Source organism: Furipterus horrens, unplaced genomic scaffold, assembly GCF_987537825.1.
Source record: "Furipterus horrens unplaced genomic scaffold, mFurHor1.1.pri manual_scaffold_11, whole genome shotgun sequence".
Classification (NCBI taxonomy): domain Eukaryota; kingdom Metazoa; phylum Chordata; class Mammalia; order Chiroptera; family Furipteridae; genus Furipterus; species Furipterus horrens.
Window position 1 is genome coordinate 24,651,139 of NW_028327181.1, and position 238,313 is coordinate 24,889,451.

Here is a 238,313-nt window from a genome sequence, read left to right on the forward strand (position 1 = left end):
AAAACCAAATACATGTTTCTCATTATAAATCCCAATGTCACAAGACCCCAGACATTGATGCAGACTTGGAAGGGGCGCTTGCGATCCTATGAGATCCAGTGGAACAAGACCAATGAAGCTCACGAAATGCTGTTGCTACAGGTCTGTGAAGTCAAGAACATTTTAAGTAGAAAGGGCAATTTCACCTTTGTCCCTTTAGAACCCATCTGCCCCTCTGCTCCATCACTATGCCTTTGAGATTGTTATTGTCATTTCCACAGAACTGAAAGCTGGGGAGTTGTCTGCCCACCTATGAAGCTGCTAAAGATGGTCAGATGTCATTTGATGCGACAGGAGGCTGCCTGCTAATCATCACTCCCCCTGACTCCCACTGACTTTTCTGCCATCCCATAGAAGGCTCCCAACAGGTGTCCCAAAGTTCCAGGTTGTAGAATTACTCTTTATTTAATATGTCAAAACACCATTAGTGCCCCTCAATACCCGCCGGCCCCTCCCCACCTCTTCCTCCAGCCTACACACAGGGCTCCCATCCTTTCTCCTCCTTCCTTCCCAGCTCCCCACGCCAAGGCGGAATACCTATCAGAACCGTTACCTCCGGGCGCTGGGGGCTGCCTGTGGCCCAGTGCCGTGACTTCCTGTCTACCCCAAGTCCCAGACGTCCGGGGCCTCCCGACAGCTGGGTCCTTCCCGGATCCCCTCACATCACCAGGCTAAGCCAGTGTTCCAAAATAGTCTCCCGAACAATGGTTGACAACTGCACAGTTATTTTGGAAGGTGTTATGTGTAGCCAAGACTCAGAACAACGCAGGAGAGACTGTCGGCGCGCCGTGGGAGGGCAGCGGCCGTCGTTTGTGCAGATGGATTCAAAAGCCTATATCGTTCCTAAAGGATGACCAGAGGACGGATGAGCATAAAAATAAAACCACAACCAGGTCCCAGCAGCTTCCCATCTCTAAATACACACAGCAGGTAAAGACCTAGGAGTAACTTCCTTTAAAATTGCCTTTATGGCCCTGGATGGTGTGGCTCAGTGGATTGAGCGCTGGCCTGCGAACCAAAGGGTTGCCAGTTTGATTCCCAGTCAAGGCACATGCCTGGGTTGTGGGCCAGGTCCCCGGTTGGGGCATGTGAGAGGCACCCACACATTGATGTTTCTCTCCCTACATTCTCCTTTCTCTAAAAAAAAATAAAATCTTTTTTTTTTTTAATTGCCTTTATGTTCACAGGGTGGCCAGAATCCAGGGTCTGAATTACAAAAGGTAAGGGCCTATTGGAAGCACCAGCAGTTTCTACCTGCAGTTTCAAACTGCAGTTTCTAAAATAGCCTAGATTGGGCCTGGCTGGTGTGGCTCAGTTGGTTGGAACACCATCCCGTGAACACATTTGTTCCCAGCCAGGTGCGTATGGAGTCAACCAATCATTGTTTCTGTCACACAGATGTTTCTCTCTCTCTCTCTCTTCCTCTCTCTCTCTCTTTCTCTCTCTCTCTTTCTTTCTCTCTAAGAGCAGTGAAAAAATGTCCTCAGATGAAGATTGAGAAGAAAAAAATTTTAATAAAATAGCCCAGACTGGAGTGCAGTTGTACGTGGTGATAAAGACTAACTGGCACTTGACGCAAACATAGCGGTGGTGGGCGTCCGTGCAAGGGGCTGTGGCCTGTGAAAGTGCTCACACTCTGCGACATCATGTGAGCCCTCCAGGAAGAAATCTATGCTTACACTAAAGCCTCTGGTTCTAACATCCCTTTCCCTGAACTCCTGTTTTCCTGCATACAAGCTCCCCATCCGGGCCAGGGTGTGCACAGGGCTTGCCATGTGTGCATAGGTTGCAACCCTCTCTTTCTTTCTTCCCGAATGAATCCTTTTTGGTGAGGAAACACCTAGTCAGCATTATTTTTCATTCGACAATGTCAATACATTTCTCATTTATTTTTTGTAAGTTTTATAAAACGGACATACAGAAACACACATAGGTCATTCAGTTTGCCCCTTACTGAATTCTCCCCAAGTGAACACATCTGTGAAACCAGTACCCAGATCAGGAAACAGCATATGACAAAATCCCAGAAGCCCCCAACCCTACTCTCAGTCACTACTCCACCCCACCCCCAGAGCAGCCACTCTCCTGACTTCTAACTTCGAAGGTTAGTTGTCCTGTTATCTGAACTTTATGTAGTAAAACCATAGACTATGTATACGTTCCCTACTAGCTTTTTTGCCACTTGACATAAGTTTGTGAGATTCACCCCTTTTGTATGTAGCTGTAGTTAATTCATTCTCATTATTGTACAGTATTTCATTGAACAAATATACCACAGTTTATTCATCTATTCTACTGTGAGGCATTTGGGTAATTTTCGGCATTAGTAAGAGAAGTGTTGGGAACATTCTAGAACATGATTTTTGGTAAACAGATGCATACAGTTCTGTTGGTGTGGACCCTGGAGTGGGGATTACAGTTCTCAGAAATATAGTTCAGAGAAAGAAAACAAATTCAAGTCTGATATAAACTTGATTGTGCATGGAATGGGCTCTGCGGTGTAGGGGACCCACGCTGGCCATGAGCAGAGAATGGGCATGCCCAGTAGAAGGACAACTGTCAACATTGAAAGACAGGAACAAATCTCAAGGAGGTTGTCCAAAGAAGCATTATATTTATTTAAAATGATGGGGAAGAACTGAAAAAAGATCACAGAATCATTCAGATAAATAAGGCTGATGGGCAGTAACTATCTTCAGGGAATCTGTGTAAAATCATAGTTCTTCTTCATTCTGCTGAACTCCCTTACAGTGAGAGCTGCGGGTCCCTGGAGGACAGACAAAGGGGGCGGGGCATATGCTATGCACATGTTGGCTCTGAGAAAAATCTGTGCTGGGAGGTTTTTTTTAAATAATTCTGGATGGAGGTAAGGAGGCAGGTGAGATTCTATTATCTTAAAAAAAGAAGATTCCATGTCACTATTCTCTGTCCTGAACCCTCACACAATGTGTGAGTGAAATGATTTCATTACTGCTAGCAGATCTCCTCACGGGTGCATGCAAAATACATTTTTTTAAATTCTCACCCAAGAACATGCTCATTGAGTAACATCAGTGTGAAAGAGTAACATCGATTGGTTGTCTCTCGTCTGTGCCCCGACTGAGATTGAACTTACAGCCCAGGTATGTGCCCTGACTGGGAATCAAACCCACGACCTTTTGGTTTATGGAACGATGCTCCAACCAACTGAGCCACACCAGCCAGGGCTACATGCAAAATGAACAATTTTGTCATTCCCATTCTTTATGAAAGTGAGTGACAGAACTAATCTTCCCATTAAAAAAGTAGAAAAACGAAGTCCCAAGGAAATCTGCATTTTCTAATTTCAGTTTCAGTCAACCATCCTGGAAATTGTTCCAGTAACTGAAGGACCCAACCTGTGAACCAGAGACAGACTAGCCTTCCACCCCGAGGAAGGAGCCTGGCTGAGCCTACAGCGCCATCTCGTGTTCACAGGGAGGCAGCTGCTTTTTAAAGACATAATCTATCGGCTACTATATCTCACTAACACGCTAGGTGTGGGGCACATAGAGATGAGTACAGTTTTAGGGTTCACTTTTTCATCACCATATGGCTTCAGGAAATTTATTTCACCTCCCTGTGCCCCAGTTTCCTGCCCTGAAAATGGAGATAAAAGTAAGAAACGGATACAGTTTCTCAGAGGTGTATATAAGTTGAGCAACATAAGGCTCATAAAGTGTTCGTCTACTTAGTTATCACTCCACACGTGGCAACTACAAAGCATGATCCCCGGAAGAGCTGACATTCTTGTAAGGGAGGTATACATGTAAATGGAACACAGAAAATGCTTGATGAATAATGAAGTAAAAATAGGAACTGTCCCCATGGATATTTCATATACATAGACAAACATCAAAGCTAGTATTGCTCTTACATGTGGCCTTTAGGAATTGCGTGGTGAGAGTTCTTTCATCTCAGTCGAAAACTAAGCACGTGCTAAAATAACAATAGAGACCCTCCTGGGTGTCCAAAGAACTTTCAGGCAGAGAGAGTAAGTTATCCAGCATGATTTCATTTCCAAGCTATATTTCTCAAGCCTTGGTTGTTACATATTAACATGTTAGTATATTATATATAAACATTTCAGAATTTTATTTCATCTTTAACACATACTCTTCAAGCTCGTTAAATTTAGAGGGTTAATATCAAGGAATATGGTTGAGAGGATAATGGCATAAAAAATAGCATAGCTTCTGTCTTGAGCGCACCCTAGCAAAGACCATGGAACTCCAGTTTCCTCCCAATCTTACGTATTCTTACCAGGGTCCCTGGGTGACTGGAGAATGATCCCTGTGGCCACCAGACACTGCCAACAACCTGCCTTGCAATCAGCTCCCTCCTCTGGTCAGTTTGTTCGTCCTGTATTTGCTAATAAAGCTGCTTTTCTCTCCATGGCTCATTTTACTGATGCTAAAATCTCTCCCCTCGAGGTCACTTGGGCTCTCCCGTGCCCTGAAGCTGGGACCACTACCCTCCTCATAGGACTCCTGCCTAGTCACCATCCCTGCTTTTAAGCTGAGCCGCAGACCCTCAGCTAAGCCACAGCAGGAGCATGGGGATGTCAGACCAGCTCGGGGACAGGTGGCTGCTGGTTCAGAGGACAGCCACAAGAGGGAGCCTTGTGCCAGCACCCAGTAAGGTAAAATTTACATCTGTATGCAAAAATTTACCAGACATGCAAAGAGGGAGGGACGGGGTGGGGGGGGGGGGGGGGGGTGGGGAGAAGGAGACAGGGAAAAAACACCAGAAAAAATCCATCCCATAATGAGGAGAAAAGGCAAACATGAAACCAACCCAGAAATGACACAGATTGTAGAATTAGTGGACAAGGACATTAGAAGTTTTATAATTATATGTATCCCGTATGTTCAAGGAGTTAGAGGAGAGGCTGACCATGACAGTAGAGATGTGGGAAATATTTTTTAAATACCCAAATTGAACTTCTGAGAGTGAAACTACAATATGTGAGGTGAAATTGCTCTGGAGGAGATTGACGGCACATTAGAGATTGAGGGACGCGGTTCCCAACCCAGCCAAGTGCCCTGACAGGGAATCCAACCCGCGACCCTTCAGTTCACAGGCCGGCGCTCAGTCCACTGGGCCACACCAGCCAGGGCCCATCACAGCTCTTAGCAGCAGGTGCTGACTCAGAAATTAGGGAATTGGCAGATTGCCTTTCCCTGATTTTTAGTGCTAATACACCAAAACGTTACTAAGAAGAAAGGAAAGCAGAAGAGCAACTGATATCTTATTTCCTCAGAATTCTCTAATCTTCAAAGTTTTAAACCCTGCTTCGCTTTGGACTCCTTTCCATTCTTTCTGCCTTCTTACTCTTTGGTAAGTGTGTGCCTGTTTTACTTTTGATAAAAATGTTTTATTAAAAATATTTGAGAACAAAAAATATACCCGTAACTAATTTATGGATGCCCACTATGAAAGAGGTGTTTCTGCTTTGTCATTTTGCATCAGATCTCTTTAATAATAGAAAATTTCATAATACACTGCTCTGGGCCAAGCACAGTCAGTGCCATGTAAGAACGTATACGTTCTCATATTTTAAACAACACATATATTTTGGTTATCACAGCAGCCCCATCTGGTAGACAGCATCATCAGTTCCATTTACAGATGAAGAAACTGAGGCACGGAGAGGTTCCGAGCTTGCACTAAAGCTACACAGCTAATAACTGGCAGACGTGGGTCTGAACTCAGATAAGCTACCACCAGAGCCCATGATTTTAACTTCTATACTACACTGCCTCTATAGATTCCCTATTTTTGAAAAATAAAACTGTATAGATGTAACTGACAGAGCTTCCTGCCATTCTTTTTCCTTCCTTCATTCCCCAAAGTAAACACTGATCTCAAGATGCGGGCAGTTCTCATACATGATTTTCCCCCTCCCCTCTCCCCTCCTTGGGGTCTCAGATGAAAATGTCTGAGTAAATCACATCACCCAGTCTTTAGCATACAATCAACCTTCATTGCTCCACACAGGACCGCCTCTTATTTTTTCTATACGTGAATTTATGGATACCTTTCTATCCCCATTCCCCCATTTCCACATTGCTCACCTCCACAGCTAACCTGTCCAATGGGGTTTGTATGTGTCTTTGGATTTCCATATTTTTTTCGTAAAACTCACATTGATGGTGGTGGCAATGTGTGCATGTTTTAAATTTATATAAAGGGCATTTTACTATACGGACCTTGTGTTACTTGTTACATACCCACGCTGTTGTGCACATTTCATTGCTGCTTCTGATGCTGCGCAGTATTCCCCAGAATGCATTTGGCTAATTGCCCCCCACTCCCTACAGCAAGCAGCAGTGCCATGGCCGTTCGTGTGCATGTCCTGCTGTGAGCCCACGTGGGGATGGCTTTGGAGCATATGAGTGCTTGACTTAATTAAATACTTACAACCTGCTCTCCAAAGAAAACTGCACCAGTCCTGTTTTTCCCATATCCCTACATCATTTCTCATTATCCGGTTTCTAAATTTTTAAAATATGATGTCCAGTGTGTTAATACAATGTACATTTTTCTAGTTGTTAATGAGCTGGAGTATCTCTTTACATATTTCTTATTTGGGTATCTCCATTTGGAAATTCCTCTATGTCGTTTGCCCAATTTTCTGTTGGGTTTCTCATTGGTGATTCATGAGAGATGTTTGTGTAGTCTAGCTAATAGCTAGAGGCTAGTAGTCTCCTGTCAGATTTTAGATATTGCAAATATAGTCTCCCAAGCTATCATCTGTGTGTTAATCTTGTCTCTAGGGTTCTTCATTTAACAGAAGTCTATATTATTAAAGATTTTATTTATTTATTTTTAGAGAGAGGGGAAGGGAGGGAGAAAGAGAGGGAGAGAAACATCACTGTGTGGTTGCCTCTCTCACACCCCCAACTGGGGACCTGGCCCGCAACGCAGGCATGTGCCCTGACTGAGAACTGAACCGACATCCATTTGGTTCGCAGGCCAGTGCTCAATCCACTGAGCCACACAGGCCAGAGCAGAAATCTATAATTTTAATGCAATGATATCCATTGAATTTTTTTTCCCTTATGCTTTGTGCTTTTGTGATCTTAAGAAGTCACAAAGAGGTATTTATATAAGCTTTTTAAAAAAATGTGCCTTAGACTGTTAATCCATCTGAAGTCCACCTCTGTGAGTAAGGTCAAGATGAGGTCAAGATGATCCAGTTTTATTTTTCTATTCATGGGCCAATTTTTTCAACACCATCTACTAAGCAATGATTTGTGGCAACAACTTTTTTTTAAAATCATATTTCAAGTTCACATAAACAGGTAGATATATCTCTGAACTCTCTGTTCTGTTAGGCTATTTGTTAGTCCTCTTTTAATTGCCATTGTCTAAAATCAACTGAGCATAAATTAAAGGTTCATTTCTAGACTCTCAATTCTATTTCACTGATCTACATGCCCGTCTTTACCTCAGTTCCACACTATTTGGCTAGTACATTAAAATTTAAAATCAGACTGTGTAAGTCCTCCAACTTTATTCATATGTAACAGGGCTAGCCCCTAAGTTTTAAAACACATTTTATGTTACTTTTTAACATACACAGAAGTACAAGAAATAGTATAATGAACTTTCATTACCCATCACCTAGGTTCAACAATCATCTATACCTTTCCTCCCCTTCCCTATTCTAGTTATGATTTTTAAACCTTTATTGAAATATAACTTACCTAACAAAAGACTCGCCATTGCAACTGCCCAATTCAATAATTTTTAGTAAATTTTTAAGAAGTGCAGACATCACCACAACTCAGTGTTAGAAAACTTCCATTTTCCCAAAATACTCCATCTTGCCTAGTTGCTATCAGGTTCCTCCCCCCTCTTCCCACTCCAGCCTGAGAAACTATTCATTGGTTTTCACTCTCTGTATGCATAGTTCTTTTCTCTGAACATTTCTTACAGAAGGAATTGTGCAATATGTCATCTTCTCCACCTAGTTTCTTTCACTTACTGTAATATTGTTTAGTCATACGAGTTGACATGCATACAGTCATGTCCTGCTTAATGACAGGGATACAGTCCGAGAAATATGTCATTAGGTGATTGCATCATTGTGTGAACATCAGAGCGCACTTACAGAAACCCAGACGGTAACCTAGTGCACACCGAGGCTCTCTGGGATAGCCTACTGCTCCTAGGGTACAAGCCTACATGGCACGTTACTGTACTGAATACTGCAGACAGCTGTAACACAATCATAGGTATTTTTGTATCTAAAGATATCTAAACATATTACAACTTACAGTAAAAATAAGGTATAGTAGAGATAAAAAATGGTATACCTGTGTAAGGGCGCTTACCGTGACTGGAACCTGCAGGACTGGAGGCTGCTCTGGGTGAGCGAGTGCTGAGTGAATGGGAAGGCCTGGGATATCGTTGTCCACTACTGCAGGCTTTATGCGACCAGAATGTTGGTCATCAACGCGTCTTTTTGAATTGATTTATGACCAAAAGAAGGAACTGTGCAAAGGAACCTCAGTGGGTGATCTGGTCACAACTTCCCAACTTGGCAGGTCATGGTGGGTAGTCATGCTTCATGTTTATAACTTCTTTACTGAAAGGTTTTAAGCCAGCCCCATCCAGTGTTCTTGTCCATTGTTCAGGGTTAACGCACTTGAAATAGCAGGAGTAACAGCCCTCAAAGGTGGTATTAACCCTGAAGAGAGCACTGAACCTTGTTTACTATCCTATAATCCGATCACTGCCTTGTTTTTTCCCCACCTCCGTGTAATCTTTATGTGCCCTCTTTCATTTCTCTCTTTTTTTTTTTTCTTTATCGGAGGGTGAGTTTATTAGAGGGAGGTGCCATGGATACTAGAGATTGCCAACACCTTTTCTTTGAGGCAAATGAGGTTCACAGAAATGTCTTATGCCTCTCACACTGTTATTTTCTGCACTTACTTGCTTACTCTTTTAAAGGATTTTTTTTAAGTTTTTTTACTTTAATTTTTATTGAATTTATTAGGAGACATTGGTTAATAAAATTATTTAGGTTTCAGGTGTACAATTTTATAATACAGCATCTATATATTGTATTGTGTGTTCACCACCCCAAGTCAAGTTTCCTTCTGTCACATTTATGCCCCCCTTTACCCTTACCGACCTCCTCCGAACCCCCTTTCCCTCTGGTAGTCACCACACTGTTTTCTGTGTGTACAAGGCCTTTTTTTTTTTTTTTTTTTTTTGCTTAACCCCTTCACCTTTTTCACCAAACCACTCAGCCTCCCTCCTCTTTAACAGCCGTCAGTCTGTTTTCTGTATCTATGAGTCTGATTCTACCTTGTTTGTTTTTATTTTGTTCATTAAATTCCACATATAACTGAAATCATATGGTATTTGTCTCTCTCTGACTGGCTTATTTCGCTCAGCATAATATTCTCCAGGTCCATCCATGCTGTTGCAAAAGGTAAGATTTCCCTCTTTTTATGGCTATGTAGTATTCCATTGTGTAAACGTACCACAGGGTTTTCATCGACGCATTTACTGATGGGCACTTGGGCTGCTTCCAACACTTGGCTATTGTAAGTAATGCTGTGTAATGAACAGAGGGGTGCATAAGTTCTTTCAAATCAATATTTCAGGTTTCTTTGGATATATTCCCAGAAGTGGAATTGCTGGGTCATAACACAGTTCCATTTTTAATTTTTTGAGGTAACGCCTTACTGCTGTTCATAGCAGCTGCCCCAGTCTGCATTCCCACCAGCAGTGCAGAAGGGTTTCCTTTTCTCCACATCCTCAACAGCACTTGTTGTTTGTTGATTTATTGATGGTAATCACCCTGACAGGAGTGAGATGCTTATCTTATTGTGGTTTTAATTTGCATTTCTCTGGTGATTAACGACATTAAACATCTTTTCAAATGTCTCTTGGCCATCTGTGTCTCCTCTTTGGACAAGTGTCTATTCAGGTCCTTTGCCCATTTTTCAATTGGAAAAAAAATTTTTTTTGGTGTTGAGTAGTGTAAGTACTTTATAGATTTTAGATATTAACCCCTTATCAGATGTATTATTGGAGACTATGTTCTCGCATTTGGTGCATTGTCTGTTTATTTTGTTATTTCCTCTGCTGTACAACAACTGTTTAGTTTAATGTAATCCCATTTGCTTATTTATTTATTGTTTCCCTTGCCTGAAGAGATGTATCAGAAAAATATTGCTGCAAGCAATGTCTGAATTTTACTGCGTATGTTTTCTTCTAGGATTTTATAGTTTTGAGTCTAACATTTAAGTCTTTAATCCATTTTGAACTTATTCTTGTGTATGGTGTAAGAAAGTGGTCTAATTTTATTTTTTGTATGTATCTGTCCAATTTCCCAACACCATTTGTTGCATAGACTATCTTTATCCCATTGTATGTTCTTGTCTCTTTTGTCAAATATTAATTGACCATAAAGTCAAGGGTTTATTTCTGGGCTTTCTATTCTGTTCCATTGATCTATATGTCTATTTTTATGCCAGTACCATGCTGTTTTGATTACTATGGCCTTGTATTATAGTTTGATAACAGGTAGCATGACACCTTTAATTTTTTTTTCTCAAGGTTGTTATGGATATTCAGGGTCTTTTGTGGTTCCATATACATTTGTGGAGTATTGGTTCTAGTTCTGTGAAATACACCATTGGTATCTTGATAGGAATTGTGTTGACTCTATGGATTACTTTGGGTAGTACGGACATTTTAATGATGCTAATTCTTCCTATCCATAAGCACAACTGTGCTTCCACTTATTTGTATCTTCCTCAATTTTTTTCTTCAATATCTTACAATTTTCCAAGTACAGGTACTTTATATCCTTGATTATATTTATTTCAAGATTTTTTGATGCAATTGTAAATGAGATTATTTTCTTAGCTTCCTTTTCTGATAGTTCATTATTGGTACATAAAAATGCAACTGATTTCTAGATATTTATTTTGTATCCTGCTACTTTACTGAATTCATTTATCAGTTTCAGTCTTTGTGTGTGTGTGTGTGTGTGTGCGTGTGTGTGTCTTTAAGGTTCTCTCTATATAGTATTATATCATCTGCAAATAATGACAGTTTTACTTTTTTCTTTCCAATTTCGATGTCTTTTATATCTTCTACTTGTCTGATTGCTATGACTAGGACCTCCAATATTATGTTGAATAACAGTGGTGAAAGTGAACATTTCTATCTTGTTTCTGATCTTAAGGGAAAATGCTTTTAGTTTTTGCCCATTAAATATGATGTTGGCTGTGGGTTTGTCATATATGACCTTCATTATGTTGGTGTAGGTTCCCTCTGTTCCCACTTTGATGAGAGTTTTAATCATACATGGGTACATGGGTTCAGCTTTTCCCCATCTACTGATGTGATCCTTCATTTTGTTTATGGCGTATTATGTTTTTTTATTTGTGACTATTGTACCTACCCTGCATCCTAGGAATAAATCCCACTTGATCATGGTGCATGATCTTTTTAATGTATTGCTGGATTCAGGTTGCTAATATTTTGTTGAAGATTTTAGCACCTATGTTCATCAGGGATATTGGCCTATAATTTTTCTTCTTTGTAATGTCTTTATCTGGCTTTGGAATTAGGATAATGTTGGCCTTGTAAAATCAGTTTGGGAGTCTTCCCTCCTCTTGAATTTTATGAAATAGTTTGAGAATGATAAATGTTAGTTCTCTGAATGTTTGGTAAAATTCACCCGTGGAGCCATCTGGTCCAGGACTTTTGTTTGTTGGGAGATTTTTCTATAGTATTTTATTGTCTATGCTACTACAGTTGTCCCCAGCTTTTCCCCCGGTGCCCACCTCCATGTACTATACATAACTGCATGTGCCATACTTTTATACAACTATCTGTGCTGTAGGTTTGCTTACACCAACATCATTACAAACATATGAGTAATGTGTTGTGCTATGCTGTTATAATGGCTATGATGTCACCAGGTGATAGAAATTTTTAGCTCCATTATTATCTTATGGAATCACTGTTTACATGTGGTCCATTGTCAACTAAAACATCAGTACCCAGTGCATGGCTATATTAGCAGTTCATTCATTTCTGTTGTTAAATAGTATTCTATCTTAAAGATATACTACACTTTGATTATCTATTCACCTGTTGATGGACATTTAAATTCTTTCCAGTTTTTAATATTATGTATAATGCTACTATGAACATTGGCATGTTTGTGTGGACACATTTTCATTTCTCTTGGATACATACCTAGGAGTAAAATTGCTGGGTCATATAATAAGTTTGTTTAACTTTTTAAGAAACTGCCAAATTGTAAACCAGATGCAGAAGCAATATATAGAGATTCCATTTTATCCACATCCTCCCCAGTTCTTATTATTTTCTGTATATTTTATTATAGTAATGCTAGTGGGTGCATTGGTATCTCATTATGGTTTACATTTTTCTAGTACTAATTGTGTTAACCATCTTTTCATGTGATTTCAAATATTCATATATTTTGTTGGTGAAATATCTAGTCAAATATTTCAACCTTTTAAAATCAGGTCTCCTTATTAATTAAGTTATAAGTCTTTATTGTAACTCTAGACACAAGACCTTATCAGATATTTAAGCTGGAAAGAGTTTCTCCTAGTCTGTGGTTTGACTTTTCATTTTCTCAATGGTGTCTTTTGAGTTTTTAAGGTTGGTGATGCCCAATTTACCAGATTTTCCTTCCATCAACCACGCTGTTGCTATGAGTAGTTTGGGTCCTCCCTGGCCCGTCTGGCGCAGACATGTGGAAACTTACCTCGACCTTTTGGCTGTCTCATAGTCCAGATTTTCCTGTTAAATTTTTGGGCAGTCCCCTGGTTTCTCGCTTGTCCCAGCCAGAACTGCTAGCTGAGACACTGGTTTTACCTGTTTGTTTGTCATTGACATCCCAACTATTGCTTACAGTACTACTGGGTGTGGATTTTCCAGCTCATTCAGAATCAGTGTGACCCCTCTGGCAGTGAAGCTGTGGGTTTGCACAGCCTGAACACCCCAGTAGGACCTCCTACAAACTCAGATGGGGGTCAGAAGGAATGGGAACAGTCCCAGGAAGGTCACCACAGAACCTCCTGCTTTTACTCCAAGTTCAATGTTTCATTAAGAACCACTTCTAAATTGCTCATATGCCCCTTTGGTCAATTTCCAGAGTCATGAATGGCTGTCTTTGACAATTTAGTCCAGTTTTATGATTGATTTGGGGGGACAAGATATTCTGGGAAGTGGAGTCGAAAGACTGTGCACATGAAAATGCCTTTCCCAACAAAAACAAAACTAGATAGTTTGGGGGTGTTGCTGGGCAGCTACTCATTAGTTTAAAAATTAGTAACTAAAAGGAAAAGTATGAAGCACTTTTGGTATGAACTCTGTATCAGGGAAATGAGATGGTCTTAGACGATGAGGGTGAGTATGTGTAGAAATATTCTACTTAATGCGTGCATAATGAATGATAGAAAATCACCATTTAGCAATTTCTAATAAAATAACTGATTCACATAATGATCATTAATAAATAAATTTAACAAAATATGTCTAAGACTTCAATACTGAAACCTATAAAATGATACTGAGAGAATTTAAAGAAAACCTGTGTAAAAGAGGAATATACTGTGTTCATATGTTGAAAGACTCAATATAGAATAATGTAATTCTCTCCAAATTGACCTATAGATTCAATGCAATCTCAATCAACCACTGGCAGGTTGTGTGAAAAATAATCAACTGTTATAAAATAGACACGGAAATGCCACAAGGATAAGATTAGCTGAGATAAACTGGAAGAACAAAGCAGAAGGACTTAACACTATCAGGTATCAGATATCAAGGGTTATATGACAATGTCACAGCCTGGTTTGGCCAGTCAATAAGGCCTCCAGGGCACAGAGGCTGACAGCGAACTATCTCAGGCTGAATGCCAAGGTCTTGGCCCCTGCGGCACTAGGTGTCACCACCATCACTGACACAGTGACAGCCTGCACTGGAGACTGGTATTCTGTTATTGATTTGGCTATTGCGTACTTCTCGCTCTGCTCACAGGGCGACGGTGAGGACCAGCCTCCTTCCCATGCAACCACCTGCAGGACACTTCCAATATGCTTTTGCAGGCACACCTCAGCTGCCTGGCGATATGCCACCAGGGGCGGGGCTTGACCTTCGACAAGCCCAGGCCACCACAGGAGTTTTGGTCATCCATTGTATCAGTGACATCCTGATAATAGGGCCCACCGAAAAACAGGTGGAGGTAGCACTGCAATGAGTCACAGTGACTAGTGACAGTTGGGCTATAAACGCAGATGAAGTCCAGGGCCCAGCACAGAAGGTACAGTTCTTTAGGGGCCACTTGGGCGGGAAGCCAAAGAAACATCTCAGATTCGGTAAAGCAGAAAAAAGTTGATGCTGGCCACATCCCCTAATAAAAAAGAGGTCCAACATCCGGAAGGCCCCTTCGGGTACTAGAGACACTGTGTATCCACCTGGGTGTTCTTTTGTCCCCACTACTAGTTAAGGTGACACACAGGCACCAATTGTGAATGTGACCCTTTTTGGCAACAAGTCTCGGAAGCTGTTCAACAAGCTACGACCCAGCCACTGCCTTTTGAACCTTCGGAGCCTACTAACACAATGGAACCGCAGGGGTAGACAACATCCATTTATGCTAATTGGGGGATGTGACAGCAAGAAACGGCCACTAGGGTGTGCTGACCTCTTGGATTTGGGACCCATAAGGTGCCTGAGGCGACCACCAGGTAACACTGTTGGGAGAGCAGCACTGAGGACACTGGGGTGGTGGCACCCCGCCTGACTAGGGCAGGGTGGACACGAGCCACTGCACTCCAGTGCAGAGTCACATCACCGCAGCGCGTGTTGGGAAATACTGAGCTTGGAGGGGGTGGAGGTGGGTCACTAATTAGATTGTGCCTGGGAAATCCCAATCTCAGTACACACAAGCGTTCTTTTTCTTTTTTCCACTTAGAGCACAGGTCTCAGGAGTTGCTTGCCATCCAAATTGTCATAATACCCTAAATAGGGCCCCCCGACTCTAATCTGGAGGTGATGTTTCCAGGCAATAGTCACTGGACTATGGAAAGGACATCTGACCTTTCCATTCAAAAGGATGACATTATCAGACATGCCCAGCTTGTGCCGAACATGAGCTCACCTCCTAGACTGGATGACCAAGGCTGCAAGGTCTGGGTCAAGCAACAAGAGCAATGATGTCTGTGAAGGTCGTAGCCTAGATACTGGGACAGACAGCCTGGGTTGCAATACCTGGATAGCCAGCACGCTGAGTAATAGACAGGAACACCTCTGACCACAGGGAGTCCAGGAAGTGGACAGGGTTTAGGGAGAAGATCATCTCTCCCCACTTTGTCCCTTCAGAATAAACCTGTGGTGCCAGGGATGACAACACATTGGTGAAGATTAGCCCAGAGGTAGCAGCAGGGAGGGATTTGAAGCATTGTTGGACATCCCCTGTGTATTCAAGGTACTTCCCTTCCAGAGAGCAGGAGTGAAAGATGTGGAGAGAGTCACCAGGAAGAAGGGACAAGTTGGCTCCTGGGACTTTTTTCCTGACTGAAACTTTTAAGGAATCTTTTGAAATATGTCTCAGAACTATCTACCCATGGGACAAGAGTGATGCTCTCATGGATTGGCTACTATTCCCCATTGATGGAGAGTGTGTGACCTCTTGGGCATTTAGCTCCCCCGAATTCCTACTTGTGTCTGCATGACCATCGGTGGCTTCCCGCCATGGTTCTACACCCTGCAAGCCTTCAAGGAGCCCCAAGGCAGGTAGCAAAAGATCACATCACAAGCAGACAGGGAAGCACTATCTGCTTGTACCTGCACAGAACCTGTCAAAGCATGCATTCCTGCTCACCACCGCCATGACTGATGTCAGCAGTGGGCCTGAGAGCACTGAGAAGTGTTGTACAAGAAGTATCTAGGACTGTTCGCTGCCAGCCACTCATGCTCTCTTAAGTCCTGTCCGTCACAGAGTCTCCTTCCACATAATGGCCAATCACGAATTCTGCAAGGACCTCATGGAAAAGGATTAGTGGATCAAATTTTGTTACAAATGTTTGCATCAATGTTCATGAGAAATATTGGTCTGTATTTTCATTTTCTGGGGGTGTTTTTATCAGCCTTTGGTATCAGGCTATGCAGGTCTTGTAGTATCAGTTAAGAAGTGTTGCATTCTCTTCAATTTTTTTGGAAGCATTTGAGAAGAATTGGCATTAGGTCTCTTTAACCAGTGAAGCCATTAGATCCAGGGCTTTTTTGTTGTTGTTGGGGGATTTTGATTACTGATTCAATCCCTCCTTTTTCTAAATTTTGAATTAAAGTTTACATTCAATGTTATTCTGATTGAACCTTCTTACTGGTTATAGGTCTGTTCAGATTTTCTACTTCTTCACGATTCAGTCTTGGTAGGTCCTGTGTCTTTAGGAATTTGCTCATTTCATTGAGGTTATCTGATTTGTTGGCATATTCTTATTCACAGTACAATTGTTCTTATAATCCTTTTTATTTCTATAAAATTGGTAGTAATGCCTCCAATTATATTTCAGATTTTAGTAATTTGAGTCTTCGCTCATTATCTTCTTTGTCAATCTAGCTAAAGATTTGCCAATTTGGTTAATCTTTTTGAAGAACCAACTTTTGGTTTCATTGATTTTTCTCTATTGCTTTCTGCTCTGTAATTTACTTATTCTGCTGTAATTTTTTAGTACTTCCTTCTTTCTACTACCATTGGGTTTAATTTTTGTTCTTTTTCTAGTTCCTTGAGTTACATAGTTAATTTGAGCTCTTTCTTGATTTTAATGCAAGCATTTATAGCTACCAATTTTTCTTTTAGAACTGATTTTCTTGCATCCCATAAGTTTCAGTGTGTTGTGCTTTTGATTTCATTCGTCTTTAAGTATTTCCTAATTTCCCTTGTGATTTATTCTTTACCCATGGAGTGCTTATGAGGGTGAAGTTTAATTTTTCACAAATTTGTGGATTTTCAAGTGTTTTTTTTTTCTTTCTTTCTATTGATTCCTAACTTCTTCCTGTTGTGGGCAGAGAAAACACTGCATGATATCTATCTTTTAAGATCTATTGAGACTTGATTTGTGGCCTGACATATGGTTTATCCTGGGGAATGTCCCATGTCCACTTGAGAAGAAATGTGTTTTCTGTCGTTGTTGGGTGGGGTGTTCTGTATATATCTGTTAGATTTAGTTTATTTTTTTCTGTTTGTTTTACAATAATGAGATCGCATTACACACATACACACAAGTGTATGGTGTATTTGTGGCATCCAAGTTAGAAATAAAGAAATAGTGGTCTATACTCACAAATGACAAGATCTTATATGTAGAAAACCCTACTATTCCACACAAAAACTGTTAGAAGTAATAATTCAGCAAAGTAGCAACACTCAAAAATCAGTTACATCTTTATACGTTAACAGCAAAATCTGAAAAAGGCTATGAAGAAAACAATCCTATTTACCATAACATCAAAAAGAATAAAATATGTAGAAATTAACTTAACCAAGTAGTTGAAACACTTGTACACTGAAAACTATAAAACATTGCTGAAAGAAATTAAAGAAGAAATAAGTAGATGGGAGACAATTTTAAGATGTAATAGTACTCAAAGCAATCCACGGAGTCAAAGCATTTCCTATCAAATTCCCAAAGATGTTCTTTGCAGAAATAGAAAATTTATTCTAAAATTCATATGAACTCTCAAAGGGCACCAAATAGCCAAAAACAATTTGAAAATGAAAAGCAAATTTGTTAGACTCATATTTCCTGATTTCAAAATTCTTTAAAAACTACAATAATCAAAATAGTGTCTTACTGGCACAAAGGCAGATAGATGTATAGATCAGTGTAATAAAACAGAGAGCCCAGGAATAAAACCCTGCATATACGGTCAAGTGATTTTTGACGAAGGTACCAAGACCATTCAATGGGGAAATAACAGTCTTTTTAAATAAATGGTGCTGGGAAAAACTGGATTTCCACATACAAAGGAATGAAGTTGGATCCTTGCCTAATGCCATATACAAAAATTAACTCAAAATGGATAACATAAGAGCTAAACCTATAAAACTCTTAAAAGAAAACATAAAGTAAAATCTTAATGACATTGGATTTGGCATTGATTTCTTGGCTGTGACATCAAGAGCACCAGCAACAGCCCTGGCTGGTGTGGCTCAGTGGATTGAGTGCCGGCCTAAGAACCAAAGGGTCACTGGTTCAATTCCCAATCAGAGCACATGCCTGGGTTGCAAGCCAGGTCCCCTGTTGGGGGTGCATGAGAGGCAACCACACAGTGATGTTTCTCTCCCTCTCTTTCTCCCTTCCTTCCCCTCTCTCTAAAAATAAATAAGTAAAATTTTTGAAAATAAAAAAAAAGAGTACCAGCAACAAAAGCAAAAATAACAAATTGCACTTTATCAAAATATAAACTTTTTTGCATCAAAGGATTCTATTAACAGAGCAAAAAGGCAACCCATAAAATGGGAGAAAATATTTACAAATCACATATCTGATAAGAGATTAATATCTAGAATAGGTAGAAACCTCTAAAAACTCAGCAACAACAACAAAAAAACCCAATACCTCCAATTCAAAAATGGGCAAAGACGTGGACGTAAACCTGGAGCCCTCGTGCACTGCTGGTGGGAATGTAAAATGGTGCAGCTGCTGTGGAAACAGTCTGGCAGGTCCTCAAAAACTTAAACATACAATTGATCCAGGAATTCTACTCCTGAGTCTACACACCAAAGAGCTGAAAGCAGAAACTCAAAAAGATGTTTTTAGACAAAGGTTTGTAGAAGCATCATTTACAGTGCCAAAGGTGGACACAACCTAACTGTTTATCAACCAATGAACAGATAAACAAAAGGTAGTATATACATACATTGGAGTCATATTCAGCCTTAAAAAGGAGTGAAGTTCTGATACATGCTATAACATGGGTGAACCTTGAAGACATGCTAAGTGAATTAAGCCAGACACAAAAGGACAAATACTGTATGATTCCACTTATATGAACCACCTCGAGGAGTCAAATTCATAGAGACAGAATGTAGAACAGTGGTTACCAGTGGCTGGGACAGTGAGAACTGGGCAGTTATTATTTAAAGGGTATACAGTTTCAATATAGAATGATGAAAAATTTCTGGAGACAGTGTCGTGATGGTTACACAATAATGTGAATGTACTTACTGCTACTACAGTGTATAATTAAAAATGATCAAAATGGTAATTTTTATGTTATATATATTTTACCACACACAAAAAAATCCTTCACTGTTCTCCAGACTTTTTAACAATACATCATGACTATTTTCCTGGTCAATAAATATAAATCTAACAGATTCTTAAAAAAAAAAAAAAAACTACAATATTCCATAGAAAGGGCATGCTATTCTATAGCTAACTGCTCCCATATTGGAAAACATTTGCTATTATAAATAATGCTGCAGTCAGAATCTTTAAGGTTCTTACAATATATTAAGTCTCCAAACTGTGATTACTGGGCAAAGTAAATAGATATTTAGATCTTTCTTTAAGCCGTTTTAAATTTTTGCTTGTTTCTGATATAAAACAGAAGGGAAGATGTTCTGCAATAGTTAAGTTATAGATTTGGCTGCAAATAACAAAAATCTCAAGTACCTGTGACTTACACAGGATATAGTTTTATGGGCCTTCCAGGACTCGTGTGGAAACTGCTGCATGAGAGCATGTGAGAATTCAGCCTCTTCTTCCTCTTATTCCACCTATTCATTTCCATGGTCCAAGATGGCTCCCTGCCATTTCCACATTCCATTCAGCAGCACAAGAGGAGAGAAGATGGGCACACACACTTCCTTTCGGGACTCTACCTAGAAGTTGCCTGTACCACCTTTACTCATAGCCTATTGGCCAGAACATAGTCACATAACCCATCCCAGCTAAAAGGGACACTGGAAAAAATCATAGTCGTTCTGGGTGGTCATGTGCTTAATTAGTACTATGATGGCCAAGGGAGATTGGATAATGAGTGATTCTATGATAAGATTTTCCAAAAGGATAGTCAATATGTCAGCAATATTTATAAAATAAACTATTTTCCATTGAATTAAAATGCCGTCCTTGTGTTTATTAAGGCCCACATGTAATTGGATGTTTTTAGATGCTAATCTGTTATATTAAAATAGCTTTATAATAGTTGTTAGCTGTTCTTATTGTATTAATTTATAGTTGTTGATGTATTAGTTAGTAATTTATCTTTTGTTAACTGGTTTAAGCTATTTGATTTACATTATTTTTACAGATCAAGTGAAATACAGTGAAACATATTTTGTAAAAACTGGTTCTACTCATCAGTAACTACAACTAAGAGGTCACCCATTTGTTTCATGATCATAGCTTTATTGGAAAAGAAAACCTTACTAAAAAGAGAAAGCCTGGCCAGAGGAGGAACATGGTGACAAGGAACAAGATTTCCCAGGGTAACAGGCATCCAAGATTCCACCTTATCATTTGTTTAAAAAACTATGGGTGTGAGGAAGTGCCAGGATGTGGCCTGGTGGTTAAGTGAATCCCCGAGGTGTTGGGAAACTGAAGAGGTGCTCTCCCAGCCCTGGCTCTGGCACATTTTGCTCCTGAAGTGTGTGGCTCCATTAGCCTCTTACGTGGTATCGGTGCCTCTGCCATTATCCCCTTCCACCAGGCTTCATTCACTCTCTCACAGAGGAGATTTGCTCAAGTTTACGCCTTATCCTCCAAAGTGCCTTCTTTTGACTTTATAGAAAAGAAAGGCTATTTGATCAAAAGAAACTGCACTTAGGATCCCGTCCCCTTCCACCCTGCTAATGCATATCCTTGGCCTTTCTTTAAAACCTAAATACAGCGTCTCTTCCACAAAGGCTTTCATGGTTTCCAGTGCCCTCAACAATGGGTAAGCTGGAAGGCATCTCAGGGACCTGGAGGGGAGGTTCTCAGCCCTCACTTCCTCTGGTCACCTGAGGAGCCTGTAAGAGGCACACCTGCCAGCCCTCCTCCCAGATTTTGATCAGCAGGTCTGAGATGGAGCCTTAGCTCTTGGGTTCCTTCCACTTCCACAGGGGACTGTGAGCAACAGGGTGAGAAAGGATTCAACTAGGCCAACTCGTAACTAACTTACAGATGAGAGCATTGAGATCACCTGATGCTACAAAGAAATTCATGCATTTCTTAGAAGGAAGCAGCTCCTTCCAGGAGGGGTCTTTTTCTCCGTCGCAGCTCTATCCAGCACCTAGAACTGTGCTTACCTAGCATGTGGCAGATTTGTGGAAGGAAGGGAGGAAGGAAGGAAGGAAGGAAGGAAGGAAGGAAGGAAGGAAGGAAGGAAGGAAGGAAGGAAGGAAGGAAGGAAGGAAGGAAGGAAGGAAGGGAGGAACCCACATGGCACCGAGCTTAAACTACAAAACTGGGTCCTGGTCCAGGATGTTGACACGGTGTCCCTTAGGACAGCCCCTGCTCCAAGTCCTTGCCACTGCCTCCCAGGCTCTGTCGTTGCTCTGCACCTTAGGAGGTCACTATTGGTCGAGTCTGTCCTGGTGTCCAGGGACGGGCCCTTGCTGGAGCACACACCTTAGGGAGTGTTGGGGCCAGGGAACACGTCAGCTGGAGGTCAAGGGCGTGGAGGAAAGTGAAGGCTTTGAGAAGGTAGGCACAGCACCCGAGGACGGGCGGGGAGGGGCAGGGAGGGCGGTCAGAAGCCCACAGGGGTGGGGAGGGCGGGCTAGTGACTCGGCCCAGGAGGGAGGGGCGCTCGCACCTGCTCATAGGCGGTGGCACTCGGCGCTCGGCACTCGGAGGACGCGCGGCCAGCGGATCGCTCGGAGGCGCGCAGCACAGGTGAGATGCGCGCTGAGCGCAGAGGGCTCGGACGCGGAGGGGGCACGGATGCGGGGGACGGGGAACGGACCGGGGAGGGACTGGGACCCGGAGGAGGGCCGGGACGCCGAGGAGGGCGCCGAGCGGGACGGGGCTGGGACGGGGAGGAGGCTCGGACAGGGCATAGGCAGGAAGAGCTGGAGGGCTCCGGGCTGGGGAAGCTCCCACCGCGCCCCTCTCTCTGTCGGATCGCCTGCGGCCCTAGAATGAAGTTGCCGCATCCCGGGCCAGTTGGGTTGCCCGTGCTGCCGCGTGAGGGGAGCTGCGAAGTATGAACCCCCGCCGCGAATCCACCCCGAGGGTTAGAGAACCCCGGGCAGCAATGGCCGTGTCTGGCCCAGGGGCCCTGAGCTGCCGTCGAGGGGCGGAACGGGACGGAGCGGTGGGCTTAACACCCCCACTGGCTGTCCCCGTTGGCGCCCATCCGCAAAGTCGCCAGCCAGATACTGTCCTGAGGCCAGGCCGCCTGGAGTCTAGCAATGGTCTTCTTCCGCTAACCGGCCGATGGGCACAGATCTCCTCTGGAGCGAAGAGGGGAAACTAGCTGTGACTGAAGAGATGTGCATGGGACCTAAAAATGGGTTTAGGTGACCCTGTCTGGGTCTAGAGGAGCTAGGACCCAGCCCTAGATATAAGAAACATTTCTGTTTCAGTAAAGGACACCTGTGGCTTTCTGAAATAGCTCATTTTAAAATTCAGCCAGGCACCTCTTCTAAAAGTCACAGAAATGACCATGTCCTTCACGTTCTCTCCCACTCTGTCCCTCAGTTTCTACCGTCGCCCTCCTCTTCCCCGACCCCTTGCCTCGCTGCCCCACCCTATTCTGTCTGCCTCATATAGTGGCTTAAGAAATTCACCTGTATTTTCACATTCATTTTAATGCATGGTATGGCTTAGTGTTCATAAGAAACAGACGTGCAACACTGGGGGGGGGGGGGGTATCACCCCAGTGAATCACGCTACACTGTGAATACGAGGCCAGTGCCGCTTCAGACTGCGTTTTCTGACTGGGTGTTTGTAGGCTGAATAATGACGTGCTTGCCCTTTGTTCCTGGTATTTCTGGAACAGATATGGAATTGATATGACGGCTTTATCAACCATGGTCCCTTGGTTTCAAGGGGGGAGAGTGCCTGTCCCAGCAGTGAGGAGTGATTTCTGGTTGTATGTTGTTTATTCTGTTATGTTAGGAGCTAAGCATACAATTCCCTTTTTTAAGGAGCTTTGGTTTCCTCTCACTTCTTCCATGGGAGGTAGAAACAGTACCACCTGTTACTTATCTCTTCTGTACATTTTCCCTTATACTCTGGGGGTTTCCCCCTCATCCATCTGGTGGATGTTGGTTGTGTTGGCCCAGGTGAAGCTACTGAATCTCCCGTTTAGCACAAGTTACTCTACCTGGCCTTTTCCCCAATATGTCTTTCATTGTATCTCTGGCCTAATCTCAACAAATAACACTTTGAGATAGTCACAGTTTGCCAGGGGCTGGGGAGAAAACGGGTAAAGAAAAAGAAAGACTTATGTTTTCTTATCTCCCCACCACCTTCAAGTTCACATCGGCTGCCGTGCTTAATTGGCCAAAGTACAGGTGTTCGTTACCTAGGTTGGCTGTAATCAAAGGTTTCTATCCTTTCCTTAAACGCATCTGCTGGTTGAAATGGATAGAGCCATTCTGCCGTATGCAGAGCCACTCCCAGAGCCAAAGATCCTGTTATTGCAAAACTTTTTGTAATTGTAGGTAAGGGAACCGAAGTCACTACTGTGTCATCACCTAATGACTGCATCTGTAGACAGAGTTCATATCTAGACCTTTTTTTATAGACAGATCATAAAACAAAAACTAGATTATTCACACTGCTGTGCAATACTGAATATAAGTGCTGTAACCCCACACTGTGTTTGAACTCAGCTTCCCTTTTAACTGCCCACCCTCACCTCCCGACCTTTATGGGGGCTAGAAACAAACAGAGATGACTTGACTTGTAGCTGTTTTTGTTTCTCTTGTCTGTTCTCTTGTGTCAAAATAAAATGGGTCAGAAGGGAGAAGGAAACTCAAAAGATCTATCAGCTTTATGTGATGAAGAATCAAACTGAAGATATCCAAGTGCACTCATGTATTTCCCTTGCAGGATATTATAAGCCATTTTCAATATCTTGTTGGTATCAGATCATAAGGGGGCTTTACAGAGTACAAGGTTACTTCCACAAGCAGCACTGTGAGTAAGGGAAGAGTAATAGCCAATTTCATAAATACAGAAATTGAAACATAGAGATATCGAATATCTGGCCTGGGCATATTCATCTGTTAAGTGGTAGCCAGGACTCAAAGCAGAACTCCAGGGTGGTGTTTTGTTTGTTTGTTTAATTTGGGGGTAATGAGTTGTGATTTGTTTAGTATATTTCATACTCTATGTTGTTTAATGTAATCACAAAAATATTTTAGAGCTGAGGATAGCCTGAAAGATTACCAAGACCAATCTTCTTATTTTCCAAAGAGGAAAAGTGGATTCAGGAAAAATTAAGCAAGTACTTCCTGTTGCTTCCCCAAAATCTACTTTGCTGAAGAATTACAGCTAAAACCTAGGTTTCCCAATGTTCAGACTACTGCTCTCTCCAGCATGTGGTCCCTTGAGGATATCCTAGATACATAAATCAATTGGTTTAGTTTGATTGACTCTATTGCTCTGGGGGTCTGTAACAGCAAACCATAGCCTCCCTGAATCCTGGACTCAAATATCTGTAGATCCTCTTACTCTTACTGTATTCCATGTTCCATGAGGGAAAGAGCCTTATTCGTCCGGCCCATTGTGTTATTCCTAGCACAGTGCCTGTAGTAGGCACTCAATGAAATCTGTTTAGTATCTATCAAATCATTGTTTCTGGGGCTGGAAGAATAATAGGAATATAGGTGTTGAAAAAAGATGAATGTAGTCATATCTGTAGTATTCATAATAGATAATAATGATCTCATTCAATTAAAAAATCTAGAAACAGCCTTGGCTGGTGTGGTTCAGTGCATTGAGCACTGACCTGGGAACGAGGAGGTCACCAGTTTGAATCCCAGTCAGGGCTCATGCCTGGGTTGTGGGCCAGGTCCCTGGTTGATGTTTCTCTGGTACATCCTGCGCATCAATGTTTCTCTTCCTCTCTTTCTCCCTCCCTTTCCCCCTCTCTAAGAAGTAAATAAATAAAATATTTTTTAAATAATCTAGAAATATAAAGAAATACTAACCATTAATTCTAAATGTTGCACATATTGTTTGTAATTCTTTGCACATTAAATTACTCAAAAGATTTTTAAAAAACTATCAAATAAACATTTAAACAAGTGTGAGATGTCATTATGATTCCATTCAGCTCCAGTAGCAGATAGCCCTACTCCAGTGACTTAAGTAAGGAGTTGGTTTTTTCTCAAATAACTAGATTTGGAGCTGAGATGTCCAGAGCTGGGACAGCACCTCTGTCTCATCGCACCACCCTTCACGTGCAGCGTTGGTCCTCACTGAAAGACAAGCACCTCTTCTGTCTTTATCAAGAGGGCAGAAGGCATGAGCTGGCTGAGTCTGCCCTTTTTGATAATCATTATCATTATCATTTCCTGAAAGCCCCACCCAGTCAACTTTTTTTTTTAAGTCTATTTTATTGATCATGCTGTTACAATTGTCTCAATTTTTTCCCTTTGCTTCTCTCCACCCAGTACCCCCTCCCCTCCAGCAGTCCCACCCCTCTTAGTTCACGTCCATGAGTTGTGCCTGTATGTTCTTTGGCTTCTCTATTTCCTATACTGTTCTTAACATCCCCCTGTCTGTTTTGTACCTACTAATTATGCTTCTTAGTCCCCGCACCATTTTCCCATTCTTCCCCCTTCCCCCTCCCAGCTGATAAACCTCCAAATCATCCCCATACCTATAATTCTGTTCCTATTCTGCTTGTTTGCTTAGTTTGTTTTTGTTTTTATTTTTTAGATTCAGTTGTTGATAGTTCTGAGTTTGTTGTCATTTTAATGTTCATAGTTTTGATCTTTTTCTTAAATAAATCTCTTTAACATTTCATGTAATAATGGCTTGGTGATGGTGAATTCCTTTAGCTTCACCTTGTCTGGGAAGTACTTGATCTGCCTTTCCATTCTAAATGATAGCTTTGCTGGGTAGAGTAATCTTGGTTGTAAGCCCTTGCTTTTCATCTCTTTGAATACTCTTGCCAGTCCCTTCTTGCCTGCAAAGTTTCTTTTGAGAAATCAGCTGATAGTCTTATAGGAACCCCTTTGTAGGGAACTCTCTTCTTTTCTCTTGCTGCTTTTAAGATTCTCTCTTTATCTTTAAGCTTTGGCATTTTAATTATGATGTGTCTTGGTGTGGTCTTCTTTGGGTCTAGCTTGTTTGGGACTCTCTGTGCTTCCTGGACTTGCATGTCTATTTCCTTTGCCAAATTTGAGAAGTTTTCCTTCATTATTTTTTCACATAAGCTTTCAATTTCTTGCTCTTCCTCTTCTCCTTCTGGCACCCCTATGATTTGGATGTTGGTATGTTTAAAGTTGTCCCAGAGGTTCCTAAGCTTCTCCTCATATTTTTCAATTCTGGTTTCTTTATTCTGTACTGATTGACAATTTATTTCTGCCTTATATTCCAAGTCATTGATTAGAACCCTGGCTTCCTTCACTTCATCATTGGTTTCTGTGGATTTTCCTTCCTTTCACTTAGCATAGCCTTAATTTCTTCCCTTATACATTTGTTTTATTCAATCTTGTCTGTCAAATCTGTGAGCATCATTATCATCAGTGTTTTGAACTCTGCATGTTAGGTTTGCTATCTCCTTGTCACTTAGTTCTCCCAATGGAACCTTGATCTGCTCCCTCTTTTGGGCCATACTTCTCTGCCTCCTTATCTTGACAGCCTCCTGTGTTTACCTCTGTGTCTTAGGTAGAGCTGTCGCACACGTTACATTGCAAGGGGTATTCGTCGGTGCAGGGCGACCTGTTTCACCACGTTGTGGTGCTGTATGTGGGGGAGGGGTCTGAGACGGAACAATGCTGCTTGCTCAGCACTCACCCCTTTTCCAGGCACTTCTCCCATTTCCTATATGCGACTGGCACCCTTTTTGCTGTTGCCCTGGCTGTTGTTCTGAGAGTGAGTGGGTTTGCAGACATTCTAGGACTGTGGGGGGCCTCTAAACAAGCAGACTCCACTGAGAGATGGGCAGTTTCTTCCACCACCCGAACCACCACTGGTTTGCACAGTCAGAAGCAATGAGACTTTATTTTCCATGGTGCTGGAGCTGTGATCTGCATGGCCTGGTCTGGGGCTGGCATCACTCCCCAGGTGTCCCTCCCTACTTCTATAATGTGTGACTGCTCTTTCTGCTGGCGCCCACAGCCATTGCCTTGCTGCTATCACCACCACCACACTGCATCTTCTCCATCCCACCTACTAGTCTGAATGAGTATTGCTTCTTTATATCTTTGTTGAACTTCCATGGGGTTCAATTTTCTGGTTGTTTGGGTTTTAGTTTTGAGGTAGTTGTGTTTCTTCTTATTGTTGTGGAGGGTGGCGTTGTGTGTCTATGTATGCCTCCATTGGCAGGAAGTCACAGTCGACTTCTTACACCTCATTCAAGTAAGAACTATGTCACATAGCCCTTCCTAACTGTAAAGAAGCCTGAGGAGGTTTAGTGTTTTGTCAGACATATTGCCAATACTACAAAATAGGGAGGGATTCTGTTAATAAGGAAGAAGAGGAGAGTGGATATTGATTGAGTGGGCAATTAGCAGAGTCTACCCTAGTAGTTTTATGAGTCATTGACTCTTTTTCTCTATATAGGTTGTTGGGTTATTTACTTATTTATTTACTCTGTTCTTCTGTTTACTAAAAAGCAGTAGGTAATGCAGTGGGTCTAGAGGAACTTTTTTAAATTATAGATTCGGAATCCCACCCCCACAAATGCTGACTCTTTAGGTCTGGAATGAGTCTATAAATCTAAATAATAAACTGGCACTCCGGGTCATTGAAATTCACGTGGTTGCAGGAGCACAGTTTGAGAAGCAGTGACTTGGGGGTGCTTTAGCAGAGATGCCTCGTTTTATTTCCAGCAACTTTCTGTATCACTCTTCTTGAGGCTATTACTTTACTTTTTAAATTTTCTCTTTTGGTCAACATTAATAAATATATAGTTTTAGAAGGTGTAAGTTCTAGTCTTTTTGGAGTCTATACTGAGCTGCCCCCTAGAGGCAACTATTTGTAATGTCTTGGGCTATGTTTGTCTCCTATTTACCACCATATTTCCAAATAACACGCTACTGGCTGTTTTTCTTTTTCCAGTTCAAGATAATATCTATTGACGTCTTACCTTGGAGGATGAGGATTTAGCTTGCTTTTACCCCCATTATTCTATCTCAGATTCACTTCTGTTTCTTGCAAATTTCCAATATAGTTAATATCCTAATTTTTTTGATATAGCAATGTTTATTTAGTGTTTACATTATTATGACTTTGCAAATATTATTCACAACTGTGCCAGATGACAAACCATGATTTTTACACTTTCTTTCATGTACAACCTTTTCCTGTTGCCTGGAATCAGTAATTGCTTCATCGTCTTCGATTGTTTCATTTTTTGAGGACTCATTACCAGTTCTTGTTCAGACTTTGACAGGATGGTAAAATTCCTCTCAACAGAGTTAAACCTGGGGTAGCCAACTTGACTTTTTTTCTCTCTTGGAGACATCCCTGCTCAGCTCCACATTCTGGGGACCGGTTATTCTCAGAGCCCCTGTGGCACCTGGGGCTCCCTGTGAATTGCACTGAGCTCCTGTGTCTGGGGTCCGTGCCTTCTCATTCCTCGGTTTTGCTGGAGCATATCTTCCTGAGAAAAGGCACGTGGAGACAGAAGCAGATTTATCCTGGAGCTGGTAACGTTCCTGGGCTCCTGGGGGGGTGGGGCTGAAACCCGCTGCAAGTTGTCAGGTGGGGAGAAAAAGCCAGGTTGCCACCAAGAAACATTCTGGGTAGATTTTCTAAAGAGATTTTAAAAGAAAGAGTCCTGAACCTCCGTGACTCCAATTTGTTGTGATTTCTTTTCTCAATCTGAGTAAATACTCACTTTCACACCCAGTTTTGTATTTGTAAGTTCATGGGTTTTTTCCTTAGAGAGCGCTCCCCAAATTACACAAACTTCAGGCCTCATAAGACCTGGTTGCTTTTTGAGACCTTGTGCATTTAAGATGCAATTTTTTTCCCTTCACACTTGACCGATGGTTTTGCTGGATACAGAATACTAACTGGAAATAATTTCCTTAGAGAATTTTGAAAGCATTGTTTCATTGTCTTCTACCTTCTTAGAGAGGAGCCAATGCCATTCTGATTTCTGATCCCTTGGATTTTGTTTTACTCTCTGGAAGTTTGTAGGGTTTTCTTTATTCCTCATGGTCTGATATTTCAAGATGTTGATAGTTGATGACAGAGGTTTTCTTTTCAGTCATTGTTCCAGGTACTTTAAAGTCCTTCTCAATTTAAAACTCATATCCTGCAGTTCTGGGTGGTTTTCTTCTATTATATAGTTTCCTCTGTTCTGTTTTTCTGAAACTTATATGAATTCGTGAGATGTTGGATCTCTTGGATCTGTCCTCTCAGTTTCTTATCTTTTCTCTTCCATTTTAAAAATGATCTCTTGTCTTTTAGTTCTAATAAATCTTCCAACCCTTCTACTAAAGTTTTACATTTCCACCATTTTATGTTTATTTCCCGAGGGCTTTTATTTAGGCAGGAGCTTTCCAAATGTTTTGTTTTGTACCACACTCCTTTTATTTCATGGATGCAGTATCTTCTCGTATTTCTCTGGGCTTATTAACTCCATATTTTTCTATAGTGTAAGATTTCTTCAGCCATCTACAATGTCTGTTTATTTTCAAGGTCTCTTTTTCCGTTATTTTTGTCTGCCTTTCATCTTGGGAGTTTTAGTCAAATGTCTGTGTTTAAGAGAAGTGTCCTAAAAAAAGGAATGGTGTTCTGACACGCTGGCTGGGGATGTCTGTTTGTAGAGTAGTAAGCTTTCTTGAGGTGTGATTAGGCAGAGCAAGGTTATTGGTGGCTTATCATTTTATCTTTAACAGCTTTCTAGTATAGACAGTTTCTCATTAGAAAGGTCCCATCTCTAGCCACTTGTTCCTGTTTGAGAAAAGGCCACTAATTACTTAGATTTATTTATTACATAATTTGTTTAATGGTAGAGGCAGGTAACTGGTAGTCTAGGATTCAAAATCAGAATTTTGTTTGTGACTTGACCCACTTTGAAGTGCCCGGTGCTTCTGCACCCCTCCTTGTCTTTTTTTTCTGTCAGTGGCATGGAGACCATCAGAAAGCTTCCATGAAGACTGAGTTATTTTCTATTATAAAACAAAAAGGGAGCCTTGATGGGCGTGGTTCAGTGGGTTGGGAGTCGTCCTGCAAACTGAAAGGTCACCAGTTCGATTCCCAGTCAGGGCACATGCCCAGGTTCAGTCCCCAGTCTGGGTGCATGCAAGAGACAATGGATCAATGGTTTTCTCCCTTTCTCTCCGTCTCTTCCCCTCTCTCTAGACTCAATGAAAATAAAAATAAAAGAATCTGGAAGGGAATTAGTGTCCTTGAAGTTCACTCCCAAATCCATGCCATTTTTCCCTTGTGCATCCTGACTTGTGATCATCAAAACATGAGGCTGATTCATTGCTTTTTGTTGGGAGAGTTTTGTGAGTCCAATGTCTCCAGGGAAATCAGGAGAAAGCAGTGAGCTTATAGCAAAGCAATTGATTTATTTGGGGGAACTCTCCAGCGAGAGGGGGAACTAGCCAAATCAGGGCCAATTCCCACCCAAAAGGGGCTTGGATACCGGTTTTTAAAGCAACAAGCTGCACTGGGGGGAAGTGTATGTTGTATGAGTTTCTACAGGTTACTTTCTGTATTTTAGTGAGTTGCGGTTCCCTTCTCAGCTAGGGGGTCTCACCACCAGAGTCACCCCCTGCCCTGTGTTCTTTCTGCTCCTGGAATGTGTTTTGTCTGTTCTCAGTGTTCCGTAACCGCTTTTCTTCTTTGTTCTGTGGTCGTTCTGTTCTGTCGCCTCCTGTTTTTCTGCTCTGGGTTCTTAATTCTGATACCTACCAAGTTTTAGATCCCATGAAGACACCAGATAATATGTGTTACAGGAATGATTCCTGGTTTAGCTTTCAAAGACCTCTTCATTGAAGAGCCTACACGTTAGTTACTGGATTTTCTGTTGTTAGATTTTCCTTCTCGGCACCTTGTAAGAAGACTTGCCAACTCCTTGAAGGCTGGGGCTCAGTCTTGCTATCTCTTTCCCCCATCAGCTAGAACAATGCCTGATACATAATAAGCACTGGATAAATGTTGCTTGAATTAACTCCATTACCCATTTTAAATTAGCCTTTCCTACTTGTCCCCTTGCTGTTTCTTCTGTTTTTCTCCCCCCGCCCCCCTTTTTTTTTAGAGATTTCTTTATTTATTTTTAGAGAAAGGGGAACAGAGGGGTAAAGACAGGGAGAGAAACATTGATGTTCCCCGAACAGGAATTGAACCAGCCACCTTATGGCCCTTGGAGCAACGCCCCAAACACTGAGCCACACCAGTCAGGGCTATTCTCCGTTGTTCTACCTCACTTCCTCTTGGATGATGCAACCTCATTGTCAAAGTTGATGGGTGGAACCGCTGTAAGAAAACAGACTAGGAAGTTCTCAAACCACCCACTCCAGGTAGAATTTCCAAGGGTGAAAACTCCCCATGTCATCTCCTTAAAGATGTAATAAGTTCTCAGGTTGTCACCCAACACCCTACATCTAGTCCCGTGTTTAACCACAGTCCTATCTGGAGTCTTTCCTTTCTTCCTATTCCCGCCTCACCTCCACTGTCCTCCACTTCCTTCTGCTCTCCTTGCTCTGGCCCCCACTTTGATCCAAGCCTCCTCTTTGTGCTGTTGGACATTGGTTTTCTGCCTCCCCTCCCCTGCCTTTGTCAAACATCTGGGATGTTCTGTACAAAGCACAGCGAGGTCCTCACTTCAGAAGGACCTGCCCCACCCGTCAGGCGAACACCTTTTCAGGCTCAGTCCAAGCCCAGGATGAAAAATCTCTCTCTTCTGGCTGTTTTTGAGGTTGTTTCTATGCTTTGATCTCACTGGGGCTGTTTGTTTTTATATGGAAGGCTCTAGACAAGAACTAAGCTACAGTGTAAAGTAATGATCTGTCAATTGGTGTTTCTCAAATGCTACCACTCACCATAGAATGTGTGCTCCCAGACGTGGGGATTTGAAGGAGAACAGCCTGGAATAAGCTGAGGTCTCTCTTAATGTTTAAAAATGTATGCTGCCCCAAAATATGTCTGTCTGTTTTAACATAAAAATCATTTTCCCCAAAATCTATAGCTGAAATTGGTACTCCAGGATGATATACCATATTGGTCCTGTGATTTCAGATATTCCTTTGCTTACCGGTATACCAGTCCAAGAGGCACAATACTAGACAATCTTTTAAAGACCCGTGTAGCTCGAAAAATTATATGAAAAAATAATGGTACCAACAACCTTAACTAATGACTGGATTTGGGAGATAGTTTCCTCATGATTCAGGAGTAAGGCTAAGCTACATCAGTTCATTTCAGATGAAGAACTATAATTATATGTCAAGCTAAGCCATGGGAACTTTAAGATGAAGCAGATAAGGTCTATTTTTGAGGAGCCAATAGTCTAGTGAGTAAGATATGTAAATGTGTAATTTTAATATGATAAGATAAACGATAAAACTCAAGCTATATATAAGGTGCTGTGGTGGCACAGAGGTGGGGCACCAAGCCCAGCCTGGAATTCACCGAGGGCTTTCTGAAGGAGACACATATTAGAAACAGAGTAAAGGTAAGTCAGGTCGAGAAAATTGGAAAGAACGTTCTAGGTGGAAGAAATAGCAGGAGCAAAATGAGGCCTGCTGAGATGATATTTTTTTTAAAGGTTCCCGCTGGATGAAACAATACGAAAGGCATTTGTTGACATCTACAAATACAATTTCATAGCAGACCAGGGCCAGAACCCAGGTCTAACTCAGTGCGGTGGTGAGGAGGGAGGACTGAACAAAGACAGAAATGGCCTTTCTAGGGATTTTCAAGAACTCAGCTGATTTTGAGAATATTTGGTTGCATTACACAAAACCACCAGAATTCCTTTCTAGCCAAAGAAAATTTCAACTTAATGGTAATTGAGTTCAATAACTCATGACTTTTCAAATAACTTTTAATATTAGAAATTGTATTTTATTATCTATAAATAAACCTATTAGCAAAGGTGTTTATGGGCTATTGATGAGGGGAGATGGTAAGAAGAATATCCACATGTTTTAACTAAATATATGAAGTTTGAAAATTTGCCAAATTATGTTGTTTGGAGGTAACATATGTAGTAAAGTTATGTAGTAGTGTAACACAGAAGCAACGGAATGCTGAGAACATAGTGCAGGATGACGGTCACTTCTCACAGAGATACAATGCTGAGAACATAGTGCAGGATGACGGTCACTTCTCACAGAGATACTATCAAAAAGGGTCAACAGGAAGCTCCAAAGATGTTAGTAGTTTTCTATTTCTTAAGCTGGGTCCCACTTGCGACACAGTTGTTAACTTACTCTTTGTACCTTTTGTGTACATCAGATATATTATTTTATGTTTCAGATGACACATAGGAAGAGAGATACATGGTGGGTCTTAGGAGGTCGAGAGTCAAAGTAGATTTTTCTTTCTTTCATTTTGTGTGTAAAAGTCTTAGGCCTAGTTATGGTTGATGGGCAGAGGCAAGAAAGGGTGGGAGACGTTCCGGGTTGATAGAAGTAGGGCCCAGAGGGCACAGGTGGGGGTGCGGCCCAAGGCTCAGATGAAGGATTGGCCGGAAAGAGGAGCGGTGAGTCTGAGGAGAAGGCGGTGTGGATCCGTACGAATCTGTAGGTGAGGAAGAGGAGAAATGGAGGCGAGTGATGCCTTAGAGTTTCAGTTATGGTAATGAATGAGAAGAACGTTTTGCCCAGAGTTGAGTGAACTCAGGTTTTGAGGGAAGTGAGGAGTTTTCAAAAACTAGCCGATGGGCAATGGACGGAACAGCACACATGTGACAACAGCTGCTGAGTGAGGGGAAGGCCCAGCGCCCGTCCTGTTCACTGATGTGGGCACTGAACCAGTTCACTAATAGTAGAGAAAGAAGGAAAAGTACATGAAGCGTTTTTCTTTGTCACTTGAAAAATCAACCAAGCTTTCAAGTTCAGAGATGCCCCCTTCGCTCTAATGGATGCTGAAGCGGCACCTGGGAACTGCTTCTTTGCTGGTGATACCCATTCAGCTTCATTCTGTTCTTCCCCTACCATGACCAAATGTGCTCTCGTTTCTTTTCATTTTTCATTTCATTTCATTTTTGTAATGTGATAGGAGCAAAGAAAGAAAGGCATTTTAGAACTAGGAAGTGCCCTGGAGATTACCTTTTCCCAACTACCTAATTAACAAAGAAATTATTATCCTGAGAGGTTACATACCTTGCTCAAGGTCACAGAGTGAGTTCACAGCAGAACTTGGACTAGAACCCAGGTCTTCTAACTTAGAGACCAGTGTTCTTTGTTAGATCTTGAGGAATAATTAGGTTTAGACAAGATTTCTCCCTTCAGTCTTTAATTCAGGATTCCAGTAAGACTGCCTAATTTTCATGACAGTTTGAAAGAAGCAATTGGAAAGGCCCAGCTCAACCAGCCCCTCTGTGAAGCCTTCCCAGATTCTCTGGTGAGAAGTATTCACTCTTCTATGCCCACAAGATTGCTATCAGTATCTCTCATGACATGCAATGTTTCATAAGGATATAGCTCCCTACTAGATTATAAACTCCTTGAGTGTAGGGACCATTTCTCCTCTGTTTTATTATTTCCTCAGCGCTCAGCATAGTTTTGCATTTAACAGTCTCATGTGAAAAAAAAAAAAAAACCAGGAATGAGACCTTTTTTTTTTTGGCTTAGGAATCAAACTGAGCGAGGCGGTAAAGGAGCTCTAGTTCATGGTGATTTTGTTCCATAGCATCATGTGACTCGTGCCAGAACAAGGTTCAGATTATTATTCTGGTCTTCCGCCTACAGAGAAAATAACAGTGACAGTAGCAGCTGTCCAATTTTGAAGACAGTGACGGACTCCAGAGTGACCATGCTCCAGGCCCGTAGAGCAGGGATGCCCCTTGCTGGGAGTTCGGGCCTAACCCCGGTCCCACCAGCCTGTGGGCCGCAGAGGACTCCAACCCTGTTCCTGTGCTTCCTCTGCATTCTGTTACTAAGCAGCTCACGGAAGGAGGGGTTTGGCCCCTGCTGTTTGCATAGTGACAGAAAGCTGAGTCAGGCAGGGTTGGTTGCATTCCAAAGTAAACTCAGACCAGAAAACCATCTGAGTGTTTCTGTTGGCAAGGACAGATTCAGAAAGTAAAATAATAAGCTATTTCTCCCCATAACCTACTTCCCTACTGACCAAACACATATCCCCCTGACTAGGAAGGTAAAGGTTTAACAGTGATTACCCCTTTTTTAGTCAGTTACTAAAAGCAAAGGATAGCAGCCTTAGTTCAATACATATACTTCTCCTAAAAGAGAAGCCCAGGTGTCTCCCCTGTTAATTGTGGGTCTAGGGAGAAGAGCACCAGAGACGAGGAAACCGGCATTTATTAAACACATTCTAGGAAGCTGCAGGCAACCTCAGTTAATCCTCGCAGGAGCCCCTCTGAGGCTGGTGTTAACGTCCCTGTTTCAGGAGGGGTGCTGAGATTCAGCGAGGCTGGGGAACTGGTTGAAGGTCTTACCAGTAGCAGTGGCAAAACCAGAACCAAACTTGGGTTTGACACGCGTAGGTCATGCTCTTTCTGTTATGCGACTATACTTCCCCTCGAAGGAAAGTTTAGGGACCCAGTTTCCTTTAGGGAAATCTAAGAAATAGAATGCACTCCAGCTAATGTAAAACTTGACTTCCATCTTGGCCAGTTCAGCCTTCCTCGGACCCGTTTGTGAGGTGGTTTAATTCCTTTCCGGAGACTCTTGGGCGCATGGGACCACAGTGCTGGTTGACGTGCGTTTTAAGCATACTGTTTTGTTCATGCCCAATCTAAGACAGTCTCGGGGTTTAATGCCTACCACCCATGGGAGAGAATGACATATAGTATTCTTGGTAAAGAAGTGGGTGTTAGGGTCAAGGGACGAACCAACATTACCTAGCTCTGCACTGACCACGTGAACCACCGGCTGCAAAGGCGTCTCAGGCTCTGCACGTACCGTTGGCACTGCCTCTGTTGGCTTGTTTTCCAAGGCAGCTGTAGCGACGCCTCCCTCTACAATCTTTCTCCTGTTTCCCCCGAGCTGAATCAGTCTTCCCTTTATTGTTATAACACCCTGTACACGCTGTGAAAATATTTAAAACCACCCAATGTGACTTTCAGATACATTAGGAAACACTGTGCCAGGGATAAAAAATTGTAGTCAGTGAGGTTGTTGAAAACCTTTAAAGTATCTTTTTGGATACACCCGACAGTTGTCTTTTTGGAGTGATTTAGTGATTAAATCAATAAAAGCATATGAAAATGTCAGTTAATTGATGACTAGATAAACCCAATATGGTGTCATGGGCTGAATTATGTGCCCCATCAAAATTGTATGTTGAAGCCATAACCTTCCCTGCCTCAGGATGTGGCTGTATTGTTTGAAGATAAAGTTTTCAAAGAGGTGATTAAGTGACAAGAGGCTGGTCACTAGGGAGGGTTCTCACCCAGCATGGCGGGTGTCCTGGCGAGAAGAGGTCACAGACACACACAAAGGAAAGGTGACGTGAAGCTACAGGAGAAGGCAGCCACCTGCAAGCCAAGGAGAAACCAAACCTGCTGAGCCCTGGACCTCAGACCTCTAGCCTCCAGAACTGAGAGAAAATGCTTCTGTTGTTTAAGCCACCCAGCCTGGGGCACTTTATTGCAGCAGCCCTGGCCAACCAATGAGCAGGCCGTATCCTTACAATGCAAGAGCCATAAACAGGAATGAGCAGTGGTGCATGGATTCAGCCTGACAACATCCCCGAGGGGCAGAAGCAAGTCCCCACAGACCACATGGTGTACGATTCCATGTACATGAAATGTCTGGACTAGGCCACTCGGGAGAGATACAAAGTACATCCGTGTTTGCCCGGGGCCGCGAGGGGCGGGGAGAGGGCCAGGGGGACGGAGAGCACCCAGTGGGTTAGGGTATTTTTTCGTGGGGGTTGGAAGTGTTCTAAAGTTGACTTTTGGTGATGGCTGCACAACTCAGTGAATATACTCAAAAACACTGAATTTTACACTTTAGGTCAGTTGTACGGAATGTGAATTATATCTCCATAAAGCTGTTATTTATTTATTTATTCTTTTAGAGGATATGGAAAGCAAGGAAGGAAACTCTAGGGAAGTGGGCTTATACTTCACACACAGTTTTGAAGGCAGAGCACTCTGAGACTAAATGGCAACATAAATAAATAACAAGAAAAGGGAGGCAGCCTGATCTCTGCTCCCCTCAGGAAAAAGTATAGGAAGCTGGCCTAGAACAGAGCAGCGGCTCACAGCCACAGCATTAGGAAAATTTGGGGCTGCAGCCCTGGCCCATGTGGCTCAGTGGATTGAGTCCTGGCCTGCGAACCAAAGGGTCGCCAGTTCGATTCCCAGTCAGGGCACATGCCTGGGTTGCGGGCCAGGTCCCCAACTGGAGGCACATGAGAGGCAAAGAATCAATGTTTCTCTCTTCTCTCACATCAATGTTTCTCTCCCTCTCTTTCTCCCTCCATTCCTCTCTCTAAAGATACATAAATAAAATTTAAAAAAGAAAAAGATTTGGGGCTGTAGCCCTGGCCCATGTGGCTCATTTGGTTGGAGCATCACAAATTCGATTCCCAGTCAGGGCACATACCCAGGTTGTGGGTTTGATCCTTGGCCAGGGCATGTAGGAGAAGGCAACCAATCAAAGTTTTCTGTCTCTCTAACTCTCTGTTTAAAAACATGAAAAAATGTCCTCGGGTGAGGATAAAACCATTAAAAAATAAAAAAAGATTTGGGGCTGCAGAATTCTTTGTTATGGGGGCTGTTCTGTACATTATAAGACATTTGGCAACATGTCTGCTCTTGCCCCACTGGGTGCCAGTAACTCCAACACCACCCCAGTTGTGACAACAGATCTATCTCCAGACAAATTACCCCTGTTGAAAACTGCTGAAGGGAAGTGGACCTAAAAGTGAACCTTGTGATGTTAGCAGTTACCTGAATTTTCATTAGGCTGTTGTCAAGCAGGCAGGAGGGTGGCAATGCAAGAACCCGAGCACCATTTCAAAGGAAAAGATGTGTCTGTCTGATGTCAAGAAGAAAATGAGGGAGTCAGGGGCGTTCCAGATGGAACCTGCCAAAATTTATCTTTGGCACATTTTTGGTATAATTGCTGTTCTTCAGGCACCTAACTGCTTCCTTGGATTTAATAAGGTTTTTCAATACTTAAAACATGACAAAAGCCTGAGTGTCCCACCAGGAGCACGTTGACCAAGTATATACCTGGTTGGTTCAGAACACATTGGTTATGCTGGATAAAAAGGGCCCACAGCTGTTCATCTCTCCCAGGCCTTGTGTTCACCATGGCTCATTTGCTCCATGTTGCCTCGCTCTGGGATCTAGGCTGATGGAGGAGCTTCCATAAAGACTACTGATCATGATGTGGCAGAGGGAAGCGAGTTCTGGGGTGGGGGTCTTGAACTGGTAATTATGCATTTCAGTCCAGAAGTAACAAGTCACTTCTGCTCACAACTCACAAGACCCAACCTAATCACAAGAGGGCCAGTGTAGTCATACCATGTGCCTAGAATCAGAGAGCCAGAAATGTTTAATGAACAGCATGAAATACTCTCTGAGTACTCTCCCATGTTGCTTTCCTCCCTGTTCATATGATCATACCCCCACACTCGTATGTACACATAAAAACAGGACATTATCGCTGTCGCACAAAATGGGGTCATATTATAAGTAGTGTTTTCCATCTTGCTTGTCTCTGCCAACATTATCTCATGGAAAACCTTCCAGAACAGCTGATATAGCTCTAATTCGCCTTTTTAAATGTTACATAATATTTCACGGTGAAGAGAAACCATACTTCATTAAGTCAAAGGCATGGCTGGCACTCGGTCGAGCTCCAGGTTGTCTGTGCTATTTGGTAGTCCACATATTTCGTGTCCTGTCCTCACAGGTTGGGAGAAACTGGCTTTAACTCTTGTTCTGCTGTGAAAGCCAAGTCCTTAGTTCTCCTCATGTTGGACCAGCTGGTTGCTAAGCATAGGCAGAAAACAAAATTCATTTCTTCGGCTTCTCTTTGATTCCCTCACTCATCTAGCTACATCCCTTCCTTCATGATTCCTACTTTCCCCATCCAAAGCAAGGGAAAATATGGGCTTTATTAAAAACAAAAGGTGCCATATCAAGTTTTATTTTTAATGCCAAACAAATGGCATCAACCATAATTTCTCCTGTCCTCTGCACCATTTCCTCTCTCTTATTTTTTAAGATTTCTTTCTTTTAGTAATTTTTTTAATGCTCACCTGAGGACATATTTATTGATTCCAGAGAGAGAGAAGGGAGAGAGAAACATCAATGTGTGAGGGAAACATCCGTGGGTTGCCTCCCATAAGCACCCCGAGTGGGGGATTGAACCCACAACCTTGGCATGTGCCCTGACCAGGAATCGAACCTGTGACCTTTCAGTTTGCCGGACAACATCCAACCAGCCGAGCCACCCTGGCCAGGCTCTTCTGTCTGCTTTTGTAACTCTTCTCTCCTCTCCTTTCCCTGTTCCCTACTCTTTCTTAACTCTTACCTCCTTTTTCGACACCTTCAACTTGTCTTCCCTTTCACTTACCTCAAAAGAAAAAAGAGAGACTGTAAGGAGGGAAAATGGTTGAAAACAAGGAGTACAAGGAAAAGCACATCGAATATCTTACTCAAGTTATGTTCCTTTCCTAGAGATCTGTTTAGACATGAAATGAATTTTTGCCCAAACTGCTAGCCTTCTTGATTGCCAGCCTTCACTTAAAGCTACTACCTCTCCAAAATGTTTAATTCTCCCTTCACACTCGCATTCTATTGCATGTGATATCAAAAAAGAGTGAATACATTAACATTGAAAAGGAGATTTGCCCTTGTGGAAGCACCTTCTCATGTTTTCCTACCTGGGGGTTTTCCTTAGAATAATATTATTTTATAGTGTAACGCCCACACCATTCTGTGTATACTAGGATGTGCATTCCTTCAGTGTTTGCTTTTTTCTTTTAAGTTATTTTTTTAAAGCTAGAGCTATCAAGACTTAGCCTATATGAAATGTTGTTATCCACATTATTATAAGCCTAAATTTAAAATTTTATTTTAATTATATTTTTAAATATTTTATTTTTTAGAGAGAGGACAAGGGAGGCAGAAAGAGGGAGAGAAATATCAGAGTGTGGTTGCCTCTCATGCACCCCCAACTGGGGGCCTGGCCTACAACTGAGGCACGTGCCCTGATTGGGAATTGAACCGGCAACCCTTTGGTTCACAGGCTGGCGCTCAATCCACTGAGCCACACCAGCCGGGGATAATTATTTTTTTTAGAATAAAAACATCGATTTGTTTTTCCACCCATTTGTGCATTCATTGGTTGATTCTTTTATGTGTCCTGACCAGGGATTGAACCCACAACCTTGGCATATCAGGATGACGTTCTAACCAACTGACCTACCCAACCAGGGCCAAAGTCTTCATTTTTATTGTTCGTTGAAGATTAGTTATTGCCTGTGCCTCCTCACAAAAATTGACCTATCCTATATCTCTACCACATGTTGTATAATGTAGCTAATCTAATAAACTAAGTTAATGATTTGTTGTGGAAGAAATCTACCTCCCCAACCCTTCTCCCCTATCAAGTGCAGGTACTAAGCCTCCTAGTAGCATAAGTAAATTCAAAAGTAGTTTTGACAGACAGGATGCAGGCCTTGTGGATGTCAATTTTAAATCATGTAAAAGGGAAGGGTGGAGCCAGGTATGGACAAAGAGGCAGATAAGGACTCTGCCTGTGTTCAGGGAACTGCTTCTCAGAAAAATGGGGAAGGGCAGGGAGGATTTGCAAAGCTGGTTTTTCTGCACTTCTGGCTAGAAAAACAAAAGAGTATAACAGGCCTTACCTTGAGAGGGAATTTTTTCTTATGTTGATCACAAAAATTAACTCAATATGAAACAGGAAAAGCCAGTGTGCGCGCTGCCTGTCACCTACCAGACCCGACAAGCATAAACAGGGATCGAATCTTTATGGGCACTTTATTCAGATGGTCGGTGATCTGAGAGGACAGTGGGTTTGTACCCTAACAGGCTGTCCTAAATTCCATTATAAAGTGACCCTTTTTATAAGGAGAAGAAAAGTGTAGCAGGGGGTTTGGAATTCAGGGAAAAATTAATCAGATAAAAGCTGCAGCATCCTTTCATCTGTGTCCTGGGTGGTGGTCTTTGTGTCCTGGGCTGTGGTCCTTGTGCCCCAGGGATTGGTCTCCGTGTCCTGGATGGTGGTCATCTCTCCCTGGAGCACAATGGCTCAGATACCATCTTGAATGCTTGCAGTCCTCCTGAGGCACAAAGGTGGAACTTCTTATGGCTTTCTGGGTTATTCCTTCAGATCCTGAAACAATAGCTTTTTACATACATTGATCACTAAACTTACTAGCTGTTACCTGAAACTAAGATTTTCCAGCATTTGAGTGCCCCATCAAAAATGGACCATTGATTTAAGTGTAGTGTGCAAAACTATAAAACTTCTAGAAGGAAACATAAAAAGCCTTAGGTGCTCTTGGGTATGGTGATGCCTTTTTAGATAAAACACCAAAGAAATGATCCATGGGAAAAAAAAAAGTTGGAGTTACTTAACATTAAATTTTCTGCTCTGCATAGACAAAATTCAAGAAAATTAAAAGATAAGCCACAGACTAACAGAAAATATTTACAAGAGACATCTGATAAAGTACTGTTATCCAAAATAAAGAACTCTTAAAACTTCATAAGAAAACAACCTGATTTAAAAATGAGCTGAAGACCTTAACAGACATTTTATCAATGAAGATTTACAAATAAGCCTATGAAGAGATGATCCACATCATATGTCATTAGAAGAACGCAAATTAAAACAAGACACCATTACACACGTGTTAGAATTGCCAAAACCCAGAGGACCGGCAACACCAAACGGTGGTGAGAATGTGGAGCAATGGGAGCCCTCATACATGGCTCAGTCAATGGAAGAGACATCCGGGCGTAGAGAGAATTTTTGTGACTTTGTTCGAGCCAAAGACAATTGCTGGGAAGCAAGACCTCAGTGAGACTTGAAATAATGCTACGGAGAAGGAAGGGCAGCTTAGCACCTTATTTTATCCATTACAATCAAAGGAGGATACAGGAAATCCCCTGGTGATAGGTTAGGGAGGCAGAGGACACGAAGGGGCTGGGGAACCTCTGGGATCAGATGAAAGGTTCTTTTACACAGGTGAGTACAGGATAGGTAACAGTCAACAATTAACATGGTAACAATAACAATGAGGGGAACTGTGGGCTCAGCCTGTGCCCTGGGGGTTCGGAAAAAGGGAAGTTATTTTGCTGGTCCAAAGGTCTGTTACAGATGTAAAAAGACAACAGGCTCACTTAAGATAAAGATTGACCTTTGTTAGGGAAAAATACTGGCCTAGGACATGACTACCAGCCATGAACGGCTTTTTGTTATTTTTAATTTCAGACCATCCTTTGTGGTTGCTTTAGGTCTCTGAGTTTGTAAGGCAGCTTACAGGCTTCCCCTGAGCTTGTCTGGTTACTATGTGGCCCCTTTTCTTCCACACTGGTGGGAATGCAAATAGTACAGCCACTTCGGGAGACAATCTGGCAGTCTCTACAAATCATCTTCTTACGGTAGGATCCAGCAATCTCACTCCTTGGTGTTTACCCAAAGGAGATAGAAACTCATGTCCACACAAAACCCACACGCAGATCTTTGTGACAGGTTTATTCAGAATTGCCAATTCTTGGAAGCAACCAGGATGTCCATCAGTAGCTCAATGGATAAATAAACTGTGGTACATCCAGGCAACAGACTATTATTTGATGCAAAAAATAAACAATCAAGCCATTAAAGAAAAAAAAAAGAAAACATGGAGGAAACTTAAATGCATATGACTATGAGAAACACTCACAATAAAAACCGAGACACAGGACCTGAGCAGCAAAGCGAGGCGTTTATTCATGAGTCTGCAGAGTCAGGCGCACCACCAGCCAGGATCATGTACGCACGAAGTAGACAAAGAAAACTGGTTTTATACCAATGCGATTAGCTCCTCCTCCCTAATGCAATTAGCTCCCCCTCCCCTTTCCTTCTCCTCCATTTCTCCATTACAGTATTCCCTCACTTATCGCGGGTATTACATTCTAGACACCCCCACGAAAGGTGAAAATCCGTGAAGTAGGGACCTTACATTTATTTTAGTATTTATATATATTTTAAGGCTTTATAAACCCTTCCCACACACTTATAATCTGTTCCTAGTCCCTTATTAACCTTTTCCACACTTTTATAAACACTACTTATGTTCTTAAACATATTCTACACTCTTAAACCTACGTAACTTTAACAACATATGTATACAGTACCGCAAAATCCTGCAATAGAGCAAAAAATCCGTGATAAAGAATTAAATATATTTTTAAAAACCCTGCGATACAGTGAGGCTGCAATAAGTGAACTGCGACATAGAGAAGGACTACTGTACTGGTTAATCCGGGTTCACAAAATAATTGACTAACTACTTAACTCAGGATGTGATTAACTAAAGGCAATCTAGTTATAGGTCTGTCTCCAACTTATTTGCAAAGTTATCTAGATATGTCTTCCCATTTCTCTGTGTTTGGTGACAACAGTCTTCCTCCTTTTGATCCCAGAGATATGTGTGAGGAGCTTCGGAATGTCATTTCCTTGCCCCTTTTCCATGATTCATCTGTTAATTATCTCCTACCGGTTTGAGAGTCACTGGCTTGCTTCTTCATCCCTAACATGACTAAGAGACGAACCAGTCTGAAGAGCCTACATACCATATGATTCCAAGTATATGACATTCTGGGAAAGGCAAAACTATGGGTGTTATAGAGTGGGGGTCCCCAAAATCCCCAGAGCCTGCGGTTGGGGGATGGAGGAAGGGAGCAACTGTCAAGATGCCCTTGCACATCTGTAGCTGGCAGCTAGGGTCTTAGTTATGCAAATGGATTCAGTTCTTGAAGGCCCAAGGAGATGGGAGGGGCTTTGGCCGTTGGATGGTGAGGAAAGAGCGTACAGGGCCTGCGCAAGTTTCTGCGAATGGTCAGAGCTGGTTACCACGCCCACTGAGTCACAGGCCTTGGTCGGGGATTTAAAAATAAGGCGGCAGCCATTCTTGGCAGAGAGCAGAGGGAGTTCCGTGTGGTTTACAAGGAGGTAGAGAGTAGAGGGATCCACGTAGCTTGCAAGGAGACAGAAGAGAGATCCATGCGGCTCTGAAAGGACAGAGAGAGAACCACGCGTGATCCAGTGCAACACAGCACATGTTTTCCTGGACTGTTAAACGGAGGCTGATGACATCGTACCCCAGGTCCTGAAGGAGACAGCTGACAGATAAGGGACAGGGAACTCCTGGGCTTGGTTTTGACTTCTAGCCTCTTGGGGAGCAAGGGAAATGCTGGGTCCCGTGGGAGAACAGGGCTCTGAGCTGAAGTGCTCACTGTCCTCCCCAGGTTGGAATATTGTAAATAAAGACCTGTTTTCCTCAACACTAGCTGTCGGGTTTTACACCAAGGCGCCACGTTGAAGAACCCTCTTTCGCTCTGTAACATGAAGACAATAAAAAGGTCAGCCCTGGCTGGTGTGGCTCAGTGGATTGAGCACCGACCTGCAAACCAATATGTTGCTGATTCAATTCCCAGTCAGGGCACAACCTGGGTTGCAGGCCAGGTCCCCAGCTGGGGGGCATGGGAAAGGCAACCCATCGATGTGTCTCTTGCACATTGCTGTTTCTCTCTCTTTCTTTCTCCCTCCCTTCCCCCTCTCTAATTAAAAAATATATATATCAGTGGTTGCCTGGGGAGAGGGGAGGGGAGGGGGGGATAAATGGGTGAGCACAGAAGGTTTTTAGGGGACGTATCAGCTGTTTTACATAAAGTAGTCAGAGGTTAAACAACCATTTGAGCAGAGACCCAAGTGCAGGAAAATTGTCCTAGAAAGAACACAGTGCTCGGTCCTAAAGCAGGAGTGGGTTGTACTTGCTGAAGTGATCGAGGGGACCCTGTGTCGCAGAGAGAGAGGGGCGGGAGAAATTGAAGGGAAAGCACAGGACCATGTGGACGCTGATAAGGATTTGGGGTTTGTAGAGCCATAATAATGAAACTAATGATTTCAATAGCTGTGTGTATTGTAACTACTGTGGAGGGAGAGGTGGCGAAAGAGCTCCAGGAAGTTGACAGAGAACGCCTGGCGACTAAATTAACAGATGGCAGTGTGCACTCAAATTAACTGGAATCATGGAGGTAATTACCAGAAAAAAGCAGCAGAAAGGATGTAAAGGGGTTTCTCTGGGGGGAGGGGGTGTTGAAGAGGGAGGGAGCATGGGGTTGCTGCCTTTCATTAAAAACCTTTAAATACTATTTGACATTTCAAAAGCTAGAAGCATTTTTTAAAAGCTTGTGAGAGTTCCTGTGAAGAGCAGCAACCTCAACTGTAAATGTGTCAGGCACGGAAGAGCCCTGACGATGTAGCCAGTGCCAGAGGACGAGAGAGGACGGGGACGCCCCGCCACCAGGGTTGGTGCAAGCTGTGCAGAGCGCCAGTCCTCTAGCTTCCTACAGGGTACTTTCTAGATGACCATCAACTGCTCTGCCCTGCCCCCCACCCCCACCCCCACCACCTCCATTTCTTTAGGTCACCATCCAGGCCATGGGGAAAAAATTATCATTTCTGAATAGATTCTAGATAACACTCTTAATTTTGAATTTTACTGAATTTAAATCATATTGTCCATATTTGTGTATACGGGAGCTGCATCAAATCTCTAATTTTTCAAATTATATTCCAATTAGGTGAAGATGAGATTGTACATTAATATGCATGTCTGTGAGAGTTATTATCCATTTCTATTATTTGTAAATTGTGTTCATGTCTTTGCTCATTCTTCCACTGTCTTTGCCTTATGAATCTGTAAAGGCTCCCTAAGGGGATATTGCTGCCTAGGCATTTTCCAGGATGGCAGCCCTGCTCACACGGAGAGTCTAGACATTTAGACAAGACCCTGAGCTTCAGCATCCCACCTCAAGTTCTAGCTTTGCTTTTCCTGGGCTACCTTTTAAAATAACCACTTAAGAGTTAAGCCCACAAAAAGTTAGTGATCTCCACCCCACCACCTCTTAAAGGTCATATAGGTGCTTGCTACCTACCCTGCTTTCTGTCTCCTGCTCCTGGTGCTCTGGGATAGAGGCTGCCCTTCCCAGCTCAGTGCCCCGCCCCCAGCCCCAGCCCTATTTCTGGGATCTGAAGTAATGAACTTGTGATGTTACTGCCTTTGTGTGAATGTATGGAAACTACCTTCGATCAAAACAACCCTGTGGTTTCCACATCGCCAAGGTGGGAGCTGCGATGCTAAGGGAGCTTCCTGCCAGCTGTGTGGGTTGCTGGTTCCTCCTCATTTCCCAGGTCACAATCTACATATTCTTAATCCAAGGCACCAGCTCAGCTCAACACAAATACCCATTGATCGTGGCGTTGCTGTTCGCCTTCCGATGTTTCTGATCTATAAAATGCCAGTGTCGGGGAATACTTTCCTGGTTCCCTCCTTTATGTTTAGGAAGGCTTTTCTACCCTGAGATCAATATTTACCTGTTGTTCAGGGGTTTTCCCTTTATTTACGCGTGTTTTTAAAGCCTCAGGGCCAGTGGCACCCGCTTGGGCACGTGACTCACTGCAGATAAGGCTGCAGTGGCGCAGCCCAGAGGCTTATTTTAGGAGAATGAGCGCATCCTTCTTTGGACGGCGTGTGGTTTGGAATCCTCAGTCACGTGCGGCATTTCCTGCCTTAACATCCATTCGTTTTCCTCACTCAGCCATCTCACCGCTCGCTGTTTTCCGGGTATCCTGGAGCCCCGATGGCAAACTTCAAGGGCCACGCTCTCCCGGGGAGCCTGTTCCTGATAGTCGGGCTGTGGTGGTCCGTGAAGTACCCATTGAAGTACTTTCATCAGAAGGGGAAGAGGAGCCAGATCCGTCATTATCAGCATCTCGAGATCATTGAGGCCGCGATCAGAACTTTATTTCCGGTCATTGGTAAGAATGGGGCTGACCTGGTCCAGGGGAGGCTCCCCATCCTACCCAGAACCTTCAACCCACTTTGTGGGCCCCGTGAAATGGAAGTTTCCACTGGCAGAGATGAGAGAAAAAGCATTTCCAGTTGTGTACTGAGCTTTGTAATAGGAAGTTAATAGCCTTGACCTCTCAGTGCGCTGTGAAAAACTACCACGTAAATGACAGTCTTTGCCCCAGAAGGACGTGGGGATAGGTTGTAGAAACAGAAGACATACTTTATGAAGAAGACAAAGCACAAAAGAAGGAGAACAAAGAACAAATTCAAAGGGTAAGCTCATGTATATGAGTTATGAGAAAGTACTAAATAAAATTTTTAGAAAAAATCATCTCCCCCCCAACACACACCTGTCTCTCCACTAGAATCTCAAGAATAAACACCCTACTCACAGGCATAGCCTCCGTCTCCAGATCTCAGGCGAGTATGGAGGGGAGTTTATTATGCTGGACAGCCAGTGAGAGAGATGGGGGAAGAGAGAAAGGAGCCCCAGAGGGGGCCCTTCCTTTAATGTGCCCCATTCCAACAAACCCCCCCACTTCCACTTGTCATCTGTGCCACCCTACCGGTGGTCCTCAGGGAATGACCAGTACCAATGAGGGGTCTTATTCTGTGATTGCACTTGCCACTTACCGTCTCTGGCCAACAGTTTCCTGGGAGGAGCAGAAGCTGTAACAGTAGCTTCTCTTGGGATTAGCAAAGGTGCATAGCTTTTTTTGCCCAGTCCAGCTGGATTTTCCCATTCACCAGCCATTTGGGTCTCAGAAAGTCTTTCTCTTCTTTCTGAAGCTGAGAAGTGACAGGGACCATATGCCTGAAATGGTCAAGGCAGCAGCAACTTGGCCCAAATAAAGCTAGAAGAATTGCATTTGGGTGAAAATAATACTCCTTCATTCACCAATTATTTCTTGAATTCCCACCATGTGCCAGGAACTCTGTTCTAGGCATTGAGGAACGATGGGGAACTCAACAGTCTCTTCTCACAGGACTTCATTCTAATGTCCCTGGGACCTCCTTTCTCTGGGTGGCTTTCACCACTCCTTAATCCTTTACACATAAATTCAGAAAGGGGCTCGGTTTGAGGGGAAAATGTTTTGGGAACAGGATTCAGAATATTGTCATGGAGGATTTATTTAGGCCCCACGAACATTTTGGACACCAGGCATAAAGGCAAGTTGTCTGCCTCCCAAAACGGGACAGGAGAAGGGCTGAGAACCGAACCTCTGCTACAGCAGTTTGATCCACCTTCTGGCCTCAGTCTCTCAACTTTGCCTCCCCTGAGACACAGTGTGGCCAGAATCACATAGGTCACCGAGAGGTAAAGCTACGGGAAGCGCACAAGCCCATGGAGCCCACGCGGGGGCCTCGGAAGAGCGCTCACGTGAAGTCTGCCCTGTGGAAACATGTGGGAGCTGCGTCCCTCCCTAGGCGTGCCCGAGGATCCTAACCACCGTGTCTGCCGGCTCAGACTCTATTATTTTCAACCTAATTGTTTCCTTCTAGGATTTCTTTTACTGCTCACTTGGCGGAGGGAGCCCGAAGAAGTTACCTGCCACACTTTCCCTTAGGTGACAATGCCTTACTGTCGTCTCAGCTACTAGACAGATATCCTGTGAACCCGTGTGGCTACATTTCTACTCCTCCTCCTCCTCCCCCCACGGGCCCCCGGAACAGCAGCAACAAAGGCAAGATGTTTACACAGGTTCCTCAGCAAATACCTTACTTTGTACCGAAGTAGCAGAGTAGGTCCACTGAACCACGGGCCACATTCACCCACATCCCGACTTCATTCCAGACGCAGGTCTATTTTTTGCAGTCACCTGTTTGTCTTAGAACTACTCTTGCCTCCTCAATTTCCATTCTCATTTCCCTGCAGGGATTCTGGCAGAGCAGTTTGTTCCAGATGGGCCCCACCTTCACCTGTACTCTGAAAACCAGTGGATAAAGTTAATGAATTGGCAACACAGTACCATGTACCTGTTCTTTGCAGTCTCGGGAATCACTGATATGGTCACCTATCTCAACAGTCACGTTCCCTTGGGGCTCGACAGACTGGTTATGGCTGTGGCAACATTCAACGAAGGTAACTTAGTGGTAAGGATGGAAGGAAGGAAGACACTGACAAGTTGTCATTATGAGGGAGCAGGGCACAATAGACCAGAACTGTTGAAAATATAATAACCTGCCCCAGAAAAATCCAACTCTCTGAACTTCAACTTGAGCAGGCTTAGTCCTACGCTCTGGATGGTATAGGTGACATAGTCCATAAAGCAGCACATGAAAGCACAAGGCTTTTAGCCAAAGTCACCAGTTAACGGTGCACAAACGCTGTGTGCCCTCCCCCACCAGCTCACACCCTCCGCCCGCTCGTGCGTGAGTGCATGTGCGCACATCTACACAGAAACACACAACTGTCAGAAGACTGGGTGAATGCCGCCGTGCAACAAGTATGACTCCCTGTGGTCTGGGAAGAGAAACCGCACTCCACCCCCGATCCTGCAGTGTTACCATCTGAACCCCCAAACAAATAGGAGACCCACCCATAGGCTAGGACAGATCTCCCAATATAACACATTAAATGGGGTCATAAAAAAGCACTTTTTAAAAGAGATGGTTATTTTATTTATTTTTTAAAAGATTTTATATATTTTTAGAGAGCTGAAGAGGGAGAAATGAGAGAAACATAGATGTAAGAAATATGGATCCTTGCCTCTCACATGGCCCCCACCAGGGACCAGGCCCGCAACCCCAGCCCTGACTGGGAATTGAACCTGTGACCTTTTGGTTCACAGGTCGGTGCTCAATCCATTGAGCCACACCAGCCAGGGCAAAAAGCATTTTGTAATCCAACCACCTCACTTTTGTACCCTAGGAAGAGCTAAAAAAAGGTGAAGGGCAAAACTGAATTTCAAGTAAAAACACACCCACACACACAATTTGTCGCAAATCACTTACCCATCCTCTGTTGATCCCTATCATAGATTCTGTAAAGAGATTTAAAGACCTAGCCTGTGCTGCTTATACCCACTTTACACACAAAATATATTTTACCTGCATATTTGTTGTCCTGTATAGTGTTATATAAACTTACTTTTCAAGTGCTGAAAAATCTGTGAGGAAATTCTAATAATGGAAAAAGTCCAGAACAAATGCTCTGACATAGAAACAGGCAACTCTCTGATGGCCATGACTGGCCTCCTGGCAGGTTTTCTGTTCTACCACCACGTTCATAACCGACCACCGCTGGACCAGTACATCCACTCCCTCCTGCTGTGCGCCGTGTTCGGAGGGGCTCTCAGTATCTTCTTGGAGGTGATTCTTCGGGACAACATCGTGCTGGAATTTTTCCGAACCAGCCTCACTATTCTTCAGGGCACCTGGTTCTGGCAGGTAATGATCCAAGCACTCCTAACGCTGTATGGGTTACGGGGCCCCTCTGAACGTGTCCAGGTGAAGTCCTGCCAATGCAGCACTAACACGCCAGGTGGTGGGTTCAGAAGGCTACACCCCTTACCTTGTCTGCCCCTTGATCTGTGTAACTTGATCCAGGAGTCCCCTGCTGTCACATTAACAAGAGCAATTTATGGAGTATGCATAGTGAGCAGATTAAACATTTCCCTATCCGCCCGCCCCAGTGGAGGTATTGGTACCTTCTACAAGATCCACTTGCTAAACTGTTCACCTGTGGTGTGGTTTGCAATAAGCCTATACTAAAACCACAATTAACCTAGTAATTTTCTTGTGCAAAAAGATCTTTCTCTACTAACGCAGGTATGGGAAATGAGGTGGTTGGGAACGTCCGGATGCCTTGGTGACCCCAGGAAGGACGCGCCAAATGACAAGGCTGACTTCTCTGTGTAATCCACCAGATTGGGTTTGTGCTGTTCCCACCCTCTGGAGCACCCACGTGGGACCAGGACGACCACTCAAACATCATGTTCATCACCATGTGCTTCTGCTGGCACTACCTGGCTGCCCTCTGCATTGTGGCCGCCAACTACTCTCTCGTCTACTGGTACGTCTGAGAGAAGGCGACTTTTGCCGAGTTTTGCCTTCCTGACCAACCCTCTGCCCGACACTTATTACACTGCACCATTTTATTTCCTGTGACCCACCTTTCGTAACTAAGCTGTGCTAACTTCTACCACTGAAGTACCCACTAAACGCCACGTTCTGAGCTAGGAATGCCGCAGTGAGGGTGACGAGGCTTTGAGAAGGGAAAGGACCTGACTGGTGGCAGGGACCTGTGACGGAGCCAGGCTTCAGAGGCAGCCCTGATGGACTGTAGGCCTGTGGAGTGATGGAAAACGCTGCATTAGGCCCCAGCACCACAGTGCGGTGGCTGCTCTGTCCCCGGTTCATTCTAATCCCATCACTGCGTGCCTGTCCTCAGATCCTGTGTCAATCAGATAACACAGGCGGCAAGTGCTCTCTAAAGCGCTCCTCAGGGAGAATATTGTAATTCCTATGCTCCTGGTCTGTCCCAGGCACTGTAGGAAGCATTTAACCTGTTACCCCACTTAACCCTTATCGCTTTATGAAATATGCACTGTGATGTTTTACAGATGGGAAAACCAAGGCTTCAAAAGATAATGTGGCCAAGGTCACCCAACGAGTAAATGGAAGAGCCCCAGTCTTTAACGTAGTGCGAGTCACTCTTGGCATATGGTATTAGTGCTGCGCTGTCATGGCTGCCCTGTCTTTTCTCCTGGGTCCTCATTTCCCTACCCAAAGCAGATACACCTCACCCAGAAAGAGTCCCGCACAGACCAGAGGCAACTCAAGGTCATAGTTTTTAGTTCTACTTCCTGGTCAGTGAAATAGTAAAAAATGTATGCGGGAGACCCAAGTTTAGTCTCAATGACATTAACTATTAAATATTAATCAGGGTCCCTTTATCTACCAATGAACACTGAGAAGTCAGACACGCAAGCACAGTATTTGATACAGATATAAAGAAAATCCTTTAAGAACCATTAGATGCTTTCACATTCCTGGGTGAACAAATAAGGGAGTTTGGAGGCTCATTTGCCTGTTTCTCTCTTACAGCCTTTTTACTCGGTTAACGAGGCACAGAGAAGGAGAAATCATTGGGATTCAGAAGCTGAAGTCAGACCCCACCTACCAGACAGCCCTCTTGAGTGGCTCAGACGAGGAATGAGAAGAGGCCCCGGTCATAAACGGGGTGGGCGTGCTCCACTGAGCACGAACAGCCGGGGCGCACAGGGCGGCGCACCCCCTGCACTTCGCTTGCCCTGGTCTGCTCTCCAGGCTCTCTGCATTTGCGCCTTCTCGTTTCATTGGCTGAAGGGTGTTGGTATGGTACATGTTTCATAAAGAAAACTGAAGCAAGCTCTAACTTGTGTCTCAGCGTGAAGAGAAATCAGGGACTCTGAAAGGTTCTGAACAGGAAGTAGCCTCATGGATGAATCCAGGCTATGAATCCACCAAAACTCGCTGCTTTTGATAACTTATCCCTTTTCCTCTCAAGAAAGAGGTACAGCAGTCCCTCTCTCTATCGCGGTTCACTTATCACGGCCTCACTGTATTGCAGGATTTTAAAAAATATTTAATTGTTTATGGCAGATTTTTCACTATATCGCGGGATTTTGCAGTACTGTGCAGTAAATACTAAAATAAATGTAAGGTTCCTACTTCGCAGATTTTCACCTATCGCGGGGGGTCTAGAACGTAATACCCGCGATAAGTGTACTTTCTTATTAGAAAGTGAATGACAGTGCCTTTATTTTACAGATGCAATCCTAACATGTATTTTTTAAAAGCAGTAATTCACAAGCTTTGTTGTGTTAAATGTCACTTGTTAAACATCTCCTATCTGATCATAAATTTCAGAGAACTGCAATACTACTGCTGATAAATAACAACGTTGGGCGAAAAGTGATTTTATTTTTTAAATCAGGAAGCTAGTTCCGTGGTCCAGCTGGGAGCTGGGACCCAGACGTTCTGACTCCTCCTAAGAGGATGCTGACTAGAAACCTGCGTGATGAGGTAGAGAGAGAAACGTCAGGTTATGGACAGCCTTGACTTTAAATACAGCTGAAAGCAAAGGACAAGAATCCTGCAAAGGACATGAAGCTTGAACTAGTAATACAAGTATTGATACTCTAGTCTTGGTACTGTTTTTTTTAACTCCTTCAACAAGTATTTATTAAACAACTATTTTGCACCAGCACTGGCATGGTTGTGCGGATTCAGAAGTGTGTGTCCAGCAAAGAACCTGGTCTCATGGGAGAGACAGACAGGGTGACTGGCGCCACAAGGGTAAGTAAAACCACCATGAGAGACGAGGAGGGAGGACAAGCGGGGTCTGCCGCAGAGAAAGAGCACACTCCAGGCACAAAGGCAATTCAAGCCTCAAAGAACAGAGAGTGAAACATACTAAGTGCTAGAGTCATAAAAGTGGGTCAGGACCAATCTGAACGCTCTTACAGACCCAGCAGTACCGTTCACTTGTGTGGCATTTTTCAGACTTTGAAATATGTATCTCCTTTGCTTCCCATCACAATGGCCTCTACTGTGAGTACTTAGGTTCTTCGGAGAAGCTGAATGGTCTACGGTTACACAGCTCTGCTAAGTCACAGAACCAGACTTCGGTAGGCCCCAAAGGCCGGCTCATTTCTCGCCTTCCCCTCTGCTGTTCGCACAGGTACGGCAGGGATCATTTCTATGAAGAAGCGCTGTGCCCAGGAAAGGGAACCTCCCACCGCTAGCCAGCATTTCAGAGGTGAAGTCACAGCATAGAGGTTAAGAATGAGAGACCTGAAAGCACAGATTTAATTTTGAAAAGAGACCCATGGGTACCCTTTCAAGATCCACTTTGGTTTGCGAGCAGAAACCCAAACATCCATTCAACAAATACTAGAGGACCTATTGTTAGCAATTAATGTAACACACATTCCTTCCTTTGGGACTGGAAGTGGGAAGAAGGAATCTGTTCTCGGTTTTCCTTTCCAAGTGGAGATCTCCATTTTGTTTTTAAAGGGGTGCGGCAAAGTAGTGTTTTCTCCAGAGTGAGAGGCTGAGGCGTGAAGGTCACACATAAAACACAGAATTTACTCCGATGCCCTTCTCACTCCATGCCTGGGATCCCTTCACAGAAGTCACCAACCCTGGCATCAACGTTCTTAGGTGCTGTGATCAAGTCCAAGCCCACCACCACGCTCGTGACCAAATCCTGTATTAGACTCATGGTCTTAATAGTTTTACCAACCTGTCAAGCAGAGGCTCAAAGACTCAATGGCTGCCAAGGTTCTTCTGGAACACCCCCCCCCACACACACACACACCTACCAGAGCCACTCCGTCTGCATGAGTCCTGGGCACGCATCCAAGATGCTGATGCTGGTGATGCCACTGAAGAACTCCAGAAGGGGGTTCCAATGTGGTGCTCCACGGGCAGGCTGGCCAGGACCCTCTTCTGCTTCCCAGGGACTCAGTCCTACACTGGCATCCTGAAACCTGTCTGTGCCCCTCGGGTGTAAACGTCTGTGGCCACCATTCGGTAAATAAAAGTGTGGGGTAAGGTGGGGGCTGAATGCCAGGACTCCTTTTATGAAATCATTTGTTAAGTCAATTCAGAGGGAGATTATTTTAACCTTCAGTAAATACCTGAGAGAGGATTCCTCAAATTTCTACCTTTCTCTCATTTGGAAACTGCCCCATGAACTCTTCATGGGAAATGTGACTCTCGGAACAATGACATGCAAATATCCAGTATCATAAATCAACAGACGCAGCCTCCTTTACTCAGGTGAAAAGCCAACCTGTTTCCTTCCCCGCAGTCCCTACCGCTCACCTTTACCAGCCTCACCTCTGTGCCAGGTCTCTGCTGCCCCTCCAACGCCCCCTCTTACCTCAGCCAGGTCCCTTCTGCTCCTTGTAATCCAGGCTTACCACTCAACTCTGGATCGCCACCGAGCCTCACCGTGTGACACACCACAGCCATTCTCTTAGAAGGTGCAGAAATGGTACTCGACTTGATCAGAAGACTGGATTTAACACCTTGGTTCCCTTTAACTTCAACCGAAACTCGCCTTTTCTCATGGTTAAAACAGGGATGATGACTGCTTTAAGAATTCAGTGAGACCTGTGTCACCCACAAGGTCCCTGGTGACCCCCTTTCTGCCAGCACCCCTGCAGGAGGCCATTCCACTTCTTTCCCTGCACCTCCATGTCCTCACTCAGACCCCACAATGTAGCATCACTGGATTTCTGTAGATGAAAGACACATTTTAAATAATCTGGTTGCTTTTGAGAGTTAGGGAAGCCCTGTCACTGCAGAAAAGCTTCGCGACCCGAGCCCTGCTCCAGTACGAAAGAAGCACATGTGCTTAACAACCAGCGCTTTAATTAAATACAACACGTTAAAATATCACTCTAAGCTCTCTCCCTGTAGTTTGATGGAGGCTCAGAAGTATGAAACACCCAGGATTAAGTAACTTGTATACTGGGTTGACTTCTTTTGTGCTGGTGCTATCTAGCAGGAACACCGACTCTTTTCTGCCGTCTCTACGTTGGAATAAAAGTCAGCAAAGTTTTAAAGAACCATATAAGAAGTATTTCAGGCTGGAGGGCCATATGGTCTCTATGGCATCTATTCAGTTCTGCCTTCAGATTGAAAGAAGCCATATATAACACATAAACAAATGGGCATGGGCTTTGTTCCAATAAAACTTTATTTACAAAAACACACAGCCAGCCCAAGGGCCGCGGTTTGCTGACTCTTGTTCTGGAACAAAGCAGAATGTATCATCTCTGAACTGAAATCAAGTTTGTGCTGCAAAGGCAGTATTTCCGTAGCATTCGCCTCCTGTATCCACTGGCAACGGACTTGTGTGTGAACAGGCTTGATAAGGACACGTCAGCAGGTGAGGATGCAGACCAGTCAGGACCCTGATACCCCACCTTAAAGAGGTAGTGCCAAGCCGACCCCATTTCAGGGAATTCACACAACCCTGCTTCCTATGTTTCTTGCCCATCTCGGCCTCTCCGTTACTATGCAGTTATCAAGTCAGCCTCCAATTTAGACGAATCTTGCTATTCTCACATTCTGGTCAAAAGAATTATCAGTTTTTTAAAAATAAGTTACATAAAAATTTCTGGACACAGAACTCCTACCCAGACCACGAGGCACAGAGAGGACCACAAACAGAAACGTACGAGCCACACGCAGCACGAGGCGGTCGCTGCCCGCGCTCTGCCCTGCAAGCCCCCTTGGCACCCTTCCCTCGGGAGGGAACTTGGGCTGTGACAACGGCGACCTCACACAAGTCTGAAGAGCAGCTTCTCCTGGATCAGTACAGAGCAGCCCCGAGAGAGCCTTCAGCAGCGTCCTCCACGTGGAGTGTGGCCACAGAACCCCTGCCACTGCGGCCATCAGGCCCCCACCAGCCGTCCTCAGACAGGTGAGCTCCGAGGAAGGACGGGACCTCCTGCTCCTTGCGCGCGGCTGGCGGGCCAGCCCAGGCGTGGGCGTTCACGGGAGCCGTCTTCCTCCCCGAGTCACTGTTGTTCGGGTGCCTGCTTCGGAGACGGCGCTGTGGTCACGACGACAGTGGAGACCGCTTTGGAGGAATTAGAAGCTGTTCCCTGCTGGAGATGGGACGCGGGGACAGTCTGGATGCGCACCTGTTTGCGAAGAGTATATCCGATCAGCAGAATGCAGACAGGCTCATCAGTCAAAAACAAACAGCACAGGAAAGAGAAACCTGGTGTGGCTGACAGTTTCCCTCGGACCTTACCTGTGTGGCCTGACCTTGCTGCTGAAGCTGCTGCAACTGCTGGGCAGTGAGGAAACTCACGGGCTTGTTGCCAGCAATGAGCTTGGTGCCCGCTGGCATGGTGGTGAGGATAATGTTGCGGCCCAGCCCACTGAGGCTGTGGACGGAAAGCAGGACAGGGTGTTACCTCCCACCCAGAATCAGGCTGCGTGTGGAAGGAAAAGAGCAAGCTCTGGTGCCCAGTGAAAATTCCAGCATTCTGGACGGAAATGGAAACCAGCTGATGAGACCTGCTTCCCGCCAGCTTTTGTGCTTCCCGTGACGAGAGAAAGAGCAAGCCCAAAGCTGGACGCTGATGCCCACGCCTTGATCAGCAGGAGTAATGAATGAGCAGAGCCCGAGAGAGATGTGTGCTGCTGATCAGAAAAACCCACCCCCAAAACAGCTGCCTGAGACCATCGGAATGATTTGATCCCGCCCTTCATCCCTGCTGGAGTCAGGGCCGCAGGAAGCCCGGAGCAGGCCTCATCCCCGACTTCTCACGCCGCAGGGCTCACACGTCCGAGTGAGGCCTCCCCTCGCACCGCAGTACAGCTGCTGTCGGGGCCGCATCAGTGCCGACACCATCACAGCTCTTCCCCCTCCCTTGCCTTTTCTCCGAAGTACGCCTTACTGCCTCACGTGGTATTTCACTTTATGATGCCTCCCCACTGGAGGACAGCATGGATTTCTGCCTACTTTAATCATGACCATAAGCCCAGCACCTCAAACAATACTAGCTGCTCAATAAATCTCGCTGAGCACAACAGGAGAGGCAGCAGAGGAGAGCCCCGGGACAACCGCTGCCCCCACTGTGCAACAAGGAGCTCCAGCCCCCCAGAGCCCCGCCCACCCTCACGAAGCACTTACTTGGCTCCAAGGTTGCCTTTGATGATGGGGGCTGTGACCACACTTTTGCCCTTCATCGGCTGGCTGATCACAGAGAGTGGAACTGTGATCCGGGTGGGCAGCTTCCCCTGGAGAAAAAGAAATGAGGTTATGAGACAGGAGATAAGAAAACCAAATTTCGCGCCCAGGGCCACCAGAGCTGAGAGCCAGCACTCAGCTGCTTGCATTCCCTGTCCTCTGCAGGGTTCCCATATTCCTGAGGTGGGGCCCAGGGAGGCCCCATCAATCTGCTGGCCCTGTGCTGTAGTTAAGGGCTCCTATCTATACTGAGGGCTCACCTGTCTGTGCCATGCTCTTCCCTGCTGCCTAAAGCCTCAGTGACCACATCTAACTGCTCTCACCAGGACTAAATGTGGACCTAAATCCCAAAGGCAGATGTGTGTTCACTTCAGCAGAGTAAGAGTCTGAGCTCCTCGGAGGGCAGGGTCTTACTCCTCCGTGTGCCCTGACACTCCGCACTGAACAGCTGTCTGCAGAGGTGGGAGGCGGCCCAGGGCACTCAAGAGTTAACTCAGCACGTGCGCACACGGGCATGCCAGCTCGGGCACAGGTCACATTCTCCAGGCGCTTTCCGTTTCTCCCAGAGATAAAAAGGTTAGTTAGGGGACACTAATCGTAAACTCAACCAAGTGAAAAGTCCAACCTCTAAGCTAATAAGGCCTAAGAGGAACAAAAATAGTTGAAAAGACCTAGTTTGGGGTATTTCAGGATGGCTAAGATTTGGTAATTGCATCACCTGTTTCTAGGTTGCCTGGCTTTTTACCCCTTGGTTGGTAATAAAATTTATGTACAGTAAAAACCTCTGTAAAGCTGACTTTAAAGTGATTCAAGCCCGGGCTCGGTGGCTCAGTTGGTTGGAGCGTCATCCCGTACTCCAAAATGTTGCGAGTTTGATCTCTGTTCAGGGCACACACCTAGGCTGCAGGTTCGATCCCGGTCAGGGTGCATATGGGAGGCAACTAATAGATGTTTTTCTCACATAGATTCTTCTCTCTCTCCCTTCCTTTCTAAAAATAAACATATCCTTGGGGGAGGATTTTCTTTAAATGATTCAAGATTCATAGATAGAGAGCAGACTAATAGCTGTGTCGGGGGGCAATGGAGGACTGAGCAAAAATGAAAAAGAAAAAAACTCGTGGACACAGACAGCAGTGTGGTGACTGCCAGGGGAAGGGGGTGGGAGGAGGGGGAGGGCGTGGAGGAGGGTAAAGGGTGATAAACGGTGATGCACAGAGACTCAACTTGGGGTGCTGGACACACAACAGTGTACTGATGATATAGAACCATGCACCTGAAACTTGTATGACTTCGTTAGCCAGTGTCGCCCCAATGAAGGGAATAAAAAAGAAAATAATTATTTGAGAGGGGTGGTTTGACAGGATGCTAGAAACAGGAAATCGACCTTTCGTATGGGCGAGCACCTAAAGAAGCCAGGTGCTGGGGGCAAAGCAGCGTCACAGCGTTGGCCCATGAGGACGCACAAAGATGTCACCAGGCGACAGAGCGGGCCTCCAGGTGGGGTTACTTACGGCTTTATTTTCTTAATGTCTTAGTTGCTTACAAACATTTCAGGCCACCAGGAATGCAACTGGAATCGTCCCTTCATGAACCAGCCGAATTAGCTGACTGGGCAGGGAAATCGCAGCGCTTCCTAACCCGCTGAATGCTCTCCGGTTGCACAGGGTGGGGCAGAAGCAGGTCTATAGCTGTAACTGCGCAAAACACAAGACTTTATTCTTGTGTTATTATTAACTAATTATTGTATTATTTTCCATACATCACCTGTAGCCTACTTCTGCCACACCCTGTTATTTACCCAGATCAGTAACAGGGTGGGGGCCGCTGGGTGGGAGCTGGGCTGTGACGAAGGCGCAAGGAAACAGCAGCGGGTCAAGTGGGCGGTTTCCTGGCTCCTTGTTCGAACCTCTGTGGCACGAGGACCTAAACATTCCCTTTGAGCCACACTGTATGTCAGGGTTTGCTGGCTGCTTGGTCTTACTGATGTAAGACCACTGCTCTGGCCTTTACCCGAACTACTGAGGTTTTACTACATAGCTTGTTTGAAGAAGTAAAACGATGTTTTATCAAAATACAGAACAGTGCTCCGCATCTAGAAGCTAAATGAACACACATGCACCCAAAAACACACCTATGTTAACGTGAGGATTTACTTTATGATAAATATACTATTTCAAGTGAGTGCAGGAGGGATGAATTAGTCAATGATGTTGGAATAATTTGAAAAACATAAAATGAGATCTCTACCACATGCTATTCACAAACTACATTTCAAATGGATTATCAGTTACACTGTTCTTAAAACTCTGACAATATCTGATGAAAATACAAGCTACTATCTTTATAACTCTGGAGTAAGAAGGCAAAAAACATAAAACCTAGGAACCATAGAAGAAATGTTGATTGATAGATCTTATCAGATAAAATACCTGTAGAGCAAAAGGCTCCCTGTGCAAGGTTAAAAAATGACAGAGTGAGAGAAAGTACTTTCTGCACAAAGAATTAACACCCAGAAGATATAAAGGATCACCTCAAACTATGAAAAAGCCAAATATCCCAGAAGAAAACACCACGATTTGCTCACTGCTGGAGCGCATAGGCCTATCTCCATAGGACTGGATGCTCAACTTCACTGAAGATCAGGGAAACAAAGAAGAAAAAGAAGTCTCTTACCAGTAAGATAGCTACGTGAAGTTTAAAAACAAAAACAAAAAAACCCACGCGCTACCCAGCACTGGCTAGGGTAGGAGACTTGCTGACTGGGCTGTAAGCTGATGTGGCCTTTCTGGTAGCCCAACCGGAGTATCAAAACTTCCAATACGAATACGTACCTGTGCAGGCACCTCGGCTCCAGAAATACTTATACATACATGTTCATAAATGCATACACAAGTGAAAAGTACCCTTCAACAGAAGAACGGTTAAAGTGCATCCCTTCTGTGGACTACCATGGACTCATTCAAGAGAACCCAGTATCTGTGGAGGATCTAGAATGATCCCCAAGACATATTTTTAAATAAATAAAGCAAATCATAAAATAATATATAGATTAATGTCTCTCATAAGGATTTTTAAAAACTATGTGGATATGTATAAAAATACTCTGGAAAAGGACTAGAAAGATAAATGCCAAAATACCAACAGGTATCAGCCCTCAGGAAGGGAGAATTATTAGGAGGGTAGTGAAAGAAATTTTGTATTTTACTCTATGCACTTTGGTACTGTTTTAATATTTTTTAAAATTATGTATGCATGTACTCCTTTCATAAATCTGATTCAAAATTAAACACAGAAGTCTATTAGTAAATAAGCCTGTTTGGGTCAACTGAGGCGATAAGGGACATTTCCACCCCTAAAAAGAGAAGTTCCCCGGGCAGAGGGGCTCGTCTTCACTGCCAATGGTACTCACAGCCTGGGATGTGGAAACCACCGTGGTGCTGACAGGGACCTGCCGCACAGTGGGGGCTCCTGTGCCAATGCTGATGGGGGTGCTGGCAGCCCCGGAAGCCACGGCCACAGTCTTGGACACAGTAGCATTCATGCTGGGCAAGGACACGGCCGCAGAATGGACAGTTCCAGACCCGCTGGCCACAGAGGACCCCTGCTTGGCGTGGGCTGCCACTGTGATGGTCTGGCCTGCTTTGGGAGGCATCACGCCCAGGCCCTGCACGATGCGGATTGTGGCAGCGGGCTTCGCCTCTGAAGAGGCCACTGTGCTCTTCCCCTTCTGGTCCGCCACACTCACGCCCAGAGCTGGCATCAAGCGAAAGGCGGAACTTGAGGCTTCCGCTGGCTTGAGGTCGGGAGTCACTTTGACCACGGTGGGGCCTGCTGGCGTGGATGAAGGGGCAGTGGCGGGACTGGTCTTCGCAGGGCTATCCGTGGCGTGCACCGGATTGGAAGTGACATGTAAGGTAGCAGAGATGCCTTTTCCTGCAGCGCTGCCTCCTGTCCCGAAGAGGTCCTGCGTCAATTTGACGGTGGTCACCTGGGACTTGGCCAACGTGGCCATCATGTCCGGAGTGATTCGCAGAACCGTCTGGCCTTTGGCATCTGTCGTGATGGAAGAGGGTGGCAGACGCAACACATCCTTACCCTGGATACGGAAGTTGGTGGCTGTGAGTGGAATGCTGCTGCCTGTCTGGGGCTTCACACCAAGCTGCCCGGTGACTGCCACCTGGGTGGGGAGAAAGAGCGCTGACAAAAGGCTCACAGTGCGCAGTTAGGCAAACCTCCACTGCACGGGTATGTGTCCTTCATACGTTTTCTACCTTTTTATTTTCAAAAATGATAAACATTCACAGGAGAAGAGAACAGTGTAACCAATCCATGTACCTGTCACCCAGCTTCAAAGGTCATCACTTTGTCAAGCTTTTATTATCTGCCCTTCCCTGGTCTGGGGGGCCAAAGCAGGGAGGAGAAAGGAGGAGTGGGGATATTTTTAAGTAAACTAATATATAGCACTTTGCTGCTCAATACTTCTGCACGTGTCTCTGACCTAGAAAAGAACTTCTTAAATTAAAAAAATAATCACCCGTTATTACCTAATAATATATATGCATGTTTTCCCAATGGGTTTAAAAACATCTGCTCGTAGCTGTGCCGACCTTCACTGAGAGAGCAGTGCAGCAGGATGATCAGACGCCCACGGGTCAGAGGTGACCCTTCCGGCCTCAGGGACTGTCTCCGTCCCATGAGCAGTGCCCCCCTCACTGGGACCGCTGTCACCAGAATACAAGGTGCAGTAACACGTCCCATCCACAAACCCAACAACCCCCGCTTACCACCCCTCTCCCTCCCTTGCTGCACTCCAGTTCTCCGCACTCTCCAAAAGCAGTTACTCTAAAAATTATCTATATCCACTATCTCCATTTCCTTGCCTTTCAACTCTTTTGAACACATTCCCCAAAAGCCAGTAATCCAGCAGACCCAGTCAAGGTCACTCGCTCCCTACATCCAGCACGCGGTCAGTTCCTAGGCCTCCACCCCTCATGCGTTCCCACACCCGACGCACATGCTGACTCTAGAGCACACACTACTGCCTCACCCCCTCCGCGCCTCAGCGCTTCCCACGGGCCACGATGGACTCCCTTCTCTCAGGCCCCGTCATCAGACCACCGGAAAATCACACTGACTTGACCTTGCACCCTGAACTCAGAATCCTAGCACTTCTCACCTCCTGCGATGGCTGTTTCCAACAAGCCAGCATGACCTCGCACCTGGGCCAGGGCAACCGCCTCCACCCCAGCCTCCCTGCTCCCACTCCTGTCCCCTGGAGTCCATCCTGCACAGCGGCCAGGGGGTTCTTTAAATGCAAATTCGGTCAGGTCGTTCTGCCTCACCATCTCTCAATGGCTCCCTAGCACCTCTGAGTTAAAATCTAAGTCTGACAAGATCTAAGCACTAGGAACCTCTCAGGAAACTGCACTGCAGCACTTCCACACTTGCTCACTAGGCCTCAGCCACCACTGCCTTCCTGTTCTTCCCCAAATATTCCTGACTCGGGACATTTTCACTTGCTCTTCCTACACCTGGAATGTATTCTCTCCAGTCACCTGCAAGGTGGCCCACTTTGCAACCTCATCCTCCCCCTCAGATGCCAGCTCCGCAGACAGGCCTTCTCCAGCTGCCTGAGCTGAACTGCGCGCGGCACACTACCCCACCCCAGCTCACTGGCATTCACAGCCGCGACTGCCCCTGCCCCTGCCCCTGGAATACCTGTCTGCCCCCGGGCTCCATGGGAATATGAGCTCACAAAGAAGGGACTTAGTCTGTGCAACACACCACTAAATCCCCAATATTTTGGACAGTGCCTGGCACACAAAAAATACTCAATAAATACTTAATGAAACAAATGTTACTTTATCATTATGTGGCTCCGTTTCATCTGTAAAATGGGGATAACGAAAGTGCCTACTCCATGGTGTTGAGTATTAAATTATTGAACAGCTATAAAGCATTTAGCACAGTCTATTCTGCCTAACAATTCTCTGAAGTTCCGTGGTTAGCCTTGCATATTCGCAACCAAGGAAGTATAAATATATTCTCCCACTAGTGGTAAACTGATACTCCAAAAAATCATATAAGGTTATACCACAAACGTTAACTAAATTAATGCATGGAGAGTCTCCTCCAAATTCAGAAACTCAGCTGCTAAATACTGAACTAGACGGAAGGGCCAGCAGATCTGCCTTCGGCATCTGCAGAGCTCACGCTGCCCTTGGTGGGAAGGCCTATTTGAGATGCCTGTGAACTAAGGATCAAAGATCCCGATCAAGGAGACCTCCCCGTCCTCTCCTTCCGAACAAGGGAGCCAGGTCCCACCCACCTGCTTGATAATGTTCTGTCCACTAACGTTCTGAATGACGGTGGCTGTAGATACGCTCGGAGCAGAGGTCCCAGGAGAACTCGTGGCTGGCTTGCTCGCAGGGCTGGCTGTGGCAGGGAGACTTGTCACCGTGAGTCCCGTCTGCCCGGGTCCCGGCCGCTGCACGGTGGCCACTGTAGTCTGAGCTTTGACTGGAACGGTAGCCATCACTGTCTAGTTCAGAGCAGGAGGCCAAGAGTCTGATTAGATAGCACCGCACCGCCGGAGGCCTGCCCCTGAGAGCGCTGCTCACCCAGGGGGGCTCTATGCCCACGGCTCTAAAACGACCCCCGACAAGTTCTCACATCTGCGTAGCACACCTTTCGTTTCCGGAGTGACTCCACATTTAACACCGCATTCCTACACACTGAGGACAAACACTGTACCCCTTTCACAGTGAAGGAAACTGAGGCAGAAGACAAGACTTTTCTCTAAAGTTACACTATTAGTCAGTGGCCTGGCTAAGACTAGAGGCACACGAGAAGGAGCCTGAGATTTAAGAGTCCCAGGCCTGGATCTCATCTCACCTCCATGCGGGACCCAACGTTACAATCCTGGGTCAATCACCGAACTTCTCAGGAGTTCTGACCCACAACATGTAAGGCACAACTCATATAAGCACTTACCCAGCTGTGAACATCACAGGAGTTGTGGTAACAAACATCGTCATCCGCGGAAATAACGGAAGGCCCCTCAGCCCTTACCCAGGCTGCCCACTGCACTCACGAGCCCACCTCTGGGTCCAGTCCCCCTTTACCTGGGGCACAACTTTGGTCTGCGTAGCAGTGGCTGGAGCGCGAATCTGAGGTCCTGCTGGAACCGGCGGCAGGGTCTGCGCTGGCCCAGCTGACTGCTGAGTCGCAGCAGGAAGGCTCGGCTGTGCCACCACCCGCACCTGGGGGAGGCCGGAGGAGCCAGAGTGGCTCACAGCCCGGGCAGCGGCCTGAGAGCTCGGTGGAGTCTGGCTGGAGGCCAGGGAAAGCACTGTCCCCAGCTGTGGCACTGTCGGTGAAGACACCAGAAGAACACTAGGAGGAAAGGCGGGGAAAAGGGGAAACAACCCACTTAGAATGTGCACACAAGAGGACCCTGGAGGGAGAGCACTAGAGAAGGAATGGAAGAGCCTACCCGGAGCTAGATTTAGCTGGTTCTGAGACGGAAGTGGGGCCACTTTTGCTGACTGCCAACACTGGCGGCGGGGAGATAGGAGTGGTGGGCAAAGCTGGAGTGGTGGGGGTCACCGGGGTGACAGGGGTGGCTGGCATGCTGGAGTCACTGAGGCTCATCTGGCTCTGCTCAGAAGGGCCGCTGCTGAGGACCTTCACGGAACTCTCCTTGTTACTGGACTTCTGTAAGCAGAAGACAGAGAAATTCGCGTGCAGATTCAATAAAGGTGCCCCAAAGGGAGGCATGGCCCGGGCTCCCGACGCAGAGCTCTGGGGAGGCCTCACCGCTGTCTTTCCTGACGCCGCTGAGCCAGGCGCTCAGAGGAGGTCACTTACCACCTTAGATGAGGGCTTGGGCTTTTGCTGAAGGGCTTTCCTGGCTTTGGCGGCCGCTGCCTGTGCTTGGTGAATCCGCTCTGTAAACAAGAGTGATGAGCCTCAGTGGCAGTGCGGCCTCGGCAGGGAGAAGGCGGCTGCCCTGGGAGCCGTGGCTTCGCTGGTTGGCTAAGTCCTGCCTGGACGCCACTGAGAGGCGCACCGGGACTGGGGCAGACAGTCAGCAGCATCCCTAGTCTAGCTGGACACACCGCCCAAGGCCTCACGCACCGAACTCTTCCTCGCTCCTGTCCCGATGCAGGTAGATCCACAGCTTCCGCCCAATGTCGTATTTCACACACGGGTCTTTTTCATAATGCAGCCGATCCAGTGCACCACTCACTACTGTATTCACCTAGGGACCAGACCAAGGGGGTAAGGGACAGGTCAGCTCGGACACCAGAGCAAAACCTCCAGGCTAAGTCATGGCTGCTAAACTGATCATCTCTCAGCTGGGCAGTGGCACTCCCAAAAAGTCACTAGGGATCATGTGCCCAAACAGGAAACACTAAGGTCCCTGAAAGACGGAGCTGCCGTCACCGAAGGGGACAATGACCTACGACCTTCAGAAGCGGGTGGAACACTTTGAGTCCAATTTGAGCTTCACTGACAGCAAGGGTCTCAGGCTATCACTGTTCACGTGTCTTGAGAAACCCTTCTTTCCTCTTCTTCATTCAGTTTTTTAAAAATTTGTGTTACTACATTTTATGTTTCCCGGTAACTTTTCTGAATTCCTTTCAGGAAGAAAACAAAAATAAGCTCTTCTCCACCAACCTGAGTGCTGGTGACGTCTGGGGCGAGGAACTGGGAGTCCTTGAGCAGCTCGCAGATCTCGGCACGCGTGCCTTCTCCGTTGGGCAGCCGAGCCGCGGCGTCGCGAACTGCGGACATCAGGTAGGGAAGAGGCCACAAGTCAGGGCGTTGGGCGGGGTGGGGCTCCCCCCTCCTGCTCTGGTGGGGGAAGTGCCCCGGGCTTCGCTGCCTAATTCTGAGGCAGTCTGGGCGGACACTGCCCTCTAGGGGCAGCTCCCTATAGTCGCCCTTGCAGCCAAGACCAAGCATGACCCCTAAGAACCACTACACAGCAAGGTCACAAACCATTTATTGTTAGCGCTGCGATCCTATGAAAGAAATCAGATGTTTCTATGTCACAGGACAGCTGTCACACACAACTCAAAATACCATTTGCACGCATCACTGTTTGGAAATTACAGAAGTTATAAGACCTCTTGCTAGGTCTTGTCATTTAATATCATAAAAATATATATATATTTCTGCACAAGACATTTGTTTTATATTTTGATAACTATTTTAATATGATTGGTTACTCTTGTGACTATGCATTTCATTTTATGCATTTAAACCCATAATTCTGAGAAGAGGTCCACAGGTTTCACCAGATTCATGACACAAAGAAAGGGGAAAAACCTCATGTTTCAAGGAACCATAGTCTGGAGGAAGCAAGTTCCCACACTTAAGCTGATTACTTACCTGTGACCAGTTCCTGAATGAAAGTAAACTGGAGTGGAGGCTTCAGGAAAGAGACGCTAATTTCAGATAAACCTCTGGGGGTAGAAGTCCCCCTTCCCCAACTCCAAGCTTCCTGAGCTACACCTGACCCTCAGAGCTTCCCTGTGTGTGCGGTTGGGGTGCGGGGGAATAAGCACAGCCGCTCGGAGAGGACGAAGCCATCCTACCGAGAGACAGGATGGTGACGTAGGCGGGCCGGTCAGAGCGCAGCAGGGAGTGCTCTCGCGCCTTGTTGAGCGAGGTCTCCTTGTCAAAGACACCCTTCACGGGCCCCACCACGGACTCGAAGCCATGCATCCGGAAGGTGAACGCCTTGTGGGGCTGGCTGTATCTGTAGCGCTCCTGCCAAGAGAAAAGGGACACGTCGCTAAGTCAGCGTCGGTGGGGTTCTCCCCGGAGCTCCCACAGAATAAGGTATCAACCTGGAGAGGTTCAGTGAGAAGGAAACAGGCTACTCTACTGGGAGCGCTGAGCCACCTACAGTGGGGAAGCATGGTCCCCAAAGCCCGAGTCACTAGTAAAGGGACAAAAAGGGGAACACACACGGCTTCTGCTAGCTGGAGGGAAAGGTCTTCACACCATCTCTGCCCCCGACAGACAACCCCACCCAGAATACCGAAGGCTGAAGGTGTGAATCTCCTCTGAGACTCTGGACTCCAGAGCCTCTCCCTGTGGCCACAGAGATGTACCCGTCCCCACTGCGGTCTAGCCGGTTCTTACCTGCTCCTGAAAAACTCGTTTTTCCTCCCCTGTACTGGGCCGCACCACATAGTCAGTTCTTCTGGAACATAAAGAATTGGGGAGAATCTAAAAAAGCTAAACTCACAAAAACAGGGAGCAGAATGGTAGTTACCAGGGGCTGGAAAATGGGCAAAATGGGAAGACGTTGGTCGAAGGGTACGAACTTCCAGCTGTCAGATGTGTAAGTCCCAGGTATCTAATGAAAGGCACAGTGACTGCGGTAACAACACTGTTTCATACAGCTGAAAGCTGCTAAGAGAGATCTTACATATTCCCACCACACACAGCAGAACACTGGCAACTACGTGAGGTGATGAATGTGCTAACTAACCTTATTTTGGTAATCATTTCACCATACATATATGTGTATCAAATCAACACAATATTGTATGTCAACTAGATCTCAACAAAGCCGGGGGAAAGAAAGAGTCATACCAGCCTGAAACCCGTCACATGAGACACTGTGATACAGAGGGCTCAGGACCAGACCAGAGGTCAAGGGACCTAACTTCTAGCCTTAGTCTCGTCCCTAACCTTCAGCCAGTCACCTAACCTCTTGCCTCAATTCTTTACAGGTAAAATGAGGAAGAGGGACCGGATGAATCATCATCAAATGGGTGCTGCAGGAGGGGACTTCAGGGGAAGTGTGTCCACCCAAGGCAGATCCCACGCCGCTCAGAAGCTCTGCTGTGTGTGCAGTCCCCTCCCCAACCGAGAACCCTCTGCTCAGGGAGCACACTTAAGGATGGGCGTGCGCTGCCCCCTCAGGCATGCTGAAGCAGGTAAGTCAATGCACCCTTAGGATGTCTCAAGTCCATCACCACTCAAATCTGCTAAGCGATGTTGGAACACCCACTGCAGTGGGACACCCCACTATTAAGAGCATCATACTCACACCCGAGGGACAGGTGGTGTGGCATCTGAGCTGTCCTCATGTTCTTGCTGCAGGAAAGGAAAGCATGAACAGGTAAATGGACTGAAGAACTGTGGCTAACATAACGGCCTGGAAACCCAATGACAAAGATCTGATATTCCTTTAAAAACCATACCTTACAGAAGGCCTGGTCTTTGGTTTCTAGCCACAGCTGGAAGAGTGCAGATAATTCCTTTTCATTATCTTGGGACTGGCCTATCAGAAGAATTAGAAGGCAAAAAATAATAAAATGAGCCAAGGTAGTGCTCAGAATCTCACTTTCTCCTTACTTGCTATACCTCTGCCAGAGAGAGAGGCTATCAGGACCTGCGGCAATGGCTCTCTGCACACTGTCTACTCGGCCTACACTGCCTTCCATCACTGTCTACCAGGACCACCGCTCCTAGATGTCCCCTAATTAAGTCACTCGGTCAATAAGTATTTGCTGACAAACAATAAGTGCTGGCGAGGATGCAGAGAAAAGGGAACCCTGTGCACTGCTGGTGGGAATGCAGACTGGTGCAGCCACTATGGAAAACAGTATGGGATTTCCTCAAAAAACTAAAACTGGAACTGCCTTTTGATCCAGTGATTCCACTTCTGGGATTATACTCGAAGAATCCTGAAACCCCAATTCAGAAGAACTTATGCACCCCTATGTTCACAGCAGTGTTATTTATAACAGCCAAGTGCTGGAAATAGCCTAAGTACCCATCAGTAAATGAGTGGATCAAAAACCTGTGGTACATTTACACAGTGAAGTACTACGCAGCAGAGAGAAAGAAGAAACTATTACGCTAAGTGAAATAAGCCAGTGAGTGAAAGACAAACACCGTATGAGCTCAATTATAAGAGGCACCTATTGAACAAAACAAACAAACAAGCAAAGTGGAACCAGAGGCAAGGAAACAGGGAACAGACTGACAGTGACCAGAGGGAAGGGGAGTGGGGCATTACGGTGGAAAGAAGGGTGCGTACGTCTCCTGCTCAGACTAGAAGCCACAGGGGGGCACACCCTTCTCCAAGGCTGCTGAGATGACCTCACCAGGTCCCTTACCTGTTGTCACCAGTCCATGTACAATCCCACCATCCCAGAAAGCTCTGGGCTCTATCACCTTGCCCAGCTCCTCTTACTCCCATTATGCTTCTAGAAATGCGGCTTCATAATCAGTGAATTCTCTGACAGCCAAATCTCCGCACAGCACTGCCTCCACTTCCTCGCTTGCTGCCTCTCCCTAATCCTTCTCCCGGGACACGTGCTGGCTATTTCTTTCCCCACAGCCATGACCCTCAGCGTTCCGTTCCGCGCTCAGCCCCGGAAGTGACGCCAGACTGTTTCTCTCCAACTCTTCTGAAATACCGAATAAAACAAAAGCCTGGTCCCTGCGGCTCTGCCCGCCCACGCTGTGCCCTGCTCCTCGCAGGTACTTCCTAGTCACTGCTCCCCACAGTGCGCTGCCCCCGCAGCTCCTCACCCGTCCATGGAACTGCCACAGCCACACAGATGGCGCGTCCAATGCCCCGGTCCCCAGCTCTGTGGCCTCCACTGCCCCCCCAGTCACCCGCTCCACAACCACAACCGGACTCTGACATTACCCCAAACTGCTCCATCTTCAAAACGCCTACTAGAGTGTTCCTCAAGCCTGGCTACACGAGAATCCCCTGGGAACCTGTGAAACACCAAGGCTCGGGCCTCACCCAGCAACAAATCCGAAGGTCCGTGGGGAAGGCCTAGGCATCAGTCCGTTTTAGAAGTTCCCCTTGACTGCAGCGTCCAGCCAGGGCTGAGGCCCTTTACACTCACCCACACGCCCTGCCCCCAGACCCTGGCCCCTACACTTCATCCTCGCTTTCCCACTCCCACCAGGACATCACTGTAACCCAGCAGAGCTGCTAGTCCACTTCTCCGACCCCATCAGCCCCTTCCCTTCCCGCTTCTCCCCCTGTTCAGACCATGGCCATCATTTCCATGACGCCCTTACCAACACAGTGCTGTCTAACACCTCTGCTCTTCCGTCTGCATCGGTCCAGCCTGAACTGCCCACATTCTCCAAGCCTCAGCTCAGACAGCCGAGGCTGCCGGAGAAACAGGCGGACAGGTCGAGAACGCCACTACATGTCACTAACAAGCAGCCTCCACTGGCCCCACAACGCCTGGCTATCTAACGTCTTGTTCAGGCCGGTTTTCTGCACTTCACACTAATTATTCCCCACTCTTCTCACCCCCCCTTCTCCTTCAACAGACAGCTCAGCTCTCTCACCTTCTCCGTGAGCAGCAGAGCCATCAGACCAAGCCCCCTCGAGATTCCTACAGTGAAACCTACGAAGCCCACTGCTTTGACTCCATAATTTCCTCCTATTATAAGAAATGTGCTGTCTCGGGCCATCCCAAGCCAATCCCATCTCTTCTCAGCAATTTACAGTCAATTTTCCGTTCCCTCCCATATTTGCAATCAGAGAAGGAAAACTCTGACTCCAAAAAACCTCCGCTGCCTTGCGGCATACCTCTTCAGGGGAAAGGCTAAGGGAGTAAACCCCGACAGAAAATCTGGAGCCGGAGTCCCTAAGGCGGTTTGACGTTGTAGTCAACACCGGCAACTCCTGCGGCGCACCTGAACCCAAGCTGTATCGACTCCGTCTTTCCCTTGGACCCTTCAGCTGCGAAGAGAGGGGGGGTCTGCTGCATGGGCAACAGCAGACCCTCCATATCACCCTGCCCAGGCTCTGTAGCTTCAGCTTCACTGGAGAGGACACTCCAGCGTCATCGCAAGATGTCGATTCAACACGGGAGGAGACAGATACCGTGTCACTCCCGAGTCGGACTGCACAGCCATTCTCGGCGGTGCAGATAGACTCTTAAGAAGCTACACCATCGTCTCTCGAGACGGACGGCTGCTGACCTTACCGACCCATATTTGCAACCTTTCTTCCCACTGGACCCTTCCCATCAACTCTCAGACTCACTCAGTTTGTCTCATTTAAAAAAGTTCCCCTCTTGGCCACAAGTTCCTGGTACTGTCCTCCCCTCCCCAGCTAAACCTCTAGAAAGTGTTTATGTTGTCAATAAAAATACTAAATGGAACCCCTTTGAAACGGAGCTGGAGCTGCCCTGCCGGAGGAGTTCCCTTGCACGTCTTGCACCTCAAGTCTTCGGAATGTTAAAACTGGGCAAAACAGCCTTCAGACTGGGCCTCAGCCACCTTGTTTCCCAAGAAATTGTTTGCAAAGATAACAGGGAAGCCGTTGTTGTGACTACTGAACTGATGGCGACCAGTTACCGTCACTATGTCAGCTTCTCTGCACCAAAAGGGACGCCTCCCTTCTGCTGATGTAACTGTGTCCCCTCCCTTCTCATAAATACTCACTGCCTTTGTTTCCTACCGGGAACACTATCCGGGCGTCAGCCTGACTGAATGCTTCCCAAATAGCTATTCTTTCTTTGATCTCAAATAAATGCTTGTTGCTCTCACTTTGAAAGGCTTTTATGTGTAGGTTTAACACGATCCGCCATCTCTTTCACCAGCGTGTGCAGGTAAATGTTTCACTGGTTGCAGCAAAGGGGGCCCTGACTGGGAGCATTTGCAGATCACCACGGTGTACGTCAAGGGTCAGCAAACCGGACACCTGTTCTGTAACGGAAGTCTTATGGGCACACAGCCAGGCCTGCTCATTTACATCCTGTCTGTGGCCGCTTTGCACTGTGATGGCCGGGCAGAAGGGATGCAACAGAAAGCGTCTGGCCCACAAACTTCAACACTTGCTTTCTGGTCATGTCACATTCGCCACACTGGTGTAAGTGTCCCGCCATGGCCGAATCCAGGCCGCCAGCCCGACAGAGGACAGAGCTGCAGTTAGCTATTGTGAGTCGCCTTCAGCTCACCACTGTCGGTGACTCTCGTCACTCTGACAAGGCACCGCTCTTACAAGAAATTCATCATTTCTTCCATGCCCACACATCCACAGGCTTGATCTTCCTGAACCTTTAGTAACAATCAGGGCTAATGGCCGCTCCCCGATTTGTGACTCTCCCATGACTTGGCTTCCAAGATTCAACTGCCTCATGGCTTCTTCCCGACTCTGCAGTCACCTCCTCTGCAGTCGCTTGGCCCCTCAGTCTCCTCGGCCTCAAGTGTCTCAAGGCTTAGTCCTTGGCCGTCTTTTCTCCTCGTTTAACACTCCCTATGCCCTTGACCTTCAATACCATATATATGCCAACAACTCTCTACCCTCAACTGTGGTTGGGTTCTAAACCCATATATCCTAGTGCCGGCTCAATGATCTCCGCTTAAATGCCGCAAAGGCAGCTCGAACTCAGCAAATCCCAAACTGAACTCAGGACCTGCACCCTTTTCCAAGTCTGGATATCTCCCACGACTGCCTACCTCCATAAATGACACCTTCCTCCCCTAAATACAAACCCAGTAAGTGAAGCTTGACAGCCCTCCTCCTCTGCTCCCATTCCCAATTCGTTACCAAGTCCTGCACTTTTACCAACCCAAACTTTCCTAAATTGAAGTCAGTCTCTCTCCCCACACCCAGATTCTCACCACCACTACACAGGCTTGTGTGACCTTTGGGACTGAATCTTTCCCAGCACTGCTGACCTACACAGCCCCTCCACCGGGAACGCCCTTCCCTTCTGCCTGCCCCGCTCCTTCCTGGTCATCATCGGCATCTCTGCTCACATGCGCCTTCCCCAGGAAGGTCCTCCCTGACGCCACAGGCCACACCAAGGCCACATTATAATTCCTGTCCTTTCTGGGACTTTTCCCTCACAGAATGTAGGAGTCTGTTATTTCACCTGAATGATTATTTGTTCCCCAAACAAATCTTAAAGCCCATAAAGGGAATGCACTGTATATAACTTGCAAACCATTAAATCCCCTGGCACCTAACACAGTGCCTGACACCTGGGAGCCGAACAGATGTTATACAAATAGAGGAATCTGCTGCTTTCACAGCCTTCTCTCCATGTGTCTCCTCACAGACTGCTTGAGAGGGTAAAGAGAAAGGTTTATGAATTGCAATATAAAATCAACACAGACTTTTCCTCCTATCACCATCACCAGGTAACAGCCACCACGTTACTTCCGGTGCACGTGACTACAACTCACACAGAAAGTGGAACTTAATAAACGTAAAACAGAAATAAGAATCCTGTTCCTTAAAAAGAGCTTATTCGAGGCTGTCCAACACCTCGTTGCACATTATCCTCAACAGCAAAGCCCATTTTAGGAATGAAAAATAACCACATTATTACAAATTAACCTGAAACCACAGGCACAATTAATATAAATGTTGATTCTACTGTAAAGCACCCCTGCGTGTTTAAATGTAGCCAGCACCAGTGCATCGTAAAGAAGAGCTATTCCATCTCAGCTCCGGTGAGCCCACATCCAATGGGGGAAGAGAATGGGATGAAACTCAGACCCTGAGTACCAAAGGGGTTTTTACTGAGCAAAGTAAGATTCACTATCGTCCTTTTCAACCTCCTACTGGACGATACTACTGAGTGGAAGGCAAAGAAGTTGAGGGGGGAATAGAGAATGAAAACCTAGGGTCACAGGTAGGTAACACGGACTACTTACCAAGCAATTTCCACTGCTGGGTTTTCTCTTTGAATTCGACAAACGGAGAGAAGCTGGAAGGCACGGCTGCAAGAAATGGATGACATGAACAAGCCACACAGGCCAGAGAGTTCAGCTCAGAACCGTGACCCCGCCGCAGCTCCGAGGTAACTTCTGAGTGTTTCGCAGCATCAGGAGGGCAGAGCCCTCCAAGGCGCGGTTTTAACCAGCGGAGCTGCAGTTCACCGTGAGAATTAATGAGACAGAAGAAAGCTCCTCACCACGGCTTTCTCCAGCAAGATACTGCAGGGCTGGTAACACCAACTCCGCCCAGTTGGGGGCCGCAGAGAACCAGCTGTTGAGGGAGCTGGCTGGGGACGACTGCCAGTCCAAGACCCGCTCCTCCAGCTGCAGGACAGAAGCGAAAGGCGGAACCCAGTGAGAGCCCCGCACCACACCAGCAATTCCGCCGTGTGCCCAAGAGGCTGGGGCGTATCTGTCCAGCTTGCCCAAAACACAAAGCAAGACAGCTGCAGACCTTGTGAGCACCCCAGAGTTCTGCCTGTCAAGCTACAGACCATTAAAAACTTCTATAATATGAAAACTCTGATGTACATCGGACTTTTCCAAAACTCTTACCACGGGAAGGCTAGACTGCCCCTCCAACAGCAAGATCTCCAGGAGAAGAGAGAAAAAACTGGAAGATATTTCATTGATTCCCAGACAGGGCTTAAGGTCTTCAAGAGGCCTAACGAGGGAAGACAAACATGAGAACAAAAAAGACCAAGAACACATCCCCATATTGGTTTAGGACCCCCAAGCCTACTGTAAGTCATAGAGAAGTTCAATGAAGGACCACACCATACACTTTCCCTAGCAGGGCCCCCAAGACTCTGGGGTTACGGTGTCAACACAAACCAGTCCACCCTGAGCACTAGTACCGGGAACACCCTTCAGCTTCAGCTCCCCCCGGGAGCAGTGACCTCTGCCACCCACTTACTCCTCCTTGATAGCAGGGACTGCCAGTGGAGACGGGGCCTGCGAGAGAGGTGGCATCCCTTCAGCGCCACTTAAGGGTTCAGCCAGATCCTCTGCCTCGGATTTGATCATTTTTATTTTCTTTTTCTTCCTCTCCTCTTTTTCCTTAACCCTTTTTTTAAGGACAGCCAAGTCATACAGGGCTGGGAAGAGAAAGCAACACAAATCACAGAAATGCGTTTTCTACAGCAGGAAGTGAGAGGTCTCACCTGTGTGTTATGTTCTCAGGCCCACCAGTAAAAGAAAGAGAAGTCTCCAATATAAGACATTGAGTTTTGTTTATCAAACCCAAAGAGTGATTTACAAATTAGTTTTCACAGTTATTAAGAAGCCAATGAGCTGCTGTTTTGACTACATATTCACTGTCCACCTATAAATCCATTAGAGGCAATAACAAAAGTGTGATCAGTGAAAAGAAAGCTGTGAATTCATTCATTTTTCAACACGTAGACAGGTTCAGGTAACCTGACGCCCCAGTCAGATGACAGCTACCTACGGCGAAGTCATTTACCTGCGAGAGAACCTTTCCTGCCAGCATTTACTCGGGTCATGATGTCATTGAGGGTCAGGTCCCCCGTCAAAAGGTCCGGGTGGTCCTAGAGGTGACAGTCAGAGTTGTTACAGAGGCCCAAATACAAAGCTAAAACTGCTGGAGGTTTTGCCAATTTACCCAACAGATAATTAGATGTTACGTGCACTAACCAAATCATGTTGAATTAAAAATATACGGAGATAAAAACTGCTCTTCATAACGGGGCATAGGAGAACCCAGTTCCAACCTTTCTATTACACCGCATTTATAGTTTATAAAGCTCTTTCGCATTCCTTATCTCATGTGGTCTTCAAATAGTCTTGTTAAATACTGTATTTTCCAGTCTGAAAACGGGACTCAGAGAAATGAAGGGATCTGTCCAATACCACAGAGTAAGGAGAAAAGACAGTGCTGACTTCCGCTGTGGGCTCGTCCCGCCTCACCACTCTGCCTAAGATGAGCTGCCTTTTCCTCCTCCCTGAGGCTCTCTGGATTGGCTGCACTGGAATGGCCTTGACTTAGCTGAGTGGAGTAACAGAAACAGTCAAAAGTGGGAAGAGCATAGGATCTGCCTCGGCTCTGCCTCTTACTGGCCACAGGGCCAAGTACAAGCTCGCCGCCATCGTGGAGCCCTGGTAAGATGGACGTGATTCATAGACCAGTCCTGGGTGAAGAGTAAATGAGCCTTATGAAGTCAACACACGTGTCTTCTCACATCCTTGGTGTGAACTAGCCTCTCTGGTTATCCTGTCCTCTAACAATAAGGAAAGGAAGCAGAAGTAAAGGAGTGACTGCCTGGATCTTCCTGACAATAGCCAACCCAGAGATTTTATATTGAAACCCACTAATGACCACACACACCCTGCCCCCAGTCTTACTGGTTGATGTTTCCGCTTCTCATGGTGCTTCTTTAACATTATCTTCAGGTCACTGTCCCCCAGTTCTATTTTATCTGAGAGAAAATGAACCAAACCACATGGACTAGGTCATTCACTGACATGACGCTGAAGTGGAAACCTTCCTGGTCACCTGGGATATTCAGAAGTAAGACATTTCTCTGAGTTTCCCCGTGACTGCTGTACTACAAGTACTAACAATCCCGACACAGTCACAGGGCCAACTCCCCCGTTTTTCTATACATTGGTCATAACAATGACCTCAGTGCCTCGCTGCTCCTAAAACATAGTAAAGGTTCTTACATTCTTCTCTGATTCCTACCCCAGTTAAAAATGCTTCTCTAATTTCACAGACGTTCTAAGACACTGCTATGGCTCTGGTTACCCCTTTCATTCTATTATTGAATTGTCTCTTACTCTTGCTATTTCATATTAAGATTCTGCTTTAGCCCAAAATACCAGCTGATCAGCCCCTAAGAAAAAGTTTCAGAGCAAAGGTTGGCAGGAAGGCAGGCCTACCTACTCGTAAAAAAGTGGGATTCTACAAAACCTTCTCCAGATTCCCCTGGCAGGTAAAGCCCTAGCCCCGCGCTGCCTGTGAGGGAGGGAGCTCTCAGGCCGCCCTCTGGGCCTCCCCAGACGTCCCCAGCAGCGGCCACGCTCTCACCTGCAGTTCTCATATCCGTGGTCGAAAGCGTGGGCACCACCCTCAGGGGCACCGCAGGGCTAGGAGAACGCGCTGGAGAGCTTGGAAGCCATGAGCTGAGATCTTCAAAAGAAAATGTTTCTTGTAAATCCAACGTGGCTGTGGACTCCAATAGGGGAGATTGGGTAAGTGGCCATTTGGATTCAACAAGGGTAAGCCAACAACATGGAGGCCAGGGTTCCACCATTCCTTTCTGACCCTTCCCCAGACGAACGGGAGCACACTTAGGTCATTTAAATGGCTCTTCCAGGAAGAGAGACTTCAACAGAGTGATGGGGTCGCATTGCAGCAGGCCAACAGTCACTACTACTCTCCTGTAAGGGGAAAAGCAGTTCTCTCAAGTGGCACAACAGGGCCAGACAGGCCTACTGCGGAGAGCCCTGCCACGCAGGAATGCATCTCATCTGCGCCCAAGTGCCACTTAAGCTTCCAAGGCAGAAAAGGCACGTGGGCACACCCCGCCTAACGGGAACGCCCACCCCAGACGGCCGCTGGGACAGCCTCTTTGCTGGGGAGATGAACGGCCACCACTGGCTCCAACCAAACGACAAGCCGCCGGTGCAAATCCAAACCCTCAGCCACTCCAAGTGCCCCAGGACACTCACCCTCTTCGTCAGAAGACAGCGCTGTGTCCCCACACTCCTCCTTCACTTCCCGCAACACCTTCAGGTAGCGCTGCTGGGTCCGCCACTCCCGCTCCTCGGGGGTGCGGGATGGGGAAGGGCGCTTCTGCCGGAAGGAAAGGGCCGGGCCGCTCCGACGGGCCATTTCCAGCAGGTCCTAGGAGGAGACCAGAGGGAGAGCACATCACCGTCAGAAGCTTGTTTCGGTACCTTCACTAGGTCTGGATTTTCTTCTCTCCTTTAACAAGCTCAATTCCCTCCGCCCAGATCCCAGGGAAAGATGCACGTACAAACACGTCAACTAAAAATGGCAAAAATTCTAAAACTAAGTGTTGAACGGCGCCATCAAAAATGAATACTCATTATATTCAGTGCTAGAGTGCTAGACACTGAAACGTTTCTACACTGAAGCCTAAACCACTCAGGGCCAGAACTCTGGTCCGGCCCCGGAGCCCACTGAGCGTGGGGCACGAGATCCCCGTCACGCCACCCACAGGCCCACACGCTCTCGCACATCAATCCTAGAGCAACCGGCTGAGAGCCACTTATTTATCTTGGTAAATACTGAAGCTACAATATTTCATCAAGTTTAAGAGGTACCTTTTTGTTTTAACATTTCTCAAATCAGGGTATATCTTAAAGCTGATCACAAGATAGGATAACAGCTCCACTGTGTCATGGCTTAGTTGGCAGTATTTTTTCCTTAGTGGTTATCTTTGCGTTTTGTACCTGGGCCACTCCTCGAAGTCATGAAGTCTGTGAGTTCACGGCCCCCGTTTCACAGCCGGTTCCCAACACTACTTACGCTGCGGGAGGCCAGAATCTGCTTCAGCAGCCGATGGAAGTACTGCTGCTGAGAGTTGAGGTATCGCTTGTACTGGGACTTGAAGCATAGCTGTCGATACTTGACCACCTCGGGGTTGAAGTGTCCGTCTTAGAAAAACAGAGGCACAACTGTAAATACATCAGTCAACAAATATTTAACGTGTGCTTAAAATGCAGTAAACGCTACTAAATTGGAGTGCAGTATGGGGGAGGGGGAGATAACCCACATTTACGTGGAGCCTACAGTCCAGTGGGAGAAACAGCAAATAAACAGGTAAGCAGATCAAGAATATCAAACTCTCTTAAGTACTACAAGGAAGTTAAGAGAACTGTAAAGGGTAAAAGAATTAAATCGGGAAAGGGATCTCTGAAGAATGATACATAAAATGAAGTCCTGATTAAAGCAATTGTGGCAAAATATTAACACCTGACAAATACAGGTTAAAGTTACATGAATGTTCATTGTGTTAGTTTTCAACTTCTCTATACGCTTCAAAGTTTTCAAAATGAAAACCTGGGAGGAATGTAAGTATCTGGGAATTTACATAGTAAAAAGGGAAAATGGGGAAAAGGCCAAAGGAACAGTATGTGCTAACGTAGGCCTTGAAGCCAGGAAGAACTTGGCACGCTCCAAAACTCAAAGAAAGGTCTGACGACGGAAGCCGAGTAAGTCGCAGCAGAGCAGTGGCCCAAAGTGACCTGGGAAGGTGGGCCAAGGTCAAACCGCACAGACACTGTAGGTCACGCCACGCGTTTTCTCCTAAGTGCAGTGAAAATGACATGAAGGCTTTGAAGCAGGACAATGACACGGCTGGGAGAGCGCAAGAGACACACCGTCGTGCTCTAGATGAGCGACAACGGTGACCCGGTGCAACGGTCTCCTTCCATGGTCAATAAAAGCCAAGACCCTAAACATGGCCTACGAGGCCCTTCGCGAGCTGCCTCGTGCCATCCTGGCCTCATCTTCCACTGGGCTCCCTTTTCTTCGCCTCCATCCCACTGGCCCCCATGCGGTTTCCTGAACAGGCCACCTACCCTACTCCTTCGAGGCCTTTGTACTTAAAGCTCCCTCTGCTGCAAAGCTTCTTATTAACACCCAGTATTTCCATGGCTTGCTCTTTCGACCTTCGTGAAGTTTCTGTTCAAGTATCACCTCCCTGTAGGAGCCCTGCCCAAATACCACACCTAAAACAGCTCCTCCCAGCACTACAGGCCCACTGTCCTCTCTTATTCTCTGCTGCACTTAAACCAACAGTATGTCCTTACTTACCTGTGTTTCTCTGTTAGAATGTGAGGTCATTACTCTAGCTCCAGAACCACAGACAATGTCTGACACATATTAGCTGATATGTAAATAGTTAAATGAGTGAAAACAGAGAGACTTGGGATACATTTCTGAGGGAGAAAGATTAGACCTGCTGCCACTTTGGATGCTGGGGCAGGAAGGAGAACAACGGAGAGGCCAGCTGAGCATGGCACCTAGATCATCGACCATGAGCAACTGGTACCACTGCCTGAGATAAGGAGGCCTAAGAGAGGTCTGCTTTGGACACATCAGATTTGAGCAGATGGGCTATGATGAGAATTGAGAGGGAAAGATGGAGAAACTATTCTCAGAAAGCTAAAATAAGGGACTGAAGCACAAGGTGTTTTTCTTTTTTTCCCAACTGACCTAACAAGGTAACTAATAGCAGCAAACACTTAGAACAGTACCTGACACATAACTGCTACGACAGAAGGGCCATGCATATATTAACTCATTTAGTCTTCCTAACCACCTCAACAAGAAGGTACTGCTAAATCCGCATTTTACAGATGAAGAACCTGCAGAATCGAGAAGTTAAATAACTTGCCACGGCCACACAACTAACAAATGGGAAGTCAGGTTTGACTCCAGGCGTCCAGAGCGCCTAGAGCCCGGCTCTGGGCCACCAGCGATGCTGCCTGCTGCAGGGAAATGGGAAATTTGATCTTCAAGAAATGGGCCCCGAGCTGAACATGACTAATCATGTTTGATATACAGAAATTGGACTAACATTCTACTTCTTGGCCTCTGTGCTTCTTTGAAGTTATGTTCCTTCACTCTTCAGTTTCCCTGACTTTTAGAGTCATTCAACTCTATACCTGTTAAAATAACCTTTAGTATACAGTGAGTTAAATAAAATACTTAAATTATTAGCTATTATTAATAAATTAAAATATATCATTACAATCAATTTCACTGCTTTTACTATTCTTAATGGGACAACTGGAAAATTTAAAACTAACCATGTGGTTCGCGTGCTATTTCTGTCGGCCAGCACTGGGGCAGACAGCAGTGTCCAAGGCGAAGAGCAGAACCAGGGGCAGCTGGGTAAGTGGGCAGCGGCCACGTCACAAGGAGCCCTGACGTTACTCCAAGGAAGGCAGTTGGTAAATATTCTGCCAAGTGACGTTTCCAGAAGCTCCCTCTGGTGGCCATGGGAAGGTGGCTGCTGCTGCAGCCTGAGCGCAGGGCATCCCTGAAGGGATGGGGGTGCAAGCGGCCGGCATGGCCCTAAGAATAAAACCTAACCAGCAGCATCAGACAGGAGCCCTGGACAAGGCCCGAAGAGGGGTTAGCAAAGAAAGGGGGGCGGGGGGGGGGGGGGCAAAGACCCAGGATCAAATGCAGGACAGGAAGAATCACTGATGCAAAGGGGGTAAGTGTCAGGACAGAAGTGGCCAAGGCATCAAATGCTCAGGTCAAGAAGAGAACTGCAAAGCATCTCCTGGTTTGGAAATGACACGTTCCTTAGAGAGACCTGGAGCAGGAAAAAAAGGCTCACCGGGATGGCTGTTACATATGGTCTATGTATAACAATATGTCAATGTTAAATTTCATATTTAAATAAAAAAACTTTCTGTATTTTCTCTATTTTTGAATTTGATCATTTGTGGCTATGTAAGAGAATGTTCTTGCTCTTCAGAGTTTAATACTGAAAAATTCAGGGGTGCTATGTCCGCAATACTCCCAAATGGTTCAGCAAAAATAATCATACAGTAGAACCTTGGTTCTCCAACTTAATTTGTTCCAGACAGCTGTTCGAGAAGTGATTTGTTTAAAAACAAAATCATTTTTTCCCATCAGAAATACAGGTATCAGCAGGAAAGGGTTGCTGGGTCGAGAACTGAAGTATGGTTTGACAAGCGAGACATTTTTTCCCGAACAACTTGGTCGAGAACTGAATTGTTCAAGATGGGAGAAGTCCGAGAACCAAGGTTTGACTGTAACAGAAGTACAGTAATGATGAGAGTAAATATGGTAAAAATGTTAAAAATTGGTGACCCTTGTGAAGAGTATATGGGTGTCCATTATAAATTCTTATAACTTCTCTGTAGGTCTGAAACTTAAAATTAAAAATTAGAGGGGAAATAAAAAGAGGTCACTGGTGGCCTTAGCAACAGCAGGCCCACAGGGCAGGAAGTGAACAGCCCCCGGGGCCCGGGGCAGAATGCGGAAAGGGACAGAAGCCATAAGTTTGGAGATAAAGGAAAATGACAGTGGAAAATAAAGGGGACAGGTGGTAAAGGACTTGTTTCAGGACGAGACCCTTGAACACATCTATAGGCTGAAAAAGAGCAAGTGGAGTGAATATCCAAGTAGAGAGAATACCCAGGACAGGGGAAATGGCTCACGGAGGAGACAAGGCCCCAGCAGAGGTCAAAGGCAAAAGGCTCAAGAGCAGAGGTTACGCTTAAGCAGAAGGAAAAAAATCCTTCTTCCTCTGCGACGAGTCAAGTAGGTCAGAATGGAAATGAATCCAATAAGCTGGGGTGGAGGCTGCAGGCGGGAAGTTGGTTTATGACGAATGAGCCTTTCCTTTATGAAACAGATGCAAGTGAGTTTGATACGCATTAACTTACGGAAAAGGTGAATAGTTAAAAAAGAATCAGGAAAGAGAACCAAATGTAAAAGAATACCAAAAAGAAATGATAGCTCACACCTGAACCTAATATAATTTATGTCAACTGTAGTTGAAAAAAAGTTTTTTTTCATTAGAAAAAAGCAATGACAGCTACGACTGATAACCCTAACAACCATAGTAATGCGACCGTCTTCAGCAACAGTGGAACTGAAATACAACACTGGACAGAGTGAAACATGCAGAAATTCCAGCCTTGACACTCCTTGTTTGTATCCTTACAAGGATATCACATTGTTTTGGAGGAAAACATGAAGCAAAACAGACAGTGTTAACATTACATGAAGTCCCTGACAGGGCCCCTCTAAAACCAAGCAGGCCCTATTAGAAGAAATGGTTTATTCCCAGGGAGGCCCATGGCTTCAGTGAAATAAACCTTTGCCAGCCACAGAGGGGAATTCCTCTTTAAACTAATAACCCACCAAAGGAGAGAATGCTAATCTTAAACCTGTAAGATAATGAGGTTTGAATGGCGTTTGGCTGTCAAGTTATCCAGTTTAATCAAAGTTAAGGGCTCTAGCTGGTGTGGCCCAGTGGATTGAGTACCAGCTGTGAACTGAAAGGTCACCAGTTCGATTCCCAGTCAGGGCACATGCCTGGGTAGAGGGCCAGGTCCCTAGTTGGGAGCGTGCAAGAGGCAACTGTTTCTCTTACACATTGATGTTTCTCTCACTCTCTTTCTCCCTCCCTTCCTCTCTATAAAAATAAAGAAATAAATCTAATGGCTGAAGGAATCAGATATATATTTTTAAATATATAAATAAAACTTAAGGAGTGCTCGCTTTGGCAGCACATATACTAAAATTGGAACGATACAGAGAAGATTAGCATGGCCCCTGCGCAAGGATGACACGCAAATTCGTGAAGCGTTCCATATTTTTTTAGAAATAAATAAATAAATAACTTAAGGAGGTGCAGTGTCCCTTCAGGGCCTCCTTCCAAAGCAGCTTCTCCCCAGAAGGGGGAAGAGGAAGCAGCTTCCTTGGTTCCTCTCTACAGGACAGAGAAAACTGGGACGAAAGAGGGGATCCAAACTGTTTCTGCGATCCCCAATGTAATGACTGATTCAGGAAACAATCATCACTGGGTGCTAAAACCACTGAGTAAAACAAAGGCTTTTGGGAAATAAGATGATCACATGGCCTCCAAGTATCACACCGCAGATTGCATCTTAATCATAAAGAAAAAAGGTACCCTTACAAACAGCAAGTCTGGCAGACGGCACTTAAACAAGGGACCCAACACGGCATTACCGACAACGGAAAACCTGCCATCATGCACCTTCTGAGCCAACGGTGGAAAACAAAGAACATTTCCCATAGAGCATTCTTGGCGAAAAAGTTTAACCCAAATCTAATCACGAGAAAAGAAGGCAATTTCCCAGAAAACAGAATGTTTTACAATTCAAGTGTTCTCGGCTCTTCAAAAACATAAGCGTTTTGAAAGACAAGAGCAGCGGGCACTAGATTCAGGAAGCCAGGAGTCATGAGAGTCAAACACAACGCACGGACCTTGAATTGGTCTTGGATTTAAGAGGCAACTATAAAGGACTTTTGGGAACTGAGAAAATCTGCTCATGGCATATTCTATATTGTCTGCTCAATGTAAAATTTCTTGGATGTGATAATAGGACTGTGATCATGTGAGGAATGTCCTTCCTAAGAGGTACATACATGCTGAAGTACTTGGCAGTAGTGCCATGTTTTCTGCAAAAATATATGTGATTCAGACACATACATATATGTAATAATGCAAATAGTAAACTATTAAAATTTTTTAAAGACTAGTCACAAAGGTGCCTGTAAGATGTTGGTAATGTTTTATTTCTTGATCTGGGTGGTGGTTTTAGACAGCAGAGTTCATATCATAATAAATCACTGAGCAATACACTTATGACTTATATATTTCCTGTGTAAGTTAAAAAATTTTATTAAAAAATAACAGAATGGCCTAAGCATCAAATGTTGCACAAAACCACTCTCCAAGTCAGTGTCTGTACATAAATATAAATAGAATAAAATGAAGGCAAGCATGTTCACCTAAATGAATGTGTTCCCCACTTTCCACCCCTCCCCAAAAAAGGCTGCTGAGCTACACACCTCGGAAAAGCTTCTGGGCAATGTGCAGAGGGTTTCCAAAGCGGAAGTTCTCCCCACTGAACAGGGCCAGGATGAGCTGATTTTGCTGTTCAATGTTGTCTTCAGGGAAGTGAGGCAGAAACTGCTGGAGGTGTTCACGTTGAGAGTCACTCAGTACTTCTTGCCATGTTGAGAAGCTGACCACATCGAAGAATATCTCGGGCTAGGAGAATGAGGAAAAGCAGGAAAAAAGCATATAAAGAGAAAAATAGATTTTTAATTAAGTTTTTGTGTATGAGTGGTAAAATATACATGACATAAAATTTACCATTTTATCTATTTTTAACTGTATGGTGCAGTGGCATTCACACTATTATGCAACTATCACCACCATCCAAGTTTTAAGTATTTGCGTTTTTTTTAAAGATTTTATTCAGTTATTTTTAAAGAGAGGGGAAGGGAAGGAGAAAGAGAGGGAGAGAAACATCAATGTGTGGTTGCTTCTCGTACACTCCCAACAGGGGACCTGGTGAGCAATCCAGCCATGTGCCCTGACTGGGAATTGAACTGGTGACTCTTTGGTTCACAGGCTGGCATTCAATCCACTGAGCCACACCAGCCATGGCTTATGTTTTTTTAAACAAACTAAAATTCCACTGATCTTTACTCAATTCTCAAAACTTAGAGATTAGTAAAAGCTACATATAAACCAGTCTTATACCCAATAGTAAGTAATAATCCATTGGAAAATTATCTCAGTAGAGAAAATCCCATTTGGACACCATTTCTGCCAACAAGAGACATGATGGTAGACGTCTAAGTTCAGCTTAAAATAAGTTGCAGGGCAAAGTTAATATGAGAGGAGAGAACCTGAGGAGTTGAGGTCACCTGCTAACGGTGAGAAGCAGCAGGATGGAGTTCATTCTTAACTCAACAGTTATATATATACTGAATATCTTCTATGTGCTACACACTAAGACAGACCAGTGCTGTATACACATTGTCTGGATGTGGGAAGAATTAAACAAGCAGTTACAATGTAGTTTAAGAAGTTTACCTCTAAGCACATAGGAGAGGCACACATCCCCGACTTAAGGTTTCAGAGAACACCTACCCAAGGAAGAAACATTTAAGACAGCAAGGATAAGGAAAAGAAAAAAAGATGATGAGGCAAGAGGGTTAAAAACCCAAGAACAAGAAGAATTCAGGCAATGTGTGGCAGGCAAGAGGACAGGGAGGGAGAGGGGAGGGTGCGGAAAGAGGAGCAAGGACCTGTAAACATGTGATGTACTTGTGACTTTATCCGAAAGACAGTGGAGAGCCACCAAAGGGTTTAAGCGGGAGACAACCCAGAAACCCAACCACCGTTTAGGTGTCCTCGCATGCAGGCGCGAAAGCACCTCCGCTCCGTGTCCAACACCTGCCCCTGCACACCTGTGTCTGCTCACCACTTTCGCCCTAGCATCTCAGCGTCTGGCATAACGTAGGTACTTCAGACGAGTGTTTGCTGACTGAATGACATAGGAGATTTACTTGGAAGGGTATGTGAAAACATGGAAGGATACAGACCAACTTCAGTCATTGTTACTTCACGTGGGAGAGGGAGTAAGGTAAGGGCAAAATGGTGGCTTTAGTTTTATCTGGAATTTTTTTTTTAAGAATTTATTTATTTTTAGAGAGGGGAGGGATGGAGGAAGAAAGTAGGGAGAGAAACATTGACTGGCTGCTTCTCGCAAGCGTCCCAACAAGGAACCTGGCCACAACCCAGGCATGTGCCCTGACCAAGAATCGAACCAGTGACTTTTTGCTTTATGGGATGACGCTCAACTGAGCCACACCAGTCAGGGCTAATTTTATGTAAAATGTTTGACATAAAAAAAATCTGAACCAAATATGACTAAAAAAAAAAAAAAAATTATCTCCTAAAACTGGATGACGCACAGATGAATGTTAATTTTATGATACTCTATACCTATCTTACATTTGAAATACAGCAAAATAAACAAGATAAACAGATGTTTTAGCAGAGCTAGTGCCTTACACATAATAAACACTTAATAAATGGTAGACACCTTAATAATAATGATGATTACAGAGCCTGCCTGTGAAAGTGGTCAAAGCTTGCTGATATGCTATCCCAGGGCACATACTAAGGATTGATTAGAGGGTCACCTTTTAGATAGAGATAATACTTTTGGGTTTGGTTTCATGATTCACAATATCGGTAACCATTTTAATATAAACATACAAATAATTCTGCTCTTAAAATATAAAATTTCTTGTTAATTGAAGAAAATTATCTTGTTAAAAATAGGGCTTATATCCTATTACCAAGTTATGTTGACACATTATTAATCATGCAGAATGTAGCTTATAATTTCTTCCTTAATCAGAATATTAAATAGACTCTACATGCACACAAAAAAGACAAAGATCATTGGGCTACAATGTAGAAAATTAAACAGGAGGGAGCAAAAAAGACTGAAAAGGTTTAGAATAGTGGCTGTGGGAAAGCTGACAGACAGGAAACAGTGGCGATATGTGGTAACTTACATCCTCCAGAAGGTCCTCTGGCAAACTAACCCTGGTGTCCCCCAGCAGACAGTCCTCCATGATGCGTGTGCCATGGCCATCTCCACACGGGCCCAGCTCCAGGGGATCTGTCAGCATGTGGTCCAAGGAATCCATTGCTTACATTCCACAGGTAACCTAGACAAATATATGCAATCATACCTTAAGAAAGAAAGGGAGATGCCCTGGCTGGTGTAGCTCAGTGGACTGAGCGCCAGTCTGTGAACCAAAAGGTCGCCAGTTCGATTCCCAGTCAGGGCACAAGCCTGGGTTGCAGGCCAGACCCCTGGTTGGGGCATGCAAGAGGCAACCGATCAATGTTTCTCTCTCATATCAATGTTTCTCTCCCTTTTTCCCTCCCTTCCCAGCTCTCCAAAAGTAAATAAAAAAAATAAAATAAAATCTTGAAAAAAAAGAAAGGCAGCAATCCCAGGGATCTGATACACACTCTCCTTCAGAAAATATTCACTCTCAAATCTACTCTTACACCTTATCCTCACACCCTAACTACAGCTCAACAGCTCTTCTCTCCCTTCCACCACTGCATATTCATCTGAACTTTCAAATCTTATCAGATCTCTAGTTACTCAGAATCCTACAGTAACTGCCAAATTTATAGAATTTCTCCTAGCTTCATTTTACACATAAGCAAAATGAGACCTGATAAACAGATCAGCAGAGTCCATAATTTAGACTTCCCAGGGCAATAATCGCTCCACTATAACATAATTTAACAATTACCTGGTTTTTTTAGCAATTAATTTATTGTTCTTTCACAAAAGAAAATTTACTGAAAATCCACACAGATAAAGCTCAGACACTAACAATAAGTTATTTAATGAGAGCCTAGTAAGTGCTAGGGCTTTCTTGTATCTCTATTAATTCTTACAACTGTGTAAGATAGGGTTATTATGTATATCTAGCCTACAGTTATATTAAAACAAGGATCAAAGTAAATAAGCAACTTGCCCAACCCAGAGGTAGCACTGAAGCTCAGGTCTGCCGGACTGCAAATCCATTTTTAGCTCTAGACACAATATGTCCTATATAAAATTCTCATTTAAATCTTGCAAAGGGAGCATCTTAATATGACTTTATTAGTCCAAATAAACTCCGGAGGCTCCAAGAACCTGGCCATGACAACCAGTAAAGTAGTGGCCAACCCACCTTTAGTCGGTCCATCTCCTATTTACAGCTATGTAAATGTAATGCTATTTTTCTCCTTCCCGTAGTAACTGAGCACAGCCGGCCACCTTTAGAAAAGTACCTATTAAAACAGTTGAGAGAGCATTTCATAAAGCTGATGGCTACATCCAGTCTAAAGCTGAAGCCAAAGGCTTGAGCAAAGCTAAAGGAACAAGAGCTTCAACTCAATCACCCTAAATCCAGTCTCTATTTCCTATTCCTACTAAATGGGCTAACAGGTACAGTAAAATGGAAAGGCAATAACAGACAACAGTCAAAACACCAAACTACTCGTCTAATCTCAGCAACTTTGGCCAAAATCTTACCTGACCAGGTGTCAATGCAGGGTAGGTGGACCAATCCTGGATTCCTGCAATGAATGATCTCTAGATGGATGACGGTTTATATGGCTTAATGTGGTCATGTAACGACTTCTCATTCTGAAACTCTCAAACATAAAGAGCAAACCTGTAAAATTACTACTAAAACGAGCACCTTTCCACTAAATTATTTCAAGTTATCTTGAAGAGATTTCAGATCTGTGTGATCCAACAGACAGAATAGTGTTGATCAAGGCAGCAGCGTGTCCCCAGGCAACCACAGCCCTTTCTGCTATGATGAATTACAGCATCCTGAACATTCCCTGCGCCTTAATAACTGAAGCAGGTGAGAAAGCACAGGACACATGCGTTAAGCAAAACTTTAAAACAGAAAAGCAATGAAAAAGCAACCTGATGCTTCAAGTCAAGTCCTTTTAAAAGAACTGACACAGAACAGGGTAACAGCTGCAAAGCCCCTGTTCTACCTGGCTCTTCGGAGGATCACCTACGTCTGTTTCACAACTTGCTCACCAGTGTCTTCAATTCGGCAGATGTGTAGCTAAATTTAATCTTATTTAAGTGGTAACCTTTGCCCTCCTACTATTCTGAACAGGCTGTCCAAACACAAAAAGCAGGCAGCTGCCAGGCTGGAACCCCGGAAGCCAAGGATTTCTAAGTCTTGGGGCTTCTGGACGTCTCTTCAATGGCCTTTCCTCTGCACCCAGGCTAACCTTCCCTCAAGGACCCTCCTCCCAAAAGAAGCTAAACCCTAGGCTCCTTCCGGAGCAACCCCCCTGGCTCCAAATCCGTCGCCCATGCAGCAAAGCCTTCCCCAGTCAACCCCGTCCCAGCTCTAGGCCCCGGTCCCGCTCCTCCAAACTGCACCCTGCGGCCCCTCCCCCACACCATACCTAACTCTAACCCACACCCACCCGGGCCACCCATCTCCCATAGGCGCCCTCCCCTGCCCCGAGCCCACCGGAGCAGCGACCCCTGGAGACCCAGCCGCCACCTCCCTCTGCTTCCCGGGAACAACTTAACCCTTTCGCTACCTAGGGCCCGCCCTCACCTTGGCCGCAGGCGCGGGTCTCAGCCCGCTGCGCCTCTCGGCCCGCGGGCTCCTGAACGCGCTCGCCCCCGCAAGGCGTCTCTGTGCGTGCACGCTCCGCGCTCGGGCGGCGGAAAGGGCGGGGCCTGGAAATACCGGGGGCGGGGCTACGCTGGGCGGGTCCTGGAGCGGCGCAGGGCGGGGCCAGAAGGGTACCGGGGACAGGGCGGCGGGAGCTCGCGCGGCTGGGTCTCGGGGTGCAATTTGCAATCAGCTTGATGGTCTCGCCAGGTTTAGAAATTTCCGGAGGTTAGAAACGGTGTCGGTAGTTTACCTGGCCGCGAATTGAGGCTCCAAAATCCGAGTGACTGAATGCAATTTTATTAGGTAAGGTTTGCAGAGGGAATACCTTGCACACTATGCTAAGCATTTTCTATCCACTATCCTTGTGCTACAGCTGTACTTTTTTTTTTTTTTTTTAGTACTATGCACTATTAGTTCCCATTTTATAGTTGAGGAAACAGCGGTTTCTTGAGTTTCATTGAGGAGTACGCGGACTCAAGCCTAAGCCCCGGCGTGTCTCCATTTCTCTCTCTGATCTCCGGGCCCTAGATGTCTGAAAAAGTACACGCAAAGAAGAAATGCATTTTAAATTAAACCGAACACGTTTCTGTGTGTCCGTTTCTTCTTAGCCACTGGCTCTCACAACAGCTTCAGACTCCACAGCTGATCAGCAGTGGGGCACAAATCATCCTCAGTTCTTGATTGGATGCAACTACGTCCGAGAAGCTGGAGGACCCCCTAAATGTCACTCCCTTGTTGGAAAACTGTGGTTTTCAAATAAAGCTCCAGCTCTGCTCCCCTGCTGGCTGCAAGCCTGCTCTTAGTTCCCCTTAAAAAGTTGGGCCCTGGCTGGTGTGGCTCATTGGATTGGGCACCGGACTGAGAACTGAAAGGTCTCGCGGGTTCCATTTCCAGTCAGGGCACATGCCTGGGTTGCCAGCCAGGTCCCCAGTTAGGGGCGTGTGAGGTTCAACCTATACAAACATCTCTCGCACATTGATGTTTCTCTCCCTCTCTTCCCCTTTCTCTAAAAGTAAATCTTTAAAAAAAAAAAAAAAAAAAGTTGGTAGGTTCTTGAATTAGAAACCACCAAGTGAATGAGCAGAACTTCACTCCACAGTCATCATCCATAAATTCTTTCACCTGGAGTCTGACCAGACCAGAGTGAATCAAAGAGTCAGAGTCAAAACACTGTAAGTTGGAATAGTGGAATAGTGGGGGGGGTGGGGGGGTGCGGGAGGGGGGACAACAATAATCTCAGTAGCTCTCATAGCTTCACACATACTAATCAAGGAAGATGTTTATTTAAAAAAATATTTATTAATTTTTACACCTGCTGAGTAGCACAAGACTATTAACACTATAACTCACTGAATGTACAATAAATGTTCACATTTAAATAACAGGATAGGGTCAACATTTTCAACTTGTGGGTCAGCTTTAGCATCTCATGAAGTGCTTCTCAGCCCTAAGAGTTTTTCAAAGGATAATTGGAAATCAGAAAACAATTCAAGATCAAAACAATAGGTTTTTCCAGAGTAACAGTTTTACATGATAAAATGTCTTATATGGGCACAAATCAAACAATAAAAATGTTAAATCTATATGTAACTCCAAAATTTTCATACTGCACCGATTGCAGTCTACAGTGCCAATGAGTCTTAAGAAAGGAAACAATAAAAACATTGGCTGCATACATTTTTTTCCCCCAAAATTGGGCCTTCAGATGGTTTATAATCTGCCATCTCTTCAAATCCAAGTCCTTTTGAAAATCTATTCCCTTGGACAAGTGTGAGGAATACCTGATCTTAAAGCAGTGTTATTTGGCTTGACTGCCACTTGCATCTCTAGGTGATAACATACAAATTAGTTTTAGAGCATTTACTTATTCCACAGAAGGACAAAAAGAAAGAAGAAACAAACTTAGATGGGAAAGAGACAAAGAGGTCCTTCCATATTTTTTTCTGTGTATTTTAAAACTTGAAATAACTGGCATAAAATGAACATTCCATTCAGTGATAGTTTTCTATTTTAATCAATGTTACTCCTGAGGGGCGGTACCTTGCTGATTCAAATTAAAAAGGACCCAAGAGGGCCAAATTTAAGGTATAAAAACTAAACTGGATCTTTGGAAAAGCCCAGTATTTGTCACCTAGCAAGTCTTTCTAGACTGGACCCTAGGTAATTTACAATCATTACAACATGGGACTTATTGACCCAGAGTCTCTGTTTTGTGATTCAGAGTCAATATTTTCTATGAAAAACATTGGCATTTCCTCTTTGTTACCAAAGAGTCCATTTTCACTTTCTACACATTTCCCAAGTAACTTTCTCAACTTCTCTTAGGGTCCAAATTTTTAGGGATAACTAAATGAATGAGGTCTCAGAAATAAAGTGCAAAATCTACATATTAGCAAAGTTATTTCAACAGAATTGTTTACTTTTCAGAAAGGTTATCTTTAAATAAAGAAACTACTATCCTTAATTTATAAGACCAGTTTTTACCCAGAAATGTAAATAAAATAAATTAGTTACTTCATTTGAAATTTAAGTTAGGTCTTTCTGTCCTGGAGTGATAATTTCTACCATGAGTAATTATTCTAAAAATGTGTAAATATATCACAAAAAGTTGTTAAAATACATACTGATCTCTACAATGTTTTATGTGAACAACTGGAATGTACAATAAAAGGAGGAAAATGCTTTCCCCACTGAATTCATAGCTAAGAAGGAGGAATCCATATAAGCAAAACTATCACTGAGGCAGATTGTTTTTCCTTTCCCTACTAACAGTGCAATATTCATAAAGATTGGATTTCTTCCAGATCCCTTAATGCAGCGATTTTCAACTGGTATGCCACAAGAATTTTTAAGACATACAGTACCTGACTACTTAGTCTGGGGTACTGAACTCTTTTCGCTTAGATTGTCAAATAAAAAAATGACCAACACAACAATCGGTGTTTGGTGCGAATGCCCTTATTTTGAACCATGAATATATAGGTCATATAAGAATGACTTGCAGCTTATTGGTCACATTGCATAATAAGGTTGCATCTGATTGGTTAATTCTTGGTACCATTAGTCCTTATATACAATTTAGGCACCTGATTTTTTAAAGAGTCACTTTGGAGCAAAAAAAGGATAGGTAATTAGGGTTGTTTTGTTTGTTTGTGTGTTTTTTGTAACTCAATCAAAATTATACCTATTTTTTTTATAAGATCGGCAAAAAATAAATTTTTTGTTGTGCCACAGAATTTTAGTAATTAGTTTAGATGTGTGCCATGAGATGAAAAAGGTTGAAAATCGCTGCCTTAACATATTAAAATGGTCCCACGTTCTTATTTTTTCCCTAAGTGTGAAGTTGGTCATAACCAAAGGTCCAGATGAACTGTAGTATGTTAGTATGTTTAACTTAAGAAATAAGGAGGGCCACCTTCCCATCCAACCTTAAAGAATGTTCATTTTAAGAAAGCATTAGAAATTCTAAAATACACTGAACGCTGTGAGCGAGGGCTGAAGGTACACCTGGGAGGAGAAAGGAATTCATCCTTTACCAATGACTGGTGAATGGATCCTGCAGGGCAGAAAAGGTTTCAGTGCTTTTTACTTTGTATCTACATATATTTCACTTGGTACCGATATCACCAATATCTCCCATACAACCACCCCAGAGAATGGGGGGCAAAGCTTTAACGTAGAAGTTTAAATTCTGCTGACATCAAGCAACCTTTTCTCATACAGGGAGTCCACTGTGTGGAATAATAAAGTAAGATCTGGCAGAACATGGCATTCTGACCTAAGCTGCTGAGGACCAGTATCTGTACTACCAACAGCCCAATGATGATTTTCAAAAACAAAAGAAGGCAATTTTTTTTTTTAATCAGCAAGAAGAAAAATTTAGATGACAGTTTTTCCTTCAGAACATCACTGTCAACCCTTTGTTTCATCATTGTTATTTTCATACTCAGTAGGCTCCCTCTCTTAAATCACTGCAAACTCAGAAGATGAAGCAGTTCTGACCTAACACATGACCATAAAATGCCCCTTTTCCTTTGGTGCCACGGCTTGGAATAAAGTCTAATGGCCATGGACTTGTCACATCCTTTCTCCACCTTTGGTACAAACACAATACACCACTTCATAGTTCCACAAAGGAAAAGTAAGGCTTATCAATGTGTTAAAAAAAACAACTCAAGAGCAAGGCAAGCTTCTCCATCTTGCAATCTACTTTCTATTTAAAGATCTCCTTTCCAAGACAGAAACTCCTAGGGTCTGAAGAGTCAGTTTGGGAAAGATGGTCTGCATGAAATAAGCCCCAGTAGTTGTATGAGTGTCACAACTGTGACCTCCAAACTCTTGAGTGAATGATAAATTTAAAAAAAGAGTTATAAGTGTCAGAAGCTTTCCAACTGATGCATGAGAAAAGACATGACGTGACTGCTTGATCCCAGCTCAAGGACAGAAGTTACGGTTTAGTGATATGCACCTCCCTGCTCCCGTTCCCATTGGTGGTGGTGGTGATGATGTACTGTGTGGGCTGAGGTTGGCTGGTGGTCTGCGGGTCCAGGTCACTGTGCGTCGCTGGCTGAACCTGGACTCCCCCAGAGAGGGCAGAAGCTTGTTTGTCCTCCAGTTCTGGTTGACTCTCCGCTAACACATAATGACCCTGGAGCAGAAAGAAAGGATCTTTAGAAATCTGAGGCCTAATAGGGGGGACAGGGAGTCTAGAGGACAGAAACAGGGAATATATAAAGGAATGTTACAAGGGGAAACTAAAATAGGCACCTCTGGGGGATGCCTTACCAAAGTGTTTTAGAGAGAATGGATCAATCACAGTAACTGACCACAACAGTCATTGAAGGGAACACCTTAGTTGTTCTACCAAAAGACATAGTGAAGAACGTCAGGTAGAGAAATTTGCATCACGACGGTAACCTACATGGCAGAAGAAACACTTGCTATCCTGCTACTCCTAAGTATGTAGCTGCCTAAAATAACATTGCTCTCTGTCCATTAAATTTTAAGATTAATATAAAATGGATCAAAGAAGAGTTATTATCTAAAGTCTCATTAAAGAGGCAGAATAGCCCACAAGGCAGGTAGTCAAAATCGGTTGTTCCCAGACTTCAGGATTTTAAACACCAGAAAATTAAAAGTAATAATAAGTGGTTTCAGATTTCGTTCTGCCAAGCAAAGTTATTTTTGAAATGCTACTGCCAAATGAGAGACATTTTAACACTCAAAAGCACAGGAAAAACACAATCTTAGAATAAAGTCCCTTACACATAGAATAAATTTAGCTTTATGAAAATATACATTGTCTTTCTATTTCATTTTTCCTCTGATCACAAAATCTTCCTCATAGACTGCAGCTGGCCATATCCTTACGTTAACATTATAAAGAAAAAAGTGTGTTGGGCAGAAGGGGGACTGGCTCAAGCACTGCCCTTTCCAACCACTGCCCAGGAGAAAAGCCACAGCCAAACACCCATCTGAGCCCATGCTCACCGAACAACTCTGATTATGATTTAGTTTTCCGTGTGGACCTTTCTTCAGCAGGAGAGAACTCGTTCTCATCCTAGGGCTCACGGGCGCCTAGGTAGTCCACAAGCAGGCTTCAGAGAATCTATGAGCCCCTTCCAAATGTACATTAAATTTGTGTGTATCTATATTGTGGCAGGGGGAGGGGAATATCCTTGGCTATAATCAGGTTCCCAAAAGAATTACTGGCAAAAAAAAAAAAAAGGTAGTCAATGGGTCCCACAGACAGCAAAAATTTCACTGATCATACCACTTTACGTTAGATATTGTTTTCATTGACAATAGTGTTATTCTGGATATACACATATCTCCTAAGTCTAGTTAGTGTGAGTTTGGATGCTAAAAAATGACTGAGCTCTCAGTATGCCTTGAGGGTAAAAAATATAAGATTTTTGAGGCCACCAAACTATCCTGGTATTTTTTGAGGCTTCTTGGGAAACAATCTTCCCCTAGGGAAGATTCCCATTCCTAATATTCCCATCAACTTAAGAGTATTTTTCTTAACTTAAATTTACATACTCTGTCTCCTAATAACTTAGGAGCAGGCCAGATGAACCAGTGATGATAAAAACAGAGGTTGCAGTTATAATCAACATTGACCTGCCTAACCTAAATATCATAAAATAACGTATGGTAGTGTTTTTCACCCTGGAATGGCTGAATTGTTTAAAACAGTTTAAAGGCATTCCTTAACAGATTGATCATGCCATTCTTTCCCCACCCAAGTTGATAACCAATGGTAATGAAGACTCATATACATTCTAAGAAGCATATAAAAAGGTGATCAATTAATTATGAATCTGTATGTATGTAGACCTAGGAGGTTCATTACAGTTATTCATGGGATGATATTTATTGAGCATTTACTATAGCCCAGCCTCCAGTAACAAAGCACTGAGAATAAAGAGATAAAGACCAAGACCTAGCTCTCAAGGAATTCATCATCTCCTCAGAAAAGGCAGGCGGTAAACCAATAATTAAACTGTGATGAGGGTTATAATATAGCTCCACAAGCTGTCATGGCAACACGGGGGAGGTACTTCGAACTCAGAGGCTGAAAGCTGGGAGAAGACGGGGGCAGGGGTGACGAGTGCAATGGGGTGGACAGGAAAACCCTCGCGAGCAGCGTAGCTTACCGGAGTGACCGCCTTCACTTGGCCAGCTGTGACAGGAGTGGCCACACCACTATCTGTAATCACAAACTGTCCTGGGGGAAGTGTCATCATTTGAATTTCAGATGCTGAAACACAGGAAATACCCCTATTTCAGTGGTCTCAGATTTTAAGACAAGTTACAGACAAAAACACCTCAGTAGTAATCACATTCCCCACTAGGACACTATCATGGATCTTTTTGCTGGGAGGGTCTTATGATGATGTGATTTCTCAACATGGTAAAAGCATCGCTGGTAAGAACTGATCACATGAGGTTAGTAGAGAGTTACCAAATATCTAAAACAATCAATGCATCTCCCTCAATATTCATAAAGGCAAATATTCAACAATTTTTTAAAACCTTGAAGTGAGATACAAAAACTTACCTGTTAGCTTAATACTTTAATCTTTTAGATTCACATTTGAATTAGTAGCAGTGTACCCACTATTGCCTAGCATCCACAAACTGACCGAACTTGAGTTTTATTTCACCACCAGTGTTATCAAGGCAAATTAAAAACAAAGTTCACCAAAGCACCCAGTTGAGTCTCTAAACAATATTGTGTACTGAAAGAGACCAGAGCTTCTTGGGAAAATGGCTGATTCCAGACCTGGGGCATAAGACCTAGAAGATGAACCTAGAACATGGTGTCACACCAGCACACAAGATGCTATAAAAGACTACAAGGTCACATAGAATAGATACAGGAGCCAATCAAAGATGCTCCCATTAGCAAAAGATGGGATGACCTGAGCATCAATTAGGAAAACCACTGCAAAGGTCTGAAACACGTCAGTATGTTGAAATTCATGAGGACGTGACTACACTAAGACATACACATAGGATAATACTAGGAAACAACTCCTGATTTCGAAAATGGGTAAAGAAAGTAGATGAGCCAGGTATTTAAAGCATTTACCCCACCATTCCCGTACAAACTATACATCAGAGTAACCCGGTCATTAAGGTAAAATCATGTTCTTTAGTGAAGTTTCCTAGCTAATTAGTGTATAAAAACGATAGAACCAGACTATGACAACTTTGCAATTGCTAAAGAAACAGTGGACCAAAGGAAAAAAGAGACAGCCGAACATTGTGCGCCTCCTGATGGAAGGACACACCACCAGCTACGAAGTGTCAGGGAAGAGCTGTACTGACTCCACTCGGGACCCTACATCGAACTCCTAGCCTACAGGAAATAGAAGAACAGAAGGAAGCATCTTAAATGACAGAATAGGGATGCCAACAGCAACACCCATGTGGGATTTTGAGAAATGTGGGAATGTGGAAAACTCTATAGGACAAATGACCCAGTTTCTTCAACACTTACATTGCAATTCAAAAGACATAATCAATTGCAATGTTTGGCCCTTCTTTGGAACCCAGTTTGAACAAATCGACTATTGAAAAAATTTATGAGAAAATCACAGAAATATGAGCACTGACTGGATATTTGATGGTATTAAAAAATTACTGTCATTTATTTTTAGGTGCAGTCATCATACCGGAGTTGTGTTTTGTTTAGTTTATTTTTTTAATATTCCTTTGGTTTTAGAGATATATAATAAAATAGTTATGGGTGAAATGATATGGATGACTGTCCAGTTAAAGAACCGGGAGAGAATGACGGGGAATGGGAACGTTCAGAGGAGATGTAACCGGCCTTGAGCTGATAGCTGTTGAAGCAAGATAACGAATGGGTCCAGGGGCACTCATTACACTGCTCTGTGTTTGTAAACCTAAATTTTTTCTCAATAAAATAATCTCAGTTCTGGAATACTTTCTTCAGCTTAGAATGCTAGTTCACACTCCTATCACCACGACTACCTTCATCATCCCCATTGCTTTCATAGGAATTAAACTGCATATAAATGTCCATCTACTTACCAGGACTAGAAACTAGACTCAGCCCTCATTGTGCCCACCAATATCTGAGAGAATGCACTGGAAAAATAACTAAATGGAAGAGTTAGAGCCTAATTCCATAGCAAATCTACATACCATATCCAGAGATCAATCACACCAGAGACGGACCCCCATGGCAGGGGAAGATCATCACTGGCCTTCCTACCTGCTCAGCCCTTACTCCTCCCTCCTCGTTCCTACTACTGAGGTCTGTTCCCCTACTCCTATTCCTTCCACATCTTCAGTCATAAAGGTCTCACACTTTCCAGCTCACCCCCAAGACTGTTACCTAGTCTGACCTTTACCAGCCAGCCTTTCGCTGCTTCTGTAGCACTGATCTCGGGGTTTTGAAAGCAACTACTCATCTCTCTCTCTCTGCTCGCTAATAATCGTTTTGAGCCAAAGACTCCCTCCTTAGGGCAGGCAGCCCAGCACGGTGGGTTAGTGTAAACTCTGAAGCCAGACTGCTTGGGATCCACAGCTCCACGTACGAGTTATGTTCCTCAGACAAGTTCCTCTACGTGTGATACCTTAGCCGTACAATACAATCAACTACTGTACTTCTCTCACAGGTTGCTGTGGATGCTGAATGTGCTCACACGTGGTTTAGAAACATCCCTGGCACACAGTAAGAGCTTTAAAAAGTTGGCTAACATTATTATTGTTTGGTCTTAGTGATGTAAATGTTCATCTTCTGTATACCTAGGATCTAGCATACTGATTGATACATAGGCTTTCAATAAATATTGATGGAAGAGATGAGTCAATACTATCAACATATCCTACATCCACCTATTCTACCATTTAAACCACCTGTCCATACTTCCTCCATTAACATCCCTAATGTCTCTGAACTGGGTGGCTCTCAGATCAGAATGCCACCTTGAATTTCGTCATGAAACTCATTCAAGTACATGTACTACAGAGTGAAGAAAATGGTCAGTGATACTTTAACCTAGAAAATCCGTTATAACATTGATGAAAATGATGACGGATGGCGGCAGGCTCCCCATCCATAAGCTACAACATGTCCTTGTTTCTCACTCACAGTAGCCACGGAAGGAATTCCAGGTGTTGGGCAGGTACGTGTGCTGCACAGAGGCGCTCTGCTGCGGCTGGAGAGTCGGGCCTGGGGCGGAGGAAGTGCCTGGTATGTGGGAGGGGCTGAGCCCCTGCTGAGATGGCTGGGCCGAGGGGCTCAGAGGCTGCCCCGCTACCTAGAGAGGAGGAGGAAGCCAGAGGAGAAAATTATGAATTCCCAATATAGGTAAGACTCACAAATAACTGTGGAAAATAAATCAGACTAAAATGAATTATAATATTCAAAGCACCACTGCTCAACTAATAACACTTTAAATACAAATAGAATTAATGAAAAGTAATCCTAACAATAAAATCCTACTTAGTTTTCAAAGGATTATCTCCAGGAGTATCCAAAAAATTAATGTCAGTAACCTCGTTAGAAAGATAAATGAATAAAAATACAATTACCTACATTACACGAAGGTATAAGAATTCAGAAGCTAAGTAACGTGCCTGTGTCACAAAGCTAATCGGTAGCACAAGCTGAGGTCACAAGTGCCACTGAAGTGTACCGGAAAGCCCATCAGTGTGGATGGACACAGGGACACACGCAGAAGTCCGGAGCAGAGACCGCTCCTGTCACCAGGCTCAGCCCCAGCCCCACCGTCTGCCCGCCAAGCCTGCCGCACTGCAGCACCAAACTACCTTTCCAACATTTCCCCAGACCCCACTTCCTGTTAGTAACCTAAACGGTTTCTATAAATACACCACAATTTCCCACCTCTGTGTCTTCACTCAAATGAGACCGTATTCAAATCATAATGCCTTCCCCAACAACCACGTCAAAAATCACAGCTCTCCTTCAAGACCTGATTCAAACGCTGCTTCTGCAAGAACATTGTTGATCCCTGCTAAACATAATCTTCTGAACTCCCACAAATTATCTGTACATCCATAGCGCTCTCAGACCTGGGCAAGAGGGGCCCCTGCAGGAATCTTGGTTGGTTCTTCTCTGGCTGTGCCCCTCCTCCTATGGGGCGAAATGAACATGCCCACCTGAAATATGTGTCCCTTTCCAGGCCTCACATTGGGGACCAGAGCTCCATTCCCTGTGGAAATGGCCCTGAACCCACTTCAAGGCCTTTACAAGTCTCTTCCTTGGGTCTGTCCTCCTGCAGGGGTCCTGGCTTCTGATGTGAGCTCCTCTGATGACGTTCAGGTCCCTGAGACCTCGGGGGTAGCTATGGGGTGCAGACAAAGCTGACATATAAGTCAGGGTGTCTGTGTGGGTACACGGGGCCCTGTGAGGTGCAGGGTGGAGCCTGGGTGAGAAGAAAGGGGGAGCAGCCTTGGGGAGGGCAGTCCCCATGCCACCACAATCGGACAAGGAGCTCTGGGAAGACCCTCCTGGCCCTCAAGCCTCAGGTTTCTTTGGGAGACTCAGAAGTGTGATGCTAGTAGGGGTGGGTCACTGGGGCCCCTTGTGGGGAGAGGCTGCCTGGAATGGGAGAAAGAATGAGAAACCTCACTCTAGAAGAGGTGACCAGGTGGCCAGCAGCACAGCCCCCCTCTCTACCTCCCCCACCCCAGGAAACAGGAAAAGAGAGGGTGTGCGTGTGTCCCTGCATTGCCACAGCCGGTGGAAGGGCGCAGAGTTGGCAAAAGCGGGAGGAAGGCTTCCTCCCAGCTTCTTTCTTCCTGCGAGAGCTGGCAGCCGCTAGTGCCATCCACGGCACTACAATTCACTCTGAATTGGCCTACCCACAGACCGCATTATCTAGTATCAATTGCTCCTTTACATATACTTCCCAAGGCTGTCATTATAAAAGTACATGTGTCAAGTAGGAAGATAGAGCATATTTTAGTTAATGGTCGGTTAGCTTGGTTCAAGACTTTTAAGTACTCAAACACGTGGCGTGCAGGCTGTCATTTGTGCTCTCATCCCGGAACCTGCGACGGTCGGGGGCGGGCCTGCAAGCACCTCTGTGGTACAGATGCCCTCACTTCACACCCTCTACCTGCACACTGTGCCATCTCCCTCCTAGACGCTAAGCTCCTCGAGGACAAGACCTAGAAAAGTTTCAAGCAAACGATAAGGATTTAATAAATTTTTCAATGGATCTAGCTATGCTATCTTAATAATAGAACCAATCATACAAACAAACAGTACTCCTCGAAGTCACTGTTCCAAAATTACAGAAACAACTTAGCAATTGCATACTACTCTCCAGCCATTAAGAATAGGAAGCGAAGACCATGCTGTCTCTAGGATATCATATCACAGGGCTCCGTTTGAGTAGAAGCTAATCACTTAATGTACATGCATAATACCAGTATAAAAATTAAGGTCCAAAATAGCAACATCATTTCAATAGTCGGGGAGACTAGGTTCTGAAGATAATCTCTCTTCACTCATTAATCCTTCATCTGAAGCCACATTACCCTCTGTGAACAGTCTGCAGAGACACGTACCTGGGAGGACGACGCGGCTGCAGTGGCGGGCTCGGTGACTTGGATGTGCTGCACCTGGATGGCATGCTGGGTGTAGGTCTGAGGATCGTGGAGCTGGCCCACGTCCACGGTGGACTGCTGGGACTGGTGAGGGGAGGTGGCCTGGAGGGAGAAAACAATTACTACTGACTGAGGTTAAGGGAAATCTTTCCAGAAAACAAGGTCAGCTAAACCAATATCCTGACAGAAATATAGAAATAGAGAGAACTGTAGATCCGATGTTTCCTCCTGGGGAGCTCACGCTTAAGCTGGCAAACATTAGAGAAAAAGACTGTATTTAAAATTAACCTTATAGGGCTTCTGGCCGAGATGGAGACATAGGTAGACACGCTTTGTCTCCTTCCACGACCATGAAAAGGGTCACATCCACGTCAAAACAAAAAACAATCACAGCTGCCAGAAAATCTAACTGCACAGAAGTCCAGCAAAGACATAAAGAAGCAATGCTCATCCAGACAGGTAGGAGGGGCAGAGCTCGGGGAGAGAGGACTCCGTGTGGCAGCTATGGCAGCAAGGCAGTGGCTGTGGCCAGACTGTTGGGAAGAGCAGTCACACATTATAAAGGCCAAGAGGGACACCTAGGGAGCAATCCCAGCCCCAGGCCAGACTGGGCAGCTCACGGTTCTACTGCTAGGAAAATAAAGCCTCATTGCTTCTGACTGTGAAAACCAGTGGGGGCTGGGGTGGTGATAGAAACTGCTGGCCTCCCATGGGAGTCTGTTTAGAGGCCCTGTGGTCCTAGAACATCCACAAACCCACCCACTTTGGGAACCATCACCAGGGCAACAGCTAGAGGGGCCTCAGTTGCATAAGGAAAGCAAGTGAAATAACGGGAAAAGGGGCAAGTGCTGAGCAAGCAGCATTGCTCCCTCTCTGACACCGCCCACATACAGTGCCACAACGTGGTGAAACAGGTCGCCTCGCACTGACAAATACCTAAGGCTATGCCCCTTACAAAATAACATGTGCGATAGCTCTCCCTAAGACACAGAGGCAAACACAGAAAGCTATCAAGTTAAGGGGACAAAGAAGTATGACCCAAAAGAGGAAACAGATCAAGGTTCCAGTGCGAGAACTGAGCAATGAGGAGATAGAGGAGATAGCCAACCTAATAGATGCACAGTTCAAAACACTGATGATAATGATGCTCACAGATTTGACAGACAACATTAAGTATGACAGGGAAGAAATGAAGGTTATGCTAAGTGAACTAAAGGAAAATCCACATGAAACCAGTAATGAAGGGAAGGAAACCAGGGTTCAAATCAGTGATTTGGAATATAAGGAAGAAATAAACAGTCAACCAGTACAGAATAAAGGAACAAGAATTGAAAAAATTGAGGAAAGGCTTAGGAACCTCTGGGACAACTTTAAAAGTGCCAACATCCGAATCATAGGGGTGCCAGAAGGAGAAGAGGAAGAGCAAGAAACTGAAAACTTATGTGAAAAAATAATAAAGGAAAACTTCCTTAATTTGGCAAAGGAAATAGACATACAAGTCCAGGAAGCACAGAGAGTCAGAAACAAGCTAGATCCAAAGAGGACCACACCAAGACACATCATAATTAAAATGCCAAAGGTGAAAGATAAAGAGAGAACCTTAAAAGCAGCAAGAGAAAAGCAGAGTTACCTACAAAGGAGTTCCCATAGGACTATCAGCTGATTTCTCAAAAGAAACTTTGCATGCAATAAGGGACTGGCAAGAAGTATTCAAAGTGATGAAAAGCAAGAACATACAACCAAGATTATTCTATCCAGCAAAGCTATCGTTTAGAATGGAAGAGCAGATGAAGTGCTTCCCAGACAAGGTAAAGCTAAAGGAATTAATCATCATCAAACTATTATTGTATGAAATGTTAAAGGGACACATTTAAGAAAAAGAAGATCAAAACTATGAACAGTAAAATGACAAACTCATAACTATAAACAAATGAATCCAAAAAAACCAAAAACAAACTAAGCCAACAAGTAGAACAAGAACAGAATCACAGATACAGAGAACATATGGAGGGTTGTCAATGGGGAGGGAGAAAGGGAATAATGGGGGAAAAGGTGCAGGGAATCAAGAAGCATAATCGGTTGGTACAAAATAGACAGGGGGCCATTAAGAACCGTAAAGAAAATAAAGCCAAAGAACTTACATGCATGACCCATGGACATGAACTAAGCAGAGGGGATTGCTGGAAGGAAGGGAGGTACCGGGCAGAGGAGAGCAAAGGGGAAAATATTGGGACAACTCTAATAGCCAACCAATAAAATATACTTCAAATAAAATAAAATAAAATAAAGCTTATAAAACATAAGCCACTTATACTATTAAATTCTCAAAGAGAAGGAAGTAAAAGAAATATAGCTCTTAATAATAAACTGGATGAGCTACTCACAGGAATCGAAAATCTTTTTCCCTTAAATTCAATTAAATTTAATGACCTACTCTTTATGAGTTAAAAGATATCAAAGAAGAAAATTTGCTTTCAGCTTGTCACTATTAAACCACTAAAACAGTGGTTCCTAACCTTTTCTGTATCACAGATATCTTGGAAAATCTGGCTCAAGTATGAACCCTTTCCCCAGAACAATGTACACACACATCACATTATACAGGTGAGCCCAGGGATTCACAGATTCTTCCCAAGCCCAAAATTAAGAACCCTCCCATAAGAAAGGCAAGATAAAGACCAGTCAGTGGCAGTGGCTACTTCTATTTTCCTGCTCCAGTGTTAAGTTTCCAGTTTTCAGGGACCAAATTATTTCAAAGTAACAACTCTGTTCAGTTGTGCCTGGAAGAGGCTTGTTTAGCATAATTAAATGAAACAGAGCTCTGAGAGGGCTCCTTCTTCCAGCTCCCTGATCAATAAGAATGAGCTACTAATTACCTGGTAGAAGGAACACAGTTATATATCTAAACCAGTGATTTTCAACCTTTTTCATCTCATGGTACACATAATTACTAAAACTCTGAGGCACACCAAAAAAATTTTCTTTTGCGATCTGACCAAAAAATAGGTATAATTTTGATCTATTCACACTGGACGGCTACTGTTGCATTGGCTGCTGTCATTTTTTTATTTGACAATCTCAGGGAAAAGAGGTCAGTGCCCCTGACTAGTCAGGTGTGCATGTTTTAAAAATTCTTGTGGCACACGGGTTGAAAAATCGCTGGTCTATGCTGAGGAGGTACTGACTGATGGTCAAAGATTGGATTAAAATGATTCTCTACAACCTGCCACTGATATAAGTCATGTCGTGCCCACGTAGGGACTTATCAAACTGACTCCTCACCGAGTGACGAACCTGGGTGGTCAAGGGCAAGGTTTCAGAAGAGGCTCAGGAAGGGTCTGCACTGGTACCGTCCTGTGGCAGCACGGCTGCCCGCATGTGGGGAGCCTGAACCCTCGCAACTACTCTACACAGGAATCGCTTATGCTGCCGAGCAGAGGCCGGGCAGCCCGCACAGGGGGAGTTGCACAATGCCTTAGACGCAGACTTTACAGGCAGAAGCACACTGTATGGACACGCAGGGTCCCGCGCCGGCTCTGTGTTAGCCTCAGTGCTGAGTCCCGGGGACAGCACTGCACGCCCGCAGGTAAAGGGGAACGAAGGCGGTACGGACCGGGGCCACTTGCACCACTTGAAGCTGAATGTGCTGAGGCTGCTGAAGGCCGGGTGCGGACTGCGACACAGGGATGTACTGAATCCTCTGGTAGTCTCCTTGCGGCGTCCGGTAGTCTGTGGTCAAAGTCTGGGACAGCTCTGTCATGGCTTGAGTTAGCAGGTCTGTTGTCTACAAAGTTCACACAAAACACATGCGTTGATAACAGTACTTCTGGGCTCTTAAATCCTACAAAAACTTAATCTGTATCACTGGTGGGTAATGGAACTTACAAATTAGTCCTGAGCTCAGAGGGGGAAAATTCCAAAGCTGAGAAGCTGTTGGAAGATTACCGATCTATATCCGCCTGTCCACGTCAGGCCCGACTGAGCTGGCCTCGGGGTCCTGACCATCTTGCAGCCGCTGAGCAGCACTGAACATCTCTTGCTAATGGGCTACCTTTGCAGCCTGCTAAACAGCGAGACAGACCTGGCGGTGGCCCTGGAAGCCGTGCAGACACCGAAGGAGGTGCGGTGCGCTTACCCGCCCCGCACTTACCACCACAGTCTCTCCAGTGGCGCTGTCCGTGGTTAAAACGGCGGGAGTCGCGCTGATCACAGCTGTCGTCAGGGGCGTGTGCAGGGTGTTAGGGAGCTGCGCGTACTCTGGGTGCTTCTTCCGAATGTGTTGTACCATCTTGGTCTGGAAAAGTGCAGCACAAACCAAGGATGATTACTGGAATTAGTCATTTCCAGTCTTTCTCAAATGCAAACCCTCTGAAGGTTCCTGAAGTCTCTTATGTTACCCAATAAAAAAAAAAGCAGAGCGAGGCTGACTCTGCCCTTCTGGAAGCAGCACAATGCTAGGAAAGGGGTAAAAAAGAAGAGGCTGAGAAGAAATTAAAGAATCATGTAGAACAATTAAAAAATGGGGAAAAAAATCTAATAGGGTGAATGACAGGGGAACTCAACATCAAAGCCTTTGGCCTTAATTGATAGGCTTAAGTCACTAAGGCATGTGGAAAGCTGATATTCCAAATTGTGTAGCTTTTGAATAAGGACTCCTTCCCTTTATCACAAAAAATATATATATATCATGTGACCCAACACCATGAGGCAAGGTAGAAATCCGCCCCCATCCCTCCACCCCCCCTGCACCCCCACCACAATCCCAAGTCCCGCCAACATCTGCTGCAGTCAATCACAAGCCCCCCAGCCAAATGAGCCCCTTTCCAAGAACGATCCCTTAGGTTCCTATACAGTAGTTCTGGAAGCCTGCGCTCCTGAACCATGAGCAGGGGCTGTTCCCATATGAGACCCTCAGCGGGCAGGCCAAGGAACAAGGCGCCCAGTCAAGCGCTCGGGCTATCCCACGGTGCTACTTCTGGGGAGGGTCCACCATATTCTCTTCCCATCCTGTCCCCAGGAAACGGCGCCTCAGCACCTCTGTGAGCCTCCGCATCAAGTCAGAAGCCATCAGAGCATCTGGGAGAAGGCATCTTCTCTCAGGTTGCCTGAAATCGTGGCCTCGATCCCCATTAGTCAGAAGCCTCCCATACCTTGCTGCTGTACTGTTTGGAGCAGTGGGGGCAGCAGACCGGAGGGGTGGCTATTGTGCCCGTGAGCTGGGTGTGGGTGCTCAGCATGGGGTCGGGTTCTCCAGGGCCCGCAGGGCGGAGTTTCCGAATGCTTGGTGGGAGCTCGGCCCCAGGATGGTTCTTCAGAATGTGGGCTTTCCGCTTGCTGGCACTTTTATAAACCTACAAATTCAAATGCCTTGCCATGAAAGCAATATACAGTTCTACTTTCCCGCTTAAAGCAAACCATCTAACAATTTCCTTAGAAGAAAATGAAAAAGTGTGAGCGCAGCCCAAAATAAAATAGATATAATGCAGCCAAAAATAAACAGATGAATGAAGGATAATAAGGAGAGAACACCAATTAGAATAAAATAAGAACATCATCTGGATGTGCCAGGCATCTTCCTTGAATGTATATATCTGAAACAGTAGTAGTAAAAATTGTCTTTACCCTCAAGTTTGAGAGTTGCATATAGAGTCAGAGAGAGAGAACTGCTTCTAAGGCCAGGCCCTCCTTTAGTCTTTCTGTGAAAGCTCTCATGTTAGCAATTCACTACTAGACGCCAAGGAACCTTCCAAAATGAAAAGTCTAACTAACAGCAACCAGTACCTTTATGGTGAATCTATGCTTAAAAATATTCCTTATGTTTAAGTTGGCATAGCTACATTGGAGAAGGAAGCGTTATTACAATGACACAATAAACAGGTGTGTTGTCTTTTTTGTTACTGTACAGAAACAAAGAATGAAATAGTACAAATAGGGTACTCTGCCACAGAACTTTTTCACATCATGCTCAGTATTCTAGAAATGCAAACTCTACCCTATGTTTTACAAACTGGATGATAAACACTCTCATTTTAGAGCTTAGAAATTTTAAATGAATCCATGTACTAAGCTCTTGGTAATGACACTCTTCTTTTGTAATAAAAATCACAGAGAGAATGAACCACAGGTAAAACCGAGTCTACTAATTCTGAAGAAAAAAATTTTGGCTTAAAATGAGGCTACACGTCTAGCCCTTTCTTGTCTGAATGGAAAAATACTGAGAGACAGGGAACCATCTGTTCTGGGTAACGGCAAGGTCCTAAGCACACAGTCCCACACGCAGACAAACTGGCTCCCGGCAGGGCTCCCACTGAGACACCCCGCTGTGGGTAGTTTCCATTTACCTTATCGCAATACTGACAAAAGTAATCACGGTTGGGTTTGATGATGGGCAGAGTTAACTCTGGCACCTCTTCTATCTTCATGTCCGGGTGCCTCTTTGATAAGTGATTCACCTGAAGGGAAACAAAGAAAACGAGAAAGAGAGACCCCGTGAGGAACAGAAGCTGAACAGTCGCCTCTGACAGCGACTGCTGGGAACTGGAATTCTCGGAAGCAGTGACCCCAAACCATAAGGCATCTGGCCAGACCAGTGCTGCCAGGCCCACCTGACACCAAGGCACTGACAGGCACTGTTCCCAGGAAGTCAGCAAGTCACGGAAGGTGACCTGGGTCACTATGGATCCCAGCAATAGTTTTTGATGAACGGACTGTTGTTGGAAAAAGGAAAGTTACAGGAGCAGGCAGTTCTTTGGCGAACCCCCTGGATGCTAACCTGTCTTTCATTACTTAGTGCCCCAGCCTTAGAGAGGCCACTGAATGAAATAAAACAGACGAGCCTGAACTTTAAATAACACTCTATGACTTTAGCTCCTGGCAGAAATATCACACAAAGTTCTCACTTGAGTCCTCTTAGTAGGTTCTGTGACTTAAAACAAAACCAATTTTACCACAGGCTAATTGACGTGAACAAGAATTCAGTTCCTCCTGGCGTCTCATCAGCATTATAACAAAACGACGTTGCTCGAGGACCTGCTGTATTCTGGCCCCCCTGACGTTTCAGATAACCTGGTCCCCATGCCCTGCTTCGGTGAAAAGTCTCCTCCTGTTGCTGTTCCATATCCAGAAAAGAGACACATTAAAGGAGACAGTCGGGGGGAAGGCAGGGGCCCCACAAGACAGGATATTCGGGAACACAAACGAGAAGAAGGAAATAAAATACAGCACCAGAAACTGAGATACTAGGAACGGAACGTGGTAGCTGCAGACCTTTTTCGAGGAACCGCGGCAGAGGAGGGTGAAGGGAGGCTGGGAAAGAGAGAGCTCCAGATCGGGAACTGTCTGCCTCTGCCTGTTCCCCCAGCCACGGACAAACCACGGACAAACCACGGACAGATGTGCACAGAGTAAGGGACAAAGGCCATCACCACGAAACAGAAACGGGCAGGTGTGCAGGGTGGCAGGCGGAAGCCAGAGCATCGGGCACTGACCAGCATGCCCCGTCTCCGGAAGCCCATCATACACAGGCGGCACTTGAACGTGAAGCTGTCGTAGTCGGTGGACGTGATACGAGGCTTGAACGTCTTGGAGCGGCTGATGCGGTCTGCTTTCTTGGCCTCCCTCTCTGGGTTATGCATCCTCTGCATATGTTCCCGCAGTTTGTCTTTTCGCTGTTGAGAGAAAGGTAGAGGGGTGAGAAGCAGGGATAGAAAATTTGTAATGGAAGGGACATTTTTTAAAAAACCAACACAAGTTCGGAGTAACCGCCACCTACCAAGATGCAGCTGAGCTGCTAGAGTGCTGGGGTCCCCAGGGACATGGTAGGGTGACCAGGGAAGACCGTGCACAAGCAGACAAGCGCACGCCACTGGGCCTTGGTTGAAAATGACCGCTCGATTTGAAAGATACTGACTTTTGAGAAAAAAACAAAAAAGACTCTGCACTTATGTAGATAAGATCAAAGGCTCCATGGAATGTTTGGTATTAAGAACTACAAGACAAACTGATAATGCAGGACAGGTAATACTGGATTTACAAAGCCGTACGTATCTACTCAGTTCCCACACATTTTGACAAACAATGATATTCCTCTAGACCCCAAATGAATTTAAGTAGGAATCTCTCATCTTATGGATTTAGAAGTTCAAGTGAACAATTACACTGTTCGCCATGGGTAGAGCATACAGTCTAGGTCCAGTTCGGTGATCGAATCTAGTGGCACATGTGAGTCCACAGGAAAAAAAATAAGGCAGAGCCCATCCTGAATAAAAACAAAATTTTAAAATTGCCAGCTCCCTTATCCAGTGAGGCTCTGCTCTTGGGCATATGATTAAACTGTTCCTCACAGAGATTTTGAACTTTCCTTCCAGACCAGCTCTTCCCACCTTTGGGAAAGACCGAAGGTGGTGACAAAGCATGGCCGTGATGTTCGGGTCCCGTGCAGAGGTACCAGGGCCTCCCTGCCCCCTCCCACTCAGCCGCAGGCTCTCTTCCCAACCGCCAGCCCTGCCCCCACAGCCACTGCCACCAGCACGTGCAGTGACATACCAGCTCTCCTTCCCAGGCCCACCCTACAGTTGGGTTTCCAAACTCCCAAGTTCCCATTTGTGCACCCAAGACCAGGCAGGGTTTCACAAAGCTGCATTAATGGCCTTTTTCTGATCCTCCAGCTTCTCCTTTCAGACCCTACCTCTTCATCCTCTCCTATAATTAAGTTTTTCTCTATAGGAAAATCACTTATTCCATAATACTCATAGTGGTTTGGCTTCTCTGATTAAACCCTGTCTAATATACTGGGTGAAAGTAAAATAGAGGCAGAAAAGTTTTGGGTTTTTTTTTTGTTTGTTTGTTTGTTTTGTAGTATGCCTTGGTACTGAAATGGTATCTGGCACAAAATAATTTTTTAAAAATGTTACATGGTAAGACAGGTAGCCAACCAGTTGGCATCACAAAACAGGGATCCCTTTAGACAAATTGCGTTTTAGTTAAGAAACAGAAAAATGTAGACCCATTTTACTTCTCACATTAGTCCTTTACAGAGTTTTAAATCATGCTACTGTATATGAAAAGCCATCATAATGATATTGTGTAACACACATGCTACAAAATTTAAACTTTGAAAATTATTTCTACTACTCTTTACTGTTGCCACGTTCTATACAACTACATCCTTACAAAATTATTTTCCCCCTCCTGAACCCATTTCTGATTTTTTCCAGTTTCTATGACAATATAACCTATGATCATATTCAGTAGTGTCCCTCAAAGACATCCTGTAGAACCATCTGGTTTCCCAATGAAGCACTTATTGTTTTTACATGTATTTGTTTAACGCATATCTCTAAGTCTCCCATGGGTGTTTTCCTTTGCTTTTCCTAAATTCCAGGCAGGTGACTGAATTTATTTTTTGAATTTATTTTTTATTTTAATCCTTGGAGTCATTAACGTCCCCCAAAGTAGTCTAAGCCCTCTCAGTGCTCCACAGATTTCCTGCTTCCAGTAGATGACAGTCCCACTGCCTTAAAGGCTCAATGATCAGGTTCTTACACTGAATAAGTGCTCAATAAAATTATCTTGATTTGATAAGTAAATCGATTATTCACTCAGGAATTCCTCAATAGCAATTCAGTTCTACTCATCATATATTTCGATTCTTTTAGGAGATGCATTACTGCTCTATTCTGGGGGGGGGGGGGGATTTGAATGAATAGTTTTGGGAAATTAAAGTGAGCTCTTTTCCTTAATTTGATCATAATAACTAACTCGAACACAAGGCACAAAGTGCACCTCCAGTCCAGTTCTTTGAAAGCAGGTGATAAGCTGATGAAACAAACAGGCACCGATCCTTCACTCGAGGTGATTTCATGGGCCAAGAGAACAAGCTCAGACCGGTCATTGCTCACGCACCTTAAACTGCTTTCCACACGTAGAACACAGGAAATCCTTGCGGTCTGAATGTCGCAACATGTGGAGTCGCAATTTGTCAGGACGGCAGAAGGCCTTGTCGCACTCTGTACACTGGTAGATCTTTTCTGAGTGGAAGCTTCGCACGTGTTTTTTCACCTGGCAGGGAAGACAGAAAAAGGGCACTCGGGAACCAGAGGAAACGACAAAAGGAAGCTTATCAACGCTAGGGGGCGCCAAAGGCATTGCCACGGACTGTCAACCAGGCAGTGTAATCCAATCAGCTGTGACGGACAATCGGCCTTGGTGACACACCCACGCACAGACACGCACACACACTATCCCTACCCACACACACACACACTACAGACACGCACGCGCACACACACACACACACTCTCTATCCCTACCACAAAGTGACAAAACAAGTAGCCAGAAGTCTTACAAATCTTAACCTCCCATGTGACTTGAAGAGGAGCAAAAGAACATGCTTGCTTAGTCAAAGTAATGATTACATGGAACCCACCTTCTTTTCTTTTTTAAGATTAATAGAGGAGTTCCCTTGGACTTAAATAAATCTTGCTAAAAATATATCTACAGGAAGACAAAAAATAATTTCTTCTCACTTTTTCATGCCTCCAACTTGTACAGAAACAATTTAGCCCCTTTCAGTAACAGGTTCTTTCACATCTTTCTATAAAATCAGGTTCTAAAGAATTAAAGACATGAATTGGAGGATATAAAACATGTTACCCATTATGAGAACAATACAAGGCTAGCATTATTTTCCCTTAATTGGAACTTATTCCCTGTACTTTTAGATAATTTAAATAAAGGCATATGGCCTCTGAGCTCTCTTAGCCATAAATCTCCAAAGAATTATGGATAGGGGCTAAGCAGTTAAGTCAGAGCAAACTATACCTATAGGACATTTTGCTTCGTTATTATTGTAGTCTTTTTTGCCATTAGAGTCTGCCTTAAGGCAACCTTTCTAATCATTTGTGCAAAGTAATAAAATTACTAAGACTTCCAACACTAGCATAACTGATTAAATCGTAGCTCCTTCTGCTTCAGACATTTTTTTTTAAAAGACTATTTTTACTAGATATTAAATTATTCATTGACCAGCATATAACAATATAATCACTTGAAGTACAAGTGAAATCATAAATATGCAGGAATTTATTCTCGCCCATTTTGCTCCAGAATATAGTACAGGGGAGAAGATCAGTACTTGACATGAAAGTATATCACATACCAACTTTCTCTTTGTTTCCTTCCAAAATACAGGACCTTAGTGAAACAGAACCAGAAAAGTGACAGCAAGACAATGTCCCCAGGCCAGGAAATGGGAGCATATTTCTTTAATCTTTGCCAGTACCCACTTTTTAAAAATTATAATCAGAAAAGAGTGTTTATTACTTGTCATACAAATGGCATGTTTAAGTGCCAGTGTCTGATTTGGACAATTAGAGGTCATAACAATCTTTTGTTTAAGTAGTTTGATTGAAGAAATATTCCTCTTGACTGTAAAGTTGTTACAAAGAAGGGATGAAAATGCAGGTGACAGGCAATCTCAGTTTTCCAAAAAATCAAAGTTTCTTTCACCAAAAGAAGGATGTATGCAGTAACGTCAGTAGCAGACACTCACCTGGATAAAATCTGGGAACCGTTTCTTACAAGTGGGGCAGGTGAAGTAGCCATCATTGATGTGAATGGCCACATGATCTTTCAACAGATCAAGGCGGTCAAAGGATTCTGGGCAAAAAATGCAAGAGTAAGTCTTCTGGTCCGAGTGGAGCTTCATGTGGCTCTCCAAGGACGCGCTGCTGATGAAGCCCTTGTTACACAGGTCGCAGGTCAACGGGCAGTTCCCCTCCCGCCCGTGGAAGCGCAAGTGCTGGTCCAGTTTGTCCTTTTCACGGAAGGCCTTCCCACACTGCAAACATTTAAAAGGCCGGAAGGACTTCCGGATAAACAGATGCTGAAGAGCTGCATTCTGAAAGACACACACAAATGTGATTCTTTAGGGAGGAAATTAAATGTGCAGCTCACACGTTTATAGAGAAAGAGGATGATCTCTGCAATCAGTTGAAAAAACACATTTCTGGTGAGCCATTAAAAATGAAGCCATATCTTGCCATGGCTAGTGTGGCTCAGCCAGGTTGTGAACCAAAGGGTCGATGGTTCAATTACCAGTCAGGGCACAGGCCTGGTTTGCGGGCCAGGTCCCCAGTTGGGGGCATGTGAGAGGCAACCACACACTAATGTTTCTCTCCCTCTCTTTCTCCCTCCCTTCCCTTCTCTCTAAAAATAAATAAATAAAATCTTGAAAAAATAAAAATAAAAATGAAACCATCTCAAAGAAGTTCATCGTGAAAATACAAACGTTTTCTGCGTTTTGTTTTATATCTATGTATTTGTGTTTTCTTACGAAAAGGTTTAAGTAACATTAAAAAAACGTATTTCCGACAGAGGACTTGTTCCATAAGACAAATCCCAAAGTGACGTAGACTAAAAATTGAAGGTTTAGAAGAAATGACTTGGGGTAAGTCACATGTGCATGAATGAGGCTGGAGCACGTCAGTCAAATATTACTTGGTCTAGGCCTTGAGAAAAACAATTTGAAGCTCGATTAAAATGTTTAGCAGAAAAAATATGGTAATAAGAAGAATGGAAGAATAGCATTTGCCCCAGGGTGGGTGAAGGAGGCAATGGATATGGAGTTGCTTTTGAGGGTGGTGAAATGTTCCGAAATTAGATAGTACTGACGGTCGTACAACTTTGGGAATATTCTAAAAACCACCCTAAAAGGGTGATTTATATGGTATGTGGATTATATCTCAATTTAAGAAAAAAGAATGGAAAGAGAAACAAAGGATACAGATTTATGTGCACATGTTTATTCCTGAGATAAGACTGATGAGCACACATCGTAAATGGAATATGTGCATTTAATCGGTTCCTACTTAGAAAATGCAGAGGACAAGTTCTCAATGGAGCTACTTAGTGCCACTGGGTAGAATGCCATGCTAACAAGTCAGGCTGACCTCCTTGTTCCCTGTCCAGACCCATCAATTTTGCCCCCACCCTCCCTTTTTCAGTCAGATTGCACTTTTAATGTTGATTAGTCAGTGAACTCATGCAGTTGGTATGGGGCAAACCAGTGAGAGAATGTGGATGCGCAGTGCAAGTCCATCACTACCCCTGAAAAAACCACTCGCGCTCTCCTGAGAGCTGATTAACAGACTCATCTTTCACACAGATAATACTTTAGCTATACAGTAAGTTTCACTCATAAAAAATGTGTTCCTCACAACACCAGGGGAAAGCTCTACATAGCTATGAAAGAAAAAAATCCCTCAAAAATATATATATATGTAAGTGGGATGTTTATGCAAGTATAAAGGAATAGTAATTGAAGGATTAGTGGAGCTCTTAATGCATTATTTGTGCAATAAACAAAGTACAATGAACAAGGCTTAAACCCTTAATTTCAAATTACTTACAAGCAGCAATTTCTAAACTAAATTTGATGTAAAAGAATCATTTAGAGAAAGGGAAAATAATTGTTTTTGGTTTCGTGAAAATTCTGAACCTAGTTACTTTACAATAGAAAACTTCCTTAAATAAAATCTTTTTTTAAAAAAGGAAAGGAAAGAAAACTCCCTCCTCAGGGCTTCTCAGCCGGGGCTGGGAGAGATATACAACTCATATATCTTGAGGAGATAGCTCGTCATTCTCTTCTCTTCCCAGGCTGCCTGGGGATGCTTCAGGGTTGCATCAGGTTTTATTCTCCTTTGCATCCAGAGCCCTTAAAAAATACCTTATTTCATAGGAAGTGTTCAATGAAAGTTTGAGAATTAATTAAATGTATTTCATAAGAAAATAAAAAAGAATTATTTCAAGACCTTTTCTATAGCATCTTCAGAGATCTTTAAGACGAGACTTTTTCACATCAGTCACAGAGCTTCCTTTCAGTTCCTTGTACTGTTAGCGTTGTCTAATCTCTTCACTCTACAGGTCCTTATTTTACATAAACGCACTCAGTGTTTTGGCTACTTTCAAAGCTTTATGGAAATATTGCAAATAAACAAGTGCTCTCTTAAGGTTCAGAGAGTCAAGATTTAGAATGCTTTTGGCACGTAAGAATCATTTCCTTCACCCATCCAAGTCCACTCAGGTTTCCATGGGAAGACACAATGTACAACTGTCTTGGCCTCCCTGGGGTTCCGTCTCCCCTTGGGAGCCGAAACTAGAACTCAGTTTCGTTTGGATCCACTATGCTGATAAGTCTTCTGTCATTTCTGATGAGTATGACTTTCCTCAGACACCGGATTTAAACTGAGCAGCCCCCTGGCTTCACTTTCTGAGTTTATCAACAAACCTTATTCGTACTGTCTTTTTAATTTCCATGGAGCCCTGAATATTGTCTAAGTACACAAAAACGAGGTTGCATTTCGCTGATCTACTGATCCTAACGTAATCCTCACGCTACAAGGTAGTGAGTGCTCAGGACATTCCAACCCCATGACCCACTTGCAGGCCGTTTGTACTCTCTGGGATCTGCTGTAGCTCAGAGCTACAGTTGGCACACATTCCAGAAGAAATCATGAACAATGGTGAAGGCAGCACAGACGGGCCCTTCATGGGTCTTCCGGTCCCCAAGGGACAGCCAGTCGACCACACCACACTGTATGGTACATGAGCTGCTCTGCGGGTGTAGCTGCTACAATCTGGGATGAGGGATTTGACTGACAAGGAAATGAACTCTGAGACAACAGGTTCTTTGCAGACGAAGACCATCATATGTTTCTAAAGTTTAATATGAATAGCTAAAGAAACCTAAATTATTGATTAATTTTCATATCATGCTGATCCTGCATTCAAGCCTTTGGTGGGCTAGCCCTGCCCCACGTAGTTCACTCCCTCCGGCCCCTCACCTGGCACCCCCCCCCCCAAGGGCCAAGCCGGCATGCGCACTGGCCCGTAACCACACCAAGCACACTCCTGTGTCCGGGCCTTCACCCGGGGCTACCCTCCCTGAAACAGCCGACCATCTGCCTGTCTCTCTTTCAAGGACCAATTTAAGTCTCATCTATGAATTACTCCCTGACCTCTGCATCTTTTTTCCTGTTTTGTTTTTTGTTTGTTTAGTTGTTTTGGTTTAATCGTTCACTCTTCCAAGTTCCTTATAAAAATTATAGGCTAAAAAAAAAAAAAAAAAAAATTATAGGCTATACTTTTAAATTTAACACTTAACTGGAAACCCCCTTCCATTAGCAATATCTCCTCAATTAGACTGTAAGCTGGAACAGGATAGCATTCCGTGAAAATCTATTGTGCACACAGCAGAGTGCTGAATATGCAGTTAGAATTCAGTACCATCCCATAAGTCATCCAAACTGTTCTGGAGCTGGAAGGGACCTTGGAGATCACTTAGTCCTACCCTTTGTTTCGTGTATGAGGACTCTGCAGCCCAAAATGTGCTCAATGATCTATCTGAAAATAAATCAACATCATTCATTAACTAATTTGCATTTACTGTAGCAACCAAATTGCCGTTTCTACCAGAATTTAGTAAGTACAGGTTGCAAGGAACAGCAGCAGGTAAGGCAAACACTTAAATAACATTCTGTTATGTAAAACACAGGAAACAAACCTACCTGCAGCTCCAACTGAGCAGGCAGCATTAGAGGAGAGAAAAATAGTTACATTACCAATTGGATTGGAAGACTTCCTTTCAGTTGGTCATTACCAACCTGGATAGAAAAGATGAAAAAAAGTACATAGCCCTACTTTTTAGAGTGTGTGCAAGGAAAAAAATAGCTTAGCTAAGACTGACCTTTGCAAAAGCCACATGCACATGGCTTTTGCTTTGACACAAAGCACCTCATACCAACACCAGTAACCCAGCTCATTCAAGAATACAAGTACAATCATAGCTAGATTACACTTGTGTATCCACAACTTCACTGCACATGTGGGCTTCAGTTCTTTTCCCTCAAAAAAAAAAAAAAAATTAAATCTAGGAAGCATTTCTTTGGACTTAATGAAAAATCAGAATGGCCAAAGCAGAAAAGCCAGTAACTGGGCAAGAGAGTGAAATGCAGATTGGGAAATAATGTAGAATGATGGATGGGAAGGTATTAGTTCATAGCGTTCAGCCTCTCTGGTCTATATTTTATATGTTTGTATACCCTTTTGAAATAATATACACGGAGCCAAAAGTGCTGAATGTTCCCATTGCAGGTGCCTCACAAAGACTGTGAGCCCTTCAATGCTATCATATAGCTGTAAATGTCTAAATGCATTTTTACATGAAGGCATGGACTAGACTATTTTTCAAGGTCCCTTCTAGCATACAGGCAAATAAGAAGGCCAAGAGAAACATAAGCTAAAACCATGGTCCATCGAGAAACTGTAAACCCTGGAAAGTTACACCAAAAAAGCTCCATCATGCACACATAAAGTACTAATAAGTCTTTATACACCCTGCTCACAAAAACAGGGGCTTAAGTACATAATTCTTTTCTGAATGCAAATTGTCAACCCGGGCACTTTCCTCAAAACCACCCTGTTCTCCGCACGCATCCCCTGCAACTCCTAACTCAGACTCAGAGGCTGTCTGTGGAACAAGGACAGAACACATCCACACTGGAAGCCACGTGGCCTGAAGTCAAGGTGCAGGTCACACGCGTGAGACGCTGACCTACTCCCTGACCTAGAGCCTAACGTCCAACTGCCCTGGTATGAGGGTTGTACCCGCCTGTCAGCTTGGACACAGGTCCGTTTTTCCCTTTGCACTGATGACTGATGACACTTGCCAGTCTCCCCAGATTAGCCTGGCTTCAATGTAAAGTTACTACAATTAAATGTACTTATTTCTCCATTTCCAATCTGTGAATTTAGGGATCCAGAGGGCTCTCCTACTTTAACTAGACCAATCCAGGAGCTGCCAAAAGCTCGGCTTCTGTATCCTTACCAAACTGGTCGACTCTAGGACCAGCCACCCGGCCTGCCACAGCACACAAAGACATTGAGGATCACTTCATTCTTTCTTCCAAAGGTAGGGGACTGAGTGTGTAATAAGCGAGATGCAAGAGTCTGAAGTGGATGGTGAATAAACAGCTTAGAAAATAGAGCATCTTTCCAGCGGGCTGACAGGAGAAAGCTAGCACCCAGTCAGGGCGGGCTCTGCTCCCCACTTACTCGGATGCGTTTGGCCCGGCGCATGTCATCGGCTGTCAGGGTGCTAGGGGTGGGCAGCACGCTCTCCTCGTGCTGGGGCTGCAGGTGCAGGCTGTGAGCCTCCGACTCCTGCTCCAGAGAAGACGGGGTTTCCTGTGGCAGCTGAGGGATCGGGAGGGTGGTCTGCTCTGGTTGGTCCAGCCCATTCAGAGTAGCTGGTTCAGCCTCATCAAACTGCTCCTTGGGGGAAAAATGTAGCAAATCCTGAAATCGTAATAACCAGGAATTATTTCCTCTCCTAGATAGAGATTAGCACTAGAAGACACTGTCAGCTGAGGTTCAGAATTACTGCTTATTTTTTAAATGGCCCTGGCTGGTGTGGCTCAGGGGATTGAGCACCAGTCTGTGACCCAAAGGGTCACCAATTCAATTCCCACTCAGGGAGGGCACAAGCCTAGGTTGTGGGCCAGGTGCCCATCGGGGCGTGTGAGAGGCAACCATACAGTGATGTGTCTCTCCCTCTCTTTCTCTCTCCCTTCCCCTCTCTCTAAAAATAAATAAATAAAATCTTTTTTAAAAAAATGACTAGCACCAGAATACTCAGAAAAATTATTCTCCTTCTGGGAAAGTTAATTAGATAACTATCCATAGAAAGTAAAAACTCTGAGGTAGTCCAGATCGTTTCATTAGAAAAAGACTGTGATGGGACTCTTCTGAAACATTATAATTTAAATTTTAAACTAATTAAACGAAGTCCCCTAATAATACCTCCAGAAAAATTCAGATCTGTGGGGCAGGAACATAGGGATTTGGTTCTAAGTAATATTTGAAAACGTATTGTTCTGTGCCTTTCTCTAGTCACACTTTAACAGGCAACAAACGACAGAACTGTCAGCCTCTGAAGGGTATTTGTATTAAATCCAATAATAGTTCTAGTGAGTCCTCTAAGCGAGCAGCTAAGAAGTAGCCCTTTCCCATCCGCCTCAGTACCTGTGTTCCATCATCACACTTTTCCCCATTTTCACTGGTAATTTCCAAGCGGATAAATTTTGGAGGACGCCCTGGCCGTCGACCGGGGCCAAATCGCCTCTTGCCTCGTCCCCTTCCTCTGCATCTCGTTCTGCGGACAAGAGACTGGGTTATAAGTAGTCATGGTTACATAATACTCCATAAAAAATATTTTGTCCCAAATCTGGATTTTCCTCTCATTTTTTACAATACTTTTCCTGATTCTTTTTCTAATGGAAACCACTGTTTTTGCTAATATACGCTTTCTAAATTTCTCATCTTTGCCGTCTACATAGCTCAAAGAGACGTCTCAAATTATTCAGAAAAAAAAGAGAGCTATAAAAATGTAAAGCACTGACACTATTTTGCTCCTGAACTGAGAGCTGGAACACATCTCTGAAGTGAGGTGGGAAACGCACGCAGGACAGACCACACTACACCCTAGAGTATGACCCTGGCTAGAGACAAGGTTCCACCCTTCTCCCCTTGCCTCCCCTCAGATTCCTTCCAAGAAATGTGGCTTTCCATGAGTCAAAGGAACTTTCTTGTTTTACTCTAAGCTTCTGAAGGTCAGAACAAAAATTTCTAATTCAACTGTCCCACAACGTGCCTCGTAAACACCAAACAAATTTTACTCCCCGTAATAGATTTCTCACATACAAACGTTCCTTAGTATAAGGGATTCAGGAAGCCCCTAAAACTTCTTTTAGAAGATGTGTGTGTGATGTGCATAAAATTAACGAGATCAGGTTTTATTCTTCTACTCGTCCATTTAACAATTGAACAAAAATTATATGTTTTCCCAGGAAGTTTTAAAATATTTTTTATTATGAAAAATTCTGAACCTAGGCAAATGTAGAGATTACCAAAATGAGCCCAATGTACCTATTACTTAATTTCAATACTGTCAACTCAGGGTCAGTTTTGTTACATCTGTATCCCCAATACTTCCCCACACACATGCCCATTAGATTATTTTCAAATAAATCCAAGACATCATTTCATGTGTAAATATTTCAGTAAGTATCTCTAAAACTAAGGACTTTCCTGTGTGTGTGTGTGTGTGTGTGTGTGTGTGTGTACACATGTCTCCACAACACCACTATCACACCTCAAAAAAACTGACAGTTGCTCAGTATTATTAAATTCTAGTCAAAATTCAGATTTTCCTAATCGCCTCCAGTTTCTCTGAACAGATGGCGAGCCAACGGTTTCATCTGCGCTGTGTCACGCACTATGCTTGGCACTAAAGATAGCAAGTTATGTGCCACAGGTTTTATTGTCCAAAGTCTAGCAAAGGCACCAGGCATATAAACCCAAACCACAATATAATATAGAAGTGGTATAAATAGAGCCATGGACAGAGTTTTGGGGGTACCCAGGACAGAATGACTTAACTCTCACTGTGTCCTCCACCCACTGCGACATTTACCCCCCTATCTTATCCTAGACTTGTCACCCCCAGTAAGTGCAGAACCCCCATTATCCCAACCCGACACATCACCCGCCCTGGCTGACACTGTCTCCTAACTTTCCAGCTGAGTCTGCCTAGTACCTCGACTCAACAATCCTTCCACCCCACTCCCAGCTCCATCCAACCCTCTGTCAGCTGTTTGCAGCCCTATGTCCTCTTGATGTTTTTCTCTCCCTTAATCCACATGCAAACTCCAGTCATTCCCTGCAGTCCCTCCCCTGTATATGCCCTTGACTTCCAGCCCCACTGCTGCCTCATTCCCCCCACTGTGCTGTACGCACTTCGCAGCACCACAGTCCTGGGCAGCCCAGCTCTCTGCCCGCTCCGCACTGGTACCCCTGCGGTGAACAAAGCCGGAAAATGACACGCAGCCATGCCTGTGGTCGCGCTTTAGTTCATGACTGCGAACCTCAAGTTCAGTTCTTAGTGTTTTAATTCATGACCTTGAACCTCAAGCTGAGTTCTTAACGTGGCAGGCAGTCACGCAGTACTTCCCCGGAACATTTACTTTGCCACTGCCCTACACGCCCCCTCACACCATCTCCTCTCTCTTCAGATCCTATGAAAGCGGGTAACCCTGCATCTGTCCCACGGGTCCTCTCCTGTTCCAAACCACACTCCTTCTTCACCTGAACTGTTGACATAGCTTCTAACTGAACTCCTTGTCTTCATTCTTGCTCCAATATAAGCTCAAATGTTTTTATTTTTAACCCTGGTGACTTAAAATATAACTGACATCACAATACTCCCAGATCAGAACCCTCTAAAGACTTCTCAGAATAAAATCCAAATTTCCTACCATTACCCATAAGGCTTACTTGATCTGGCTCCTGCCTACCCATCCTGTATGATTCTCCCTCATCTGTCTTTTTTACATAGTGGAACACATAAAAGAAGTTTGAAAATCAGAGATACAGATTATTTCAAAGGTGTATGCTATCTCAAGAATTTGTATTTCAGAATCTTGAGTTAGGGGAGATTTAACTAAGGTGAAAGGTTCTCCTATGGGGCGGTACTGGTTATGCTGGAAAAGAGAAAAGTGGTAAATGAGGACAGGGATTTGGGGGGAGGGGTGCTGGAATAACAGGATAAAAACACTTCCATCAGCAGCCTACCTGGTTACCTGTCTACCCAGACACATACACACAAACATTCGTTTACAGACAATACTGAAATGAGTCTGGACCTTGACAAACTAAGTTTCTGAAACTTTCCCCATCATTATACCTGCTAAACAAATCCAGTTTCTCATCATGAGAATTCAGATGCTGTTGCAACTGCTCCGAGCTTATAAATCGGCGGTTGCATTCATAGCAGGGCCAGTTCTTCTCTTGCTCTCGAAGAACTGTAGTCACAGGAGAGAAATTACAAAGGTGGTGATTGACAGGTAGCATCAAACTCACGTGCCCAGGGTCCCCGCCCTTATCTCACCGCAGCCCAGCGGTCATAAACACACAGCGTCTGCTATTTGCTTTACTGTCTGAGACATCAAAGGCTGCAGTGTGACAGAGAGCAGGTTTTAGGACCTTATTCTCTGGTGTAGTCATGTAAGACATCAAAGGAACAAACACCCACACACGACCCTCTCCCACCCCACCCCCAATACATGAACACACACACCCGCACCACACTGGAAAGGCAGGAAGTGCTACAACGGAAATCAATATTCAGATAACCAAAGTATTCAGATACCAGCTGCATAGCCTGAGGGTGTATTGTATCACAAATAACTTGAAAATCAATGCCCAATATAACCCCTTCAGCAAACTGTTCAGAGCTGATTTATACGCAAATGCTGTGAACCAGCAATTCCACTCCTAGGGATACACCCAACAGAAATACACACAGATGCTCGCTAAAAGACAGGTATCGGAATGCACACAGTGGCACTCTTCATAATATCCAAAAACTGGAAACAACCCTGCCGTATAATAATGAATTTAGCTGGCTTTTGTCCCCGGTTCCCAGGAAATAACCTAAAATCTCTGGGCTTCCCAAGTAATATGCGTTCTTGTTATTCACGGTAGTCACTGACCATCCCTGAGTTTATGCTCATCAGGTGACTCTGATGGGGGCTGGCTGTACCAGAAGCCCAGACACCTCATGACCGATGGCTCTGAGAAAGGTGCTGTCAGCCAGGGAGTGGAGCAGGGGCTGGAGAGTCGGTTCCATCACAGGGACAATGACTCAATCCATCACGCTATGGAATGATACCTCAAAAGAAACTCTGGGCATCGCAGCTCAGGTGAGCCGCCCTGGTTGGTAAGCACACATCAATGTGCCAGGGAGGCGACATGGCCTAAGGACCTACTGGGTATTCTGTTGTATGAACATACCATAATTCATTTATCTGTTTTACTGCAGATGCAAATTTAGGTTGTACGATGCAATTCTGACACTGACTGCTTGGAGTGAGGCCTCACAGCAACGAGAATGAACGAAACACAATACACAATAACATGGATGAAGCTCACAAACAAAATACAGAGCAGAAGGTGTGCACCAAAAGGATACATATCATAAAATTCCGTTTCTATAAAGTGCAGACACGAGCATAGCATGCCTGTGGCATGGAAGTCAGGAGAGGTGCTACACCTGGGGGTGAGGAGGAGCAGAAAGAAGGCACCAGCGGTCCCCTGGGGCACAGCGCCCACTCTGCTGCCTGAGCTGGGTGCAGGCAACACAGGTGTGTTCCCTTCATGAAAATCCAACAAGCTGCATATTTATAATTTGTTCATTTTTATGTATAGAGATTACACTACCCTAAAATTAATGTAAAAAACAAAGTCAATGCTTCCCTTGCCATGTCTTCAGAGATAATTCAATCTAGATAGGGATCAGCGTCTGGTCTAGGTTCTAATTTAGTATTTGGAGGTTTTCATTAGGTTAAATACTGTTTTCCAGCACCCATGAAAGAAATGTAAATATGTCACTGTCATTTGATCCTAGAATTACACAGGCACGTGTAGCTTTAAAAAATCTACTGCAATATCTTCTTAAATATATTGAGATAGAAAAGTTAGGGATTGCATAAAGACATATGTCTTAGAACTCATATATAAATTATTCATATATAAAATATTAAAACATATGACTACCTTTCCTTTCTTCCTCAGAAATGTCATGAATTTTCTGGTTCACAAATTCGGCATAGGATGCAGCGTACCACACCTGCAAGAAGCAAGAATCATCAAGAACTGAAGGACAACAACAGGTATTCTTTGTATGTTTAACTTTTAAAATATTTCTCCTGCTTATAGAAAACAATTCAGGCTTTTCCACAGCCCACAGTAAACCAACTAACAACAATAAAAAATCACACTGTGGCCCCCTGACCAGTGTGGCTCAGTTGGGTGGGTGTTGTCCTGCAAAGCAAAAGGTCTCAGGTTCAATTCCTGGTCAGGCACATGACTGGTTGCTGATTCGATCCCCAGGCGAGGCGTGTATAAGAGCCAACCAATCGATGTTTCTCTCCCTCTCATTCTCCCTCCCTTCTCCTATCTCTAAAAAAAATAAACAAAATCTTAAAAAAAAGAATCACGCTGTGAGCCAACCCCTTTAACACCAGTCTGCAATCAGTAAGTTCATTTGCCAAAACACACAGCATGTTTTCTTTCTCCTTTTTAAAAAATTGTTTGTTTTTATAACAACTTCACAAGAGATAATATTAATGACTCTTCATCTAAATAAAACATAGTCTCTCTTGATTTTTTATCTGTATTTAAACACAGGTTTTCACACAGCTGTAATCATAGTGGCTTCCAGCCCCTCCAGTCACCAAACAGCTCTTACTGGATTCACTGGTGACTTTCCTCCCCATTCCCCACCCCCACCTCAAGTCCCTCCCCCGCCACTGGCTGCATCTGCTCCTGGTCTGGCTCTTCTTCCTCTCCCTAACTTCTGAATATTGGTGTTTCTCAGAGCTTGTCCAAGTCCAGGGTCTTCTATGTTTTCTCTAAGGTGATTACATCCATCTCCAGCCAATTCTATGCTAATGACTCCCAAATCAATTATCTCCATCCAGACCCTCTCTGTTCCCTTCGCGCACATTCTGCTGCCTGCCTGATAGTCTGGATGTTTCACAAACAGCTCCAACTTAACATTTCCAGAACTAAACTCAAGATGCTCCCTTACTCCTCTGCTGACCCTGGCTTACCTTCCCTGTTTCAATCAATACTCTACCTTCCACCCTGACCTGGCTGGTTTGGCTCAGTGGATTGAGCGTCGGCCTGCGAGCTAAGTGTCGCTGGTTCGATCTTCCAGTCAGGGCACATCAGAGAAGGAAAATTCTGATTCCAAAAAACCTCCGCTGCCTTGCGGCATACCTCTTCAGGGGAAAGGCTAAGGGAGTAAACCCCGACAGAAAATCCGGAGCCGGAGTCCCTAAGGCGGTTTGACGTTGTAGTCAACACCGGCAACTCCTGCGGCGCACCTGAAGCCAAGCTGTATTGACTCCGTCTTTCCCTTGGACCCTTCAGCTGCGAAGAGAGGGGGGTCTGCTGCATGGGCAACAGCAGACCCTCCATATCACCCCGCCCAGGCTCTGTAGCTTCAGCTTCACTGGAGAGGACACTGCAGCGTCATCGCAAGATGTCGATTCAACACGGGAGGAGACAGATACCGTGTCACTCCCGAGTCGGACTGCACAACCATTCTCGGCGGTGCAGATGGACTCTTAAGAAGCTACACCATCGTCTCTCGAGACGGACGGCTGCCGACGACGACGACCTTCCACCCAACTGCTCAGACTTGAAACCTACAAGGAATCTTGGATTTCACAGTTTTCTTCTGTGATCCTTTGGCAAGAACTGTTGATTGCCCAAATGGTCTTCATCTCTGTTTCTGCTACCTAGACGCGTGCCAAGATGAGGTCTTGCCTGGTCTTCTAATGTGCCTCCTCTTCATTCCTCTTGCTTCCCCAGTCCATTCTCCCTCGACACAGAAGCTAGAATGGTCTTAAGTCAGCATCACATTCCATTATTCTCACGCTTTAAAAGCCAGCAACAGCTTCTGGTTTCATAGTAAACCCGAAATGCCTGACAGTCTCCAAAGGGCTCCGTGACCTGGCCCTACCTTGCCAAGCAGTCTGAGCTCTCACCGCTCTGCTTGATCTTTTCTTCAACCAAGAGGCCTGTCAGTTCCTCAAACGCGCCACATCCTTTCCTACCCAGCCTTTACTTACCCTTGCTGCCTCCCCACCAGGAATGCTGGCTTCTTCCCCTCCCCCCCCAACCCTTCTGCACTGCCGGCCCCTTCTCACCAGGTAGTTCTCAGCGTAATCACCACCCCTTCAGCAAGGCCGTCCCCATCCATCCATCTAAACAGGTCCCTTTTCCGTTACTTGCCCTTTTTGTACCATTTATTTCTTCCGAGTGCTTGCCACTATTTGATATTACTTGCTTATTTACATCTCTCTGCCCACCTTCCCTCTAGAACAGAAGTTTCTGCAATGTGGGGAACCAGTCCATCTTTCCCTAGTGTCTGAAACCTAGCGGGAGTTCCATAGGTTAATCATATATAATTGTTATGGAGCATTATTTTAGAGTTATGAAAATATTTATTTTGAGAGACTTCGGTTTTCACGGTGGGGTAATATTCTCCAACAGTTGTATTCTAATATTTGCTTAACCATGACCCAGTGGTTGGATTTCTAGGTGGTCGTCATTTTGCTGTTATAAACTCTCCCGTCATCCATCAGTTCTGAGATACACACTCCTCCTAGATGGACATCTCACAATCCATGGCACTCGACAATCACTGCCACGAAGAGCTGAGCTGCTACCGCCTGCTCTCTGCCCCCCCACAAGCCTGGCCAAGCTCTTTATACTGTTAACACCCCACTGAGTTATGTGCTGCCCTGGCACTCCGTGAGCTGTTAACACCTGCCAAGCAACACGAATGAAGACAAAACAAAAAACAAAAACCTCTGCTGTCTCCCTCAGAAGAAATAAATCTCAAAGCAATGCAAGGTTGTTGTGATCATCTTTCAGTACCTCTCATTAATGTATCAAACATCAGATTATCAGAAACTTTCTATTGACTGTATCAAAACCACTAAACTTCCAAGGACGTGTCAAAACTTGAAGAAAGACCCCTGACCGGTATGGCTCAGTGGGTTGGGATCATCCCACAAAGTGAACAGTCGCCGGTTCAATTCCCAGTCAAAGCACATACCTACGTTGTGGGTTCTGTCCCCAATCGGGATGTGTCCAAGAGGCAATCGATCTATGTTTCTCTCTTACATCAACGTTTCTCTCCCTTTCTCCCTCCTTTCCCCTCTCTCTTAAAAAAAAAATAACTTGCAGAAGAGGACAATGACTTGGGAAATATCCCAGAGGTGACAGCAGAGCATTTATATTAAAAATACTGCACTGTTATCAACACCTGATGACACAGAAGACAGCAGGTACAGAAAAGCACAAACATCCATGACAAAGTAAAACAGTGATTCTGTGAAAAAACTGAGTGCACACAAAGCAGCCAATACCATAACCAGATTCTTTCGCCTACGTGTGCCTTTTCATGTGTGAGTGTGATGTGATTTTAAAATTATTTTTAACTAAGTCTAAAATAGCTCCTACAATTTGTATGATATAACCATTTTTGTGATTAAAAAAGCACTGTGTTAAAGTTTATCTGGCATATTTTTCCTTAAGAGTGCATAAAATAACAGTGCACGTTAAAGCCTTTGGTATCTGACAGTAAGATATGGCATTACAAAACTCTAATGTATCTAGCTCTATCTTTGCTTATAATTTTTTCCTCAGACTGATGTTCCAGGAATTGGATTTACTCAGCCAAGAATAATTTTGCCATATACTGCCAGAAATAGTTTACAAAATATTGCAATTCTTTAATAAATGTTCCCACATCTTAAAATTCCCACATTCATTGTACTGTACCCATTTATTTTTGCTAATTTAAGAAAAATAGTAACTCATAGTTTTCTTAAGGGTTTTTAAATTATCAACAATGAAAACAGTTAAAAATATCTCTTAATTATTTGATTCCTCCTCTAAATACAGTCTATTTCTGGCATATGTTCATTTGTCCATCTGTATGTAGTGAGGTCAGAGGTGTACAACTTTGTTTTTACATTTAAACCTTTTAATGTGTATTACCAATATTTCCCCATTCTGTTGCTTTCTTTTCATCTGTTGTTTTGTTTATTATACTGAACTATTGTATTGTTATTTCATTGTTTCTGTCTTTATCTCTACGGTTGCCTGAAAAGAGAAAATAACCTCCCCTCCACAGTTTAGTTTTATCTTGTCAAGAATTCCTTGGGATAGATGGTGTGAGATATAAATCTCCTTTGACACATTTTCTTCGGGGTGTGTGTATTATCTAGATGTTGGTCTCAAAGCCACAGCTTCTGTATAGCTTTTGAACAGTCTAGGTCTTTGCTCTCTCCCTAGAGAGGGGTCTGGTCTGGCTTTGACCACAGTGAGGCACTGTGCAACTCAGTGCCTCGGACAGATACAATCAGTTCTCGCCTATTGTTTCACTTACATCAGGAAGCTATATAGAGTGTTTTGACCCCCTCTTTTGGCGATGTTTCTAGCACAGTTTTTTTAACAGGTATTTTCACTTGGAATCATTGCAGAATTTCCATTATGTCATCAAGAGTTAATATTTACACAAATTCCAACAGAGTTATTCCCAAAAAATATATTCCTGAAATCAGAAGTCCATGCATAAAATTCTGTGGGCAAAATGAATTATTCAGATGAAGAAATCAAAGATGAAAGGATTAGTGAAAGAACATATATGCATGATACACGGACACAGATGACAGTGTGGTGACAGCCAAAGGGAAGGGGGGCAGGAGCTGGGTGGAGGGGGGCACAGGGGGGAAAATAGAGACATCTGTAAAAGTGTCAATAATAAAAATGAAGTTAAAAAAAGAAATCTTGTCCATACATCTGAATTCCATTTAATAAGATCTCCTGTTTCCCACTAATTCTTCTTTAGAGTGCCTAAATCATGGTAAGTGACCCCATCTTTAATCCCTCCTTCACAAATACCAGTCTGCTCCCCCAAACGACTTCCTTATCCCTTGTCCTAATGCCTTCAGGAAGGCCTTTGATATGCCCAAAAGTCATACATTTTTCATTCTCTTCTACTTATGGGATTATGACAGGAGTTCAGTACATAGTACGTAGTCAATAAGGAAGTGAGTTACAAGGAAAGAACCATTTTTGTGAGAATCCCATTTCAGCCTGGCTGGTGTGGCTCAGTGGGTTGGGTGTTGTCCCACAAACCGAAAGGTCGTAGGTTTGATTCCTGGTCGGGGCACATGCCTGGGTTGCGGGTCGGGTCCCCAGTTGGGGGCAGCAAGAGGCAACTGATCAGTATCTCTCTCACACATGGATGTTTCTCTCCCTGTCTTTCTCCCTCCCTTTCCCACTGTCTAATAAATAAATAAATAAAATCTTTAAAAAAAAAAAAAAAGAAGAAAAAGAACTCCACTTCAGGGCAGCAAAAGCAGGAAAAGTATTAAATCACCACAGTTCCTAGCAGAGGCCCCATTGTCCCAGCTCTGTACCTTCAGTTCCTGCTTGGGTTCCACGTTCTTTATTGTCGTGTAATACACGTGGTGGCCATACTGGTAAGCCACCAGATTCTGCTCCAGGTGATTCTGTGCCGGACGTACGAACATCATCCAGTTACAAAGGGTCTCATCAGACAACTCGAACCATAGGTCTTCATGCAAATCCCTGTCTTTTCTGTCACCTTTGTCAAGAGAAACCTGCAACCAAAGAGAAAGAGCCACACCAAAAAATAAAAACTTCAATGTGATATGCATTAATGTCATCATACATAAAACACTGCTCCTTAAATTTACCATATAACCTGAATCTCTCCTTTGTATAGATACTGGGGAAAAGGATGCTTTCCAAAGACCCACGTCTAGGACAATTACCTGGCAAAACCTCAGCATTAACAACCTGATTATATAGCTTTAGTTGACGTTTCATCATTAACTAACACACCAAAAAATGCTACAAATAAGCCAGAAAATACTCTCCAGTTCATTACAACTTGCTTTCATTTGGGATTCAACTGCATTCATTTAGAATGTGTCGCCTATATTTCTTTTTATAAAATAATATTCTTTTTTAAAAACCTTGAACCTTTACCAAAGAACACCTCCCCATGAGAACTAATTTCTCAACACACACATCGCAAGTATTTTTCCTTCCCACTGCACTTTCTTAGCTCTTCAGAGTGGCTCCCAAAGAGGCAGACAGCAAGGGGTTAAACAGAAGCAAAAGCATCAAATGTAAAAAACAGAGATCAGAATAAACATACTTTAAGATACAGTGAACTATTCTTAAGCAAAAGATTCAACATTTGTTTCAAAAACTGAAAAATGGTTTTCTTGAAAACATTATCGATACTTAACAGATTACACAAGTCTACATCATCCTCTGTGTCCTAATCAGTTTGAAAAAAAAGCTATTCGAGCCCCTATTATGGGCTGAGTCATACCCCCCTTCATATGTTGAAGGCGTAAGCCCCAATAGATCAGAACATGACTGTATTTGTAGATAGGGCTTTTAAAGAGGTGATTAATTTTATATGAGGTCATTAGAGTGGGTGCTAGTCCAGTCTGACTGGTGTCCTTAGAAGAAGACATTGAGATACACAGAGAGACACCAGGGCACCGCTGTAGAGAGGAGCGACCATGTGCAGAGGCAGCAAGGGACAGCCATCCACAAGGCAAGGAGAGGTGCCTTGGAGAAACCCCACCCTCCCAAAACCTTGATCTTAGCCCTCTGGCCTCCAGAACTGTGAGACAATAAATGTCTGTCATTTAAGACACCCAGTCTGTGGTGTTTTGTTACAGCAGCTCTAGCCAACTAATACAGCCCATAAGAACTACACCTTTCAGAGTTATTCATATAGCAAGCAACAGCTATAAAATTGAATTAGGAGACTCAGTAGGAAAATGTGTGCCTCTTTAAACAATCATAAGAACAAGAGTGAACTATGAATAAAGCATAAATTACCTTCAGATGAATATAACAGTCTTTCAGCTCAGACTCCCTGACGAGGGGTCCCTCCACGGGGCCAAACTGGGTGCGCTTCGGGATGCGCCTCTTGGAGAACACGCCTCCAAGGAACCGATCAATGTAGAGGACCAGGGGAAGGCTGGCTCTCGCTCTGGTGAGCACGGGACGGTTGGGGATGGGGTGCAAAGGGCCATGCTTTGGGCACACTGAAGAGTGTGCGTTGTTACACTCCTCACACCCTGCAACAGAGAGAGCCTGGAAGTTGAATCTTTCAACATGACTTGATCTCAAGTAAAAAGTTCTAAGCTGAAAATATTTCCAAGGATTCAGGCCAAAATTCAATTAACTCCTACAATTACAGTTCCCATTCAACTGTGATATATTAGCTTTCATAGACCAATAAAATCCTGTACTTTTCCTCTAAAATACGGCAGAATTAGTTATGCCTGCCAAAAATAATATGCAGACTGTGGCTTTGACTTATTTCTCTACCGGATGTTAATTCAAATAGTGGCCACTAATTTTACAAATCAATTATAACATGTCTGAAAAGAAAAAAAGAGTAGACTAAATGTTACAAAATGTGATGAAAGAGGTGAATTTTATAGTATATAAATTTTATCTCAATAAAGCAGTTTAAAAAAAACAAACCTGACAATACTGTTTAGTCAGTTTTTCAAAAGAAAATATAGACACCTCACTGGGCATGTCTAACAAAAACAGAGAGGGTGCTGTGCAATTGGAGCGGTCAGTGCCTACTGTGTGAAAACAGTGTTAAAATTAATGAATTTCACACCCCAGCCTTCACTGACCTGGACAACACCATCAGCTCAGCCCTGACAGGACATGTGTTTTCAGCCCGTCCTCCAAGGGATCAGTCTGCACTGTGTCTCTCCCTGTTTCCCTGCAGCACCCACCTGTCAGCTCACTGTCGGAATGAGATGTATGGAGCCCCCAAAGAGAGAAAACCGACTGGACCTCTCAGAGATCATACTCGTGACTCTTAGTAAATTTAATTAACCAGTCATATTTTACCCTGTATGGTGATCTGGCTTAGGAAATAGGTATTTTCAATTTCAACACTGCCCAGTAGTGGAGAGCTCCTTTGTATTAATGTCTGTAAGAGAAAGTGACTTTATGCACATCTGACAAAGGAGTGGCCTTGAAAACATGAATTCAAGGAAAAACAAATGAGGCCATTCTTTGTTGGACATGAAGGTGGACACTGGCCTCATGCAAATGGGCTTTAGCACCATCACATGGAAGGTCCCAGGAGGAATACGGACTGGCTAACTCAAATAAATGACATAAGGATTCACCACAGAAGCATGAAAACCAGTGGAAAGAAGCAATGATCTGGCGGGTGGAAGCAGGAACACCCTCCTCCCAGGCAGGCAGTACAGAGGCAGCGTGTGCTGTATTGAGCCAATGGGCACACTGGAGCCAGACTACCCGAGTTTGAATCCTGGCTCTTGTAGCAAATGAGCATGACCTTGGGAAACCTACCTACCTCCTAAGACTGGAGAACATGTACCAAGTCAGAGAATGTAAAGAGCTAGTGCCTGGAATACAACAGGCATTTTTAAAAGGTTATTATAAAGAGAGGTAAAACGGTAAAGAAAACGTATTAAAAGCTGAAATTATTGTCCTGGCCAGTGTGGCTTAGTTGGTTGGAGCCTTGTCCCATAAACTGAAAGGTCACGGGTTCGATTCTCAGTCAGGGCACATGTCTGGGTTGCAGGTTCAGTCCCTGGTTGAGGTACACAGGGGAGGCAACTGATCAATGTTTCCCCCTCTCTATCTCTCTCCCTCTCTATCTCTCTCCCTTCCTCTCCCACTGGAATTAATGAATGTATCTCCTGGTGATTTTTTTTTTTTTTTTAATTTTTTAAAAGCTGGAATTGCTGAATATACCAGAACGGGGCAAACTTATCACCGTGGTTTAGCAGCCCAAGCTCTGGTATCAGACTTAGGCTTCATGTCTGATCCATCACTCACCTCTACGTGACACTGAGCAGGCCACCTTGTTTCTCCTAAGCTTCAGTTCATTCATCAGTAAAATTAGAACTCGCGACAGTGCCTGCCGCCCTCACACACTGCTGTGAGGATGGAGGCAGGTGAGGCCCATGGAGCAGGTTCTGTGGGGGACGACAATGTCCGCAAGCAAGAAGCCCTCACTCACAAGAACTAGCTGGTACTTACATAAGTCGTGGGGGTCGAAGGGCCGAGGTGGATCGGGCTCCCAGTCATCCAGGTCTGTGTCTTCTCCATCTTCCTCCTCATCTTCCTCCGTGTCCTCATCCTCATCCTCATCCTCATCCTCTTTGGCTTCCAGTCTACTCATAGGGTTCTGAAGAGTAGCCAAAGGATCTGAGCCATCCACACTCTCCATTGAAGGTAACACCTGGCTATGTACCGGCAAGGAGGCCTGGACAAAGTTTCATCACAGAGTTAGCACACACTCTCTTTCAGCTGGCTGGTACACACGGATGCACAAGAAATACAAGGTTGTGGTAGGTGGAATTCAACGTAGTTACCGTCAAGGCCCTGGAGAAATGATGCCCACTTAACAGCCGTAAAGAGGAATCTGCCTTTAGGCTTGCTTTTTGTGCCCCTATCTGGGCAAGCTGATGAGAAATCCCAGGCACTCCCTCCTTGGACGTCGATGGGAGTTTCAAACCCCACGACACCTGACCATGTGCCCTCGAACCCTCTCACTGGCCTCACACCTCCACCTCAGCGAAACTCCGAGCCAGGTCTCCTTTCCTTACTCTCCCAACCTGCCTCAAACCTGCTTGAGAGGCCTGACCTGTCTCCCCAGAGACTTCAAATGTGTAAGTCACAAACCTTTCCATACCCTCTTGGTGTATGTGTGGTATCATCGGTCTCGACCCCTGAACTCAGCTTTGAGTGGGGTTCCCTCCTGCCTTTTCAAGGTGGCCACGCAGTGTGGGTGATGATTTGATCTATCTTCGACCACTCACTTTTGAAACTAGACACATGGTACAACATGCACTTGGTAAAATTCCATGGTTAACAGCACTCTTCTTGCACCTCCGAGAGGCTGAGGTTTTTAAAGTAAGAATGAAAGAGATGTCAATTTGTTTCATCAGGCTGAAGTTAGTCTTTTGCAAAGAAGAGGAGGCCTGGGTCACGTATTGGGTTAATGCTGCCTTACCAAATATGCTGGCAGAAAATAAATGGTACCTCAGAGTTTTCTCACCTCCTAAATTAGTGTCATAGGTTAGAGACATGCACCCCCAAGATTCCTTTTATCCGATCTTATTTCTCACCCAATTAACACCGTAAGTCATACTCAAGCTGTGTCTCCTTCCTATTAAGTAAATACAACAACTTGTGTTTTTGTTTGTTTTAGAGATGGAAAGGAAAGGAGAAAGTGAAGGATAGAAACATTGATCAGTTGCCCCTCCCATGCCCCAAATCAGGGACCTGGTCTGCAACCCTGGCATGTGTCCTGACCAGGAATCGAACCAGCAACTTTCAGCCTGCAGGACAGCAGGACAGCATTTACTCCACTGAGCCACACCAGCCAGGACTACAGCACATTTAAAAAAAAAAAAAAATCTACTCCCTTATTCCTTATCTTCCCATATATTGTTCTCCTCACCTAGAATGCTCTTCCTGCACAAAACTTCCACACCGTTATCAGGAACCGTCTCCGACCGCTTCGCCCTCTCCGGCTTTGCTCTGCTCTGCTCTCCTGGGCACCTGGAGCCACAGACTCCCACTCTACATCATTCAGCCCCTGGTGCCAGCCACACTTCCTGTCCTCACAAGGCAGCCCGGATCGTGTTGGATAGCTCGACGATGGTTTCTGTGGAGTGCAGATATCCCTGTATGCTCCTTCCATGCACTGGTCAGGATCCACGACTTCCCTCTCAAGTTAGAAGGAATAACTCTAACCCTTCTGTTACATGAAGACAGTTCTTCAAGTACATCAAGACGAAAGCCTCTAATCCGTTCAATCGCTGCTCATGTGGCCAGACTTGCAGGTCCCTCGTCATCCTGCTGTCTTCATGTATTCCTCAGTGGGTTCCATATCTCTAGGAATACAGCATTAGCATTGATGACGGCTACCGTTCCACTGCCGATCCATTTCAAGTTTGCAGATAACTAAAATCCCCGAGTCCCCTTTTCCTTCTCATAGAGTGCTACTAACCCATTTCTCTCCTCCTCAGGCCTTAAATAGCCGCTTTTCACTGAAATGGGGGCTTTGGATTGATCTCCCATAAATTTCATTTTATTACTTTTTCTGTCCTTGCAGTCTGCCAAGATCTTTAGAATTGATTCTGTCATCTCACACATTAGCAATCCCTCACAGCTTTGTATCCACTGCCCAGCACCATCCACGTTTCAATGAGTATGCATTTTTCTGTGAGTCCATCTTGCCTCTCTCGCTGCACCTCAGGGAAGCAGAGCATGGCCTTTGGCGTCAGACGGATTTAGATTAAACTCCTGGCCCCACTACTTAGCCAGTTAATAAACTACTCTGAACCTCGGTTTCCTTATCTGTGAAACGGACATAGAAACAAACCTATACCCAATAGACTGTTGCGAGGACTAAATGTAATAACGTATATGAGGCTAGTAGTAAAGTGCGAGGTAGAAGCCCGCCATTCTAAAGGAAAGCCATCCAAAAGCCCGCCGTTCCAAACAAAAGCCCGCCACGAGGTAGCTCACCTTCCTCCCCCCGCCCCCAGCTGGCCCAGACTCAGGCGGCTGCCCGGAAATGGCAACTGTCCAATCACCAACCTGCTGGCTGGACAAGAGGGCAACTCAGCCTATGCTGCACCGCTTACGTATTCCAAGCCTCGGAACTCCTTAAAAATTCACTCCGCCCTGACCCTCGCTGCCAGTGTCTGCCCCGACCCCAGCCCGCCACGGGGCAGATACGTACAATAAACCATCTTGTTTAACGTATGGCTGCTGGCCCTTTCTACCCCTACCGACCCCCCGGAAACCAAACATTTTGGTGCCGAAACCCGGGAGGAGGGCTAGTCTCGGCACCCGGGGCTTGCAGCCAGGGGAGCAGCGGGCCGCAGCAGCGCGCCCGGCTCACCCCCTGATCCGGCCTCTCGGGGCCACGGCTGCCTTCCTCTCGTACCCTGACTTTCGAGGACCCAGTCGGAGACGAGAAACCACCGAGGACCGACCTTCCTCTGCCTGGCTTTTAATCCACACGGCTAAATTCGGGTAAGGAGTCTTCCCTTTCCCTGGGTGTCTCCCGGTTGCTCTCGGGCATCCAGGACGCCTCTCCAAAGTCCTAGCACTAGGCGGAGACCACCCTCTGTTCGAAGGGAGACAAGGGGACGCCCTTCTCTCCTCTCTGCCCTGTTTAGCGAGTGTTCGGAAGGCCTTCAGTGCCCCTTGATCGGGCGGCAGGGACGCCCTCGTCCAGTCTCCGGGCCGGGCTCTTAGAGTCAAACCTTTGGGCTGCTCTTAGCGTCAAAGAGCCGCTGGGCTCTCGGGAACCCCCTTCCCCTCCTCCCTTTAATCACGGGTACTAGCCGATCCAAGCCTCCCTGAACTCCCCTGTTGGGTGTCTCCTAAAACACCTTCGGGGACATTGACCCCAAACTGAGACCACACCGGCTTGTCTTCTTCTGCAACACCGGTAGGCCTCATACAAACTTGATCATCAGTCCATATGGCCCCTTAATGGGACCCTGGGCCCTTCAATCTTAACTGATTTAGACAATCATTGTCGCCGCCTTGGCAAATGGAGTTTAGTCCCATATGTACAAGCCTTGAGTTGCGGAGGCGTCCTTCCCTTTGTGAATCCGGCTCCGCCCATCAAATCCTTCTCCTCCATTCCCCTTTACACCAGGTTTCTGCTCCTTCGCTCCACACCCGGACTCGGATCCCCTAGAGGACCGACCTCTTTTGCCGCGCCCGCTCTCCTCCTCCTCCCTACCAACACCCTCCGCCTCAACCTGCACCCGAGGGGCCGGCACCCTCATACTCGGACCCAGACCCGGACTCTGCTTCTGACAGCCAAGCCCTTGCCGTGCGCGGGCTCGTCAGCAACTCCCCCACACCCGATCCTTCCCCCCACCAGCGATATTGCGGGTGTTGCAGGCGATCCCATCTGGGCCCACGTACCTTTCTCTAGCTAATGTCTCGGACTGAGCAACTCCTAGCCTCCTTCTCCGATCCTACTCTGTTCTTTAAGGATTTTCAATAGATTACAATCTCCCATAGCCTCACCTGGAGAGAGACCTTTATATTATCCTCCCTACCTGCAAGACTGCTGAGGAGAGGGAGAGAGTTTGGACTGCCGCTCAGGCTCACGCTGACAGGCTTCATTGCCGCCAGGACCCCAACAATAGCCCAGTTCAGGCCACGCGGTTCCCCAAGAGGAACCAGACTGGAACTCAACAGGAAGGGGCCCAGGGCATCCGCCCTTGTCACCGCATGGTAACTTGCCTCATTGCTGGAATGCAAGCTGCTGCCGGGAAAGCTGTAAATTATGACAAACTCAAAGAGATTATGCAGGGACCTAACAAAAACCCTGCCGCTTTCCCGAGTCGGTGAAGGGAAGCCTTCCAGCGACTCACTAATTTAGACCCCCATACGCCAGAGGGTGCTCTTCTCCATACGCAGTTTACGTCCAGGTCCACTCCAGACATCCGCCGGTAGCTGAAGCTGGAAGTGGGTCCACAGGCTACACAGGCTGACTTAGTAAATCCAGCCTTCACAGTCCTCAACAATCAAGAGGAGGGGAAGGCCCAGTCTAAGGTCAAGGCCCTTCAGATGTTGGCTTCAGCCCTGACTGAGCCCCATAAGAACAGTTCATGGAGGGCGAAAGTGGACTCCCAGGAACCCCGTGGAGACAGCTTCAAGTGCGGCAAAGCTGGCCACTGGGCCGCCAACTGCCCAAGCCCTGTCCTCTCTGCAAACAGAAAGGTTACTGAAAGTCCAGCTGCCCCCAGGCCTCTCAAGGCAAAGGGGGCACTGGTTGCCCAGGCTTTGAACTCCCCGACCTCCTGGGTCTAGCCACGGGAGACTGAGGGGCCCCGGGAACCATTTCGGCCCCCACACCCATCCTGACAACAGAGCCTCAGAGCCTCGGGTAACTCTTTCAGTGGCAGGTAATCCAATCTCTTTTCTCACTGATAACTGGGCCACTTATTCTGCCCTTCCCGAATATTCCAGGAAGCTCACCAGTTCCTCTGTCCATATTGTTGAGGTTGATGGCATAGTTTCAAGGCCTACTGTACCTCCCTCCCTGGCCTGCTCCCTGGAAGAATTAAATTTTTTGCATTCCTTCATAGTCCTTCCTAATTGCCCTACCCCATTCTTGGTAGGAATATTTTAGCCAAGGTATGGGCTCAGATTTTTATACCCTCCTGTCAGCAACTGCAGGGAATCTTCCTTTCTCTCTAGCAACTGACCGACTCCCATATCTTAACACCCTCCTCCACTCTCCCAACTGTTTCCCCTGTTGTCTGGGACACAGACACCCCAGTCATCACCACCCACCATGAACCCATTAAGATCTGCCTTAGAGACCACCATCCCGCAACGCCTAGGAACAAATAAAAGAGTCTGGAATGTGAAGTAGAAGCCCACCCTTCCAAACAAAAGCCCGCAACGAGGCAGCTCACCTTCCTTTTCCCCATCCCCCATGCCCCCCCCCCAGCTGCCCCAGACTCAGGCGGCTACCAGGAGATGGCAACTGTCCAATCACCAACCTGCTGGCTGTACAAGAGGGCATCTTAGCCTATGCTGCACTGCTTACGTACACCAAGCTTCAGAACTTCTTAAAAACTCACTCTGCCCTGATCCTTGCTTTGGTGTCTGACTCCAAGAGCCCAGGTCACCATGTCACATACTCAATAAACCATCTTGTTCAGCATATGGCTGCTGGCCTTCTCTGCCTCCCCCAAAACCTAACGTAAAGTACCTAGCATAAATTCTGTAAGGACTGAGATAACATCATATACTTCCCTTTACACCTTAAAAGACTTCTCAACATTAGATATTCAGTAAAGATTAGTTTGTGAAAATCTGTTTTGGCCCCTTGGGAGATGACATCAATCCCTTTAGGCATCTAAAGAAACTCTGCTGCTAGTCACAGAAACATCCTTTTTTTCAGCTTCTTAAACTCTATAATGAAAAAGTACTGTGTGTTTACAAAGCCCGACTGTTAACTGCAGTTTAAACGGCCGTTTAAGACCTTTGCCCAACATTTGAAATACCCAGGCTCAGAAAGCAGATACAATCAGTTACCTCAAATAGTATATGCATGTTTTAGCATGCATTCATTTAACCCAGGAGCCCAGACCTTTACAGGACATTCCATTTCCGAAGCTCAGGGCCTTGTAGAAGCTTTATGTGGGAGGACAAAATTCTGGGAGCTGCTTCTGCTTCAGCTTCAATAAAAACAGAATAAAATACGCACCGAGGTGAGGACTCTGCAAGGAGAAGAGCAGGGGACTTCTGGCGGTAAAATTGCATTTGCCACCTCCCCTCTGTGGCCTCCCCTGATCCTACAACAGAACTGCTTGGTTCCCTCTTGTTATCTCAGAGCACAGTTTCCATATCATCCTTTATTCTAAGCACTTAAATTCTATGCCAACATTAGTGATGAATGTTATCACACACTGAACAAACCAAAGCATATAGCCACCTCTGCTCCTCATAAATTCTTTATCTCTTCGCAGAGCCGACCTCAAAGAATGAATTCAGCAATTCAGACTTATTCCAGTGAGGCTGTGATGTATTTTCTCCCAAAAGATGCTACTAGAAAGACTGTGGTTAGGCAAGATTACTGCTGGCTTCTCGCCACTGATGAGAAAACTGGCATTAAAATAGTACCAACAATCTTCTCCTAAAAGACTGTGGCAAAAAAAAGGCTTGAACACTTCAGCACTATCTGGAAACACTGATGTCAAAGCAGAGATTGAACACATACCAGGATCGTGCAAGCTACTATTGAAAAGGGATGAAAAGAGTGGATGACAATCATTTTTAGGTGAAGACGGTATGTTTCCAGAGAGCACAGACCTTAACACACAGTGGGCATGCATTACAAATTTGTTTAATTAATAATTCAAATTCAGCTGGCACATACAGAGAGCAAAGGCATATTTGTAAATTCCTCTGAGGCCGGGTGACATGACTACATGGTTCCTAAGTGGCAGAGATAAATTCAGACTGACTGCCCTGCTTTTCCACTACATCACATTGGCCCCTGCGGAGGGGAGTCTGTTCAAGGAGGGCAGGAGAGGAGGTCAACACCACACACCTGAACACCAGAGCCACAGGAAACCACACCTGCTCTGAGACAGTCGCCAGGCAGTGAGGTGGTGAGCAATATGTGCCAACTATACTTACAGAAAAAGTATATTGAGACAAAAATATTTTAACCCTGTGCATTTTGTCCTGTACCATAAAACACAGTAGGAGGGAAAAGAATTTGTTAAACTTATGGTACACTTTCTCCTTCCCACTTAACATCGCTCCCTGTAATGATTTCTGAAACTATACAATGCATTTGCATTTCAGGATACAATTTATCTGACAAGTGAAATTCGAAGCTACGCTGGACGGCAGCAAACACAACAGAATGCTCCTGGGTTCCTACTGAGACCAATGACCAGAGCAGCATACTTCCTTCTCAGTGCGTGGGGAGCCACACATGTTCACTCGCAGCAACAAGGAAGAGACGGCTTCTGGGTCTGCAGAGGGCTGAAGCCTTCCTTCAGGAGGAGGGACTGCATATATGGAAAAGGCTTCAAATGGATTTTGCCGCTACTAAAAATGATTGAAAATAGGAACCTTTTTGCTAAGGGAGGGGAAAGAAGCATTTATCATCTGTGTTAAACCTTCACTCGAACTTTCTATCCAGAATTCATCCAGGTCACAGAATAAGCTGACAATCAATGAGGTGTTATAGCCAGAAATAAAAACTGTACTGGCTGAAAGGAAACTGTAAGAAAGATGCTAGGCCAACAATTATATTTCCTTGTAATGTCAAGGTTCATAGAGCTATCGCAGTGTAACTTTCCTTTTGTACAGAACATGAAACAGATTGTTTATGGAGATTGGAGAACATGAAGGGCCCTTTGAGGTGCAAATGGCAACAAAATTTCTAATTAAATCTATGCCTTAATATTAAAAACAACAGAATACCATTTTACATATCAGATTGGCAAAATATTAAAGAATGTAAATACCCAGTGTGGCAAGGGTGTATGGAAACGGGCATTCACGTATAATGTTAGTAAGTATGTAAATTTTTTCAGCTTCTGAAAAGCAATTTAGAGAGTCTTATCAAGATAACTTTCCCATTTATAATGACAAGTTTCAAACATCTATCAAACAGAATAGCATAATAGACCCCACACACCCATCGCTCAGCTTCAACAATCATCAACTCATGGCTAACCTTATTTCAATTTTCCCACACACTTTTGCCCTCACTGGATTATTTTGAAGCAAACTTCAGGCATTATACATTTTCATCTGTAAATAGTTCAGTAGCTATCTCTACAAGAATGACTGAATTTTATATATTATCATACATAAAAATTAATCATTCCTTAATATCATCAAATATCCACTTAGTGTTAGGATTTCCCCAAAGGTCTCATCATCTTCATAATCTTTTTTTTTTTTTTTTTTTTTACAATTGGTTTGTTCAAAGTCTCCTTTAATCTGTAAATCCCCGTACCTCCTTTCCTTTGCAATTTATATGTGGGAGAAACTAGGCCCTTTGTCCCACGGTTCCCCACAGCCTCGGTTTTGCTGACCACACCTCTGTGTGTCTTAACTCGTTCTACTCCGTCTACTCCATGCTTCCCATAAGCTGGCAGTGGAAGCCAGGATCAGAGTCAGGTTCGCCTTCGGGGCGGAGTCCTTCCCAAGCCATGAAGTGCAATAGAAGGTACACAGCAGCAGAGGGCCTGTAACAAATGGTTCTCTCTTCTTCGTGATATGAACAATGTTCCAAGAGTTCAGTTGATCCAGTCTGTTAGGAAGGACTTCATCACCTTCTTCCTGATGGTTCCAGACTATCGTGGATGATCACTGCCTAGATCCGTACTTCATTCGAAGATGAAAAATGGTGATATTCTAAGCCAGTCATTCCCTCTTGGTTTATTAGTTGGAATGCTTCTATGAAGAAATTTCCCTCGTCAAAGAATTCAGGGAGAAAGGCTGAATTCTTTCCGGTCATTTACCAGTTTCCTGAAGAATAAATGTAGTGGTCCCCCAGCATCCTCAAAAAGTAACCAATGAGTTCTTTCTTTTAATATCAGTATGAGCTTATGGATTTTAAATATATTTAGTGTGTTTCAATTACTGTAGGTGTTCTCCTTTTTTCATAAGCCAAGTTGTCCCATTTTTTGGCCCCTTCAAGTTAGTCATGATTTGTTTCCACAGGACCCAGGAACAGCAGATTTTACTAGCTTCCTTGTGTTGTGGTAAGACAAGATGTTTCAGGCACATCCTGTACATTTCCTGCCCCAGAGCTAGAACCTGCTATTTCTCTGGGTAGCCCTAATTCCTTGTACTGAAAGGTTGTATTTGGAGACCATATCAGCTCATTTCTACTGGATGGATGAATGTATCTAAACATTTATAGTGTCCAGAATTAGAAAACATGCTTTTTTTTTTGTAAGAGAAAATACATCATGAGCGCATACTGATATTCCAATTCAAATTTAGGATTCTGAGGTTTTATTTAACTTGTTTTATTTTCATATTTGTATCTTTTTTCACTTACAGAAAAAAGTCTTGGTTCTTAAATAATTTTTAATGTGAATACCATTAGCCTCCATCCTTTCTCTTTGAAGAATTTATTTAGTGAAAATAATTTGAGGTGCTATCTATGACAGTGTTCTTTATGGTAGCAAAAACTAATAAGAAATAACCTACATATAAAATAATAGAGAGAAAATAGTACATCCCTATAACATTGAGTTGGCCGAAAAGTCCGTTTAGATTTTTCCATAAAAGACACAGTTTTCATTTTCATCAATAACTTCATTGATTTGTATAGTTTGAGTATGTCAGCTATCTCCCGCTATTGGCTTCTAGTGGGCAGAAGCCAGGGGTGCTGCTTAACATCTTCCAATACATAAGACAGCCCCACAGGAAAGAATTATTTGGCCAACATGTCAAAAGTACGGAGAAACTTTGCAAACCACTTGTGACACATGGGATCAGTCACAGCACCTTCTCCATACACTGCATATATCTTTTCCTATGTTTCAGTTGCATTTCTACCTTTCTTGAAATAATAAAGCATAATACACCAAAAATTTGTGTATTTTCTTCCATCTTCAATATTAAAATAGCTGCACAAAAATTTACCAATTTTGGTGTTTTTAATGCACACTGATATGACATCTGCCACAATACAATCTAACAAAATTGTTTCGAATGAAGTTAAAGATGGTTAAGAACTACTAGAGCCATCTATGAAAAAAGCTAAATGTACTTTTTGGCCAACCCATAATACTATAGAGTTAATAAAAATGATGATATAGATTTCAGGATGCTTTTAAAAGAAAAATATCAAGATGAAAGCTTTTCTCCTGTTCTTTTTAATTGAGATATAATTTACATAACATTATATTAATCTCAGGTATACAACATAATGATTTGGTATTTGTAGAAAGCTACTTTAAAAAAATAATAAAATACTCTCGTTGAAAACTACAATGGACTATTGAATAAATATGTAAAACCCCACGCAAAATATTAGCGAATGAAATCCAAAACTAGACATATACAGGGATGGGCAAAAGTAGGTTAATAATAATAATAAAGAATAATTAATAAAGAAATAATGATAAGAATAAACTGTGTTTCACATACTCACAAATGTAAAGCTACTTTTGCCCACCCTTGTATAAAAAGTAAGAGTTTATTCCAGATTGCAAGATTGGCTTAATTTTTAAATATCAATTAGTATAATTCACTATATTAACAGAAAAGAAGAGAAAAATCTCAACAGGTTCAGAAAAAGCCCTTGATAAAAATCAGCATCCATCAATAATAAATATCAATTAATAGTAAATAGATTAAAAACTGAAAATAAAGACAACTTTCTTAATCTGATAATGGATATTCTTTTTATAAAAATCCTGCACTAAATATCATTCTTAATAGTGAAAGTTTTTCTTCTGAGAGCAGGAAGGAGAAAAGGAACCCTACTACATCACTTCTCTTCAATAATGTTTTAGAGATTCTAGCCACCAGACAAAAAGGAACAAACAGAAAAAAGAAAAAAACACAAGGATCGGGAAGGGTTGGGAAGAAATAAAACTGTCACTATTCACAGACAACAAGACTATCAAAAAAATAAAAATTATCAATAGAAAATAAATATTTTAATTTTGATACCATCAAAATACACCAAATATTTAGAAATAAATCCACTGAAAGATATGTAAGACCTCTACCTGGAAGATAATTTTTTAACTCTTAAACTCAGGGATATATTGTATTCATAGGCTGGAAGACACAATATTACAAAGATGTCAATTCTACATACACTGATGCATAAAAACAATGAAATTCCAATAAAAATCCAGCAGGACTTTTGTGGAAACTTCCATGTTGATTCTGAATTGTATATGGAAAGCAAAGGGCCAAGATACTCCTGATGAAGAACAAAGTGGAAGAAGGCTCACAGTCCTGGATATACTGTAGTATATTCATAAAACTGAGTACTATATAGCAATAAAAACAGAAGGGAAAAACCCACAGCTACACCAAACAACATGAATTAATCTCTTTAAGTATAACATTGAAAGCCAGACTAAAAGGAAACCATACTAAGTAATTCCATTTATATAAAGTTCAAAACCATGGAAAACTAATCTGTTGTGTTAGTAGACAGGAGAGTTGTTACTTTTGAGCAGAAGGGAAGGACGAGGAGGGGTTATGAGGAGCTGGGAATGTTCTATTGCTTAATCTGAGTGCTATTGGGTAGATTGACTTCTTGATATTGTACTACATGCTTAAAATTTTTTGCACTTTTATACATGTATTTTATAATTTAATTAAAACATAAATAAAAATACAACATAAAATATGGTGACCATAAGGGAAGTTACACCAAGAACAAGGAAAAGAACAGATATAAAAATGAGCGTAGAGACATGTTAGAGATGGAATGCAAAGACAATTCATGATTAATGTTCTAAATAAGTGAACATATCAAATGAAACTGGAAAGGTTTTCAAAGGCCCAATAGATGAAAATTTTTCTAAAATAAAGTCTTAACCTATAATCAAAAGGACACTCCCTATCCTAGGGAATTCTGGTTTACATGCTAGTGAAGATGTTAGACTTCAAAGACAATTTCAAGTATAAAGAAAGAATCAAACAAGCATTAAGATAGAAAAAAAGTGAACAAAATTAATCAAAAGTAGACTCCTTGCCCCGGCTGGTGTGTGGCTCAGTCGGTTAGTTAGAACATTGTCTCATAAACCGAGAGGTCGTGGTTTTGATTCCCAGTCAGGGCACATACCTACCAAGGTTGCAGGTTCGGTCCCCAGTCTGGCGTATGCAAGAAGCAACAGACCAATGTTTCTCTCTCACAACAATGCCTACCTCCCTCTCTCCCCCCCTCGCTTCCTCTCTCTCTAAAATCAATAAGCATGTCCTCAGATGAGGAGAACAGAAGAGAAGAGAAGAGAAGAAAGAAAAGAAGGCAGTGCCATAAAAAAAAAAAAAAAAATGTAGGCTCCAGATTTCTACAAATTAAATGCCAGTAGAGAATAGAGCAAAATTCTAAATAGCTCTGGTTACTGAACAGAATGCAAATACATTAGTTACAATAATAATGCAACAAACACAGAACAGCGGAGAAGAAGGGGCAGAAGTGTGCTGGTGCCCAAGTCATCACGGCCGGGCCAAGGCCAGAGTGAAGCTGAGCCCAAGTGCAGCATAGGAAGCCATGATGACGTGAACCTCACTCAGTTCTTTTTCTTCAGCAAAACCCAGGTGAATAATAGCATTTAAGGCAAAGTGCCATTTCCCCCTGTTTATCTTTGTTTGTATGTCTAGAATAATAGTTACCAAACCGTTCAGTTAATAAGTATGTTTATGGGCAGAATTTGTTTGGGTTTTTTTACAAACTTCTTTTCTTTTTTTTCTTTTTATTATTATTTTTTTTTTGCATTGCTTTAACTCTTTATGGAAAATAAAATCATCATTCCAAGAGCAAATAAATTAATCATCTGTGAAAGATAATCAAAGGCTTTTCATTTTACTTTTTCCTGCCAGTTGTAAAACTAATTAAATTTATCCCTTGCTTCCTTGATGGAATCAATAAATAGTCACAGAAATGGACATGGTTTATTTTGTTAAGAATATACCTAATTATTACGAAGTTATTAAAATAAAATAACTCCACTATAGACTAAATGTCCGTGTCTCCCCAAAAGTTATATGTTAAAACATAACCCCTTATGTGATGGTACTGGGGGGAACCTCTGAGAGGTGATTAGGTCATGAGGGCGGAGCCCTCACAAGTAGCATTAGTGGCCTTGTAGTGGAGACCCCACAGAGATCCCGTGTCCCCTCTGCCACATGAGGACATGGTGAGAAGATGGCCCTCACCAGATGCAGAATCTGCTGGTGCTCTGACCCTGGATTTCCCAGCCTCCAGAACGGTAAGAAACAAATCTCTGTTTTTGATATGCTGCCCAGGATGTGGCATTCTGTTACAGCAACCTAGGCGGATTAAGAAGTTTTCATTCCAGTACACAAGCCCAACAAAACTGTAGATTACTACCAATCAGGAATAAATTCAACTATAACTTATATGACAAAGACTTCTAAGAATTATCTCTATTATTGCATACATAATATTAATATAACTACTATTCATTTTTCAGATTTTAAAATGGAAGTATCCAGGTCATCTATAAGGAGTTCAAAAGCAGGAAGTGCTTACCAATTGAGAATTTACTTAATGACACTTAGTGGTACAGCTAAGTTAGTCACACTAGCTAACATGAAATTACCCTATTTTGCATTCATACTCCCTTTGGAGTAAGACTGACAATATCTAGCTTCTGCGCTTTCTTTATCACTTTCACAACCTGGAGGAAAATAAGGAAGAAGTCCCTCAAAGTCAAAAAAGCATTTATTAGAAATATGGATCAAATGAAAGAAATGTTTTAAAGGCTAAGCGAAAAAAAAAAAAATCTTTTTCAGAAGCCAGAATAATGAAGTTTGCCATCAAATTTAACTTAATATATAAGAAACAGATATTAAGCCCTGGCTGATGTGTCTCAGTGGATTGAACGCCAGCCTGCAAACCGAAAGGTCGCTGGTTTGATTCCCAGTCAGAGCACAGGCCTAGGTTGTGGGCACAGAGCACGTGTCTGGGTTGCTGGCCAGGTCCCCAGTTGTGGGTGTGCAAGAGGCAACCAATCGATGTATCTCTCGCATATTGCTGTTTCTCTTCCTCCCTTCCCCCTCTAAAAATTTTTTTAAAAAAGAAAAAGAAACAGATTATCAAAAGAATACACAGTGCAGACAGTTGAGGAACATTCCAGGGAATATTAACAGTCATAGCATTAACTCCAAACAACAAAGAGGCAAAAAGGCAACTCATTACCTGCTGAGCTGTAGCATCCTGTTGGACATAAGCTACCTGGCCTGGGTCTGTAAACAGAGTCTAGACAAAAAAACAAAACAAAACACAACAACAAGCTTATCAACAGATCTTTAGACAATTCACCTACACAGGAAAAATTATCCTACTGCTAAGCACCAATTTGTGGGAGAGTTAATTCCCGTATAGCTAGTAATAATCCTTCATTAATAAAGAAGGTAAAGATAGAAATCTTACGTTTAGCTAAAGCCTTTCATTCAGATGGCACCCAAGAGATTATATAAACTATCCACCTCAACCGGCTAACATACTTCATGACTTTCCTCTTAGGCAAAGCCTTTCCTGAGGTTGAATGTCACGGCTAATTAAAAAGGCATGTCATGAACACATAAAAGACATGCCATGAACGAGGGTGCACACACACTTAACGCTGTGTATCACAAGGAGCAGACTTACAATTAAATGAAAATGGATAAAGATATATAAAAATACAGAAGAGTATTATATAGGCAAGCATTACAACTCTTTCAAATATAAAATGCACACTGATTATCAGAAGGGAAGTAGAAGAAAAATCAATTTAATTTAATGTTCCATAGATTCTTTTTCAGAAAAGGTCAGTAAAATCATAATTTAAAAGAAAGGTCTCATAAACTCTTAATTTGTGTCATGGAGCAGCAGAGCTGACAAGAGAAGAAAAATCTTCAAAATTATTTAGCCAAGGCACTGCAACCTCCAACCCCCAAAATTATTTCCCCTAAAACTTTTTAAAGACGTCAATTTGCCCAAGCCTTTCGCAAACCCATGGGACTAAGAACCATGGCTAAGTTTTGATTGCAGAGAAATGTAAAAGAGAATTTCAGCCCGTGTCAGATTCTTAGATTTGACATTAAGAAATTATCAGAATTCAGACATTTAGTAACACAGTGATACACGAAAAGCTGGGCACGGGTAGGGGCTGTGGCTAGGCAGAGGCGTTCCAAAACTATCAGCTCCATGGTTGGCACTATCATGTTTATACCGATTAACCAGTTAGGCCCCAGTTATTCTTGGAAATGATTAGTGCCTTTTGATTCAATATTGCACATAAGGGCAAATTTTTATTACCAGGATCCAACTATAAAAGTATGGATCTCATTTTTTTAAATATGTTTAAAAGAGCTTTTGTACAGTATAAAGTGCTAACAAGAGAAACTATATACTGGAGAATATTTGTGTTATGCATTTGCAAACAAATGCCCCTAGTCACTGGCAAAAAAATTTTAAAAGTAGCTATAATTGTACAACTTTTACCTTTGCTCTATTGCAGGCCTACAAATCAGTACAGTATTGATAATAGCAGTTAATAAGCTACACTTTTAACTGTAATAATGTGTATGTTTTCACTGATCCATCTTTGATTGAGCTATACAGAACGAAATGCCATTTTTGGCCTGCTTCTTGATACTCAGGAAGAGTAGGAAGTTGATAATCTAGTCCATGATCACTGGGGAGAAGAACTAATACAAGACTAGTGCTCTAACTCAGCAATTTTCAACTAGTGTGCCATGCGAATTTTTAGAACATGCAATACCTGACTATTAGTCAGGGGCACTGACCTCTTTTCCCTTAGACTGTCAAATAAAAAAATGACAACAGCCAACAGAACAATAACCCTCCAGTGTGAATACCCTGTGTTGAACCATAAATATGTAAGTCAACTCGATTGAGTTGCATCTTATTGGTCACGTTGCATAATAAGTTGCATCTGATTTGTTAATTCTTGGTACAAGAAATCTTTACATACATGTGTAGGCACTTGATTTTTTAAAGTCACTTTGGAGCAAAAAGGGTAATTACTACTATTATTTCTTTTGTAAATCAATCAAAATTATACCTATTTTTTGTCAGATCAGCAAAAAAAAAAATACTGTTTTGGTATGCCGCAGAATTTTAGTAATTAGTTTTTTTTTAAGTATATTTTATTGATTATGTTGTCACAGTAGTTCCAATTTTTTTCCCCTTTGCTCCCCTCTGCCCAGTACCCCCCTTCCCCCAGCAATCCTACCCCCCTTAGTTCATGCCTATAAGTTCTTTGGCTTCACCCTTTCCTATATTATTCTTAACCTACCCCTGTCTATTTTCTACCAACTCATTATGCTTCTTAATCCCTGCACCATTTCCCCATTTCTTCCCCTTCCCCCTCCCAGCTGATAACCCTCTAAATGATCCCCATACCTATGATTCTGCTCCTATTCTGGTTTGCTTAGTTGGATTTTGTTTCTATTTTTTAGATCCCGTTGTTGATAGTTTTGAGTTTGTTGTCATTTTAAATAATTAGTTTATATGTGCCATGAGATGAAAAGGGTTGAAAATTGCTGCTCTATCTCATTACATTTAATTTAAATAAACAGATCATATCTTCCTCTGCCAAACTGGTTATAAACTCCTTGAAAGCACAAATCTTATCTGAATATTCCCTGTACCAACAGCCACGGTGATGACTGGCAGAGAGTCAACATAAGTAATCAGTGAATTGACTGATTAATAAACCAGCTATACACAATAGCCATTCACATGCCTGAGCAGCTTCCACAGGATGGATGTACACCAGGGTGTGCTCTGGACCGTCCACTGACGTGTAGGAGGCCCCATCTGTCGTATACACCACCTGCTGGGGCGGCCGCACCTGGTCATCGGTGTAGACGATCTGAGCCACGGTCCCAGCGTCTGGAACAAAGTGTACCTGGGGCAAAAAGCAGCAAGTGTGTAGCAACCACCCCTGTGGAACAAAATCAATCTCCAAAACCACTCTCACAGAAGCTACATAGCAGACCAAGCAGAGCACACATTTGCATTTCTAAAATATCCCTAATGAAGAATGGGGATTGATACATCCTCATCTAGGTTGAATTACAGACTCAGAGACAGGGACCAAGCACCTCGCCACTCACTGATATACTGCTTACTATTAGGCAACTGATTTAAATTCCTCTTTGCCTCAAATATCCAATGCAGATATCTCTTTGAGGGAATAATGAGGTGGTGCTTAACTGATCCTAGAAGTATGACCAAAGATTTCTGGTCAACAACATTTCCAAAATACAAAATACAAATTATTCTGTAATGTGAAAAAATATGTCAAGACTCAAAAGCCAATTGCTTTTAACACATCATAAAAATTCTACTTTGTAACTAATAGTGCCTTTCAGCAGACACATTAAAATAAGGTCACTTTCAAGCCCTGGCTGCTGTGGCTCAGTGGATTGAGCATCGGCCTGTGAGCCAAGTGTCGCTGGTTCGATTCCCAGCCAGGGCACATTACTAGGTTGCACGTCAGGTCCCCAGTTGGGGGCGCAAGTGAGAGGCAACCACACAGTGAAAAAAAAAAAAATAAGGTCACTTTCTTTCCTACAAGTTCTTTCATACCCCAAGGTTGTACTGGAGGCATATCGCTGAACTGGAGGCATATCGGTAAATGTTTGCTGAATCAATGACTGTAACAGAATTCCTTGGCAGCTAGAAAAAGATAAAGAAAATTCTAATGAAGTACTTTTAAGGGGTTCTAGACAACTATTTCAGTTGTCAACAGGGTAAATAATTTTCTATCTACCAAGAGCTAAAGCAGAAATTGGATTTTCTAAAATGCTTTCTAAGTGGTTAGCTTTGGAGGTTTGAATTCTTGAAAGGCTCAAGTTTGGCACACAGCCTGAGGCTGATATTGAAGGTACAGAAGACGCAGATGGCCAAAGAACACATTTGGGAGAGAAATAATTTATGTGCTGATATTGAAGTTGAGCACTCGTAGGTTGGATTCCTTACTCTTATACCGTCTTGGCTTTGGACCTAACTTATTTTTATTTCAGCTTTCTCCAATGGAGAGCAGTAGAACCAAAAGATGATATAAACTAATTTCATCCCCAGAAAGAAACCTAGAGAGCAAATGCAATAAAGCACATGGAAATAAAACAAACTTTCATTTCTGTACGAAGTGATCAGTCCACCTCCTACATAAATTTAATTTGTCCATGAAGATAGTTTATATATGGAAAGAATTAGGCTGGTAACATACTTGTGCAGCATATTTAAGTGCTGCAAGAAAAGTCTGTGACCTTAGATTTGTTTATTAACATCACAACCTTGCACTGGTTTCAGTGCTTCACAAGGGCCAAAAACATTTCCTCTCCAGCTTGGTCTTCGCCACTCACTACTGTGCTACCTCAGAATCCCTAGCTGGGAGGAGGGGTGGGCAGGCACCATGAAGCACGGTGGGCTCTGCTCTCCACTACTGTCTGGTTTACCCATGTCTGGGGACCCGGGTCACAAACGGCCATAACCGTATTTGCTTTTATTCTGTTCTTTAATGGACTACATTTCTGTTTATGAACAAAATACACCAAAATACAGAGCTGTATGAAAGTAGCCTTCCAAATGGTTTCCATGAAAACAGAACAGCATTCTCAATGATTCTGCTAGAAGCATCTCTGGAACTTTTTTTTTTAATGTATTCAGTCTTTTAAATCATACCTGATACTCAATTTTGTTTACATATTTATTATATCGCTTAAATTAAATAGAATGTGTATATTTAAAGGCTTCAATTAACATCCTCATTTTGATAATAATATTGTGATCATGTAATTAATGAAAAATTAAATAAAAATTACTATTTATTATAATGCTTAAAAATTAAGTTTTATACTTTGGTCACATATACGACTGTCAACTCTCCTCAAATGCATACAAAAATGCAGAGGTTTGCTTTTCCTATAAGAATGGTCAAAAGAACAAGTAGCTGGTTATGATAGCAATTTGAAAGGCAGAGATCACAATTACAGCAGCATTTCAATAAGCGACTAACCTCCAGTTACTGACTCAATGGGACAATTTCAATTAGAGGTTTAGATTCCTAACTTGAAAAGAAAGGCCACTCACTTCATTGTTCCCAAAGAATCAAAATCATATAGTAGATAACATCAAAGAAACACACTTTCAGCAGCAGTAACAAAATAAAACAGGGATGAAACAGATCATGACAATGAGCCGGAGAAAGGCAGAGAAGCTGCTGGGTGGTAGCTCCGCCCTCCTGAATCACACTGGCCATACTGAGGGCATGGGAAGTGCTGAAGCTCTGCACGTTCCTTACCTACCAGGTCTCCCGGTCAGCGCCCTCCCAACTACTCACTCCATTACAGAAGCTGCCAGTTAGCGGTCAGCAATCTGGACCCAACTACAAACTGTTACCAATACCAAGCTGGAAAGACCACTCTTCACCTGTGCAGCATTCTCTTCATGTTCTGCAGACGCAGGCCACACGTGTGAGCCTTCATCTTTGGAATCCATCCCTCCCCTACTGGATGGCTCCACGTCCCGGGCACCTAGAGCAGCATTCGGTGGAGGACAGTCATCTGTCTGCCACCTGAGTGTTCATGAAGGACAAAAAGACGTTTCTGCAATGCGCCTGAAAAAAGAGAGAAAAGGCACCAAGACTTTAAATAGATGCATACATTTTAATCAATTCCAGTTTCCACCACAGAGAAAAAAACCTTCCACCTGTGCACAAAGGGAAAAGTAGAGAAATTATTTATAATAACACAATGTATTGCATGTTTGCTATGTTCTAGGCATACTCAATATAGCGTCATTCTCATAAAATATACTTAAGGTAGCCCTCACTGGTGTGGGTCAGTGGGTTGGCCATCGTCACACAAACTGAAAGGCCACCAGTTTGATTCCTGGTCAGGACACGACTGGGTTGTGGGCCAGGCCCTCGGAAGGGGGCGTGCGAGAGGCAGCCACTGATGGGTGATGTTTCTCTCCCTCTCCCTCCCTTCCTTCCCCTCTCTCTTAAAATAAATAAATGAAATCTTTTAAAAACTACTTAAGGTAGTTCTCTTAGTTCTCCCCATCAGGCAAATGAGGTTCTCCGATGTCAAATGCAGGGAAGCGGTGGCTCACCCCGAGGCAGCCACACAGCCCCAACTGTCCCCTCTCTTCCACGCCTGCTCAGACACTGAGTTCCCATACCACCTACTCTAAATGCACAGCAGAATAACAAAAGTTACAAAACTACAAAATGAGGAGAAAACGGCAAGCAGAGGAGGCTACATTTCCTGGGTCCCAATTTGGTGAATATAAATATAAACTTTGTTTCCCATTTGGTCAGTACAGGAGTGGTCAGGAAACAAATCAAAAGCCAGACCAAACATCAACATGCACTAAATCTACATCTTGAAACCTTATTCTTTTCCAAAACAGGCAGTTTAAGGAAATCAGTCTTCCCTTTGGATGATAAAACGCTGACATTTTAGAAGTCCCAAGAGATCGCTGTTAAAACGGGGCAGCAGGGCAGCCGTGCCTTTAAAGTGACATGCGTGACAGGAAAGGTTAACCTGCTCGGAACACCATTAAACTGAAGGTGAGAAAGGCCACTGGCCAAGCCCCAGCCAGAATTTTCTCCATGGTTAATGGTGAAGGAAATCAAAGTCTTGCCCTTTGGGATACTGAACTCAAACTGGCTACTAAGAACCATGACTCAGAAAGAACCTTTGACCCTCTCTCTTCCTGCCTAGGAGATTGAAATGGAAGGACCTACTCCAGGAGTTGCCCAAGATGCTCGCCTTAGCCTGATTTGAATTAAATGTGGTAAACAGGAGGGCTTCAGGTAGAGAATTCTTAGCTAGATACCAGCGCACCATCGTTTCGAGTTGCCTAGCAAGAATGTGGCTGCCATAAGTGTGTTCTGCTCTTCCTCAACTACCTGCAAATTGCCCATTCTCACAACCCCCCCTTTTCTCCTTTGTCCAAAATGTCCTATATACTCCATGCTGCCTCACTCTCTTGGAAATGTTCATGCGTGCACATGTATTATAAATTTGATTTCCCCCTGTTAATCGTCTCTCTTCATTTGATCAGTAGCCTGGCTAGAAGAACTTAGACGGTGGAAGGGAAAGTACGATTTATTAGCTCCCACAATGGAAACACGCTGAGAGGACATGCTAAGACTACACATGCTCCCAACTCGGAACCAGATGAAGGCCCAAAGACAAAGGAAAGGGACAGCCCATGTCTGGGCCGAACTCTGAAATACAGGAACTGCCCTGTCCACGCTGCACGGCAGCCCCTTCTGAGCCACAGGGGGGCCTGTTCCTGCTCAACGGCACCATCCTCGCCAGCCCCGAGCCCCACCACCGCACAGTCACCCTGCACGCAGCCTGCTCTTCTCTCCGCCAGAAAGCACTGCACACAACGATCATGTCCACCAGCTGATGAACATGTACACAAAGGGATAAGGGAGATCTTTCCGGAAGAAATGGAAATGTTCTATATCTTGTACCTGGGCTGGAGTGGCAGGTACATGGGGAATAGTGTGTCAAACGTCAAAAACCTATTCAACTACAATATGTGAATTTTTCGTGTATAAATTTTAGCCTAATAAAGTTAATTTTTTAAAAACTACTTATAAGTAGGACTATTTAAGCAGATACTCAGGGTGAGTTGTATAGTATGTTAATTATACCTCAACAAAGCTGTTACATATATTTTTTAAAGGAACAAAGATATTAAGAAACCTAGGAATAAGTGTTAACAATAAACAAAGATCTATATGAAGAAAAATGTTTTTTCTTTGTTCAAAAGGGCATAAAAGGCTTAGTATTACAAAACCATAAAAGACTCCATATGGAAAGCATTTTAAAATTTTATTTGGAAAAAATTTCAAACAGAAAAGCTATAAAAATAGCAAAGAATCCCTGTATTTCTTCACTCAGCTTGCCCAAATGTTAACATTTTATCATATTTATCACTCTCTCTTTTTTAAATTAAATTTACTGGAGTGACATTGGTTAATAAAATTATATAGGCTTCAAGTGTACAATTCTATGATACATCATCTGTACATTGCATTGTGTGCGTACCACCCAAGGCCAAACCTTCCTCCATCACCACATATTTGACCCCCTTTTGCCCTTTACTACCCCACCTACTTCTCCTCCCTCTGGTCACCAACATGTTGTTGTCTCTGTCTGTGAGATTTTATTTGTCTGTCTCGTTTATTAATTTTTTACTCTCACTTTTATATCCCACAGATGAGTGAAATCATATGGTTCTTGACGTTTCCTGTCCGACTTGTTTCGCTTAGCGTGGTATCCTCCAGATCCATCCGGCTGTTGCATACAGAAGTATTGCATCTTTCCTCATGACTGAGTAGTGTTCCATCGTACACATGCACTGCTGGTGGGAATGTAAACTGGTGCAGCCACTATGGAAAACAGTATGGAGGTTCCTCAAAAAATTAAGACTAGAGTTACCTATAACCAAGCAATCCCTCTTCTGGGTATTTACCCCAAAATTTTGAAAATGTTTATTCGCAAAGATATGTGCACCCCTATGTTCACTGCAACACTATGCACAGTGGCCAAGACATGGAAACAACTGAAGTGTCTCTCGATAGACAGTTGGATAAAGATGTGGTACAGCTCTGGCTGGTGTGGCTCAGCTGAATGGAGCATCAGCCTGTAAACGAAAAGGTCCCAGGCTCGATTCTGAAGTCAGGGCACACACCTGGGTTGTGGGTTCGGTCCCATCGGGGCGCATACAGGAGGCAACTGATCGGTGTTTCTCACATTGATGTTTCTCTCCCTCTCTCTCCCTCCCTTCCCCTCTCTCTAAAAATCAATAAGCTTGTCTTTGGGTGAGGATAAACATAAATATATGGTACATATATACAATGGAATCCCTCTCTCTCTTCACCTAAACTATTAGACAGTACATTGCAGATACAATGCCCTTTTACTACTAAATTCATAGGTACGTATTTCCTAAAAATGGGACATTTTCCCCATAACCATAGTACTGGGATCAAAATGAGGAAGTCACCAGTGAAATAGTACTATTGTCTAACGTGTAGACCTTATTCAAAAGTTGCCAGTTGTCTAGTTAAGGTCCTTTGCAGGGAGAGAAACAACTTTGCTGGGGCCTGAAATTCAGTCTGGTATCACACACAATGCACTGAGTTGCCATGTCCCTTCAGCTGCCTCTGACCTGGAACAGTCCTCAGTCTTTCTTATTTTCCATGACCTTGACATTTTTGAAATGCACAGGCTACTTATTTTTCAGAATATCTCTTGATTTGAGTTAATCTGCTATTTCTTCATGGTTACATTAAGAAGATGTATTTTTAGCAGGAATACCACAAGAGATGTGTCCCTCCTATACAGGGATTTTAGTTTTTTCCAACTTGGTTCATCGATTGCACAAATACTCAAGTGCACACTATGCTAGGCACTGGGATGTGATAATGGTCAAGGCTGGCTTATCCCACATGCTAATGAAATATACACAGCCCAGAGTGCCTGGCTGTATTTCTGTGTATGTTTTTTTAAGTAAGATGTTATTTATCCAGGGCTTTTTTTAAAAATCCTCACCCAAGGACATATTTATTGACCTTAGAGAGAGAGAAATGGGAGGGGGGAGAGAAAGATCAGTTGTCTCCTGCATGTGCCCCCACTGGGAGTTGAACCCACAACCCAGGCATGTACCCTGCCTTACCAGGGATCAAACTCACAACCTTTTGGTGTACAGGACAACTCTCCAACTGAGCCACCGGCCAGGGATGTATTTCTTTTAATGTCTAGAAAGGCACTTTTTGTTTTTTTCATTTTAATTTTACTTATATCTTTTTTTTTAATTTTGTGTATGTTTTATTGACTATGCTGTTACAGTTATCCCAATTTCTTTTCCCTTTGCTCCCCTCCACCCAGCAACCCCCTTCCCTCCAGCAGTACCCCCCCAACTTAGTCCATGTCCATGGGTCGTGCATAATGCTCTTCTCAACATCCCCGTCCATTCGGCACCCTCCTACTATGCTTCTTAATTCCTTCACTGTTTCCCTCCCTCTTCCCCCTTCCCCCTCCAGCTGACATCTCCCCACATGCTCCCCGTACCTATGATTCTGTTCCCCCTCTGGCTGCCTGTTTGGTTTCCTTTGTTTTCATTCCTGAGCTTCTCTTGTTGATGGCTGTGACACTGTTTTCAATTTAATGTTCATAGTTTTGATCTTCTTTTTCTTAAATAAATCCTTTCAACATTTCATATAATAATGGCTTGGTGATGATTAATTCCTTCAGCTTTATTTTGTCTGGGAAGCACTTTCTCTGCCTTTCCATTCTGAATGATAGCTTTGCTGGATACAGTAATCTTGGTTGCAGGTCCTTCCTTTTCATCACTTTGAATATTTCCTGCCAGTCCCTTCTTGCATGAAAAGTTTCTTTTGAGAAATCAGCTGACAGCTTCATAGGTACTCCTTTGTAGGTAATTCTCCTCTTCTCTCTTGCTGCTTTTAAGATTCTCTCTTTATCCTTAACCTTGGGCATTTTGATTATGTTGTGTCTTGGTGTGGTCCTCCTTGGGTCAAGTTGATTTGAGACTCTCTGTGCTTCCTGGACCTGTATGTCCATTTCCTTCCCCAAATCAGGGAAGTATTCCTTTATTATTTTTTCGCGTAATTTTTCAATTTCTTGCTCTCCCTCTTCACCTTCCAGCAACCCTATGGTTGGGATGTTGGCACATTTAAACCTATCCCAGAGGTTTCTAAGCCTCTCCTGATTTTTTCCAATTCTCGTTTCCTTCTTCTGTATTGGTTGACTATTTGTTTCTTCCTTGTGTTCCAATTTGTTGATTTGAACCCTGGTTTCCTTTCCTCACCACTTGTTTCATGTGGATTTTCCTTCATTTCAGCCAGGATAGCCTTCATTCTTTCCCTATCCTGTTTAACTTTTTCTGTCAAGTCTGTGAGCATCTTTATCACCAATGCCTTAAATTGTGCATCTGTTAGGTTCTCTGTCTCCTCATCTGTTAGGTGCACTATCTGCTCGTTGCTTAGTTGTGTCCCTGGGACTTTGATCTGCACCCCCTTCTGGGCCATACTTCTCTGTCTCATTTGACAGCTTTCTGTGCTTGCCTCTGTGTCTTAGGTAGAGCTGTCACACCTGTTACATTATAGGGGGTGAAACCTTAGGTATTTGTTAGTGCTGGTACCCATTTCACTGCATTTTGGCGCTGTATGTTGGGGAGGCGCCTGAAGGGGAACAGTGCCGGCTGCAGCCACTTTTCCAGGCACTGCTCCCCCTTCCTGTGCTAAGCAAGCGGCCTCCTTTTCGAGACTGGTAGCTTCTTCCTTCACCCCAACCCCCACTAGCTTTCACAGTCAGAAGCAATGAGGTTCAATTTTCCCCAGTGCTGGAACCGCAAGCTACCGGACTGTTCTGGGGCCAGGATCCATCTGGTCTGGGGCTGGGATCACTTCTTGGGTTTAAACTGTGTGACTGTGTTTCACCATGGCTACTGCTAGCCGCGCCCGCCTGCCACGCCCCAACCAGCACACCGTCTCTAGCTGTGCTGCCTGCCAAGCACCGCCCTCGCTCTGACCTGGATTTGGATAGCAACTCTGAGATTTAACTGATCTCGAGCAAAACACAGAAGTTCCCTAAATTCCACTTCCTTCTCAGTAAACTGAGGACCATAGGTTATTGAGAATGATATGAAATGATGCATGTAAAATTAAAATGCTCAGCACAATGCCTGCTACATAATAAATGCTTCCATATTAGCTTTTTAAAAAAAGGTATTTAATCATATTGCATTTTTCTAACTGTCTGCCTCCCCATCTCAATTTCTTTCAGAACAAAGAATGTGTTTGTTCATGAGAGTAATTCCAGATCCGGCATGTGACAGGTACTCAATACTTTGTATGCAGTGGTCTAAAGATATCACCAAGTGCAGCAGGACACCGAATCCCGGCCATAGCATCCAGGGATGCCTTCTCAGGGAATATGAAACTTAAGGATGAATGGGAGCAAGAAAGCAGAAATGGGAAGGGATGGACTGAAATATCTTTGTTCTAATTCTACCAAAATATAGAATGAGACATCACATGACACAAAATTCCAGTAACTATATCAGGCAAGGATAAAGGAAGGAAAAAGGGAAATAACTACCTACCAGATGTGGAGCAGAACAGAACAGTTAATATATGCACAGGAAAGTTTGTCAGTAAAATTTAGCAGTAAGGTTGTGACATCCTGCCAACAATAGCAGTTCCCAATGATTTTAGAGTACTATTAGCAAATAAAAAAGCCCAAGGTGGTAAAACCCCTTTAATTCAAAAGTATCTGGAATCCAAACAGAATACCCTGTTAGTTAGCACTTGTTCTTTAAGATATAAGACTTGTCAAGCTTCTGTAACTACTAAACTATTTAAAACATTAGTGTGACATTATACAATTATTTGTAGGTAAGTTATTCAGGAAAAATGAATTCTAAGCATGACTCCACGCTAAGTTAGTCACTTTAAATCCTCTAGCATCAATGCTCTTGCCTGCAAAATGAGGACATAAAATGGTTTCTAACATCTTATCCCAGCTTAGCTTAGATGGGCAGCAGTAAAGTAGAAAGTCCACAGAATCTGAATTGACATCCTGGCCTCCAGACTGTCTCAACTGCTCACTAGTTATGTAACCTTGGCCAAATCACCTACACTCGCAACGTCGCCACATGTAAAACGGAGATGATAGACACCTTCTAGTGTTATCGGGAGGCTTACAGGACACGGGTAAGACTTCCAGGTACAAGATCTCACACACGGTAGTACTCAAATATATCAACTTTCATGTTTTACAGATGAGCTTATAAGAGGCTCAAAACTGTCAAAATATTTCATATTTTTAAAACCTAGCAATTTATCAAATAAATGCCCTGTATATGAACTTCCTCTATAGGAAGGCTTGTCACATTTGTTTCCCTTTTTAACTGCACAATTTGTAGAGCCCTGCTCTTTTCTTTTTAAACTGCAATTCAATATTATTTTATGTTAGTTTCTGGTGTCCAGGAGCCCTACTGACCATGATTCACAACAGACGGACGGGTAGGAGGCATCAGGAGCTCCTTTTGCGCTGTCCACCAAGCAGGTGCTGACAGACTCTGTCAGCGAGATCAGTTTCCTTCCACTCCTCACCCCTTTGCCTCTCTCCACCACAGGCCTGAAAGAACCGGAGAATCAAACTATACTTTGTCTAGAAAATGGTCACCCATAGTCCCTCCTTTGACCCATTGTCCAAAATATTACGGACTTTATTTCCAGGAAGAGAATAATGTGCTTGCCTTTCTATACTTTATTCAACAAACATGTATTAAGAAACAAATATGTGTCAGGTACTGTTCTGGACCCTTAACAAACATGAGTGCATCCAAACAATGATACTTGCCTCTTGAAGCTTCTGGTCTAGTTACTTTTTCTTGAATATTGTTGTCCAGTTAGAAACTCTGAGCTTTAGAATCAGGGTTCGAGGCTTCCTGATCTACCGCATGCATACCAGGCATGATGTCAGTAAGACACAAAATCATGCTCAGTCTCATCCGAAAATTTAAATGATCTGCCCAGGCTGATGGTTGTAACAATAAATGACCTGTATTTCATCAAGTCTAGAATGCACCTGTTTCACATTTTAATATTTCTGAACCAGGCATCTATTTTACCACAGCAATGTCCCGCGGTTGCTGCCATCCAGGTGGCAGCAGGCCATGGTGGCCACTGCCTGCTCCTGTTCGATCTGTCCTTACTTCACAGAGTCACATGTGTTGTCAGCACTGGCTACCCGGAGTCTAACTGCCATTATAAATGTCTTCAAAAAGATGGCACCGTAATTCGGCATTAAAACTGAAAGGGCCCTGGCTAGTGTGGCTCAGTAGATCGAGCGATGGCCTGCGGACAGAAAGGTTGACAGTTCGAATCCCAGTCTGGGCAGGTGCCTGGGTTGCGGGCCAGGTCCCCCAGTTGGGGGTGTGCAAGAGGCAACTGATTGATGTATCTCTTGCACATTGATGTTACTCTCTCTCCCTTTCCACCTTCCTTTCTCCCTCCCTTTCCCTCTCCCTAAAAATAAATAATAAAAATATTTTTTTAAAAAAGTGAAAGGCATGGGGACAGGAGCTGGCCATAAATTTGATTAGGGAAGCAATAGCCATCGTTAGAAAAATGACCTTAACAACCTTACCTACGGGGCTGGGTATAAAAGATAGCAAAGTGGATGAAGCTGCACTATGCACTGTTATTAGCAAGAAATGTGGAAAGACTGGCCTACCACAGGCCAAGGATGAAAAGGCCAGGATCAAAAATCTGAGGATGGGTACTAGTTGCTTGGAGAAGCTTCCTGACCACAGCTGTGAGCCTTTCTAAGAAACCTAAGTCACCAATACCCTTGATGGCACAGAGACACAGCAATTACTACGAGTCAAAAAGTGATTCTGAAAGTGATGAAATTTTAGAAATAACTTAATCAATTTATTGCACTTGTATTTTCCCTTTCTGGTATGCACAAAAGTGATAACAAAAACCCATGTCTAAATAATACATCTAAAAGAGCTCTTTCAATAAGTATATAATAAAAATTTTAAGTAGCAAAAGCCCTTGTATCAGAGTTTAATTGGCAAGGCCTTTTTCTTTTGTAATGATACATAAAACAATTGGGTATCTTACCATCAACATTTTTGATTTAATAAAATATAGTAACATTTGGAATCACATGATATCATGACAGACATTCAAGAAATAGTAGTGTTACAGAGAGGGGTTCCCCCAAAATCCCCAGAGCCTGAAGTTGGGGAATGGAGGAAGGGAGCAGCATTCAAAATGCCTTTGCACATCTGTGGCTGGCAGCTAGGGTCTTAGTTATGCAAATCGCTTCAGTTCTTCCAAGGCCCCAAGGAGATGGGAGGGGCTTTGGCCATAGGATGGTGAGGAAAGAGCGTACAGGGCCTGCGCAAGTTTCTGCGAATGGTCAGAGCTGGTTACCACGCCCACTGAGGCACAGGCCATGGTCGGGGATTTAAAAATAAGGCGGCAGCCATTTTTGGCAGAGAGCAGAGGGAGTTCCGTGTGGTTTACAAGGAGGTAGAGAGTAGAGGGATCCACGTAGCTTGCAAGAAGACAGAAGAGAGATCCATGCGGCTTTGAAACAGCAGACAGAGAACCATGCGTGATCCAGTGCAACACAGCACATGTTTTCCTGGACTGTTATACAGAGGCCAATGACATCGTACCCCAGATCCTGAAGGAGACATCTGACAGATAAGGGACGGGGAACTTCTGGGCCTAATTTTGGCTTCTAGCCTCTTGGGGAGCAAGGGAAGTGCTGGGTCCCGTGGGAGAACAGGGCTCCGAGCTGAAGTGCTCACTGCCCTCCCCAGGTTGGAGTATTGTAAATAAAGAACTATTTTCCTCAACACTACTTGTTGGGTTTCACACCAAGGCCACGTGAAAGAACTTCCTTTCGCTTGGTAACACTAGCAATATTTTTCATACTTTGTGAACATCAATCAGAAAAAGGTGAGCAAAAACCCTGCTCCCATGGAACTCCCAATCTGGTGGGAGAGGTGGACACACAGCACTTCCCGGACCACCCAGGTCACTAATAAGGCTGGGCCCTGAACCAGACAATGGGAGTGCCCTGGTGGCCTAGCCTGCATACCTAACTCCCAGTCCTGTCCTGCTGCGCAGCCCAGAACCATGTCCCCTCATCATCCACCAACCTGGTTCCCCTGTTCCATCCCAGGACCTTCTGTGGTAAATGAAACCACTACTCCAGAAGCATTCGGGCTTAAGAGTTGAGAAGCTCTCATTTCATCAGCTGCACACAGAGGTGTTGTTTTTAATTAGGCCATTATGGAGTCAGAATATTTTCACATAAACAGAGAGGTCTAAGAGTAAAGATTAAAAATGAGAAAGTGATAATAATGGAGTCCCTCCAGGTATTTCTCCTGACATCATTCACATTTAATATTTGTTTTAAATATTAATAATAAAGCAAACAATGAAATGCTCAAGATTGCAGAAAAACTCCATTGGAAAGAGTTCCAGAAAAACCTTCAGAAACAATCAATGGTAGATAAATTTCAGCGGAAGCAGCATTTTTTTTTTAAATCCTCACCGAGGATATGTTTACTGGTTTTAGAAAGAGAGGGAGAGAGAGAGAGAGAGGGAGAGAGAGAGTTGACTGGATATCAAACCCACAACCTAGGTACATGCCTTGAAGGGGATGGAACCCGCAACCTTTTGTGTACAGGGACAATGCTCCAACCAGCTGAGCTGCCCGGCCAGGGCAAAGCAGCACTTTTTATATCGTGAGACTCAGCTATCTGTCACAAAGAACTATGGTAGAATATATCCTATTGAAATTTGCATCATTTGTTTCTGGCCATCCTGAAACCCAATCTGTGTAACCAGAAGAGACTGAACCAAGGTTTTTTTTAAAAAACAGATTAGAAAACACAGGATGACAAACACAGGCAAGAACGGAAGCCAATCAAGCAGATCTGAAGCAGTAACCTTGGCCTTCTCCTCTTCATTTGTGCATCCCTTTGCCCTTGCACTTCCCATGCAGAAATCTTCACACCACACACCACACCTCCCACTTTTTCTTGTACACAAAAGGGCTTCAGAGACTATGAATGAAAGGTTTTCTTCTGTGAAAGAAGGCTCCTTTTCCTGGTCAGCATTGTGGCACTTCTTTCTTGTGCCTCCAAAAGAGCATGCAAGTAAATCTTTCTTCCTGTCAATCCAAGAAAGCTTTTTTCCCCTCTAGTTCAGATTAGAACTTTTCTTGTACCAAAAAAGCGAAGATTGATCCTCCCACCCCATTTGATGGTTTGTTAGCAATGCATCAGAATCCCATCAAGTCACTGAAAAGAACTCTCTGCATTCACCCAAAGGAAAGAAAAACCTAGCTTAGGAGACGTGTTGGGGGCCTTAGCCTGGCAATTCTACACTACAGTCCTTGAGAGTTCAAAAGGAACCAGCACTAGGGGTGAGTTCTAAAGAATGATCAACCTTGATGTCTGCCTTTTCCTTTGTACAAAGACTGGCTGGTTGGCTGGAAAAATGTGAAGGCATTTCAAGGAGAAATCTATCCGGAGTCCCCTATTCTACTCTCACCGATGTTAGGTGCGAACCTCAAAGCCACGGAGTGTACAGCAGGCAAAAGCACACACATCACCAGCATCCAACTTGAGAGGTATGCACAAAGTAAATGGATGTGGACCAAGGAACAGAACACCCCCAGCTCCTGAAAGCCTCGGGGCATCCTCCCCCAAGACACCCCAATCCCCATTTCCACGGGCCAGCTACAGAATCCCACCAGAGCTGATGCCAGGCTGGGTCTCAGTCTCTGTAAGACTAGAAGGCCAGCTCCTGGGTTTGACCTTCCAGGGGTTACAACAGAGGTTTTGAGTTGTTTCCTAAAGAGCCTCTTCCTTGGTGGGCCCCGAATTCCAGTTTTGGTCTTCCCAGCAAAAATACTGGGTCATGAAAATGTAATTCTCCTTTGAAATTACATGTATTAAACTACATATTCCTTCTGTATACATCACACTGGAGGAAATGCCCCCAGTCCTACCAAAGACCACCCTCTCTGCCTTAATCCTCGGGGGGCCTGCAGGTCCCCTCAAGCTTCACCCCGGTCACCTGCCACATCGCTTCCCGCCCCCACCCCCCAGTGGAACATGCACATCAGCAGGTCTGCACAGTATCTCCTATCTGTATTTTAATTTTATTTATTATCTATTTATTAAAATTAAAGTGTGTACTATTCTAAACCAATGTTTTATTTCAACAAAGTGTTTACACCACACAAAACTTTCCCTGGAACCCACTCTCCGGCTCGCCTGCCCTGGTTCCTCTTGAACTCTCTGCTCATTCGCACGCCCAGTAAAACCTCTGCAAGGTGTCCACGCCCGCCTCCAGCCCTCACCCTGTGTTCCCTCCTCGGCCCTCCCGAGGCTGCGCTGTTTAAGAGAAAAGGCTCTCAGAGGTCGTCCTCTGACTTCCGTGCCCTCCTTCAAACTCTGCGTCTCCTGACACTTGGCAGGAAACCTCCCTGGTTTCCCCCCCATCTTTGGCGGCTCCCCCTCAGCCCCCTTCGGCAGCCCGACCTCTCGAGGCCATCCCCCTCTGGCCTAGCTTCCCCTCCTCCCGGCACACCCTAGCCTTCAGGGCTTCTGAAGAAGCTCTACCGGAATGCTCACCACAGCCTCCCTCCATGCTCCAACTCAGAATCGGCAGTTCCCCCTCACTAGGCCTTCCATGCTCACCCCTCCCATTACTTTCCCTTAGTAGTGAGTGTGCAAAGCACCGATCACCAAGTAAGTGACCTATACCTAGTACCTGTGCATTGTCGGACCCCCGCCGTCCCCGGGAATGACAGCAGGAGAGGGCCCTCACCCTCCCCACCACGAATCACGCCTGACACTCTAACAGAACCCACGGGCTGTTCAGTTACGAGGGGTCCGATTGCCCACCGCCAAAAGCATAACTCTCAATACCAGAGTTTGGTGAAAAGAGAAAGAATTGTTTATTTAAAGGTTATACAGATTTAGATTATTGGCGGGTTTCTGCCATTAAGTCTTATTTTCTTTAAAACACCCACCAACACATAGTTCTGCCTCCCCCTACCAAACCAGGCTAGTTTTAGAAAAGTCAGAGATACAGTTTTCCTACTTCCCAGACACAGTTCAGCTTTACCAGCAGCTCCCAATCACTCGAGCCTGATTGCGGAGGTTTGGCCTGTGTTCCGGTGCTCTCCAGCTCTTAATGCAGAACCGCGTGGAGCTCTCAGCCTCCTTGAGAACTGCATGGAGTTTCCTTCCCGTTTCAAAGCCGCAGGGTATTCTCCTACCCAAAATGCCTGCCGCCTCATATTTAAATCCCTGACTGTGTCCTGTGACGTAGTGGGCAGGGTGACTAATTGCAGCCACTCATAGAATTTCACGTCACCATTTTATGGTTAAAGCCCCTCCCATCTCCCTGGGGGCCCCGCTTTGTAACAACACCTGGGCCATCAACTCCTGTTTCTGGAACGAAGGCAGGGTACAGTTTTCTCCTGCCTTAGAAGGTAATTTTTTACTTAAAAGAGACCGTCTCGAGATGAACTCTCATAAATAAAAAATGTATTACCATTTAGGGTGATGAGGTACAACTACTTCCATAGTTTAGAAACTAGGTATATGTATATGACCTCAATGTTTGTAAATGAATGAGTTGGAAAGAAAAAAAACACACAAAGAGGGAGAAAAGTAATTTATACATGATGTTATATAGTACTCGTCAGCAGCCGTCCGTCTCGAGAGACGATGGTGTAGCTTCTTAAGAGTCTATCTGCACCGCCGAGAATGGCTGTGCAGTCCGACTCGGGAGTGACACGGTATCTGTCTCCTCCCGTGTTGAATCGACATCTTGTGATGACGCTGGAGTGTCCTCTCCAGTGAAGCTGAAGCTACAGAGCCTGGGCAGGGTGATATGGAGGGTCTGCTGTTGCCCATGCAGCAGACCCCCCTCTCTTCGCAGCTGAAGGGTCCAAGGGAAAGACGGAGTCAATACAGCTTGGCTTCAGGTGCGCCGCAGGAGTTGCCGGTGTTGACTACAACGTCAAACCGCCTTAGGGACTCCGGCTCCGGATTTTCTGTCGGGGTTTACTCCCTTAGCCTTTCCCCTGAAGAGGTATGCCGCAAGGCAGCGGAGGTTTTTTGGAGTCAGAGTTTTCCTTCTCTGATGTGCCCTGACTGGAAGATCGAACCAGCGACACTTAGCTCGCAGGCCGACGCTCAATCCACTGAGCCAAACCAGCCAGTATATAGTACTATAAACTAACAAATCAGAATATTCTGAGCGAACTTGAACTCATGCCAACTATGCAATGGCAAAGGTACATGGAATCAGCTGCTCCCAAGGCACACAAATTCAAAATCAAAATCGGTCCTTGAAAATACGAAGAATATGCTGTAGGCCAAATACGGTAGTAGAAGAAATTCTCTGAGAAGTCCAATTATTATAACTCAAGGTGTATGTCTTGATGTATGATGTATAGTTTCTGAAGTTTTCACATCCATGATCTTGTGTCATGCTGTGACAATGCTGTAAGATTAGCTCAGATATCACCATCCCCATTATACAGAGGAGCTGAGCTCACAGTGGTCAAAAGCAGGCTCAAGTCGGCACAGCCAAGTTCACTGGAGGGCCATTCTGGGACTGAAATGTGTCTCACCCTCCCTGCTGGCCTCCACCATGCTTTACTTAACAGGATGGACAGAGGTTCAAAAATGACGATGAGAACTGTTGGAGATAACACAGAGGCAGCATTCCCTCACGTATAGGCCCGTGGTAAGCCCTTATGAAATACCTGATGCCTTAACATGACCTCCAGTAGCCTGCTATTGATCAAACTCCACACACACACACACTCCATCCAGTCCTGCTGCATGAACCTGGATGAGAAGCAACGCAGCCGAGAGCCAGGAGGCCTCATTTAGACTCTTCAGCTACTACCTACTTGCTACATGACTGAAGCAAGTTAATTTACTTCTCAAGCCATAATTCCTTCATCTAGGAAATGTGAACAATAATTACCATTCTACCCCTGGGGCAGAAATATTAAATAATAAAGTGAAACTATGAAATAAATGAAATAAAACCCCACACCTGACACAGAGGAAACACTTGAAAATGTTCGTTGTTGTGGTTGTTCTGGTTATTGATGTAATTATTAACAGACCCTAACAATTTATGTTCATACCTAGGGTTAAAAGAAATGAGCACCATGCCTGCTATTGTATAAGCAGAATATACTTGAATTCAAATCACACTCAAATCATACTGTAAACTCTCCGCTAAGAGTAAAAGTTTAGCCCTGGCTGTGTAGCTCAGTAGACTGGGTGCTGGTCTGTGAACCAAAGGGTTGCCAGTTGCATTCCAAGTCAGGGCACATGCCTGGGTTGTGGCCCACGTCCCCATTTGGGGGCATGTCGTAGGCTACCACACATTGATGTTTCTCTCCCTCTCTTTCTCCCTCTCTTCCCCTCTTTCTAAAAATAAATAAATAAAATCTTTTTAAAAAATAAAAGGAAAAGAGTCCAAGTTTACTCAGCTAAGATATTGTACAGTGTACTACAGCCTCAGAATAATAGCTGAACATAGCTTTTGTAGCCTGAATTTCAGCAAAATATTAATCTATACCTTTTACTATTTGGAGAGCTCCAAGCATAATACAATGTAATATTTTTTATACCATGTCAACTAACTATACAAAATTGTCTTTGTTGATGCTATTCTAGTTTATATTATGCTCATTTTTGTAGTATATTTTAATCTTCTCAATTTCATTCAAAATTCTGATATAGTAACAGATAGCAAGTATTGGTTAGGATGCAGTAAACTAGAACCCTCATATGCTGCTGGTAAGAATGTAAAGTGGTACAGACACCAGGGAAAACAGTCTGGAAATTTCTCTAAATGCTAAACATAATTAACAACCCAGTAATTTGTTACCAAGGTATAACAAACCCAAGGGAACTTAAAAACAGATGTCTACATAAAAACCTGTACGTGAATATTCATAGCAGCATTATTCATTATAACTATAAAGAGGAAACAACCCAAAAGTCCATCAACTGATGAATGGGTAAAATGTTATTATCCATATAATGGACTATTATTATCCAAAAATAAATGAAATATCTTGAAAACTTTGTTCTGCTGAGTGAAAGGAGTTAAGTCACAAAGGACCACATATTGAATGGTTCCATTTATATAAAATATACAGAATAGGCAAATTAATAAAAATAGAAACCAGATAAGCAGTTGTCCAGGGAATTGGGATGAAATGGGAATTAAGGAGTGATGGCTAAAGGGGTACAGAGCTTCTTTTGGGGTTATGAAAATATTCTAAAATTGATTGTGGTGACAGTGCATAACTCCGTGGGTACACTAAAGCCACTGAACTGTACACTTTAAATGAGTAAATTGTAAGGTATATGAGTTATATCTCAGTGAAGTATTTAAATATCTCAATTGACATTTAAATTGATACAAAACTTCTAGGGAGTTATAAACATCAAGAAAAAAAAAATATATATATATACACACATATATATTTATGTATGGTCTGTCCAGAAGGTATCCCGCAATGTAATTTGAAAAATAGAGACATTTATTGAAGAAGATACAAGATACACGAAAGATTGTACATAGGGCAATGACACCTCAGTCCCCTTCAAAGTGTACCTTGGGACCTCACACAGTTCTCCTAATCACCATCAGCTGCCTGGTTGTATTTTCCTAAATCTCATCGGCGATCTGATATCTCTTCACTTTCAAGGGTGATTTTAGTTTTGGGAAAAGCCAGAAGCCACTGGGCGCCAAGTCTGGGATACTAGGGGGCTGAGTCACCTGGGTGATTTGATGTTTCACAAAAAAACTGCATGAGACATGATGCATGAGCGGGCGCATTGTCATGATGGAGCTGCCAGTCACCAGGTGCCCACAGCTGCAGCCTTCTGAGTCATCTGAATAGTTTCCACGGAGGAATGTTCAAGCTTAACACAGAATCTGATGCAGATTCACTGCTCTACTCACTCAATCATGTACACATGCTCACTCAATGGCATCTACCATCCCACTGACTAGTACAGTGAAGCCGTCATTGCTCACGCACGCTCATTCCAGTCCACTCTCCTTGGATGCCAGGTTACATGGATGTCGCACAGACCATTCTTGGTATACTAACAATGGCTGGACTTTTAGGTATCTTCCTCAATAAATGTCTCTATTTTTCATTTTACATGGCTGGATACCTTCTGAACAGCTCTTATGTGTGAGTGTGTTGTGTGTGTGGAGAGGGAGAGGGAGGGAGAGAAGGAGGGAGAGAGAGAGGGAGAGAGGGAGAGAAATAATACTTGCTACTTCAGTAAATTTAAAGGCATTTCTGGTGAAAACAGCTTGAGAAAGTTTCAGAGGCAAGAGAGATTCAGGACATGCTCAGGGACTCGTCATTATGAAAGAGAAAAGCCTCTAACAGTAGTTAGGATAGGCCTATAAAAGACTTCAAGTGGAAGTATTACATCAGAATCTCCTGGGGACCTGGGAGAAAAGCAAACTGCAGTCTCACTCCTGAAATTTGTGTTCCCTTATTTGCAGAGGTCGAGGAAAGGGCAGGAATCTTTGTCTATAAACTTCCCCAGGCGACTCTGATGTCAGCCAGATCTAACTCTCCCACAATAAGGAAAGAAAAATATTGTATCATGGCAAGAATGCTTTTTGGAACATCATTCTGGAAGTAATTGGAGGGAGGGAGTATAATGAGGCCAAGAACTGCCTTCAGCAAGCTCTGGGCAGAAAAGACGAGAGTTCTGGATTCTCACTCCAACTTAGTGGTGTTCACAGACGCTCATACACAAATCTTCCATGCTCCAAGTCTCCACCTTAAAAAAGGCCTTTTATATTACTGAAGAAAAACTTAGCAAGAATCCTTACACCTTTCTTAAAAACTGACCAGCTCCCCTGGTATGTTTGTGATATTTCTGTCTTAGAATTCTGAAAAGGCTGGGCAGCTGTTGGTTGAGGGGGTCTTCCTTGCCAACCGGCTACTCTCATGGGCATTTGATTTTCCAGCTTCCCTTCACTACATGATACCAAGGAAATTATTCCATATACTTATCAGGAATACTTTAAATAAGCTTTGTATATAAATACGGACTTAGGAGGAACATTTGGAAACTGAAAGATTTGATACAAATGACTCGCCAAATAATATTGAGTATCCACATTTTTTTACTATGAATAACACATTTGCTTAGCTCCCAGCATAATTCCCTCCGGTGACCTTTTTGAGCAGTGGCATTCATTTGCAACACAAACGGCAGGGGTACAGGTACAGTCTGTGGACCTGGTACATCTGTACACAGAAATCTATCTGGCCCACATATCTCAGGCTCTTTTGTTGAATTATCAATTGCAGTAACTAAATAGGAGACTTGCTGGTGGGTCTTCTGGGGCCCTGAAAGCCTTTCTTACAGGTGGTTCTGGGTGGTTACTATGACTCCTGACAATCACAAATACAACCTGTTAGTAAAAAATACTGGATAATGTAATGAGGCATAATCTTAATTAAATATAAGCTGTTTCCTCAATACATTCAAGTGCTTTAAAATGTTTGAACTGGAAAAAAAAAAAGAATATTAAAGTTTCTTAGAGGAAATTATTCAAGAGCACAATTTCCATAATTTAACACTATGTACATAATACAAGAGAAAACACTGTCCCTACGTGTCCACTCTACCTCAAACTCCTGAAACATACACAGCCTTTTATTCAAATAAACTGAACCATGGCACAGACCCAGGTCTAAGAAGCAAACTGATACTAGTTTGAAGGAATTTCCTTTATATTCAGTTTGCTTTCTCTGTGAACAGGTTAATGTGGGCTTCACCTTCTGTTCATTTTCAATTTCTCATTTTTCAACCTTGGTCCTTTGTTTGCAAAGTAAAATATGAAACACAGAATTGTCAAAAACAAGCATTTCATTAACAAGATGATGAGCCCACTGAGACAGTTCTTATTGCCTTCATTAGAAACTCGATCTTACTGGCATATAATTAAGATTTGTAATCTAGCTCTGACTGGTGTGGCTCAGTTGGTTGGGGGTCTCCTGCACAGCCTAAAGGTCACCAGTTCAATTCCTAATCAGAGCACAAGCCTGGCTTGCAGGGTTGGTCCCCAGCCTGTCCCCTTTCATACAGCTGGCGCCCTCCTAAGGCCCCAGGGTGTGAGAGGCAACAGATCCAAGTTTCTCTCGCACATGGATGTTTCTCTCCCTCTCCTTCTCCCTCCCTTACCCTCTCTCTAAAAAAAAAAAAAATTGTAATAAAAATAAATTAAAAAAAAAGATTTGTAATCTAAATGCAACCTCCCCCATCTTAATAAAACTACTAGAGTAGGCCAGCATCCACTGGTCTAATATTCAGAGTTGTCTCCTACAACCCAAGACATTTCTTAAAATATTTTCTCAGTACAGCGTAGTGGGAAAATATTGGATGTGAAGGCAAGTTAAGTTCTTTATCTTGACAACTGAAATAATACCGCCCGTGTTACCTAAGCTCAGGTTCACTGTTAAGATACGGTGAGATGTTTGTTACAGTATAGTACAATGGTACAGAGTGGCGATTTTCAACCTTTTTCATCCCATGGCACACATAAACTGATTACTAAAATTCTGCAGCACACCAAAAAATATAATTTTTGCTGATCGGACAAAAAATAGGTATAATTTTGATTCATTCACACTGGACAGCTATTGTTGTGTTGGCTGGTGTCATTTTTTTAATTTGACAGTCTCAGGGAAAAGAGGTCAGTGTCGCTGACTAAACAGTCAGGTATTGCACGTTTTAAAAATTCTTGTGGCACACCAGTTGAAAAATCACTGTTACAGAGTGTGTTACAAATGTTAATAACTATTTAAATTACTATCACCACAGGCTAAGCATTAGATCATGAAGGTATCTTATCTAGAAAAGTATAATATTCAATGAAAAGACATTTTTACTACATTTTTGTTATTAAACAACTGATTTGGGAATAAGCCTCACTCAACTATAGGCAAGCAGTCTCTCAACTGATGTTTTTGGCTAGAAAACATGTATACTTCAACTTAAAATTGACAGAATCTTAAAACTCTTATGATTGTCATTTTCTTCCATAAGGCAAGACAAAAGAGTGGCAACATGCTCCTGTTTAGAAGTCTCAGCGATATCTCCTCTCCGCAAATACTTGCTGGACCATTTCATTCAGATGTAGACTACAACAAGGCTGATCGGATTCGTTTGCAAACCCAGTGGAGTTAAATAAGACCACAAAATTAGAATCCCCTAATAGGTGCAATTCTTTGCTTTTAAAAATTAGCATAATCATAGTTCCTCTGATTAAAAATGCATACTGTTGAAAGTCAATGTTACTTAAGTAAAAAAAACCAGTGGAGCAGTAATAATTACAGCTATTGCCATTTATTGCACACTTATCATGTGCCAGCCATTTGAGTTGTCCTGGGTATTTAAATGCACAGTATGCCTCCAAATACTTAAATAATCAAATGTCTTGAGTAATCCTCATGAGACAGGACAATAAGAAGCTAGGAAAATTCCTTGACGAGCAGAATAGGGAAACTGAAACAGAGAGCTGACCACAATGGCCGAACAATTTACAGCCAGAAAGAAGGTCACCTCCCTAGAGATAACATCTAGGCCTCAGCTGGATTTCAGCCCCAGGCCTGGAAAAGCTGCAAAACCAGGTGGAAGATTCCAGAACCAACTGCAGTAACTAAAAACCCTTTGCCCTGTCACTGACCAATCAGAGGAGGCCATGACCCTAAAAGGACACACCTGGAGAATTGATGAATATTCTAGTGAACTCCCCCCTGAGACCTCCCCTAAGATCCGCAGCTGCAAGAAAGAGATAAAAAGCCTCAGGACAAAAGACCCAGTGCAAGTGCTCTCTCCTCAGGGAGCCACCCAAGCCATTCACTTTCCCTTCTTCCCCTACTACTTTCTTCACAGGCACACGTCTCCTGAACTCTAAGGCAATGGTCAGCTGGCAGCTTGTCCCGGGCTGATCCCCTGAACCTATCCCCAAGGCCCCCTTTTCTCTAATTCCCAGTGAGCTAAGGCCGCCCAGCCTAGGCTGTCCTGTTGCTTCTTCTGTGCTAAGCCCTCCCTTGTTTCATTGGCCTCAGCTTGAATAAATGGATCCTCATAGTCACCTGGACTCGTGTTATGAAATCTTTCCTACACAAAGTCAAGAACCCACACATTATACCTGGTCCTAGGCAGGACCCTGTCCGGTAATATTCACAACAACCAAAAATTGTTCCTTGTCCACGGTCACAGCACTGATAAGTGTGATTGGAACCCAAATTTTCTTTATTACAGCGCTTAACCGTCCTTTCCCTTTGCAGCACAGCTCTCCTCCCAGAAAAGGCTGCCAAAACCCAAGCGTGGCTTGGACCTGCTGCTAATCCCTTGGTCTCCCACCAGATGATGCGATACTAGGCTAGGCTCGGATCTCAAAGGAACCAGGAGAGGTTATAATTTATCAGCCCACAAACAGATTTAATTGGGCAAATTAGTCAATAACCGGAGTTAAGGTAACTACAAACTTTTAGTATAAAAATAGAAATATTTTTTTCAAAACACAATATTTATTAAATACCTATTCTGTGACCAGCATTGTTTTAAGAACTGAAAAAGAGACTGAATATTCAGAAAGAAAAAATAAAAATGACATTTATTCACTGTTGTGGGAGGGGCAAGGGCTACTTGTGGGAACCAAACCAAACAGAACGTAGCAGCCCTCAAACATTAACTGAATCAGCTCCTATCAGGAAAATTGATTACTCTGAATATTTTTCTGGTCTTCTCCTGTGTATGCATTTCTCTAAGAGTGGAACTGCTGGGCTTTAGAGTCTGCCTGTTTTTGACTTTCTAGGTAATGCCTAATGATTTTCCAAAGTAGTCAGACCCATTTATATTCCTACCAGCCAGGTATGAATGTTCCTACTACTCAACAACTTCAGGATTTGGAATTGCCAACTTTACTGCAGGTGTACAGTAACACAGCATTCTGCTTGCAGTTTGCATTTCCTTGATTATTTACAAGACTGAACACCTTCGAATGTGTTTATCAGACATTTAGATCTCTCCTTTTCTGAAGTGCCTGTTCAAAACTCTTGCCTAGTATTCTATGAGTGCAAGTAACAGCTTATTTAAAAAACACTTTCTAGCCCTGGCTGCTGTGGCTCAGTGAATTGAGCGTCAGCCTGAGAGTCAAGTGTTGCTGGTTCAATTCCCAGTCAGCGCACATGACTAGGTTGCATGCCAGGTCCCCAGTAGGGGGAGTGTGAGAAGCAACCACACATTTATGTTTCTCTCCTTCTCTTTCTCCTTTCCCCTCTCTCTAAAACAGACAAATAAAATAAAGTAAAACATTTTTTAAAAAATAGAAAACGCTTCTCTGTACTTAGGTCATGAATAAATTCTCCTATACTAACTTCTAAAAGGTTTATTGTTTTAGCCAAGTGTTGGAAACGGCCTATGCGCCCATCAGTAGATGAGCGGATTAAAAAACTGGTACATTTACACCATGAAATACTACGCAGCACAGAGAAAGAAGGAATTCCTACCTTTTGCGACAGCATGGATGTAACTGGAAAGCATTATGCTGAGTGAAATAAGCCAGTCAGTGAAAGACAAACACCATATGATCTCACTTATAACTGGAATCTAATGAACAAAATAAACTAACAAGCAAAACAGAACCAAAGACATGGAAACATGTAACAGACTGACAGCTGTAAGAGGGGAGGAGCAGGGGCGAAATGGCAGAAGGAAGGAGAGGGATTAGTCAAAGAACATGTGTGAATGACCCATGGACATGGACAACGGAGTGGGGACTGATGGAGGGAGGGGTGGCCTGAGTGGAGGGGGGCAGAGGGGAAAAAATAGGGCAACTGTAATAAACAGTTTAAAAATACAGGTTTATTGTTTTGCCTTTTATCTGCCATACCTCCTGGGTCATAGATCAATGTTTGTTTAACTATGTGTGAAGCTGTTCCTGGACTCCTCATGGTGTTCTATTGACCTGTTAGTCTATCCCAATGCCAATACCACAATGTCTTAATTAGTATAGCTCTTCTTGATCTCTAGTAGAGAAGTTTTCCCAATTTCTTTTTCTTATTCAAGAGTGTCTTGCCATTTATTGGGCCTTGACAAAAATTTTACTATCAGCTTGTATAGTTTTTAAAATTTGCTGGGATTACATTAAATCTATAAGTCAGTTTCCAAAGAACTGACACCTTACAATACTGAACCTTCCAATCCTCGAACCAGTGTGTCTTTCCATTTATTTATGTTTTGTTTAAATTCAATCAATAAAGCTTTAGAATTTTTTCTATAAAGGTCATTCATATTTTGCTAAACTTAAAACACATCTCCTACAGCTTACAATGGTTGAAAATCCATGAATCTGAAAAAATATATGATTTTTTAAATGTATAAAAACATACTGGATGAACTATGTAGAGTTTGGGATAAGTATATATAAATATGAATGTGTACTATCTTAAAATTTTTAAATGAAACAAGGTTCATCAAAGCACAATTAATGCCACATAGTTAAGTTTTAAATCTAGGGTTACTGTTTTGTAGTTACATCATATGTCATTTCAACATAAACAAATGTCCTAAACATTTATTAGTCACAGGTCCTTATACTAAGCAAATTATGAAGTACATAAAATCCAGAGTTAATTTCATCAAATTCAAGAGAAAAAGTATGAAAAAGAAGATTAATAAAAGAGGAGTAAGAGACTGAAATCTTACGTATATACATACCATTTCCTGAGATTGAGAAATACAAATACCTTGCTCCTAGCCTGAGCTCTCACCGCTCTCACAATTCACTGAACTTCTGTCCCCTCTTTTTCTCATTTGTGAAGTAGTTACTACACATGTTCGGTGAATGCCACGCTTTAAGAATGAAACAAAAACAGATGCCTTAGAAAGGACACAAAAAGGCAAACACAAAGCAACAGTCATAGGTATCCATCAGAACATTATACGGTTTGTGGCAAGACTGAAAATAACCCCCAATAGTTTGGCCTCGAAATCTCAAGCAATGCTAAGAAAGTGGTGGATGTGAAAACAAAAATAAGAATTTTGAAGGAAAGGGAGAAAACTTCAGTAATCACTTTGAATGTCTTAGGTTAACGGTACTCATTCTGTTATTCCTCCAAACATTTTAGACTTTTAAGTAAAAGACATTGTATATGAGGGGGGCTACAAATTATCCATAGCTTTGAGAAATTTATAGTATGTTTAGGAAGCAAGAAATAAGCACAAATCATTGCTATAGGACACCAATTAAGCACTCAATAAATGTTACTATTACAACAAAGCAATACAAAAATGCTGTAGGACATTTACAGACAAAAAAAGAGAAATCACTTTCAAGTATGACGGTATAAGGGATAAAGAAGCCAGTGACTCTCAAACCAGTAGGAGATAATTAACAGATGAATCATGGGAAAGGGGCGAGGAAATGACATTCGGAAGCTCCTCACAAATATCTCTGGGATCAAAAGGAGGAAGACTGTCATCACCAAACACGGAGAAATGGGAAGACGTAGCTAGATAACTGTGCAAATAAATTGGAGATAGACCTAGAACTAGATTCGTCGGCAGCCGTCCGTCTCGAGAGACGATGGTGTAGCTTCTTAAGAGTCTATCTGCACCGCCGAGAATGGCTGTGCAGTCCGGCTCGGGAGTGACACGGTATCTGTCTCCTCCCGTGTTGAATCGACATCTTGCGATGACGCTGGAGGGTCCTCTCCAGTGAAGCTGAAGCTACAGAGCCTGGGCAGGGTGATATGGAGGGTCTGCTGTTGCCCATGCAGCAGACCCCCCCTCTCTTCGCAGCTGAAGGGTCCAAGGGAAAGACGGAGTCAATACAGCTTGGTTTCAGGTGCGCCGCAGGAGTTGCCGGTGTTGACTACAACGTCAAACCGCCTTAGGGACTCCGGCTCCGGATTTTCTGTCGGGGTTTACTCCCTTAGCCTTTCCCCTAAAGAGGTATGCCGCAAGGCAGCGGAGGTTTTTTGGAGTCAGAGTTTTCCTTCTCTGATGTGCCCTGACTGGAAGATCGAACCAGCGACACTTAGCTCGCAGGCCGACGCTCAATCCACTGAGCCAAACCAGCCAGGGCTACTAGAACTAGATTAGCCTTAGTTAATCACACCCTTAGTTAAGTAGATAATTGTGTTAGATTAGGAACCCGGATTAACCAGTAATGGGGAAAAGGGGGAGAAGAAACAGGGAGGGGGAGCTCATTGCATTAGTATATATAAAACCAGTTTTCTTTGTCTGCTTCTCGTGCATGCCACTGGCTGGCTGTGTGCCCGACTCGGCAGACTCCTGAATAAACGCCTCACTTTGCTGCTGAAATCATGTGTCCCGGTGTTTCATTGTGAGTGTTTCTCACAATAGTTGACAGGGCAGAATATGTGCTCTCAATTCACTCTAGTTCAGGGGTTGGCAAACTAGAACCCATGGGCTTCTGTGTGGCCTGTGAGCTAAGACTTGGTTTTTACATTCTAAAATAGTTGAAAATGTTCTTTTTTACAGCCCAGTAGTATTTGGCAATAGCACGGATGGACCTGGAGAACATTATGCTAAACTAAGTGAAATAAACCAGAGAAAGCCAAATACCATGTGATTTCACTTATTATGTGGAATCTAATGAACAAACTGAACTAACAAGCAAAATAGACAGACTCACAGATAGAGGGCGGGCTGACAGCTCTGGGGTGGGGGTGGGGTGGTTAGGGGTGTAGAGGGATAAAGCAAAAAGGAAAAAGGACTCATGGACATGTACAACAGTGTGATAATTGTGGAGGGAGGAGGAGTAAGGGGAATGAATGGTAATGGAAAAATAAAAAGAATAAACTAAAAACCAGAAAGAAAAAAAAACATAGTTGAAAAGATTCAAAAGAAGACTATTTCGTGACTTGTGAAAGTTCTATTATTTCAAGTTGAAGTTGAATTGGTACACAGCCATGCTTTCACCCACAGGGACAGAGGACAGAAGTTGCAACAGGGACCATTTGGCCCACAAAGCTGCAAATATTTACTCCCTGGTTCTTTTTTTAAAAAAGCTTACCAACTATTGCTCTAGAAGGATAGGTGGGATTTTAGTGGGCAGAACTGGGAGAGGAGAGAGGAGTGGACAGAGAGGAATAAACATTCCATCCATTCAAGAACTGAAGGAATGAAAACGTGAAGGAAAGCTTGAGACTGTTGTAGGGACAAGGGGAACACCGATTTGGCTGAAGCAGAGGGTCCAAATATCAGTCGAGTAACTGCGCTTTGTCATTGAGCCCTTTGGACTATTGTGGTACATAACAACAACTATTCTCCTACCCAGTCTGTGAGATTGGTACTATTATTATCCTCATTAATAAAGAAACTAGTTAATGATTTGATAAAGAAACTAAGGCTTACAGAAGTTAAGAAATGGGCCCAATGTCACAGCCAGTCAGCTGAGCTGAGCTGTGAATAGAGGCTCCTTTGCCCCCAGAGCCCATGCTATTAAGTGCTAGAACATATCAAACCTCCACAGAGGGCAGAAAAGAGAATACACATACAAAGGTCAATGAGAGCAAAACCGTCAATGTTTTCAAATATAGGTGTAAAAGAATATTATTTTTATCTGTAGGCCATGATTCTTTAACTGTGTATAAAAGGACAGTTATCCCACACGCTGGCCCAAAGAGTTCCACACTTAGAATGAAACTATTATGGTGTTTTCTTAAATCACAGGAAAAACAATTAGCTTGAGTTTCTCAATTTTAAGTTTCTCCCAGAAATCTATCTTAAATTTTTGAAAAATGGTACATTATAAAAAGCAGGCCCTGGCTGGGTAGCTCAGTTGCTTTGTTCATTGTCCTGAGAGCCAGGGTTGCAGGTCTGATCCCCGATCAGGACACACATAAGAATCAATCAGTGAATCCATAAATAAATGGAGTAACAAATCGATGTTTCTCTCTCTCTCCTTTCCTCTCTCTAAAATCAATTTTTAAAAATTGTTTAAATCAAGGAGTAAGTAACAGACCAAGTTTGGGAAAATTCAGTTGCTTATGCTTAGCTCAGCTTTTTTGTTACTAGATTATGCATTCAACAGTTATCATTTTATTATTTTAAGTTCAAATGATTAACTGAATATATTAATTCAATAACTCAATTATCTGGAAGTGGTTTTAACATTAATGTGTTCTTCAAATAAATAATAATGCTTCTGTGAGAGCTAACACATGCACTACAATAATCAGATACATCTACTAATAGAAACTAAAGAAACAAAAAGATAAATACAAAAAATACATAAATATGAACACAAAAAGATGAACAGTTGTATAATGACAGTGCTGCTTGGGAACACCCACCCCTACTGCATGCAGTAAGGCTGCACTTTTCGATAGAAATATACAAACACACATGCAAGCCACATGTAGTAAATTTTTTAAACATAAAAATCAGGCTAAGTTAATTATATTTTATTTAACTTAATATATGCAACATATTATTTGAACGCATAATCAATATTTTAGAAATAGAAATATTTTGGGTTTTTCGTACTAAATCTTAGATCTGGCATGTGTTTCATATTTACAGCACTAGTCATATTTCAAGTGCTCCACAGACCACACTGGACAGCACAGAACTAAGGAACAGCTATTCTAAAGATCACAGCAGGAAAGAGCCTGTGGATTGCAACCAGACACTGAAAGTCAAGGACATGGGTAAAGAAAAAAAAAGGGGGAGTATTCAGCTCCAATATTCTCATGTTAAAATGAGAGTTCAACTAAGAAATGAATAACAAACAGTAACATTATTTTAGCAGTATTGATTTTATTATTGTGTTCACCAAATTTTAACTACCCTTGCTACAGTTGTGAAGTATCAATGTCACAGGAGGAGCTGTAGAAAATAAATTGGAAAGGCACCAGTTCAGGATGTTACACATAAGTCTTGAACCAGGGTTACCACATTGAAGGACAGGAGCCAGATACCCTTTAGTAGTGATTCAACTAAACCACGTAAACAGAATAATACCAGAAGAGGGAGATGAAGGCATCAACAGTGAATGACCAAAATAATAGTCAGAAAAAACTCCCCTCTCACCTTCCTTGCCCCTACCCTATACCGCAGCAGAATTTGAGCAGAACCTTTCTGCAAAGTTGTGGTTATAGCAAACATTTGCTTTTCCTTAACTCATGGACTCTTTTCTACACCAGACCAAATTCTCATTTGCTATATTTATTTAAAGTAAACTCATCAAAATACCTACAATACATTTAAACAGTGGTCAAAAAATTCTGCTTGTGAAAAAACATACAAATTGCTGAACATGGTATGTCTACACATTTTGGAAAGGAGGTAGTAATCTTTTTCTATTTCCTGTTTTCTACAATGATCAGAAAAAAAAATAATTTAGACGAATGGAAATTGAAGCAGTGCCAATCCATTTATGATTATATTGGATTGACACACTATCCCTCGTTTCACCATAATCTCTAACTAAAAAGCCATCAGGGCTCTTCGAAGACATGGACTGCCTTATTTATAATGCACACTTGATTACATTCACATGCATGCTATGTATACAATGCACACATTAATATGCGGTGGAGCATGCTACAAAACATTAAACCAAAAATGGCTTATTTAGCGCCCTTGCAAAACAGATCAGAGCCAAGAGTGGGTGCCCCAAGAATAAATGTGTAAGAAGAGTCACAAGGTGGAGAAAATGTCTGGGTCCAAATTTTTTAATTTTAAACCTACTCCTAAATTCTTCACTTCAAAATAATTCATGTTATGCCAGTTTCATCTCAATTTATTAAGAGTAAACCTATAAATAACTTTCTAAAGATACCAGACTGAATGAACACTCCTTTAAACTCGGCTTTGCTCCAACCACTCCTTTGTTTTTGTTTCTCAAATCTACAGCAACGTGTAAGTATTGTTCATCAACGTACATAGAAGCTACTGTGGTGCCGGGGATGGAGTGGGAGAGTTCTAGAAAGATACAATACACCTTCCTGCCTTCGATGAGCTTAAAGCAGTAAAGGAACGGGTCAGAAAAAGAGGCCAGGAAACAGTCCCAAGTGATTTTGTTTTTAATGAAGGTAAATACCGTGGAGTTTAAAAGAACTCTGAGGGGTGATGAGCCAGCCGGGCAAGATTTGAACAGGTGAATTAGACAGGACTGAGCCGGGTGGGACTCATCACACATTTAATCCTCGATGACAGCACTCCAACCAGCTCTCCTTGTGTTTAAAAGTACACAAATATTGACTGAAAATCGACCGAAATGCAGCAAATCCGCCAAGCCAGGCTAAACACGCACGCACACGAAGTACAACAGCTCTGCGTTCACTGTGGAGACAGAATACCTAATACCTGGCGACGGACTAACAAATGCTTAATGAAAGCTGATGACCGGCTGGAAACCATAACACCAACCGCTCCCCAAAGGCCTTTGACTCCCGCCTTTGCACGCGACATACAGCGCAGGTGGACCTCGGCCTCCGCCTATCCCCGCCACCCCCGCGCCACTGTTTCCGGAGACTGACCCCAACGGGCCATTTCCACGCCCCTCCAAGCGGGGTCTCCCCATCCCGATGACGCCAAATTGTAAATAAGGAACGGGGCACTGGCAATCAATGGCAAGTGGCGGCGCGGCCTCATAAGACAAAGCAACGCGCCCCTCCCGTGGAGCCCTTCCTGGCACGAGTTCGCTGCCCACCGGCCCAAAGGCCGGTGCCACGCCGCCACCCCCGCGTTGTCCTAGGGCCCTGGCCGCCTGAGACTCCCGCAGCACCCCGAGCGCCCGCCCAACCGCCGCCGCAGGAGCGCGCCGGGCGCCCAACTGCCGTCCCGGCCCAACCAATGCGGGCAGGGGAGGAGAGGTGCGCGCCGCCAGCGAAGCGTGCGAGACACTCGGGGGTCGCAGGAAGGAGGTTGCGCGTGGGGAAGGCAGGGGCGAAGCGGCGCGAAGGCCATCGCGGAACGCAGCGCCAGGAAGGACTCCCCTAGGGGGTTTTGCCCCTTTCCCCTCAGAAGGTGCAGATGTTTGACCCCCCCCCACCCCGAGTGAGGTGCCGCGTCCCAGCCCCGGCTGGACTGTACCATCGGGCGGTGCCGCCGGGATTTCTCCCCCCACCACCACCACCATCAATTCCCCCCCCACCCGGGTCCGCGGTCGGTTGGCCCCGGCCGGGCTCTGAGACGCGGAAAGAGCTTGGCGCCATTTTGGGTGGGACTAAGCAAAGACGAAACACCCTCCCAGTCCATGGGGTACTCTGGACGCTAGCTTATCCGGTTCCCTTAATCCTGTAGGTACTTACACGATGTTGGGTGAGGGGAGCTGGAAGATCAGCGGGTCCCCGATCCTTTCTCCCTAGGGGTGATGGAAATCAATCCCCCCCCCGCCACCTCCAGGTGGTTCTTCCCGCCGCAGAGTGGGAGCAGCATAAAAGGCGGGGCCTCATTACCATAATCTGCCTGGCAACCTGATCTCGGCGTTATGTGATTGGCTGAACTCTGTAAACCCCATGCTCAGCCTGGAGACGAGTAATGCTGGGGCTAACTGACAAATCGAGATTTAAGAGTCAAGACTAAGATCCCGAGACGCTTATTCAGTCGGTAGAGAAGCCAAAAGGAGATTCACTCAATGGCCCAATGACTGAAGGCCTCTTTATTTCGTGCTCTGCTGTTCCTTTAAAACCCAATCAAAGAGCGGGTCTCAGGCAGCGTTCGCCTGCGTTCGTACTCTAAGCCAATCAGAAAAGCCGACTCTTAAGATTCAGGGTCGACCAGGCTCCGAAGGTCCCGCGGGCTCCAGGACGGGTAAACGACTGGCCTTCGAGTCCCAGCTGGAGAGGTTGAACTGCGGGTTGGGGTTCCAAGCCAGCCCCCTACACCCGAGAGGCCCCGTGTCCTGGTGCTCCGCGCGGAAACCCACTTCCTGGCTTCGAGCTGCAGGGTCGGGGGTTGTGCGCAGGGGCCCAGTGCTCCTGGGGCTGCAGGCGCTTCCTTCTCTGACCCGCCGACTCCTCTAAGTCCCTGCCAGGCCTTGGAGCGCGTCACTGCACCTCTCCTTTCCGTTTACAATTCTGAACAAGGAAATGAGTTTTCGGAAACGTGAAGTATTATTCAAAACTAGTTAACCAGTGATTTAACTACTTTATTAACCACAGACTTCCACGTCATACTGTCCCTTAAAATTGCCTTCTCAAAAGGCCACCGAGTGCATAGAAATAAGCTCAAGCTTTGGAGCGAGAAACCCAGCTCTATTGCCCCTGATAGGAATGGCAACTAAGTCTAGGAAGAACTTGAAACTTCCTACCTTCACGGAGTGTGCTCATCCATAACCTCTACCTGGCTACGTTATTTTGGAGATAAAATGAGGTTTATGTATAAAATAGCACACTAGAAGTTAAATGGTGATAAAATTACTAAGCTATGACTAACCAAGAACTTAGAGAATAGAAAACATCCAGAGCAGGGTGGGGATGGGGGCCGGGGGAGATTGTAAAATTCACTCAATAATATCCTTTTACTGTTTTATTAAAAAAAAAAAAAAAAAAAAAAAAAAAAACCTGTGTGAGAAACGCTCACAATAAAAACTGGGACACAGGACTTGAGCAGTAAAGCGAGGCCTTTCTTCACGAGTCTGCAGAGCCCCGCGCACCCTCACAGTCAGGAGAACGTGCGCACCAAATAGACAAAGATGGCTGGTTTTATAGTCTTGAAATTGCCACAGTAAAGTGAAATTGACTAGCTTCCTGGCCATAAAATGAGAGTGATCAGCTCCCCCTCCCTTCTCCTCCTTCCCCGTTTCTCCATGACTGGTTACTCCGGAGGTACAATCTAACTCGTTCATCTAATTGCCCCTATTGTGATTTGTGAATATGCCAATGCTGTCAGCTCCCTTCTCAGAGACCCTTTAATTACATTTGCCCTTTGTTACTAATGACTTGCTACTGGTTTGGGAGTCACTATGTCGTTGTTTCCTACACCTGGAAACAAAGTTGAAAGAATGGGAGAACATTCTGTTTTTAAAACTCCAAGACAGTTGCCTACCTTGTAACCAACGTTATAACTAGAACATGTCTCATTCCTCCACAGACTCTTGGGCAGGCAGCACTGGATGTAGAATAAAGGCAATCAGTAAACACTTGTGGCATTTAATTGCAAAGAAGTGTAAATTGGGGCCTGATGAAGCAGAGCTTAGCATTTATAGTAAGACATGCTGTTAGCTCTTCACTGGATGTGAAAGTCAGGTGCCTTAGGAAAGATTCTGTTGGTAAAGAGAGTCATCCTAATGTTCCCTTTCAGTGCTGGGAGCAGACAATGCCAGGGGTTGGACAGGTCCACTCTTCTATCCCTTGGCCTCGAGAGAGAACTTCCCCTATTCTGAGATTCAGCATTATTACATCCTCTCTGATGGCTTGGGGTGGTCCCACTGAGGTCTGCAGGCCAATAATGACACCAAGGAACCCAAAGGGAAACTTGCCATAAGGAATGGGGCTGCATGGACTGGAAGGCCCAGTTTACCATCATGGATTTGGAGAAGTAGTCTAAAACTTAAGAGTGCACAAATATTACAAAGAGTTCCCACCCCAGAGATTTTTTATTCAGAAGGTCTGGTGTGAAACTCAGGAATCTACATTTTATATAAATTTTTTAAATAATTTTTAAATTTATACACAGTAAAATTCATACCTTTCGGTGTAGTTATTGAATGTGTACTATGTTCAGTCACTGTTCTAAACAATGAGGGTAGAATGGGGACCCCTCCTCCCAAAAAGTCCCTCCTTTTTATGGACCTTACATTCTAGTGGAGGCAACAGAAAAAAATGGATAAATACAATAATTTCAGGTGATGATTGGTGCTATGAAGAAAATAAAGCCAGAGAATGCTGGAAATTTAAATAGAGTATCAAAGAAGCCCTTTCTAAGATACATTTGAGCTAAGACTTGAATGATGGAAACAAGCCAGCCATGTTAAGATCTCGGAGAACATTCCAGTCTGAGAGAAGTGCACATGCAAAAGCATGACAGGAAAGAAGATCCTGACAAGCACATATTGATTCATTCTCCCATTGAATGATTATGATATGCCAAGCACAGTTCTAAGTGCTTTGAGAAAACCAACACATAAATAGCCTTGCCTTCATGGATCTTTCACTCATACATGCTAAAAAAACAGTGAGAAGAAGGCCAGAGTTGCTGGAACACAAGGAGTATGGTAATACAAGAAACCTTGGGGAAATAGGCAAGGGCCAAATCATATAAGGCTTTGAAGGCTATAGTATTAGAGTTATTGTATTTTAAGTGCAATTTAAAGAAATTGGTGGATTTTAGCAGGGGTATGATACAACTTTAAAAACAAAACAAAACTGGCTGCTCTATGTTTGGGGAGGGGATAAGAAACCAAAGACCAGGTAAATAGTAAAGAGTCTGTTCATCAAGCTCTAAGCAAGAAATAAGGGTAATCGTGACTAAAATAGGGGAAGTATCAATGGGGAGAAGTATATGAACAGATATATTTGGAAGTAAAACGATACAACTTGTGGATAAATAAGCTAATGGGACAGAGTGTGGACTTCTACTGATGACAATGGAGTGATAAAATTGAGACATGAATGACTAAGTAGATGTCGATGCCATAACTAAGACTGGGAAGACTAGGAGAGAAATGATTAGATCACTGAGAGTTTTATTATAGTTAAGTTTGAAATATCTTTTAGAAATCCAGTTGGACATATAAGACAGTTAGAACTCAAGGAGAGATCCAGGCTGCAGTATGATTTTAGAATTCATCAGACAAGAAGTTGTATTTCAATACATGGGATTACATGAAGTCATCATGAGGGTTAGGTGAGGGAGAGAGCTATATAGAGAAGACAAGAAAGTCTAGGACTAGCTCCTGGGAACTACTGAATTTAGAGGTGAGACACACGAAGGAGCCAAAAAGAGACACTGTGAAGGCCAATAAAACAGAAGAACAGAAGAGGATGGTGTCTTAGAAGCCAAGGGAAGAAAGGATGTAGTAGGCAGCTGCAGCTGATGTGGCTGACAGATAACCTGTGCCTTGACCAGGTAGCTCAGTTGGTTGGAGCATCATCCCGATATGCCAAGGTCGTAGGCTCAATCCCTCGTCAGGGCATATACAAGGAGCAACCAATGAATGCATAAATAAGTGGGACAACAAATCGATGTTTCTCTCTCTCTCTCTCTCTCTCTCTCTCTCTCTCTCATTTAAAAAACAATTTTAAAGCTAACTTGTGGATCTGGAAAAATGGAGGTGGAAGCATCTTCAGGGGAGGATTAGGAAACCTAGTAAGAGTTGTTGAAAGAAAGAGTGAGAGGTGAAGAGTGACAGGTGTAGCCGGTAGTGTAGCCGATAAGATAGGTCAGTAAAAGCAACTAGAATGCTGGGTATGCTATTTGTAAAAGACTTTTTAAAAAATATGTAACAGTGAGGAATCCACAAAATTTTTTTTTTTAAAGTCAATAAGTAAAAAGGGAAGGCTCATCATTACAGAGGAAAACAAACTAGTATGAAAAAAAAATGCTGGGAAGAAGAAAAAAATATATTTGGCAGCAACCATAACAATTCTTAAATTTTTTTCAAGCAACAATTATCAATGGCCCTGACCAGTGTGGCTCAGCTGGTTAGGTGTCATCCTGCAAAGCGACAGGTTGCATATTCAAGTCCCGGTCAGGGGACAAGCCTGCAAGAAGTACATCACCCTGGCTGGTGTGGCTCAGTGGATTGAGCACTGGCTTGCAAACCAAAAGGTTGCCAGTTCAATTCCCAGTCAGGGCACATGCTTGGGTTGTGGGCCAGGTCCCCAGTTGGGGCTGTGCGTGCGAGAAGTAACCAATCAGTGTATCTCACATTGATGTTTCTCTCCCTCTCTTTCTCCCTTCCTTCCCCTCTCTCTAAAAATAAACAAATAAAAAAAATTTTAAGTACATCCGAGATGACAAAGATGACATGAAATCAAAGGGAAACTTGAAGAACAGAACCCAGAAGTAGTAAAGCCATTCATGACAGGGGTTGTAGAACAAATCAAGTACATCCTCACTAATTTCAAAAATACCAGTTCTTTATTGGTGAAAATGTGAATTCAGATGGGATGATTGATTTGCTGGACTACCAGAGGGTGGTGTGACCCATATTGATTTTCTTTAAGGATGGTTTAGAAATGGGGAAATGTTAACAAACTGGGCAGTTTGGCTCTATCACCTGTCCTCATAACTGGCTGCTGCTTTTCATCTACCCGCCAGGACTAGGACAAATGGGACTGATGTTATCTTGAGCTCTTTATTCATTTTGACCTTCATTTATTTGGAGCAGAGGCATTGTTTTTAAGAAAAGCATGTCATGTAGGTTGTCTAAAAATAAAATGCATTTTAACCTAAAAAATAACTGTAAAAGAACTTGCTATTATGGGGTATCTTTTTTTGTTTGTGGTCCAGACTCCCAGGGATCTTAAGTCACAAAATGGATATCACTTTCAGTTCAAACTGCTGGAGTCATGGATGTTGGAGAAAGAATTATAAAGGAGGTGCTGTCCAGAAGAAACCTGGGAAGTTAATAAGAAGAGAGAGAAGCAGCATGAAAATTTTGAATTAAGTTGTATCTTTCTCCATGAAACACAGTCAAGGAAAAAGACAGAAAATGCATGAAATGGAAAACTATTTTCCATCAAATACTGTTACTTTAAGAAAACACCTTTATGGCCCTGACTGGGTATCTCATTCAGTTAGAGCATCATCCTGATATACCACGGTTGCAAGTTCAGTCCCCAGATGGGACACACAGAAGAATCAACCAATGAATGCATAAATAAGTGGAACAACAAAAATTGATGGTGCCCTCTCTCTCCCTCTCCCATTCTCTCTCTCTTTTCTCTTCTCTCCTTCTCTCTCTCTCTCTTTCTCTCTCAAATCAATAAACTTTAATTTTTTTAAGAAAAAGAAAACACCTTTAAGATTGCAGTTCAGTTTTAAAATTTTAGACCATAATTTGGATTTCATTATGAGGGAAGCTGTACAAGGAAGAATTACTGTTTTTTCTTTGGTGGTAAAGAACACATGATTAATTTGACCCCAAAGGCAAGTGAAGTAAAGGAAAAAAATAAATGAGTGGGGACTATATCAAACTGAAAAGCTTCTGCGCAGCAAAAGAAACCAATAATAACAACAAAAAAAGGCAACTGACCAAATGGGAGAAGATATTTGCAAATAGCAGCTCCAAAAAGGGGTTAATATTCCAAATATGTAAATAGTTTATACAGCTCAACACCAAACAAACAACCCAATTTAAAAATGGACAGAGGCCCTGGCAGGGTGGCTCAGTTGGTTGGAGCATCATCCCACACACCAAAATATTGCTGATTCTAGTCCTGGTTGGGGCACATCCCTAGGTTAAAGGTTCCATCCCCGACTGGAGTGCAAACGGGAAGCCACCGATCGATGTTCCTCTGAAAGCAAGAATTATTAGGAATATAATGACTACACTGTGGTTCCTCTCATTTGTAGAATCTCATTTAAGAATAATCATTGAGCCCTGGCTGGGTAGCTAGTTGGTTACAGTGTCAACCCCTTATGCCAAGGTTTCCAGCCAAGGTTGGAGGTTCAGTCTCCGGTCAGAATACACACAAGAAGCAAACGATGAGTGCATAGATGCATGGAGCAACAAGTCGATGTGTGTGTCTCTCTCTCCCGCCCGCCCTCCCTCCCTGCCTCCCTCTCTCTAAAAGTCAATGCATGAAAGGGTAATCATTGTGAAAAAAGTCTTCTCTTAGACATACAATTCCAACATATACCTGCAAATTAATACAAAAGAGAAACTATAGCATGTAAGGAATGTTAGAAAGACTCCAGCCAAATCAAATCTCCTTAAACATTTTTAAAAAATCATATTGGAGAAAAACTTATGAGTGTAATGAATGTGGGAAAACCTTTAACCTGAAGCAATACCTCAGAGATCATGAGAAAATGCATATGGAGAGTGTACCTTCGTGCGCATACGGAATATAGTCAATGCAAGTGTACTTTCTCTCTCTCTTCCTCTCTCTCTCTTTTTTCCTAAGTGTTCTCTTTTTTAAATTTTCCTAGCAGGTTTTATGTATTTATTTTTAGAGAGAGAAGAAGGGAGGGAGAAAGATCCATTAGTTGCCTCTTGCACTCGCCCTGACCAGGGACAGCGGGCAACCCAGGCATGTGCTCTGACTGGGAATTGAACCAGTGACCTTTCGTTTTGCAGATTGACACCCAACCAGCTGAGCCACACTGGTCAGGACCAAAGTGTTCTCTTGAATCTCATCCTTTGCTCTACATTTAAGAATGCATATAGGTTGGAAATCACGTAAAAGTGGTAAGTATGGAAAAGCCTTCAGCTGTAACAAGAAAACTTCATACCCATCATTCTAAGAAGAAAACTTATGAATGTGGGAAAGTTTCTATTCAAATGACAAGACTCAGTAGACACACTGCAAGACATGCTGGAGAGAAACTCTGTGCATATAAAGGATGTGGGAAAGCCTTCAGTAACAGATCAGATCTCACAGATCATGAGAAAACTCATACTGGAAAGGAGCTCCTGAATGAAACCAATGTGCAAGTGTCTTTCGCTAGAAGCAATACCTTATTAAAGTTCAAAATGTTCATACTGGGGGAAAAAACTCTAGGAATGTAATAAATGTAGAAAATCTTCAGCCAAAAGGAAAATACCTCATCACTCATTAAATAGTCCATACAAGAGTGAAATATTATGACTGTAATAAGTATGAGAAATCTTTTATTCAGAAGTCAAGCCTCATCAGACACCAGAGAAGCCATACTGGAGCTAAACCCTATGCATGTAAGGAAGGTGAAAAAGCATTCAATGGCAAAAGGAAATTCATATTTACCCTATAAATACAATGAATGTGCAAAAATCTCCAGGCAGAAGCTATACCTCATTAACTATTACAACATTTAGATAGGAGAGACAACCTATGAATGTACTAAGGGTAGAAAAGCCTTCTCTTGAATCACACGGCTTGTTGTATGTACAAGAACGCATACAGGTAATAAACATGAATGTAAAACATGTGGAAAAGCCTACTCTCAGTGTTCAAACACTGCTCTGTGAGAACTGACACTGCATGCAATGCCCATTAACAGGTGAATGGGTAAGTGCACCGTGTTAATGGGTAAATACAATCGAGCAATAAAAAGAAATAAACTATCAATACATGCAACAACATAAATTAACCTCAGAATAATTATGCTGAGTAAAATAAGCTAGACCAAAAGAAAAAAAGAGCACAGACTTTATGATTCCATTTATGTAAAATTCTGGGAAATGCAGACTAATCTGTAGTAATAGGAAGCAGATCACTGATTGCCTGGGTAGGTGGGTGTGGGGAGAAATTACAAAGGTCAAAAACAAAACTTTTGAAAATGATGACTATGTTCTCTTTTTGACTGTGGTGACAGATTCATGGATATGTACATACGAGTATGCCAAGGCTCATTAAGTTGCCCATTTTAAACGTACATTTTACGAATATCAGTTATGCCTCAATGAAGCTATTAATGTTGTTTTTAGGATTTCTAACAAGTATAAGTCAAGAAAAATTTTTAATTGGTTAAGAATTTGAAATGGAGAATTTAATCTCCATTTGTTTATGATATAGTTAGAATTTACCAAAGTCTCTTGGGTTTTTTTAGGTAAACATAAACAAAAATAATGAAGACTAAAATATAACAATAGAACAATAAAAGTCTTCTAAAACCATCCCTTCTACAGACATTGGTGAGTTTTGTTGACTAAGATTTGAAACCAAGAAACTCTAATGAAAAAAAAAACAAAAGCTATAATGGAAACAATAGGCATATTTTACTTACATGTAAATTAAAACTTTCATTATATATATTATAAGAAAGACCATAAACAATACATTAAAATTTCTGCTATTCAGAGAATGAAAAGTAATTTCCTATAAAGTTTTAAAAAGAAGCAAATAATCCACTGGTACAATAGACAAAGGGTACTAATAAAATGACAGGGAAGAACAAATCCAAATGCCTCAAACTATTAAAGCTCCGACAGCTGTGGCTCAGTTGGTTGAGCATTGTGCCACAAAGCGAAAGGTCACCAGTTCGATTCCCCGTCAGTGCACATGCCTGGGTTGTGAGCTTGGTCCCTGGTTGGGGCGTGCATGAGAGGCAAGTGATGGATATTTCTCTCTCACATCGCTGTTGCCCTCCTTCTCTTACTCCCTCCCTTCCTTTTATCTAAAGTAAATAAATAAAATCTAAAAATATTTTTTAAACCACATTAAAAGATTCGCAGACTTTAAGCCTCAAGGAAATAGAAATTAAAATAATTATTAGATGTTACTCTATATTCATTAGGCAAAAGTTTAAAAAGACAGGACCATTTATTGTTAGAGTACTGTACTTTCATACAATGTTAGTGGGATTATAAATACTTCCAATCTTTTTGGAAAGCAAGGTAGTACTGTTGATTAAAATTAAATAAATATAAAAATAAATAAATATATATATAAATATATATATACACACACACACTTATTTTCAGAGACACTTGTAGAGCTGTTTAACTCGGCAGTCTCCATTCTGGGCTTCTACCTAGAAGGAAAAAAAAGCACCAATATAAGGTATTTAATGCAGCATTTTTTAATAACGGAATAAAACTGAAAATAATCAAAACATAGCGGTACAGCCACACCCTAGAACGGTGTGCAGCAGTTAAAGAAAAGGAATAGCTGTTATCAGTGGGTTATTTTCAAGAAAGAGTAATTTTCAAGAAATATTGTTAAAAAAAAAAAGAAATATTGTTGAATAAAAAAGGTAAAGTGAGAAAAAGATGTGTTGAATCAGTCAGAGCTCAACTACAGAAAGAGAGCCAGCAGGAACCTAAATCAGGGGCTTTATTGTGGGAACTGGCTCACACGCTTGCGGCTAGGCAAGCGCTGAATTCATAGGGCAGAGCATCAGAAGGGGCAGCCCTGAAATCTCTGGCACAGGCTGAAGCTCTGGCTCATAGGCAGAACTTCTTTTTCCTGAAGTACTAGTTCTGCAAGGCTCTTCAACTGATTGGATAAGCCCCCTCCCCGCAGGTTACCTAGGATATTACTTGAAGTCACTGATTCTGGATTTTAACCATATGCACCACATCCCTGCACAACAACACCAATGTTAGTGTTTGAGAGGTTAAAACAGGTTGACACATCTATCTGATCATCAAGTGTACAATATTTCACGTCTGAGAAACAAAGGAAGAAAATTCTCTGTATATTTCTGTGTGTATATGAATACATCTTATGCAAATCTATTTGTAAATATATGTATAGCACATATGTGTTGTGCATATGGTAGAGAAAAAAATATTGAACAGTTTACCAGGGTATGTGGATTAAGGTGATGTAGATGTAAGGGCAGGAGGAGGAGAGGACAGGATGAGGGGAGGACAGTACCAAGCAAAAAAAGGAGAAAAAAGAAGATTGCAATATAAAAAACATAAAATCCAAGGTATATACCTATTATCATATTTATGGATGAGACCCGGTTGGCCGACAACGGAACTATCAGAGAAACCAACTACACCTTCTACTGGCAAGGGAAGTCTCCGAACCAACCAAGACAGCACGGTGTTGGGTTCGCTGTGAAGAACACGCTTGTTAACTCCATAGAGCCACCCACAGGAGGCACAGAGAGATTACTTACCCTCCGATTGTCAACAACTTTCGGCCCAGTCAGCATTCTTAGCGCGTATGCCCCAACCCTCTGCGCCACCACCGAAGAGAAAGAACAGTTCTACCATGCACTGGACGAAGCGTTATCCAAGATTCCCAGAAGTAACGCTCTCTATCTCCTTGGTGACTTCAACGCAAGAGTAGGAGCCGACCACATGGCCTGGTCCACCTGCCTTGGAAACTTTGGGAGAGGAAAGATCAATGAGAATGGTCAGCGACTGCTTGAGCTCTTGTGTCACCACGGCCTGTGCGTGACAAACACATTCTTCAAGTGCAAAGAGATCCACCAGGTGTCATGGAGGCACCCCCGCTCCCGCCATTGGCACCAGCTTGACCTCGTCATCACCAGAAGAACGGATATTGGCAGCACCCTCCTCACCCGCAGCTACCACAGTGCAGACTGCGACACGGACCATGCCCTCGTGGTAAGCAAGGTGCGCATAATGCCGAAGAGGTTGCACCACTCCAAGATGAAGGGTCGCCCACGCATCAACACCAGTTGTGCCAGCAACCCAGTTAAGACCCAGCAATTCATCAACAAGATGGAAGATGCACTCGGCGAGGGAGTGGCGGCAGATGACATTATCGAATCTAATTGGCCACGTCTCCGCGACGCCATATACAACTCCGCCATTATTGCTTACGGGAAGAAAGAGCGGAAGAACGCTGACTGGTACGAGGCTCACTGGGAAGAAATGGAACCCGTGATCGAGGCTAAGAGGAAGGCCCTACTGGCTTACAAGGTCACGCCCACTCCCAGTACACTTCAAGCTCTACGGGCTGCCAGGAACAAAGTCCAGAAGACCGCCCGCCACTGTGCCAACACCTATTGGCTAAACCTGTGCAGAAGCATTCAGGAAGCCGCCGATATAGGCAACGCACGAGGAGTGTATGAGGGTATCAAGAAGGCAACAGGCCCAATCCCCTCCAAGATCGCCCCCCTTAAGTCCAAGACAGGTGAGGTCATCACTGACCAGGAACAGCAAATGCGGCGGTGGACCGAGCACTACCTCGAGCTGTACGCAACGAAGAACACCGTAACAGACACTGCTCTTAACGCCATTCCAGACCTACCAGTCATGGAGGAGCTAGACACCCCACCTACTGCGGCAGAGCTCGGCAAAGCCATCGACCGCCTCGCTTGCGGGAAAGCACCAGGAAGCGACGGAATCCCTCCAGAAATCCTAAAGAGCGGGAAACCAGTCCTGCTACAGCCGCTCCACCATCTACTCTGTCTCTGCTGGAAGGAGGGTTACATCCCCCAGGATATGAGAGACGCCAACATTATCACCATGTACAAGAACAAAGGAGACCGCAGCGACTGCAACAACTACCGGGGCATCTCTCTCCTCAGCGTCGTCGGCAAAGTATTCGCCCGGGTCGCTCTTGCCCGCCTGCAGACCCTTGCTTCCCGCGTCTACCCAGAGTCCCAGTGTGGCTTCAGAGCTGGCCGATCAACAGTGGACATGATCTTCTCCCTACGCCAGCTGCAGGAGAAGTGTCACGAGCAGCATAAACCACTCTACCTCGCCTTTATTGACCTCACGAAGGCGTTTGATCTGGTCAGTCGAAGCGGACTCTTCAGCTTGCTACGGAAGATTGGCTGTCCACCACATCTGCTTGCTGTGGTCATGTCCTTTCACGACAACATGCACAGCACGGTGTCCTACAACGGCGCAACCTCTGAGGCCTTCCCAGTCAGCAGCGGAGTAAAGCAGGGCTGCGTCCTCGCGCCTACGCTGTTCGGAATCTTCTTCTCCATGCTCCTCCAATACGCCTTTAAGGACTGCAGCGAGGGTGTCTTCATTCACACCAGATCCGATGGCAAGCTCTACAACCTGGCCCGTCTACGAGCCAAGACCAAAGTCAAAGAGGTGCTCATCCGTGAGATGCTCTTCGCCGACGACGCAGCTTTGACATCACACTCCGAAGGGGGACTCCAGCAGCTAGTCACTTGCCTTTCCCACGCATGCAAGGAGTTCGGACTAGCCATCAGCCTGACGAAGACGAATGTTATGGCTCAAGGCACGGGGACTCCCCCATGCATCACCATCGACGGATACACCCTGGAGGTTGTCAACGACTTCACTTACCTCGGGTCCACCATCTCGAGCTCTCTGTCAGTCGACTTGGAGGTCAACCGGAGAATCGCCAGGGCAGCCACAGTTATGGCCAGACTGAACCGGCGAGCGTGGAACAATTCCAGCCTCACTGAGAAAACCAGACTGCGCATCTACCAAGCCTGCGTACTCAGCACTCTCCTCTATGGCAGCGAGACGTGGACCACCTACGCAAGGCACGAAAGGAAACTCAACAGCTTCCACATGAGGTGCCTGCGACGCGTCCTGCATGTCGCCTGGCAGGATAAGGTCCCCAACACCGAGGTGCTGAAGCGAGCCAATATGAGCAGTTTGCATGCAGTTCTTAGCGAGAGACGCCTCAGGTGGCTCGGCCATGTCAAAAGAATGGATGCAGGCTGTATCCCCAAAGACCTCCTCTACAGCGAGCTAGCAGAAGGCAAGAGGATGACAGGGCGCCCAAAACTGCGGTTCAAAGACATCTGCAAAAAGGACATGACACAATGCTCCATCAATCTCAACACATGGGAAGTTCAAGCAGACGACCGCCTAGCCTGGAGGCTCGTGGTCAGGCAAGGTACGTCACGTGCAGAGGCTGCGCGCAATGAGGAGGTGGTCCAGAAAAGATCGAGGCAGAAGCAGCGTCAACAGCAGCAACAACGGCCATCTGCCTTCACCTGTACCAAGTGCAGCAGGGATTGTCACTCCCGAATCGGACTGCACAGCCATTCTCGGCGGTGCAGATAGACTCTCAAGAAGCTAAGCCATTGTCTCTCGAGACGGACGGCTGCCGACGACGACAGATGTATATTAAAACTGCCTATGTGAATATAAACATATAGACATTTAAAAACTAAAATGTATAAATATTTAGTAAATATTCAGTAGATAAAAGAGTATTCATTGCTTGTTAAGTTTCTAAAATTACCATATTAAAGGAAAACCACAGGCCCAAAACACCAAACTTAGATTTAATACCAGATCTAACTGCAGTTTGTTTCTCCCAGAAACATAATGTTAATGACCAGTCTGGAATTTTGTGGTCAGGCTCCAGTAAGGTAATCTATCATATGGGCTCTCTCCATCCCCCACAGAAGGAAGAGACAATTGGCAGATAAAACCCATTCTGTTCTATTCCCCCAAAGAAAAGATGTCCGAGCTCCCAAAAAATCCTTTCTTCCTATAAAAATCCTTCCACTTTGTACAACCTTTCAGAGCGCTCTTCTAGTTGCTAAATGGGATGCTGCCCAATTCATGAATCGCTTAATAAAGCCAATTAGACCTTCAGATTTACTTGGCTGAATTTTGTTTTTTAACAATCATAAAAAAAGAAGTGAACATGTCCCTGTTAAATATCTATTTTAAAACACCAATAATATCTGTATTGGTTTTCTAGGAACAGATAGCTTCAAAGATAGACATCCATTTTCTCACAGATTAGAAATTCGAAATCAGGGTATTGGCAGGGCCGTGTTCCCTCTGAAGGCTCTGGGGAAGAATCATTTCTTGCCTCTTAGTTGCTTCTGGTAGTATCACCTAACAGAAGGGGTTCATTCACTAGCACCACCTGGCTCTAGTGAACCGGGGTTCTCGTGCAGCCTGTCTTCACCAGACCCAAAAAGCAGAGACAGGGATTGAACCTTTATGGGCGCTTTATTCAGACTGTCAGCGATCTGAGAAGGCAGCAGGTTTGTACCCTAATAGAATGTCTTAAATTCCATTATAAACGGCCCCTTTTTATAAGGAGAAGAAAAGTGTAAGGGGTTTGGAATTCAGGGAAAAGGTTAATTGGATAAAAGCTGGAGCATTCTCTTATCTGTGTCCTAGACGGTGGTCCCCGTGCCCCAGTGTTTGGACTTTGTATCCTGGGCGGTGGTCACCTCACCCTGGAGCACAATGGCTCAGATACCGTCTTGATTGCTTGCAGTCCTCCTAAAGCACAAAGGTGGAACTGCTTATGGTCTCCTGGAGTCAAGGTGGGTCATACCTCCAGTTCCTGAAACAATAGCTTTTTACATACATTGATTACTAAGCTTATCAGCTGTTACCTGAAACTAGAATTTTCCAACCTCTGAGTCCCCCATCACTAGGACAGCCAAACACTAAACATAGAGAATTGCGGTGGAGAAAGATTGGCTATTTTATTATGAATGGTGCCACCCAGGAGAAGAGAAAGCTAATGTTCAAAAGCCTGACCTGCCCAATCCAGGGTTTGGGTAAGGTTTTAAGGACTTAGGAGGTATAAGGGATAAAGAAGCCAGTGACTCACAAACCAGTAGGAGATAATTAACAGATAAATCATGGAAAGGGTCGAGGAAATGACATTCCACAGCTCCTCACACATACCTCTGGGATCAACAGGAGGAAGATTGTCCTCACCAAACACAAAGAAATGGGAAGATGTAGCTAGATAACTTTGCAAATAAGTTGGAGATAGACCTATAACTAGATTACCCTTAGTTAATCACACCCCAAGTTAAATAGTTAATCATGTTAGATTGTGAACCCAGATTAACCAGTAATGGGGAAACGGAGGTGAGAGGTGAGGGGGAGCTAATCGCGTTAGTATAAAACCAGTTTACTTTGTCTACTTAGCACACGCATGCTCCTGGCTGGCTGTGTGCCTGACTCTGCAGACTCACAAATAAACGTCTTGCTTTGCTGCTGAAGTCCTGTGTCCCAGTGTTTTATTGCGAACATTTCTCACAGTGGGAACAAATATGAAGAAGTGTTGTTGGGGCAAGTGTTAATTGGAGGACCTTGGAGCTTGGTCATCAATGGTAAGGAGCGTCAGCAGTGAGCCTTCCTGGACAACAGACCCTTCAGTTTTGAAAGGGTTTTGGTGTTCAAGTTCCAGTGATGTCCTAGTGTGACCTGCCTTGGAGTTCTTCAGTTTCCCAAGATAGAAATTGAGAGGAAACCCTAGAGAAATTTACAGACATTTTATTAAGCTTATGCTTGAGCATGAAGTAGGTAGCACAGAGGAAAGGAAGGTCCTCTGAACTGGCTTGGGCGGTGGCCCAGCTTGGATGATTTTAGAAACTGAGGACAAAACAGACTTGCACAAAAAGGCAATCTTGTGCAGTGTTCTGGAGGGGGAGTTTTCAAGTCCAAGTGGGGTCACTTTCTCCTTCTCTCATGTTGCTTGGCAACTGTCTTGCCCATGCGCCACAGGGGCAAGATGGCTATGTTGCTCCTTACTGGCATTCCAGGAAGGTTGAGTAGCAGCCAAACCTCGATCAACTGAGCATGAGGAATAGTGGTTTTCATGTCTTCTGGCCACCTGGTCTTAACTTGGCTTCCTGAACATCTGGTATTTTTCCATTCCTGGGCCCAGGTCCCTATACTGTCTCTCAGGTCCTTTGGTTCTATGGGGCGAGGGGGGCGGGCAGGGAGCAGATGTGGGACTTTTGTTCCAGGTGCAGCTAGAAGTCAAAGTTCTCTCCTTTGCTATGCTTCTGATGCAAGACTTTCAGTTTTGGTCTGTTGTCTCTGAAAAGCAACTCAGTCTCTTGTTTAACAGGATAGGACCAGCCCGCACAACCAGTGGCTTTCCTTGGCTTGTGTGTCACGCTCCAAATTTTCCCCGCAGCTTCCTTCACGTGGCCATGTTTTCTCGCTGTGACTGCGTGTGACTCCAAGTCTCCCTGAATTTATAAAGACAGCAGTGATTGGATGAGGGCCACCCTAATCCAACATGACCTCACCTAAACTTGATTACATCTGCTAAGACCCAATTCCCAAAAAAGGTTACATTCACAAGTGCCAAACAGTTTTGAGAGGAACACACTTCAACCCACTACAGTATCCAACTTATAATGAGATGAAGTATTTCTTTAAAAAAGGAGTTAACAACTATTCTACATTTATTGCAATTGTTTAATACTATCCTGGAAGTACAAACCAATGCAATAAAATATAAAACAAAAGTAAAAGTAATTATTGGAAAGGCAAAAACAAAACCACTGTTCTGTGCAGAAATCCAAAGATGTATTGAAATACAATTGAGTCTATAAGAGAGTTTGAAATGGTGACCAGGCACAAAATAATTAAATATAAATTAATAGTTCTCCTAAATAATAACAATTATAATAGAAAACATCATAGAACAATAGGTAGGTATGAAGAGCTTACTAAGTACTTAAATTTGTCCTTCAAGAAATAAGATGCGTGACCCCTGGCCAGTGTGGCTCAGTTAGTTGGAATATCATCACATACACCAAAAGGTCACTGGTTCAATTACTAGTCAAGGCACTTGCCTAGGTTGAGAGTGTGATCCCCAGTCGGGGCACATGAAGGAGGCAACTGACTGATGTCTCTCCCCTTGCCCCCCAAATGAGAATAAAATAATAATAATAATAATCCCTTTAAAAAAGAAATAAGATGTGAGTTGACTCAAATATTAAGAAGGATTTTATGGAGTTCCACGAGTCCAAGTTTCTGCTCCAGGCACACTTGCCCTGACTTACCATGTTGCCTGTAGTCTGATCACGTGCCAAGGTTAGGAAACACAACTGGGTGATTGATCAGTGATTCTCTTTTTTCTGATCCTACCTGTTGGGTCCAAAGTGGTTTGTAGGTTGCAGCCCAGCAGCCTCTGGGCACTTCTACTTGTGGCTAAACTGCTGGAGTAGCTGGATCACTAGATGTTCATTAAAGAAGGTCACTTCCTGAGCAGAAGCTGAGCCCTATCTTAAATATAGGCTGTTTCAAACAAACTATGGCCTTTTGCCAACGTTTTTCCTCCTCTTTATAATTTGGATTCACATCTAGCTAAACAATGATGAGATGGGGCGGGGTTGGGGGGTGGGGAGTGGGGGGGCAGGAGGACAGCCCAGTTGGTTGAAGAGAAAGATAACTTCAGATTTTGAGCCAGTGGTTGGAAAAATAATATTGGGGCACAAAATTTAATTTAAAAAAAACCTTCATCCTGGCAAGTATGGCTCAGTTAGTTGGAGCCTCTTCCTGTAACTGAAAGGTTGCTGATTCCATTTCCAGTCAGAGCGCACACCTAGGTTGTGGGATTGATCCCCAGTCCCAGTGAATGCAATCTCTGGTCCAGGCACGGTAGGCAACCAATCAATGCTTCTCTCTTGCATTGATGTTTCTCTCCCTTCCTCTCTCTTTAAAAACAATTTTAAAATGTCCTCAAGTGAGGAGAGAGAAAAACAACAACTTCAGTGAAGTAGGCTAAGAAAATGCGAATGACCAGTTTTCAAAAAGGTAGGTTCCAGAAAACATTAAAGAAAATACTTTCAAAGAATGTTTACCAATGAAACATTCAGAGTCTTTTTGTTTTTGTTTTTTTGGTATACCTAAAACTTGATTTTTGGATTCTCCCACTGCCCTTGTTGGGGGTCCAACCAGCGTGGGTGCCAGGAGAAGCGACCGGGCAGCCTAGGTTCAGGAAGGCTCTTGGCATGTTGCAGCCTGCTGCCACAATGCCCGCCAACCCCGCGGCAAAGGAGGAGCTCAAGAGGAGCTGGCGAGGTTGTCAGCTAAACCTGCTTCTGCAAATGTGGAAACGAAGCCAAAAACGTGGCAGGGAAGGATAAACCCACTGACAAAAAAAGTGCACACAAAAGGAAAAGGGGGAGCAAAGGAAAACAGGCCCAAGTGGCCAACCACGAACCTGAAGATCTATCTGCAGAAAATGGAGAAAGTAAAAACGAGGTGAGTCCAGCCTCGGATGAAGCAGGAGAACAAGAAGCCAAGTCTGATTAATAGCATATACCATGTTTTAGCAGGGGTCCCTGTCTCTTATAAAGGCAAGTTTGCTAGTAATCTAAAAGGAGGGAATTCTACCTCACCCCATTTTTTAAAAAAAGAGGTAAAATCATTTGCTGGTTGTTCATTTTTTAATGCAACCAGAAAATAGTGGGATATTGAATATGGGAGGCTTTAATTGTCTTGGGTATCAGTTTAACATTCCATAGATGTGGCAGTTTTTATATTCTATAATACAAAGCACACTCAATGGCAATTTGGAGTCAGTTGAGCATTTAATGTCTTGAATATTTTATATTACTTTCTTTTATTTTTTAAAAAAGATTTTATTTACTTATTTTTAGAGAGAGTAGCAGGGAGGATAAAAGAGAGGGAGAAAATCATCGATCGGGTTGCCTCTCACACGCTGCCCAACTGGGGACCTGATCTGCAACCCAGGCACGGGCCCCAGCAAAATTTTGGTGTGCAGGCCACCATTCAATCCACTGAGCCACATCAGCCAGGGTCTAAATTACTTCTATTCTTTTGTTTTTGTAGAATTGTTTCCTAAAGAAAACCACTCTTTGATCTTGGGCCTCCCTGTCATAATTTTGTACAGTCTGTAACATCTTTGATGTGGTACTCCGGTTTTCCTAGTAACTTTATTAGTGTGTTGTGAAAGATTGAAAATTTGATTATGGAGTAGTATATATGCTATTAAATTGTGAATTAGTAGGACTTTGATGTAAAAACATATGAACATTTGAAGATATTGGTACCTGATACGTTATTAAGGAAAATTAGCCTCCAAATTTTAAGCTGGAAATGAAACCAGAAAAGGCAGCATTTGTACTGCCTCTCTACCAGAACCACTAAGTAGAGACAAGGATTGAATCTTTATGGGCGCTTTATTCAGATGGCCAGCGACCTGAGAAGGCGGCCGGCGGGTTTGTGCCCTAAGAGACAGTCCTAACATTTTATCTCAAGCTGACCTTTTTTATAAGGAGAAGAAAAGTGTAGGTAAGGGGTTTGGAATTCAGGAAAAAAAAAGTAGGTAAGGGGTTTAGGATTCAGGGAAAGGGTTAATCAGATCAAAGCTTCAGCCGGCAATCTTTCTAGCATCCTTTCTATCTGCTGACCCAGGATTCTTCTTCTGCATCCTGGGCATTGGAAGTTCTCTCCCTGGAGCACAGTGGCTCAGAGACCTTCTTGATTGCTTGCAGTCCTCCTGTGGCACAAAGGTTGAATTGCTTGTGGGTCTCCTGGAGTCAGGGTGGGTCTGGTCATACATCTCAGTTTCTGGAACATTAATTACTAAGCTTATTACCTGTAACTTAAAGCTCAAAATTTTTCAGCTCTTGAGTTCCCCCATCAAAAATTCACTATAATAGTTGTTTAGAAAATGATAATAACTAGAAGACTTTTCTGATTTTTGGTATGTATGTTAAGAATTGTGTACAAATTGAAATGTCTATGTACTAATTCTCAAAACAATAAAATCTCAATTTTGAAAGAAAAGAAACCCTTAATTTTAAAGAATCAATGAAGGGAAAATTCTCGTCGTCGTCGGCAGCCGTCCGTCTCGAGAGACGATGGTGTAGCTTCTTAAGAGTCTATCTGCACCGCCGAGAATGGCTGTGCAGTCCGACTCGGGAGTGACACGGTATCTGTCTCCTCCCGTGTTGAATCTACATCTTGTGATGACGCTGAAGCTACAGAGCCTGGGCAGGGTGATATGGAGGGTCTGCTGTTGCCCATGCAGCAGACCCCCCCTCTCTTCGCAGCTGAAGGGTCCAAGGGAAAGACGGAGTCGATACAGCTTGGGTTCAGGTGCGCCGCAGGAGTTGCCGGTGTTGACTGCAATGTCAAACCGCCTTAGGGACTCCGGCTCCGGATTTTCTGTCAGGGTTTACTCCCTTAGCCTTTCCCCTGAAGAGGTATGCCGCAAGGCAGCGGAGGTTTTTTGGAATCAGAGTTTTCCTTCTCTGATGTACCCTGACTGGAAGATCGAACCAGCGACACTTAGCTCGCAGGCCGACGCTCAATCCACTGAGCTAAACCAGCCAGGGCAGAAGGGAAAATTCTATTTTGAGTTAAACCCTCTATTTGTATGGTGTTCTACAGCTTGCTGACCAAGCCTTTCACATGGGCGGCCCCACTTGATCTAAATGAGGGTGCAAACACAATGGCTGACCAAACAGTAAACAGGAGAAGTCGTCTGCTAAATGGGAGAAAGGAAGTGGAAAATTTTTTTAGAAAACAAAACCCTAAGCCAAATACAGCAAAGATTAAGATCCACCAGAAACACTGTTTTGAATATTAATGGATAATCCATGAATAATTCTCAGAAACAGATATTGTTGATGCAAACCAGATGAAAAAATGTAGATAGATTTTTTTTCAGCACATATGGCAATAAAGAAGGGTAAAACACAGTGATATTGTTACCAGGGCCATGGGTGCATTATTTTAAAGACTGAGAGGAAAACTATGTGCCATTGTTAGAGAAATAAGCCTCTGTTAGTTAAGGACCACGTTTCTCTGATTATTAAAAGTAGGAGACAGTAAGAAATGAGAGGAAAATTCCATTGTGCTCTAAATGTCTACCGTGATAACTTCATGTTTGGATTTTAAGTTGTTTGATCTTTTTGTTCCTTCTCAGCAAACATTAATAAGAGACAGGGTATTGCACAGATATAAATTTAAGTAGGACATTTTTGCCTTCTTAACAGTGGTTTGTTTGTTTTTTGTTTGTTTGTTTTAATTTACTCTGCTCCTGTGGCCATGGTTATAAATATTCTGTTCACTTCTCTTATCATATTAAAATAATCAACAGAAAGCTTAAAAATTAAAGAGGAATTTTCCCCCTCAAGGCTTCCTTTCAAATTCTAGTATGGCATCCAATTTCTTTTCATTTTAATCAAGACAAAAATCTTAAAAGATGATATATATTTATTGATTTTAGATAGAGAAGAAGGGAGACAGAGAGAGAGAGAGAGAGAGATCAATTTGTTGCTCCCCCTTCCGCGCCCCTACCAGGAGCAAACCGCACCCTAGGTACGTGCCCTGACTGGGTACCCAGCCCACGACCTTTCAGTGTGCAGGAGGATGCTCCAACCAACTGCGCCACGCTGGCCAGGGCAAAATCAAATTTTTTAAGTTAATTTTTTTTTCTCATGAGGAAGAAACATTAATTGCCAATACCTACAAATGCAATTATTGCTGCTGACTAGGTTCCTAGAAAAAAATACTTTTTAGGATTTTTTTGTTTGTTTCTTCACACAAAGGTAACCTACACACGCAAACATCTCAACTATTCAGGTTGTGTTCATACCCTAGTTATTCATTCTATTCTAACATGAATTGTTAAAAAGTGTTCCCCCATGTTAGAGAAAAAAACTAAAATCCTAGCTTTTAACCTTGAGACAATGAATTCCTCCAAACTCCTTATGCAAAATGCCATGTTTGAATTCAAATGTGTATTTCTTCCAGGGAGAGATTTCAGTTCTCAGCACATTCAAAGGAGTCCAAGATCCCATAAAAACTTAGAACCACTCGTCGTCATCGTCGGCAGCCGTCCGTCTCGAGAGACGATGGCGTAGCTTCCCGAGAGTCTATCTGCACCGCCGAGAATGGCTGTGCAGTCCGACTCGGGAGTGACAATCCCTGCCACACTTGTTACAGGTGAAGGCAGATGGCCGTTGTTGCTGCTGTTGACGCTGCTTCCGCCTCGATCTTTTCTGGGCCGCCTCCTCGTTGCGCGCAGCCTCCGCGCGTGACGTACCTTGCCTGACCGCGAGCCTCCAGGCTAGGCGGTCGTCTGCTTGAACTTCCCATGTGTTGAGATTGATGGAGCATTGTGTCATGTCCTTTTTGCAGATGTCTTTGAACCGCAGTTTTGGGCGCCCTGTCATCCTCTTGCCTTCTGCTAGCTCGCTGTAGAGGAGGTCTTTGGGGATACGGCCTGCATCCATTCTTTTGACATGGCCGAGCCACCTGAGGCGTCTCTCGCTAAGAACTGCATGCAAACTGCTCATATTGGCTCGCTTCAGCACCTCGGTGTTGGGGACCTTATCCTGCCAGGCGACCTGCAGGACGCGTCGCAGGCACCTCATGTGGAAGCTGTTGAGTTTCCTTTCGTGCCTTGCGTAGGTGGTCCACGTCTCGCTGCCATAGAGGAGAGTGCTGAGTACGCAGGCTTGGTAGATGCGCAGTCTGGTTTTCTCAGTGAGGCTGGAATTGTTCCACGCTCGCCGGTTCAGTCTGGCCATAACTGTGGCTGCCCTGGCGATTCTCCGGTTGACCTCCAAGTCGACTGACAGAGAGCTCGAGATGGTGGACCCGAGGTAAGTGAAGTTGTTGACAACCTCCAGGGTGTATCCAGGGTGTATCCAGGGTGTATAAGGTAGAACCACTACCTTATAATAATTATTGAACACAAAGGATTTTTATATTGAATTCCATAGACATCCTATTCGCTACATCAGTGCTTCCCAAATTTTAATTCACACACAAATCATACAGGGATCCTGCTTAAAATGCAGATTATGACTCAGAAGGTTTAGGGTAAGGCATGAGATTTTGCATTTCAAACAAATTCCAAGATGATTGTGTTGCTGCTGGTCCATGAACACACTTGGAGTCATAGCAACAGATACGATACACCGGGAGATGGCCCCCATGCAGTGTTCAGAAAATCCCACCCATTCAGAAGATTCTAATACTGTACTGTTTTTGCCCAGCAAGGCTAGGAGAATAAATACTTACCAGCATTACTTTTGCCACAATCAGAATTCTTAAAAAACAAAAGTTAACCAAGTAAATTTGAAGATCTAATTTGCTTTATTAAGTGATTCATGAATTGGGCCACATCCCATCTAGCAACTAAAAGGGTTTTCATAGGAAGAAGGGTGGATCAAGGGACTATTAGCAAAAGAAAAGAAAAGATCTTTTCTGTCGGGGGAGTAGAGCAGAAACTTTTTTAAAAATTTGTTTGTTTTTAATCATGTCAGTTAACTCTTTGTTCTATAGCAGATGGAGAGAGCCCACGTGACAGTTACCTTACTGGTGCTTGACCACAAAATTCCAGACCGGTCAATTAAGATTATGTTTCTGGGAGAGGTTGAAACTACAATTAGATCAGGGACTAAATCTGGATATCGTGAGCTTTTAGCACCAGTGACGTCATTTTGGGCCTGTGGCTTTCTCTTTAACAGAATAAAGATTATATTTATGAGATGAAAAGTTACACTATTCCCCATATTTAGAAGGTCTGAAACTGATTTTTGCAGATTTTATACATCATGGAAGCTGATTGAATTTCCTATTTCTGTTTCTTTTCTTTTTTTTAAAGTATATTTTATTGATTATTTTGTTACAGTAGTTTCAACTTTTTCCCCTTTGCTCCCCTCCACCCAGTACCCCCCTGTGTTTCTTCTGTTAAACTTAAAAATCTTAAACTTCCATGACTGAACTCATTTTTTAAGTAAGGTTGTATTGAGTCCAAAATGTTAGCCAAAAGACTGGTCGGTCTTGGGGCGTAGAGTCTGAACCAGTAGCATGGATACGTAGAAAAAATACATGTTCGTTGTCCCAGAATTTTGCAAGCACTTTTATACATCAAGTAGGGGAAAGGCAGAAAAAAGAGGTAGTCTGAAAGCATTTACATGAGCTACAGGGAAAGGGTTGGGAGCAGGTGAGGCAGGGCCAGTTCTGGGAAAGCAGAGTCTGCATAAATAAATGCCTGCTCCTCAGGAGTAACTGTGCGCAGCAATCTGGAAAGCCCACGTGTAAGCAAGTAGAGGCTCCTGGCATTCGGCGGTGCCTGGCTAAAATAATCTGCGGAAACAGCCACCTGGAAATGAATCTGAAATTCCAACAGGCAAAACAAGAATGTGAGAAGCCTTTTGTTAGTTGGCCTGTAGCCACCAACAGACTAACAGTTCTCTTTCTTTCGCTCTCTGGCCACTGTCATGTAATTTAAAGGAACATTTCAGAATGACATTCTTATCACTTCCACCCTCCCCCCCACCCATATGGGTTCCAAATGCTTCCACGGAAAGAGTTGAATAAGATGCTGCCTGTTCCCCAAATGCAGACATAGATATAAATTGATGATGTTCCTAGTCATTAAAAAAAAAGGTCATGATTTCATTATTTTCAAGACTGTGAAATACTGTTCTCTCTTTTTCACCCTCAGACACATAAACCCTTGTTATAAACAGGTTTAGAAATAGGCAAAACAAATGCATGTTATTATTCCAATTGGTGTCACAGGAAAGAGACTGGGAATATGTGAGTTCTTGACTTCACACAGGAAAGATTTCACAATTTGAGTCCAAGTGACTTTGAGGTAATGCTTATTAAAGCTGGCAATGAAACAAAGCAAGGGTTTAAAATGAAAGAGGCAAGATCACAGCAACAGGGGTGAGCCTAGGCAGAGGTGCCTTGGCCCTTTGGAAAGAAAGACAAACAGGCAGAAAAAGTGAGCCTGCTGGACTGCATGGACTCAGGAAACAATTTAGAGGCAAAAGGAGGGCTCTTGGAGACAAGTTCAGAGTGTTAACCCCAGATGAGCTGCTGTTGCCTGCTGCTCCCCTAGTCGCAGGTCTCCTTGGAACCTTTAGAGCTTAGAAAGAGAGCAAAGATACACGCCTGAGGAAAGAATGGGGGTCAAGTGTGGATGTGCCCAAGGAAGAGCGTGTACTGGCTCCTTTGTCTCAGGGACTTTTATCCGTTTTTCTAAAGGCAGTACTTTTAGGGGAGGTCTCAGAGGAGAATCTCAATAGAATATTCATCAGCTTTCCAGGTGTGTCCTTTAATACGCTGATTCGTCAAAATGAGCATATAGAGGGGTCAGACTCATTCTCTGGTCAGTTTCACCTCCGAAGAATGTCACTGAAGAGGTACTGGGAGCAAGGCAAGTCTGCCCCAGCACTGTCTGGAATGTGTAAACCTCTTGCTTCTAAGTGTCTTGGTTAGGGAAGATAAGATCTTGCAATTTATAAGCTGGCTGTAAATCTGTTTAGCTATCTGTCTCCATTTCCTCATTCCACTTGCCAAGGAATTTTCTTAGCTTCTTACCGTCCCGCCTCATTGGGACAGGATCATCTCTTTCTTATATAATCACCTTATTTTTTTCTCCTCATCTGCTTGTATGATTGATTCACTCAAGGTCACCAACACCTATCTAAAAGCTTTGCCAACATCTGAAGCTTACCCCAAAGAATTAAACTAACAATTCCCCTTACTTATTAATATGTATCTTTCATGATCCAAACAACTTCGTAATCAAAACCTTAAGATTTTGCTTGACTCTCTGTCAAGCTCCAAACTTAATCATTCACCAACTTCTATTATATCATTCTCTTTATTGATTCCTAAACTTATGCAGGACTTAAAATGGGAAAGAAAATGTAGAAGTACATCAGTTTTCTTCCCCCCAGCCCTGACCAAAAGACAGCAGCAAAGGGATGAGGAGCTACCAAAGAAGGGAAAGGTGGTACGAAGTATATTCTGGTACTGTTCCCATCCCATCTCAAGTGGAGCGGAGGACCGAAGCCATTTTAAAATAATGCCATAGAGCCCCGGCCGGGTGGCTCCGCTGGTTGGAACATTGTCCTGAGCATACAAATGTTTCAAATTCAATTCCCAGTCAGGACACACCTAAGTTGAGGGGCTGTTTCTCTCTTTCACCCTTCCTCTCTCTCTAAAAATCAATAAGAACATATTCTCGGGTAAGGATTTAAAAAATAATAATGCAAGATAATGTAAGTGGTTAATAGCCTGGACTCTGCTGTCAAACCTACTTCTAATACTATTTCTTACCATTCTTATGCCTCATTTCCCTCATCTAAAAAATGATACTCTTGAGGGTTATTTACCACCATATGCATCCCTCTTCCTCCTTCTCTTCCTTTTTTAAATATTTTATTTATTGATTTTTAGAGAGAGGAGAAGGGAGGGAGAAATAGAGGGAGAGAAACATTGATGTGTGACAGAAACATCAAACTGGTGACCTTCACTTTGCAGGACAACATTCAACGAACTGAGCCACGCTGGTCAGGGCTTTCTTCTTCTTTACTAACAACAATGTATTTGATGATCTTGCAGCCTCCCTTATGAATAGAGGTGACCACGAGACATAATTCTGACCAAAAAATGTTGATGGAAGAAGTCCTTGAGATGAGATACCCATTGTTCTTTCTCGGGGGAAGATGCAATGTCAAGAAGTTATTACTGATATTATGACCGTGAAAATGAAACACATATGCTAACAATAGTGAAGTAAGAAGATGGAATGAACCTGAAATCTTGGTGACCTCATTGAGTCACAAATGAAATGGGGCAGGGCTCCTTAAGTGGAAGGAAAAAAAACATCCTGACATTTTTAAACTCTTGCAATAAGGTCTTCTATTACATGTAACAAAGTCCTAACTGATATACTATTTCTCAGAGTTATTGAGAATATTATTGTGTGATAATAAATTAACACAGGGTCTATACATAGAGATCATACAATCAGTTTTTGTGGTTTTCATTGTCACTATGATTATTGTTATTCTCCATCGCTCCTTCATTCTTCTCCATCTCAAACACAAGCTTTTTACGTTCTACTTTATTTCCACACTGCCAGTCAAATCAAGGCATTCATTACATTACATCTGGATTATAGTCAACCAACCAAGTGTTTTAGTTGTACCTTGAAAGATGAAGTTTTTCTACACAGAGAGAAGGGACAGGGGAGAAAACGGTGTCAACAGAGGTCGGGAGGTAGGAAAGCAGAGTATTGCAGAAACTCCCTGCTTTTCTGGAGGATTAGTGAAGATAGGAAGATAAGTTGGAGTCAGATTGTCAAGAGTTTTCTATGACTGGCAAAGGAGTAGACCAAAGAATTTGTAGTATATTTTCCTGTGAAAGTTTTAAGGCATTGTTTGTTCTTGTTATGACACAGGAACTAATATTGAATACAATGGGGGAAAAATTTGATTCTTTGGCTTACCTGGCTAGAATTTATTTTGCTCAATCATAACACGAGGAAGTTAAAGCAGATGCTCTCAGGGACTGTGGCCATTCTAAGATTCTTTGGAAATTACGAAAATATTCTAATACCCAAGCTTGAGTAAGAGCCTCAATTTCAGTATTTGACCCAAACTTATTCTTCCATTCATTTATTCTTTCTTTCTACAAAGTTAACTTATATTGCGTACTTTGCCTATGCAGAAACTTGTTGCTGCCTCAAGTCGTACTGGAAGCCAACCTCAATTATCCACAATCAATAGAATAATCTTTCTTGTAAATTTCATGAATCTATAGCACCAAAACCCTTGTTCTTTCCTTCCACCTAGTCTTCACACTCCTTTGTCAACCAGCTTGGCTACCTAGCAACCTCATTTCTCTCCGGTTTGCTGTCTTCATTCTACAGTTCGCACATCATGCTGGATTCTAAGCTAAACAGAACATCAGCTTGTAAATCAAATGCAATTTAATAGTACAAATGACTTAATAACTAATAAATACATCATGTTTGCTTTAAAAATAGGTTTATTATTTTTCAGTTATAGTACAATGACAAATATAAAAGAAAATAGACAAAATATTTTAAAATAATAAGGTAGTAGCAACACCATATGAAGGGAAAGGTGTTAACTTTGGGGGGTCTTCTTTTGCCAATTTTTTAATGGCTTTTACATAGTTGTAATCATTTTGAACATGTAATTTGTTTAACATAATACAGCACAAATATTTTCCATGTTACTATATTGGATTTATGTGTAACTTTTTGATAATTATGTATTTTAAATTTACCATGAAATATTTAAGACATATAAAAAGATATAAGGAATAGTAGAATGAAAATTCCTAAATCCTTATGGAACATAAGAAATAATTACCAGTTCAACTGATTTCTTCTGTGTAAAATTCCTCATTTGCAGTTCCCTCTTTCTCTACCATAGGTAACTACTTCCTAAATTTGGTGACTATTCAGTCCATGCATTTATCTATATTTTTACCACATATGCATGTATCCCTAAGTAATATGTAGTATTATTTGCACGTTTCAAATTCTATATAATTTGTATCATACAGTATATACTCTACAACTTGCTTTTATTTTCTTCTCGATATTATGTCTATGGGAGTCACTCATGTCAATTCATATTTGCTATATGATATTGTATCAAGAAAATATATAATAATTTCTCTTGTATTTTAATGTTGAATATTTAGGTGCTTTGCAACTGTACATATAATGTTCTGACAAATATTTTTGTGCATATTTTTTATCATGTAGAATTATTCTCATATAAATCCAAGAAGTGAAATTACCAAAAAGCATGAACATTTTTTAAGATCCTTGACACATATTGCCAAATAGCTTTCCAAAAGCATTGTACCAATTTTATACTACCACAAGAAAAACATTAGTTCCTTGTTTTATTACATACTCAGTATTCATGGATGATATTACTAATTTTTTCCTTAACTTTGGTTGGCTTGATCAGCAAAAGGTGGTATTTTGATTTCTGCTGAAGTTGAAATTGAGTAATTTTCTATATTATCTCTTAATCATATTACCTCCTTCCTGATCTGTTTTTTATGCCTTTTGCCCATGGAGGAGAGGAAGAATTCTCCTTTTTACCCTTCTAGGTTCTTTCGCTGCTCTAATAATCAAATTAACATAAGACAAATTAACAGGAAACAAAACGAATTTAATTACATATATATGTATAGATGCCCACAAAAAATATGAGCTCCAAGGGCAAGTCAAGCAGTTGAGGCTTACACGCCATCTGAGCTAAGGAATGGGATAGGGCCCGAGGCTTCCAAGAGGCAGAGGGTGATTCACAGCACCGTATTCTTATGCTTGGTGGACGTTCAGTAGATGTTTGCCCCGCTGTACAGATAGGTCATTCAGATAAAAAGTTATCTCTGTTAATAGTTCTCTCTCTGAACCAGGCTCCCTTTCCACCCTACCTAAATTCTTTTAGGGAGTTAATGGAGAGGTGAAAGTTTTCTTGAGTCTGCTGGGTCTTGATTGCCTTCAGCTCAAAATAGTCCATATGTCAAAGTGGCACATTTGGGGGAAATACATTCTGAAACCCTTTACCCATCAAGACTGTTGGGAGATGTATCTCATCTTAATAGTTTTTTATGTAACAATATATTGATTTGTCAAATTTGCTACACATTTTTTGGAGTTTTTTTTTTGTACATGGTTTAGTTTAAAATAATGCCTATAAGTATATAATTAAAAGGTTTGATAATTAATTCTATTATAATGCAACTGGCTCATGTGGGTGATCAAATGCAGAATAGAATAGGACATTTTAATGGTAAAATTATTAATATATCATCGAATTTACAAATGTATATGCTAATTTGAAATTGGCTAAATTTTAAGCTCTTTTAGGGATTTTAACTCATTAATTTCCCAGAATAGCATTTCCAGACCTGTTCTATGTTGACCCCATGTAGTTTGTAAAGTGTGAGAAATCTTAATAGCCTATACAGATTTTTATTTGTTTTTCTTTCCTTTATTTTTTATTTTTCTAAAAACATAATTAGCAGTTCAAGTTTAAGTGACCATTAAAGGCATCTTATTACATTTCACTAAACTTGTCCAATGTTAGAAATATTAACACCTTTACTGTTTCTTTATTAATGTCTTCTACTTTTAGGGGTGAACACTGCTGCAATTAAAAAATTTTTTAATTAATTTTTTTTTTTTTAGACACAGAGAAGAAGGGGAGGGGAGAGAGAGACACACAGCAATTTGTTGTTCCACTTATTTATGCATTAATTGGTTGATTCTTGTATGTGCCCTGACTGGGAATCAAACCTATAACCTCGGTGTATTGAGACAATGCTCTCGCCAACTGAGCTACTAGGTCAGGCAGACACCTCTACAATTTTAAAATAAAGATTTGACTTTTAAAAAAATTTAAGATATAGATTGAATGAATTTGGTTGCACTCTGAGAAGAAAAAAGAATAGTGTCATTTATTTCGCTTTCTTATACACCCTTTGTTATGAAGAAAGTCCTGGGAATTAGTAGACATATCCTTAGAAGGCTTATAGAATTAATATCTCTTAGCAGGTCAAAACAACAAACAACTATCAATCTACCAACAAGCAATTATTGAACACTGCTTTAGGTTCAGGCCTGCTGCAGGTGCTAGGAAATATAAGGAAAGTGAATATGTGGCCTTTTTAGATAGAGCAGGTTGGGAAGAGAACAGTGAGAAATCAAACTGCAGATTGTTGAACCAGGTTAAAATAGTATTTTATAACCTGCTAAGTATTATGGAATTTCCCCCACAGCAATTGGCAGCCTTCGAATATTTGTTTTCTTTTCCTTTGGCCATACCATAAACCAGTGCATCTTAAAGTGGGGCTACCTTTGCCATATTTGCAACACCATGAACCTAATTAAATAATACAATGTTGTCACTTCTCTTTGAATTTAAAAAATATATATATTTTAGAAAGATAATTCAGGAGACGGTGTGGAAAATGGACCACAGAGAGGAAATACAGATGGAGGATGACCACTGGGAGATGGATTGCAATAATCCAGGTGAGATATGATGAAGGCCTAATGTTGCAAGACATCATGCTAAGCACTGCAGGGAACACAGAGCTGAACAAGACAGGGCCCCTGCGTGAAGGATGAATGAACGAAAATATCCAAGTGCACGCTTGTTTACCCTAACATGATGCCCCTGGAGATGGCGATGTAAAAAGGTATGAATAAAAGAAGACAGATTTTTATTAAAATCCTGCTGAGGATAAAAATTATAGAAAGCAATAATTCTTGCTTGATCTTTTCAATTTGACCGTGTTGTCTCCCATGTCTTTACATAATCCATTTACACACCCAGCTGTTTGTGTTTCGACCAACCATAAAACACAAGGCAACAGGAGCAAAGCAGCCAGCAGTTGCCTGGACTTGTTAGCGGATGTGATTTCAGTAACTAAAGACTTGCTGACTCAGAGACAAGAGGAAAACAAAAATCTCCCCTTTCCGTTCTCTGGCCAGCCAAGGGGTTACAAGACTGTCCAAGTCCACAGTGGTGGGATCTCTCTCTGCTACCCAGCTTGCTCATGTGCTGTGTCATCGTGAAGCAGGATTACAGTCTCAGACTAAAATAAGTGAGTTTATGTAAATCATTTCCGGGGCTTGGTATCCAGGGTCAGGTGGCAAAAAGACCAGACAGAGCTCCTTTCCTGGCCCAAGGCTCCATTACTCATCTGTGTACTTGTGCGGCTCCAGCTCAGGCCCCTGGACCAGAACAAAAACTCCCACAGCCCCCCCCCCCCTCTGCTAATGAAAAGGAACACCCAGCACAGAGGCTTGTCCCACGGTAGAAAAGAATGGGATTGAGAGTCAGAGATGGTTGAATACGGGCTTTGTCAAGGCTGTGTGACCTCCTGCAAGTCAGTTAACCTCTTTCAGCTTCAGATTTCTCACCTATGAAGGAGAAGTTAAGATATGACCACACATATCTATGTGAAAGAATTTATGTACAACACCTGGCACGCTCATGCTTTTGCTGGTAGGAATGTAAAATGGTGCCACTTTTTTTGAAAACTGTTCGGCAGTTTCTTTAAAAGTTAAACATAAATTTATCATACAGTCCAGCAATTCTACTCCTAGGCATCCACCCAAGAGACATAATAACATACGTTCACGCAAAGAGTTTTGTGCGGATGTTCACAGTAGCAGTCTTCATGAGTGAATCACAAAAACATTATGCTAAATGAAAGAAGCCAGACCAAAAAAAAATCACATTGTGTAAGTCAATTTATATAAGGAAAGGCAATTCCAGAGAAGATAAATCTTAAAGTAGGTTACAGTTGCTTAGGGCTGGGGGAGGGGAGGGGAAGAGTGATTACAAATTGTCATGAGGGATCTCTTTGAGGTGATAAAAATGCTCTAAATTGGACTGTGGTGATGGATGCATAACTCCGTAAATTTACTAACAATCATTGACTATACACTTAAACTGATAGAAGTCTATGGTATATAAATAATAACTCAATAAAGCTGTTTTTACTTTTATTATTTTTAAAGATTTCATTTATTTGTTTTCAGAGAGAGGGCAACGGAGAGAGAAAGAGAGGGAGAGAAACATCGATGCGCAGAAAGAACAGAGATTGGTTGCCTCTCCCACGTCCCCAGCTGGGGACCTGGACCATGTGCCCCAACCAGGAATCAAACTGGCAACGCTTTGGATTGCAGGCCAGCACACAAACCAGTGAGCCACACCAGCCAAGGATAAAGCTGCCTTTGAAAACCTACCCGACATGTAGTAGACAATAATACTATAGTGAATCCCTAACTTTAATCAGCATTTATTGGTAAGTGACTTTAAACAAGTTACATGTCTTAGCTCAACTATTTTTTTAAAGGGTTTATTTATTTACTTTTTAGAGAGAGGGGAAGAGAGGGAGAAAGAGAGGGAGAGAAACATTGATGTAAGAGAGAACCATCAATTTGTTGCCTCTCATACACTCCCCAACCTGGACAAACCAGTAACCCAGGTATGCGCCCTGACCAGGAACCTATGATCATTTGCTCTGCGGAAAGACACCCAAACAACTGAGCCACAATGGTCAGGGCATCAGCTTCACTCTTATTTCTAAGGCACATTTCTAAATATCACAGACTTTAGTTTTTCAAATACCACTTTCACTACTTTTTCCATATCCACTTACCATGTGTGCAATTATCAACCACATATTTTTCTTTAAACAAAATTACTTAAAAAACTTATATGTTTGTTTTTTGTTTTAAAGAGAGGGAAAGGGAAGGAGAAAGAGGGGGGTTGCCTCTCGCACACCCACTACTTAGGGGACCTGGACTGGGAATCCAACTGGCGACCCTTTGGTTTGCAGGCGGTTACTCAATCCACTGAGCCACACCAGCCAGTGCAAAACTTATGTAAGTTTATTTAAAAATAAAACCTTGTATCACCATGGTAAAAGGGAAACTAGTATCATTTGTTATAAATTAAATATGCTGTGAAAATAAACACAAGAAAAGCCAAATGATCTTAGTTTGTGGGCATATGTTTTTGCCTAAAGTTTTGCTCTCTCTGCTTGAAAAAGGCAACTGAAAATGTTAGAGAAGAGGGTAAAGGGCGGGAGGGGTAAATGGTGACGGAAGGACACTTGTCTTGGGGTTGTGAACACAATACAAGGTACAGATGATGTCTTATAGAATACATGCCCTGGCCAGTGTGGCTCAGTTGGTTGGAGTGTCATCCTGTGGCTGAAAAGCTGCAGGTTTGGTTCACTGACAGTCAAGGGTGCATGCCTAGTTTGGGGTCTGATCCTCAGTCCGGAGGTGAATGGGAGGCAACCAATCGATGCTTCCCTCTCTCCCTTCCTCTCTAAAAGCAATGAAAAACTGTCCTCTAGTGAGGATTAAAATAAAAAAAAAAAAAAAGAATTGTACACCTGAAACCTACGTAACTTTATTAACCTATATCACCCCAATAAATTCAATAAAAATAATTTTTAAGAAATGATAGAGAAATGACTTGAGCATTTCTCTTTGAAGGGATCAGACCTGGAGACTGGGATCCCAGGCTGAGAACAAAGAAGGTGTTTTGTGTCCCCACCATCTATACAGAGTGGAAAACAACTGAGTTCAGATACCTTCTCAGGGTTCATCAGGAGGCATCTGAGCCTGCTCCTGCTACGTTATCATTATGCCCCTGCAAGTCCGTAAAAGCAGAGATCTGGAGAGCGGCTGGGGAAATCATCAGGCCTGATTCGTCAGGCCTGGTCTGGTGGAGGTAGGGTGACTTGGCCTAAGGCAGTGAGAAGCCTGTGGGAATCACGCCAGGGACCACGGGACAGTGAGAAAAGAGACGGCGTGACCCCGCCTGAGCAGAGCTTGCGCTCAGTCCCCAGGCCTGGAGCTACTGCTCCAGCATGGCGAGTGGAGACAGAGGCCTCGGAGGAGCCTCGGTGCGCCCCTAGTGGAGATGCCTAGAATGGAAGCCGAGGGACTCGGATGCAAGGGAACGAAAGCAAGGGTCCCCTGAAAGACACCCTCCCACTAATTTGAGGACGGAATTTGGATGCCTGCAGCAAGGGGGCACAGGCAACGCAACCAAGAGACGCTCGGACGTCCCTTAGGAAAGACACATTTCCCCTTCTCCGTTCTTTCCCAAAATAATGTGACTAGAGATTCAGTTGAGCTGACAGAGGGAAATAATTAAACATTTCATGTTTGTATCCACTTGATTCAGGCTAATACTGGGTGCAGAAGGATTAAAACAACTTTAAAAAAAGATCTCACTTTCACACTCGGCCATTCCACTAATGCCTAGATGGAAACATCTAAAAATTACCTTTGAACCTCCTATAGTTTGGCGAACTGAGTTAGCTGCTTTCAGCCCCCACCCTCCAACCCTGGGGTTGCCAATTGGGTCACTGAAAATGCGCTAGAATGATGTCTAAGCTACTGCTCCTCTCAATCTGCATAAACTTTGGTCTTTCTTTGCCAAGTGATGGACAACCAGGGCAAAATTCAATAACACCACGTACCTGAACAAAATGACCATTTCTCTCTCTCGCTCTGTGTTTCCTGTCCCTTACTGATTTCTCAGCTCTTTTCTTTCCTTCACCATGGAGGGAGAATTTTGCCTACTGCTGGCCATGGAGCTGAGAATCCAGGGCTTGAGTTTCCCAAGTCACCATGGGAGGGAAAATGTTGGGGTATAGGAACTCCTGCCTGCAATGGCCAGAGTTTGAGTTCAAGTTGTGCTTCTTGTTACCTATTTAGCCTTGGACAAGTCCTTGAACTTCTTGAACTATGCTTCTTTCTCTGTTAAATGGGATTAATTACAATATCTGCCTCCCAGGTTGTTGTGAAGCTCGTGAAGCTCAAATGAGGTAATGTGAGAATACGCACCATTTCGTCGTCGTTGTCGGCAGCTGTCCGTCTCGAGAGACGATGGTGTAGCTTCTTAAGAGTCTATCTGCACCGCCGAGAATGGCTGTGCAGTCCGACTCGGGAGTGACACGGTATCTGTCTCCTCCCGTGTTGAATCGACATCTTGCGATGACGCTGGAGTGTCCTCTCCAGTGAAGCTGAAGCTACAGAGCCTGGGCAGGGTGATATGGAGGGTCTGCTGTTGCCCATGCAGCAGACCCCCCCTCTCTTCGCAGCTGAAGGGTCCAAGGGAAAGACGGAGTCAATACAGCTTGGCTTCAGGTGCGCCGCAGGAGTTGCCGGTGTTGACTACAACGTCAAACCGCCTTAGGGACTCCGGCTCCGGATTTTCTGTCGGGGTTTACTCCCTTAGCCTTTCCCCTGAAGAGGTATGCCGCAAGGCAGCGGAGGTTTTTTGGAGTCAGAGTTTTCCTTCTCTGATGTGCCCTGACTGGAAGATCGAACCAGCGACACTTAGCTCGCAGGCCGACGCTCAATCCACTGAGCCAAACCAGCCAGGGCTAACGCACCATTTAATTCTATTAAAATGTTACTTTTTATTATCATGGTGGTGGTTTTTAAAGGTGTACCATTAAAAATAATTTTTTCAGCCCTGGCTGGTGTCGCTCAGTGGATTGAGCATCGGCCTGTGAACCAAAGGGTTGCTGGTTCAATTCCCAGTCAGGGCACATGCTTGGGTTGTGGGCCAGGACCACAGTTGGGGGCGTGCGGGAGGCAACCACACATTGATGTTTCTCTCTCTCTCCTTCTCCCTTCCTTCACCTTGCTCTGAAAATGGATGGATAAAAGTAAAAAAAAATTTGTCCAGTTAAGATATGTATGTATGCTTCAACATCGCTCAGAAACATAAAATTGAAAGATGAGTAATTGGCAGAAACATGCACAATGTAATTCAATGTAGATTTTATTTTTCCAGCTTTACTGAGATATAGTTGACATAACATTGTGTAACTTTAAGATATAGAATGTGATGATTTGATACACATATACTGTGAAACATATAACCCTATAGTCGGGTTAGTTAACACCTCCATCACTTTATAATTACCGTTTCTTTTCTGTGGTGGGAACACTTAGGATCTACTCTTTTATTAACTTTCAAGTATATAACAATACAGTATTGTTAACTTATAGTCACCGTGTTGTACATTAAAGTCCCAGACCTGGAAGTTTGTACTTTTGACCAACATCTCATTTCCCCCACACCCAGCCCCTGGAAGTCACTGTTCTACCCTCAGTTTTTAAGTTGGCTTTTTAAGATTCCACATAAAAGTGAGATCATATAGCATTTGTCCTTATCTGTCTGACTTATTTCACTTAACATTCACTTCAAGACCTATTCATGTTGTCACAAAAGGCAGGATTTCCTTCTTTTTTTATGGCTGAATAATGTTCATACTTATATCCCATTTTCTGGATCCATTTATCCAACACTTTGGTTGTTTCCATGTCTTGGCTATTGTGAATATGCTACAATGAATCTGGGGGTGAAGATAATCTCTCTGAGATACTGATTTCATTTTTCTTAGAGGTATACCCCAAAGTGGAATTGCTGGATCCTATGGTTGCTCTATTTTTAACTCTTTAAGGAAACTCCATACTGTTTTCCACCGTGGCTGTGCCAATTTATATTCCAGCAACAGTGAATAAGGATTCTCTTTTCTCCATAGTCTTATTGACATTTGTTATCTTTTGTCTTTTTGATAGCAGCCATTCTAACAGATGTGAGGTGTCACCTGATGACTAATGATGTTGAGCATCTTTTCATGACTTACTCGCCTTTTGTATACCTTCTCTGGAAAACATTGTGAATTTTAAAACACATGAAACAGCGCTCTATGTTCATGAAAATATACATATGCAGGAAACGTATTTCAAATGTGTGGGACCATACATTAAATTTATGCTACTGGTTTCTCCTGGGGAAAAGGGAGCAATGGGACTGAGGAAGGGCCCACAGGGGCTTCTGGTATAGCCATAGTATTTAATTTCTCTGAAAAAAGAGAGAGAGAGAAATATTCTAAGCAAATATAACAACTTACAAACAATTGTTCAATCTGGGTGGTAGGCACATAAATGTTTACTATTTATCCTCTATGCTTTTCTCCTTTGAAAAAAATTTTTTTTCTTCTTTTAACTTTAAATTTTTTAGTTCTTAAACATTTTTAATTTTTCAATTACAGCTGCCAGTCAATATTATTTTATATTGGTTTCAGGTATACAACATAGTGTTTAGACAATCATGTAATTTACAAAGTGATCACCCTGATATTTCAAATACCTACCTGGCACCATAGACAGTTATTAACTATATTATTGACTATATTTTCTATGCTGTACTTTACAGCCCCATGACTATTCTGTAACTACCAATTTGTACTTCTTAATCCCGTCACCCTTTCCACCCTGACCCACAGCTCTCTCCCATCTGGCAACCATCAATTTGTTCTTTGCATCTATGAGTCTGTGTCTGTTTTGTTTATTTGTTTTATTATTTAGATTCTACATATATGTGAAATCATTAGGTATTTGTCTTTCTCTGACCGACTTATTTTACTTAGCATAATATCCTGTAGTCCCATTCATGTTGTCACAAATGGTAAGATTTCATTCTTTTTTACAGCCACGTAATATTCATTGTATATATGTACACCTCTTCTTTATCCAATTGTCTATCGATTGGCACTTAGCCATTGTAAATAATGCTGCAATGAACATAGGGTGCATGTACCTTTTCAAATTAGCGTTTTGGAATTTCTTTGTATAAACATCCAGAATTGGAATTGCTGGGTCATATGGCACTTCTATTTCTAATTTTTTGAGGAAATTCCATACTGCTTTCCATAGTGGCTGCACCAGTCTGTATTCCCACCAACAGTGCACAAAGTTCCCCTTTCTCCACATCCTCCCCAACACCTGTTTTTTGATTTTTTGTTTTCCATTCTAACAGGTGTGAGACGATTTCTCATTGTGATTTTAATATTCCTTTCCCTGATGATTAATGACATTGAGCATCATCTTTTCATATGTCTCTTAGCAATTTGTATGTCTTCTTTGGTGAAATGTCTATTCAGGTCTTTCACCCATTTTTAAATTGGATTGCTTGTTTGTTTTGGTGTTAAGTTGTATGTATGCTTTATAAATTTTGGATATTAACCCCTTATCAGATGTGTCATTGCCAAATGTCTTCTAATTGAAAAAATTTTTTCTTAAAAAAATGTTTCAGCTCCATGTTCAAAATCTGGAAAAAACAGAAAAGGATAAAGGCAATGACAACAAGAAGACCGAACTAAAATAACTACTATCAGCGTTGATTGGTATATGCACCGCCTGTCTGTTTTATGCGCTTATACACACAAACGCAGGCAAACACAGCTGGATCATTTTATTTTGTGAAAGCTAAGGCACCTGCTGGCAGCTGGGTTGGACTGCTTTGGGCCCAGGTGTCAAACGGCAGATCTTATACAAATAAAACCGTTTCCACCACCCTTTTCTTACTGAGGCTTCTGGTTTATAAAATTGCCCTTTACAAAAGCTCTGTTGTGTAGAGTGTAAATATTTTATTTAATCCGCATCCACTCAGGCCTGTCTGGTGCTTGTTTTTCATTTATATTTCATTGCATGACATAATGCCAAGTTCACCTGCCCACTCACTCCACTCAGTTTGGAAAAAAAAAAAAAAAAGCAAAATCATTTTTTGGTGTTGTAGATATACCAAATGTTTAGGTGATTAACTACATTTTTCTTTTCTATCTACTTGGTTTAGAATTAATTGTATATGTGTTCTCCTACCTCAGGAATAGATAAGAATATTTATTTTTTCTCTGCAGCCTTTCACTTTTCCACCAACTACTGCTTTCAGTTTGGGTTCAAATTCAGGAGTTGGTTAAAGTTAAGGTTTCAAAATTCAACCAGTCAAGAAATCTAGATTTGGCCTCTAATAGCCGGAAAAACCACCAAAAAGTCTAAAACTGCACCACCCAAGCCCTGGCTGGTATGGCTCCATGGACTGGAGCATCGTCCCCTGGACCAGAAGATCACACGTGTCATCCTCAGTCAGGGCACATACCCAGGTTGCTGGTTCAATCCTCACTCGGAGCATGTACGAGACGTATGTGAAGGCAATCAGTCGATGTTTCTCTCTCACACTGATGTTTCTCCCTCTCTCTCTCTCTCCCTCCCTCCCTCCCTCCCCTTCCCTTATCTCTAAAAAGCAATGAAAAAAATGTTCTCACCAAGGATAAAATCAATAAAAAATAAAATTGCGCTGTCTAGTATAGTAGCCACCAGCTACATGTGGATAAGTTTAAATTTATTAAACTATATAAAATTTAAAATTCAATTCCTCACTCCCATTAGGCACATTTCCGAGTGCCCTGTGGTCACCTGCAGCTTCTGCGTGGGACAGCACAGATCTGGAGCACAGCCATGTCTCAGAAAGAGCTGTCAGACACTGCTGGCCTGGAACTGCGTGGCAGGAGCCACGGTCACCTCCTGCCCTTTCCAGAGTTTCCACTTTCACCTTCCAAACTTTGAAAAACTTCTGCAGATGTTAGTCTGAATGAGGAAACTGTGGGTGATACATGAATGCGGAAGACAAAGCTAATGAGAGCCCTCTTCATTCTTCCCTGGAGACTGCTATTCCTGCTATGCGACTTGGGCTTCCGTCCTGGCCAACATTCTTGAACTCTTATAAGATTTTCAGGTAAAGATATTACCAAGAGTCAGAAGTAGATTCACCCCTCTAAGACTCCTTGTTATTTTATTTGTGAAAGAGAGTTTAAAAGAATATGAAGCGCCCTGGCTGGTGTGGCTCAGTGGATTGAGAGCTAACCTGAGGACCAAAGGGTCTCTGGTTCGATTCCCAGTCAGGACACATAGCTGAGGTGCAGGCCACATCCCTAGTTGAGAGTGCATGAGAGGCAACCACACATTGATGTTTCTTTCCCTCCCTTCCCCATTGCTCAAGTAAATAAATAAATAAATAAATAAAGGCTGCATTGTAGTTTTAAACAAAAGAATATGAAGCAAATTTAATAGGCAATCCACTTTCATCCTTAGACAAAATTGTAGTTGATGCATCTGTCTATTCTCTTTCTGGATATCAGACTAACAGATGCAGATGGTGGAGAAAGTGGCCAATGCATATTCAGTGACTCCAGAAGGCCAATAAATGGTCACAGCTCAGAAGGTCTCTTATTTTTGCAGAGGACACACTCTACCTCTACCAGCAGACAGGGCAACAAGATAAGCTAACTCCTGGTAATCTTTGAATCAAGGAAAAGTAGTTCGCAAACAAAATTCCTGGTAAGTATGTCTCCCCAAAATCCATGAGGAAAGTTTCCTGACAAGTCTCTCGAGTGTTTCTGTGACCTCACCTAGTACGCCATTATTTAAATTTTCACTGGTTTTATTCTTCCTCTGCATTTTTCTATTTGGCTTTTACCTAAGTGTGCTCTATGGTTATTTTAGAATGAGTCAATATACCAATTAAACTTTAAATCAACAGATTTTATTAGAACACCTATAAAGTATTTATTATTCAATAAAAGCATGTTCTTTGCAATAATTACCTTGGGGCATGAGTATAAAGTTAAGAACACTCAGAAAGTTATTTAAAACTATAAAAGCCTTCAGCCAATGACACACTTCAGGTGACAAGCCGCTTTAAATCACTTCAAAGCAGCTTTTCCAAAATACTCTCTTGTGGAGAGGCCAGCTGAAGAACAATAAATGTTGGTCCAAACTTGGAAGGAAGGCAAGCTAGAGGCTTTACCAAGACTGGAGTGGGAGGAAGGGGCCCTTATGTTCACAAGGGTCCTCCTCCATGAGCCTCTGTTTTCTTCAGTTCCCTCTCCTCCAGATGGAGTTTGGGGCCTATAAGGTGACATGCTCACCGCCCCACACGTGGGGAGGTAGTCACTAGGGTAACCAAGTCTCAAACCACTTAGGTCTTTAATAGACATGGTCAACGCTTACAATTCTCCTTAGAAGCAAAGGGCAGCTTATTCAGATCCTCCAGGATGAGCTCAGTCTCCTACTTTCAGATTTTCAGAAGCAAAGGAAATAAATTTGATGAGTTTTCGTTTAATTCTGTGCAACTTCCCTGAATGCTAGGCAAGGATGAGCACTCTGTGTTGTCACCACTGCCTTCTCGTCAGCTCCCCGGAGGCTAATCAGCACTTCCAGCTCCCTGCTCCTGCCTCTTTTCAGTGACGATAATGAGCTTGGAAAGAGGATCTGAGGTTGTAATCAGCCACACAGAGTTACTAGTGACAGGTAATTTCCCTTGTTGTTGAGCATATTATTTAGGGCACTGCTCAGCCCTCCTGTGTAGGCCTAGCCACGTGCTCATAAAAAAGCATTTTCCTAGGCTCCGCCTAAGACCCAGACGACTTAGAACCTTTGGAGAGAGGTGCCAGGAATCTGCATTCTAACACGTTCTTGTCCGTGATTCTTACATTAAAATTTAAGATGGAATGGATGGAAGGTACAAAGGTTTTCTATGCCTTATGAAGAAATAAGAAGAGTCAGAAGTTTGGCTAAATCTCTGAACCAGCACAAAAAAAATTTAATTGAGAAATAACTCTGGGTAAAAAGCAGAAGGAGATGACTTTTAAGCTCTGTGTACTTCTGAGGGGTCAGGTGACTTGGCAAGCCCAGGGATCATACATTCCTCATTTTCAAGCTAGTTCCACTTGCGGAAATCCTGTCCTCTTGCTTGATCATCTGCAAGTGCTCATCTTCTCTTTTTCTATTTCTCATTTGTATTTGGAAAGTGAAAAATAGAAATTTCTGTCCTAGATAGCAAAAAAAGATTTTGTAAAGATGGATCAAATGAAATGATATATCTATAAAAGCTGTTTGCAAATTATGAAGTGCTTTACAAACATTACTGAGTCCAGAGAATAGTGAATTGTATTAGTCTTCCTTTGACTAATCTTTGTCATTTTGGAAAACTCAGCTACTAATTCAATCTTCTCTTCCTTAAATTAGGACCATGGCTTTGAATCCTGAGGGAACTATATTATGGTACATTCGATTTATTCCTTGTCTGTCTTTTAAATGGAATTAACTATGTAGCAATTCACAACGATTATTGAGATTTTCAGATAAGATGGGTTTCTTCATAAATGTAGACACCTCATTTTGCTCATGATTCTTTATCTTGTTTCTGTTCATTTCTTGAAAATATTTTATTTATTGATTTTTTTTTTTTAGAGAGAAGGAAGGAGAGAGAGAGAGAGAGAGAGAGAGAGAGAAGTAGAGGGAGTAAGTTGTTCCACTTATTTATGCATTCATTGGTTAATTCTAGTATGTTCCCTGACCGGGGGTTGAACCCACAACCTTGGCATATCAAGATGACACTCTGATCAACTCAGCTACTGAACCAGGGATTGTTTTCACTTTTGCTACGTGTTTTAAAATACCTTTAGGTTTTTAAAGAAGTAACACATTTACAAGAATCAAAAAGCATTAAAAGTATAATATAAAAAATCTCTTTGGTCAGGGCACATGACAAGGTTGCATGTCAGGTCCCCAGCTGGGGGCGCAAGTGAGAGGCAACCACACAGTGATGTTTCTCTCCCTCTCTTCCTCCTTTCCCCTCTCTCTAAAAATAAATAAATAAATAAATAACAAATAAATAAATTATTATTTTTTAATCTCTTTGTTTCTCCATCACCCATTCATTCCAACTCCCACCTACTTTTTATAAATAACCACCCTCATTGATTTCTTGTGTACACTATGAGATGATTTTTATGCACATACAAGCAGATATAAGTATGTATTATCCTTCGTTCTACTTGAAAAAATATATTTTATTTATTTTTAGAGAGAGGGGAAGGGAGGGAGAAAGAGAGGGAGAGAAATATCGATGTGTGGTTGCCTCTCGCACACCCCCAACTGGAGACCTGGACCGCAACCCAGGCATGTGCCTTGACTGGGAATCAAACCAGCAACCCTTTGATTTGCAGTCTGGCACTCAATCCACTGAGCCACACCAGCCAGGGCCCTTCTACTTTTTAACATAATGCGAGCATACTTCATATACTACTCTGAACTTGTTTCACTTAATATAACTTGGAGATCTTTTCCTAACACAATATAAAGAGTTTCTTCAATCTTTTTTTATAGCTTCAGTAAATTCCATTGTATAGCTGACCTTTAATTCATCTAAGCAGTCTCATCTTAATGAACTTCTAGGTGCATTCCAATCTTTTGTCATTATAATGTTGTAATGAATAAACTTGAACATTTATTCTTTCCCATTTGTGTGAGTATATCTGGAAGATAAATTCCATATGGCTCATTTTCTGGCCTCTGAATGTTTTGGTTGATTTTTTTGGGACTATTTCCAAGTTGCGCACATCTCTCTTCACTTAGAGAAACCAAAATTGTACACAATACCTAAAAATAATCTTCCCAGTGCTGAAAATAGCAGAATTGTTTTTCACTCCTTTGTTCTTGCAAATGAGATCTGCCAGAATTGTAAATCAGTTTTCTTTTAAATGGTCTAACAACTGTCCTACAAAATAAGATTTATTAAAAATAATGAGCTAACATTGCTGAAGAACGTGAAATAGCTAAGCACCATAATTTCCACTTTTATTACTGTTATTTGTTGTTATACATTTTTTCCTCTTTAACACATGTTCTTTGTTTACATTCCTATATTAATGGAAAGGTTTGATCACCGTCAGGGTGGCCCAATATACAACAATGAAAGCAGTATGAACAGGGGATAGACTGGGGAAATATGTATGGAGGCTAAATGTTCTGATTCAAAATATTTCATCTCAGCCCTGGCTGGTGTGGCTCAGTTGGTTGGAGAGTTATCCTGTAAACCGAAAGTGTGGCGGTTCAATTCCAGGTCAGGGTACCTATCTAGGTTGCAGGTTTGGTACCCAATTAGGGTGCATATGGGAGGCAATAGATTGATGTTTCTCTCTCACATCGAGAATTCACTTTCCCCTTCTCTCCTTCCCTTCCCCTCTCTCTAAAATTAATAAGCTTGTCCATGGGTGAAGATAAATAAATAAATAAATAAATAAATAAATATTTCATCTCATTATCTGATTATATATGTCACAATTTTAGCTTCAGAAAATACAGTCACCCCACAAATATAGAAAACCATTAGCCCAGGACTTTGGTAGTTATAGCCTGTTAGTGTTTAAGGCATTAGCAATGGCTGGAGAACGTCCAGTTTCCCTTAATGTTGATAATGCTCAATGGTTCAAAGTGACTTAGTAGCAGGCAGAAATAGCTACTCACGCTAAGGAAACTTTGAGGTATTTACTAAACATACACAATCCAAATGGTACTATATCAGATTTTTTTATTTTTTTTTTTAGGTTAAAAACTATGTCAGTTTTGAAAAGAACTGGAACTTAAATAATGGAAAGCCACAAACAATCCCAAAAGTTCACTCTAACAAATTGTCTCATCGTGATTTTCTCTATGTCTTACCTGTCCCTTTCTTTCCTTTTCTCACTCTCTGGTGTCCTTTTGGCAGAATTTCACAAGCAGAGATAAATTGACTTTAAAAAATGTCCTTGTGCCCTGGCTGGTGTGGCTCAGTGGATTGAGCACTGTCCTGTGAGCCAAAAGGTTGCCAGTTTGATTCCCAGTCGGGGCACATTCCTCGGTTGTTGGCCACGTTCCCCTTTGGGGGCATGTGTATCTCTCATACATTAATGTTTCTCTCCCTCTCTTTGTCCCTCCCTACCCCTCACTCTAAAAGTAAATAAGTAAAATCTTTTTAAAAATCTCCTTGCATTTCCTCAAGGGAATAGCTAAAAAGGGGCTTCACAGTTTGAGGGACTAAGTGGTTATGGATGCCATGAAGTTGAGAGCTCACTTTGCTTGGTTTTCATCAGACAGCTCTGAGCTGAAACCAGAATTGACTTATAACGTAGCTGAGTGCTAGAAAAAAAACAGAGCTCAAGACTGAACACCTAAAAATTTTTTCATAAAAAACTAAGCAAAATTGCATGATGAAGAATTTCATAGAAAACCTATTGTTGAAGGCATGATTCCTTAGACTTCTCTGCACCCTTTATCACTGATAATTCGACCTCATCGATCCTGAAAACTTCAACCTTAATCTATCTAGGGCAGCAGCCGAGAGCAAAAGACTCAAAACAATCACCACAAGAATAACTCCTCTTGCGACGATGGGTTATTGCCCCATAGATCGTCTTTACAGCTTGAATCTGTTATAAGCGTTTTATTGGGTGATGTTAACTTGATCTCCTAGTAGTCAAGTATCACTTACCCTCACTAAACATGTCAGCTGATACACTTGCCTGATCGTTTATCTTTACTGTTATCTGTGCACTTCAGTGTAAATACTTCCAGCAGATCTGAAAGATAACACACAGTCAAATCTCAGTTGACCCTTGGACAACACAGTTTCAAACTGCACGTGTCCACCGAGACGTGGATTTTTTTCAATAAACACTGCAAATGTATTTTCACTTTCTTACAATTTTCTTTTCTTCTTTTTTTTTTTTTTTATGCTGCAAAACCAAATTTTACTTTAAAGCACAAATACAAACAGTTGTGACATATAACTCATTCTGGGGTCAGATAATTGCTTAACATACATTTATATTTCACAACTGCTACTGGGTTCCAAGGGAGCGGCCCCAGGCCACCATTTTCTTAATAACATTTTCTCTAGCTTCCTTTATTGTAATAATACAGTATATAATACAGAGAGCATACAAAATATGTGTTAATCAACTGTTGATGTTAGCAGTAAAGCTTCTGGTCAACAGTAGGCTATTAGCAGTTACATTTTGGGGGGGGGGTCAAATGTTACACATGGATTTTTACCTGTATAGGGATTGCTGTCCCTAACCTCCATGTTGTTCAAGGGTCAACGGTATTTGACTCAAACGCAGTATTTAATTCTGTCTGCTTGTCACAGGTTCTTCATTTAGGGACAACCTCTTATCCTTCAGTTTCACCCCTAGATACTTTTTAGCATGCATTTCAAAGAAAAAATTTTTTTCCCAATACCATTGTCACATCTAACAGATGTAACAAAACTCAAATGAATCTTCACTTCATGATATTTTATCATGGCTGTGTAATTTAGTGTATGCCTACCAGCAAAGTACAGATGGTCCAATCCTGGTTTTCTGAAACGATTTGGAGCAAATCTGGTGATTCTGAGATTAGCAACATCTGAAGGCAAAACGGGGGGATTAGTCAGCTCTCGGTGAACAGCTCCTTGTCTGATCTGCACCCACCCAAAAGCGGAGGGGACCTGGCTTACCGTAGTGTGTCTGGAAACAACTCAAGCCTTCAGCAACCTTCATCATGTAAAATGTAACAGGGGATTTAAAGGCTGGTTTAGAATATGTTTCTGGAAGGCTGGAGGTAGAGCTCTTTTTGTCTCAGAATAGCACAGGCATCATCCAACGTCCCTGTAGGGCAGGCGTCCAGGAGCTGCCGCAAAGGCTGCTGACTGCGCTTTTAAGAACGTGTGCCAGAAAATGGGATCAGGAGCCGCTTCTCGTCAAAGGAGAACCATGTTACAGCGCCTCCAGAATTTAGATACCGGGTCACCTTTTGGGAGTAAAGCTACTGAGAGTTAGCATGTACTGATTTGAATTGAATAGTCTTGTGCGCGAAAATATGGGATATCCTTATTTCCAACAAATGGACAGTGAAATATTTGGTGCCGTTTAAGCAGTATGTGTCCAGGCTAGTGCTTAAGAGAGGCAGTTCTGGACAGAGGCAGACCTGGGTTCAAATCTTGTTGTTTACACCTAATTTCTATGTGATATGGAACAAATGATCTAATCTCTCCAAGCCTCAGAGAGTTATTGTTAGTATTAAATTAAAAATGAAATGAAGTAATTTTTAGTTTCTCGTATACCTTGATATTGAAAAATGTTCCCCAAATAGCTAATATGAGTACTCTGGTTTCCTGAAATCTGTAACCCCGTTGTCAGTTAGTTCTATGTGGAAAATTCTTTTGAGTTTGGTTACCTTAAGATAGTATTATATTTTTAAGGATTCTGATAAGATCAAATTTCTAACTTGCAACACAGAGGGCTACCATATGGCCCAGAAATTCTATTTTTAGGTATACCCAAGAGAAATATAAACATATGTCCACACAAAAACTTGTACACAAATGTCCATAAAAGCATTGTTTCTAACAGCTAAATAGACAAATAAATGAGATATTGTATGCACACATAATAGAATATTATTTGGCAATACAAAGGAATGAAGTACAAATACACAACTGTAACAGTTGAACCTTGAAAACATTATTGCTTAGTGAAAGAAGCTATTCACAAAAGACCACATATATTATGATTCCATTTTATATGAAATGTCTAGAAGAGGCAATTCTATAGACTCAGAAAGTAAATAAGTGGTTGCCTAAGGCTTGAGAGAAACACTGGGGGAAATGGGGAGTAACTACTAATGAAATCAGTGTTTCTTTTTGGTGTAATGAAAATATTCTAAAATTGTGATAATAGTTGCACAACTCTGTGAATATACTGAAAACAACTGAGTTGTACACTTTAAATGGGTGAATTTTATCCTATGTAAATGACATTTCAATAAAGCAGTTATGTTAAAAAAGAAAACAGAACAAAACAATAGCAAACAAAAAGTCAAGGATAGACCTTGGGGTCCCCAGAAGCCCCTCTTACTCTGTGAGGCTGTGTCTGGGACATTTCTTAATTGAAACAAGCAAACGGGCACTGCCAGTATAAGTCAAATTTGAAGAATATGACATATTAGCTTGGTCTACATCTTATCTTCAACTGAAAGGTTCTCAAGTAATTGAAATCTGAGTGGTTTCATAGACTACGTAATCAACATATATTTAATGATGCACAGCATAACAAACAGAGAACCAAAATAAGGATGCCAAGAAGGGCATTTGGGAAGGAGGAAAAGTGAAATTGGTGGCTAACATGCCAATAAGAGCCCATCTAAACTGAATGCTGAGAAATATAATCATTGATATTGTCTATTTCCTACCAAATATCCCTGTCCCAACTCTTCCTTCCTGTCTGATTTCATTAGGTTATCACCCCTCCCCCAACGCTGCTCCCACCTCCATATGCGCGGGAGGTCCTGGTTGATGTAAGACGCTCTGCAGTCGTATTTTTGCCCCTCCTCCCACACTATATCCTAGTTATTGACTCAGGAGTGGGTCTGTGACCTAAGCTGTTCAATCAGAGAATCTCAGAACTTCTGTTTGGAAGGCTGGGGCAGGAGCTCTTTTCTTCCTACGTCAGCACAGGATCTGAACACCGTTGCAGATGACTCATGGTTAGTCTGGGGGTAAAGCTGCCACACGAGGTGGACCAAGAGAATCCCAGAGCCCTGAGCTAAGCTCCTCCCTGGAACCATGCCTGCTCTCTGCCCCTTCACCTCTAGATTTTTCCAGTTATGAAAGCCAATAAAACTATTTTTGTTTCAGCCAGTTTGAGTAGACATTTCTATTATTTATAGCCAAATACATAAAAATAAGACAATTTTAATAAATTCTAAACTCATATCTAAACTGGATATCTATTAAGATGCTTAAGACAATGTCTGGTACATAGTGAGTACTATGTAAGTGTTAGTTATAATCATTATCAATAGAAGAAGTGCTAGTGTTAATATTATAAAATGGAGATAATAATGACTAACTTATTTAACAAGGCTTTTTTTTTTACCTTTTAAGTATATTTTATTGATTATGCTGTTACAGTAGTCCCAATATTTTCCCCTTTGCTCTCCCCCACCCAGTAACCCCCTCCCCTCCAGCAATCCCACCCCCCTTAGTTCATGTCCATGGGTCATGCATATAAGTTCTTTGGCTTCACCCTTTCCTATATTATTCTTAACTTCCCCCTATCTATTTTATACCAACCAATTATGCTTCTAATCCCTGCACCATTTCCCCATTTCTCTCCTTTCCTCCTCTCAACTGATAACCCTCCAAATGATCCCCATACCTATGATTCTGTTCCTATTCTGGTTTGCTTAGTTGGATTTTGTTTTTACTTTTTAGATTTAGTTGTTGATAATTGTGAGTTTTTTGTCATTTTAATGTTCATAGTTTTGATCTTATTTTTCTTAAATAAGTCCCTTTAACATTGTATATAATAATGGCTTGGTGATGATGAACTTCTTTAGCTTTACCTTGTCTGGGAAGCACTTTATCTGCCCTTTCATTCTAAATGATAGCCTTGCTGAATAGAGTAGTCTTGGTTGTAGGTCCTTGCTTTTCATCATCTTGAATACTGCTTGCCAGTCCCTTCTTGTCTATGAAGTTTCTTTTGAGAAATCAGCTGATGGTCTTATAGGAACTCCTTTGTAGGTAACTCTCTGCTATTCTCTTGCTGCTTTTAAGTTTCTCTCTTTATCTTTAACCTTTGGCTTTTTAATTATGATGTGTCTTGGAATGGTCCTCCTTGGGTCTAGCTTGTTTGGGACTCCCTGTGCTTCCTGGACTTGTATGTCTATTTCCTTTGCCAAATTTGGGAAGTTTTCCTTTATTATTTTTTCACATAAGTTTTCAATTTCTTGCTCCACCTCTTCTCCTTCTGCCACCCCTATGATTCAGATGTTGGCATGTTTAAAGGTGTCCCAGAGGGTTTCTAAGCCTGTCCTCATTTTTTCAATTCTTGTTTCCTCATTCTCTACTGGTCGACTGTTTTTTTCTTCCTTATGTTCCAAATCATTGCTATGAACCTCGTTTCCTTCCCCTCACCATTGGTTTTGTGTGGATTTTTCATTTCATTTAGCATAGCCTTCACTTCTTCCCTTATGCATCTGCCATACTTAAGCATATATGTCAAACCTGTGAGCATCTTTATCACCAGTATTTTGAACTCTTCATCTGTTAGGTTGGTTATCTCCTCATTTGTTAGGTTGGCTATCTCCTCATCGCTTAGTTCTCCCACTGGAACCTTGATCTGTTCCCTCTATTGGTCCGTATCTCTCTGTCTTCTCATCTTGACAGGCTCCTGTGTTTGTCTGCCTCTGTGTCTTAGGTAGAGCTGTCGCTCCTGTTACGTTGTAAGGGGCGGAGCCTTGGGTATTCGTCAGTACAGGGTAACCCATTTCATTACATTGTGGTGCTGTATGTGGGGGAGGGGTCTGAGAGGAAACAATGCCTCTTGCTCAGCACTTGCCCCTTTTCCAGGTACTTCTCCAACTTCTGTATGGGACTGGTGCCTCTCTAGCTGTTGTCCTGGCCTTCGTTCTCTGAGTGGATGGGTCTGTAGATGTTCTACGTCCATAGGGGCCCTTTAAACAAGCGGACTCTGCTGAGAGACGGGCAATTTCTGCCCCCACTCCAACCCCCACTGGTTTGCACAGTCAGAAGCAATAAGGCTTTATTTTCCCCGGTGCTGGAACTGTGAGCTGTACAGTCTGGTCTGGTGCTGGGAGCGCTCCCCAGGTGTCCCTCCCTACTTTTTAAAATGTATGACTGAGCTTTCGAGTGGCCTGCCACTGCCACCACTGCTGCCACCACAGCACATCCTCTCCACCCCACTCTGCCCCTCATACCTCTCTGGGTGAGTATTTCTACTTTATACCTTTGTTTGTTGGACTTTCATGCAGCTCAATTTTTCTGGAACTCCTGGTAGTCTGTAGTTTTGAGGTAGTTGTATTCCTTCTTAGTTGTGGAGGGAGATGTAACATGTCTGTCTAGGTCTCCATCTTGGCCAGAAGTCAACAAGACATTGTTAATAAGATAAAAAATGAGAGAGGGAGAAGTGTACCATTCCTCCCTCCATTATGAAAGTAATACATATCCATTATAGAAAGTTTGAAAAACACAGACATATAGTAAGAAGAATAAAATAATTATTTACAGTCCAATTATCCAGAAAAAAATTCATATGTTTGTGTTTCTCCTCCAAAGGCTACTTTAAATGTGTAATTGAAATTATTCTATATGTACAATTTTGCATTCTGCTGTTTAAAAATTTACCATATCTCATAAGCACTTTTCATTATTTATTCACATTTTGGATTGTTTTCCTAGAATGGAGTCCTAGAAATGAAATAAGTGAAAAGTACAGGGTTCTTCCGAACACAAAATAAGATAACAGACACAAAAGAAATTTGAAAATTGGAAAGCAAGGCTTCTGTCCACGATGGAGGCTTAGGGAGACACGCTTTGCCCCCTCCCACAATCGTAAGGATTTCATCTACCTCAAAACAAAAAAAAAAACCAGAAGTGCTATAAAATGGAACTGCATGGAAGTCCAAAAAACAGAGATTTAAAGAAGTAATACTCACCCCGACTGGTAGGAAGGGCGGAGGTGGGGAGCTGGAGTGGAGAGGATGTGGTGTGGCGGCGGCCGTGGTGGCAGCAGCGGTGGCCGTGGCAGGCCGGTGGAACATTAGGTTGTATTAATAAAATACACACTGTCCAGAAAAAGACCATTATATACTTCATGTAGCATGTGAAATATTGTGCTCAGTGGGGGAACCAGCATTTTAAGAGGCTGATTGGTAAATCAGACTGTATACAGAGGCATATAGAGGGTCTAGAAACAATATGACAAGAAGAATCATTATAGAAATGAGTCTGTTTACATTAAAGAAAGGACTTTGAGAATGGGGAGGGCAGAGTGGGATAGGGCAGACATCTTCAAATATGTGATGAAAATCAGCTCAATAAAAGAACAAAATGTCTAACTGTAGAGCTGTGAGTTTCTCCAGCTTTCCATATGGACATTACAGAAAGAACATCTGCACAGGGTAGAAAGATGACCCAAATGTCTTCAAACTTTTTGATTGGGTGCTTCTCAAGCTGAGTAATTTCACATCAGCTTTTTTGGAAAGCAAGTACCATGTAGAAATTAGAACAGTGGAAAATTGTTAACAGTGGGGAATCGTAGCCCACCCTGCTATTCTTACGACATTGTTTCTGTAAGTGCTGACTCTGACTAATATGTAGCTTGCAGAAAAACAGCATGTTTATGTAAGAATCCTAGGAACTGGGTTCAAAATATACTGCATCCCAGCTCAGGGAAATTTGCTGACTTTCATCCATGGAGCCAGGATGACGTGAAGCCAGGATGACTGAACCAGGATGATTCACACCGGGTCATCACCTGCATTAGCAAGAATGGACTGTGCTTGTTTGCACGTAGAGAACTTTTCAACCCCCTTCTTTGATCTTTGTTCAGTTCTCTCCTCATTATGAGAACCTCTGCCTCTTCTGCGATGTGGACATGGGCTTTGTGATGTGAGTTCCCCATCTTCCAGGTTGCCAGCACCTGAAAATAAAGCACTTTCCTTTACATCAGCACCTGCCTCTTGAGTATTGGCTTTCACAGCACCAGGCAGCTGGACCTGCTTTCGATTACAAAATCACCAACGATAAGAAGTCTTAATGCAAAGAGTTCCCCACACTAAGGTTTTTTAATCATCATTTAATATTTTTTGCACAGAAGGCAAAATAAATCATTCAAGGAAACACCAAATGAGAGCACTAAAAAATGTGGCATCATTCTGGGCAAGTGAGGGCATAGCTACAGCCTCGAGGCAGGAACAGACCAAGTACAAGGAACAGGATGGCTTCTTTCAAGTAAAGACTCTGGGTCAACAACACATGGAGGCAGGTAAATAGACAGGTTTACCTGCAATAACAACTCCTTCAAAAGTGGTCTGCAGCCAGAGGCAGTCTTTCTCAGCGCTGACCACGGTTATGCTTTGGGGCCACTCTTGCCCCAGTCTTCTCCAACTTGCTGAGAGAGGCCCCAACAGCCTTACAAGGGCACAAGAATGGATAGGTTTTAGGCCTTGCAAACCTGCCCTGGCTGGTGTGGCTCAGTGGATTGAGTGCTGACCTATGAACCAAAAGCTCACCTGTTCAATTCCTGGTCAGGGTACCTGCCTGGGTTGCAGGCCAGGTTCCCAGTTGGGGGTGTGCAGGAGGCAACCTCTCCATTTATCTGTCACACATTGATGTTTTCTCCCTCCCTTCACTAAAAATAAATGAATAAAATCTAAAAAAAAAAAAAAATTAAAAAGTAAAAAACCTTGTTTGCTTTAAGCCTGTAATCAGTTTATCAGCAAAACAAAATTTAGTACATGTGTAGTGTGTTTAAAATTCTTTTTCAAGCCTTGTATTTCAGACACAGCTACATACCCAGATCATAACCAGTTAAACTAATAGTATCTTTGGAAACAAAAGATATTTGCATGTATACTATAGGGCTAGATTCTTTCCCATGTCGAGACCCTGCTCTGGCATTACTGAATTTGGGTGCTCTGTCTTGATTTTAAGTAGCCGATCTTTTTGTCTACTTGTTTGCAAACCAGA

General features: G+C 43.3%; 3 protein-coding genes, 1 long non-coding RNA gene and 1 other non-coding gene across 5 annotated transcripts; 3 read left to right on the forward strand and 2 right to left on the reverse strand.

The window, feature by feature from the left end:
• The first annotated feature begins 21,882 nt into the window (after positions 1-21,882).
• TMEM45B (transmembrane protein 45B) lies at positions 21,883-53,114 on the forward strand. The gene is made up of 6 exons (XM_090292038.1): positions 21,883-21,965; positions 47,203-47,422; positions 49,333-49,539; positions 50,662-50,846; positions 51,326-51,471; positions 52,506-53,114. Exons 2-6 carry the CDS (start codon positions 47,245-47,247, stop codon positions 52,615-52,617), a joined length of 828 nt encoding a protein of 275 aa, XP_090148164.1. The 5' UTR covers positions 21,883-21,965; positions 47,203-47,244; the 3' UTR covers positions 52,618-53,114.
• Positions 53,115-56,128: 3,014 nt separating this feature from the next.
• Positions 56,129-88,165, reverse strand: NFRKB (nuclear factor related to kappaB binding protein). The gene is made up of 25 exons (XM_090257306.1): positions 88,016-88,165; positions 85,484-85,685; positions 79,421-79,548; positions 78,598-78,772; positions 77,954-78,091; positions 77,269-77,342; positions 76,370-76,454; positions 75,821-76,001; positions 75,460-75,568; positions 75,102-75,228; positions 74,842-74,907; positions 69,390-69,469; positions 69,236-69,282; positions 68,320-68,380; positions 67,767-67,941; positions 66,844-66,950; positions 66,301-66,424; positions 66,031-66,110; positions 65,657-65,877; positions 65,286-65,556; positions 64,490-64,702; positions 61,571-62,338; positions 58,105-58,211; positions 57,217-57,352; positions 56,129-57,103 (listed from the first exon to the last, which is right to left on the reverse strand). The coding sequence occupies exons 1-25, from the start codon at positions 88,148-88,150 to the stop codon at positions 56,978-56,980; spliced, it is 3,936 nt and encodes a 1,311-aa protein (XP_090113432.1). The 5' UTR covers positions 88,151-88,165; the 3' UTR covers positions 56,129-56,977.
• Positions 84,159-84,265, forward strand: LOC149997274 (U6 spliceosomal RNA). The gene has a single exon (XR_016507362.1). It is a non-coding gene; the product is annotated as a U6 spliceosomal RNA (small nuclear RNA).
• Positions 88,166-93,817: 5,652 nt separating the features above from the next.
• Positions 93,818-184,849, reverse strand: PRDM10 (PR/SET domain 10). The gene is made up of 23 exons (XM_090291051.1): positions 184,793-184,849; positions 178,224-178,358; positions 154,239-154,425; positions 151,546-151,710; positions 148,989-149,048; positions 134,582-134,807; positions 132,377-132,618; positions 130,909-131,112; positions 125,459-125,531; positions 123,588-123,705; positions 120,869-120,998; positions 119,900-120,142; positions 114,339-114,686; positions 112,691-112,846; positions 110,275-110,454; positions 109,129-109,239; positions 107,938-108,138; positions 106,938-107,081; positions 106,401-106,571; positions 102,749-102,889; positions 100,302-100,470; positions 97,330-97,433; positions 93,818-95,318 (listed from the first exon to the last, which is right to left on the reverse strand). Exons 3-23 carry the CDS (start codon positions 154,305-154,307, stop codon positions 95,118-95,120), a joined length of 3,456 nt encoding a protein of 1,151 aa, XP_090147177.1. The 5' UTR covers positions 154,308-154,425; positions 178,224-178,358; positions 184,793-184,849; the 3' UTR covers positions 93,818-95,117.
• Positions 137,265-142,604, forward strand: LOC149997276 (uncharacterized). The gene is made up of 3 exons (XR_016514328.1): positions 137,265-137,593; positions 141,067-141,386; positions 141,911-142,604. It is a non-coding gene; the product is annotated as an uncharacterized LOC149997276 (long non-coding RNA).
• Positions 184,850-238,313: the final 53,464 nt, after the last annotated feature.

What these genes read in the sequence shown, in the direction of transcription:
- PRDM10 (XM_090291051.1), bottom strand. Translation starts at nt 154,307, where the DNA reads ATGGATTCCAAAGATGAAGGCTCACACGTGTGGCCTGCGTCTGCAGAA. An exon ending in AGGATGCTACAGCTCAGCAG is followed by an intron (nt 134,808 to 148,988) that starts GTAATGAGTTGC and finishes AACTTTGTCCAG; the next exon opens with GCCTCCTTGCCGGTACATAG. An exon ending in CCAAACAGTACAGCAGCAAG is followed by an intron (nt 107,082 to 107,937) that starts GTATGGGAGGCT and finishes GCACTTTTCCAG; the next exon opens with ACCAAGATGGTACAACACAT.
- TMEM45B (XM_090292038.1), top strand. Translation starts at nt 47,245, where the DNA reads ATGGCAAACTTCAAGGGCCACGCTCTCCCGGGGAGCCTGTTCCTGATA. An exon ending in AACTTTATTTCCGGTCATTG is followed by an intron (nt 47,423 to 49,332) that starts GTAAGAATGGGG and finishes ATTTCCCTGCAG; the next exon opens with GGATTCTGGCAGAGCAGTTT. An exon ending in AGGGCACCTGGTTCTGGCAG is followed by an intron (nt 50,847 to 51,325) that starts GTAATGATCCAA and finishes GTAATCCACCAG; the next exon opens with ATTGGGTTTGTGCTGTTCCC.
- NFRKB (XM_090257306.1), bottom strand. Translation starts at nt 88,150, where the DNA reads ATGGATTCCTTGGACCACATGCTGACAGATCCCCTGGAGCTGGGCCCG. An exon ending in TGCCCAGAAGCTTTTCCGAG is followed by an intron (nt 79,549 to 85,483) that starts GTGTGTAGCTCA and finishes TGTTTTTCTAAG; the next exon opens with ACGGACACTTCAACCCCGAG. An exon ending in GCTGTCTTCTGACGAAGAGG is followed by an intron (nt 78,092 to 78,597) that starts GTGAGTGTCCTG and finishes TGGAGTCCACAG; the next exon opens with CCACGTTGGATTTACAAGAA.